Source organism: Pinus tabuliformis, chromosome 3_2, assembly GCF_031772625.1.
Source record: "Pinus tabuliformis cultivar Carrire ecotype Pingquan chromosome 3_2, CPIR1, whole genome shotgun sequence".
In the NCBI taxonomy this organism is placed as follows: domain Eukaryota; kingdom Viridiplantae; phylum Streptophyta; class Pinopsida; order Pinales; family Pinaceae; genus Pinus; species Pinus tabuliformis.
The window spans coordinates 1,164,338,346-1,164,626,703 of NC_142302.1; the positions used below are offsets into that span (position 1 = coordinate 1,164,338,346).

A 288,358-nucleotide genomic window follows, 5' to 3' on the forward strand; every position below is an offset into this window, starting at 1 on the left:
GCATACACAATAAGGTTGCATATATGCTATCAAGACCAATCATAAATGCATCTACTATACTTAAAGAATAACTTAGTGATGCATGAAAGTTACATTGAACAATATGCTCAAGATGTAGATTTTAAAGATGCATATGCAACTTTAAGTCATGGCAAACAAGTAGAAGAATTTGATTATTATGTTAAGGACCAACTCTTCTATCATTTGGGAAAGTTATGCATTCCACAAATCGAAAGAGTTAACATAATCCGAGAAGCACATACTTCTCTTATATCATGTCATTTTGGGGTCAGTAAAACAGTTGCACAGCTGCAGAGGTTCTGTTATTGGCCAAGAATGCATGAAACAGTGTCTAGATATATTAAAGGGTGTACTATGTGTGCTAAAAGCAAGCCCAGTAATAGAAAAATAGGCTTGTACACTCCACTTCCAGTTCCTTCTCGTCCTTGGGAAAGTGTTTCCATGGACTTTGTTGGGGGATTGCTAAAATCTAGAAAAGGTCATGATTACTTGTATGTTGTTGTGGATAGGTTCCGAAAAATGTGTATTTTCGTACCGTGTAGCAAGCAGGTTACAACTTAACAAACATCGAAGTTGTTCTTTCAGCATGTATGGGTTCATTTTGGGTTACCCACTTCCATTGCATCAGATCGATATTCCCGATTTGCTGGGAAATTTTGGTCAAGTCTATCGGAATTGATGAACACCAAATTGAAGAAGATCACAACATTTTATCCACAAACAGATGGCCAAACAGAGGTGGTCAACAGAACAGTGGTCCAGTTTCTCAGAGGCTATTGCAACAAGCATCCCAAGCTTTGGGAAGAACATTTGTGTTATGTGCAACATGCTTATAACCGTGCCAAACACTCTTCTACTCAGAGATATCCTTTTGAGACTTGTTGTGGTTTTACACCAAAGTCTCCCTTGGATTTTGTCTTTGGTAAAGACATAGTAGTTGATGGACATAGTGATGTGGACAAAGCAACCAAGTTCATTGAACAGATCCAAGAAATTCACCAGGCAGTGCAGGAACAGCTGGAAAGAAGTCAGGCCAAGTACAAGGCAAGGCATGACAATCATTGAATTGAGCATAGTTTCCAAGTTGGTGATCAAGTCTGGTTGTACATCAGCAAAGATAGGATGCAAGGTGAAGGTAAGAAGTTGAAGCCAATAAGGTATGGGCCTTTCAAGATACTTGAGAAAATTGGTGAAAATGCTTTTCACCTTGATTTGTCAACTTATATGCACATCTATTCAGTCATTAATGCAGAAAACTTGAGATTATATGAACCTTCATTGATTGAAGATCCCGAAGAGTAAATTCAGTTACCTTCTATTGATGATCTGTTGCATGAATATCTCAATGAGTTGCAGGAAGACACAGTTCTAGACAGGAAGGTGAGAACTACGCGCAGAGGGGATGTTGAGTACCTGAGAATTAGACTCAAAGGTTCAAAACCAAGCAGTGCATGACGAATAGAAATTAGACAAGTGAGGAAGTTGTATCCTCACTTGATCGATGCTTAAAAACCAACTTTTGGCAGTCCAAAAGCTTTTCAGCGAGAAGGCGTGATCCAAAATGGATCCTAAAAACCCTTTAAGTCTTCGAATACTCAAAAACTATCGCAAGGGATAAACCTTCAAGAATGGCGGAAAACACTATCGGATGGGAAAAACACTCGGAAATGGTGAAAACAGAGCCTATCGGAGTCTATCACAACAATACACAAGAGTCGTTGGATCTGGCAAATCAACGGTCCAGATCTAATCAGCATATCGCAATCGAAGGTGGCAAGTGGAGTCAGTGGGAGGCGGCCTTATGGAAATCGTGATAGCGATCAGCGATTAAATGAGTGTCGTTGATCAAGCGCGTAGATCAACAGTCCAAATCTAATCGCAATATTGCATCGCAGCTATGTAAGGGGTGATGCCAAAGGCCAGCGACCATGCGATGCATCGATAGCCGATAAGGCCGATCGGAGCAATCGGCAATTGCGGGTCAAGAAGGAAATGCGATCATGCGATACGCCGATAGCCGATAAGGGCGATCGGAAGCCAAAGGTGTTATGCAACATGCGATATAGCTGAACCCGACAAGGTTATGAATGCAATATGATAATATTTGAAGTCCGATATGGAGCAATTTATCGGGTTTTCCTGTGTATTTGGGGTTTTTTCGCTATAAACCCAAATACGAAGGAAACCACGACTAGCGACTTGCGATAGCGATCTAAAGGCGAACCCGATAGATTTTAGGGCAGATTCCATAATATTTCAAGTGCGATAAAAGGAATTTTCGCAAATTTTTCAGCGTTTACCGTGTATTTCTCTGTGTAAATAGAGAAACGATTTTTTTTGGATTTCAACGTGCTAGTGGTCCTTTCCGTTGCAAAACAGGTGGCTACCATACCTAAAGGCGTTTAACAATGATTGTTTAACGCTCAGAGAGGATTTGAGCGGACAGAGGCCGGAAGCCAGAGAGCCTGAAAGGGTAGACAAACTGACAAGCGCTGATGGGCTTAAAAGTCACTCAGTGTCAGAGACAAGAGGAGGCAGTGCTAAGATGGAGAGAAAATAGAGACAGAGAGCAAGAGGGAGAGTCTGTGTACTCAGAAAGACTTGAGGGATTCAAGTAAACCCTGTTGTTTTGTTCCTATTGTGTTGAGACTCAATTTGAGCTCACATTTGTAAAAAAAAAACTCTACTCTTGAAGACATAATAGAGAGGTCACCACTGAAAGCTGGACCAGGAGACGTAGCCCAAGATTTTTGGGTGAACTCCTTGATTATTTGTTGTGTTATGTGTGTGTGCCTGTTATGTTTCTCTAACTTCTCATTATCTATATTATTCGCAATCTTTTCGATCCATTGCACTAATTAATATAGGAAAATCTTGCACATGAGTCTGTAATACCTTAAAAATAATCTAAGATCATCAATTTCATATCACTGATGAAGAGCATTTGGACCATTTGAAAAGGACTTTTGATAAATGTAGAAGATTTGGAATTTCCTTAAATCCCAAGAAATCCATTTTTGCTCTATAAGAAGGAAAACTATTGGGACACATTGTTTCCACAGGAGTGGATATAGATCCAGCTAGAGTACAAGCTGTGCAGAAAATACCATTGCCTAGGAGTAAAAATGATATTCAAAAATTTCTAGGAAAGATTAACTTCCTAAGACGATTTGTGTCCAATTATGCAGAAATCCTTAAAGAAATCACTAATATGCTGAAGAAGGAGAATGAAGTGCGTTGGACCAAGGAAGCTAAAGAATCATTTTCCAGGATTAAAGAGGCATTGCAGGGAGCACCAGTCTTAATCAACCCTGATTATCAAAATCCTTTCCAAGTTTTTTCATTCGCATCACTAAGTTCAATAGTTGTTGTCTTACTACAGAAGAATGATGAAGAGAGGGAGCAACCAATTGCATTCTTCAGTAAGATTCTTAGGGATTCTGAGCTGAAATATAATATTCTTGAGAAACAGGTGTATGCCTTGGTGAAATCCCTGAATGCTTTTAGAACTTATGTGCTGCAGTCCCAAATCATTGCTTATGTGCCAAATGCTGCAGTGAAAGATGTATTACTACAGGGAGATGTAGAAGGTAGGAGAGGAAAGTGGATTGCCATGATCCAAGAGTATGATTTGGACATAAAACCCACAAAGTTGGTGAAAGGACAAGGATTGGAAAAAATGTTAACAAAATCAAACTTTCAGGCATTGGGAATTAACTTGTTTGGCACCTATGGATGAAAAAGCAGTTGAAGAAAGAGGAGGAGAGCAAGATCCAGGCATGAAAATCAGGTATAAATTTTTGTGTTCAAAATGGTATAAGCTTATAATTCATTATTTGTGCTTTCTTTCTTGTCCCCAATCCTTAGATAGAACAAAGTATAGGGCACTAAAGATCAAGGCACAACCATATGTGATTGTGGAAGGCAGATTATACTGGAAGGATCCTGCTGGAGTTTTATTGCTATGTTTAACAGAGGATGAATTTACAGAAACAATTAAAGAATATCATGAGGGGTGTTGTCGCACAGATTTTCACGACAACGCTCAGACCGGGGGTTGTCACCCTGATCCCGATCTCTCCGTTTAAGCTTGTCTCCCACGGCTAAGGGGGGTAGACCCTATGGTATAATGGATGACCAAATGGGGACCAATTGGGTTGGGAGACACGAAAGTACTTAATTGATTTTGTTAAGCTAATAGACCAATGCCTTACGAAATGATTAAACGATTATTTGTCGAATGCTGCAGAAATATGAACTCATCAACAATCATTTACCATCAAAACAAAGCTTAACTTTTTACCAAATGCGATATAATCAATAAATGCTTAAGCCAAATGGCTTAATGATACTTCAGCAGTTAAAAATTTCGAAAGATAAAGTGCTTTAAACAACCACGTAAAGTGCTAACCAGAGATCACATTCATGTAGTTAATCTTTAAATAAACATTTAAGCATGTTTAACCACATATATATTTTTCCCACATCAAAATTTTAGCCTCAGCAGAAAACATAAAATATACCAAATTCCTGAACCAAGACTGAAATTGGCAAAAAATTTCCCAAAATATTTTTTTATATTTTTCAAATAAAACAGAGATCTAAATAACTAAAACTTAAATCTAAAGAAAATTCTAAACTAATTTTTTTTTTTGGTTAAAGTTCAAAAAAAAGTTTAAATCTAAATGAAAACAAAACAAAACAAAACTAGAAAAATTAAGCTTTTATTTTTTTATTTTTTTTTTAGATCTAACTTTAAACAAAATCAATTCTAAACTAAATTAAATCAAAAATCTAAACCATAAGAAAGAAAAAAACTCTTTATGATTTTTAAAGTTTTATAATTTTTTGTGAATTTTTTATTGTTATATTTTTAAAACAAAACTTAAAATTAAAATCTAAACTAAAACTAAAGATAAAGCTTTAAATCTAAAAATTAAACAAAATATAAATCTAAATAAAGCTAAAATCCTAACTAAAGTCTAAACAAGGGGCTTTTTTTTATTTTTTATGAATTATTTTTTTTATGATTATAAAGTTGAATCCAAATAAACAAAGGCTAAAGCAAATTAATGTAAATGATAATAATTCTACACTATATAGAAATGAACGATCTACACTATATAGAAATTTAACGCACCCAAAAAAGAAAAATGAAAACGAAACTGGAAACGCTTCAAGCTAAAACCCAAAATCGGAACTGGAAACCACTGTATACAAAGAACCCTAGCCGCAAATGCTACGACTGAAGGAAAATCGAAGCCAAAAATTTAACGCTGACCCTGAAGAAAAAACTCACGCATATAAAAATTCGTCCTCTCCACGCACGTAACAATACCAAAACGCATTACCTGGCCCGTGTATTGAAAGATTTTTTTTTAACTGTTTTGTGTGCAGTGCAGGAATCGATAGCAGGTTTGCAGCGACAGTGAAGCGAATGAGGAGCTCGGGTTTGAAAGACGCAGAGCTAGGCAGCGGAATGATTGCAGATGTGTATGTTTTTGCAGATGATCGATGGTAGAAGGAAGAGACAGCGGTATTGCAGATTTGAACGTGACTGCTGCAGGAGAGGCGTAGAAGGAAATGCGGTGAGGTTGAGGTGGGTTTGCTGGATGGTGAGGGGACGTCAATAAAAAAAATGCGTGGAAGAGGGTACCGCGGGCTGGGGATTAGACGCAGGCAGAAAGAAGCTAAGACGAGGGGAGGCAGAAGAATAGGGAAAAGGCTGTGTAGGGAGCTGCAATATGGAGTTAGGACAATGGCAGACGGAGAGGTGAATGAGCGCATGAGCAGCGTAGCAGGTAAGAGTGTGGAAGGGTTTGCAGATCCGTTGATGGAAGAATGAGTGCGTTTGAGGAGCAAGCTTGTACAGGTTGGAGCTAAGATGAAGCCCCAGGAACAGCAGACAGATGGCTTGAACAGAACCTCGAATTTCTCCAGAGAATTTGAAAATCTTTTTGGAGAATATCCCTGCAAAAATGAAACCCCGGATGGCAGACTGCTTGAGATTACCTGATGAAACCCTGAAAAATTCTCAAAGCCTGTGCCTGCAACCTGCAATGGGAAAACGAAAACCCAGAAAATATATGCAAGGATTGAAAATAAAACCCTAGAAACCAGCTACAAATTTACAGCGTTTACAATTTTTCAACTCTTAAACAGCCACATTTATCAAAAATTCCAGATTTACTATGAAAAACTTCAGAAATCTCTCATGCAATTTAGAGAAACAAACTTAAATGATAAACCTGGGATCGAAATTGGTTGGGCTCTGCAAGAAAATGCTTGCGGGAGTTGGCTGGTCCAGCCGAGAACTTCCCCAAACACCCACTGATCTTCTTAATAACGGTTTCCTACACAGCTCACTTCAACCATCAATAAAGAGGGAAAAAATAGTACTAGATTCCAGATGCAATGGAGATACCTGCCATTATTTCAGAAATGCCACTACCATTCAAACCCTAGTAAGTGAACAAGATACCTGCGTTCAACAATACTCCAGATCACGCTATTACTAATGGCTGAAAAATGAAAATATGCTGAAAATAAAACAGCTCACTACATTTCAAGAGAGTAACACCAGCAAGATTTCAACCCCAAAGTCTTTCTTTATTAGCACCAGGAAAAAGTTTACAAGAGAGCTTTCTTCAGCACAAGACTCACAGATCGAATGATCTCAAATGACCCCTAGCACCCTATTTAAAGGAAAAATTCCCAACAGCTAGTTCGAGTGATCCATGTCAAAATGATCTCGACCGTCGATGAGGGTCAAGATAGCTCTTAATCTCATCCGTCGAATTTTTTAATGCATTAAAAAAATTGAAATTCTGCATTTATTTATTCAAAAAATATTATTTTATTATTTCTAAGTTTTTATTTTATTTTATTATTTTATTTATTTATTTTTATTTTTTTTATATATATATCTTTAATTTTTTATTGTTTTTTTTTATTTTTTCAAATTTTTAATTTATTTTTAAATGGATCCTCGAACTTAGCCTTTGGAAAAATCACCTAGGGCCTAAGACTTAGGACTTAGGACTTATGAGGGGATTAAAAGATTTTCTAACCCTCAAGACACTTTACATCATGACTTTTACAACTTTACATCTCAAGGGGGAAAACCCATTTGACATGGGCCCTCATAGACCATGCAGTTCTGCGACACAACTATAATCTAGCAGATTAACACACTAGGGTTCCAATAAGATTCTAATGACAAAATCCATTCCAGCTTTGGGGTTAGGCTGAAGGAAAACTCTGCCGATCATGGATCAGTGAGACAAAAAACCTTCCGGAACGTAGATTATCACTAGAAAATTAGGTCCACCTAGGCAATTTACATACATGACTCATATCTGCTAAGATTATTTACAATTCACACATGCAGACTGGGTTTACAACATAGTATGATCAAGTCGACGATGACTGTCAAATGGCACGGACATGTCAATCAAGCGCTATCCCTTTTGAGGAAAAAAAGGGGATGTACTGCTATGGGAAGTTGACACGTAGTGGTCAACAAGGGGTTTTGTGGAGGAATTACAGCTGGAAAGTAATTGCACATAAGATCCTTCAGGAAGGACTTTATTAGCCTACTTTATTCGGTGATACATATAAGTTTGTTAGAAGTTGTCAAAAGTGTCAGCTTTTTGTTGAGAAGAAGAGATTAGCTCCTTTACCTTTGATTCCAGTTTTCATAGAGGAGCCATTTAGGCAATGGGGATTGGACTTTGTTGGAGAAATCAATCCACCTTCAAGTAGACAACACAGGTGGATTCCACAACCATTGATTACTTCACCAAATGGGTAGAGGAAATTTCTACTAAGAGAGCAAATGACCAGATAGTAATGAAGTTCCTGGAAGAAAATACTTTCAGCAGATTTGGATGTCCCATTAAAATTATAACAAACAACGCTCAAGTCTTCAATTCAAGTAAGTTCATTGCTTTTTGTCACAGGTATAATGTTATTTTGTCCCATTCAACAGCTTACCATCCTCAGGGAAATGGATTAGCTAAATCTACTAACAAAACTTTGACAAAGATCCTTAAGAAAACCATTGCAGAAAATCAAAGAGATTGGGATTCTAAGTTAAAGTTTACTCTGTGGGCTGTTAGAGTAACTACAAGAAGATCTACAGGGAAATCACCTTTTGAATTAGTATATGGAACTCAGGGTCTGTTTCCAAGTCAACTTATAAATCCAGTGATTACGATGATTCAGGAGGCGAAAGAAGTGCCAAATGCTTTGGTAAGAAGAATGAACAAAGTGGTGGAGCTAAGAAAGAACAGGGACAATGTAACAGAGAACTTGATTATGTATCAATCCAAGATGAAAAATATTTTTGACAAAAAATCCAAGGAAATCGATTTTAAAGTTGCAGACTTAGTATTGAGATGGGATACCAGAAGAGAAGATAAGGGTAAACATGGGAAGTTTGATCCTCTCTAGTATGGTCCTTTTAGAATTTCTGAAGTGAAATGCAATAATACCCTCATCCTTGAGAATCTTGATGGTGAAACTCTATAGTTGCATGTTAATGGGCAATACTTAAAACACTACTTCCAGTTCTAAAGGAAAAGCATCATTTCATTGTGAATACCGAAGTGAAATCATTGTACAAATGCCATAGTTTTTCATTTTATGCAAAGAAATATATGACTCCATGCCCGAAGTGAAGGCACTAATCTGTGGTTCTTAGTGCTTCTGTGGCAAAAGCACTATCCCCAAATGTTGTAACATGCATTTTGTCGTTTGTTTCATTCATTGTTTCATTCAAAAAATCACTTGAAAAATATTTTGAAAAAAGATAAGGCAAATTTATCGGAATCAAAATATAAAAGAAATGAAGAAATATATCGGATTTACAAAGAAAACAAGTGTTAAAGCATTAACACTGGACCCGAAATAATATATGTTGCATTTAAAAGTTCGGCGGGTTCACAATGAGTATGGATGGTTCGCTCCGCAGACAAGCGCCAATTGCGATTTGCGATTGGGTTCCAAACCCAAATATATATATGCCATGTTTTATAATGACGACGGGTCCGAAACAACACAAAGCGCTTATATTTTATGTATGTGACCCCGCCAATCGCGATCTACGATAAAAGTCGAACCCAAATACATATATATTATATTTAATAACTTCGGCAGGTCCGAAAAGCCTTTATGCATGTATGTTGGTTCCTTTGCCGATTGCGATGAGCGATGGGGATTTCGGACCCGATAGTTTATATGTTAAACTTTATAATTCAGCGCGTCTGTGATATCGCGGGTTGTAAAGATTTTTATTGATATTCAAATATATTTTGTTTATGTTGTTTTATATGAATTTCTATTATAAAAGATTATAATAGAAAGGTCAGACTTGAAGCATTTATATATCATATTTTAAAGCCCCAGCGAGTCTGCGATCATCCCATAGCACTTTATATACATATATATGACATGCCAATTGCGGGCCGGATCCAATAGTGATATATATTATTTTATATAATTCTGGCAGGTCCGCAAGATGTGCGAAAAGGCAATTTTTCAAGTTATAAGGCAAGCTTTCGGGGGAGCAAAAGCGGTTGATGGTTTTTATTGGAACTCACCTGATTCCACTCAGCGTTCAACACGTAGTAGTCAGGTGGAGAGGAAACCGCCCATTTCGGGAAGGTATTCTGCAGGCTTATGTCTCGCTCGAAACCTTTACATGCTGTCTGATCTGAAAAGCACAGACCTACGGTGGGGATGAATCGGTGGGAAAATATACCTCAGAAATTGTGTGAAGCCCATATTGGAAGCGGAAAAAAGCATGTTTTATCATATATTTTCATTATAAAATGTTTACAATAGAAAAGAACAAATATAAAATATTTACACATAATTCCAACATTTTCATAGTTATGCAGCCTAAGGGTGCATAAGTTAAGTTTTACAGGGATTATTGGGCCGATCGCAATTTGCTATGGAAGTCAACAGAGCATTGTACAGGCGGATTTGATAGGTTTATAAAGCAGGATTTACTCTTTTGAGTTTCGGATTAATCAGAAGTTTGCGTTAATTTCATTGTGTAATGCGGAAGATCAAGGTTACAACCGAAGCTGAAGAGGAAGACAATCTAATATGTTTCTTGGCATTTTGGCCAATCAGAACGCCCATGTAAGCCCAGGATTATACAAACTAAACACATTTCATTATGGCTAAAACGAATTAAGCATTATTAGGGCATTTACAGAGCAATTCAGCAGCGGATCAACAGAGCAAGCCAACAGTTATCATCCCCTTCTGAATCCAGTTATGTTCTTGTTATTTCATGTTCTTTGAGGTGTCTTTTACCCTCTGTAAAATTTTGTAATAGTTTTTACTTCATATATTTAAGAAAGAAGTTAGATAATTTGGGCAGTTTCAGAAATCAACAACTATTCTATAAGGTATAAAAAGTGGAAAATTTACTAAGAAAAGGTTGGAATTTTGGAGAACCCGACCACTGTATTCCTGATCTCATCGTTGATTAATAAAAGAATCAGAAGTTTCCATGAGTTGGTGCATACAATTTTGTAAGCTTCTCTGTCATGTGTCATGCTATGTTTTCTTCTTTTCAAGTGTAGTAATGAAGTTGCAAAACTTTATTTGCTTATGTAGATAAAGTTAAAATTCCTTAAAAGAGTGCTCTTATACTTGAAGTCCTCATTTCCTTCCTAAATTATAGATAATAGTTTCTGTGAAAAACCAGCGTATTGTCTATGATTCAGTTCTCATTGTCATAATTCCTCTAAGTTACAGATAGTGGTTTCTGTGAAAGATCAACATATTATCTTTAACTTCTCCCTCAAACTTTCTTCATTCATCATTTATATCCAACAACAAATGGCATTCTGAGATGTTCTGGTCATACGTGTATTAAGAGTTAAAGACCAAGTTCTCCAGGTCCTTCATTTGAGAACACAACAAAGAATAAGTGATAGTAAATAAAATTTATTAATGTCTTAAGCACAATTTCCCCACAATGAAGAAATTGGTTTCTTAAGGAACAACAAGTGCGAAAGGACTCGGACTCTCCTAAGGGACGAGAAGGTGAGTCGGAAAAGGGTCATGCATCCATCCCTGGGTCGACTCCTCTAACTACCACAACAATGAGTAGGAAGGGATCTCCAACCCAGCGAGCTACTTCAAGCGCACCTTGTCCTCCCTCCCCATCGATGACCAGATCGAGGGCTACTACTGAGGTTGCTCGCTCCTCGAGTACTCCTCCTTTGCTTGACTCTATTTTTATTTCTTCTCCTGCATGTACTACACTGCATATGCACTATGCATCTGCATCAGTCCAGGATTACACCCACTCCACCATCCCCTGCCCCCTTATCACACACCAGTCGGTCCTCTCGACCAACCCCCCATCCTTCCCCCCTGATCCCCCTCCCTCCTCCTCTACACCTACTTACCTCTTTGATCCACCCCATCCCTACAACCTCAAGCCTCACCTCCCCCTCTCTGAGGACTGCTCTGCTCCCTCTGGTTTGGGCCTAACCCCCTCTCCCCACCCCCACAAATCTAACAGAGGTCGTAAATCCCATTTATCTAAAGCCATCCTTATTGTCGGGGCGGAAGTGGCCTCGGGCAGACAATCATCACTTGACCGGGTTCTTAGAGCTATGAACACCCATTCTAATCCGCCCCCATGAAGTGGCTTTCCTTTAATTGCAGGGGCCTGGCTAGCTCGCCCAAAAAGCTAGCCCTCAGATGACTCTTTGAATCTGTCTGTTGATATCATATTCCTACAAGAAACCTTGGGAGCAGCTGACATTACCTCCCGCACTCTCTGCTCTCTAAAGCCTGGATGGGTCTTTCAATCCCTTGATGTCATAGGGAGATCAGGAGGTCAAGCCATGGCATATAACCCCCGCACTATTAACCTTAAGTCCTCCTAGGGTGGTGCTGGTTTAAATGGCATGGACATTTTTTCATCTGAACTGGGGATGGATCCACGATTGATCAATGTATATGGCCCATTTCATAGAAGAGAGGCCATTTGGAACTGCCTCCTCAATCTATCACTCATTACCTCGGATAATCTCATAATAGGCGGTGACCTGAACTTCTCCATAGGATTTGGGGAATCTTGGGGGACAAATGCACAGGTGGACTCGCTCACAAAGACTATGGAATTGTTGCTTGAACATCACCATCTGATGGATATACCTATGATAAAACCCAACCCCACTTGGAGGAATCGAAGAGTGGGTGAGGCAGCTTTGGGTAGGAGACTAGATCGATTTCTGATTAAGGACTCTCTGATACAAAAACTCTCCCTATACAAACAATGGGTTGGTTCTGGAGGTATATCAGACCACTCCCCCATTTATATGGAGATTACTGGTCCCCCTCAAAAACCAAGGGCACCGTATAAATTCAACTCCACCTGGCTTGCGGACCCATCCTACATTCAGTTGGTTACTAATTTTTGGCTTACAAATCCACCATCCAGGGGGAGATCTCTGGCAGAAGGCTTCTGCTCCAACCTCTCTAAGCTCAAGAGACTCTCCATTAACTGGGCTAAGGAAAAATCTAAGAGGGATGACCATACCCTTGCTGAAATTGAACTGTCATTGGCCACTCTTCTAGATGACCAGGGTCGGGGATTCATATATGTTGATGCAAAGACTCATCTAATAAACCTGGAAAACCAGAGATCAAAAATTTTGAAGGAAAGGGAAGAAACCTGGCGGCTCCGGAGTCAAGCGGTCTGGTTAAAAGAAGGAGATGAGAACACCAATTTCTTCCAAAACTTTGCCAAGGGAAGGAAAGTCACCAATACTATCTGGAATATGCCCATGGAAGATGAGAGCTTGGTGACAACCTCTAATCAGCTCTCCCGCCTGGGGAAATCGCATTTCAGGAACCTCTTCAAGGCACCTCCTGGTGCCTCTCTCACTAAAATTGTTAGAATTGTGGGACACTTCCCCATATTTGTGGACATGGATATGGCTGAGGAGCTCACATCCCCCGTCACTCAGGCAGAACTAGAAGGTACTCTGAAATGGTTCAAAAAAGATAGAAGTCCAGGGCCGGATGGTTGGACAATCGAATTCTACCTTGCATTTTTTGAGCTCATTGGACAAGACCTGCTTAAGGTGGTGGAGGAATGCAGGACTTCTGGGCATATGTATGAGGCCATAAACTCCACCTTCATTGCCCTGATCCCTAAATCCGACTCCCCCGCATCCTTCAATGATTTTCGTCCCATCTCCCTTTGTAATTGTCTATATAAAATCATTGCCAAGATTCTTGCAAGCCGGCTCAGACCCATCTTATCCCGCCACATCTCCCCTGAGCAATTTTCTTTCCTACAGAACAACAAATCCATGAAGCAATTGGTACTGCCCAAGAAGCCCTCCACTCCATCAAAACAAAAAAGCTAAAAGGGGCAATCCTCAAAATTGACCTAGCTAAAGCTTTTGATCGGGTCAGTTGGCTCTATATCAAAATGATCCTCACCCATCTGGGCTTCCCCCTCCCTTCATTGACTGGATCATGTGTTGTATCACCTCGGCAACCTTCAGTGTCCTCATAAATGGTTCTGCATCTCATTTCTTCCATGCTGAGAGAGGTCTTCGGCAAGGATGCCCACTCTCCCCGCTTCTCTTTCTGATTGTAATGGAAGGCCTCAGCAGACTCATTGCATCGGCCAAGAGGGACGGGCGACTGCAAGGGCTAAAAATGAGTGACCACTGTTATCTCACCCATCTACTTTTTGTTGATGATGTCCTTATATTCCTAAATGGAAGCCTTAGGGACTCATCTACCTTCCATGATATCCTCACTCTTTTTGCCCTGGCTACTAGCATGGAAGCAAATCACTCCAAGTCTACCATCACCCTCTCCAATACATCTCCCCTGGAGGCCAGAATTGCTCATCAAAATTTCCCCTTCCAACAACATCATCTAGAGGATGGCCTCAAGTACCTAGGGTTTTGGATCAAACCCCATTGCTACAAAATTGTAAATTGGATTTGGCTTGTTATCAAAATTGAGAAGCGCCTAACAAATTGGAACCACATATTCCTATCTAGAGTTGGACGCCTAGTCCTCATAAAATCTGTCTTGGAGGCTACCCCCATTTATTAGACGTCTTTGGCCTGGATTGCTATAGGAATTCTTGCTTGCATTCAGAAGATCTGATGTAGATTCCTTTGGAATGGATATAAAGAGGGCAAACCTTTTGCTTGGGTAGGATGGAAGCACATTTCCCTCCCCAAGAAATGGGGAGGTTGGGGACTAAAAGACCTCTCAGTATTTGCACATGCTTTAGCAGCCAAGATGGGCTAGATTCTGCTCACCACACAAAACCTCTAGACTGAAGTCTCATACCACAAATATATCTGGCCTCATCATCTCATGGACTGGATACATTTACCCTTCTGGCCTTATACAGGGGTATCTATGGTTTGGAGAGAAATATTGCATACCTTGCCTTTCATGAGAGAGGGTCTAGCATGGAGAATAAATGATGGCAATTTGGCCCATATAAGCATGGATCCATGGACAGGAGGGGGAAACATGTATCAATTACCACCTGGTCTCATCCTATTTCTCAACCAAAGGCATATCAATGTGATTGCACAGATAGCAGATTTGGAGAACATCTCCATCTTCGAACAGGCGTGGTTATTTGCTCCAAACTTGGGCATCCCCGAACACTGGCAGCAGGATCTAGGAAGGGCATATTAATTCCCTGAAAGAAGCCCATGTGCACATCAAAGAAGGACCCGTTGAGCTTATCTGGATTTTGTTCGATCATGGTAAGTACTCCCCAAAAGCTGGTTATCCCAACCTTCTAATCGAGCGTAGACCACCTATACTTCAGGACTGGTGGGGCAAGATTTGGAAGCTCAAAGTGCCACCAAGAACCAAACTCTTCATGTGGAACATGCTCAGAAACAAGACACCAACTAGAGCAAACCTTATGCGCCGATCTCACCACGGACCACATTGGTGTGTCCCCTGTAAATAGGCTAAGGAGAAAAATGACCATTTACTCCTCCACTGCCCGATGTGTGCACCCCTATGGCAACACGTATTAAACCTCCTCTCCAAACATCGCTGCTGGCAAGGTCAATCGACACTTGAGGCATAGGACAACTAGACTGCTGCGAATAATGGTGCTAAATCTCTATGCCTCCCTCTTCTCATCTGTTGGTCCATCTAGCTGACAAGGAACATAATCATTTTCAAAGGATCAAAGGCCCAATGGCCACATCCAGCAGCAAAAATTGTCGTAGCCTACCATGAGATTCCTAATGAATCTCACCCTCCCACAAACTGCTCTTGCACCTTTGAGACGATCGATCACTCCAAACCGTGGGCATACTTTGATGGAGCTGCCCAAGCACAAGGGTGTGGGGGGGGAATCATTCTATACCTATCTAGGCAACACCACTACAAAATTCAACTGGGATTGGGAGAGGGAACCAATAATTATGCAGAATTGATCACACTCAGACATCTTTTGCATTTTGCACTGGCACATTCATGCATTAATCTACAGATCTTCGGAGACTCCAAAATCATCATAAATTGGTTCAATAACATCAATAATTGTCATGCTCATACACTTAGGAACATCTTGGATGAAATTATGGATTTCAAGGCACAATTTAACTCTATCACTTGTCAACACATTTACAGGGAACATAACGAGGTTGCTAACAAATTATCCAAGGAGGCCACGACACATCCTAGAGGCTTGTGGATGATTCAGGAACAACTTGGTGCAGAACAGTATCAGTATTATCATCAACCCTACATTGATAGGGCATATCCTAGGGCGGACAGGCCCTAATTTTTGCTTTATTTTTAGTTTATACACAGTGTTATTTTATGTATATATTTATGTTTCTACTCTGCTTACTAGACATAACAAGTACACCTTGTGAGGTGAATATGTACAACTTTTTTGGGAATGGCTTCAACCATAACTTATATCTTTTGACAGCCACTTGATTGGCTTCGACCAACAGTTATGCATATGCCATAGGCATCTACTATATGTAATTTTTCAAAATTAATGAAAAGTTGTGATTTTTCCTTGGTAAAAACAAAGATTAGGTTGTACATTATTGTACAATATTTGTTATAAATTGTGTATAATTGTGCATATGTGATTTACTGCTTTACATTTTTTGTTGTGCAAAGTAGTTCTTATTGAGATTCTTGGTTTGGTAGCATCAGAGATTTTAAGATTCTAACCTAGACCCAAGATCGTGGAAATTCAACAAGTCATCCTTCCAATACGATTCAACAAACTTCAGTAGTCTCTTCTTGTCCAACAGGTTCAACCCAGCAACAACCCAAAATTTCAGTCCCCAACAAATCCAAAATTTCAGCCCAACTATATTACTGCAACTTCTGCCCTTCCAGTAGCTCAGTAGCTTCACACGTGTTAGATAGAGAGAGAGACTTCAACTTCTTGTGCTTGATAGAGACCTCCTTTTCCTTTGCTAGCTCTTTCCACTTTCTTGAATTTTGCACATTTTACTACCCCAACAAATGCAGATCGAATTCGGCGAGTGTGTTGATTTGGGGTAGCATCGGATGTGCTCTAGCCACGAAATTTGGTGGAGAGGTTAAGGAACATGAGATCTCCAATACCCAGAAAGGGTTTGGGCTTATTCTAAACAGTTTGGGAGATATTAAAATAATTAATATTTTTAATGGAGTCCCTAAGTCTAAACTTAGAGAAATTAAAATATTAATGTGAATTAATATAAAACTGTGTTAGAATGGTCTAAAAGTCATGGATCAAGCCAGATCTAATCTTAGCTGTTGATTACGGACTTAATCTCGACCGTTGATCTGTCAATGAGAAAAGTATAAGAGGAGGCTTGAGGGTCACTTGGAAAACACACCAAGAGATCAAGATTTCGACTTTCTGGGGCTGGATTTGCTGAGAAAGTTGAGAGAGTGATCAGAGTTGCAGTTGAGGGGCAGCGAATACTGAAGCAGAGAGGCAAAGATAGCACTGGGAGGATCAACACAGTAGCCGGAGAGAGGGACGCAAAAATAGTCGAGGTTAGCCAGTCTTGACTCGAAACAGCCAGAACTGCTGAGAACTACCAGAACAGCGGGGAAAGTTGACGCAAAGGGCAGAAGCCGAAACTGCCGGGAAAGCTGACACAGAGGGCAGAAGTCGGAACTGTCAAGAACAACCGAAACTACCGGAACAGCTGCGAAAGCTGACGCAGAGGGTAGAAGCCGGGAAAGCTGACGCAGAGGGTAGAAGCCAAAACTATCGGGAACAACTGGAACTGACGGAAACTGTCGGGAACAACCGGAACTGACGGGAACAGCGAGAACAGCCAAGAACAGCCGGGAGTGCCGACTCTGGGGTTTCGTGGGGCAGATTAGAGCTATGGAGTTGTCGGAGTGTTTATATGGGGTTTCAGCCGGAATATCTGCTTCCGAGTAGAGAGGTACTACTGCCGAGATTTTTCTTTGTTGGGTGAGCCGGATTTGGCACCCTGATTGTATAATGAAACTGCCTAATAAATCAAACCCTCAAATAGTTGCACTGATTTCCCCGCATTGGGTTTTCTGGGGACATTAGTCCAAAAACAACGGTGTCACTTGTGTGCTTGTTTCTATTTCCTTCAATTGATGATCTGTAATGTGTTGAGCATGTACTTGTATTTATTCCCAGTGTTTACATGGTAAATAACTTGTTAATTAACAGAACAAGTAGGTAGGAATAAATCAGTAAAGTGCATGAAGGGTTTCTAACGTGTTAGACTTAGAAATTACAATAGAGTGAGTGCTCCAAATGAAGTCAAGTTGTTGCCTTTATATAGGAGATTATGCCCCTTAGTTAGGCCGACTTGGTGGAGGAGACCTAATTGACCTGTTTTACATTAAAATATTTTTCTTTCTTGACAAATGAAGCCCGAGAAAGGTCTTTTACATTATGACATGAATAAGGACACTTGACATAAACCCTAGAAGCCTTCAATGTAGGCCTTGACCTAAAAACAATTGACCCAAGCATGAAACCCATGCTTTAATACGCAGTGTTCCACGGGGACGCGTCCCCCAGGGTCGGGTGCGTGCACCCCTAACACCCCATGCACCCTGGACGAACGTCTAGGGAAACGTTTCCACGCAAGGGGGAATGTTTCCCCAGTGTGGGGGACACGACTCCCCAAAAGGGGGACACCTAGGCATCCCCCCCTCAAAATGGGCTATGCGTCCCCACTTAAATTTGCTTGTAAACAATGATTTATGACAGGGGAAACCTAGTATTTGATCATATTGCCCTACTAATGCTATGCAATTCATGGTAATGTTAAATTCTTAAAGTAAAATGATGAAAATGAAAGATAAAGAAGAATGACATATGAAAAATAAAGGAGAATGTTACTTTTACTTAAATTTTTAACATTACCATGAAATGACTCAGGATGTTTGAGAGTGGTTTCGGCCTCATTGGATTTCATATGCAGAAAATAGAATTTTAGATCTTACTCAAAATCCAACAGACTTGACAGTTTTTCAGGAATTCAGGATTCGATGGATTGCAATGTTTCCATTGCATTTTGTCATATACAAGGGCATGGAATTAGTATTTAATCAAGAGCACCAAGCCCTTTGTGTACTTTAGAGTGACTTTTAGACTCATCACTCCACTGTTTTTGAGTTTAGTTATATCAATTTACTATTCCAGTCTTTAGAATTCAGTATATATTATAGCTATTTTGCTTAGTACTAATTAGATTCTAGAATGATGAATTTTAATTTTAAATCAATTTAGAATCTAGAATGATGAATGATGAATTTAATTTTTAAATCAATGTAGATTCTAGAATGGTGAATAATGAATGATGAATATTTATCAGAGTATTTCATTATTGAATCTCGTGGTCTACGGATGAATGACGTATGTATTAGTAAGGACGATGAGTATGGATCAATGTATTCCATTACTTAATTAAATTATGTATGTATCATTGTATTTATGCTTTCATTATTGAATATGAATTTGAAATATATATATATATATATATATATATATATATTAAAAATAATTATATACCCCGACGTCCGCCCGTCCCCCCTAAATTTCCCTAAAATTTGAGGGTACTCCCACACGTCCCCCTTGTGCGTCTCCCCGCACCCGCGTCTCCCTGTCCCAGAGTCTTGGTGGAACATTGTTAATAAGTCAATTTCCTTAATAATAAAATTTATTTTTCTTTCTTTTGACAAAGACATTACATCAAGACTCAAATACAATTATGAAGACTGGCACTAGTTACATTCTTCAACATCAAGACACCATTGTCCGCTAACCAAATGTCACTATGATCTACAATAGTCACTGTAAGGGCAGAAGAAGAAGTAATCCATATCATTTGTACTATCATCCCTGGAGCTCTTCTTATGTGGATGCTTATCATCATTAAAGTCTATTGTTGAAGCATGTTGCTTGCCATTTCTCTTCCTATCATTCTTCCCTTTGAAACACTTGTTTTTATAGTGACCAAACTTGTGACAACCGAAACACTGAATCTTTGACATATCCTTCTTCTTATTTTGAACGGGGGCAAGTCTTCTACATGTATTCCTTTTATGAAATTTTCCAAAATTTATTCTTGCTTTACCATTCTTTGTATGAGTTGCAAATGCTTGGGACTCACCATCTTGAGGTCTTTGAATCTTCCCCTTTGATACTAGCCTAAACTCCTATTGGGTACAGGAAGTACAGGAAGCCCATCGTTGATCAAACTTTGGAATTTCTATTATGCTAGAAATGCTTGATACAAATGAATCCCATGAATCCAAAAACCCATTAAGGGTCACAGTCACAAGTTTTGATTCATCAATATTTTCTCCAATGGCCTTGAGTTGATCTCTCAACTAAGAGATCCTCATGAAGTAGGAAGCCACAGTATCTGATCTAGACATCTGAATATCACGAAGTTGATTCCTCAAGGTCATCTTCTGACCAATGTTGTTGACTATATACAACCCTACTAGGGCATCATATATTTTCTTTGAAGTCTTCAACCCAGCAACAAATGGAATCAAATGGTCTTTGATGGATTCAACAAGAATCCTCTTGGCCTTAGTTTCCATCTTCTTGTGCTTGGCCTTTCCCTCATCATCCTGAGGTGTAGTAGTCTTGCCTTCCACATATTTTGTTGACACCTAATCCTTGTGATTGGGTAAATATATGTAAATAAATAAATGAGAAATATGAACAGTCATCGAGAGACGAACTGAACAGTCTCTCCCTCATGTATATAATAGACCTACCTGATGGAATAAAACACACAAATCAATTTTTGCTTTGTGGAGTTACTGCCTGCCCTGACATATGCCATGACATCATTCTCTTCAAGAATGAGATACACCCTGGTCCTCCAAGTCCTAAAATTTGTTGGACATTCCAACCTATCTTCAGGCTTGATAGAGAGAGTCATCTGATCTAGGATCTAGACACAGATCAGATAGCAGAATAGGTGTCTTCAAGGGGTGATCTCAATGGCCTCTTTCCACCAAAGCTTTGATACCATGTTGATTTTCTAGTGCTAGTTAGACAAGCACAATTTTTTGTATTTGATATTTACTTCCAACGATATATGATATTACTTTAACACACTCCAAAACATCATTAAGTAATCACACTCAAAAAGTTCAACTAGTCAAGTATTGACGCTCTCAGTAATTTGACTCCTTAGAAACTTATGCCTCTTAGATTGCTTCTTCCATCTGAGCGAGAGAGAAAAATGAGAAAAATGTGAGTGATAAGTGAGTGAGTAAATGAGAAGTTCAAGTGTCTTTTTATAGTGATATTAAGGTGCCCAAAATGCACGTCTATTTGCAAATTAAACTTAAAATTAAATTAAATTTTCTTTCTTCTAAAGAGTTGGGTAATACCTCCCACAACCACCCAAAGATCAATATGAATTAGGTTATAATCAAACGACATAGTGTTTGACTTTGTTAAATTGTTCCACCATAATTTATGTGATTCCTTGCATAAATTTAGGTAGAAGTAAAAAGTAAATATGCAATTCATTCTTTATATTTTGGTAATTAAACATATTTACTAGGAATTACTGCCCACCACAATTTATGCAATTCTTTCCATAAATTTAGGTAGGAGTAAAAATAAATATGTTGTACATAAAGATTATAGCAACCTCAAAAATTTAACACATTGGAAGTATCATTGTATTTTCGTTTTAATTTAAAAATGTAAAACATAATGATGTACCTATATGGATTTCAAAAAGCGTAATTTGAACTTACATTGTGTATATTTGTGATTATCATCAATAATAGAATTATATGTGTGTGTGGGAAGGGTGGGTAGGTGTTGATGGAGAGTCCCCTGTAATCTGTGTGGGGAGTCTTTAATAGGGTTTCAATGTTGCATTGCAAAATTAAACTCAATAGAGTCAGGCTGCTGAAGGGAAATTTTCTTTGACGGCACTTTTTATTCAGAACTTCCTGAGACATTTCAACAAGAAATAATGTCAACAATCTCAAGAAAATTAGCAGATTTATCTACAGTCTACAAATAATTACAAAAAAATGAATGACACACATGTTTGTGCAATTCCCATAGAAGAGTGGATAAGATTAACCAATCTTGATTCTTTCTGTGGTGTTTCTATTGTGTTCCTGCTTATCTTTGGCGCAGACTCAAAAAAAATTGCAGAATATCCTGCAATCCAATAGATATCTGACAAAGGGCTTTCATGTTATCCTATTTCTGCATCAAAAGTAACTGTTGATTCAGATTCCTGTTCATCACCTTTGTTGCAGACCAGCAACACATGATCCTTGGCCTCATATTCTCTAGTTCCACGTATCTTTAACATCTGCTCTTCCTAGGGAATTTCACAAAGGGCCAACTTTCTATATTTGCATCTCAATTGGAGTGGGTCAGCTCTGATTTGTGCCCTTCGTGAATGCTATTTACATGTGCTTCATATTTCAAGATGATAGCTCCAATGTTATCCAGCAGGATTTACTTTTATTGATAGCACAGTTTCCTGCAATTTCAGAGATCAAATTGATAATTTTCTTCCTTGATATCCCATCTCTCCTCCTTGCTCCATTTCCTGATGTCTTCATCACATAAATGTGATGAAAAATGGAAGACATCCTTGCAGACAACAGGTTCTCACAGAGTCGGAAGCTTGTGTACTTCAAAAACTTTGCATATCCTGTTGTCAAGGTGACAAGTTACAACCATCAGATGAAATTTTGGCTGATATCCTAAACTACTTGCACAAGTTTATCAGCAGAATTCACTTAAAAGGAGGAAAGTAAAAGCTGCAGATCAACAACAGAATCATGTGCATTGCAAACTAGAATGATCAACTGAATCTTTGAAATCAAAGCATATGATTCACAATCTATACTTTCTGGTCCACTTTGGAAAAACAACATTTACAAAGAAATGGTTCCCATGACCAGCAGATCAATGGCCTTATCCAAGCCTATCAATATTCTTAGTGTAGAGAACATTTCTAACAGAAACCTCAATCAACAACACAGACACTTGCCATTCATAAACTAATACCCTAGAAAAAATGCTTTCATAGCTAAGAGAAATAATACGTTAAAAAATAATTTAATTTTAAATCCAAAACAAACGGAATTCACAAAGTTATATTGGCAGAAGCTAAGAAGAAAGTAGACAAAATAAGAAAATTTTATTCATGTCCAACAACGGACCACAAGCATAGGTCAATGGAACTAAAAAGTACATTGATCAAAGAAAACAACGATGTGAGAGTGTGACAGGCATCTTCTAAAGTTATATTGGTAAAATCTAAGAATAAGGCAGACAAAATAAGTTAATTTTATTCATGTTCAACAACCAACTACAAGCATAGGTCAATGGAACTGAAAAGTACATTGAGCAAAGAAAACAACAACGTCAGAGTGTGACAGGCATCTCCTAAGAAAGAACTACGTAAATATAAATATAGGAAGGTAAAAGCTAAAGTGATACATGCTGAGGTCAAAGCATCAGTGTTTTGAGACAAGAGAGGATGTCAATGCTGGTTGGAGCTGGCTGCCAACTGCAAGAAAGGAGACTGAGGAAGGCTATCCTCCTTCTCAATGGCATCAACTGCTCCAAAATTACCAAAACTCTGTCAAATCATATCCCCTGAGGAGTGACCAGCCTTAAGTGGGACAAGCTATATGATCCTAGGGAGCACAGCCACAAGGAACTCTCACTCTCCTAGGATAGAAGGCAGTGGGGAAGAAGCTACAGATGGAAACCTTGCTACTGAGACAGAGAAGACTGGAAGTGTCTAGAGTGGGGGGGCATTTGATCTTGGGGCATCTAATATCTAGTTTGTCTATTGCACTATGGGCAAGCAACCTACAACATGGAGCAGTAGTGCTGCACAAGACTCAAGTAGAGAGGTCAAGCCCTCAGGGAGGACAAGAAACCTGAGGTCTCATGGATGTGGAACCTGAAATCATATAGCCTCTTTTTGCCGCTTGTGATCCCAGTAAAATGGGATGACCAGGTCAAAGGAAGTAGAAGTGATCCTCCTAAGAGTCACTTACCTGGGTGCATCACCTAGGGACTAAGATCTGAAATTGGGCCCTTCTCTCATGTAAAGAGAAATGTACTTCTAGTTGAGGTACCAAAAGAAAGTGGAGTTCCCTGAGTCACAATATAAGAAATAATATACAACCTGGATCTCATAACAATTCAGGCAAGGGAAAATGAAATGCTCATCCATATCAGTCCCCTACATGTGGCAAAATTGGAAAACCCTATCCAATCATGAGATGTGATGGTCAATCTTTGCTTGACGTATGTGTGAAACCACACAAAATTTCCCAAGAGGGATCTCGAGAGAATGCATCTAGTGTTTGCATACCATGGTCAATGTTGCCGCAAAATCTAGCAGGCCTTGGAGAGGGAAACCGTACAAGGCATAAACTAGACCAAGAGACAACAATGGGGTAGTGGCCACTGTCACCACAGACAAAACCCCTTATCTTTATGGACTTTCACTAATGGGAGGAGTCCCGGTAGGAAAGAGATCACTTACCACAAGTATTCTAAGGTTAATATGCAAAATGACCTCACTAGGAGTCTTCAAGAAAGGCACAATTTAGGTTCAAGGCTCCACAAGGAGACAATCTACTTTCTATGATGAGACCTAGGAAAGAAGGCTCAAGCCCTGGGGTTTGTTATATTTGACGAGTGTTGGAGTTTCCATAGGTCAAGGCTAAGAGAAAAGGTTTTCAACAATGTGTACTAGCAATGCCAAAGCTCATGAAACCTTCAAGAAAGCCCTTAAGTTGAAGCAAGGCAAAACTAAGGTTTCCCTCTTAGGCAAACAACTAGAGTAAGGAAGTTTATGGATGAAATTGAAGTGGATGCCCACCAAAAGGATAGATTTTGTTGCAAGTACTATCCCCTTAATGTTTAGGCTCTCCAACCACCAAAACTCCACTTGCCTAGGGATTCGCACCAAGCCCTAGTTTCCAAACTTGGCCTTGAAAGGGCCAAATTAGGAGAGAGAAAACATGGATAAAAATAGAGAATGATAACCAACCAACTAGACCAGTGCCTTGTCCCTTAGGAATGTAGAGTCTAGGATGAGATAGATTAACCAAAAATGTTCCTAAGGAGGTTGAAATTTGATCCCCTAGCAACAAAACTTCAACCATTTACCTATACAATGGAAGGATGGGTTTTCATGGGAGAGCTTCAGGGACAATTTGTTACATGTTATCTATGAGTAATGCATGCAACATTCATCTAGATAGAAATTCAATAGATCTTCAACAAATTCAGGCATAGTTTAGCATAACCTAGAATCAATCATTACATACATTACACATTAAGAAATAAATATTCAACAATTAAGTGCACTTACAAGATAACATGCAAGATTTCCATCCATTAGACCAAAGAATATCCAAGGTCAGCTCCAAACATCAAAATGCATCATAGATCTCTAATACATCCACAACAAAACAAGTTTGAATTCCTCTAATGAGGCCGAAAATCCAAAAGGTGTGATGATGAGAAGTTCAAATGAAAAGTTCTAAATTTATATGAGGCATTTGAATGCCTAATTAGCTTACAAGCCCCTCCAAATCATAAAATAATAGGCAGATATAATCTAGGTCACAAGCTGACCTAGTAGCCCTTGTGAAATAAAATAAATCTCCATATGCGCAAGCCGAAATGTTGACATCATGCTAGCAGATGCCTCCTTAGGGCTTGTGTTCAAGACCTTGAGTGCCTTAACTTGTGTAGAGACCCTCTAAATTCACCTTCCAAGCGTTGGCCCCTAGATCTTTGTCAAAATCATCCTATAGACCCCAGTTTTGTGTTTGGGGCACAAAATGGGTCTCATGGGTCTCCCTATGATCAATATGCCTAATTCTACTCCAACATTAAGTGCATTGAAGATCGTGCTAGCCCTCCCATTCTTGTAAAGTCAAGGTGTAAAGAGTACAAGCACTAATTTCTGAACCTGATAATTACTTGTAAGGTTTATTCTTATTCTTTTAATCATTACTTCTTCTACATCAAGCAAGAAATCCAACCATACAAGTACAAGAAAGATAGAGATCACAGAGCACAAGAAAGAAGAGACAATTTACCTTGGGGAAAACCCACAAGGGGGATAAACCCAACAACCTTTCCGTATACAATCAGGTCAACAAGAGAAACATCAAAGTCACAAACACACTGACTAGCGTAGTAACTCAGTAGACCAACCACCAAATGCCAAGTCGACCCTCCAGCATTCCAAAACAAGATTCCCTCCAGCATTCCAATTTGTCCATAAAGAGGACAATAAGGGTTGTCAAAGGTCTCCATGAGGGTCGAAGATTAGCCACTACCTTAGCCACAGTGCTTGGGTATCATCACAGAAAGTGGGCCTTAGTCATCTCGCATACCATAAAAGAAACATGCCTCAGTCAGCTTGCATTCCACAAAAAATGTGACACAGATTAGCTCTCTTTTCACAGAAAGTATGGCCTCAGACTAGCTTGCATTCCACAAAAAATATGCCCTCAGACTTTCACACTACTCCATAGAAGTGTAGCCTCAATCCTTCGCACTACCCATAGAAAAATGTGTGCCCTGAATTGCCACTTGGGAAGAGGATGAATGGGCTATATATAGTCTTCTCAACATGTGAATGGGTGTCTTTGGGCAAGTCGACATGAACCCATGGAGGGTCGACTTGGCAATTTGGTGAGACAAATCAAATTTGACCAATATAAAACATGAAGAACATGCTTAATATATAATAATCTTATTAAATCAAATACATCAATGATTTTATTACGAAAACAGGCCATAGCTACATTCTTCAACACTCCCTCTTAGCTAGGGAGGTATTCATAATGACTCACAATGACTATCAAGATGTTCTCAAGTTGACAATTCTATAAGGAAAGATTAAGATAAGCATCATCATCAATATCATAATCACCAACATCAACCACATTGCCATAACCTAGTCAGTACCCTTGATGTATGGCAAATATGCATCGTCTGGTAAACAAGCTCACTCTAGAAAGAGATCAAAGCACGATGTTGGGACGCTTTGGTGTCTAGAACCATTCTCCCTAATCCCGGTCAAAGTGACACAGGGACAACATCCCTAATCAGATAACTATAGAATGACATAGGGAGAATGATTGTCCTCTGTTGGACCATTTTCCTATAAAAGTCAAAATGACACAAGGACTATATCCCTAGTCAGGTCACTATGCAATGACACAAGAAAATGTTTGTCCATCAGACCATTCTTCCTATTTCTGGTCCAAGTGATGTTGAGAAATCAAGTGTAGTAGGATTTACGATGATTTCTCTATTTTGGTAATTACTTGTGAGTATTTGTTGGCTTCTTATTACTTATATTATCCTCTTCATCAAGCAATTACCAAAATATAAAACATGAAGATTGCAAAGAAATAAAGGAACACAAGAAATTAGGCTCCAAGCAAGGGCAAAACCCCACAAAGGGGAAAACCCAAAATTCTTCTCTTATAGAATCAGATCAAAATGAGATATCCAAGACCCATGACCAAGACCAAGACCAAGACTACCACAAAGAACCCAAATCAACCTTCCTCCAAGTCACCTCTGTTGAAATTTCTAAGTCTATACATTAGAAATTTTATCTGTATTCTTCTGGTTTATTTCTCCTACTTGTTAATTACAAACAAGTTATTTAAACATATAAACATTGAAATAAACACAATACAATCTCAACCATCTACAGATCAATAGCTAGAAGAAAACAAACACACAAGTGACACTGTTATTTTTGGACAACTTGTCCCCAAAAAAACCCAACTTGGGAAAACCAGTGCAGCAATTCTGAGGGTTATTTATTATGTAGTATATCCTTAAGTACAACTGGGTGCCAAACTGGCTCACCCGATACAGAAAAATAACCAACAGTAATACCACTCTATTGGGAAGCAGGTATTCAAAAAACCTACCCCACAAAACCCTCTCCAGCAACACTGGAGCACTGCGTCAGCCCTCTTGGCCTCTGCGTCAGTGCTCTAGGACCCTCTGCGTCACTCCTGTTGCCTTCTGCATGGATGACACAAGCTCATTGGCCTCTGCACTATCTCTGTTAGGCTCTGTGTGGCTTGCTCTGGCTTCTGCGTATGCCTCTATGCCTCTGCACTAGTTTCTCGGCACTATCTCTGCCTCTCTGTCCAGTACTCACTTCCCCTCGCTACTGATCGCTAATTCGACTTTACTTAGCAAACCCCGCTCTAGTAAATCAAATGACTGATCACTTTGGTGTATTCTCCAACTGACCCTCAAGCCTCTTCTTATACTTTTCCTGTTGGACCTTCAATGACCGAGATTACATCTCTAATCAACGACAAAGATTAGATTTGGCTTGATCCATGTCTTTTGGAACCTTCTAACGAAGTTTTATATTAATACCCACTAATATTTTATTTTTCCTAAGTTTAGACTTAGGAACTCCATTAAAAATATTAATTATTTTAATATCTCCTAAACTGGGAAGAATCTGCCCAAACCATTTTTGAGTCTTGGAGATCTCATGTGCTTTAGCCTCTCCACCAACTTTCATGGCTAGAGCACATCCAATGCTACCCCAAATCAACACTCCCTCTTAGCGAGCATTGTGCTCTAGTAATACTCCACACTGAGCATCACTCTGATTATACGACACCCGTACCTGTGTTGATGCTAGACCTCCCCACCCAACATCCTCTGCACTGTTGCATCCTGTACTGCTGCCCATGGCCCTGCCACTGCCACTGCTGCATCCGTACGGCAGCTCCCTCTGCATCCGTGTTGTTGCTGGTCCTTTCTCCCAACACTGCATCTGCACTGCAACCCCCTCTCATCATGTTGCATCGTGCTACTGCCAACTGCTACTGCACTGCAACTCAGTTACTAAGAAGTAAGTAACTGATCCACCCAACCACTAACATCCCTATCAGGCTAGAAACACTCCTGACGCTGAAGCTCCCTCTGCCGCTATCACGTGCTCCCTCTACTGCCTCTGCGTTGCTACAACAACTCCCTGCCTCTTGCACCGCTGCAAACCTCTTTGTGCCATCCTGCACTGTTGCAACCCTCTCTGTGCCTCTCGCACTGTTGCAGCGTGCTAGCTCACACTGCCTGGGACTCCTGCACTATAGCACTCTCCGCCGCTTCATCTGCATCTATTTCTACAGACATCTGCCAGTCCTGCTACTCCTCACTTCTGGGCTCCCGTAGCAAGGATCTGATCCAAGAGTTTGGGTACCTCAAGGATCCTGCCACTCATCGCCTGTAATCTTCCTGACTATAGCTCGATGCCTCCCCACCGCTTCTCTAAAGTACATGAGCACTCACAGCACAATCGCCATCCTCCTCTACCTCCTTTTCTGCCTTCGCTGGCGCTGCCTTGGAGTCAAACGCCTCTCCCTTGTTCTTCTTCCTCGGACACTGGTTTACATAATGACCCAGTTCCCCACAGTTGAAGCACTTAACCTTGGAGAGGTCCTTTTTCTTCCTCTTCTCCTGCTTCCCCGCAGATGCCAAAGTTGCATCCTCTTCCTCTTCCTTCTTGATCCGAACACCTTTGCTGCTACTTCCCGCCTTGGACAACCGTCTGATCTCTTCTTGACGAAGAGCTGCCCACAATTCTTACCAATCTGGAAGAGTCGCCCTGCCCAGAATGCTCTGGACAAATGTCTCCCACTCCTCGGAGACTGCATTGAGGGCGATCCTCACCATCAACTCCTGATCTAGCGTGGCCCCTATGGAAGTCAATTGGTCCAGGATCTCCTTCAATCTGCTGAGGAAGTGATCTATCTGCTCCCCCTTCTGCATCTGGTATGACCGCAATTGATTCTCAAGTAACATCTTCCTCTGCACGGAAGTATGTTGGTACAACGTCTTCAAGGTGTCCCACAATTCCTTTGCTGTCTCCTTCTCGGCAATATGTTGCACCACATGATCCTTGACCCCATCAAGGATGATGCATTTCGCCTTGGCCATTACCTCCTCGTACTTTTCATTGTCAGTCGGGTCAACTGGGATAGCCATTATTCTCAAGGCGAAGGCCTTGATGCGATGTCTATCTAAAATGGACAAGATCCTGGCCTTCCAAACCACAAAGTTGGATGCCCTGTCTAGCATGTCCTGATCCCTCAGTCCATTCATGGCCATCTCTCTGCTCCTCCTTTCGGCTCCTCTGAGTCTCTACTTCCCTCTGGAAGTTCTCTCTTCGACTGCCTCTGAGTCGCTACTTCCCGTCTAGAAGTTCTCTACTAGACTCTCTCTGAGTCTCGATTTCCCTCCTGTAAATCCGCTTGCCAACCGTCGAGTCGCCCCTCTCCAATCTCCTATGCACCTGCAACACACTGATCTGGATTCCTTGGCTAGAAATCTACCTCGGTAGCGACTCCCTCTACCTTGGTTTTTCCCCATTAGGTACTATTCTACCCACAACACCCCACCAGCTTCACTCCTCGCAATCTACCAACAACTTCTTTATGCCCCAGCAACTGAAGGACTGAGCCTCTAGGCTCTGCGCAATCCTGGCACTGGCTGAAGTGCTCCGCTAGCCAACTGCGTCAACCCTCCTGGTCTCTGCGTGGCTCTGCGTGAGCCTTTTCTGCCCTCCTCAGCCTCTGCGTTGGCCTCTCTGGCCATGACTGATGATGCAGTCCCTCTGCGTCAACCCTTCTTTTATCGCTTTTTGCAAGGAACAACTTCTGTCACTCAGGACAGTTGTCTCTGCTGCAAATGCTCTGCTTCAGTTGGTGTCTTCAGCTCTCCTGTGATCTACAATCACGCTCTGATAACATGTTGAAATTTCTAAGTCTATCCGTTAGAAATTTTATCTGTATTCTTCTAGTTTATTTCTCCTACTTGTTAATTACAAACAAGCTATTTAAACATATAAACATCGAAATAAACAAAATACAGTCTCAACCATCTGTAGATCAACAGCTGAAAGAAATAGCAAACACACAAGTGACACCGTTATTTTTGGACAACTCGTCCCCAGAAAAACCCAACTTGGGAAAACCGGTGCAGCAATTCTGAGGGTTATTTATTATGCAGTATATCCTTGAGTACAACTAGGTGCCAAACTAGCTCACCCGACAGAGAAAAATAACCGACAATAATACCTCTCTATTCGGAAGCAGGTATTCAGAAAACCTGCCCCACGAAACCCTCTCCAGCAACACTGAAGCACTGCATCAGCCCTCCTAGCCTCTGTGTCAGCCCTCTGAGGCATTGCGCAACCTTTGGGACCCTTTGCGTCACTCCTGCTTTCTGCGTGGATGACGCAGGCCCTTTGGTCTTTGCGCTCTCTATTGGGCTCTGTGTGGCCTGCTCTAGCTTCTGCATCTACCTCTTTGCCTCTGCGCTGGTCTCTCGATGCTATCTCTACCTCTCTGTCCAGTACTCACTGCCCCTCGTTGCTGATCACTGATTTGACTTTACTTAGCAAATCCCGCTCTAGTAAATCGAATGATTGATCACTCTAGTGTATTCTCCAACTGACCCTCAAGCCTCTTCTTATACTTTTCCTGTTGGTCCTTCAACGGCCGAGATTACATCTCTAATCAACAGCTAAGATTAGATTTGGCTTGATCCATGTCTTTTGGAACCTTCTAACCCAGTTTTATATTAATACCCATTAATATTTTATTTTTCCTAAGTTTAGACTTAAGAACTCCATTAAAAATATTAATTATTTTAATATCTCCTAAACCGAGAAGAATCTGCCCAAACCATTTCTGGGTCTTGGAGATCTCATGTGCTTTAGCCTCTCCACCAATTTTCATGGCTAGAGCACATATGATGCTACCCCCAATCAACAACCTCCAACAAGTCAAAGTCAACATTGGTAAAATCTTTGAAATTTGGTAATCTCCTGAAATTTCAAGCTTGTATTACTTCAAAAAAGTTTGCATGTATGAAAAAAATTATGACAAAAACAACTCATCTTCTCTCTCCTTTGACTTTCGATGACTTTTCTTCTTCTTGCACAGAAATCAATGTGATTTTGGATGGATGAATGGCTCCTTAAGTGGTCGAGTTGACTTGTATATATACATGTCCAAGTGTTAATTTTTAGAGCTAGATTGTTCTTTGTTGTAGATAATTGCATTTTTAAACATTTTCAACAATATACACATTACATTCACCCCATAACATCATATTGCCATTTGCAATTTTCTAGAGAGAAAATAACATCAACAATGCAACGGAATAGTAAGGAACAATAGAAGGAAAGCATACACGATAGAGACACTGGGATTTCGGTCAGAGACCAAGGCAAAACCCCACAAGGGCGAAAAGCCAACCAAATTCTTCTTCTTAGATATTCATCAATTGTTCAGTTGAGCTACAATGTACAAATATCATGAGACCTAAGTCTTTCATCATCGATCACATTAGGCCACCTAGGGCCAATCCTGGTTCATACTAGATCCTCATAATATAACAGCAGATATACCTCTCAAGGAGGTATTCACAAGCCCTCCTATCCTTGTGACAAGAATAAGCATCACTGTCATACATATCACAATTATATCATGATCATAGACGTCACTGTCATACACATCATTGTTGTATACATCATGGTCACAAACCGTTGAGAAATCTAGGGCATTAGAATTAGACAATTTCTCTTCTAATGATAATTGCTTGTGAATGCTTTTTACTTCTTTAGATTAGGTTATTCTCTTTGCTTAGATTATTATAGTAATCTTTTTCATCAAACAACTACCAAAGCATAAACAATAAGGATACAAGAGACACAGAATGTAGGTGATCAGCCAGGGCCAAAACCTCTCCAACTTGAGAAGAAAACCCAAAACAAACTCTTCTTCTTATAGAGACTTCAATTGACGAATACCAAGACCAAGACCCTTGACACAACAACCTCTCCAAGCAAAGTCACAAGGTCCTTTGTTTTTGCTTCTTCTTGCTCAAGTCAACACAAGTCAAATTGCCTTCATGCACTACACTTCTCGGCTACCCTAAAGTTTCGGTTCCTTTCCACAGACTTGCAATTCGTACCTCTGCAATTTCGCACATGGGAGATGAGGGAGAGAGTTTGGAGATGCTTTCCTCCTTCACTATACTTGAAGACTTCTCTACGTGATCTCGGCTAGCAATGGAGCTAATTTGGAGACCTTCTTGGTGACTTCCTTAAGGATTGTTATGACACTACTGTAGAAAACCTAGTTTCCGCCACACATGCAAAGAGACTAGCCCAAAAACAGTGCCAAACAACTTTGATTAGGTTCCTTCTTCCTTCACTTGATGATGATCTCTTTCTCTAGTGATTCTCGCACTTCTTTTTCTGTTCTTGATGCTTGACTGAATTCTGATCTTAAGTGAGGCCAAGCTGCCCTATTTATAGTAGTTTGTCCATCAAAAATAAGTTGACTTCTCCTAGTGACAAGGCCAACATGCCTTTCTAGAATTATCTTTAGGCCAACTTCAAGGTGAGCTTGTGACATGGTCTTGGAGGGTTATTAACATAATCAAAATTACTTTTTACAATATGTAACATGTCTTCAATACATGACATTGACTTCCTAGAGTTTACAACTTGATGACCAACCCTAAAGGCTCACAATGGGAGCCTTAACTATAAAATAAAATTCCTTGATCATAAAACACATGATTCAAGCATTACAAAAATAATTTTACTTTTCTCATTACATTAAATACATAAATCATGATTATATATGTCATTATGAACACTGAACCTAGTTACATATTTCAACACTCCCTCTTAACTAGGAAGGTATTCATAATTTACACAAGGTACTTGGACATTCTCAATCTGAAGAATTCTCATAAGAAGAGTCGGATTGGTAACCCATCTGTATTGTGAAAATTCCTCAACTGGAATCCTTAATGCAACAACTGATGATATTTCTCCTATTTGTTAAATTCCTTTAAATAGAATACTTGCAGTTTCCTACGGCAAATATCAAAATACATACACTTAATTAAAATATATGTGGAAACAAGAAACTGAGCAAGAAAAAAAAAATGCAACACAATGACACCGTTATTTTTGGACAAATGTCCCCGGAAAAAACCCATGCGGGAAAACCAGTGCAGCAGATCTGAGGGTTTTATTATTATGTAGTAGTAAATCTAAGTACAATTCCTTGGATGCTAAACTAGCAATCCGATACAGAGAGAAACTGGACAAAACAAATAGTGAGATGCTCTCACCCTGTCACTGGAAGAATCTGAGTCTGATCACACTGGACTGGAGCCTCTGCGTCCCCTCTGCGCATAATTGCGTAAGCCTCACGCAGTCTCTGCATCAACCCTGCTGGGAATCACGCTACTCCTCCTTTAGACCTTATGCTAGCTAGAAATTTCGAATTTCTGCCTCTCGGTCTCACACCTCGGCTCCCAGCTTATGAAACTCGATTTCCTCGGCAGGAATTTGATCTCCCTCGAAGGTCTGCGCTGCCACTGCATGGGCCAGCATCTGCCTCTCTCTAAACGTCGTTCTACCCTCTCTGCCTCGTACTCTCCGACCCAATAAAACTTCCTTCTTCCGGATACTATCTTTGCCCCTCACTGCAAGAGATCACTCCGATCACTCCTCTAGCAACTACTGTGATGCACTCTTTGAGAAATTCGATATTCTTGATCTCTCTCAGTGTGTCTTCCAAATGACCCTCAAGCCTCCTTAAATAATCTTCTCGTTGACATTCAACGGCCCAGATTAGAAACTAATCAATGGCTAAGATCATTTCTACTTGATCCTCGTCTTCTTCTAGAAGTTACACCCACAATTAGATTAATACCCATTAATTATTTTAATTTCTTAAGTTTAGACTTAGGGACCGATTAAAAATAATTAATTATTTTAATAAAACTGTCTCCGGATGGAATTTCCCAAAACGCTTTCTGGGTTCTTTAGAATACATGTGCCCAAGCCTCCCTGCAAAATTTGAAACTTAGAGCTCATCTGATGCTACCAGAAATCAACAATCCCTCTTAGCGAGGAATGCACTCTTGCTATGCCTCCCACTGAAGCATCACCCTGACTTCATAACATCGTCCTCTGAGTTGCTGATGTCTGACATGTTGTCCACCAACTATTGCGTTGTTGATGCAACTGTACTGCTGCTGACATTGCCACTGTCGACACTGCATTCGTACTACAGCTCCCTCTGAATTTCTGCATTCGTGTTGTTGTTGGCACTGTCCCCGCAATGCAAACTGTTGATTTGGTGTAGCATCGGATGTGCTCTAGCCACAAAAATTGGTGGAGAGGCTAAAGCACATGAGATCTCCAATACCCAGAAATGGTTTGGGCAGATTCTAAACAATTTGGGAGATATTAAAATAATTAATATTTTTAATGGAGTTCCTACGTCTAAACTTAGGGAAAATAAAATATTAATGTGTATTAATATAAAACTGTGTTAGAAGGGCCCAAAAGTCATGGATCAAGCCAGAGTTAATCTTAGCCGTTGATTAAGGATTTAATCTCGATCGTTGATTTGTCAATGAGAAAAGTATATAAGAAGGCTTGAGAGTCACTTGGAGAATACACCAGAGTGATCAGTCATTCTATTCTCTAGAGCGGGGTTTGCTAAGAGAGATAGAATAAGTGATCAGCAGCAAGGGGCAGTGAATACAGAAGCAGAGAGGCATAGAGGGTACCGGGAGAATCAGCGCACAAGTCGGGAGAGAGGACGTAGAGCCAGCCAGATGCCACACAAAGCCATCTAGGACCCACGAAGAAGCAACCAGGAGCTGCGAAGTGCCTTAGAGAGCCAGTGTGGGTGACGCAGAGGGTATAGAGGCTAACAGTGCCTCCAAAGGTTGACGCAAGGGTTATTGGGCTGACGCAGTCCCTAGAGGCAGACGCTGGGGTTTTCGTGGGGCGGATTGGAGCTGGGAGCTCTCGGAGTGTTTATCTGGGGTTTCAACTAGAATATCTGCTTCCGAGTAGAGAGGTACTACTGTTGAGATTATTCTCTATTGGGTGAGCCGGTTTTGGCACCCAGATTGTATTCAGACACTGCATAATAATAAAACCCTTAGATAGCTGCACCAATTTTCCCGCATTGGGTTTTTCCAGGGACATTGGTCCAAAAACAACGATGTCACTTGTGTGCTTGTTTAGTTTCCTTCAGTTGATGATCTGTAATGTGTTGAGCATGTACTTGTATTTATTTTCAGTATTTACATGGCAAATAACTTGTTAATTAATCAGAACAAGTAGGCAGAAATAAATCAGAAAGTACATGAAGGGTTTCTAATGGGTTAGACTTAGAAATTCCAACATGGTATCAGAGGGTGGTTGCAGATAACAGGAGAACTGAGGACATCAACCAAGCAGAGCAGCAACAACAAAAAACAATTGTCCCGAGTGACAGAAACTGTTCCTAGCAGAGAAGCAGCAAGGAAGGGGTGATGCAGTGCCTACGTCATCAAGTTTGAGCCAGGAAGAGGATCAGCGCAGTGGCAGAGGGGAGCAGACTCGACCTACGCAGTGCCCGGTCATCTTTCTCAGTCAAGAAGGATTGATGCCCATGGCCAGGAGGTTTGAATTTTGCTGATGCCAGGATTGCGCAACACCTAGAAGCTCTAACCTTAAGTGTGTTGGGGCTTAGGAGGCTATGGGTAAGTTGCAGAGTGAAGTTGGTGGAGTACTGTAGTCAGAACAGTACCTAACAAGGCAAGACCAAGGAAGAGGGAGCTGCTATCGAGGATTTCTCGCCAAGAAATCCGGATCAATATTACTGTTGCACTAAGGATCGAAGTGGGGGCATCTCGACATTGGCAAAGGGGTTTCCAGGAGGGAAATCGAGGCTCAAAGGGAGTCACATCGATAACTTCCAGAAGGGAAGTAGAGGAGCAGTGAGATGGCAGTGAACGGGGTAAGAGAGCAGGACAGACTAGACGGAGCCTCAAATGTCGTAGTCTGGAAGGCCAGAATCTTATCTATTCTAGATAGGAACTGTCTCAAGCAATTCACCTTGAGGACAATAGCAGTCCCAGTTGACTCAACTGATAACGATAAGTACGAGGATGCAATGGCGAGGGCCAAGAGCATCATCCTTGACGGGGTCAAGGGCCACGTAGTACCATACATTGTCGAGAAGAATATGGCAAATGAGATGTGGGAGGCCCTAAAGAAGTTGTATCAGCATACTTCCATGCAGAGGAAGATGCTACTAGAAAATCAACAGTAGTCATACTAGATGCAGAAGGGAGAACAGATCGACCCCTTCCTCGATTGATTGAAGGAGATCTGGGATTAGCTAACTTCCATAGGAGCCACGTCAGATCAAGAATTGATGGTGAGAACAACCTTGAAAGCAGTCTCAGAAGACTGGGCGGTGTTTGTCCAGAGCATACTGGGCAAGGCGACCCTTCCAGATTGGGAGGAAATGTGGGCGGCTCTTCGCCAAGAAGAGATCAGAAAGCTACGCAAAGCGGGAAGCAACGATAAGGGGATCAGAATCAAGGAGAAAGAGGAGGATGTTGCCCTAGTATCTAAGGGAAAGTAGGAGAAACAGAAGAAGAAGGACCTCTCCAAGGTCAAATGCTTCAACTGTGGGGAACTAGGTCACTATGCGATCCAATGTTCGAGGAAGAAAAGCAAGGGAGAGGCTTCCAAGACCAAGGTTTCACCAGCAAGGGAGGAGAAGGAATTGGAGACAAATGATGACTGTGCCATGAGTGCTCACATGCCACTTGAGTAAAAGTGGGGAGACATCGAGTTGTTGTCAAACGAACCACAGGTGATGAGGTGCAGGATCCTCGAGGTACCCAACCTCTTGGATTATACCTTGCTATGGGAGCCCCAAAGAGGAGTAGCAAGACTAGCGGATGTTAGGAGAGGCAGATGCGGATGCAGCGACAGAGGGAGCTACAGTGCAGGATTCACAGGACAACGGGAGGCTAGCAGGCTACAACAGTGTGAGAGGCGCGGGAGTGTTGCACCAGTGCAGGATGGCACAGAAAGGTGTGCAACGGTGCGAGATGCACAAAGTTGTTGCAGTAGTGCACAGAGTTGTTGCAATAGCGCAGAGGTAGAGAGGGAGCACTTGTAAGAGAGAGAGGGAGCTGCAGCATCAAGAGTGTTTCTAGCCTGATGGAGATGTCAGAGTTGGGAGATTAGTTACTTACTTCTCAGTAACTGAGTTGCAATGCAGCAGTTAGCAATGGCAGTGCTATGGGCAACATGATGAGAGGGGTTGCAGTGCAGATGCAGCAGTGGCAGTGGCAGGGCCATGGGCAGCAATACATGATGCAACAGTGCAGAAGATGTTGGGCAACAGGCCTAGCATCAACACAAGGACCGATGCCGGACGATCAGGGTGATGCTCAGTGAGGAGTATTACTAAAGCACAGTCCTCGCTAAGAGGGAGTCTTGATTTGGGGTAGCATTGGATGTGCTCTAGCCACAAAAATTGGTGGAGAGGCTAAAGAACATGAGATCTCCAATACCCAGAAATTGTTTGGGTAGCTTCTAAACAGTTTGGGAGATATTAAAATAATTAATATTTTTAATGGAGTCCCTAAGTCTAAACTTAGGGGAAATAAAATATTAATGTGTATTAATATAAAACTGTGTTAGAAGGGTCCAAAAGTCATAGATCAAACCAGAGTTAATCTTAGCCATTGATTAGGGACTTAATCTTGGTCATTGATTTGTCAACGAAAAAAGCATACAAGGAGGCTTGAGGGTCACTTGTTGAATACACCAAAGTGATCAGTCATTCTATTCTCTAGAGCGGGGTTTGCTAAGAGAGATAGAATAAGTGATCAGCAGCGAGGGGCAGTGAATACAGAAGCAAATGTCGAATTGCCCCTCTCAGTTTCTTACTGTTGTTGCTCAGTCAATAAGAAAATGGACTTCTTAGCGAGAAGTCTACTGAGGAAAAAAATTCCCTCGTTTTGCTTCTCCTCTCTCTTCCGACGTCTTTCAGCGCAGCAATCTGTCTACTGAAAACTGTGTCCCACCAGCTCTTTCCCCACGTTGAGGCTCTGCGATGCTCCCTCTAGCACGACAAAATTTTGATCTGGAAGCCCTTCCTCTCTATCGACTCACTTAGAGAGAGACTTTCCCCGAAAATTAAGCCCTCCTAGCTTGGACTGTGCAATCCCTCTAGGGATTCAAACTACTGCCTCCTGCAACTATTCGACCTCCTTGTCTGCTCAGCGTTGGGTTCTGTAGCACTGCTCTTCTTGTCTCACCTGCAACTCTGATACCATTTGAAAAATCCTCAATCGGAATCCCTACTGCAGCAACTGATGATATTTCTCCTATTTGTTAAATTCCTTTTAAAAAATTACTCGCAGTTTCCTACGAAAATATCGAAGTACATACACTGCAGCCTTCACTTACTTAAAATATATGCGGAAACAAGAAACTGAGCAAGAAAAAAAATACAACACAATGACACCGTTATTTTTGGACAAATGTCCCCGGAAAAACCCAATGCGGGAAAACCGGTGCAGCAGATTTGAGGGTTTTATTATTATGCAGTAGTAAATCTTAGTACAATTCCTTAGATGCTCAACTAGCAATCTGATACAAAGAGAAACTGGACAAAACAAATAGTGAGATTCTCTCACCCTGTCACTAGAAGAATCTGAGTCGGATCACGCTAGATTGGAGCCTCTACGTCCCCTCTGCGTGGCCTCTGCGCAGTACTGTGTAAGCCTCATGCAGTTTCTACGTCAACCCTACTGGGAATCATGATCCTCCTCCTTTGGATCCTCTGCTGGCTAGAAATTCTGAATTTTTGCCTCTCAGTCTCACACCCTAACTCCCGACTTCTGAAACTCGATTTCCTCAGCAGGATATCGATCACCCTCTAAGGCCTGCGTGGGCCAGCGGTTGCCTCTCTCTACATGTCGTTCTGCCCCAGGAAAACTTCCTTCTTCCGGATACTATCTCTGCCCTTCACTGCAAGAGATCACTTTGATCACTCCTCTAGCAGTTGTTGTGCTGCCCTCTCTGAGAAATTCAATCTTCTTGATCTCTCTCGGTGTGTCTTCCAAATGACCCTCAAGCCTCCTTAAATAATATTCTCATTGACATTCAACAGCCCAGATTAGAAGCTAATGAATGGCTAAGATCATTTCTGCTTGATCCTCGTCTTCTTCTAGAAGTTACACCCACAGTTAGATTAATACCCATTAATTATTTTAATTTCCCAAGTTTAGACTTAGGGACCCATTAAAAATAATTAATTATTTTAATAAAACTGTCTCTGGGTGGAATTTCCCGAAATGCTTTCTGGGTTCTTTGGAATACATGTGCCCAAGCGTCCTTGCAAAATTTGAAACTTAGAGCACATCCGATGCTACCAGAAATCAACATGTATAGCATCATCATCCAGCATTGTCATATAGCAAGGGCTTGACTAATAGCTCTATCTTTCCACAAGATTAGAGCTCGATATTGGCGAGACCAATGATGTATAGACACCCTCATCATTGTCTCTCTCAAAACATATCCCACCCGAGTTCTCTCAGAGTCTGTTCCACCAGGACTATTCTTATCTTGGATTCCCAATCCTCAAAGAATATCGGTCCTCTACGACTACTCTTATCTTGGATGCCCTAACTCATCTTCAAAGAGTATCGGATGCCAGATGTTTACCCAATCCTCCATTCTATCTTCCCAAGTGAAGACAAGAATGATGTGTCTATCTCTCCCTCTCCACATAAGGAGGACATACCCATTCCATTGAAGGAATGTACCCATTCCTATAAACAGGAATGTACCCAAGCTCCTTCTTAACTAGGGGCTTGACCAAGCTCCCTCTTAACTAGGGGCTTGACCAAGCTCCCTCTTGACCAGGGACTTGCTTTCAGCAGCTCTTCAGGTTGAGATCATGGGACAACCAGTTGCAAGTAGAACTCCTTCCTTTGATGTCATGAATTTCTTCTTAGTCATAGAGTCTACATATTTTTGGGACTTCTTCATAGGGCACAAACCATTCATCACTTTCATCCATGAGACATGTCATCATTTCCTTCATTGGAAAGTGATCCATTAGTCCATATCTTCCTTTCCTTCATTCCTTGTTGCCTTCTTCATATCATGTTTCCTTAAAGACCTTTCATCTTACCACATGATTGTCAGTTGTAGAAGACTTCCACAATTCTTCCCTTAGCAGCCCTACATAAGCCCATCCAGATAGCATTGAAAAATAAGAAATGAACATTAAATCAAAATTACCTTTGTGATGGTCTTTCGCCATGACATCTTTATGTTTGCATCAACATCCTACATATATATTGACACATCTCCAAAAGATATATAATATCAAGGGTCTCTTTCTTTTTCATACTTCATCAGGGTCTTCATATCTTTCATGGAGTTATCATAGTCAAATCTTTCAGTTCTTGGATGTTGATCACCTCTTCCTTAGTTGCATATTTCAAGATCTCTTCCTTTCTGTCTTCACACATTTCTTTTCCAAGAACTTCCAATCATAGTTCCTCCAATTTTCGTCAACCACCTCATATTTCATATGAGGACATATTATGTTGATTTCATCTAGTCGATGTGTGACCCATGCCTTCCTGCATCCTTTCAAAGGAGGAGATCCTTTCTTTTGATAATATTCTCGACATAGAGCATTTATCCATGTTTTCTGCAACCATATGACATGACTCCATTATATCAAATGCAAGCACACATACCTTATTTTCCTTTAGGTCATCTATACTTCCTTCAGCAGCTTCCTTGATTGAAAGAATTTCAATTCCTTGATTTGCTTTCCTTCTTTTTACATCATTCCACCATCCCATGAATTCCCACAAGTTGGAATTCTTGATAAAACATTTGCTTCCTTTTGATTGGTGAACCTTCTGATGAAAATTCCAATAGAGGATCTTGAGTATCCTCATCTAGCAGATGTTTCCTTTTAACTGATGTATGAGCTTTGTACTAGATGACCTTTTCTTTTTCCATAAGTACCACTTATGTTTCTAATGAGGCTACCAAGAGCTATATCCTTCCATAGGTGATTGCCATAGACTTCTATTCCAGCTATCCTTCATGTTTTTTGATGATGATGTCACAAGCTCTTGTTTTCAATGCTTCTATGATGCATCCTATCATACTCCTTGGAGATTTATGATGGCCATATCTTACAACAGAAAACTTGAAAAGAACTAGGTGAGGAAGACTATCTCAATCATAATAGAGATCTCTTATTTCCTCTTTCTTGTACTTCTTCTTTTCAGCGTCCTCCACTTCTTCGGTGATATGGGCTTCTTCTCTTCCCCTTTTGTTATTGTCCTTCTTGAGCTTAGGACAATCTCTCTTGTAATGCCCATATTCTTGACATCCATAGCATTGAACCTTGGCCATATTTTTCTTCTTTTTCTGAGGACCAAACTTTCCAAATTTTCCCTTTCTCTTAGTCATAGTAGCATATGCTTGATTTTTCTCACTTGATCCTACATCAGTTCTACATCAGTTTTTGCCTTCAGCCTGGTTTCTTCAATCTTGCATAGTGACCATAGATCCTTGAATGGAGTAGCTTCTTTCTTCCCATAAATGCTTGAAGTAAAGTTACCCCATTCCTCTGGTAGTGCATTTAATACTATGGTGGTCATCTCTTTGTCAAACATTATTTCTCCCAGATCTTGAAGTTGATCCCTTATTTCAGATATCCTCATAAAGTATGAGGCTATTGCTTCTTCTTTTCATATCCTTAGCTTATAGAGTTATTTCCTCAATGAGATAACTTCTCTTGCAATGCTTACGGAAAACAACTCTACCAGTTTTTCATATATCGCTTTTGAAGTTTCGAGTTTAGATACATATGGGATGAGGGGATCCTTAATGGATTCTATGAGAATCCTTTGAGCCCTTACTTCCCCTTTCATAAACCTTGCAAGTGCTTGAGCATCTTCTTTTGGAGGTTTGGTGATTAAACCCTTGACATGTTCCATGACCTCATTCTCAATGAGATTCAGATATGTCCTCTTCTTCCATGCAAGAAAGTTTGAAGCCCCAACCAACTTGTTGTTTTCCTTGCAAAAAGACATTTTGACAAATTCAAATGTAGACATAAATATACTTACTTGTGAAGATGCCTCTTCCACTTGTTGCTTCTTTGAGTTTGATAATGAAATGGATGATAGAAATCTTCTTCTTGATGAAGATAGTTCTCTTCGAGAGTGATCCTTGGCTCCACATAGAGGGCGATCACTTTAGATCTTTTGATGATGTCCTTGTTGATGTTGATGCTTCTTGGATGATCTTCTTCAAGGATAAGGATTTTCTTTTGAGATAAAATCCTTACTTCAACGATAGGAAGATTGCCTTAGAACTTTTGATGATGATGACAACATCCTTGATCTTGCTTCTCTTGGATGAATAGTCTTCAAGTTACTTTAATTTGTAGATCTCTTCAACTTGAGTAGGATCTTTATGGTCTTTAAATAATGACTCGAGGATCCCAGGACTTCTTCTTGTTGGAAAAAGTAATTATGTTCAGTCTTCAATAATGTACTTGAGTCATTATGTAGTGTACTTGTCAAAAGAATAGAGAAAAGAATTTTTATTATTATTGTTGTGACTTATTAAAGCATGGGTTTCATGCTTGGGTCACCACGTTTTGGGTCAAAGTCCCCATTGAGTACTTCTAGGATTTACTCTGAGTCTATATAATTATTGTACATTTAAAGAGACCCTTCTTGGGCTTTTGAATCATGTAAAAAGGTTAAGTATTGAGTCAAATATGAATTATGGAACCTCCACACCATGTCAGCCTAAGGGTCTCAAGTTAGCCTAAGACCCTATTCAACCCCACAAGAAGCCTATAAAAGGAAAGACATCGAATTCATTTGGAGCATCACTTCTCATAAAGTTCGAATTCTCTCTACTGGGCAGAAGTGCGAAGTGGGTAGCTGGGAAAGTCTGTTGTCGGGAAGCCGAAGTGAATGCAAGTTTGGGTGAGTCTAAGGAGTCAAGGAAAATCGAAATTTTGGTGGTGGTCTCTCTCTGTTTCATGCTCTGGATTGGGAGATCAAAGTCTTCCAAGTTGGATTGTTGCTGAAAGCTGTTAGCTGCTGCAAGTTGCTGCATAGTCGAAGTTGTTGGGAAGAGGCCAATCTTTTGGAGGCTGACTTTGTGTGGAGGGAAGGTATGGTCTTGGTCTAGGGTGAAGAGTCTCAAAGAATACTATTGAAAGGAAGAATTACTTTGATTGGGTTTTCCCCTCAAGGGGGGTTTTGCCCTGGCATGTGCCTACATCTTGTGTCCATTGTTTTATGTGTTGCTGCTTTTGGTAATTGCTTGATGAACTAAAGAAAGAAGATATAAAGATTCGTAATAATAAGAAACATCACAAGTAATTATCAAGATCAAGAAAGTCTTTTGCCTTTCTGATTTTCCAACATGGTATCGAAGCTTTGGCGAAGAAAGAATAAAAAGGCAGATCCATTCATAGGCACTATCTCAGGGAAATAGTCTATTATATTCAAGGAAGATGTCTAACTCAATCAAGGGTGAGAATAAACTTGAAGGAGCATCCAACCTTAGATCCTGGAAGAAGAGGATTGACCTAATCCTCGAAAAGAACAAGGTGTTGGATTTGGTAAAAGGAAATGTAAAGAAGCCCACAGAAGAAGCTAGTGATGTCGATAAAGCGAAATTCGGGGATTTAGAATTGGTGGCTATGACTCTAATGGTAGAAGGGATAAAAGACAATCTTGTCCCATTCATAGCTAACATTGATCATGCTTAGGAGATGTACGAAGCCTTATCGAAATTGTTCACTATTAAGAACATTGGTCAAATAGCAAGTTTGAAGAATGAACTGAGGAATACGAAGATGACTAAAGAAGATATTGTGGCAACCTTCTTTGTGAAGATAGCTAAACTCAAGGATGATCTTTTGGCCATCAATGAGGTTGTTTCGGACAAAGAATTGGTAATCACTGCTATATTAGGATTGCCACCCTCTTGGGGTGCATTTGCTTCAGGTCTCAACAGTTGGAAGGTAGCTACCACCTTTGAAGAATTATGGACCGCATGTAAGTCAAGAAGAATTAAGGATCTCAATGGTTGCCAATTCTGAAGGAGTGTCAAACACATATGTTTCTCATCATAAAGGAAAGAGATCGAAGGCACTGAGGAAGAAAGTTGACATGTCCAAGATAGAGTGCTATCAATGTCATAAGAAGGGTCACTACAAAAGTGATTGTCCCGAGAATCCAAAGAATAAGTCTTAAGAAGAGAGGAATGGATCAAGCCAACCTTCTTGTAGGAGACTCAAAGAAAGTCAAGCTTGAAGAATCCAACATTAGGGACTTACACTATTAAGTCATTTGCTTTACATAACTTGTTTTATATGTTTAAAATTTATAGGTTTTTAACATATCTCTGGAAAAGGCATTTTTGTATTGCTTTAAGTTTGTAGGTTTCCCTCATGCTTTGGAAGAAGCTCCCAACAACTCTAAAAGACAAGTATGTCATGTCTTTTGAGTTTTGGGTTCATGTACTCATTTAATTTTGATTATGTTAAATAGTAATCACCTTTCTCCCTATGTTGTCTTCACTAGGAAAAATATCTGAAAGGAGGATCTCTCAAGACAAGATTAGTCAAGAAACAAAGGTATGCTTTGAATACATTGATTGAAAAGATTATTCATTTGATGATCTATTACTAACTTTGTTATGACTAGTTGTATTGAATCTTAGTGATTCTTGTTTGGGTGATTAATCTCTTGATAAATCTACCCACCCTCTCTCATATTTTGAACTGATTTTGTAGAACCTTAGATAGGTTCTGGAAACCCTAACCGAAGGGTATGCTATTGTGAATGTATGGAATCCTACAGCTGATTAGGGATATTGTGAAATGCTAGTTGAAAGTTTTTATTGATCATGTCATGTTTGGGATTTTGGTATGATTAGGAAATCCTAAATTGTTAGGGTTGAGTGATAAAGATCTAATATCCCGGAACCTTTGAAGTTTTGGTAATATAGGGTTTGTTGTGTTCTACATTGGAACCCTAGCACATTAGGGTTTGGTGGAATGTGTGTTCTACATTGGAACCCTAGCTTATTAGGGTTTGGTGGAATGTGTGAGAAAGACCCTTATATTGTCTTAGAATTGATTTACTTGGTATGTGTGTGTTGACTGATCAAACCCTAGTATAATCAAAATGATTGTGTGTCTAACTCTTATTTGATATTGTTGTGAAGTTGGGTTTGACTAACACATGATATGAAATATATTTGCATAATGATGACATCTAGGCATACATTATGTCCTTTTGGTTGAAATCCTAGGTTGGTCTAGGTCAAATGTATCTATGGACATATGATATGCTTATGTATGGTTATGAATTTATAGATATGTGTGTTGACCTAGTCCTTGGTGGTCATGAGTTTTAAGATTTAATGGAAGCCCTTATCTGAGATTCTAGGATGATAATATATGGAAATCTAGGGTGTTGTCGAAAAACCCTAGTGAAGTTAAAATTGTCTAGTATGTGTGATGTAACAATCTGAGATCTATGTATGTAATGATTGTTGAGATTGTGAAAATGGAATTCTAAGGTTTTTGGAATTAAACCTTAGTCAAAGTAAAATCTCTGGAATATGATGATTTGAGATTTGTATAAAGTTTGGTGAATCTGTGAATTCTAGGGTTTTGTAGTTGAACCTCAGTCAAAGTAGAAATCTCTTATGACTATGATAACTTGAGATGTGTGAGAGATTTGTTGAAATTTGAATTTTTGGTTGAGATTGATGATTGATCGGAGATCTAGGGTTTGCAACTAACCCTAGTGGTAGTTGGTCACATTGGTGACTGATTGATGGTTGATTGAAAATCTAGGGGTTGGAACTAACGCTACTGGAAGTTGATCAAGTTAATGACTAAGTTGTGATTGACTAACATGTGTATTTTGAAAGGTTGTTAGATACTTTATAGATCTATATTTGTCTGAATTGTTTCTAGGGTTTGCTATATGTTGTAGTAAGGTATGTCATACCTTTGGAAGACACATTGAAATCCTAGATGGAATGAATGTTGTTATGAAGTAGTCTAGGGTGTATAAAGTCCCTAGCAAGATGTTGAAGAGTATATGTCTCTTGTTTAAAAGTTTGGGTATCTAATATGTATAAAGATGAAATGCTTACGTGATTCTGATATGGCTAACATAATGCTTCTATAGATTTGGTTGTACTTGCTATTTAAGTCGTGCAGGTACACAATCTTCAACTTGGTGAAGATGCTCGATGTGACAAGCAAGTTGTGCTAGTACACAATCTTCAACTTAGTGAAGATGTGATAAGCATGATGGCAATGATGATAACTCTAATGAAATGGTTGGAAGCCATGAAAGATTCTCTGACGTCGAAAAGAAGAAGCTAATCTCTCGAAGGAAGCATGAATAGAAGAGATCTCCCTAAGATTAAGAGGGAGTCCAGATAAAGAGGCGCTTCTTGGATGAGAGGGAGGGCATAGCTTAGTATTAATTGAAGAATGAATTTTGGAGGATATGCTGTTGCATGAGAAGTAGGAAGGACAGCATATGATTGAGGAATCTTTTGTCAAAGATTTATTTGATAGTCCTGTTGTTGCACAGATCATCTGGGCAACGCAACAACGCTCAGACTAGGGGCTGTCACCCTACTCCCCGATCTCTCCATTTAAGCTGTCTCCCGAGGCTAAGGGGGCTAGACCCTATAGAATAAAGGAAGACCAATTGTGGACCAGTTGAGTTGGGAGGCATAGCGCCTAATTCATTTTAGGAATTAATGTACCAGTGCCTTATGGAGTTAATGATTAAATGATTATTTATTAAATATTGCAAAAATATGAACCATGTAAAACAATCATTTATCATCGAATATCCCAAGCGATATAAGCTATTCAATAAATGCACAACACCTTAATAATGATCCAGCAATTAAATTTCTAAAGATTGAATGCTTTATACAACCACGAAATTTAAATGCTAACCAGCTCACGAAAAGATTCACCACTTTTCAATAGCTAATCTTTAAATAAACTTTTAAGTGCATTTAACTATAGAAAAGTGGAACATAGATACCACGAAAGACACAAAAAATGAATTTTCAATTTTTCTTGTTAAACTTTTTCAAAAAAAAATTAATTTTTAAATATTTTTATATTTCTTAAATAAAACAACACTAAGTAAATGAAACCTAAAATTATTTACACTAAACTAAACTTAAATGAAAAAGAAAATAAACTAAAACTAAAAACTAACTTAAAAAAAATCAAATATTAAACTAATCTAAATCTAAAATTTAATTCTAAAATTAAATTTAAAAAATAAAAAAAAATAAAAAATAAAAAATCTTTATGCCTTTTTTAATTTTTAATTTTTAATTTTTATGACTTTTTGATATTATTTAAAATCAAATTTTAAGAATTAAATCTAAATAAATCCTAAAAACTAACCTTTTTCAACTTTTTTGTTTTTGTGAAATTTTTTATTTTTCATATAAAGTCCTAAGTTAAATATACATATAACCTAAATAAACAAAACGAAAATTAATATCTAAACCCTAACTATACAAAACGTAAATAAAATCTAAGTAGAAAAGAACAGAATAAAAAAAATCAAACTCTATTTTAAACTAAATGAAATCTAATCAAAAAATAAAATAGAAATCAAACCTAGAATCCAACGATTAAACCAAGGACAGAAAAAACTTTGTCCCCGGCAACGGCGCCAAAAAATGTTGTCGTTGCCTACTGAAATGAACAGATGAGAATGATGAGGAAATGATGAGAAATGAGAAGATGAATGTCGTTGAAACGCCGAGAATAAAATGTCCCCGGCAACGGCACCAAAAAATGTTGTCGCATAGATTGTCTGGGCAGCGCAACAATGCTCAGACCGGGGGTTGTCACCCTGATCCCCAATCTCTCCGATTAAGCCGTCTCCCGAGGCTAAGGGGGGTAGACCCTAGGGATAAAGGAAGACCAACTATGCACCCGTTGGGCTGGGAGACACAGCACCTGATTGATTTTAGGTATTAATGTACCAGTGCCTTATGGAGTTAATGATTAGATGATTATTTATTGAATATTGCAAAAATATGAGCCATGTAAAACAATCATTTATCATCGAATATCCCAAGCGATATAAGCTATTCAATAAATGCACAATGCCTTAATAATGATCCAGCAATTAGATTTCTAAAGATTGAATGCTTTATACAACCACGAAATTTAAATGCTAACCAGCGCACGAAAAGATTCACCACTTTTCAATAGCTAATCTTTAAATAAACATTTAAGTGCATTTAACTATAGAAAAGTGGAACATAGATACCACGAAAGACACAAAAAATGAATTTTCAAACTTTTTTGTTAAACTTTTTCAGAAAAATTTTAATTTTTAAATATTTTTATATTTTTTAAATAAAACAAAACTAAGTAAATGAAACCTAAAATTATTTACACTAAACTAAACTTAAATGAACAAAAGAAAATAAACTAAAACTAAAAACTAACTTTAAAAAAAATCAAATATTAAACTAATCTAAATCTAAAATTTAATTTTAAAACTAAATGAAAGAAAACTAAACAAAAATCTTTATGCCTTTTTTTAATTTTTAATTTTTATGATTTTTTGATATTATTTAAAATCAAATTTTAAAAATTAAATCTAAATAAATCCTAAAAACTAACCTTTTCCAACTTTTTTGTTTTTATGAAATTTTTTATTTTTCATATAAAGTCCTAAGTTAAATATACATATAACCTAAATAAACAAAATGAAAATTAATATCTAAACCCTAACTATACAAAACGTAAATAAAATCTAAGTAGAACAAAACAAAATTAAAAAAAATCGAACTCTATTTTAAACTAAATGAAATCTAATCAAAAAATAAAATAGAAATCAAACCTAGAATCCAACGATTAAACTTACCATACGCATATCGAATTTGTATCTGCATTTATTGTTTGCAGGTGCTTGACGGCGGCATGAGAAAGAATGCGCGGACGAGGGAAACGACTGCTGAGAAATGGGTTTGCAGGTCGACGTGAAGGGCAAGGGAGCTGCGGATAGGCAACGTGGAGCTTGGGTGTGCCAGCGTGAGGGAGGAGCTGAGCTGAGGAGTGACAGCGTGGAGCCACCAACGCAGAGAGCCACGGGTTTGCAGATGCGTGGAACGGCGAAGATTTGGAGAGGATACGCAAGAAGGAAACTAGTTTTAGCAGTGAATAGAAGCGAGGTTGCTGCAGGTGAAGAAATGCGTGGATCAGGGGGAGAACGAAGGTGAGAGAAGAAGGCTGTGGGTGGAGCAGCGATGGAAGTTGCGGATGAGTGCTTCGATGGCGGCGTTGGAAGGTTTGTTGTGCAGATCAATGGATGAGAATGAAGCTTGCAATAGCGTGAGGTGAAATGAAGGGCGATGTGATGCACCATGGAGAGAGAAGCTGAGGCAGTACTGGACTACGATGAAGAGCAGATGGGCAGCACGCTACATGAGTTCTTTTTGCAGGCTTTGCAGCTAGCATTGAAGGCTATGGGAGATGCGAAAAGATTTTGAAGGCACCAGCAGCAATGAGAGAGGCCTGAGGGTCCTGAAAAATTTTCAAAATTTTGATGCAGCATGAAACCCTACCAGGCAGCCAATCGATCCAAACAAATTTCACCAGAAAAATATTTTCCAGAAATCTTAAAAAATTTAAACTGCTCTGCTTCAGATTTCTCAACGAAAACCTTCGAATAACAATTCCCAAATCCAAAAAAACTTGGACTGCAGGAGTGATGCCTCTGAAAGAAATGGTTCTGAGGCCATATCTTACCCTCCATGGCCTAGATCTGGCTTTCAAAATCAAATTTCGACTTCAGATCTGCAACTTGCAACTTGTAAACAAATAGCCAGAACTTGAAAATGCCAAAAAATAAATGAAACCCTAAAAACCCTAAGAACAGCTAAATAATTACAGTATTTACAAACTGAAGGCTCTAAGTAGCCAGATTTATTGTTATGCCACAGAAATATTTTCAGAATTTTAAACTTAATGTGAGGTGCTTTAGAAAACCCTTCATGCATCTGCAACAAAAATTCTAATGATAAGCCCGGGATTAAAACTGGCTAGGCTCTTTCAGAAAACGCAATCCAGGAGTTGGCTGGTTCAGCCGAGAACTTCCCCTAACGCCTGGTAAACTCAAAATTAAGGATATCCTGCACAGCTTAAATCAACCATTAACATAGAGGGAGAAAACAACAGAGAAATTCAGATCAAATGGAGATACCTGCCATTATATTTCAGAAATTAAACTATCATTCAAACCCCAGAGATCAGACAAGATACCTGTGCCTAAATCAATCTTCATCAAGCTATTATCAATGGCTGAAAATAAAATTATGCAGAAAAATAAAACATCTTACAGCATTTCCAGAAGAGTAACACCAGCAAGATTTTCAACCCCAAAGTCTTTCTTTATTGCACAAAAAATGACTACAAGAGAGCTTTCTTTAGCACACGACTCTCAGATCGAATCTCAAATGACCCTTGATACCCTATTTAAAGGAAAATTTCCCAACGGCTAGTTCGAGTGATCCATGTCAAACTAATCTCGACCGTCGATTAAGATCAAAATCCCTTTTAATCTCATCCATCGAAATTTTAATTGCATTTTAATATATAAAAAAGATAAAACTTTGCATTTATTTTCTCAAAACGTTGACTTATTATTATTTTATTATTTTATTTTATTTTTCAAAAAAAATTTATTTATTTTTTAAATTTTATTTTATTTTATTTTTTATTTTTTAGTTATTTTTTACTTTTTTTATTTTTTTATTATTTATATTTTTTATTTTTGGATCCTCGAACTTAGCCTTTGGAAAAATCACCTAGGACCTAGGACTTAGGACTTATGAGGGGATAAAACATTTTCTAACCCTCAAGACACTTTACATCATGAATTTTACAATTTTACATCTCAAGGGGGAAAACCCATTTGACATAGACCCTCATAGACCACCCAATTCTGCGACAAATATAATCTAGCAGATCAAGCAATTTGAAATAACCTAACCGAATAATTAGGATTATTTCCAAATTACTTTTACATAGACTCGAAGCACACTAGGATTCCCCTAAGATTCTAATGACAAAATCCATTCCAGCTTTGGGGTTAGGCTGAAGGAAAACTCTACCGATCATGGATCGGTGAGACAAAAAACCTTCCGGAATGTAGATCATCACTAGAAGATTAGGTTTACCTAGGCAAATACATACATGACTCAGATCTGCTACGATTATTTACAATTTACACATGCAGACTAGGTTTACAACATAACAAGATTGGGCTGATGATGACAGTCGAATGGCACGAACACGTCGATCAAGCGCTATCCCTTTTGCGAAAAACGGGGTGTACTGCTATGGGTAGTTGACACGTAGTGGTCAACAAGTCCATCTATGGAAAGATGAGAAGCAACATTAAGTTGTCTGTAAGACCTCGGAGGTTTGTATTTGATTATGTACATGTGAAAGTATATTATTGATTGGGGTTGTGTTTGTACAAGTGAATCTCTCAAAGGAAAGCATGTTGGTTACCAATTAGTTTGATTGGAAGAGATTGGTTATTCTTGATCTGTTGGATCAAGGGATATTTAGGCTTTGTGAGTGAAGCATTGCCTGGGCAGACATTTGGCTGGCACTTAGTGCTGATGTCTGGGTCCCAATGTTGGAAAGGTGGTGTTGATCAAAGAGCTTTGTTTTGGATACACACCTGGATTTTTGGGTTGATGGTTAGCAAGTAAGCCTGATGGTACCTAGAGGGGCTAAAAACTTAAGTCCATCTTAGCCCCACCTTGATAGATTGCTTGGTCAGGAATCTAGTCCTTGGCATTGCAGTGCCTAAACTATTGAGTGATTGTTTGGATAGATTGCCCTGGTCAGGAATCTAGTCCATGGCATTGTGGTGCCTAACGTTCTTCATGGTTCATCTAATTTGAGATCTTTTGTATATGTACATTATGAATACCTCCCTAGTTAAGAGGGAGTGCTGGAAAAAGTAACTATGTTCGGTCTTCAATAATGTACTTGAGTCATTATGTAATGTACTTGTCAAAAGAATATAAAAACAAAACGAATTTTTATTATTATTGTTTTGACTTATTAAAGAATGGGTTTCATGCTTGGGTCACCATGTTTTGTGAATGCGAATTTGGGTGAGTCTATGAAGTCAAGGAAGTGGTCTCTCTCTGTTTCATGCTCTGGATTGGGAGATCTAAGTCTTCCAAGTTGGACTACTGTCGGAGTTGTTAGTTGCTACAAGTTGTTGCATGGTCGAAGTTGCTGGGAAGAGGCCAATCTTCTGGAGGCTGACTTGGTGTGGAGGGAAGGTTTGGTCTTGGTCTAGGGTGAAGAGTCTCAAAGAATACTATTGAAAGGAAGAATTACTTTGATTGGGTTTTCTCCTCAAGGGGGGTTTTGCCCTGGCATGTGCCTACATCTCGTGTCCATTGTTTTATGTGTTGTTGCTTTTGGTAATTGCTTGATGAACTAAAGAAAGAAGATATAAAGAATCGTAATAATAAGAAACATCACAATTAATTATCAAAATTAAGAAAATATTTACTGCCTTTCTGATTTTCCAACACTTCAGGTATAGACTTCTCCTTTGATCTAGGGTTTTGACACTTCTTTGTAGATCTTGACTTCAAGATGATCTTCTAGATTTGCTTTGATGCCTTCCTCGAGATTTGGTCCTTGAATGCTTGAGTGTCCCTTGATGAGATGCCCTTTCCTTGATTTTTGTCACCTTACCTCTGATACCATGTTGAGAAATCTAGGGCATTAGAATTAGATAACTTCTCTTCTAATGATAACTGCTTGTGAATGTTTTTTACTTCTTTAGATTAGATTCTTCTCTTTCCTTAGATTATTATAGTGATCTTTTTCATCAAATAGCTACCAAAGCATAAACAATAAGGAGACAATAGACACAGAATGTAGGTGATCAACCAGGGCCAAAACCTCTCCACCTTGAGAGGAAAACCCAAAACGAATTCTTCTTCTTATAGAGACTTCAATTGATAAATACCAAGACCAAGACCCTTGACACAACAACCTCTCCAAGACCAAGTCACAAGATCCTTCTTTTATGCTTCTTCTTTCTCAAGTCAACACAAGTCAAACTTCCTTCATGCACTGCACTTCTCGACTACCCTAAAGTTTCGGTTCCTTTCCACAGCCCTGCAATTTGTACCTTTGCAATTTTGCACGTGGGAGTTGAGGGAGAGGGCTTGGAGATGCTTTCCTCCTTCGCTATACTTGAAGACTTCTCTAGGTGATCTCGGTTAGCAAGGGAGCTAATTTGGAGACCTTCTTAGTGACTTCCTCAAGGACTGTTATGACACTACTGCAAAAACCTTAGTTTCTGCCACATGTGCGAAGAGAGTAGCCCAAAAACAATGCCAAACAACTTTGATTAGGTTCCATCTTCCTTCGCTTGATGATGATCTCTTTCTCTAGTGATTCTCGCACTTCTTTTTCTGCTCTTGATGCTTGAATGAATTCTGATCTTAAGTGAGGTTGAGCTGCCCTATTTATAGTAGTTTGTCCATAAAAAATAAGCTGACTTCATCTAGTGACAAGGCCAACATGTCTTTCTAGAATTATCTTGAGGCTGACTTCAAGGTGAGCCTGTGACATGGTCTTGGGGAGTTATTGACATAACCAAAATTACTTTTTACAATATGTAACATGCCTTCAATACATGACATTGACTTCTAGATTTTATGACTTGATGATCAACCCTAAAGGCTCACAATGGTAGCCTTAACAATAAAATAAAATTCCTTGATCATGAAACCCATTATTCGAGCATTACAAAAATAATTTTATTTTCTTTTTTACATCAATTACATAAAATCATAATTACACGTCATTATGAAGACCGAACCTAGTTACACTTTTCAACATAAACATAACTGTCATATAGTCATCATAAGTATCAATGCCATATTGTCATAAAGGAATTGCCATACAAGGACATGGCCATACATCTCAGTAATAGGAACACTAACATATATCATTGATATAAAGGATCTGCCATGCATCACTGAAACAACCATCTTAAAGATTTTGTCATACATCATTGAAGATACAATCATAAAGATTATGCCATACATCACTGACATAAAGGCACTGCAACACATTGTTGTCATAATGATTTTGTCTTATATTATAGTCACGAGGTTATGCCATATATCACTGAAGATAACCTCTCTGCATTTATGAATAAGGGCTTGATTACAAACCCTTCTGGCTACCCTTTAGCTCCTTCAAAGGAAGACTGCCCACACACATTTTGTCCACAGTAATAGGGCTCTCTCTAATAGTCAACTGTCAAACACAATTGAACACAAGCTGCAACAGACCTGTCCATCCTAGACATAAACAATCTTACAAATCATCAACTTAAGAATACAATTACATACCTTGAGGAAGTCACCTTCTATTCATACAACTTGTCCCTATGCATACTTTAACTCGGCCTCCAGACTAATTTGATCTTTGTGTTATTCTTTAAAACAACTTAGCCCATCTTATCCAAGTCTTGTCCATTCTTTACTAGAGGCTTGGCCTTACTGAACCACAGAGATATATTTGTCGCCTTAGCACAAGGAAGTGGGACCTATTCACATGCCCAAAACAATCTGCCATAGTCATAGCTGAAGGACCTCTGCTGCTCCATGGTTAGGGTTTCCTCAGTCCCATAAAACAAAGAAATAACCATTCAAACAGGCCTGAAATACCTTTGCTGGATCCCAAGTGTTGAGAAATCAAGGGGTTTGCAGATTAGGGTTTGATTCCTCTTACTTGATAATTACTTGTGAGATTTGTTGGCATTTAATTAATTTGTTATATCTTCTTCATCAAGCAATTACCAAAACCATAAAGTACATGAAGATCACAAGAACAAAAAGGAACACAAGATATAGGCTCCAAGCCAGGGCAAAACCCCTCAAAGGGGAAACCCAGAAAAATTCTTCTCTTCTTATAGAATCAATTCAAAGTGAGACATTCAAGACCCAAAGACCAAGATCAAGACCTCCTCAAGCACCAAGTCAACCCTCCAAAGAAACCTTCCTCAAACAAGTCAAAGTTCACAAGGTCAACTGCATCAAAACTTGCCCAAATCAAAATTTTGGCCCAACTTCACAAAATCTTCCTTCCTGCAGCTTCACAGAAATTTTGACCTTGTTCAGAGATCTTCAGCTCTGCAACTTTGTATAGATGCCCCGGAATTTCGCACATGTGAGCAAAAGATGTCAAAAACAGAAGAAGAAAAAAATTCTTCTTGCTTGCTTTTCTCCTTCCTTCTTGACCTTCACACTTCTTTTCTACTTCTCTTGCTTGGAGATCGAACTTGTGAGTGAATCTGTCCAAATGAGGTCAAAGTCTCTTCCTTTTATAGCCTTTCATGTGGTCAAATTAGGCCTCCTTTAAGCTGACTTCTCTTGGCAGGGCCAACTTGGTTTTGGGGCTCAAATAGACTCCTCTAGACTCAAAAATCATATTTTCTTTTGATTACAAATTGCCCAAAAAGGGACTTTGACTCATGACAAAATTTCTTAATGACTCTAGAAGCCTTAGACGCATGAAGAACATGCTTATCTAGAAAATTAATAATAATAATAATAGATTTTATTTCTCTTTTCTTTCTTTTTCATAAAATTTACATTGATACAAGTACGAATACAATTATGAAGACCGAACCTAGTTACATTTTCTAACACTAAGGAGTCTTGGCTCCATTGCTGGTTATTATTCATGCCTTTCAGCCCTTCTCCATGTACCTAATTAGGGCTTGATCCCACAGACACAAGTCTAAAGTAGAACACTCCAAAATAAAGATTAGAGGCAGCTCGCATACACAGAAATAGGTTGCATAGGTGACAAATAGAAGGCCGCAAAGAATAGGGTAGATAGGAGAAATAGACTATAGAAGATAGGTGAAATGGACCGCAGAAGAATGTCGCACAAGGCCAAAGAGATGCGTCAGATACGCTGCAAATAGATGCCATAGATAAGTTCGAGTTCAATGTGTCAAATGGAGTAGGATAGAAGCTTATTTATAGTTGACCCTCCATGTGAAGGGTCATATCCTTTGGGGTAGGCCGACTTAAACATTATGAGGCCGACATGAATTTAGAGAGAAATAATAATTCAAAATTGTTTCTAATAATATTTAAAATATGCTTTGATGATTACTTGCCCAAATAAATATGTACCTCGTTAAATAATAGAGAGAGAAGTACCAAACCAATTAATAATAATTTCCTTTATCCAATTTTGAATTCTCTCTTTAGGCAAGATGGTTTCTTCTGGGGGTAATTGAGTTTTCTTGTGGAAATTCATCCCATAGTTGCCCCAATTTTCAACACCAGGGAGGTCGAATAGATGCCTCTTAGGCCGACTTGTCCAAGGAGGGTCGACTTGGTCTTGTGGATGACATTTTGACTTTTTGACTCAAAATAAAAAATAAATTTCCTTTTCTTACAAGAAGTTCAAATGGGACTCGACTCAATTACATTTCTTTTGACTCAATAAATTCTCTTTACTCTATTGACCCTATAAGCATGAAGAACATGCTTTGACAAAGAATATAATAATACTAATGAATATAATCAATGATAAAAATAATATTTTATTAAATTATGAAGACCGACAATAGTTTTCAACACTCCCTTTTAACTAGGGAGGTATTCATAATGACACAACAGGATACTCTAATGAGGGATTCAAACCCAGATCAAATAGTGGCTTTGATTTTTTAGCTTATCTTGTTCGAATAGTTTGATTGTGTAATTACTTTTCTCTAAGGTTTTTTGGAATATGGGTGTGTGACTTGTTGAAATTGATGTTTGTATCTAGGGTTGTTAAAATTGGAAACTAGGGCCAAATTCCACCTTAGGACAGCTCATATGATGTAGGTGATTATTGCATTGGATTCCTCCTTTTGAGAGGTCCAATTTTGATATAAAGATCATCTCATTCTGACAAGCAAAAATGGAATTTTGAATTTATTCTCTCTCATGCACAAATTGTCAAGGTCGGCCTCAGTGAAATGTAGGCTCAAAAGCCCAAAAGATGTGTCTCCTCACCCTCAACGAAGTGTATAAATAGGAGTGACCTCTCTCCTCGTTTGGACATCACTCATCTCTCTCTCTCCTCTCTTGATTGGTTCGTATAGCTTGGAGGCAACTTCTCTCTTCTTCGCACATGTGGCAGGAGGCAGAATTTCTGGGATTGTTTGTTGGCTGAATTTCAGGAAAATAGACTAGCATTGACTAAGGCTCTTTTGACTAGCATTGACTTCGTTTTTTAGGCCAAATTTTCGATTTCTGGAGGCCGCATTTATTGGCACATGTTTCGAGGTGATTAGGACAGTTTGACTAGGGTTGACTTCAGCCTTTGATCGCATAAATTACAGCAGTGTTTCACTGGGTTTGACCAAACTATTTTGGGCTGACTTTGACTCTCCTAGAAGACCAAATTGGATTGTTGTTGACCGAGCTGCTTGGAGGACATTCTAGTGTTGCTTTGACTAGCGTTGACCTTCTGGTTAGGGTTGTTGTTCACTGTTGATTTTGACAAGACTGTTTTGGGCAAGTAAACATGATATGTGTACTCTCTCTCTCTGCTGAACTACTAAATAAAAATAAGAAAATTTGATCAAAGGGTTTTCCCCACATTGGGGTTTTTCCCTTGCATCCGCCAAATCTTGTGTCCTCGTCTTGGCTTGTCTTTTATACATGTTTTATGTTCTATCTGCATTTACTGTCAATATTTAAGTTAATGTGATTGCTACTGGAAATTGGATATTGTCATTGGGCTAATAAGGAACATTGAAGTAAATTGTGCTAAAGCATAGAATATACCATTGTTATCTAAAATTAACATGGTATCAACGGTTTGGTGAAGACAAAGCCCAAGAAAGAGTGAGGAAAAGCAACCACTAAGGGAAGTTGTTGGACAAGAACTTGGAACTAGTCCCAATGACGACTACGTCTTACTTCAAATCTGAGGACAAGGTTAAGGACAAATCCGACTATCATGCATGGAAGATGTCTCTAGATTTGACATTGGAAGAAAATGATGCCATGGACTATGTCAAAGGAAGAATAGTGGAACCTCCTTCAGCTGCATCCGCAATTGCACAAACAAAGTACAAGGAAGGATTCCTGGATTTGATGAATTATTGGCTAGATGCACTCAAGAAGAAATAAGGATGATGGAAAGAGTCAAGCCCTCCAATGGAATCAATCCTACCGCCTTCTCCACTAATGCTAAGAGGAAGAAAATGCTGGTCCAAAAAGACAAGGTCAAGGGTTCAAGTTGGGATTCAAAGAAGGAAGAAAAGGAAGATGCTTCAAATGTAATTGGTTTGGCCACTTCGCTAGAGAGTGTCCTCACAAGAAGGATACTCCAAGAGATGATGATAATCATAACAACAACTACAAGGGAAATCGAAATCAAAGGAACAATAGGTTCATCAACAAAGGAAAGAGGAATGCTCCCGCTGCTCAAAATGGAAATGGTTGTCCTCCCAAGAAGTCGAGAAACTCCAAGTATGAAGAAGTTAATGTAGGTGAAACGCAAAAGGAATTTTATCTTATTTCTTCCCTCACCACCACTTCTCCTCCAGATACATTAGATCATTGGTTGATTGATAGTGATGCCTCAAGGCACTTCACTAGATACAAAGAGGCTCTCTCAAACTTGATTGAAAAGAAGATGAATATGGAGATTATAGTTTGGGATAATGCCACTTATCCTCTGAAAGGAATTGGGACTGTTACTCTTCACTTAAATCAAGGTCAAACCCTCCACTTACAAGAAATATGTACGTACTTGATCTGAAAAAGAATCTAGTCTTTATTTCTGCAATGGAAGATAAAGGTTTCAAGGTGACATTCATCGATGGGAAAGTTCGTGTTTGGCAAAGAAATCGAAGAGATGCATTCACTCTTGGATTTAGGGTTGAAGGTCTCTATTAGGTTTGAGAAAGTTCATTGGAAACAATGACCTGTGATACTTCTCTTCAATCTGAATTATGGCATCGAATATTTGCTCACCTTCATTTCAAAGCCTTAACTGATGTAAGGAAGATGGTCACAGGTATGCCCAAACTCAACTTAGATCATGAAGGTGTTTGTCAGGGTTGTGAAGCTAGAAAACATACAAGGGAACCATTCCCCTCAAGTGAAACTCAAACCACCGATATTCAATTGGTTCATTCTGATCTATCAGGTATGCTGCCTGTAACATCTTTGGGTGGATATTTGTACTATGTTATTTTTGTGAATGACTTTTCTCGCAAAACATGGATCTATTTCTTAAAGAAGAAGGGCTAAGTGTTCAAATAGTTCTGCTCTTTCAAAGCATTGGTCGAGAATCAAACAGGGAAGAAGATAAAAATATTGAGGACCGATAATGGGACTGAATATGAGTCAAATGAATTCAATAACTATTGTAGAGAAGTTGGCATTAATAAGGAGACCACTACTGCATATACTCCTGAACAAAATGGCATTTCCGAAAGGAAGAATTGAACTATCATAGAAGCCACCCGTGCCATGTGTGAAAATTCGATTACTCGAATCACCACTACAGCAACTGATTAAGTTCCTTCTATTTGATAATCACTGAACAAACTATTCACTATTTCCTACAATAAACATTGAAACTAATACATTGCAATCTCCACCAATTAAATTATAAGCGGAAACAAGAAAGTGAGTAAGAAAGAAATACACAACACATTACACTATTGTTTCTGGACAAAAGTCCCCAAAAAAACCCAATGCGGGAAAATCGGTGCAGCAGCTGAGGGTTTGTATTATTGAACAGTAGTTTCTGAATACAATCTCTAGATGCCTTGTTGGCTATCTAGTATAAAGAATATCACTGATAGAAGAATAGTGAGAAGTACCTCACACTATCACAGGAAATCCCGACTGCTCCAGCCACACAATGGCTTGCCCCTTGCTGCCTCTGCGCAGTCACTACGTCAGCCCAGCATCTAGGGACAATGTCACTCTCTCTGCTGATTGATTTGCCTCCCAGGAACTTCGATTTCCACCGCCCGATCTCACATGCCGGCTTCCGACTTCAGAAATCGATTCCTCCAGCAAAAATACAAATCTCCACAAGGCTCTGCGTCAGCCTACACTGGCTAGCGTAGCATCAACACTGCCTCTCCCCAATCTCTCTCTGCCTCCTCTGCTGAGTATTCCCTGATCAGGAGAAATCTCCAATCGGAACTATTCCTGCCCCTCAATGGAAAAGATCACTTCAAATTCTCTTCCCGGCAACTGTTGTGCTTCAGAAATTCAATCTTCTGATCTCCACTCAATTTGTCTTCCAAATGCCCATCAAGCCTCCTCTTATAATCCTTTTGTTGAGAACTAACGGCCGAGATTAGATCCTAATCAATGGCTCAAATCATTTTGTCTTGATCCTCGTCTTCTTCTAGAAGTTTCACAAATAGTTAGATTAATAGCCTTTAATTATTTTAATTTCCTAAGTTTAGACTTAGGCGCCCATTAAAAATAATTAATTATTTTAATAAAACTGATTCTGGGTGGAATTTCCCAAAATGATTTCTGGGTATTGTGGAATACATGTGTCCAAGCCTCCCTGCAAATTTTGAAGCTTAGAACACATTTGATGCTACTAGAAATCAACACTCCCTCTTAGCGAGGAATGTGCTCTAGTAATGCAACCTGTTGAAGCATCACCTTTCTCTGTAACATCTCCCTTTGCGTTGTTGATGTCCGACATCACTGCCCACCAACTACTGCGCAAATATTACATCTGTATTGATGTTGACCTTGCAACTGCCAACACTGCATCTGTACTGCAACCCTTGTAAATGTTGCATTTGTGTCGTTGTTGGTCCTGCCACTGCCAACATTGCACCTGCACTACAACCTTCTCCATTTACTGCTGCTACTGCATCATGTTAAATTGGGATAGCATTAGATGTGCCCTAGCCATGAAAATTGGTGGAGAGGCTAAAGCACATGAGATCTCCAAGACCCAAAAATGGTTTGGGCAGATTCTAACCGGTTTGGGAGATATTAAAATAAATAATATTTTTAATGGAGGTCCCAAGTCTAAACTTAGGAAAAATAAAATATTAATGGGTATTAATATAAAACTGGGTTAGAAGGTTCCAAAAGTCATGGATTAAGACAAATCTAATCTTAGCCATTGATTAGAGATTTAATCTCGGCCGTTGATGGACCAACAGGAAAAGTATAAGAGGAGGCTTGAGGGTCAGTTGGAGAACACACCAGAGTGATCAGTCATTCATTTTGCTAGAGCGGGGTTGCTAAGCAAAGTTGAATCAGTGATCAACAACGAGGGGCAGTGAGTATGAGGCAGAGAGGCAGGGACAATACTGGGAGACCAGCACAGAAGCGGAGAGAGCGAGAGCAGCAATCAGTCTAGGCTACGTAGAGCCCAACAAAAGCAGCGCAGAGCCCAAAGAGACCGCATCATCCACGCAAAGGGTAGAGGGAGTGACGCAGAGGCTCCCAGAGGCTGCGCAGTGCCTCAGAAGGTTAACGCAGAGGGTCCTGGGGCTGACGCAGGGCTGCAGGACGCTAATGCAGTGACCAGAAGGGCTAGCGCTGAGCTTTAGTTGTGCCCGAGAGGGTTTCACGGGACAAGTTTTCTGAATACCTGTTTCCGGATATAAAGGTTTTGTTGTCGTATGTTTTTTCCTGTCAGGTGAGCCGGTTTAGGCACCCAGTTGTACTCAGATAAACTGCATAATAATATAACCCTCTGAATAGCTACACTGGTTTTCCCGCATTGGGGTTTTTCGGGGACATTGGTCCAAAATAACGGTGTCACTTATGTGCTTGTTTTCTTTCAGTTGATGATTTGTAGATGTTGATACTATATTTGTGTTTATTTTTAGTATTTACATGGTAAATAACTTGTTAAGTAATTAAACAAATAGGTGAAATAAACCAAATAGTACGGGAAGAATTTCTAATGGGTTAGACTTAGAAATTCCAACATGGTATCAGAAAGTGGTTGCAGATCACAAGAAAACTGAAGGCATCAGCCGAGCCGAGCGTTTGCAGCAAATTCAATTGTCCCGAGTGACGGAGTTGATCCTTGCAAAAGGCAACAGAGGAAGGAGTGACGCAGAGGGACTGTGTCATCAGTCTAGGCCAGAGAAAGGCCAACGCAGAGGTTGAGGGAGGCAGAATCAGGCTCACGTAGAGGCCAGAAGGGTTGACACAGTTGGTTGAGGGAGTTGATTTTCCGATGTCGGGATTGCACAAAGCCAAGTGGCTTAATCCTTCAGTTGTTGGGGCACAAGACGCTGTGGATAGTTTGCAGAGTGAAGCTGGTGGGGTACTATGGTCAAAGCAGTACCTAACAAGGCAAGACCAAGGTGGAGGGAGTTGCTGCCGAGGCGGATTTCTAGCAAAGGAATCTGGATCAGTGTTGCAATTGCACAAACAATCGGAGTGGGGCATTTTGACGTTGGCAAAAGGATTTCCAGAAGGTAAATCGAGACTCAGAGGGAGTCGAACCGAGAACTTCCAGACGGGAAGTTGGGAGACTCAGCAGGATTCGAACAAAGGACTTCCAGGAGTGAAGTAGAGAGACCCGGAGGAGTCGAAAGAAGAGCAATGAGATGGTCGTGAATGGGCTAAGAGATCAAGTTAGGCTGGACGGAGCGTCCAACTTTGTGGTCTAGAAGGCTAGGATCTTATCCATTCTAGACAAACATCGCCTCAAGGGATTCATCTCGAGAGTGATAACTATCCCAGTTGACCCGGTAGCTAATGAAAGGTATGAGGAGGCAATGGCTAAGGCTAAGTGCATCATCCTTGATGGGGTCAGGGATCATGTGGTACCACATTGCCGAGAAGGAAACGGCAAAGGAGATGTGGGATACCTTGAAGACATTGTACCAGCATACTTCCGTGCAGAGGAAGATGCTCCTGGAGAATAAGCTAAGGGCATACCAGATGCAGAAGGGAGAGCAAATAGATGTCTTCCTCAGTCAGTTGAAGGAGATCCATGACAAGCTAACCTCCATAGGTGCCACACCGGATGAGGAATTGATGGTGAGGACCGCACTGAACGCAGTTTCCAAGGATTGGGAGGTATTTGTTCAAAGCATGCTGGGGAGGACGAGTCTTCCAGATTGGGAAGAATTATGGGCGGCTCTTCGTCAAGAAGAGATCAGACGGCTGACCAAGGTGGGGAGTAGCGGCAAAGGGGTCAGAATCAAAAAGGAGGAAAAAGAGGATGCGGCTCTAGCATCTACGGGAAAGCAGGAGAAGAGGAAGAAGAAGGACCTCTCCAAGGTCAAGTGCTTCCATTGTGGGGAACTGGGTCATTTTGCGAACCAGTGTCCTAAGAAGAAGAGTAAGGGAGAGGCTTCGGACTCAAAGGCAGCGCCAAGGCGGAGAAAGAAGTCGAGGAGGATGACGATTGTGCCATGAGTGCTCGTGCCAGTTGAGAAGAAGTGGGGAGACATCGAGCTGTAGTCAGACGGACTACAGAAGATGAGGGGCAGGATCCTTGAGGTACTCAATCTCTTGGATTATACCTTGCTATGGGAGCCCCGAAGACGAGTAGCAGGACTGGTGGATGCAGGTAGAGATGGATGCGGATGAAGCGGCATAGAGTACTACAGTGCAGGAGTCCCTGGACAGCGCGAGGCTAGCAAGCTGCAACAGTGCAAGAGGCACGGAAGTGTTGCACCAATGGAGGATGGCATAGAGAGGTGTGCAACGGTGCGAGATGCAGGGAGTTGTTGCAGCAGCGCAGAGGTCAGTAGAGGGAGCACTTGTTAGCGACAAAGGGAGCGTTAGCATCGGGAGTGTTTCTAGCCTGACAGGGATGTCAGAAGTTGGGTGGATCAGTTACATACTTCTCAGTAACTGAGTTGCAGCGCAGTAGCAGTATGCAGTAGCACGATGCAGTATGATGAGAGGGGATGCAGTGCTAGGAGGATGCACCAGCAGCAGCACGGATGCAGACGGAGCTACCATACGGATGCAGCAATGGCAGTGGCAGGGCCATGGGCAGCAGTACAAGATGCAGCAGTGCAGAGGATGTTGGGCGGGGAGGCCTAGCATCAGCACAGGGAACGGTGTCAGATAATCAGGGTGATGTTCTGTGTGGAGTATTACTAGAGCACAGTCCTCGCTGAGAGGGAGTGTTGATTTAGGGTAGCATCAGATGTGATCTAGCCAAGAAAATTGGTGGAGAGGCTAAAGCACACGAGATCTCAAAGACCCAGAAACGGTTTGGACAGATTCTAACCGGTTTGGGAGATATTAAAATAATTAATATTTTTAATGGAGTTCCTAAGTCTAAACTTAGGAAAAATAAAATATTAATGGGTATTAATATAAACTGAGTTAGAAGGTTCCAAAAGTCATGGATCAAGCCAAATCTAATCTTAGTCGTTGATTAGAGATTTAATCTCGATCGTTGATGGACCAATAGGAAAAGTATAAGAGGAGGCTTGAGGGTTAGTTGGAGAACACACCAGAGTGATCAGTCATTCATTTTGCTAGAGCAGGGTTGCTAAGCAAAGTTGAATCAGTGATCAACAGTGAGGGGCAGTGCGTACAAGGCAGAGAGGCAGGGCCAATACTAGGAAACCAGCACAGAAGTGGAGAGAGCGAGAGCAGCAGTCAGTCCAGGCTACGCAAAGTCCAGCAGAGGCAGCGCAGAGCCCAGAGAGACTGCGTCATCCACGCAGAGGGCAGAGGGAGTGATGTAGAGGCTACCAGAGGCTGCGCAGTGCCTCAGAAGGTTGACACAGAGGGTCCTGGGGCTGACGAAGGTCAGTAGGAGGCTGACACGGTGGCCAGAAGGGCCAATGCTGAGCTTCAGTTGTGTCGGAGAGGGTAACAAGATATTGATCCAAGAGGTGGACTCTTCAAGGATTCTGCCCAACTGCAATTCTTTCAAACTACAATTCTATATCACCCCACTTCTGGGCAATCATGGCAAACTCCTCCTCGATCTGTGTGGATGCAGCCTTCGGATCATGCTTCTCATCCTCGTCCTTCTTCTTGAGAGGACACTGCGTAGCGTAGTGACCAAGTTCACCACACTAGAAGCACTTGATCTTCGAAACATCTTTCTTCTTCTTACGCTGCTCCTGTTGCCCCTTAGATGCGAGGGTTGCATTCCCGTCCTCCTCCTTTGGCTTCATCCCACTGCTGTTGCTGCTACTATCAAGCTTGCACTGACTAAGTCTCTCCTCATCTCTTCCTGCTGAAGATCGGCCCACATCCCTTCCCAATCTAGCAATCTCTCTCTGCCCAGGATGCTCTGGACAAACACTTGCCATTCTTCTGAGACTGAATTTAGAGCCAGCCTAAGCATCTCAGTAGGCTGAGGTATTGACCCCACAGCTACCAACTTGTCTCGGGTTTCCTGAAGCTTTGCAAGGAACGAATCAATGCCTTCCCCCTTCTGCATCTGCATGGATCTCATCTTCTGCTCCAAGTACATCTTCCACTGCTCGGAAGATCCCTGATATAGCGTGGACAAAGCATCCCACATCTCCTTGGCAATCCCTGTACCTGAGATGTGACAGATTACATGATCCTTTACTCCATCAAGGATCATTCGCTTGGCTTTCGCCATCTCTCCCTTTTACTTTTTGAGTGGATCTGGATCCGCGAGCTCAGCTACCACACTGTCGACATAGATCTTGAGAAAATGTTCATCCAGAAGGCATGACATCCTCGCCTTCCAGATCACATAATTGGATGCACCATCCAAGCAATCCTGGTCTCGCAATCTACAAGCTGCCATATCTGCCAACAAAAACGTCAAACTTCTTCCTCTCTCCTCTGCGCAACACTAGGCCGTCCTACGCACTCCTTGCTGGCGTTAGTAGATTTGCTCCTCTCTATTGTTGCTCGGCACTTGAGAAATCAGACTTCTTGGCTGGAAGTCCTTTGAGGAAGAATTCCCTCAACAATGTCTCCCTTCTTCCTTCTAACGATTTTCTGCCCCAACAACTGCTACAGAAAACTGCCTCTTCACTAAAGTTGTTGCACTGCTCCCTCTGACACTGGCAAACTTCGATCTGGAAGTCTTACCTCTCTGTCAACTCACTCAGAGAGAGACCTTCCTCGAAACTCTTTACCCTCCTGGACTGGACTGCGCAATCCCTCTAGGGATTCGATTTGCTGCCTACACAGCGCTTCGATCCTCCTCCTCTTCAGCGTTGGGTTCTTACGGATCTGCTCTCTTGCTTCACCTGCACCTTTGATACCATGTGAAAAATCAATTACCCAAATCACCATTATAGCAACTAATTAAGTTCCTTCTATTTGATAACTACTAAACAAATTATTTACTATTTCCAACGGTAAACACTGAAACTAATACACTGCAGTCTTCACTAATTAAATTATAAGCGGAAACAAGAAACTGAGCAACAAAGAAATACACAACACATTACATTGTTGTTTTTGGACAAAAGTCCCCGAAAAACCCAATGTGGGAAAACTGGTGCAGCAGCTGAGGGTTTGTATTATTAAGTAGTAGTTTATGAATACAATCTTTGGATGCCTTGCTGGCTATCCAGTACAGAGAATATCACTGACAGAAGAATAGTGAGAAGTACCTCACACTATCACAAGCGATCCCGACTGATCCAACCACAGAATGGCTTGCACCTTGCTGCCTCTGCACAGTCATTGCATCATCCTAGCATGACGACGTCTAGGGATAGCGTCACTCCCTCTACTGATCAATTTGCCTCCCAGGAACTTCAATTTCCACCTCCCAGTCTCACACCTCGTCTTTCGGCTTCAGAAATCAATTACTCCAGCAAAAATACGGATCTCCACAAGGCTTTGTGTCAACCTACGCTGGCTAGCATAGCCTCTGCGCTCCCTCTCTCGATTCTCTCTCTGCCTCCTCTGCTGAGTATTCCCGGCTCAGGAGAAATCTCCAACCAAAACTATCCCTACCCCTCACTACAAAATATCACTTCGAATTCTCTTCCCCACAACTGCTATGCTTCAGAAATTCGATCTTCTAATCTCCACTCGATGTGTCTTCCAAATGCCCATCAAGACTCCTCTTATAATCCTTTTGTTGAGAACCAATGGCCCAGATTAGATCCTAATCAATGGCTCAGATCATTTTGGCTTGATCTTCGTCTTCTTCTAGAAGTTTCACCCACATTTAGATTAATACCCTTTAATTATTTTAATTTCCTAAGTTAGACTTAGGCACCCATTAAAAATAATTAATTATTTTAATAAAACTGATTCCGGGTGGAATTTCCAAAACGATTTATGGGTATTGTGGAATACATGTATCCAACCTCCCTGCAAATTTTGAGGCTTAGAGCACATCCAATGCTACTAGAAATCAACACCATGCTTCATGACCAAGGATTATCAAAGTTCTTATGGGGAGAAGCTGCCAACACCATTGTATATGTTCAAAATAGATGCCCACATCAAGCATTGGACTTCAAGACACCCAAAGAAGTTTTCACCGGAAAGCAGGATGAACCTTTGTCTGATGACTTGATGCCCGATGTGGAAGGTCCAATAGATCCCATTGATCCACCTCCTAGTAAGCCCACTACTTCAAGAAAAAGACCTTTGTGGCTCAAAGATATTCTTGAAGATGCTTTGTGGCTCAAAGATATTCTTGAAGATGCTAAGAAACATATGGACCAAGGAGGACATTTCGTGAAAGCATGAAGTAGAACAAGTACCAAGGGTACTTAGCTACCATGAGTATAATTGTACAATCTAAGCCTTGTACATTCGAAGACGTCGTGAAACACCAAGTTTGGAAGGATGCGATGAATGAAGAGTATGAGTCAATCATGAAGAATGAAGTCTGGGATGTGGTTCCTAGACCCAAGGACAAGTCAGTGGTTACTTCAAAATGGCACTACAAGATCAAACATGGACCTGATGGGAGTGCTGAAAAATTCAAGGCCAGATTTGTTGCTCGAGGCTTCTCTCAAAAGGAAGGAGTAGAGTATGATGAGATATTTGCACCAGTTGCCCGATATACTGTGAAAATATGGATGCCCAAATTTCTACTGCAACAACAAATTAAGTTTCTCCTACTTGTAAATTTCTAAATCAAGTTACTTTTGTTTCCTACAGTAAATAGAGAAACTAATACACTGCAATCTACACCATTTAAATTATAAGTGGAAACAAGAAACTTAACAGGAAAGAAATACAAAACACATCTACAAAGTTATTTTTGGACAAATGTCCCTAGAAAAACCCAATACAAGAAAATTGGCGCAGCAGCTGAGGGTTTATTAATAATTATTAAATAGTAGTAATTTATGGGTACAATTCTTTGGATGCCCAATTGGCTATCCGATACAGAGCAAAACTGGACAAAACAAGTAGTGAGATGCTCTTACCCTGTCACTAGAAGAATCTGACCCTAATCTTGCTGGAAAGAGGCTCTATGTCCCTTCTGCATCAAGCTTTGCGCATAACTGCGTCAACCCTACGCAATCTCTACGTCACCTCTGCTGGAGACTGCGCTGCTCTTCCTTCTGATCCTCAGTTGCCCAGAAACTTCCATTTCTGGCCTCTGGGTCTCACACCCCGACTCCCAGCTTTTGAAACTCGATTTCCTCAACAGGAAATTCAATCAACCTCTAGGCTTTGCGCTGCCACTGCATCATCACTGTGTGGGCTAGCGTCAGCCTCTCTCTAGACGTCGTTTTGTCCTCTCTGCCTTGTACTCTCTGGCCCACAGACTCCTCACTAGATACTATCCCTGCCCCTCTCTGCAAAAGATCACTATTGAAAATTCTTCGACAGCTGCTCTGCTTTAGAAAATCGAACTTCTAATCTCCCATTTGTGTGTTCTCTGAGTGCCCCTCAAGCCTCTTCTTATATCTTTATGTTGGACAACCAATGGCCCAGATTAACTTCTAATCAATGGCTTAAATCATTTTGGCTTAATCCTCATCATCTTATAGAAGTTAAACCCACAGTAGATTAATACCCATTAATTATTTAAATTTCCTAAGTTTAACATAGGGTCCCATTAAAAATAATTAATTATTTTAATAAAACTGTCTCCAGGTGGAATTTCCCAAAACAATTTCTGGGTATTGGAGAATGCATGTGTCCTAACCTCCCTGCAAATTTTGAGGCTTAGAGCACATCTGATGCTACCAAAAATCAACACTCCCTCTTAGCGAGGGATGTGCTCCAGTAATGCAACCACCTGAAGCATCACCCTTCTCTGTAACATCTCCCTCTACGCTGCTGATGCCTGACATCTCTGCCCACCAACTACAGGGCAAATGTTGCATCTGTATTGTTGCTGATACTGCCACTGCCAACACTTCATCCGTACTGCAACTCCCTGTCAAATTTTGCATATGTATTGTTGTTGGCCCTGCCACTGCCAACACTGCATCTGCACTGCATCTTTCTCCAACTACTGTTGCTACTGCATCAGCAACGGAAAAGCATCCCAAATTACTGAACTGGTGTTCAGTATGATGCATCTATTGTTGGAGTTTTGGCTGCTGCCAGTCTCTACGCTGACCCTCTGAAGCCTCTACGTTGCTGCTGACTCTGCTTTGTGCCAACTGCACTACTGTCAACTCTAGCTCTGCGTTGCTCAGACTCTGGAGCTCCTCGCCACTGCAACTGTCACTCCGACACTCCTCTACATCAACTGACCCAGTCCATCTTGCTACTATTGATCTAGGCTCCTATAGCAAGGTATTGATTCGAGAGTTTCGAACTACAGCTCTAGATCTCCCCACCTCCCTCCTAGAGATGACTAGGTTGTCATGGCGAACTCCTCCTCGATCTTTGCGGCTGCAACCTTCGGATCAAGCTTCTCATCCTTATCCTTCTTTCCGAGAGGACTCTGTTTAGTGTAGTGACCGAATTCACCACACCGGAAGCACTTGATCTTCGAAACTTCTTTCTTCTTTTTTTGTTGCTCCTGCTGCCCCTTAGATGCAAGGGCAACATTTTCTTCCTCCTCCTTGGGCTTCGACCCACCGCTGCTGCTTCCTTCAAGTTTACACTTCACCAAGTCTCTCCTTAGCTGTTCCTACTTAAGCGCTGCCCACATTCCATCTTAGTCTAGCAAAGTCGCCCTGCCCAGGATGCTTTGGACAAAAACTTGTCACTCCTCGGAAACTGAATTCAGGACCAGTCTTGTTGAATAATCTAGGGCAATTAGGTGTAGAATGATTCTTTAGGACTAAATAACAATTTGTGAAGTCTTTTTACAATTTGTCTTTTGTTAGCTTAATCTTCTTCTTCTCTTATTAATGCAAGTGTGTGTGCTTCACCAAACTGCTATCAAAACATAAAACAAGAACACAAGATGTTGGATCTCTACCAGGGCCAAACCCTCTCTTCTCTTGAGAGGAAAACCCTTCGGTAAGTTTTCTCTTATTGAAGCTTCTTTCTTGATCAATGCCAAACCCTAGACCCTTGACTAGAAGATCCTCCAAGCACAAGTCAAGTCCTTCCTTTTTCTCTTCACTATGTTTTCCTGGCACTTTGTCCACCTCCTTTCGGCACTGCGTTCCCCGGCACTTCGTCCTTCTTCCGGCACTTAGTTCCTCCTTCCACTATTAGTGGATCTTCTAGAAGAGATATTTTATCTTTTGTACTTAGTGATATCCTTCACCTAAGGATACTCCTTTCTTCTCTTGATCATTCGAGTTCCTTCTTGATATATAGTAGTAGGCTTAGTGTGACAGCACTGCAGCCCTAATTCTCACGCGAGGTACCCTAGAGAATTGGGGTTCTTTTCCTTCGCTAGAGATATAGGCTTCTTTGCTTGACTTGAGGCGCCTTGTAGGCCTAGTTTCAAACCCAAACAACACTAGTCTATGGACTGTTTGTCCCTGTTGTCATACCCGCAGACTTGACCACCCTTTCTTCACACGTGTGACTGTTTCTAGCCCTAGAAACAGTCCTCTTCACTTCGGCTTTTCTCCTCCTTCCTTCGTTGCACTAGGAGACCTCTTCTTCGTCCTTCATTACCCTTTCTCTAGCCTCTTTTCTTCGCAGATTTCAAAGTTGCTTGGTTGACGTTGTAATGGAGTGGACAGCCTCTATATATAGAGGATTGTCCCTCCTTTTAGGCTGACTTGAAGACTGTTTGCAGGCCGACTTGTTATACTTACTTCGGATGGCTTCTTTGGTGGTGTCATATGCTTGGAGGAGACTCTTTAATGGTGCCTTTGCCTTGGAGGAGACTTGACTTTGCTTGGAGGAGTATTCTTTGACTTCTATACAAACATATACATGGTGCAACATGCCCTTAAGGTCTTCAACATTTTCTTTTGACTATTTGACTCACCTATAGCACTTTAACTTGTGCTAGACCTATTTCAATAAACAAGAAACTCATTGACATATATTATAAAAATAATATTTCATTTCTTCAATAAATACAAATATCAAAAGTACATTTATGAAGACCGAACCTAGTTACATTTCCTTCAACAAGTCTTACCATCTCGAAAGCTTGAGGTGTTGACCACACGTCTGCCAGCTCATCTCGGGTCTCCTAAAGCTTAGTAAGAAACGGATCAATGCGTCCCCCTTCTACATCTGCATAGATCTCATCTTCTACTCCAAGTACATCTTTCGTTGCTCAGAAGATCCCTGATATAGCATTGATAATGCATCCCACATCTCCTTGGCAGTGTCTCTGCTAGCAATGTGACAGACTACATGATCCTTCACTCCGTCGAGGATCATTCTCTTGGTCTTCGTCATTTCTCCCTTGTACTTCTTGAGCGGATTTGGATCTGCGGACTCAGCTACCACGTTGTCGACGTAGATCTTGAGAAAATGCTCATCCAAAAGGCACGACATCCTTGCCTTCTGGATTATGTAGTTGGATGCCCCATCCAACCTATCCTGATCTCTCAATCCACTGGCTGCCATCTCTGCCAATCGAAAAAAATCGAACGACCTCCTCTCTCCTATTGTTGAATTCCTTGGCTAGTAACTCTTTGAGGAAGAAATTCCCTCAAGTGCCTCTCCTTTCTTCTAACATCTTTCTGCCTAGCAACTACTTGGAGAAAACTACGTCACACCAAGAACCCCTCTTTGTTGAAGCTTTTGTTGTGTTGCTCCCTTTGTTGCTGACAAATTTCGATCTGGAAATCCTACCTCTCTGTCGACTCACTCAGACAAAGATTTACCAAGAAAATCTTGCCCTTCTGGCCTGAACTGCGCAATCCCTCTGGGGATTCGATTTGTTACCTATGCAGCACTTCGACTTCCCTTCTTCCTTCAGCGATGGGCTCTTCCGGTACTGTTCTCTTATTTCACCTGCACCTCTGATACCATATGAAAATTTGGAAGCCCAACTTTCTACTGCAGCAACTTATTATGTTTCTTCTATTTGTTAATTACTGAACAAAATTATTTACTGTTTCCTACAGTAAACACTGAAAGTAATACACTGCAGCCTTCACCATTTAAATTAAAAGCGGAAACAAGAAACTGAACAAGAAAGAAATACACAACACATCTACACAGTTATTTTTGGCCAAATGTCCCCAGAAAAACCCGATGCGGGGAAATCGGTGCAGCAACTGAGGGTTTTATTATTATGCAGTGGTAATTTCTCAATACAGTCTCTAGACGCCCTCCTGGCTATTCAATACAGAGAATATCACTCACAAAGAGATAGGTGAGATTACCTCACACTATCATAGGAGACCCTGGTTGATCCAGCCACTGAATGACCAGCCCCTAGTTGCCTCTGCGCAGTTACTGCGTCAGCACAGCATCACACTGTATAGGGTCCGCATTCCTCCCGGCTGATCGATTTTCCTCTGAGATTCTGATTTCTACTCTCCCGATCTCACACCCCGGCTTCTAGCTACAAAAATTGATCCCTCCAGCAAATTTCGGATCTCCTCTCAAGGCTTTGCACTGCCTCTGCGTGGCCCTACATCAATCTCTTCTAAGTTCTGGCTCTGCGCTGCCTCTACCGGATCTCTCTCAGCCTCCTTTGCTGAGTATTCCCGGATCAGGAGAAATATCCAACTGGAACTATTCCTGCCCCTCACTACAAAATCTCACTTCGAATTTCTCACTGGTAGCTACTCTACTTCAGAAATTCGATCTTCTGAACTCTATTCAATGTGTTCACCAAGTGTCCATCGATGTCCTTATAATCCTCCAGTTGAGAACCAACTGCCCAAATTAGATTCTAATCAATGGCCTAGATCATTTGGACTCGATCTCCATCTTCTTCTAGAAGTTTCACCCACAATTAGATTAATACCCTTTAATTATTTTAATTTCCTACGTTTAGACTTAGGAACCCATTAAAAATAATTAATTATTTTAATAAAACTGTCTCTGGGTGGAATTTCCCAAAACGATTTCTGGGTATTGGAGAATGGATGTGTCCAAGCCTCCCTGCAAATGTTGAGGCTTAGAGCACATCTGATGCTACCAGAAATCTACAAGATCGAGTTCTAGTTAATCTTAACCATCGATTATGTTTTAATCTTGGTCGTTGAAGCCTCAACGAGAGATTATAAGAAGAAATTCAACGGGGATTGGAGAACACACTTGAGACACCAAGGAATTCGATTTTGTTGGGAAATCGAACTCTAGAGTAGCACCAGTGATTTGTCGGAAGTGATTCAGTGAAGTCGAAGCAGCGAGAGAGGGGCAGGGATAGTAAGACCAAAAGGAAGTTTCTCCAATCCGATGAGTGCATAGCAGAGAAGCAGTGATTGCCACAGAAAGGCAGCGAAGAGCAGAGAGGCAGTGCTGAGCTTCATAGAAAGATTCGTATTTTGCTGAGGAGAATTCGAAATTCAATGCCTGAAGCCGGAGTGGGAGCTCGAAAGCCAGGAAGATTGATTTTCCAGATAGTAACTAATCAGTTAGCGAGAGAGACGTTGATCCGAGTTGTGGGACGCAGATCTGTGTAAGCTGATGCAAAGGCAGCGCAGAGGCAGCAAGGGGCAGCTCATCTTGAGCCAAGGTCAGTGTCAGATCATCGGTGGGAGTGAGATTTTTCTCACTAGATCTCCTGTCAGTTATTTCTTTGTATGGAAAGCTAGATTTAAGCTTCCATAGATTTGTACTCAAATTTACTAGTACATAATAATAAAACCCTCAGTTGTTGCACCAGTGTTCCCAAGTTGGGTTTTTCAGGGACATTAGTCCAAAAATAACAATGTATTATTGTGTATGTGCATCTATTCTTCCAGTGTTTTTATTTCTTCCACAGTATTTATTTTGTGAAGGTTGCATTGTATGTATTTCGATATTTGCCGCAGAAAACTGCAAGTAATTTGTTTAATTTAACAAATAGGAGAAATATCATCAGTTGTTGCAATAAGATTCAGGGTAACTGAATTTTCACATGGTAATAGAGCACAGATCGTAGGCCAAAGAGCTCAGCGCAAAAGGAAGGAGGCAGTTCGAATTTCTGCGTAGGCAATAAATTGAAACCCTCAAGGGCAGCATATTTCCTTGGCCAGAAGGGTCAGTTTTTCGTGGGAATTTTACTTCTCTGAGTGAGTCGATAGAGAATATTTTTTTCCAGATTGAATATTACTAGAGGTAGAGGAAGTAGCAGTAGTTTCCTTGCAGAGCAGATCTTCAGCTGTGACGCCGTTATTTTGCAGCAGGTTGCTAATGCAAAATAGCGTCAAGAGGAAGGATGAGCACACACTGAGGGAATTCTATTCTCAAGGGACTTCTAGCCCAGAAGTTGAAATTTTCCTAGTAGAGCAGCAATAGTTGTGAGCAAATTTGCCCACTCCAGCAGGGAGTGCTAGAGCCAGTCAGCAGTTGTGCAGAGGAGAAGAGGAGGAATTCAAATTTTTGTTGAGATGGCTACAGATGGGCAAGATCCATGGAAGAACAGCATATTAGATCCAGTTGCTGCAGATTTCTCACATGGATCAGTATCCTTGCTATGGGAGCCCAATAAAATTAGTAGCAGGAGGATCACAGTGTCAGCAGACGCAGCTAGTCATTCAAATGACAGTTGCATAGCTAGTTGCAGTCAGTTCCCGGAACACAGTTGCAGAACTAGTTGCAGTGACACAGGCAGTGTGAATTGCCCAGTTGCAGTATGCAAGTGCAATTCCAGCCAGGAGATTCCCAATGCAGAGCTTCGCAGTCCAATTTCCAGAGCAAAAGGACTTTGTAAGTTGCCAGGAGGGAGTAGAGAGATTTCCCATAGGGAGATCGAGACTCAGAGGGAGTCTAGTTTCAGAGGGAGTAGTCCTATGGAATTTAGTACTTTAGGATCTGGGAAGATCAAACTTATTATTGCAATAGTTGCAGCAGCACTGCAGAAGCGTCAACAGAGCAATAACAATAGCAATGTGAGTAGATCGCATTTCGCGAGGAGGACAACCATGCCTCTAGGACAGAGGTGGGGTGATTGGTTTTGTAGCCCCAGAGAGCTACAAGATGGGCACGATTCTTGAGGAGGTCCACCTCATGAATTAATACCTTGCTACAGGGACCCATAGTATGCAGTAGCAGGATGGACCAATGGCAGTTGGTGTAGTCAAGTGCCAGAGTGACAGGTGCAGTAGCTAGTAGCGGTCAGATACTGGGCATCACAGTGTAGAGTTAGCAGTTGTGCAGTTGGCACATAGCAGATGTAATATCCTTTTTCAGGGATATCCCTCAAACACAAGCAAACTCCAACCAGAGATGGACTGGGAGGGCGTTTACCAGATATGTCGCCTCTGAAAAGAGGACGAGATCTGGAGGCTACCTGGCCCTTTCCAGACTCTGTCTAAGAGTATAGGAGAAAAACACACAAGTGGTATAGTAGCCGAGAAGCTCAAAGAGATAAAAATAACAGTAGTGCAACATACAATAATGTATACATGGAATATAAGCAGATACTCAAGAAATGCAGAGAGAAATGCTAAGCCATTTTATTATACTGAGTAATGGAAAGAGTACAAGAGGTGATCAGAAAGATAGCACCTCGACTTGCACAAGGCAAGTGAAGAAATACACTCAGAATGGTAAGGAAATGGCCTCTCTCTGAACTGCGTCCAAGCTGCCGGAGAACTGTTGTGTTGCTGCTACTGCTGGAATCAAGTGAGGATTTGGGGCTATTCCCCTCCTCAGAAAATGTTGAAACTCTGGAATCAACCTATGCCCAATAGACCCAGAAAGCTTTTCTAAAATAGCTGACCCCCAAAAATCACCCCTTTGAGGATCTACGCTATCCTTCAAGGCTCTGCGCTGCCACTGAAGAGAATCCTCCAAAACTCTGCCCGAGACTCTGCCAAAATCCTCCAATATGCAAGGGTTGATCCCTTGCTCAATCTCCAAGCTCAAATCCTCCACATAAACCCAATCCGAAGCTCCTACCCAAAGAGACTACGTCCTCCTCTCTCGAGACTATGTAGTCATCAAAATGCTCAGTTCTTCCTCAACTCCAAAGATCGATCCTCATGCAAAAGACTGATGAAACTACCTTGCTCGAGCAGGCATTCAAAGTCCCCGGGGCTAAGGGTGAGATCTCCGAACGGAGACACTCGATGCACTAAACAATGCTGTAGCGTGCTCTAAGTCGAAGTGACTAGCTCAAATGCAACATAATCGAATGCCAAAATGAGGAGGCTCCTCTCTCCTTTATAGCGTTGGCCTCTCTCAAAACCCTAAGGCCCACCTCCTCCAACACAGCCTCTCTCTTGCCACGTGCTCCTCTCCATCTGCGCAATCCCTCCAAGTGTTTACGTGGGCCCCCTTCTCTACGTGGTCCTTTGGCCCCCTTGGCTCCCCTTTTAAGTTACAACATTGTGCTACTAGGGAGTGACTTTATTCAAAAAGTGAGTTATGTCCCCCTTTCCTCACCTTTTTATTTCTAAATAACTACAGAAGGCAAAATTGAGCAAAATCGAATATTCCAATTAGCCATGGCTAATTAGGAATATTACAGCAGAGTTAGCAGCAGCGCAGAGGCTTCAGTGACAGCACAGAGTCTAGCAGCAGTTAGGACTCAGGTGACAGATAAATCATACTAATCATAGTTGATTCAATATTTTGGATGCTTTTTAGTTGCAATTGTTGCAGCCGCAGCAGCAGCAAATGGAGAGGGAGTTGCATTGCAAATGCAGTGTTGGCAACAGTTCAGCAGGGCCAGCAGTAGCACAGATGCAGCATTTATCAGAGTTGCGCAGTAGTTGGCGGGCAGCAATAGCCAGACATTAGCAGCATAACAGGAGGCTGTGTAGAGACGAGGTGTTGCTTCAGTGGGTTGCAGTTCTATAACACATTCCTCGCTAAGAGGGAGAGTTGATTTTTGTAGCATCAGATGTGTTCTAGCCACGAAACTTTGTGGAGAGGCTAGAATACATGTATTCTCCAAAACCTAGAAATCGTTTCTGGAAATTCCACCTAGAGATGACTTAATTAAAATAATTAATCTTATTTTAATGGTACCTAAGTCTTGTTGAAATTCTGTGACTTTGGATCTAAGTTAGAGTCTTAAATCACTGACACTACCAAACCAAGATTCTCAACCATAAACTACTTTGCATAATGGAAAATTCCAAAGCAGTAAATCATAAATGCACAATATACACAGTTTTTAAACAAAATTGTACAACAATGTACAATCACTAAGCTTCATTATATTAATCCAAATTGATAAATACAATTGTCTATGGTTACAAGATACAATGACAAACTTGCTTCACTGCTTCTATGTCGTATCTTGTCCTGTCAGTCTGTCACACCCATTTTACTCAACTTTCGGAGGGCTGCCCTCTAACGTTGTTGCACGTCTAATGCTCGGTGTACTTGGGTTGATCCAATCTGCTCCTCTGGGTTGGCCAATACCCAAGCTTCAATCTGCCAGTCTAGCAGCAAATTTTGTCCATCAAAGTGTTGCACTTTAGCACCATCCTTAGCCCAACCTTCAGTTGCTCTTTGTCCTTCAAGACAGCTTATCAAGGGCTACTTTGGGTGGTCAACTCGCTACCCTCCAACAGCTCTATGACACCCAATCCTCCATTGTTGAATTTGCTCCTAGGAAGACACCTTCCCTCCTTGGAATATCCTCCACATGGCACGAACAGACTGCTATACTCACGATCCAAACTGGTCAACTCCTTTGACCGACAATCCTCCACAAAACACTGTTGTCACTACTATCTGCACTGCTGCTCCTGCAATTCTGGTTAGGGCACACAATACAGCCCTTAATCCTCCATGTAGTCAGCAAATAAGCCCTTCTAGGGTTGTGGTCTACCTTGGAGAAGGCCCTACCATGCCACGCTGCCTTGTTAAGGGACTGTCCTCCCTAACACAGCCCTTAAACTCCTCCAGCTGCTTGCTATGGCCTGCGGCCTAGCAAAGCAGCTTGTTGTAGCTGCGGCTCCCCTCCAAAACTAACCCAAACAGTCACCTAACAGCCTTGTCTTGTCCCTCTACTCCTCGACCTATCTGCCCAACAATTACGGCCCTAGAATATCCTTCTTTGACATGTCTTTAGCCCTAAGACAGTCCCAAACAAATCCACAATCAGCCCAGCAATTCAGCCTTCAAACAAACCTCTCCCACGCTGCTCCTCAGCCTCCACTTCAAACTTGTCCCCACGCTGTCCTTGACCCTTTCTTGCTGCGGCTAGGGCATCCGAATTTCAAAGCTAATTCTTGGAAGAATGTCTCACGAATAGATGCCAAAATAGTCTCCCATTCGACCTCCTTTTATACTAAAAGGAGCCTCCATGCAATCATATTGAACCGACATGTCTTTTGAATTTCTCACGTCGGCCTATTTGATAAACTCATGTCGGCCTACATGAAGAAATTCATAATTCATACGTCAACTTCAAAAATTAATATCCCTCAAACGACAACTCGGATTCGAATGATTTTTGATGCGTTGGAATCGTCTTTCCGAGCACTATCATCCTCATCCATCACATGTCATGTAACCATCATGGTTCTACCCCAAAAACACAATTGGCGCCAAAACCCCTTTCTTGGGTTCCAAGCCCACAAGCTGCCCTTGTGAAGCTTTGTCCTCCAACCCTTGAACCCCTAGGGCTTGGAGTACCTCCCAAGCTACAAAATTGAACACTCCCTCTTAGCGAGGGAGGTACCTCCATGCCTCGGAAGTACTTCATCTTCATCATCACTACTCGCAACACTTGCCCAGCTCCTATTACTCACAATAGCAGCAATCCCAGAAGCATGAACTATGCCTCCCTCAGAAGTGTCGTTGTCGCTCAAAGCCTCCTGCTTCTTTTTCTTTTCCTGCAACGCTTTCCATTCCTTCCATGGTTCCTTCATGCTAGATGTGGAAGCACCCTTGCTCCCCACTGACCATGCGCTCTTCTTGGGTTGCAGTTTCTCCCTCTGAGTCTGCAAACTCCCTCTCAAACTTGACTCCCTCTGAGCCTCTAGATCCTGGACTTTCTCGGAAAAGTGTACCTTCTTCTCGGGAACCTACACCTGCTCCTTTGAAGCCTGCAACTGCACCTGCACCTGCACCTGCTCCTACTCCTCTGGAACCTGCCCCTGCTTCTTTATATGATCCTCAGGTTTGCCCGTCAACCTGTAGAGACCATTCTCCCTTACTCCAAGCACAATCCCATCAAACTTAGAGCCTCTAGTCTTGAGTCTTGCCTTCCCATCTTAGAATAAGACCTCAAAACCCTTCCTCTCCATCATCAAGCTGGAGAGCACATTATACTTGAGTCCTGGGACAAACAGTACATCTTGAACCTGCAACATATGTCCTGTCTCCAACTTGAATGGCACCACACCAGATCTCCAACTGAATCTTGTCACCCAACACCATGTGCAACCAGTGTTCCACAGGGACGCATCCCCCAGGGTCGGGTGCGCGCACCCCTCGCACCCCACGCACCCGAGACGGGGGGACATCTGGGGAAATGTTTCCCCATGTCCCCCTTTTGGGGAGACGTGGGGAGACGCAAGGGGGGACATTTCCCCAGTGTGAGGGACACGACTCCCCAAAAGGGGGACGCCTGGGCATCCCCCCTCAAAATGGGCTACGCGTCCCCCTCAAACTTGCTTGTAAACAATGATTTATGACAGGGGAAACCTAGTATTTGATCATATTGCCCTACTAATGCTATGCAATTCATGGTAATGTTAAGAATATGGTAATGTTAAATTCTTAAAGTAAAAGTGGCATTCTCCTTTATCTTTCATTTTCATCCTTTTACTTAAATTTTTAACATTACCATGGAATGACTCAGGATGTTTGAGAGTGGTTCCAACCTCTTTGGATTTCATATGCAGAAAGTAGAATTTTAGATCTCACTCAAAATCCAGCAGACTTAACAATTTTTCAGGAATTCAGGATTCAATGGATTGCAATGTTTCCATTGCATTTTGTCATGTACAAGGGTATGGAATTAGTATTTAATCAAGAGCACCAAGCCCTTTGTGTACTTTAGAGTGACTTTTAGACTCATCACTCCACTGTTTTTGAGTTTAGTTATATCAAAATACTATTCCAGTCTTTAGATTTCAGTATCTATTATAGTCTATTTTGCTTAGTACTAATTAGATTATAGAATGATGAATGATGAATTTTAATTTTAAATTAATTTAGAACCAAGAATGATGAATGATGAATTAAATTTTTAAATCAATGTAGATTCTAGAATGGTGAATAATGAATGATGAATATGTATCAGAGTATTTCATTATTGAATCTCGTGGTCTACGGATCAATCATTTATGTATTAGTAAGGATGATGAGTATGGATCAATGTATTTCATTACTTAATTCAATTATGTATGTATCATTGTATTTATGCTTTCATTATTGAATATGAATTTGAATATATATATATATATATTAAAAAACTATATACCCTAACGTCCCCCCTAAATTTCCCTAAAATTTGAGTGTACTCCCACACACCCCCCTTGTGCGTCTCCCCGCACCCGCGTCTCCCCGTCCTAGAGTCTTGGTGGAACATTGTGTGCAACTTCGAGTCCCATTCAACTAGAGTCTCAAAAACATCATGTGACCCTGTCATATGCTTCGTCGCACCGCTGTCCACATACCATCCATCCTCTTTGATAGTTCTTTCTAAGTAATGAGAAATTAGTGAAAGGGCATCCTCTTCTTCTTCCATCTTTGCTTGATGGGCAATAAGGGAGGCCTGCTTTCCTTTTTTCTTCTCATCATCTCCTTTCTTCTTCGGACATTTTGACGCATAATGACCCATCTCGCCATAGTGAAAACACTTGATTTTACTCAAGTCCTTCCACTTACCCTTCATTTTTGTTGAAAGTGCCACATCCTCATCTACCTCCTTGGAAGGATGAAGATCCTCGTCTCGCAAATCTTCCTGAATGAAGTCGTCCCATAGTCTATTCTTGTCTGGGAGCTTCTCCCTGGCAACGATTCCTTTGATCGGTGAACCCTTTCAAGGCAATCCTTACCATCTCTGCATCTGAAACTTTGACCTTGACGGCAGCAAGCTCATCTCGAACCTAAGATATCCTTGTTAGATACGAAGTCATTCCTTCACCCTTTATCATCTTGGTGGATTTCAACTTATCCTCCAATACCAACACCCAGTTCTCGTTCTTATTCTAGAACAAATTCTGAAGAGCCATCCACATCTCGTGTGCATTGTTCTTCCCAAACACATGAGGTATCAAGGGATCCTTCACACCATCAAGGATGATCAACCTCGCTTTCGTATCCAAGTCTTCCCATATTTCCAGCTCCTTAGGGTCAGATGGCTTCTTGATCTCTTTCTCGGCAAAATCCTAGATCCTGTTGACCTGCAAGACCAACTTTATCCTCTCTTTCCAAGTAGTAAAGTTGGAAAACCCTTCCAACCTGTCTTCATACCGGAGACCAACCTGCAACTTCGACATTGTAGTGACTCCTTCACTCACAATGTGACCAACTCCCTCGCACTTTGTACTTCATTGTGCAAACTTTGATTTACTAGCTTTCAAAGTAGCCTAGATACGCTCTGATACCATGTTGAAATTTCGTGACCTTGGATCTAGGTTAGAGTCTTAAATCACTCATGCTACCAAACCAAGAGTCTCAACCATAAACTACTTTTCGTAGTGGAAAATTCTAAAGCTATAAATCATACATGCACAATATACACAGTTTTTAATCAAAATTGTACAATAATGTACAATCACCAATCTTCGTTATATTAATCCAAACTGATAAATACAATAGTCTATGGTTACAAGATACAATGACAAACTTGCTTCACTGCTTCTATGTCGTATCTTGTCCTGTCGGTCTGTTGCACCCGTTCTGCTCAACTTCCGAAGGGTTACACCTCTAACACTGTTGCACGTCCTTCTGCTCGGTGTACTTGGGCTGATCCAATCTGCTCCTCTGCGCTGGCCAATACCCAAGCTTCAATCTGTCAGGCTAGCAGCAACTTTTGTCCATCAAAGTGTTGCACTTTGGCACCGTCCTTCACCCAACCTTAAGTTGCTCTTTGTCCTTCAAGACAGCATGTCAAGGGCTACTTTGGGTGGTCAAATCGCTGCCCTCCAATAGCTCTATGACACCCAATCCTCCACTGCTGAATTTGCTCCTAGCAAGACACCATCCCTCCTTGGAATATCCTCCACATGGCACCAACAGGTTACAATACTCACGATCTAAACTAGTCAACTCCTTTGATCAACAATCCTCCACAAAACACTGTTGTCACTACCATCTGCACTGTTGCTCTTGCAATTCTGGTTAGGGCACACAATACAGCCCTCAATCCTCCACACAGTCAGCAGATAAGCCCTTCTAGGGTTGCGGTCTACCTTGGAGAAGGCCCTACCATGCCATGCTACCTTGTTAAGGGATTGTCCTCCCTAACGCAGCCCATAAACTCCTCCAGCTGCTTGCTATGGCCTACGACCTAGCAAAGTAGTTTGTTGTAGTTGCGGCTCCCCTCTAAAACTAACCCAAATAGTCACCTAACAGCCTTGTCTTGTCCCTCTGCTCCTCGGCCTATCTGCCCAACAATTACGGCCCTAGAATAGCCTTCTTCGGACCTGTCTTTAGCCCTAAGACAGTCCCAAACAAATCCGCAATCAGCCCAGCACTTCGGCCTTCAAACAAACCTCTCCCACGCTGCTCCTTGGCCTCCACTTCAGACTTGTCCCCACGTTGTCCTTGACCCTTTCTTGCTGCGGCTAGGGCATCCGAATTTCAGAGCTAATTCTTGGAGGAAAATCTCACAAATAGATGCCAAAATAGCCTCCCATTCAACCTCCTTTTATACTAAAAGGAGCCTCCACGCAATCATATTGAATCGACATTGAGAAATTCATAATTCATACATCAACTTCAAAAATTAATATCTCTCAAACGACAACTCGAATTCAGACGATTTTCGATGCATTGCAGTTGTCTTTCCGAGCACTATCATCCTCATCCATCACATGTCATGTAACCATCATGGTTCTGCCCCAAAAACACAATTGGTGCCAAAACTCCTTTCTTGGGTTCCAAGCCCACAAGCTGCCCTTATGGCGCTTTGTCCTCCAACCCCTAAACCCCTGGGGTTTGGAGTACCTCCCAAGCTACAAAATTCAACAAGTCTAAACTTAGGAAAACTGATTAATTAAAGGGTATTAATTAATTCATGGTGAGAATCTTCTAGAAGAAGACATGGATCGAGTTCTAGTTAATCTTAACCAACGATTATGTTTTAATCTTGGTCGTTGAAGCCTCAACGAGAGATTATAAGAAGAAATTAGATGGGGGTTGGAGAACACACTTTAGACACCAAGGAATTCGATTTTTTTGGGAAATCGAACTCCAGAGTAGCAGCAGTCAGTTGTTGGAGGTGATTCAGTGAAGTTGAAGCAGTGAGAGGTGCAGGGAAAGTAAGACCGAAAGGAAGTTTCTCCAGTCTGGTGAGTGCATAGCAAAGAGGCAGTGAGTGCCACAGAGAGGCAGTGCAGAGCAGAGAGGTAGCCCAGAGCTTCAGAGGGAGAGTTGTATTTTGCTAAGGAGAAGTCAAAATTTAGTGCCAGAAGCCAGAGTGGGAGCCCAGAGGCCAGGCGGCTGGATTTTCTAGATAGCAATTGATCAGTTAGCGAGAAAGACAATGGTCTGAGCTGTAGGACGCAAATCTGCGAAGGTTGATGCAGAGGAAGTGCAAAGGCAGCAAGGGGTAGCTCATCTTGAGCCAAGTTTAGTGTCGGATCACTGGTGGGAGTGAGATTTTTCTCACTAGATCTCCTCTCAGTTATTTCTTTGTATGGAAAGCTATACTTGAGATTCCATAGATCTGTACTCAAATTTACTACTGCATAATAATAAAACCCTCGGTTGCTGCACCGGTTTTCCCAAGTTGGGTTTTTCCGAGGACATTAGTCCAAAAATAACAGTGTATTATTGTGTGTGTGCATCCATTCTTCCAGTGTTTTTATTTCTTTTGCAGTATTTATTTTGTGAAGGCTGCAGTCTATGTATTTCGATATTTGCCGTAGAAAACTACAAGTAGTTTGTTTAATTTAACAAATACGAGAAATATCATCAGTTGTTGCAGTAGGATTCAGGGTAACCAGATTTTCACACTAACCCTCCCGAGGGCTACATTGACACATGTAGGGTGTGTGTTGAGAGCCATGGACCTCCACAACAATATACAACACTCCATGGATCCCTAGAGATATTCAGAGATTGCTCGAGATTCACCTATTGGACAAGGAAGATGCACCTAGTTCAGCATGCCCAGTCAGCGCCACAGTTGTACCATACACTTGGCAGATGACCCAAGACTTGTGTGCTGACGTGGCATCACTTACACCATTATCTAAGCCCTTACAGATGGTCTACAAGCATCTTCGACCTACTGGAGGCTCATGAGGTTACTTGTATTCCCTCACACCCATTGGGAGCACCATAAGTTTATTATTTGGAGAACAAGGGGTCAACCCCTTGTCAACTACTTTTGGGAGCCCTATTCATCATTGTGGCACTTATGGACTTCATCAGGCTTCTTAGAAGGCCCAACGACATGTATTATTGATCATTCGAGCTCTTGAGAGATTTATTCTTTCGTTTATGAGCTAGTTTGGTGGTCTTGTCACCAAAAGTTAGTTGTTTTGCACATTATTTTATTTTAGGGGCTAATGTAGGCCCAGGTAGCTAAATCGAACTCATTAGAAGTGTATAAATAGAAGTGATGAGGATTCATTTTAGCATCATCACTTGGATATGGAACTAGTATCTCTTTAGAGATTTTCAATATCCTTCTTGGAGGATCAATATTTGGAGCACGGAATGAATTTTGATGTTTTGATAATTTTCATATGTCTTGGAGCTTCTTGATGGCAAGTTTTTGGATGGTTGGATTATTCTTATACATGTAAGTACATTTTAATTCTATTCTTTCTTTCTAATTTTGTCACGTACATTGCTGCTAGGATTTCGCTGTACTAGGGCTTATTTGTTGCATCTCTTATGCGAAGTTGTGGAAATTTTGTTTATGGATAGTCAATGACTCATGTATGGGCAATTTATAATGAATGAATATTCCTAGGGATGTTTCATTACTGAAATTATCTTGACAAGCCATTTATCTTGCAAAATGAAGTATAAAGTCTTTGAAGTTGCTTTTGTTGTTTCCCTAGTGCCAAGTGAAGTTGTCATTGAAGCCTCCTTGACCTAGAAAATTCAAAAGTCCATAGTCATAATTCTACCTGACTCCAATCTCCCCAAAGGATTAGGCACTAGTCCACCCAAAGGTGATCACCTTAAACCTATTTTCCTTCTCCCCTTTCCTCTTCTTTAGGTCTAGTCCTCTAAGCCACCTAGGGCATCAATTATCCCATGATCTAGCCATCCAAATAATTCGATTTTTGGTCCACAACTATGCTAGTGTGTCCTCAAGAAGCCCTCCAAATTTCATGAGATTCGAATGGTGGAATCTTGAGATATCACAAGCCCTAGCTCGAAGACCAATTCTTGCCCTTGGTTTCCCTTAGGCTAGAAACCTCACTGGGATCCTTGCATTGCATTTCAATGAAAATTCATTCCTTGATCCCTTTCCCCTCCCTAATTAGGTCAAGCATATCAATGGTTGCTAAATCCTATCCCCTTGACCAAACCTCTGGTCTACTTGCTACCATGTGGTCCCATGCACTATCAAGGTTAATTCTTCACAAATCACCTGGAACCCAAGTTTCCACAAGAATTCTAGGGCTTAGGGTTCTCCTTTATAAAACACATACTCAAAACCTAACCCTAGAAATTTTCTCCAAGCCCTTCCTAGAGAGCCTTCCATCTTGTCTTCCAAGACAAGCAAGCCACATATTTGAACCTCTCTTGTGAATAAGCTTCCAGGATCACCCCTCGCCCTATCATTGGTCCATCTATTTCGCGATCCTTATCATAACGAGTTTCCTCCCATCGGTGAAAATCCGTAAAGAGTACGAAGCCTTAGTCAAGGTGACAGTGGGCTATCGCTCCATTATTGCCCTTAGCCTAGTAGTAGCCCTTCAAGGATACCCTTTTAGGAACCCTGCTAGTTTGAGCGGTAATAGGGCCGAAATTCTGGAGTAGCTAGGCCGGAATTCTGTCTTTGATGCAGTATTGATGTCGTATTGTTGTAGTTGATCTTTGGAATCTAGGACAATTTGAGGGTTGACTTGCTAGAGTGAGAAAGGTCTTTTGGTCAGGTCTAAGGTCTTGGTCTATCTCAATTTGATTTACTAGTGGAAGAGTTTGACTAGGTTTTCTCCTATAGAGAGGCTTTAGCCCTAGCTGAGTGCCTACATCTGGTATCGTTGATCTTCATGTTTTTTATTTGATGATTGCTTGATGAAAAGAACATAAAATAAGAACATAAAGAAAGTTAATAAGACTACAAGAATATCACAAGTAATTAGAAACATAAGAGAATCCTTTTTCCTTTCTGATTTTCTAACATACAGGCCTAATCAGGTCACTATACAATGACACGGGAAAAATTTCAGTCCATGGTGCTATCCAATCTTTCAAACCATTCTCCCTAATTCTAATCAATGTACTTGACACAAGGATAACCTCCCTAATTCCGGTTAAAGTACATGACACAGGCAGAAACCATATCCATGATGCAATCATCAATCCCTCTCAATCAAAGAGGCATTCTCCACAAGCCCAAGCTTGTCCCAGAAGTACAAACTTTCCTGACGAAAGAGGTTTTGGCAGAATATCTGTTAGACATTGGATAAACCAATGCTCCCCGTGTGTTTCACGACATGGACTAACCACCTCTCGTGGATTCTTATCTCTGGCGATGCGATCGTTGATTAACACCCGTGGGTTTTGGTCTAACGGCAATCGTGATTTCCAACAAGTGGTATCAAAGCGTAGGTCACGAGTTCAATACACACCATGCTTGTGTTGAGGGGGAGATTGTTGAAGATTGGATAAACCAATGTTCCCCGTGTGTTTCGCGACATGGACTAACCGCCTCCCATGGATCCTTATTTCTGTCGATGTGATCGTTAACTAACACCTGCGGGTTTTGGTCTAACGGCAATTGTCATTCCCAACAATATCGACTATTGGCTCATTGGTGGAGATATGCTGCACCTTTCATTACCATGTTCGTCATCGTACAATCTAGCAAGTAGTCTCTGAAGCCATATTGCTTCTCAACTTGAGAATCCAGCTACAATATGTTCTACCTCTGCCATACAACTTCATGTTCATTCAAGAAATTATAGTGGGGCCCCAAACAGAAGCAATATCCTAACTTCACATGATCCATCATCATAGATGCTTTTAGGTCATCCTAATTGGGTGCTCCTCCTCACCCTAACAGTTCATCATCCTGGAATCTAAGGTCAACTTTCTCTGAGGTCGTAACAGGGCTTTTTCACTACTCCCTCTTGTTGAAATATGTATCTAGCTTTGGTCTTCATAATGACATATGTAATATTGATTTTATGTATTCAATGAAAAGAGAAAAATAAATTTATTATTATTGTGCTTAAGGCATGGGTTTTATGCTCAAGGGAAATTTATTTTAGGTCAAGCTCCCATTAAGAGCTTATAGGATTTGTTATTCATTCTATAAAGTCAAAAGAGTCATTGTCATGTATGAATAACCCTTCTTGGGAATGTTACATATTGTAAGAAAATTATTTGAGTCAAATTAGAGTCAAAAGACCCTCCAAGACAATGTCAACCATGCAAGCATCAAGTCGGCCTCATGGAGCAACAAGTCGACATAAGGACATGTCAAGTCAGTCTAATAGGAGGCTCAAGGAAGCCTATATTTGGAGACACTTCACTGTCATACACAAGTTCGATGATAAGGACAAGAAGAAGTGCAAAGAAGAGGAAGAAAAAGAAAGGAGGAAAAGTCAAGCTATTTTAGATTTGTCTTTGTTCTACTTCTCTCCACATGTGCAAAGGAATTAGGGCACATATTGTTGCAGTGAAGCCAAGTCGCAGAAGTGAAGTTAGGTCATCAAGAAGAGTTGTTTTGGAAGACGAGATCTCTAGGAGAGTGAATCTACCCAAGCAAAGAAGAGAAGTTGCAATTTCTAGGTAAGTCAAAGTTGCAGTGGAAGTTGCAGTTTCTAGGAAAGTCAAAGTTGCAGTGGAAGTTGCAGTTTCTGGGCAAGTCAAAGTTGCAATTGCAGTTGCAGGGTAGGTCGAAGTTGCTGGAAGGAGAAGCTATTCAAAGAGGAAGCATTGACTTGGTCTTGGAGGGGTTCTTGGTCAAAGATCTAGGCCTTGGAATTCGTCAATTAAAGATTCTATAAGAATAAGAATTCTAGTAGGTTTTCCTCTCAAGTTGGAGAGGTTTTGGCCCTGGTTGATTGCCTACATCTTGTGTCCTTTTTCTCATTATTCTTTATGGTTTGGTAGTTGTTTGGTGAAGAAAACACTAATAAGAAACAAGTAAAGAAGAATATAATTAGGAAAAGTAAAAATACACCACAAACAGTTATCATAATAAGAGAAATCACCTACACTTGTTGCCCCTAGATTTCTCAACATGGTATCAGAGCTAATGTAACAAGTCAAGGAAGGGCAACTCCATAAGGGACACTCAAGCCATCAAAGAATCAAGAAGATCCTCTCATCTCCAAGGCATTTTGAAGACAAGGGCTACATCATCATCTTGAAGGAAGTGTCAAAACCCTAGATCGATCAAAGAAGAAGTCCACAGTTAAAGCATTCTTGGGATCCTCACTCAAATCATCATCACAAGGAAGGAGACCTCAAAAGACCCTAACTCTACTTGAATTGAAGAAATCATCAAATCAAAGCATCTTGAAGTATACTCATCCAAGGGAAGCAAGAAGAAAAGAGTTGTTGGCATCATCAAAAGTCTCAAGGTGATCTCCCTCTCTTTGGAGTCAAAGATCACTTTTGAAGAAAACCATCCTCGTCAAGGAGAAGCTTTCTATCATCTATATCATCATCAAATACAAGAAGACAGCAGGTTGAAGGAGCATCTTCACAAGTAGGTATATTTATGTCTACATCTAAATCTATCAAAATGTCTTTTTGCAAGGAAATCACCAAACTGGTTGGAAGAAAAGGAATCTAAACCTCATCGAAAATGAGGTCATGGTACATGTTAAGGGCTTAATCACCAAACCTCCAAAGATGCTCAAGCACTTGCAAGGTATATGAAAGCAGAAGTAAGGGATCAAAGGATTCTCATAGAATTCATCAAGGATCCCCTCATTCCATATGTATCAAAATTAGAAACATCACAAGAAATATAGAACAAACTTGTAGAATTGTTCTTCGTAAGCACTACAGGAGAAGTAATCTCGTTAAGGCAAGAACTCTACAGGATGAAGATATCGAAAGAAGAAGGAATAGCCTCATACTTTATGAGGATATCTGAAATAAGAGATCAACTGCAAGAATTGGGAGAAATAATGAGGAGAAATGGGGAAAATAATGAGGATATCTTAAATCAGAGATCAAGTAAAGGCCTCAACATCAGCCCTAAGGAGGCCAACACAAGCATGATGTCTGCATTTCGACTAGCATTTGTGGAGATAAAATTAATTTTGTAAAAGCTACTAGGTCAGCCTGTGACCTAGGCCTTTACTTGCACATTATCTTATTAGTGGAGGGGCTCATAGGCTAAAATAGGTCTTGTTAAACCACATATATATTAGAGAGATCTCATTTGAGTCTCTCATCATCATCACACTTGTAATTAGGCCTCATATAGGAAACTCGCACTTGCTCTTTTGTGGATGAATTGGAACCATTGGATGCATTTTGCTATTTGGAGTTAAGTCTTGGATATTCTTTGGAGCTATTCTTTGCCTTAATGGAAGGAATTCTTGCATGTTGTCTTGTAAGTGCCTAATTTATCGAACATTTATTTTTCTATGTTTAATGCATGGAATTATTGATTCTAGGTCATGCAAAATTGTGCCCTAATTTGTTGAAAATTAATTAATGTTGCTTTCTATATGAATATTGCATGCAGTACTGATGTATAACATGTATTGAATAGTCCTAGTGATGAACTCATTGAAGGTCTCCCATAAAAACCAATTTTTCCATTGAGTGAGTAAATGCTTGAAATTTGCTTGCTAGGGCATCAAATTCTGGCCTCCTTAGGAACAAGTTTGGCTATCTTAAAACATCCTTGACCCCATTCTCTCGAACGACAAGGCACTGGTCAAGTTTTTTGGTCATCATCTCTTACTTTAATCCATTTTTATTCCCTCTAAAATTTGGTCTTTTTAAGGCTAGGGTAGAGAACTAGGACTTAGGGCGAAGTTTTAGGAAGGAGGTATTTTGGTGGTTGGAGAGCTTAAACATCAAGTAGATAGGGTTTGCCACAAAACCTATCAATTTGATGGGCATCCACTTTGATTTCATCCATAAATTCTCTTGCCCTAAGTGTTTCCCTTAAGAGGGAAACCCTAGTTTTTCTTCCCTCAACTTAAGGACTTCCTTGAAGGTTTCTTGCAGTGATGATAATATTGCTGAGATATCAGCAATTTTCGAATATATCACGATATTTCCTCTCCCGAAAATATTGCGATATTTTTGAGAAATCGCTAATATCTCAGCAAAATATCGCGCGACGATAGGAAATATCGTCGGGGCTAGAAAAGGGAAATTTCTCATTTTTTTCCTCATTTCGGTTTCTGAGTGTTGGAGAAGGAAGGGGAAGAGCATTGTGGTGATTATCAAGGAGGGATAGAGGATCAAACAGGATTTTCACCACCAACTAAGAAATTTTGTGGATCAAAGATTAAAGAACAATGACACAAACTTCATTTCTTCCATTACCAAGTATGTTCTTAAAAACCCCTATGTTAATGATTTTTCCATAGATTTAGGGTTATGCTTGCTTGTCTCTTTGCCTACCAACATTTTGCTTCTTCTTTTTTCCATTTGCTATGATTTTCATGCCCATGAGCGAATGCAAGGGTTTTTTCCATATTTGGACAGCAAACTCCAATTTCTTTTTTTAACTTTCTTATGCACCCCCTTATTGCCATTTTTCATTGAATTCACATTGCAAATAATGTAGCAAAAAAAAAAAATTATAAAATGAGGTGGTTATTACTTTTTTTTGTGTATGGGTGTTTAAACTTTAATCATTAATGCCAATTTTTTGTTTTTTTGTGGTGCTCTAGGTTTAAATTAGCTCACTACAAATATGCCAAAAGCCTTGGACCCGTTTTGGAAGTATGGGGAGCCGGATTGTGGGACAAATTAGTCATATCTATCATGCAAATTGTGTGGGACCAGGATGACAGGAGGGGTTGCGCGATTGAAATACCATTTGGTTAGACTCCTTGGACATGATGTTGGGCTTTGTACAGTTTCTAGTGCGGAGCTTATACAAAAAGCTCTTGATGTAATTGATGATAAAGACAGAAAGAAGGAAGAGGCAGAAAGAAACAAGGTTGAACGTGCAGGTAGATCTTTCGGGATGTCTTCTTCTGATTTTGAGGTTGAGGGAAGTGGGAGGGGCACCACAGCGTCACCTGCGACTGCTAGTGCTAATGTTAGTGGGAGTGGGAGGTCATCATTTTTTGTTCCACGAAGAGGACATGGAGCACAACCTTCCATAAAATCAATTGTTAAAAAAAGCGAGAAGCAAGAAGCCAATAGAGTTATGGGGAGGTGTCTTTTCTGGAGCAACTTGCCTCTCAGCATCACCAAAACCAATCCATTTTGACAGCCAATGTGTGATGCTATTGTTGTTGTTGGCCCAGGGTACAAAAATGCTACATATGAGGAGTTGCAAAGGCAAATCCTTCAATCAGAAAAGCAAGACATCAACTCTAGATTGGCGGAGTTGAAACAGACATGGGAAGTGTTTGGATGCACATTGATGTTTGATGGTTGGATAGGTAGGAAGGGCAGGACCCTTCTAAACTTCTTGGTACATTGTCCTAAAGGTACCATGTTTATTAAATCAGTGGATGCATCAGCACATATAAAAGATGCAGCAATGATATGTGAGTTGTTAGATTGGTTCATCCGGGAGATTGGTGTGCAAAATGTGATGCAAGTCATAACAGATAATGCAGCTAATTATGTGTATGTCAGCAGGATGCTTATGGAGAGGCACCGCACATTGTTTTGGACTCCATGTGCAGCACATTGTATCGATTTGCTGGTTGAGGATATGGGAAACTCTCCTTCATCAAGGAGGTGATTGATATGGCTAGGAGCATCCCCAAGTTTATTTAAAACCGTGCTTTTATTCTTAGCCTCATGAGGAGATACACTAGAAACAAGGAGTTGCGGCATCCTGCAATCACACATTTGGCCACCAACTTTATTACTCTTCAGTCTTTGCTTCGATGCCAGTTTGAGTTGTGTTGAAAAATGTGCAACAAGAAATGTTAAATTTAGAATGTGCTAAAAATAGACCTGCTAAAAATAGCATGTCTAAAAATAGCAATTTGGCCAGTGAGGTCATTGGCCACCTTGGGTGAGAGGTGAAACTGCTAAAAATAGAAAGTTCTAAAAATAGCATTTCTGAGTCCCTTCCAATTTATAACAGTCCCTAGTCTATCTATAGGAAGTAAAATTAATTTGGGTCTTAATAGCAGTTAGAAATATTAATTAATTAATTCAATTGAGTTAATTAGTTAAGGAAATTCGAATTTGAAGTCTTTGTGAGCATACACATGAGTTGTCCCACTGATTGAGGAATTTATCCTTAATTTCCTCCACTGATTGAGGGAATAAGTATGAGTTCTATAATGAGAGAATCAGTTGACTTAGTTCTAACTAGTCAAGTCCAGTTAGATTATTTTAACAAGTTGTTAAAATAATAAAATATAGTTTGTTAATGTTTGCATGCATGTAACAACTATTATTTTAGATAACTGAGGATTCACTCATGGATAACTGTTGCATGTCAGTTCTGTCAGAGACCCAGTTGAGATCAGATGTGGGACAGTGTACTATCAGATGCTTGGATATTTCTAGTAAGTATTCCTTGCATGGAGAAGGATCTATTATAAGAGATTGGAGGACTTGTGGCCTATATATTGAGCCCTAGGTAGTCCATGATTTTTATCTTCTGATTGAAGATCATCAGGATCTTCTTATTACAGAGAGAGCAAGATAGCTATTGAGCTGATTCTTTTTGTATGTTGAAGAGGATTTCCACTTGATTGATAATACATGGTTGGGGTTTTATGCTGGTGCTTTCCCCTGGATATATCTTGTGTTATGTGTGATTGATTCCTTCTTATCAGTTATATGTGTTCTTATTGATGTTGCTCATGGTTGATTAAGCTTCCGCTAAATTGTTTGTAGAAGTAGATCAAGTGTTTTGCTTTAGTACATTGCATTACCAGGTTGATCTACAGGTGGGAAATTTCTACATGGTATCGAAGCTAGCTGATTTGTAGAAAAAGTTCTACATGGTATCACAGCTATCTGATTTGTAGAAAAATTCTACAAAATTCTACATGGTATCAGAGCACAGGTGATCAAGCAAGAATAGTATACTGAGAGGAGATTTCAAATTTTGAGTTTTGGGCCGAGAGTTTGTAGAGCAGATCTGAAAATTTTTGTACAAAATTTTCAGAAATAAATAGCAGATTTGGATTCCTTGCGGAAAAATACCCAAAATCAAAAAAAAAAATCGGCTGAATCGGAGTTCAGATGAGGGAGATATCGCTGATTTAAAATCAGCTCCTTTTCTAGAAAATTTTGTGACGGCGGGAAAGTGGAAATAGATTGGTGTGCTAGCCAAGAACCTGTATGCACTTAAGGTACAAGATGCATGCAAAGCCTTGAGGAGTAAGGCAAAAGTTAGATACTTGGTGGTTGAGAGGGAGAGTAAATTACCTCTCAACATGCAGAGCCAGAAGAAGTCTCAGACGATTATGGAGGAGCCACGCTTGGTGCAGCAGCGTGAAAAGGTTGTGGAGCAGCCACAACAGGGGAAGCTGACTGGAGATCGAATAGAGACATCTACTCATGTAGAGACCTCCAGTAGAGGGAAACTTCGAGCCAGATGGGCTGAGGGATCACATACAGCCATACCTCCAGGTAGGAGGTGGGACGATATAGAGTGATCGTCCCAAGGAGGAGGGGCAGGATCCTTGAGGTACCCAACCTCTTGGATGAGACCTTGCTACAGGAGCCTCAATGTGGAGTAGCACGAACTCACTGATTGGGTAGAGACAGATGCGGATGGAGCAGCAGAGAGAGCGACAATGCAAGGAATCCCAGGACAGCACATCGCTAGCAGGCTGCAGCAATGCGAGAGGCACAAGTGTTTTGCACGGTGCTAGGTGGCACAAAGAGGTGTGCAATGGTGCGAGATGCATGGAGATGTTGCAGTAGCACAGATGTCAGAGAGGGAGCACTTGTCAGCAGCAAGTAGAGCTTCAGCATCAGAGTATGTTCCTAGCCCAACAGAGTGGTCAGTTGGGAGTGTTTTTGTTCCAAGTGTTGTTGGAGCAAGTGGACCGCGTAAATGTGTTGCATGCAGAACATTCCAGAGTTACAGGATCGGGTTCGAGAGAAAGCCTTTTTTGTTGAGAGGGAGTGTTGAAAAATGTGCAACAAGAAATGTTAAATTTAGAATGTGCTAAAAATAGACCTGCTAAAAATAGCATGTCTAAAAATAGCAATTTTTCCAGTGATTCATTGGCCACCTTGGGTGAGAGGTGAAACTACTAAAAGTAGAAAGTTCTAAAAATAGAATTTTTGGGTCCCTTCCTATTTATAATAGTCCCTAGTCTATCTATAGGAAGTAAAATTAATTTTGGTCTTAACAGCAGTTGGAAATATTAATTAATTAATTCAGTTGAGTTAATTAGTTAAGGAAATTCGAATTTGAAGTCTTTGTGAGCATGCACATGAGTTGTCCCACTGATTGAGGAATTTATCCTTAATTTCCTCCACTAATTGAGGGAATAAGTATGATTTCTATAATGAGAGAATCAGTTGACTTAGTTCTAAATATTCAAGTCCAGTTAGATTATTTTAACAAGTTGTTAAAATAATAAAATATAGTTTGTCAATGCTTGCATGCATGTGACAACTATTATTTTAGATAACTGAGGATTCACTCATGGATAACTGTTGCATGTCAGTTCTGTCAGAGACCCAGTTGAGATCAAATGTGGGATAGTATACTATCAGATGCTTGGATATTTCTAGTAAGTATTCCTTGCATGGAGAAGGATCTATTATAGGAGATTGGAGGACTTGTGGCCTATATATTGAGCCCTAGGTAGTCCATGATTTTTATCTTCTAATTGAAGATCATCAAGATCTTCTGATTACAGAGAGAGCAGGATAGCTATTGAGCTGATTCTTTTTGTATGTTGAAGAGGATTTCCACTTGATTGATAATACATGGTTGGGGTTTTATGTTGGTGCTTTCCCCTGGATATATCTTGTGTTATGTGTGATTCCTTCTTATCAGTTATATGTGTTCTTATTGATGTTGCTCATGGTTGATTAAGCTTCCGCTAAATTGTTTGTAGAAGTAGATCAAGTGTTTTGCTTTAGTACATTGAATTACCAGGTTGATCTACAGGTGGGAAATTTCTACATGGTATTGGAGCTAGCTGATTTGTAGAAAAAGTTCTACATGATATCAAAGCTATCTGATTTGCAGAAAAATTCTACAAAATTCTACAAGTTGAAGCAAATGTTTGTTTCTGATGAGTTGCATGATTGTAGATACAGCAGGAGACGGGACGGGAGAGCCATTGCAAAAATGGTCTACACTGACACATTTTGGCAGGGAGTAGAAGAAGTGTGTTCAATTAGTGAACCTATAGTAAAGGTTCTGAGATTGGTAGATGGGGACAAGCCTACAATGGATTATTTGTACGAGGCCATGGATAGGGCCAAGGAGGCCATTTGTTCTTATTTTGTGGACAAGGCTTCTACTGGGCTTGATAGACATGATGTTATGGGATGTGATTGATAGTCGGTGGACAGGGATGCTTCATCGACCCATTCATGCAGCAGCACTCTTCCTCAACCCCACATTTTCATACAAATGCGTCTTTAATTTTGATGGCGAGGTGATGGAAGGGCTCCATTCCTGTATTCAGAGATGGTACCTGATCCTGAGCTTCATAGAAAAATCAATCACGAGATACAGTTTTATCGGGAGTGTGTTCGCCTATTTGGCTTTGATGATGCTATTAGAGAAAGGACCCTCTCCATGCCACATAAGTGACAAGTCATCACTCATTAGAATTTTCAATTTAGTATTTACTTATTTATAATTCTAGATTTTTAAAATTCAATTACGTATCTTTTATTTGAAAGTTTAATTATGTTTTAAGTTTTTGACCTTTTTATCTCTTTATTTTTTTGTAGATATTTGGTGACGAAGCTATGGTGCAAGGGCACCAAATTTGCAAAAATTGGCCATAAGAATCCTAAGTCAAACATGTAGCTCTTCAGGGTGTGAGCGCAATTGGAGTGTATTTGAGAAAATACACTCAAAAAAGCGCAACAGGTATAACTTTGAGCTTCACCCTTCAGTTGAGCAATTACATTTACTGTAATTTTTAATTTTTATTTAAAGAACCTCAAGTTTCAAGACTCAAGACTCAAGACTCAATAGCTTTTTTGACACTCTTACAGGTTGGAGTTCTCACGCCTCAATGGTTTAGTGTATGTGCATTACAATATCTGACTTTGAGTGAAGCAAATAGAAACACCAATGGATCCAGATGCCATTTCCTTAGACAATATTGATGTATTGTCTCAGTGGAGAGTGGAGTCTGAGGTGCCCATCTTGGAGGAGTCACCTTCATGGTTAGAGCCAGAGGATCCATTAGAACAGGGGCAGCAAGAGGAGGAGGAGGAGGGGGAGGAGAAGCACGAGGAGGAGGAGCAAGAGGAGGAGGAGGAGGAGACTGTGGAAGCATCAGCACCAGCACCATCTGCTATAGATATAGGAGAGCACATCGCCATACCTAGCACTCACTATTTGACATTAGGTGTAGGGGCAGGGGCAGGGCCTTCTACTGCTAGGGGCAAGCTTGGCAAACAGCCCATCATGTTTTCCCGGGAGAGGGCACTAATTTCAAATAGATAGTTGCTAGTTTTATTTGTCTTTCTACATATAACTCATGATGATGAGATAATTTTATATATGTGATGTTATTTTGTACTGGTTCTCCATATTTGAGTCCTTGATTGGACAATTATCAGGGATCATCAGGGTTTGGTATCGCCTTTGATGTATAATTTTTATTTTATATCATATATATCAGTGCTTTCTTCATATTTATGTGCCAATGTGTTTATTTCATGTTGTTATTGCTTTATATGTTTAAAAATCTGAAAGAACAAAAAAAAAAATTTAATATATTATGCATTTTTTATGCTTGCTGATATTTGTCGATATTTTGCCAATATTTTCGCCGATATTGTCGATAAGATGTTTTCTAGACCCTCGCCAATATTTTGCCAATACCGATATTTTCAACACTGGTTTCTTGAGCCTTGGCATAGATAATATACATTGTAAGAAACATTTTCTCCTAGCCTTGACTTTGGGTCAGTGTTGCACGAAGCGCCCCCCCCGGTTCCAAGCCCCGAAGCGCGTCCCGTACGGAAGCGCCTAGGAAGCTTGGCCAGAAGCGGCGCTTCCGAATTCGGAAGCGCCGCTTCGGCTTTTTTAGCCGCTTCCTGGAAATTTGGAAGCGCTGTACGGAAGCGCCGCTTCCGAAGCGCGCTTCGTACGGCGCTTCGGGCGTCGAAGCATGGCGCTTCGGAGGAGGAAGCGTACGCTTCCCAGACGCTTCCGTATGCTTCCAGAAAAGCTTCCGGAAAAGCGTTTAGAAAATCGTTTTTTTTTCAATTTTTTTTTAAATTTTAGGTGAGTTTGCTTGTTGGAGGTGGGTCCACCTTGGGTTAGGGTGACGAATGAAGGAAAAAAAAATATAAATATAGCAGATGCTCCCTCATGGTAATGTTAAATTCTTAAAGTAAAGTTGACATTCTCCTTTATTTTTCATTTTCATCCTTTTACTTAAATTTTTAACATTACCATGAAATGACTTAGGATGTTTGAGAGTGGTTCCAGCCTCATTGGACTTCATATGGAGAAAATAGAATTTCATATCCTATTCAAAATTCAGCAGACTTAACAGTTTTCAGGTATTCAGGATCAATGGGATTGTGGCATTTCATTAGATTATATCAAGTATGAAGGTATGCGATTAGCATTTAATCAAGAGCACCAAGCCCTATATGTACCCTGGTGTTGGTGGTGTTAATTGTTGAACTCCTTTGTCACGCGGCACGCCCTTAGCAAAAAATTACCTTTCAATCAAGTCAAAATCATCGATCAAACATGTTAAGCTTTTTCTACCATATTTTAAGTCTTGAATTAGGTAGTTTGATCAAAATTGGGCAATGTTGACTAATATCCCTAGACAATCGAGGTAGAGGCAAAGGCTAGACAAGAGGAGAAGAATCTAGATTCTAGATCATTAATGTACAATGGATGTTATATCTATCTTGATTTATGCAAAAATATGCATGTTTTCATGTCTTCTACAATTAATTTGGTATTTGGGATGTTTGTTTTGAGTATAAATGCAAAAAAATATAAAAATATATATATATATATAGCAGACACTTCCGCAGACGCTTCGCTTCCTAGATTTTTGGAAAATGACGCTTCAGCGTCCCCGCTTCCAAAAAACGCTTCCGCTTCGTGCAACATTGCTTTGGGTTACTCCAACACTCATCAAGTTTATCAAACCCTAGGTCTTGTGCCCTTATTTCTAGGTCTTTTTATAAAAAGTGAATTGCTTCCTTATGAAGCCTTGAGTATAAATTAAGTCTTTCTTAAAGAGTTCCTAGCGAGACCATTTCACACCCTAACCCTTGAATACATATTCTAAGTGATCTCCCTCCTACCAGGACTCCTCCCATCAGTGAAAATCCATCAAGAGCAGGGGTTTTTGGTTGTGGTGACAGTGGGCCACTACCCCATTGTTGTTTCTTGGTCTAGTTAATACCTTGTAGCGTTTCCCTCTCCAAGGCTTGCTAAATTTTGCGGCAAGCGATCCAAAGAGGATCAAAATTGTGGATTGGTGACTAACACCAACCTGCTTCTCAAAGCCTCGAAGTGATATCCTCTTCCTCTTAAATGCACTGGATGGAAATGCAAACTTCATCTAGGAAAAGAAGCCTCCAAACTCCTACAAGCTAAAACAAAGGATCTTCGATGAACCTATATTTGCATACAAGTCCTTAAATTACATTTGAAGTGGATACAAATGCATCATCTTATGTCATGGAGACTATACTCACCCAATAACGAAACCCAACAACGCTCCACTTAAAAACAATTTTCAATGTAGTGGTCAATTACCTCACTTATGACAAGTAGACAGATGCAATTGTGCAAGCAGTAAAGCACTAGTGACACCACTTCTTAAGCAAGGAGAGGATGGTGCAATGACTAGAAGCCATTACAACCTTTGTAGATGCCACTGAATTTGCAGGAAAAATTCAACTTAAAGGAGATGACCTATCTGCAACAATTCAACATAATCATCAAATATAATAATGGAACACAAGAACCCCTCAAGGAGGTTGCCAAGGAGTGGGCATCCCCTCCTGTGGCCTTGATATGATGCCAACTCACACAAAAGGGGCTTGTGGCTCCCTCTATACTTGGCGCATTGCATGCGCTCTCAACACTTCATCGATCATGGCACAAAGTCAACACAAGGTTAAATGTCATTTGAAATTTTGGATATTGCAGTTTGCATAGGGAGGTACAAGAGGACTCAACCAGAGAATTATATTTGGCTAAGATGGAGGAAAAAATTGACAGTATTGACCGCAAGCTTACCATTCTAACTAGGAGATTAGCCAACATCTCCTCCTCAAATGAGGGCAGTGACCAGCCATCACGGATGCCAGGAGATTCTTCCCAATAGTTTTCATGACTCAATGGTTTTTGCTTGCAGTACTAGTTGTCTTTTGTCTTCTCATGTTGATGTATGTCAAGGTTTGGCACAGCCAACCTGTTATTATAAGTTTCTATTTACAATATGCTCAAGTTAGGCAACGTCTTAGCAACCTCAACAGTCTAAACTTATGTTACTGGTCAGGTTTCCCTTCAGGCAGACCAATAGCAAAAAAAATTTGGTCTATGTAATCCTCATTTGATGTAATGTAAAGTACCTAACATAAAAAAAAAAAACAATGGAACACAAAAAAATTGTCTACTTCATTTCTTGATTGCCAATCACAAAGCAAAATACCATAATAGAGGCAAAGAAAATTGAGTTTGTAGATATCAATACGGTGCATAAGACTAACAAATAGTTTGTCAACATTGTAGACTCCCTCAGCCGTTGCTTACAGGTGGAATGAGTTCAAGAGTCATCTTCTCAAAAATGGATTGTTGTACAGGCTCAGTAGACTTGCTGTCCCAAAACCTCTATATGACACCAGGCTTCAAAAAACAGCAATCCATTAAAGAAGGTTACCATATTGCAGGGCAAAAGCATATGAGAAGCAAAATATTGTACCAAGGCAGAAAATAAGGACTGTGTACTCAAACCAGCAAATCATTTATCGAAGACCACCTCCTAATGGAGCCTGCTCATCTGATGGAGAAGGTGATGCAGGGTCACAACTCATCATCCTCGAGGAGAGGTATGATGTGCCCTGAACCAAATAGTTAATACACTGACTGTGACAACCATAGGTACTAATGTCAACAATCAACATAGACATGGACATTAACTTTGACATGATGATCAAAAAGAAGATAAACAATCATGTCAAAATATGTTGTTGGAATTTCTAATTCTAACCCGTTAGAAATTCTTCCTGTACTATCTGGTTTATTTCACCTACTTGTTTAATTACTTAACAAGTTATTTAACCATATAAATATTGAAAATAAACACAAGTACAGTCTCAACATCTATGGACCATCAACTGAAAGAAAACAAGCACATAAGTGACACCGTTATTTTTGGACAACAGTACCCGGAAAAACCCAATGTGGGAAAATCGATGCAGCAAGGGAGGTTTTTATTATTCAGCAATTCTTCAGTACAACAAGGTGCCAAACTGGCTTACCCACAGAGAGAAAAAAATTCTCCAGCACTTCTCCCAATCCCAGCGTCAGCCTGGCTGACCTCTGTGTGGCTCTCAGACCCTCTGTGTCAACCCCTACTTGACTACATCAGCCCTGGGCCTCTCTACGTCACCCACACAAGCCCAATTAATGACTGTGCAGTCTCCTGCTACCTCTGCGTCTACCTGAAATGCCCTACGTCTACCTCTGCATCTGCCTCTACTGCCTCAGCACTGATCTCTAGTGGTTGATCTCGTCTCTCTATTTCGTACTTGCTACCTCCTGACTACTCACCAGACCACTACTTCAAATTTCTCAGCTAACCTCGCTCCAGAAATTGAACTAACTAGTCTCCCTCAGTGTGTTCTCCAAGTGACCCTCAAGCCTCCTCTTATACTTTTCTCGTTGACAAATCAACGACCGAAATTAAGTCCCTAATCAATGGCTAAGATTAGAGCTGGCTTGATCCATGACTTTTGGACCATTCTAACACTGTTTTATATTAATTCACATTAATATTTTATTTTCCCTAAGTTTAGACTTAGGGACTTCATTAAACATATTAATTATCTTAATATCTCCCAAACTGTTTAGAATTTGCCCAAACCCTTTCTGGGTATTGGAGATCTCATGTGCCTTAGCCTCTCCACCAATTTCCGTGGCTAGAGCACATCCGATGCTACCTCAAATCAACACTCCCTCTTAGCGACGACTGTGCTCTGGCAATACTCTTCAATGAGCATCAACCTGATCATTCAACATCGGTCCCTGTGTTGATGATAGGCCTGCTACCCATCATCCTCTGCATTGCTGCATCCTGTACTGCTACCCATGGCTTTGCCACTGCCACTGCTGCATCTAACAACTCCCTCTGCATCTATGTTATTGTTGGTCCTTTCTCCCAACACTGCATCTGCATTGCAACTCCCTCTGTATCCGTGTTGCTATCACTCCCATTTCTACTTCTGAAACAGGTTCTTCACCATCCCCATCTTTTCCCTAAAGTAGTCAAACTTTGTCCTTCCAAGGGCCTTGGTGAGGATGTCCACCACCCGTTCTCCTGTAGGAGTGTAGCTCAACTGTACAGCTCCTCGTTGGACACAGTCTCTGACAAAGTGACGCCGAATATCAATATGCTTCGACCTATCATGAAACACTGGATTCTCAGAGAGCTTGATGCAACTATGATTGTCGCACATGATCCTGGTCGATACCATATTCTTTCTGAATAGGTTCACCAACAGTTTTCTAAGCTATATGGCCTCGCACGAAGTTGTGCTTACTGCCATATAATTTGCCTCAGATGAGCTCAGAGCCACGGACTTTCGTTTCTTACTGCACCAGGAGGTCCTTCCTGATCCAATGTTGAAACAGTACACAGAGGTACTTTTCTGATCCACTAAACTTCCTGCCCAATCTGCATCAGTAAATCCACTCAAACTAATATCCTTACCTTTAGTGTACAAGAGCCCATAATCCATTGTTCCCTCTAAATACCTGAGAACGTGTTTGGTTGCTGCCCAGTGTGCCCTCTTTGGTTCCACCGTGAACTGACTGAGGGTGTTTACAGCATAGTAAATGTCTGGCCTGGTATTGACCAGATACATCAGGGACCCTATGAGCTGCCTGTATAGGGTGGAATCGACATCCTTGTCTTCTGATGCATCAATCTTCTTCCAATTGATGATCATTGGTGTAGCCATAGGTCTATAGTCCTTCGTTTGGTCACTTTAAAATTTGAAAGTCTTTTGTTGCATTAAGTCCTGCTTAGCAAATTGAGAAAAGGATTTTCTAAGTTTGTGGATGTAAAGTTTCCTTGTGCTAAAGATTTTTATGGTATTCACAGTTAAATGTGCCTAGATTCTTATATCTAAAGATTAATAGTGGTTAGCATTTGAAATTTCATGGTTGAGTAATAAATTCACTTCTTTAGAAATTTAATTAATGGAGCTTTACTAAGTCATTGAAATTGATCATTATTGCTTGATTGTTTTAATGCTCATTGTATGCTAGACATTTCAGTAAGTATTCTCAAGCAATTGTTAAAAGGTTTGTTCATATTTCTATTTCCTAAGCAGCAGCAGCAAACCAATTACTCAGTTTTCACTTCATCTAGCGAAGGCACTGGTCTTAAGCATTTAAAGATCTAATCAAATTTTAAATATCGATCAAGTGCTTGATCCCCTCGTTGTGTCTCCCAAGCCAGTTGATTCCTAATTGGTCTTCCTTTATCCCATAGGGTCTAACCCTCTTAGCCTGCTTCAGGGAGATTGCTTAAACGGAGAGATAGGGGATCAGGGTGACAACCCCCGGTCTGAGCATTGTCGCAGTGCTTAGACACTCTACACGACAACACCCCACTTGCCCAAGGAAGATTTCTCCCTTTTGCTGTCAAGCTTCCAACCCTAGGAAGTAGTGCATTCGTCCCAAATCCTTCATATCGAATTATGTGGCTAGATTCTTCTTGCAACCCCCAATGAGTCTGGATGATCCTGTCAAAAAGAGATCATCCACATACAATACTAAAATTAGTGGCTCGTTCTCTACAACCAGATAGTAGAGATTCGGATCCGCGTCACTCTTGACAAATCCCATCTTCTGCAAGTAGCCATCTATTCGACCATACCATGCTCTCGGTGCCTGTTTCAGCCCATACAAGGCTTTCTTCAATCTACATACATGAGACTTCTTCTCATGAGTTTCAAAGCCCTTTGGTTGTTCAATGTATACCTCCTCTTCTATTACCCTGTTCAGAAATTTCGTTTTGACATCCATCTGATGGATCTCCCATTCCATCTAGGCTACAAGAGATATCACGGACCTAACAGATGTATACCTAGCTATCGGGGCGAAGGTCTCCTCATAGTCAATCCCTTCCTTTTGAGCATACCCCTTAGCCACAAACCTGGCCTTGTATTTCTCAACACTGTCGTCTGCAACATATTTGATCTTGTAGATCCATCTTGAACCTACCACTGATCTGTCTTGAGGCCTTGGCACCACCTCCTAGACATCGTTTACCATTATGGAGTTGTATTCCTCTACCATCGCATCTAGCCAAACTTGATGTTGAGTTGCCTCTTTGAAACTGGCAGGCTCTCCATCCTGAGCTACTAATGCCTGATATCCATTTGGTTGTTTTCACTCCCTCTTATTGCTTCTTGGCGCACCAATGAAGTCCTCTGCATCTCGCAGAATCTGATGAAGTTCCCTGCTAGTTCTTCCTCTGCCAACAGGTGCGTCTGTTCGCTCCTCCTTCTCATCCTAAGAATCTTCCTGTTCTGAGGAAGAATTCGTTACTTCTGTTGGTCGAAGAGGCTTAACCAACGGCTCCTCTTTCCACTGCTCCTCGAAAGGCATCTCGCGAGATCTTCTGAAAGCCCTGTCCTCCATGAACTTTACATCTCGCCATACTACTACCTTCCTGCTCCTTGGAAAATAGATTTTGTATGCCTTAGCGTTCTCACTATATCCCACCAGATATCCCTTTTTCGCAATCTGATCCATCTTCTGCCTCTTTTCTTCGGGTATGCGGCAATATGCTAAGCTCCCAAATATCCTGAAATGACTGACTTCAGGTGTCTTCCCTGTGAAGACTTTCTCTGGAGTAATCTAGCCCAATGCCCGATGAGGAGTCCTATTCTGAACATAGACTATTGTGTTGCATGCTTCTTCCCAAAGGAATTTTGGCATATCCTGATCATACATCATGGCCCTAGCTACTTCTACAATAGCCCTGTTCTTTCTTTCTGCTACCCCATTCTGCTCTGGATTGTAGGGAGCTATCCACTCTCTTCTGATACCCTCCTTAGCGCAAAAATCAATGAAGTTCTTATCAACATATTGTCCACCATTATCTAAGCGCAAAACTTTTATTTTCTTCCCAGTCAGATTCTCCACCAGAGCCTTGAACTCCTTGAATCGACAGAAAACCTCATCCTTGGTTTTTAGAAAATAAATCCAAGTTTTCCTTGAGTGGTCATCAATGAAGGTTAGGAAATACTTGGCACCACTAAGAGCTTTGACGTACATAGGTCCGGAGATATCTGAATGTATCAATCCTAGTACACTCTTGGCCCTGTGTTTTCTCCTAGGAAATGTTGCCTTGGCATACTTTCCAAGAGCACATCCCCTGCATACATCATCTCGTTCCGTACTCAGATCCGGAACTCCTGTTATAGTGCTCCTGAGTATTCTCAGAGCTCCATGGTGCAAGTGACCCATTCTTCTGTGCCATAGTTCGTTAAGTCCTTATCTCCATAACTGCCTATTAGTGCCATTGGTGATTTTAGTTGTAATCTATACAACCGATTACTTTTGATCCCGATCTGCACTTTCTTTTTCCAGCTCGGGTGTTTGACGTATACCTTCTCCTTAATGAAGTAGACGTCATGGCCCTTGCCTTGTAGTTGTGACACGGAAAGTAAGTTCATCCCAAATCCTGGTACATGCAGCACATTTGTAGCACAGAATCGTTCTCCCGATTTTGTCTGAAATACTATAGTACCCTTCCCTACTAGAGTATACTTTGCCTTGTTCCCGATGGTGATCTGAAAGTTCATCTTCTCTTCTCGATATTCTGAAAAACACTCCCTGGTTCCCGTCATATGCCATGAGGCTCCACTACCTATATACCATACTTCTGATAATGCAGCACTAGTCATACACGCCACTTCTTCTTCCAGCCTAGAAGCTAACATAGAGAAACCGAAATCTCTTTCTCTTGCGCAATCCTCTGAAAATTTGTGTGGGTCCCCTGAGGTGGATGCCTCTGCATCGTGTTCTCGACCCATAACTGATTTTGCCAGTCTGTCTCTGATTACTCCCTGTAATACCATGTTGTAATTTCTAATTCTAACCAGTTAGAAATTCTTCCTGTACTATCTAGTTTATTTCACCTACTTGTTTAATTACTTAACAAGTTATTTAACCATATAAATACTGAAAATAAACACAAGTACAGTCTCAACATCTACGGATTATCAACTGGAAGAAAACAAGCACACAAGTGACACCGTTATTTTTGGACAACAGTCCCCGGAAAAACCCAATGTGGGAAAATCGATGCAGCATGGGAGGTTTTTATTATTCAACAATTCTTCAGTACAACAGGGTGCCAAACTGGCTTACCCACAAAGAGAAAAGATACTCTAGCACTTCTCCCAATCCCAGCATCAACCCAGCTAACCTCTGCGTAGCTCTCAGACCCCATGCTTGACTGCGTCAGCCCTGGGCCTTTCTGTGTCACCCATGTAGGCCCAATTAATGACTGCGCAGTCTCTTGCTGCCTCTACGTCTGCTTGAAAAGATTTTCCTCTACCTCTACTACCTCAGCGCTGATCTCTAGTGGCTGATCCTGTCTCTTTGTTCCATACTTGTTGCCTCCTGATTGCTCACCAGACCATTGGTTCAATTTATCAGCTAACCCCACTCCAGAAATTGAACTGACTGGTCTCCCTCAGTGCGTTCTCCAAGTGACCCTCAAGCCTCCTCTTATACTTTTCTCGTTGACAAATCAATGGCCGAAATTAAGTTCTAATCAACGACTAAGATTAAATCTGGCTTGATCCATGACTTTTGGACCATTCTAACACAGTTTTATATTAATTCACATTAATATTTTATTTTCCATAAGTTTAGACTTAGGGACTTCATTAAAAATATTAATTATTTTAATATCTCCCAAACTGTTTAGAATCTGCCCAAACCCTTTATGGGTATTGGAGATCTCATGTGTCTTAATCTCTCCACCAATTTTCCTGGCTAGAGCACATCCAATGCTACCTCAAATCAACATATGTCAGTTAAAACCTGCCAGTTACAGAAGCTGCAGTTATCAATAACAAGCTCACATTATCCTATACAAAAATATAACTAAACTATGAGTTAAGGGTTCAGTGGAGATAAGTTACATAGGGGCATAAAAGCAAAATAAGAGATAGAGGAGAATATATAGATCCTGCTCTATAAATCAGATTGTTCTTCTAAGAAGCCACCATCTAAGGCTATGGTAATTAAAGCTCTATAATCAGTACTTGATAATATATAATGTGTTAATAGAAATTTGAAGTTTTTTTTTCGTTTTTATTCATATACTATCTGCCAAACTCTGTTGATCGATACCAGTCTTCACAGAGTAATTGGTGCAATTGCAGCCCTGGTTCTCTCTCTTCCTTTCCTTCATGGAGATATATAAATTGTTCCATTTCATTTCTATTATATAATTTGTACATCTATTATCTATCATCACTAAGGTTTATGCCCTACTGACATATTTAGGCATATGTTCAATTTATTGTAGTTTACTTTCTTATATTAGTAAAGGAGCGACATTCAGTGCTCCTCTTTCCTTTATTATTAGGCAATGTATATCTATTCCCATTAACATATTTTGGTCATTGGTTGAGTACACATTAATATAATTTCTTTATATTGCAACACATGTATGCACACCTTGAATGAAGTATTGATTTGCCTCTAACAGGTCGAACAACAATGGCAAGAATTGGTAAATAAGGCTATAGGATCTGTAACAGAATTTTAAATTTCCCAGGCCAATAAACCACTTCAAAGTTCACCGCTATGCCTTATGGGTAGAGAACACTTTCCCCAACAACTTTGTTATGAACATGAGAAATTGTTGCCTAAAATTTAAATCGCAAATAAGCCAATTTATTAAGGTAGAGAAACTCACATAACTCCATCTTCGGTTCATGAGATGAAAGCTGACTAGTTCTTTGCATTGATCAGGTTACCAATTATCTCGTTAAAGCTTCAATCTCTGCTATTATCCAGACACATAATCTAGTTGTAGCTTGGATAATTCAAATTCAGAAGCCATACAACTTTGCTTACTTCAGTACAAGCACCCAAGATTCCTCAATCTTTTCCAGCATTTGCACAGGTACATTTCTTATACTGTCCTGGATAGCTTGATATCTTGCAGTACAAAGCAACCAATAATCAGCAAGTCCAAAAGAAAATGATACGAGAATATCCTGCATCAGCATAAATCATCAATACAGGTATGCTAATTAACTGTACCACCCTCAAGTTCTGCAAACAACCTGTAGCATGATTACTTCAACGTATTCTGCAAACAAATCATATATATATGACCTCTCAACTGCATCCCAAGCTCTATCTATGCTCAATTGACCAAAATGATATCAAATTGCAATCCACAAACAGGAACACTATTTCTACAACTTCTGACAAGTCTTTAGAAAAACCATGAAGTTGCTTTAAATGAGAATTGTCTATCGTTAACAACTCTAAACAATGAGATATAAGCTGGTAACCAAAATGCACCCACAAACCCTCAATATAATGCTGAATAGTTACTATCAATATAGCTAGGATCAATAATGAATCTCAAAATTTCAATCCAAAATTTTGTGTAAAAATTGAGATATAAGATAGCTTTTAGTATGATGATATCATGATCTAAGTGTTGCTTTCTTGTATCATCAAGTCCTAGATGGGGTAGCTAAATCATGCAGATTGTCACAAAAATTCGTTATCTTCGCCTGAGAGTAGAGCCAGTTACCCTCAGCTCAAGATCAGGGAACCAGCAGTCACCCGACTGAAAGATTAACTGGCATTAATTGAGGTAAAACAATTGTATTATTTAGTGTAAATAATCTCAGGCTAGGTGTGCAGATAAGTGAAGAAATAGATAGGAGATTAGTTTCAACAAGATATGAAATGGTCCTATTTTGTAAAACTAAAGACTATTAATTTTATACCACTTGTTGACCACTCCATGTCAACCACCCCATAGCTGTACATTTTTTTGTGCATGGATTTCCATCATGTCCGAGCACTCAAATGATCCACAGATTCATCGTTATCAGCTATATCTGCATTGGAGTTTTGTAAACCAATTCCACATTTTGTAATGTAAATGATTCTAGTAAGACAAATGTATGTAACAACCTAGGTAAATTTATTTTTCTGATGATGATTTCTATCCTAGGAGGTTTTTAGTGTCACCAATTCATGTGTGTTTCTAAACACGAATGGTCAGCAGAGTTTTTCTCTCCAGCCTCGCCCCAAAACTAGGGTGGATTTTGTCGTCAGGATTTTAAATGAATTCTAGTGTTAATTATCGAGTTTCTGTAAAAGTGATTTGGAAATAATTCTAACTATTTGGTTAGATTATTTTATTACAAGTTAATTAGTCTACTAAATCAAATTTTGTGTCGCAGAAATTGGTAATTATTGAGGTTCTATAGCGAGGGTTAGAAATGTAATATTTCATGTAAATAATATTTTAGCTTTAATGCTAAAGTATTAGAGGGTTGGAAAAATTAATAATCCCCTCATGAATCAATTAATTAAATTTTCTAGATAAAATAAATTAAAATGCTAAAGCCAGAAATTTAATTAATTTAGGTCCTAACAAAACTTAAATTCTCCAACATTTAAAATTCATAGGTTTTAAAGTTTTTAATTTTTGGAGGTCCCCGGCCAAGGGAATATTGAAAATTTCAAGATATTTTGGACCCTTGGGCCATAGTAGTTAAGTCAAAGTCAACTTTTTGAGGCAATTAACTCAAAATAATCATTTTTAAGTTAATTAAAAGTGAAATTCAAATTTCCTCAAAAAGTAACTTTATTTTAACGATAATGATTAAAAGATCATTTGATCTTCATCAATGGTTGAGATTGCTTTGACGGAGATCAAGCCAACTAGCCGTTAGAGAATTTTTCTATAAATGAGAGGCCTCTCTCCATTATTTGGATCTGATTTCTGAACCGTGTACTTGCTCTAAGAAAGCTCTTGTAACATTTTTTCTGATTAATAAAATGCAAAGACTTTGGGGTTTCATACCATGGTGTTCTTCTTTCAGATTTATGTGGTAATATTGTTCTTAATACTTTGTCACTTTTAGTTCTATTTGTTGGATAAGAGCCTTTGAGAATTGATTTGTATACAGGTTGTTGAAGAAAGTGTAACTAGGTTTGGTCTTTATAAATGTACTATTGATATTTGTATTTATTCAAGAAAATAAATATTATTTTTGTTAGATTTATCAATGAGTTTCTTGCTCATTGAAATAGGTATAGCACATGTCAAAGTGCTATAGGTGAGTAAAAGAGTCAAAAGAAAATGTTGAAGACTCTTAAGGGCATATTACACCATGTATATATTTGTATAAGAGTCAACAAATATCCCTCCAAGCAAAGACAAGTCCTCTCCATGCAACGACATCTTCAAAGGAGCAAAAACGAAGAAGAAAAATGAAGTCAGCCTACTATCCTCAAGTTGGCCTCAAGTCGGCCTAAAGGAGGGACAGTCCTCTATATATAGAGGTTGTCCACTCCTCCAACGACAAGCCAACACACCTCTGAAATCAGCAAAGAAAGATAGTCAAGAAAAGGTGAAGAAAAGTCGAGTTTAAGGAGCCTCTAGTGCAGCGAAGAAGGAGAAGTCTAAACCAAAGTTGAAGGGACTGTTTTTAGGGTGAAAAATAGTCACACATGCGAGAAATAGAGGACAGTCTGCGGTTACATCAGCAACAAGATCACAGTCATATATATCTTATCGTTTGGGCTAGAAAGTTAGGCCTATAAGGCCTCCTACTCAAGCGAAGGAGAGGCTCTCCCAAGCAAAGGTCAAAGGAGCCTAATATTCAAGGAAACCACCCACACGTGCAAGAAACTAGGGCTGTTGTGTTGTCACATCAAGCCTACAACTACACATCAAGAAGAAACTCGGTTGGTCAAGAGAAGGAAGGTGTATCCATAGGTGAAGGATCTCACTAAGTATAAAAGATAAGTATCTCTTCTAGAGCTCACATAAACAAGGTCTATCTCCAGTCGAAGAAGGAAGAAGGAGGACGAAGTGTCAGGGAACGAAGTGTCGGAAGGAGGACGAAGTGCTAGGAAACAAAGTGCAGGAAGAAGGAAGGACCGGTCCGGTTTTAAAAACATTGATTGTTGGTATAAGTATTTGCTTTCGCATTAAGATAATTTTCCTGAGCCTTAAGTTAGAAAAACACTCAAGACATATTCCAAAATTAACTTTAGGCCCTTTTTTCCGCAATCACATCATTTCACTTTGCATTTGCATATTAAGCTAGTACTTGCACATTAAAACTTTACTTCCAAGCATAAGCTTGGTTGATAGAAATATTAAGGGATCAAACTTAGAACAGGGATTTTATCAAAAATTAACCAAGTCTCTGCATTTCACATGGCTTTAAGTTTTGCATTTGCATATAAGATGGTCAAATAATTCAGCAGCAGTTTCCCATCCTTTACTTGAACCTTATTTCCTTCACAAGATAGTTGACTCCACAAGGCACTGGTATCATTTTCACCAAATTAAATTGAATCATCCAAAATCTTGTGCAATCTAAACAAGTATTGGTTGCTTAGCTGTATCTCCCGAACTAGTTGGTTCCTAACTAGTTTTCATTCATTCCATTTCCATAGGGTCTAACCCCCTTAGTCTGTTATTGGGAGACAACTCAAGTGGAGAGATTGGGGATCAGAGTGACAGCCCCCAATCGGAACCATTGTCGCAGTGCCTAGACAATATGTGCGACAACACCACTCTCCTATGATGAAATAATTGCATACTGATAATCTCAAAATCCTTCTGTGGGCATGGCTAAGCTCTTAGTCCAATGAACATTGTTCTCAATCATCATAATCATGTCTATGGTGTCTCCCTTCCCTTGTTATTTCTGCTATTTCTATTACTCTAAATATTCATTGATCATGGAATCATGTATGTGAAAGTTGCCCTATTTTTATATTTTATTTCGTATTGCAGGAAAAATTGCCATTAAATTGGGAGGTTGTGAAATCTGACATATATACTAAGAGAATTATAAGATTTGTTGTGCAATGTTATTGAATGAGAAGGGTTGTAGGCTGACATATGTAAAATACCTACAACATTAAAATCCAAATGGATATAAAGAGGTCAAAGGTTATTTCCTTTTCCCATTTGCTTGTTTTTTCAAAGTGCACACGCACAAGAAGACTAGAAAAATATTTCAGAATAAATTTGGTTGAATTTGTCATGTAGCCTATAGGAATACAGACTTGTGGTACAAAATTTGTTTTAAAAATAGACAGTTGAGAATGAGACTTATCCTAAGACCAAATTCAGCTCATCTTAGAATAGGCAAATTGTATCTCTAATTTGTCTATCCTATCTTATCCTAATTCCTAATCAACTTCTACGTTTAGTAGAGTTAGGCACCCAACTACAAAGGGCATTTACATCTTTTAAACTCACCTTTAATGACCATTATATTTCCTTTTAAATCAAGCATCTCCTTAAACGATTGAAACTTCTTTGTGCTTAAACTTCCATGAAAATACTTGCAAGTTGATCTTCAGTACTGCAGGACATCAATTTATTTGTTTAACACCTACTCCCTGATGAAGTGGGGAAGGATCTCAATGTGCCTATTAGTTGCATGAAACATTGGATGTTTTGAGTTAAATCACACTGATCATAAAGAGGCATCTCTTGTGTCCATTTAAATTTAAAAACCCTCTGTGGTGCTAGGATATTTAGATACTTAGAAGTTACGTAAGATCCACATGGTCTAATGTGTCTATAAATAAAAGTGTGTTTCTCTAGTACGCATTTATAATTATGAAATCTAACAAGTACAATATGTTCTAGACATAGAGTAATATGATGGCTTGTATTCTCTTAGATACTAATCATTATTGATCCATTGCTCAAGACCCGAGTAATCAATGATCTCCAATTAAAGATCATAGAGGGTCATTTGTTAATGATCGATTCTGAGAAGTTCTCTTACATACAATTCTTTTTTATGCATCAATATCTTATCTCAAGTGGCCACATTCACTGGGGCCATTTGTTGATTTTTGGTAGCATCGGATATGCTCTAAGTCTCAAAATTTGTAGGGAGGATTAGACACATGCATTCTCCAATACCCAGAGATCGATTTTGGGAAATTCCACCCAGAAACAATGTTATTAAAATAATTAATTATTTTTAATGGGACCCTAAGTCTAAACTTAGGAAATTAAAATAATTAACGAGTATTAATCTAAATTGTGGGTGTAACTTCTAGAAGAATATGAGGATCAAGCCAAAATGATCTAAGCCATTGAATAGAAGTTAATCTGGGTCGTTGGTTGTCCAACAAAAATATATAAGAAGAGATTTAAGGGGCACTTGGAGAACACACAGAGGGGAGATCAGAAGTTCAATTTTCTGAACCAAAGCAGCTGCCGAAGAGATTTTCGATAGTGATCTTTTGCAGTGAGGGGTCGGGATAGTATACGAAGGGAAATCTTTCCCGATCAGAGAATACTCAACAGAGAAGGCAGAGAAAGATCCAGCAAAGGCAGCGCAGAGCCAGAGACGCTGACGCAGAGCCACGCAGGGCCACGCAGAGGCAGCGTAGCCAGGCGGGAATCCGAAAATTTGCTGAAGGAATCAATTGCAGAAGCCAAAAGCCGAGGTGTGAGACTAGGAGGTGCAAATCGAAGTTCCTGGGCAACAAATCGATCAGCTGAAGGGGTGTCGTTGTCCCCAAAGAATGTGACGTTGGGCTAACACAGTGACTGCGCAGAGGCAGCTAGGGGCAATTCATTCAGTGGCTGGATCAACCAAGATTTCAATGATGGTATGAGGTAACCTCAATTATCTCTCTATCAGTGATATTCTCTGTAACTGGATTGTTGGGAAGGCATTCAGAGATTATATTCAGAAATTACTACTTGATAATAAAACCCTCAACTGTTGCACCGGTTTTCCCGGGGACATTTGTCCAAAAATAATGGTGTCACTTGTGTTGTGTATTTCTTTCTTGCTCAGTTTCTTGTTTCCACATTTAATTTAATTTTTAAAGGTTGCAATGAATTAGTTTCGGTATTTGTTGTAGGATGCAGTAAAAAATTTGTTCAGTAATTAAAAAATAGAAGGAACTTAATCAATTGTTGTAGTAGAAATTTGGGCTTCCAAATTTTCACATGGTATCAGAGCTGCAGATGAAACAAGAGAGCAATGTCGGAAGAGCCCAGCGTTGAAGAAGGAAGGGAGTTTGAAATTCTTGCAGAGGCATTACACAGTTCAGGCTGGAAGAGGAAGATTTTCATCGTGAATCTCTCTCTGAGTGAGTCGACAGAGAGGTGGGATTTCCAGATCAAAATCTGTCAGTAGCAGAGGGACCAGCGTAGCAAAAGCTTCAGTGAAGAGGGGTTCCTGGTGTGACGCAGTTTTCTACAAGCAGTTGCTGGGCAAAAAGACGTCAGAAGGAAGAAGAGACACTTGAGGGAATTTCTTCCTCAGAGAATTCCTAGCCAGGGAATTCGAATTCTCATTTGTTGAGCAACAGCAAGAGAGAGGAGGTCATTCGACTTTTTCGAGTGGCAAAGATGGCAGCCAGTGGATTGAGAGATCAGGATTGGTTAGATGGTGCATCCAACTATGTGATCTAGAAGGCAAGGATGTTGTGCCTTTTAGATGAGCATTTTCTCAAGATCTACGTCAACAACGTGGTAGCTAAGCCCGCGGATCCAAATCCGCTCAAGAAGTACAAGGGAGAAATGGAAAGACCAAGAGAATGATCCTCGACAGACTGAAGGATCATATAGTCTGTCACATCACTGGAAGAGACACTGCCAAGGAGATGTAGGATGCTTTGCCAACGATGTATCAGGGATCTTCCAAGCAGCAAAAGATGTAATTAGAGCAGAAGATGAGATCTATGCAGATGCAAAAGGGGGAACACGTTGATCCGTTCCTCACTAAGCTTCAAGAGAGTCGAGAAGAGTTGGCAGCAGTGGGTTCAACACCTCAAGGTTCCAAGATGGTAAGACTAGCCCTGAATTCAGTTTCTTAGGAGTGGCAAGTTTCTGTCCAGAGTATTCTGGGCAGGGCGACTTTGCAAGACTGGGATGAAATGTGGACAACTCTTAAGCAAGAGGAGCTGAGGAGAGACTTGGTCAAGTGTAAACTTGACGGAAGCAGCAACAGTGTTGGAATTTCTAAGTCTATCCGTCAGAAATTCTTCCTGTACTATCTGATTTATTTCTTCCTACTTGTTCATTTACTTAACAAGTTATTTACCATGTAAACACTAAAAATAAATACGAGTACAGTATCAACACATACAAATCATCAACTGAAAGAAACAAGAACACACGTGACAGTTATTTTTGGACTATTGTCCCCAGAAAAAACCCAATGTGGGAAAAACGGTGCAGCTATCAGAGGGTTTTATTATTAAGCAGTTTTAGAATACAGTCTGGGTGCTAGAAATGGCTCACCCAATAGAGAATACCCTCGGCAATAGTACCTCTCAGTCGGAGACAAATATCAACCCCAATCTGCCCACGAAATCTCCCAGCGTCAGCCTCCAGGGTCTGCGGCAGCCTCCCTGGCCTAGCATCAGCCTATTTGGCCCAGCGTCAGCCTCTCGGGGCTCTGCGTCAACCTCTGGGGCCTATGCGTCTCCCACACTGGCCCTCCTCAGGCTCTGCGCAGTTCCTGGCTGCCTCTATGTGGCCTCTAGCTAGCTCGGCATGGCCTATAGCTGGCTCTGCGTCAACCCTCTCTCGGCTTCTATGTTGATGCTCTCGATACTCTCTCTGCCTCTCTGCTACTGTATTCACTACCCCTCAGCTGCAACTCTGATCACTCCTTTGATTTCCTCAGCAAGCCCTGCCCCAGAAAATTGAATTCTTGATCAACTCGGTGTGTTATCCAACTGACCCTCAAGCCTCTTCTTATACTTTTCTCGTTGACAATTCAACAGTCGAGATTAAGTCCCTAATCAACGGCTAAGATTAGATCTGGCTTGATCCATGACTTTTGGACCATTCTAACTCAGTTTTATATTAATTCACATTAATATTTTATTTTCCCTAAGTTTAGACTTAGGGACTCCATTAAAAATATTAATTATTTTAATATCTCTCAAACTGGTTAGATTTTGCCAAAACCATTTCTAGGTCTTGGAGATCTCATGTGCTTCAGCTTCTCCACCAATTTTCAAGGCTAGAACACATCCGATGCTACCCCAAATCAACACTCCCTCTTAGCGAGGATTGTGCTCTAGTAATACTCCTCACTAAGTATCACCTTGATCATCCGGCATCGCTCCCTGTGCTGATGCTAGGCCACTATTGCATATGTACGACAGCTCCCTCTGCATCCGTATTGTTGCCCATGGCCCTGCCACTGCCACTGCTACATCTGCACTGCATCCCCTCTCATCATGTTGCATTATGCTACTCATAGCACTGCCACAGCGAACTGTTGCACTGCAACTCAGTTACTGAGAAGTAAGTAACTGATCTCCCAACTCTGACATCTCTGTCAGGCTAGAAACACTCCTGATGTTGAAGCTCCCTCTGTCGCTGACAAGTGCTCCCTCTTTGACCTCTACATTGTTGCAACAACTCTATGCCTCTCGCATTGCTGCCTCATGTTGTCCTGTGTCTCCTGCACTATAGCCCTCTCTGTCGCTCCATCCACATCCGTCTCTACCGACATCCGCCAGTCCTGCTGCTCCTCTTCAGGGCTCCCATAGAAAGGTATAATCCAAGAGGTTGGGTACCTCGAGGATCCTGCCCCTCATTGCCTGTAGTCCATATGACTACAGCTCAATGTCTCCCCACCTCTTCTCCCGAGGTGTATGAGCACTCATGGCACAGTCGTCATCAGTATCCACTTCCTTCTCCGCCTTAGTTGACGCGGCCTTGATCTCAAAAGCATCTCCCTAACTCTTCTTCCTAGGACACTGGTTCGCATAGTGACCTAGTTCCCCACAGTGGAAGCACTTGGCCTTAGAGAGGTCCTTCTTCTTCCGTTTCTCCTACCTTCCCGCAGATGCGAGAGCCACATCTTCTTCCTCCTCCTTCTTGTTTCTGACCCCTTTCCGCTACTCCCCACCTTGGACACCCATTTGATCTCTTCTTGACGAAGAGCCGCCCACAATTCCTCCCAATCTGGAAGGCTCGTCCTGCCCAGTATGCTCTGGACAAATACTTCCCAATCCTCCGAGACTGCGTTCAATGCGGTCCTCACCATCAATTACCGATCCGGTGTCACCTCTATGGAAGTTAGCTAATCACAGATCTCCTTCAATCCATGGAGGAAGGCATCTATTTGCTCTCCTTTCTACATTTGATATGATCGCAACTAGTTTTCAAGTAACATCCCCCTTGTACAGAAGTATGTTGGTACAATTTCTTTAGAGCCTCCCACATCTCATTTGTCGTCTCCTTCTCAGCAATGTGTGGCACCACATGATCCTTGACATCATCAAGGATGATGCAGTTTGCTCTAGCCATTGCCTCCTTGTACTTGTCATTTTCAGCTAGATCAACCGGGATTGCTATCATTTTCAAGGCGAAGTGTTTGATGTGATACCTGTCTAGAATGGACAAGATCCTGGCATTCCAGACTACGAAGTTTGAAGCTTTGTCCAGTCTATCCTGATCTCTTAGCCCATTCACTACCATTTCGTTGCTCCTCTTTCGACTCTTTCAAGTCTCTCTACTTCTCGTCTAGAAGTTCTCGGTTTGACCCCCTCTAAGCCTCGACTTCCCTTCTGGAAATCCTTCTGCCAATCCTCGGCAGCAACTCTCTCCTCCTTGGTCTTGCCCTGTTAGGTACTGATATGACCACAGTACCCCACCAGCTTCGCTTCACAACTTACCCACAGCCTCTTATGCCTCAGCAATGTGAAGGTTAGAGTCTTTAGGCTCTACGCAATCCCGGCACTAGCAAAATCCACACCTCCTGGTCACGGGCATTGATCCTTCCTGACTGAGAAAGATGACCGGGCACTGCATAGGTCAGGTCTACTCCTCTCTACCACTGCGCTAATCCTCCTCCTGGCTCGAATTGATGACGCAGGCACTGCGTCACCCCTTCCTTGCTGCTTTCCACTATGAACAGCTTCTGTCATTCAGTACAGTTGTTTCTGTTGCTGCTGTTCTGCTCGGCTAATGCCCTCAGTTATCCTGTGATCTGCAACCACGCTCTAATACCATGTTGGAATTTCTAAGTATATCCGTCAGAAATTCTTCCTGTACTATTTGATTTATTTCTTCCTACTTGTTCATTTACTTAACAAGTTATTTACCATGTAAACACTGAAAATAAATACAAGTACAGTATCAACACATACAGATCATCAACTGAAAGAAACAAGAACACAAGTGAGTTATTTTTGGACTAATGCCCCCGGAAAAACCCAATGTGGGAAAACCGTTGCAGCTATTGTTGATTTGGCATAGCATCAAATGTGCTCTAGCTATGAAAATTGGTGGAGAGGCTAAAGCACATGAGATCTCCAAGACCCAGAAATGGTTTGGGCAGATTCTAACTCGTTTAGAAGATATTAAAATAATTAATACTTTTAATGGAGTTCCTAAGTCTAAACTTAGGAAAAATAAAATATTAATGGGTATTAATATAACACTGGGTTAGAACATTCCAAAAGTCATGGATCAAGCCAAATCTAATCTTAGTCGTTGATTAGAGATGTAATCTCGGTCGTTGAAGGACCAAGAGGAAAAGTATAAGAGGAGGCTTGAGGGTCAATTGGAAGATACACCAGAGTGATCAGTCATTCGATTTACTAGAGCGGGGTTTGCTAAGTAAAGTCGAATCAGTGATCAGCAGCGAGGGGCAGTGAGTACTAGACAGAGAGGCAAAGATAGTGTCGAGAGACCAGCGTAGAAGCAGAGAGGTAGACGCAGAAGCCAGAGCAGGCCACGCAGAGCCCAGCAGAGACAGTGCAGAGGCCAGAGGGCCTGCGTCATCCACACAGAAGGCAGCAGGAGTGACGCAGAGGGTCCCAGAGGCTGCGCAGTGCCTCAAAGAGCTGACGTAGAGGGTTTTGAGGCTGACGCAGAGGCCAGAAGGGCCAGCACAATGCTTCAGAGTTGTTGGAGAGGGTTTCGTGGGACAGGTTTTCTGAATACCTGTTTCCGAATAGAGAGGTATTATTGCCGGTTATTTTTCTCTGTCGAGTGAGCCAGTTTGGCACCCAGTTGTACTCAAGGATATACTGCATAATAATATAACCCTCAAAATTGTTGCACCAGTTTTCTCGCATTAGGTTTTTCCGGGGACGAGTTGTCCAAAAATAACAGTGTCACTTGTGCGTTTGCTATTTCTTTCAATTGTTGATCTGTAGATGGTTGAGACTGTATTGTGTTTATTTCGAATTTTATATGTTTAAATAACTTGTTTGTAATTAACATGTAGGAGAAATAAACCAGAAGAATACAGATAAAATTTCTAAGGGATAGACTTAGAAATTTCAACATCGTATCAAAGTGTGGTTGCAGATCACAAGAGATGTGAAGGCATCAGCTAAGCAGAGCATTAGCGGCAGAATCAGTTGTCCCAAGTGACATAAGCTGATCCTTGCAGAAAGCGACAAAAGAAGGGTTGACGCAGAGGGACTGCGTCATCAGTCTAGGCCAGAAAGAGGCCAACGCAGAGGCTGAGGAGGGCAGAAAAAGGCTCACGCAGAGCCACGCAGAGACCAGGAGGGTTGACACAATTACCGAGGGAGCATTTCAGCCAATGTTGGGATTGTGTAGAGCCTAGAGGCTCAGTCCTTCGGTTGTTGGGGCTTAGGAAGTTGTGGGCAGTTTGTGAGGAGTGAAGTTGGTGGGGTGTTGTGGGCAGAACAATACCTAACAGGGCAAAACCAAGGTAGAGGGAGTCGCTACCAAGGCAGATTTCTAGCCAAGGAATCTGGATCAGTGTTGCAGGTGCATAGAAGATCGGAGAGGTGCGACTCAACAGTTGGTAGGCGGATTTCCAGGAGGGAAATAGAGACTCAAAGGGATTCTAGCAGAGAACTTCCAGACGGGAAGTAGCGACTCAAAGGGAGTCGAAGAGAGAACTTCCAGAGGGACGTAGAGACTTGGAAGAGTCGAAAGGAAGAGCAGAGAGATGGCCATGAATGGACTGAGGGATCAAGACAGGCTGGACGAGGCATCCAACTTTGTGGTCTGGAAGGCCAGGATCCTGTCTATTCTGTATGCCATGAGTTCTCATGTACCTCTAGAGAAGAGGTGGGAAGACATCGAGCTGTAGTCAGGAGGACTATAGGCAATGAGGGGCAGGATCCTTGAGGTACCCAACTTCTTGGATTATACCTTGCTACAGCAGCCCTGAAGAGAGAGTAGCAGGACTGGCGAATGTCGGTAGAGACGAATGTGGATGAAGCGATAGAGAGTGCTACAGTGCAAGAGTCCTTGGCAGCGCGAGGCTAGCAAGCTGCGATAGTGCGAGAGGCACGGAGAGTGTTGCAACAATGCAGGATGGCACAAAGAGGTTTGCAACCGTGCGAGATGCAGGGAATTGTTATAGCAGCGCAGAGATCAATAGAGGGAGCACTTGTTAGCGGCAAAGAGAGCTTTAGCATCAAGAGTGTTTCTAGCCTGACAGGGATGTCAGTAGTTGGGCGGACCAATTACTTACTTCTCAGTAACTGAGTTGCAGTGTAGTAGAAGTTAGCAGTAGCACGATGCAACATGATGAGAGGGGGTTGCAGTGCAAATGCAGTGTTGGGAGAAAGGACCAGCAATAGCAGGAATGCAGAGGGAGTTGTCGTACGGATGCAGCAGTGACAGTGGCAGAGCTATGGGTAGTAGTACAGGATGCAACATTTCACAGGATGTTGGGCAGGGAGACCAAGCATCAACATAAGTACCGGTGCCATATAACCAGAGTGATGCTTAGTATGGAGTATTACTAGAGCACAGTCCTCGCCAAGAGGGAGTGTTGATTTGGGATAGCATATAATGTGCTCTAGCCATGAAAATTGGTGGAGAGGCTAAAGCACATGAGATCTCCAAGACCCAGAAATGGTTTGAGCAGATTGTACCCGGTTTGGGAGATATTAAAATAATTAATATTTTTAATGGAGTTCCTAAGTCTAAACTTAGTAAAAATAAAATATTAATGGGTATTAATATAAAACTGGGTTAGAAGGTTCCAAAAGTCATGGATCAAGCCAAATCTAATCTTAGTCGTTGATTAGAGATGTAATCTCGATTGTTGAAGGACCATCAAGAAAAGTATAAGAGGAGGCTTGAGGGTCAGTTGGAGAATACACCTGAGTGATAAGTCATTCGATTTACTAGAGCGAGGTTTGCGAAGTAAAGTCGAATCAGTGATCGGCAACGAGGTAAAGTCGAATCAGTGATTCCACAGAGATTTATAAAAGGGGCCTTAACCATTCAGCTTTGAAAACATAATTCCACGTGACAACTCCAGTAAGAAATGAAAAATCAAACGTCTAGGGGACCCATTCAAATTTGCCACCAGAGCAGGTTTTAATAGGGTGGTGGTTGTGGCCACAACATAACGTTGACTTCAATTGGCATGAAATTTTTGCAGCTAAAACCATAACCAGCGATCCCTCAACCCTGCACTATTTAACCCTAGTCGTATACTAACTTAGCCATAGATGGCACCAATTGCATTAATGTGCTCTCTGCATCATACAAACTCAAACATACAGGCTTGTCATAGATGTGCATCAGCGACTGCAGCAAGGACTTTGCACAATGCAAAAACAAATCTGCTTCTCATCAATGGCTAACCCAAGTCTACCAAAAAACTTTGAGATAAGATCAAGTCAGCAAGACTATTTTTCACTATGAAACCCCTGCAACACTGTCCTTCAACAATGACTGCTCATCAATGCAAACCCTAATGGCAGTGTACACTAGCATCACCCTTGCTCATCAATTCATTCTACTCTCATACATTCAATACCAAGCCCTAGCTTTGCCCAATATGTCAATACTTTCAAGCAACAAACAACATCACACCCTAATAGCACTAATCACATCCCTACTTAAACAGTGCATCTCACTATAAGACTCAAAAAGCAACTCTCTACAACAATCTACTCATCCAACTCGACTGTCAAACATCTCAGACCATACAACATTCCTGCACCCAATCAAAATGTACACGATCCATTCATGAGAATCTTAGTTTAACAACATAATGCATGACAATTACATCAGCGACTTACAAGTCTTCTAACCAACAATATCAAATGTAGAGTTGCTTCAACCATACTTTGTTTTACATACACAATCTCTCTTAAGCAATATTTGCAACCCTATGCACTAGCAGAAAACAAACATTGGCATACTAATTCTCTATAATAATTAGCTCAATTCAGCTACAATATAGAAGCACCCTGGTGCAACCCTTAGTTTTATATTTTTTTTATATGGTAGGCTAGGCTCGAAAATATCCCTTTTATGTCCCAAAGACAACCTAGAACCACCGCAGTCGAGCTTTTAAAAAAACTACTAGCTCAAGTCGTTGTTAATAGCCACAGAGACCAACAACACACACACACACACACACACACGTGTGTGTGCATGTGTTGTTGGTCTCAGTGGCTATGAACAACGGCTTGAGGCAATGGTATTATTAAAAGGTAATCCCCTCCTCTTTTGATTATAATTAAAGCTCGACATGTGTGTGTGGTGTTGGTTTTAGTGGCTATTAACAATGACTTAAGCCAATGGTTTTATTAAAAGGTAAACCCCTCCCCTTTTGATTATTATTGAAGCTCAGCAACGATGGTTCCAGATTGGCATTGGGACATAAAAGGGGTAATTTTGGGCATAGCTCGCCATATAAAAAAAAATATGAAACTTGGGCCTTAACCAAGGCTCTTAGCACCTGGCACTTAAAGCTTTCCCTTTCATAATATGTCGCAACCAACTCACGTGACTTGGGACTCTTTTAACTTGTCGGCTTCTACATGTCACCCCAGTCCTTTATGTAGAATCCTTCCAACAAAGCCTTCCAAGAGACAAAATCTGGGATGTGAAATTTCTCGTTAGCTACTACGTCAAACTCCCGCCAATCGACATCCCGCTCCTTTTATAAAAGCTCACACACAACTTTCTTTAAGGAGGAGTCAACACTCCCTTGTGGACCCTTGTCGGTCGCGCGTCTAAAATGCTAGCTCCACTTCACCCCAGCGATCTCCACATTGACCGGCTTCCACCTCAACCTGTGCCTCATGACCTCGGTGCTTCCCTTATGTGCTCCTTTGATATCCCGGGAAGACCCTTCGAGACACATCGCCCCGGCACTATCTTGTTGAAAAGTGTAACTAGGTTCAGTATTCATAATGTCTAATGTAATCACGATTTTATGTACTTGATGAAAAGAGAAAAAGAAATTTTATTATTATTATTTTGTAGCATGGGGTTCATGCTTAAGATTATCTTATTTGTAGGTTAGGCACCCATTGAATGCTTCTAGGTTTTATCATCGAGTCAAAGAAGTCAATTGGGTCATTGTAATATGTATAAGACCCATTTGGGCATCATGTATCAAGTTAAAGAAATTTTTGTATAAGTCAAAAGTGTCATAAAGACCCTCCAAGACCTTGTCAACAAGCAGCAACAAGTCGGCCTTCAAGGGAGAAAAATTCGGCCTATTTAGGGCCTCCAAAGAAGAATATATATAAAGGAACTTCGACTTCATTTGAGGAGTGACACATACAAGTTCGTTGAAGCAAGAAACAAGCTCGATCACAAGGGAAAAGTATTCTAGCCAGCAAAGAAGAGGAGAATATAAAAGCAAGAAAAACCGAATTTTAAGGATTGTTTTTGGGTTGAATTGCTCACACGTGCGAAGAAACTAGAGCATCACTTGCTACAGGAAATCACAGTCATAAAAGGAGTTGAAACAAGGTGCCAAGAAGGTCAGATTGCAAGCTGAGTTGCCAAGCAAAGGGAATCAAGCCAAGCGAAGGGAAAGAAGGTCACAATTTTGCCTTAACACACCCACACGTGTGAAACTGCAGGAGTGATAGGCAGGCCGAAAGATGCAGACCTATAATAGTAGTTGAATTCTGAATTGAAGCTGAAATTTGGAAGCATTGAAGTAAGTTTTGACTAGCGTTGACTTTGTTGAAGAAGAGTTGATCAAAGAATAGGTTCTTGAAATTTCTAAGTCTATCATTAGAAATTTAATCTGTATTCTTTTTGTTTATTTCTTCTACTTGTTAATGAACAAGTTATTTAAAACATATAAATAACGAAATAAACACAATACAGTCTCAGCCATCTATAGATCAACAGCGGAAAGAAAACAAACACACAAGGGGCACCGTTATTTTTGGACAACTCGTCCCCGAAAAAACCCAATGCGGGAAAACCGGTGCAGCAATTCTGAGGATTTATTATTATGCAGTATATCCTTGAGTACAACTAGGTGCCAAACTGGCTCACCTAACAGAGAAAAACAACCGACAAAAATACCTCTCTATTCGGAAGCAGGTATTCAGAAAACCTGCCCCACGAAACCCTCTCCAGCAACACTAAAACACTGCGTCAACCCTCCTGACCTCTACGTCGGCCCTCTAAGGCACTGCGCAACCTATGGGACCCTCTGCATCACTCTTGATGCCTTTTCTGTGGATGACGCAGGCCCTCTGGCCTCTGTGTTGTCTCTATTGGGCTCTGCGTGGCCTGCTCTGGCTTCTGCGTCTGCCTCTGTGCTGGTCTCTCGGCACTATCTCTGCCTCTCCGTCTAATACTCACTACCCCTAGTTGCTGATCACTGATTCGACTTTACTTAGCAACCCCGCTCTAGTAAATCGAATGACTGATCACTCTTGTGTATTCTCCAACTGACCCTCAAGCCTCCTCTTATACTTTTCTTGTTGGTCCTTCAACGGTCGAGATTACATCTCTAATCAACGACTAAGATTAGATTTGGCTTGATCCATGACTTTTGGAACCTTCTAACTCAGTTTTATATTAATACACATTAATATTTTATTTTTTTCTAAGTTTAGACTTAGGAACTCCATTAAATATATTAATTATTTTAATATCTCCCAAACCGGGTACAATCTGCCCAAACCATTTCTAGGTCTTGGAGATCTCATGTGCTTTAGCCTCTCCACCAATTTTCATGGCTAGAGCACATCCGATGCTACCCCAAACCAACACTCCCTCTTAGCGAGGATTGTGCTCTAGTGGTACTCCACACTGAGCATCACTCTGATTATACGGCACCGATACCTGTGTTGATGGTAGGCCTCCCCGCCCAACCTCTGCATTGTTGCATCCAGTATTGCTGCCCATGGCTCTACCACTGCCATTGATGCATCCGTACAACAGCTCCCTCTGCATCCGTGTTGCTGGTCCTTTCTCTTAACACTGCATCTACACTGCAACCCCCTCTCATCATGTTGCATCGTGCTACTGCCAACTGCTACTGCACTGCAACGTAGTTACTGAGAAGTAAGTAACTAATCCACCCAACTACTGACATCCCTGTCAGGCTAGAAACACTCCCGATGTTGAAGATCCCTCCACTGCCTTTGCACTACTGCAACAACTCCCTGTCTCTCACACCGCTGCAAACCTCTCTATGCCATCCTACACTGTTGCAACACTCTTCGTGCCTCTCGCACTATTGCAGCCTGCTAGCCTCGCGCTGCCCAGGGACTCTGCACTGTAGCACTCTCTACCGCTTCATTCGCATCCATCTCTACCGACATCCACTAATCCTCCTACTCTCTCTTCGGGGCTCCCGTAGCAAAGGTATAATCCAAGAAGTTGGGTACCTCAAGGATCCTACCCCTCATCGCCTGTAGTCCTCCTGACTACAACTCGATGTCTCCCCACCTCTTCCCTAGAGGTACATGAGCACTCATGGAGCAATCGTCATCTGCAGCCATCTTTGCTCCTCTTCTGGACTCCCTCTGTGTCTCGACTTCCCTCCTGGAAGTTCTCTCAGCGACTCCTTCTGAGTCTCTACTTCCCTCCTGGAAAGTCTCTGCTAGACTCCCTCTGAGTCTCGATTTCCCTCCTGGAAACCCGCCTGCCAAATGTCGAGTCGCAGTTCTCCGATCTCCTATGCACCTGCAACATTGATCTGGTTTCTTGGCTAGAAATCCACCTAGGTAGTGACTCCCTCTACCTTGGTTTTGCCCCATTAGGTATTGTTTTGTCTCGGCAGCAACATCACCCCACTAGCTTCACTCCCCGCAATTTGCCCACAGCTTCCAACGCCCGAGCAACTGAAGAACTAAGCCTCTAGGCTTTGCACAATCCCAGCAACGGTTGAATCTGCACCTCTTGGCCACAGCGTCAATCCTTCCTGGCTAAGAAAGATGATTGAGCACTACGTAGGTCAAATCTGGCCCACTCTGCCTCTGCGTTGACCCTCCTCCTGGCTCGAACTAATGACACAAGCCCTCTACGTCAACCCTTCTCTGTCGCTTTTTGCTAGGAACAGTTTTGTCACTCGGGACAGTTGTTTCTCCTGCAAATTCTCTGATTCAGTTGGCGCCTTCAGCTCTCCTGTGATCTATAACGCTCCAATACCATGTTGAAATTCCTAAGTATTACCCATTAGAAATTTTATATGTATTCTTCTAGTTTATTTCTCCTACTTGTTAATTACAAACAAGTTATTTAAACATATAAACATCGAAATAAACACAATACAGTCTCAACCATCTACAGATCAACAGCTAAAAGAAATAGCAAACACACAAGTGACACCGTTATTTTTGGACAACTCGTCCCGGAAAAACCCAATGCGGGAAAACCGGTGCAGCAATTCTGAGGGTTATATTATTATGCAGTATATCCTTGAGTACAACTGGGTGCCAAACTGGCTCACCCGACAGAGAAAAATAACCGACAGTAATACCTCTCTATTCGGAAGCAGGTATTCAGAAAACCTGCCCCACGAAACCCTCTCCAACAACACTGAAGCACTGCATCAGCCCTCCTGGCCTCTACGTCAACCTCAAAACCCTTTGTGTCAGCCCTCTGAGGCACTGCGCAGCCTTTGGGACCCTCTGCGTCACTCTTGTTGCCCTCTGCATGGATGACGCAGGCCCTCTGGCCTCTGCGCTATCTCTGTTGGGCTCTGTGTGGCCTGCTCTGGCTTCTGTGTCTGCCTCTCTGCCTCTTTCTCGGCACTATCTTTGCCTCTCTATCCAGTACTCACTGCCCCTCGCTGCTGATCACTAATTTGACTTTACTTAGCAAACCCCGCTCTAGTAAATCAAATGACTGATCACTCTTGTGTATTCTCCAACTAACCCTCAAGCCTCCTCTTATACTTTTCTTGTTGGTCCTTCAACGGTCGAGATTACATTTCTAATCAACGGCTAAGATTAGATTTGGCTTGATCCATGACTTTTGGAACCTTCTAACCCAGTTTTATATTAATACCCATTAATATTTTATTTTTCCTAAGTTTAGACTTAAGAACTCCATTAAAAATATTAATTATTTTAATATCTCCCAAACCAGGTACAATCTGCCCAAACCATTTTTGGGTCTTGGAGATCTCATGTGCTTTAGCCTCTCCACCAATTTTCATGGCTAGAGCACATCTGATGCTACCCCAAATCAACATAGGTTTGACTTGGTCTTGGAGGGGTCTTGGTCTTGCGTCATAGGTCTTGGAATTCATCATCTAAACATTCTATAAGAAGAGAAGAATTCTTGTGGGTTTTCCTCTCAAGAGGAGAGGTTTTGGCCCTAGCTTACAACCTATATTTTGTGTCCTCTTCATTGTTTGGTAGTTGTTTGATGATTAAAAAACACTATAATAATCAAGTAAATAAAAGCTGACTACAAGTTCATCAAGTTAAGTAAAAGAACATCACAAGCAGTTATCAAAGTAAGAGAAATCATCTCATCTAGCTACCCCTAGGTTCCTTAACATGATATTAGAGCTAAGGTGACAACATCAAGACAAAGACGCAGCTTGAAGATCATCCAATGGAAGAAGTACACATAGGGATATCATCAAGGATAGTCAAGGCATTCAAGAAGGACTAAGAAGCAATCAAGGACACCAAATCATCAAACGTTGATTTGGGGTAGCATCAGATGTGCTTTAGCCACGAAATTTGGTGGAGATGTTGGGGCACATGAGATCTCCAATACCCAGAAAGGGTTTGGGCAGATTCTAAATAGATCAGGAGATATTAAAAGAATTAATCTTTTGAATGGAGTCCCTAAGTCTAAACTTAAGGAAAACAAAATATTAATGTGTATTAATATGAATCTGTGTTAGAATGGTCCAAAAGACAAGGATCAAGCCAGATCTAATCTTAGTCGTTGATTAGGGACTTAATCTCGGTCGTTCATATGTCAACAGGAAAAGTATAAGAGGAGGCTTGAGGGTCACTTGGAGAGTACACCAGAGTGTTCAGTGATTCTATTCTTTAGAGCGGGGTTTGCTAATAGAGATAGAATCAGTGATCGAGAGAGCAACTGAGGGGCATTGAGTACAGAGAGACAAAGAGGTAGAGATAGTGTCGGGATAGCAGCAAAGCAGCCAGAGAGAGAAACGCAAGAGCAGCTCAAAGAGCTGACGCAGGGCCTCCTGGGGCTGAAGCGGGCCAAGATAGGCTGACGCAGGGCCAACGCTGGGCTAGGAGAGGTTGACGCAGTCCAGATTGGGCAGACGCTGGGGTTTCTGGGGCATATTGGTGCTGAGTAGCTGTCGGAAGGATTATCCGGGGTTTCAACCAGTAGATTTGTCAGGAACCAAGAGGTATTATTGCTAAGGAAATTCTCTGTTGGGTAGGCCAATTTCGGCACCTAGATTGTACTCTGATATTGCTTAATAAGAAAACCCTCAGATAGCTGCACCAGTTTTCCCACATTGGGTTTTTCCGGGGACATTAGTCCAAAAATAATGGTGCCATGTGGTGTGTTTGTTCTTGTTTCTTTTAGTTGTTGATCTGTAATATGTTGAGTATGCACTAGTGTTTATTTTCAGTATTTACATTGTAAATAACTTGTTAAGGAAAATAACAAGTAGGTAGGAATAAATCAGATAAAATGCATGGAGGGTTTCTAACTAAGTAAACTTAGAAACTTCAACATCAAGGAATACAAACAGCATAAAGGAGAAGTACCCATCACATCACAAGGACAAGGCTCACATCATCACGAGAAGAAGAAGACCTCAAAGACCCTACCTCCATTCAAAGAAGGATTCTACACTTGAAGTCTCCACTCTACATTTCTACATTCAAAAGAAGCGAGAAGAAGCATTGCCATCATCATCAAAGAAATTAAGGTGATCTCCCTCTCTTTGAAGAAAGGATCACACCTCAAGCAAATTAACTAGAAAAGAAGTATTGTCATCTTTGAAGAAGGAAAACATCATCAAGGAAACAATCATCTTCAAGAAGGCATCTTCAATTGTCATCATCATCAAGAAGGAATCAAGTTGAAGATATCATCATCAAAAAGGCATCTTCACTTGACAAGTAACTATTTTATAATTTTATGTCTCAATCTACAATCCAAATGACTTCATTCTACAAGGAGAACAATAAATTGGTTGGGACCTCGAACTACCTTGCATGGAAGAAGAGAATTGATTTAATTCTCATGGAGAATGAAGTTATTGAATATGTAAACGGCTCCATCACCAAACCATCTCAAGAGCAAGCTCAAGCTCTATCAAAATACATGAAAGGAGAGATAAGGGCACAAAGGATCCTCATAGAGTCAATCAAGGATCCTCTCATCCCTTATGTTGCAAAGTTGAAGACAACGAAGGAGATCTATGACAAATTGGTGGAGCTATTTTTTGTGAGAACTGCAGGGGAAACCATATCTTTGAGAACCAAACTATACAAGATGAAAATCTCAAGGGAAGATGGGATAGTTTTGTATTTCATTAAAGTATCTGAAATTAGAGACCAACTATAAGAACTTGGAGAAGTAAGGCCTGATCGAGAGATGACCACCATAGTGCTCAGTGCACTACCTGATGAATGGGGCAACTTTGTATCAAGTATCTAAAGGAAGCGGGAAACCACTCCATTCAACAATTTGAGGTCATTATGCAAAATTGAAAAATCTAGACTAAAGGCGAAAAATGATGTTGGCACAAATGAACAAACTCAAGCATATGCAGCATCGACAAGGAAGAAAGGGAAATTTGGGAAGGTTGAGCCTCGAAAGAACTTTCACAAGAGAATTGATATGTCAAAGATCTAATCCTATGACTGTAATGAATATGGGCATTTCAAAAGAAGTTGTCCTAAACCTAAGAAGGACAACAAGAAGAGAAGGAAAGAAATGAAGTCCAGTCACCAAAGAAGTGGAAGAACCAGGAAGGAAGTCAAAGAAGGAAGAATTTATAGACCTCCACTACTAAAAGGTCTCTCACACATTTTCATGTACATTGAAGTTAGCAAGTAAAAGTAGAAAGCATCACAAGTATGATAGGATGCTTTATAGCTAAGATAGAGATGACATCATCAAAGAGGCATGAAAGGATAGCTAAAGTAGAAGTTAATATGGTTGCAGCAGTCATCACAATAGAAAGGAAGTAGCTCATGGCATCTTCATTAGAAGCATATAAGGGCAACCGAAATAGCAGAACATATGGTTGGAATAAGTCATCTAGCAATATAGAAGATAAAGAGATCATCATACATCATCATCATTAGAAGGGAGCATTTGCAGAATGAGGATCATAAAGATCCTCCATTTGAATCTTCATTAGAAGGTTCAACACTACTTAGAAGAAGCAAGTGTCTTGCATAAAGTCTACATTCCACCTAGTGTGGGATCCACTGGTTAGAAAGATGAAGGTATGATTACAAAGAAGTGCAGCATGTCAAGTTGGTTGAAGTACTTTCATCTTCAAGCAAGGAAAGGAAGTTGCTGGAAAGAAGTGTAGATGACCACATGAAGGAAGAGGTATGTTATATTTGGTAATAGATAGGTAAAATCATGCCATCATATGGTTGCAAATAAAATGGTTAAAAATGCTCTATCTCATGAGCATGAAGAAGACAACTCTTCCATTATAATGATCCATGACGACATGAAGACAATGTGCCTTGAACTCTTCTACACATTGACAAGATGAAATCAACATAATATGACCTAATGTAGAATATGAGGCGGTTGGCAACTATGGTTCCTATGATAAAATAACTATGAAAGATCTCGAGGAAGCAATATGCGAAGAAAGGTGAGAAAAGAGTTCGTAAGAAGAAGCATCTAATGTTTCAAGTGATCAACATCTAATAACTAGAAGGATTAGATATGACATCTCCATGGAGAAGATACGAAGACACTGATATGTACGTTAGAGAAAGGAAAACCTTGGTAATGTATGTCTTGGAGATGGATACATACATATGCGAAAGAATGTTGATGTTGCAGGAAGCAGATGTCATGACAAAAGGCCATCACAAATGGTAACTTTGATTTGATGTTCATTTTGATTTTGAAAACATTTGGTTGGGTTGAAATAGGGCTACCAGAAGAGGGTTGTAGAAGTCACCTACAACTAGTATTCATGAGATTGGATGAAAGACCCTAAAAGAAACGTGACTTGGAAGAGGTGGTTGTATGAAGAATAGCCAAATGCGGACTAGAAGTTCACCACGATGTTTTGTTGAAGGGAAGTGATGATGAATATGGTCAATGCCCTACAAGAAGAAGGCTCCATGATGAAGGAGTTGAAGTTCATGACGTGGTGCCAAAAGGAGGAGCCCTACATGCAACTGATAGTACCATGATCTCCACCGAAGAGAGTTGCTATTGGTAACAAGTCCCTTGTTAAGAGGGAGCTTGGGCAAGTCCCTTGTTAAAAACGGAGCTTGGGCATATTCCTTTTATAGGAATGAGTAGATCCTCCTGGTTAAGAGGGAGAGATAGACACATCATTCTTGTCTTCATGTTATGAAGAAAGAATGGAGGATTGGGTAAGCATCTGAGATTGATTCCAATACTCTTTGAGGATGAGGTAGGGCATCCAATAGGTAAGAGTAGTCGAAGAGGAAATTCCATGAGGATGTGTTAATCCAAGATGGGAATGGTCCTAGAAGGACATACCTTGTGAACATCTGGATGGGGTATGTGCCTTGAGAGACAATGATGAAGGTGTCTATTAGTCATTGTCTCCCTAGCATTGTGCTCTATTCTAGTGGAGAGATAGAACTGTTAGTCAAGGCCTTGCTATATGACAATGTTGGTTGATATGATGAGAAGCAATCATGAGTTGATGTACTTGATGAAAAGAGAAAAGAAATTTTATTATTATTATTTTGTACCATGGGTTTCATGCTCAAGATTATTTTATTTGTAGGCCAAGCACCCATTGAGTGTTTTCTAGGTTTTATCATTGAGTCAAAGAAGTTAATTGAGTCATTGTAATATGTATAAGACCCATCTGCGCATCATGTATCAAGTCAAATAATTTTTTTGTAAAGTCAAAAGTGCCATAAAGACCCTCCAAGACCTTGTCAACAAGCAGCGACAAGTCGGCCTATTTAGGGCCTCCAAAGAAGACTATATGTAAGGGAACTTCAACCTCATTTGAGAAGAGACACACAAGTTCGTTGAAGCAAGAAACAAGTTCGATCACAAGGGAAAAGCAAGCCTTCTAGCCAGCAAAGTAGAGGAGAATATAAAAGGGAGAAAAACTAAATTTTAAGGATTGTTTTTGGAGTGAATTTCTCACACGTGCAAAGAGACTAGGCCATCACATGCTACAGGAAATCACAGTCATAAAAGGACTTGAAATAAGATACCAAGAAGGTCAAATTGCAAGCCGAGTTGCCAAGCAAAGGGAATCAAGCCAAGCGAAGGGAAAGGTCACAATTTTGCCTTAACACACCCACACGTGCGAAACTGCAGGAGTTACAAGCAGGCCGAAAGTTGTAGACCTACAATAGTAGCCTAATTCTGAAGTGAACCCAAAATTTGGAAGCATTAAGTTTGTTTTGAGTCTTGACTAGCGTTGACTTTGTTGAAGAAGAGTTGATCAAAGAAGAGGTTTGACTTGGTCTTGAAGGGGTCTCGGTCATGTGTCATAGGTCTTGGAATTCGTCATCTGAACATTCTATAAGAAGAGAAGAATTCTTGTGGGTTTTCCTCTCAAGAGGAGAGGTTTTGGCCCTGGCTTACAGCCTACATTTTGTGTCCTCTTGTCTCATTGTTCTTCATTGTTTGGTAGTTGTTTGATGATTAAAAAACACTATAATAATCAAGTAAAGAAGAGCTAACTACAAGTACATCAAGTTAAGTAAAAGAACATCACAAGCAGTTATCAAAGTAAGAGAAATCATCTCATCTAGCTGCCCCTACATTTCTCAACATGTCGCTCGACGAGATTATTCCAACAGAACTTTAAGTTCTGTTCACCGGCACCTGCCAACTGACATACACTTGTCGAGCCTTAGAAAAAAAAACTAAGTATGGCTCCTCTGCACTCCACCTGCATACGACTCAGCTCTGTTAAAGTTCTTAACACAGAATTATATGAAGACTGATATATACTCGTGAATGGCCCCATCTCTGATTACAGGGATTAATACAAGCATGGAACGTGATCCAAATCCCCTGCAACATCTAAAATAATACAAGTATATGCGTTCAAGAAATGGAAACACATATTGCAGAAGTACTAGTTCACAAGGTTTATTTGGAAATCCACTCCACCATACTCTTTGTTCTTTTATTAATTCAAGCAAATGATAAATAATACATCATAGATCACTCCAGATCCATGAGAATAGGATTGAATTGACCATTCTTAGCATAATAGAACAAATTATAACAGTACACTATTTTTAATGGATTAAATGGCAATCAAAACCAATTCCTATCCTAACAATCCACTCATTGAGGAACCAACTACTCTAGTAAAAAAAATTGACCTCTTGGTCAATCAGATTTTATGGATGCCCCTGCATCACACCCAATTCTATTCATTGCAACAAATTCATTCCAATTCATTATGCTAGTCACACCACTGAGTTATATACTTGATTCACTTTTACAATACTTATATATCAGCATTAATATATAAGTTGTCAACACACAAACCACATATAGCAAGCAAGGCAAGCACTAATCGATGTACCTCATTTGAACATAGATGTATTCAGTATCTGGACGCACAGTTTCATCCTCCAATTGCTTCAACTCAGTGCAAACGCTATTTCATCAGTTGCTCTGGTTATGCGATGCTATTTATTATTCAATGTGCATAGATATTTTGTCTCTCCATCACTCTATTACTCAACGCATAATCTGGATTGTTTAATTGTGTACTGGAGTATGCATTCAGTCATCACACACACAGAAAATCGGACTTAAGCTCTAATTAGTGCTTAGGCTTATGAAAAACTCCCACAGGAACTGCTTCGGAAATCATCCACAGTTTTGTTCAGAATAGGGCACAGATCTGTGTTAAATTTTCAAGCAAATTTGATCGATAATGGCTTAGAATTTTGTCCATGCAGATGATCTAAAGTAGGCCTTAGTGTGGGTCAAGCCTTAGTGTGGGCCAAAAGGTCTTCACAAAAAATGGAGTGTATATCAGAGAAACCAAACCTTGAACCTCCAATGAACAGAGTCTCACATTGCCACCCAAGTCCACAGGTATTCTGCCTCTAATCAACTTGCTAAGCACAAACAAAAACCTCAAAAAATATCTATAACAACTTCATAAATACTTTAGTTGTCCCTCAGGATGGATTGCCCATGAGAGCCAAAAGACTTCAGAAATTTGCCTTGAATTATTTGCTCAGAAAACTGCATGTTGGTCTCTGTTTAAGACCGAATTGGGGGCCTCAAGGTATGCGCATCTTCTCCAGGAGTGTCCTCAGAAAAATGTCTGAATATGCCCATAAACCACTTCATATAATGAACTCAAATCTGCTTAGAAGGAAGGTCGAATTGTTGGAAAATGCAAAGTGGCAATTATTAATTCCAATTTTCCTTAACCTTAATACTTGTTTGTGAACTTTATTATTCTTCTTGTGTTTCTTTATTAGATCTTCTTCATCAAACAAATATCAAGAGCAAAATAATAAAGACAGTGGACATAGAAGTTAGGCTCCAAGCCAAGGGCAAAACCCCTCCAAGGGGAAAACCCAGAAACTCTTCTCTTCTTATAGAATCTGCTTCAAATGAGACAACAAAGACCCAAACCCTAGACCAAGTCCTCCTCCAAGTACCAAGTCAGTCCTTCTAGGAGAATCAGCTTCTAGCTGCAACTTCGACCACAACTATAGTTCTGCAATTTCGGCTTTGTCAATGCTACAAAAACCCTAATCCAACTTCTTGAAGAGTCCTTCCTTGAGCAAGACAGACCCTCCCAAGGTCAACAAGGTCAATATAGAGTATTCTCTCTTCTAGCACCTTGATACTGCAACTCGCTCTCCTACAATTCGGACTTGCAGTTTCAACCTCCTTTTGTAGCTATAGAAACCCTAGAACTTCGCATGTATGAGAGAGATAGAGCCCAAAAACAAGTTTTGCTTTGAGTTCTTGGATTCCTCTTGCCTTCTAGACCTTCGCTCCTTCCTTGCTTCTTCTTGCCTTAGATCGAACCTTTTATTGGAAGGTTGAACTTGTTGATGAGTGAGTGCCAAATGAGGTTGAACTGCTCCTTTATGTAGCCTTCTCAAGGGGTCGAATTCCCTCCTTTAGGCCGACTTGAAGCTTTTAGGGTCGACTTGTACTTTGGAGGTTTCCAGGACTTTCTAGACTCAAAATAAATTCTTTTACAAGATATATTTTGCCAAAAAGTGTCTTATTAACATGATGTTGACTCTCTTGACTCGTGGCAATAAATCCTATGACCTAACAAACCAAAGAAGCATGAAGAACATTCTTTTACTTAGAAGACCATCAATAAACAGCATGAAACCCATGCTTTACAATAATAACATTTTCTTTTCTTTGTTATATAAGATACATATTGAAATGAGTACAACAACAATTATGAAGACCAAAACTAGTTACATTTCCAACACGAATGTCCTCAGAATATGATCAAATCTTCACCGAAATTTTTGTTGGAGACAACCTCAGAGATGTCCTCAAAATTCACTCATCTTGCCTCAAATCAGTTTAGGATGAAGGTCGATTGGTCTCAGGAAATGATCAGACCCTCAACAAAGAACCACAACAAAAGATGTAAAATTTAGCCCAGAAATTTTCCTTCAGACTTGGCCTCTCTTCAAGCTTGGCATGACTCCTCTAAGCCACAGACAAATCTCAGAGATATGTGTGAGAGTTCATTGGTTAGAGGGGCAAACAACCTCCCTTTTATAGAGGCAAAAAGACTTCTAGGGGGCAAGCCGACTTGACAATAGGAGAGAGCCGACTTGATCACTTGGAGGGAAAAATCAAATTTGAATTTTAAACAATAAAATCTTTGGGAGCCAAAAACCCCAACAACATCAGGGCCAAATTTAATTCAATTTGATAAGTTATCCTTGATAAAATCTTTTTTTGATTTTGACTAGGATAGGCCCATTTTAATTTAATTTCCTTGAAGAAACAAAATTTGCTTGTAGCATCTTCTTTGGGGCTTCTTGACCAAAAAATGGGGCACAAACTTTGAACAGCCATATCTCCTCAACCATGAGGAGTTATGTGGCGTGTGTTGAAATTTGGTACCGGAGGACAGGTGGTTCCCTTAGGCTTTGATCTTTGGCCTAGGGAAAAGTGTCCAAAAGAATTTAATTTTTCTCCTAAAGTGACTTTATAATTTTATAAAGTTAAATCTAATTTAAAAGTGACTTTAAGTGATAAAGTTACTAAGTCTAATTTTAAAGTGACTTTTATAAAGTCAATGAAAAATTAGAAAGGAAAAGTGACTTTGGAAATAAATGACTAAGTGGGTCTTTATTAAAGTGGGGTGAATTAAAAAATAAAAAGTGAGATTTAAATGAGCATTTAATCTCAGCCTTAGATCTCAATCTATTTCAGCCATTGGATTTAGGGATCACCCAAAAGTCACTTGGATCACCCAAAAGTCACTTGGGGTTAGATTAAAGGAGGAAAAGGTCATTAATTCTTTCATGAGCAGATTGAGAGGAGAGCAAGAGAGCAAGGGAGATTTCTGGACAGTGAGCTGCGGAGTTTCAGCAGCGGAGTTTCAGCAGAGCGGAGTTTCAGCAGCAGAGTTTCAGCAGGGCGGAGTTTCAGCAAGTCTGTACAGCGGAGTTTCAGCAGGGCGGAGTTTCAGCAAGGCTGAGTTTCAGCAAGGCTGAGATAAGTTGTAAAAGTTTGCTTGTTGATTTTTGCTGAATATTTCTTTTACTGTAAAAAGGCATTTTCCAGAAATAAAGAAGAGCTCTCAAACTGGTTTTCCCCAAGAGTTGTAGGGGGTTTTTCCAGGGTCACATTGACCAAAAATCTCAGTGTTTAAATGTGTTTTAATGGCTGTTTATTACTGCTGATTTTTATTTCTGCAATTTCCAGCATTCTGTAAAATTTTCAGAATTTGTGTTTTCAGCAAATTTATTTTTTCCAGCTTGTTAAATTATGGTTATGGGAAAGGGCATTTAACTATATGGGAGAATAAGGAGAAACTAAAAACAGGGGTGGAAAATGAGAAATTTCTACAGCGTGCCACCTACCGTTGGAATCAGCATGACGAGGAGAATCAAATGAATATGGTCTTGCAATCAAAATTATTGTCCTTTACATCTTTTTTCCTCAACAAGTGTGGGGCATCTAGGGCTTCCCTTCCACGCTTTCAAGGCTTCTTGTCAATTGGAGCTTCCAATCAATGCAAACTAGATGAATATTAAGAGCATTCAAGGAACAACGTTGGCATCAATGACAACACCATTCAACACTTTGCATATTAAACCCCACTTTTAGGGTTGATGTCATCTTTTATTTGTTATTTTAGACAAACTCTATTAAAAACACTAGATCCTTCATATTTAATTGAAAGTCTTAGTCATTTGTTGATTTATCATTTTAAGGCTTTTTCTTTTGGTTGCTATATGACATCGCATGCCCTATCATTTAAAATCTACAAAACCTTAACTTATAACAGCTCTATAATTCATCTAAGTGGTCCAAGGATATAGTGTATGAACTTTGATAAAGATTACATTAGCCCTCTAGGCTCTCCCGTTATTGTCTCCTGATTATCAGACCTCATCGATCACCATGAGCCATTCTTAATGAATATTCTTTTTGGCTACGTCACCTAGTTCTGTTCGTGTTTGAGTTCGGTAAGCTTGAAATTCAACAAAAGTTTGGCAATAAAAATTTTGGGAATAAAATTCGGTATTAGATTTGACATACAACAAAATTTAGAAATTAAAAAACATTTATAATTAAACTCAAACCCAACCTTGAAATTGGAATTGCATAGTGTAGTATCCTGAATCTACCACGAATCTCAAAACCTAGCCACGAAGCACATCACAGTTTGAATCAAACATCAAAGATTTGAAACCCAACTCTGCCTTCAATATCTAGTTCAGTATTCAACAGTCAACCACAACGCACTTCTCGATAATCGACCATAGTGCAAATACAACTCAAATCATAGTTTCAAACCCCAACTCGACCTTTTGCTATCCAATTAGACGGTCAACTAGTTGGTAGTAACCGCCACAAGCATAGGTGCAGTGTGTTTAAAATTGTAAGCTCACCTTGGGAGCTTGTAAGAATTGGTTGAAGGCATAATTTTGGGGGCATGGAGGTGACCCACAAGATGTCAATGGGACTTGATGACATAGATTCAAGCTTGGTGGCGATGATGTTTTCATCGTCATGTATGGATTTGAGTTCGCTTTGAAGTTCAACAAACTCAAACGAATAAGTTTGGTTTTGAATGAAATTCGGCAAATTTCAAACTTATAGGTCAAAATTTGTCGAACCTAATGACTTAGCTTTTGGGTGATCCTCTTATCAAACCCTCCCTTCTAGTTGAATTTGGTCAATAACTCAAACTTATTAAAGGAAGGCTAGGCTAAGGGAAATGAGACATCTTTGAGCACAAGATAGCGAGATAGTGAGGATCTCAGTGATTGGGCAGAGAAAGACATTCATCCAAGTGTGCAGATTCCAGAGGAAGATAACAAGGAGCAGCAAGGGAGAAGGATCCAATAGCCAGCAAGATCGAAAGACAGGTTTTAAGGATTTTTATCAACTAGAAAAATTCTAGGTTGTGCTATCTGTAAGTCTAGGGAATTCAATTTCCTAGGAAGGGAAGCCCTTGTATGTTGTAAAAACTAATGTTAATGGACAGCTGATTTTAAGGGTGTAATTTTATGAGTGCATGTATATGAGATTGGTGTTATTTTGCTTCCGTTTTTTATATTTTATTTACCGATTAAAAATTCCAATAGTGCTTTTATTCAATAAATCTGCACTTAATAATTTTACAGCAAATGATTGTTGGGTAATAAATTGCCAATAGACGGGGTTAGTAAGATTTAACACATGCCTAATACTTCCAACCATGACCATCCTAAAACAATGTCATTGAAGTTTAGATCTAATCTCAACCGTCGATCACTTTGGAAATTATGGGTGAATTCGGTCAATAACTCAAACTTCTAAAAGAAAGGCTAGGCTAAGGGAAATGACACATCTTTGAGCACAAGAGATAGTGAGGATCTCAATGATTGGGTAGAGAAAGACATTAATCCAAGTGTGCAGATTCCAGAGGAAGATAACAAGGAGCAACAAAGGAAAAGGATCCAACAGTCAGCAAGATCGAAAGACAGGTTTTGAGGATTTTTATCAACTAGAAAAATTCTAGGTTGTGTTCTCTGTAATTCTCCTCAAATGGGATTTCAATTTCCTACGAAGGGAATGTTGATAAATCTATAGGGCAATGATTAGAGTGATTTCTCTTTACTTGATAACTGTTTGTGATGTCTTTTTTACTCATCTTACTTATTAGCTTCTTTTATTATTATTATAATGTTTTTGTATCATCAAACAGCTACCAAAACAAGAAGAACAAGAACACAGAATATAGGTTGCAAGCCAGGGTCCAAACCTCTCCACTTGAGAGGAAAACCTGCAGATCTCTTCTCTTCCTTATAGATTCTTCAATTGACAAATTCCAAGACCTTTAGACCAAGACCAATACCCTCCATGACTAAGTCCCACCTTTTCGGATGATGTGCTTTCCTTGTTTAAGTTAAACCCAGTCAAATCTCTTCCAGTAGCACAATTTCGACCTCCAACTGCAAAATTTCGGCCTCCATTGCAGACCTGAAATCCCCCCCCCCTCCCGCAGTTGCTACTACCACACGTGTGAGCCTCGTTTAGCCTTCCAAGGCTTCCTCAGACCTTCGCCTGGCTTTCTCTGACTTCTAGAGCTTGAGGATGACCTTTGGTGACCTTCACTTGACCTTCTTGTCTTCTTTTCTCTAAGATTGAACTTGTAGATGAAAACCCTAGATTTGTTGCAAAAGCCCTAGTCCTCCTTCGCACGTGTGAGAGAGAAATAGCCCAAACAAATGTCTTCTTCGTCCTCTTCCTTCTTCGTTGCCTTATTGTTCTTCCTTCTTCGCTAGAATGACTGATGGATGCATGTGTCTCAAGGAGATCGAATTTCCTCCTATATTAATATATAGGCTCTTCAAGGCAGACGTGGCTCTTCCTTTTAGGCCGACTTAATCTTGAAGGGTATTTTGACAATTTTAATGACAAAAAATAATTTTCTTTACAAGTTACAATGTGCCCGGAGGGGTCTTCAACTTATGACAATGACTCTTTTGACTTCTTGATGTAGGACAAACCCTAGAAGCACTCAATGGGTGCTTGACCTATAAAATAAATGACCTTGAGCATGAAACCCATGCTCCAAAAGTAATAATAATAATTTTCTTTCATTTTACAATTTACAAGAGTCAAAAGTACATTTCATATTTGTGAAGGCCGAACCTAGTTACACATTTTTCAACGCTCCCTCTTAACTAGGGAGGTATTCATAAATGGTACATGGACATTCTCAATCTGAAGAGATCTTATAAGAAGAATCGGATTGGTAACCCATCTGTTTAGCATCATATCAACTAGCATTGTCACATAGGAAGGCCTTGACTAACAGCTCTATCTCTCCACAAGATCAAAACACAATGCTGGCGAAACCAATGATTTATAGACACCACCATCATTGTCTCTCAAGGTACATACTCCACTCAGGTGTTCACAGGGTATGGCCTTCTTTGGACTATTCTCATCATGGATATCTAGTCCTCAAAGAATATCAGTCCACGACTACTCTTATCTTAGATGCCCTACCTCATCCTCAAAGAGTATCGAATGCCAAATGCTTACCCAATCCTCCATTCTGTCTTCCTAAGTGAAGACAAGAATGATGTGCCTCTCTCTCCTTCCTCTCAACTAGGGAGGATACATCAGCCAAACCAAGCTTGTCTCTCAAATACACAAGCTTCTTGTTAGGAAGAGATTTCGTCAATATGTTAGCTACCTGCTCATCGATGGAGATATACTGTAGTTGCAACACACCTCTTGTACTAGCTTTGCAATGTACTGATACTTGTTGTTGATATGCTTTGTCTTTCCATGAAACATTGGGTCTTCAAACAATTGAATATAACTGGTATTATCACAATGTATCATTGTAGGGTCCATTGGTCCTTCAAGATAGGTCGAATAGTAGCTTCTCTAACCAAACTGCTTCTCTGCTTACTTCATAGACTATAATATACTCAACCTCAGCACTACTCAAAGTAATTTTATCTTGCTTTCTGCTCATCCATGAGATCATGGAGGATCCCAAACTGAAACATCCTCCTGTAGTGCTCCTTCCATCTTGTTCATTGCCTCCCCAGTCGGAATTTGTATATCCCATCGAGTGGACATCATTCCTCATATCATATTTTAGGCAGTAGTGGATGGTTCCTCGCAGATGTCTCAGTGTATGTTTCGCTGCTATCCAATGATCATGCTTCGCCTCCACTTGGAATTGACTGAGAACATTTACTGCAAAACATATGTTTGGTAGAGTATTCACCAAGTATATCAGCGAACCAATCAGTTGCCTATACCTTGAAGGATCCACAGGGCTTGATGCGGAACTCCTTAGTCTTTTCAGGTTTGTGATCATTGGGGTTGTCATTGGTTTGCAATCCATCATGTCAACCTCTTCAACATCTTGATCACATACTTTCCTTGACCTAGATAGATCTCATCAAGTCCTTGCTAGACTTCCAGTCCCAAATAGTAGTGCATTAGCCCTAGATCCTTCATGTCAAATTCTGTTGTTAGTTGCTTCTTGCATTCTTCAATTCAACCTTCTACACCTGTCAAGAGAAGATCATCTACATACAAAAGAATGATTATCGGTTCTCCCTTCACAACCTTAATATAAAGGTTCGAATCAGCAGAACTATTTGTGAAGCCTAATCTCTGTAGGTATGCATCCATCCTAGCATACCATGCCCTTGGTGCTTGCTTGAGGCCATATAATGCCTTCTTCAATTTGCAAACATATGCCTTTCTATCTTTAACTTCAAATCCCAAGGGTTGTTCTATATAGACTTCCTCATCAATTGTGCCATTCAGGAATGCGGTCTTGACATCCATTTGCTGGATGTTCCATAACATCGATGCTGCCAAAAAGACCAACGAGCGTATAGTTGTATGTTGATTTTTGTAGCATCGGATGTGCTCTAGTCTCGAGATTTTGCAGAGAGGCTAAGACACATGCATTCTCCAAGACCCAGAAATCGTTTGGGAAAATTCCACCTAGAGATGGTTTAATTAAAATAATTAATCATTTTTAATGTATTCTTAAGTCTAAACTTAGGAAATGTGATTAATTAAAGGGTATTAATTAAATATAGTGTGAATCTTCTAGATAAAGACGAGGATCAACTCCCAGTTAATCTTAGCCCTTGATTATGTTTTAATCTTGGTCGTTGGTGCTCCAACGAGAGATTATAAGAAGGAGCTTGATGGGCACTTGGAGAACACATCAAGATAGTGAGATCTAGAGATCGAATTTCTCAAGAGTAGCAGCGCTGAGTTGCTGGAGAGAGATCAAGTGATCTTCTTGCAGTGAGGGGCAGGGATAGTAGACCAGAGGGGATTTTTCCAGTTCTAGAGAGTGCAAGGCAGAGAAGGCAACGAGAGGTTCAGAGAGGCAGTGTAGTGCTTCAGAGGGAGTCTGTAATTTTGCTGGGAGCAGTTGAGATCTAGTGCCGGAAGCCGGGGTGTGAGACCGGAGGGCCAAAGAGTCAAGTTTCGACCAGCAAATCAATCAGCTAAAAGGTTGACACAGCTCCTAGACGCTGTGACGCAAAGGCAGTGTGAGCCCATGCAGAGATTGCGCAGACGCAGCGTGGGGCTAGCCATCCAAGGCCTGGATCAGAGTCAGATCGACAGTGACAATGTGAGAATATTTCACACTACCTCTTTGCCAATTCATTCTCTATATCAGATTGCCAGTTTGGGCATCTAAAGATTTGTACTCATAAACTAATACATAATAATAAAACCCTCAGTTGTTGCACCGGTTTTCCCAAGTTGGGTTTTTCCGGAGACATTGATCCAAAAATAACGGTGTACTATTGTGTGTGTGCATCTATTCTTCCAGTGTTTTTATTTCTTCTGCAGTATTTATTTTGTGAAGGCTGTAGTGTATATGTTTTGATATTTGTCGTAGAGAACTGCAAATAATTTGTTCAATTAATTTAACAAATAGAAGAAATATTATCAGTTGTTGCAGTAGGATTCAAGGTTTTCGAATTTTCACATGGTATAAGAGCACAGATAGCAAGTCGGAGAGCTCAGCGCAGAAGGAAGGAGGCAGTTCAAAACTATGCCTAGGCAGCAGTTCGAAACCCCCAAGGGCAGTGTATTTCCATGGCCAAAAGGGCCAGCATTTCGTGGAAAATTTTTCTCCAAGTGAGTCAACAGAGAATAAAATTTTCTAGATCGAAGAGTACCAGAGGTAGAGGGAGTAGCAGTAGTTTCCTTGCAGCGCAAATCTTCCGCTGGGACGCAAATTTTGCAACAGTTTGCTAGTGCAAATAGCGTCACGAGGAAGGAAGAGCACACACTGAGGAAATTATTTCCTCAGGGGACTTCTAGCTAAGAAGTTCAAATTTTCCTAGCAGAGCAACAATAGTTATGTGCGGGATTTCTCGCTCCAGAAGGGAGTGCAAATAGCTAGGCAGCAGCTGCGCAGAGGAGAAGAGGAGGAATTTGACATTTTCAGAGAGATGGCATCAGCTAGGTTGAGAGATCAAGATCAATTGGATAGAGCCTCCAACTATGTGATCTGGAAGGCTAGAATTTCCTGTCTTCTAGATGAGCATGATCTCAAGACTTATATTGATAGTGTGGTAGTTGAACCCGCAGATGCAGATCCACCCAAGAAATACAAGGAGATGGCGAAAGCTAAGAGGTTGATTCTCAATAGGGTTCGAGATCACGTGGTATCTCACATAGTTGGCAAAGATACTGCCCGGCAGATGTGGGAAGCACTAGCTACATTGTACGAAGGATCTTCCGAGCAGTGGAAGATGTATCTTGAGGAGAAGCTGAGATGCACGAGGATGCAAAAAGGGGAGCGTATAGACCCCTTCCTTACTAGGTTTCAAGATTTTCGGGATCAGCTAGCTTCAGTAGGGACAACGCCGCAACCTACAGAGTTTGTATGATTATCTCTGAATAGTGTTTTCGAAGATTGGCAAGTTTTCGTCCAAAGTATCCGAGGCAAAGAAAAACTTCCAGATTGGGAACATGTGTGGGATGATCTACAACAGGAGGAGATGAGGCAAGATCTGGTGAAGAGCACCATCAGTGGTGTCAGCAGCAACAATGGGACAAAGCAAGTAAAGGAGGAGGAAGATGTGGCCCTCACATCTAAGGGGCAGCAGGAGCAGCACAGGAGGAAGAAGGACATTTCAAAGATCAAGTGCTTCAGGTGGGGTAAGCTTGGCACTACAACACTCAATGTCCTCTCAGAAAGAAGGACAAGGAGGAGAAGCAGGATCAGCAGGCTGCATCCACTAAGATCGACAGTTTATCCTCCAGACTGGAGGAAGAGTTTGCCATGATCACCGAGTTACCTCCAGGGGTGAGCTGGGGTGATTTGGAATTGTAGCCCCAAAGAACTACAGGATGGGAAAGATTCTTGAGGAGGTCCACCTCATGAATCAATACCTTGCTACGAGAGCCCATACTATGTAGTAGTAGGATGGAGCAATGGCAGTTGGTGCATTCAGGTGCCAGAGTGATAGATGCAGTAGTTAGTAGCAATCAGAGACTGAGCAGCGCACAGCAGAGTTGGAAGCAGTGCAGTTGGCATAGAGTAGAGTCAGCAGCAACGCAGATTCTAGCAACAGTAAGGACTAGGGTGACAAATGCATCATATTGACCACAGTTAGTTCATTGTTTTGGATGTTTGTCTGTTGTAGTTGTTGCAGTTGTTTCAGTTGCAGCAGCAGCAGATGGAGAGGGTTGCAATGTTGGCAGCAGTTCAGCAGGGCCAACAGCAGCACGGATGCAGCAGTCAAAGTTACACGGTAGTTGGTGGGCAGTGGGGCCAGACATCAACAGCACAGCAGGAGATGGTGCAGGGACAGAGTGATGCTTCAATGGGTTGCAACACTAGAGCACATTCCTCGCTAATAGGGAGTGTTGATTTCTGTAGCATCAGATGTGCTCTAGTCTCAAGATTTTGCAGAGAGGCTAAGACACATGCATTCTCCAAGACCCAAAAATCGTTTGGGAAAATTCCGCCTAGAGATATTTAATTAAAATAATTAATCATTTTCAATGTATTCTTAAGTGTAAACTTAGGAAATGTCATTAATTAAAGGGTATTAATTAAATTTAGTGTGAATCTTCTAGATAAAGACGAGGATCAACTCCCAGTTAATCTTAGCCCTTGATTATGTTTTAATCTTGGTTGTTGGTGCTCCAACGAGAGATTATAAGAAGGAGCTTGATGGGCACTTGGAGAACACACCGAGATAGTGAGATCTAGAGATCGAATTTCTCAAGAGTAGCAGCGCTAAGTTGCCAGAGAGAGATCGAGTGATCTTCTTGCAGTGAGGGGCAGGGATAGTAGACCGGAGGGGATTTTTCCAGTTCCGAAGAGTGCAAGGCAGAGAAGGCAATGAGAGGTTCAGAGAGGCAGCGCAATGCTTCAGAGGGAGTCTGTAATTTTGCTGGGAGCAGTCGAAATCTAGTGCCGGAAGCCAGGGTGTGAGACTGGAGGGCCAGAGAGTCAAGTTCCAACCAGTAAATCAATCAGCTAGAAGGGTGACGTAGCTCCTAGACGCTGTGACGCAAAGGCAGCGTGAGCCCACGCAGAGGCAACGTGGGGCTAGCCATCCAGAGCCTGGATCAGAGTCGGATCGCCAGTGACAGTGTGAGAATATTTCTCACTACCTCTTTGCCAGTTTATTCTCTGTATCAAATTGCCAATTTGGGCATCTAAAGATTTGTACTCATAAACTACTACATAATAATAAAACCCTCAGCTACTACACCAGTTTTCCCAGGTTGGGTTTTTCCGGAGACATTGATCTAAAAATAACGATGTATTATTGTGAGTGTGCATCTATTCTTCCTATGTTTTTATTTCTTCCGCAGTATTTATTTTGTGAAGGTTGTAGTGTATATGTTTCGATATTTGTCGTAGAAAACTGCAAATAATTTGTTCGGTTAATTTAACAAATAGAAGAAATATTATCAATTGTTGCAGTAAGATTCAGGGTTTCCGAATTTTCACATTGCATACCTTGCTATCGAAGCAAATGTCTCTTCATAGTCAATGCCTTCTTGTTGAGAGAAGCCCCTAGCTTGTTAATACTTCCATCTGCTGCATGTTTGATCTAATAGATCCATTTGGAAGTTATCACAAATTTGTTTTCGTGCCTAGGTACGATCTCCCAAACTCCATTCTTCATTATAGATTGATATTCTTCATTCATGGCATCCTTCCATTCTTGACGATTGACAGACTCTTCAAATGTGGATGGCTCTACTTCTATTAGTTTTGTCATGTAGGCTACATACCCAGAATATCGTTTGGGATTCTTGCTTTCCCTTAATGTGCCTTGAGCTACTCCATGACCCTCTGCATCAAGTAGTGTAGACTTCAACCAATTAGGTCTCTTTCTTGATTCAGGGATGACCACAAGTTGAATAGGTTCACTGGGACCTTCATCTTCATGATTAGATTCTTCTTCTTCCCTAGTGACTTCTTCTTCAGTGTAGACTTCAACCAATTAGGTCTCTTTCTTGATTCAGGGATGACCATAGGTTGAATAGCTTCACTGGGACCTTCATCTTCACGATTAGTTTCTTCTTCTTCCTGGTGACATCTTCAAATACTGGAAGTCCTTCATCATCAGAGTCCATAGGAAGTTCCTCTAATTTCTTGAATGCAATACTTTCATCAAATATAACATCTCGACTGACTTCTATACGGTGTCCTTCCTTTATGTAGATCCTATAGGCCTTAGAAGAGTTACTGTAGCCAACAAATGTTCCTCTCATGCCTGAAGGGTCCAGCTTCTTTCTTTTGTCCTTCGGTATATGAATATATACAAGACAACCAAAGATTCGAAGGGGATCCATAGTTGATTTCTTCCCAGTGAATACTTCTTCAGGAGTTCTATTATCTAGCGACGTATGGGGACTTCGAGTTTGAATGTATACAATTGTCTTTGTGGCTTCTCCCCACAGAACTTTTGGTAGATCTTGATCATGCAACATTGCTTTTACACTTTCTTCAGTGGATCAGTTCTTTTGTTCTACAACTCCATTTCGTTCAAGATTATATGGGACTATCAACTCCCTCTTAATCCCAGAATCCTTACAGAAAGCTATGAGTTCCTTGGATGTATACTCTCGTCCATTATCAGATCTTAGTATCTTGATTCTTCTTTCTATAAGGTTCCCTACTTCAGCTTTGAATTCTTGAAATTTGGTAAATACTTCATCCTTATATTTCATTAAGTAAACCCAAGTTTTCCTTGAATGATCATCTATAAATGTGACATAACATAGATGACCTCCAAGTGATTTAGAAGTCATAGGGCCACAAACATTGGAATGAATAAGAACCAAGTTTCTTTTGACCATGAAGCACTGCTTCCAAATGGTCTCTTGGTGTTCTTACCCAATGCACATCCTGTGAAAAATTCTGAATCTACACATCAGAAACCCCTACTACAATAACTAGTTTAACATCTCCTACTTGTTCTATGCATTAACAAGTTATTTAATTACATAAATATCGATGTAAAACACTATTGCAACCTACTCATACATACAGATCATGCACTGAAATACACTAAGACAATCACATAAGGGACACCGTTATTTTTGGGCAATCGTCGCTGGAAAACCCAATTCGGGAAAATCGGCGCAGTAGACAGAGGGTTTGTATTATTAAGCAAATTCTTGAATACAACTAGGGTACAAGATATGGCTCACCCAACAGACAAAAATCCTGGCAGAAGTACCTCTCTCCGGAGACAAATATTCCGGAAAATTCAGCAAATGGATGATCAAACCCCACAGATCACCTGGTTGTTCCCAGTGTTGGGTTAATGGCTGCTCCAAGCTTTGCACTGGAACTCCATCACCCCCTCTAGGAGCTATGTCACCCCTACAGTGAGCCTCCCTTGCTCAGAAAGTCGATTTGTTGAACTACTCCCTCTCTGCCCCACAAAATCTCCGCAACGCTGCCTCTAAGGGCCTACGTCAAACCCTGCAGCTTCTAAGTCACCTACGTTAGCCCCTACGACCTCTGTGTCACCCTCAATAGGACTACGTTGTCTCTCCAAGTGTTGCTCTGCCTCTCTGCTATGTATTCTTCGGCCTCAGACTGAAGTTCCCTTGCCAAACTGCCCCTCACTGCAACTCAGATCACTAGCTCAATTTTCTCAGCAAACCTCACCCCAGAAAAATCAAACTCTTTGATCAATTCGGTGTATCTCCAATTGACCCTCAAGCCTCCTCTTATACTTTTCCTGTTGATGAATCAACGACCGTGATCTAATCTCTAATCAACGGCTAAGATTAACACAGCTTGATCCTCATCACTTAGAACCTTCTCACCCATATTTTTATTAATACACATTAATATTTTTAGTTTCCTAAGTTTAGACTTAGGAACTCATTAAAAATATTCATTATTTTAATAACTCCTCATCCAAGTGGAATTTCTCCAAACAATTCCTAGGTTCTAGAGATCTCATGTGTTCTAGCCCCTCCACAAAATTTCAGAGCTAGAGCACATCCAATGCTACCCAAAATCAACACTCCCTCTTAGTGAGGAATGTGCTCTAGTAACACTTCTCAACATAAGTACTACGCTGATCCACTGCATCGATCCTTTGTGCTGTTGATGCTTGGCCTGCTGCCCTTCATCCACTGCACCACTGCTTCCTGTACTGTTGCCCATGACTCTGCCACTGCCACTACTACATCCGTAATGCTCCCTCTCAAAATGTTGCATCATGTTGCCCATAGCACTGCCACTGCTAACTATTGCACTGCAACTCAGATACTGAGAAGTAACTGAAACTTCACCTAGGCACTGACATGCTGGTCAGTCTAGATGCCTCGTGATGCTGAAGCTACCTCTGCTACTAATTTGAGTTGACCCTCTGCTGCTACTGTGCTACTGCAAACTACTATGTGCCTCTCCCACTGCTACAACATCCACTGCTTTGCCTCAGACTTTGGCACTCTAGCAATGCCATTGTCACTCCATCACACCTCGCTCCAACCGACACCCATAATTTTGCTACTGTCGTTAAGGACTCCCGTAGCCATATGTGATCCAAGAGTTTGGGCACCTCAAGGATCTTGCTCCACATGTAGTCCTCTCGACTACAACTCCATATCGCCCCACCTCTTCTCCAGAGGTGCATGACCACTCATGGCACAATCATCATCCTCGACATCCTTGTCTGCCTTTGCTGGAGCAGCCTTTGAGTCAGAAGCCTACCCCTTGCGTTTCTTCCCGGGGCACTGAGTGGCATAATGTTCCAGCTCCCCTCAGTTGAAGCATCTGACCTTGGTGATGTCCTTCTTCTTCCTCTTCTGCTGCCCTTGTTGTCTTGCTGATATGAGAGTTGCATCGTCCTCCTCCTCCTTGACTCGGGCTCCCTTGCCACTACTTCCTGCCTTGGTCAAGCTCCTGAGCTCTTCTTGTCGAAGAGCTACCCACATTTCCTCCCAACTGGGGAGAGTCGCTTTGCCCAAGATACTTTGGACAAATGTCTCCCAGTCCTCGGTGACTGCATTCAGGGCAGTCCTGACCATGAACTTTGGATCTAGTGTAGACCCCAGGGGAGTCAACTGGTTGTGAATCCCTTGCAACCTGAGAAGGAAGGGATCTATCTCCTCTCCTTTCTGCATTTGGTACTATCTCAGCTGATTTTCTAATAGCATCTTCCATTGCATGGAGAGGCCCTAGTACAAGGTAGTCAAGGTCTCCCAAATCTCCCTTGATGTTTCCTTCTCAGCAACGTGTGGTACTACACGATCTTTGACCCCATCTAGGATCATGCACTTTGCCTTTGCCTGGGCGTCCTCGTACTTCTTTGCTGCATCAGCATCAATCAGAACAGCAACCACTTTCAAGGCATAGTCCTTGATGCAATGTTTATCTAGGATTGCTAGGATCCTGGCCTTCCAGATGACAAAATTAGAAGCTTTGTCCAATCTGTCTTGGTCCCTCAACCCATTCATTGCCATCTCTGCTCAAAAATAGAATTTGTTCTCTTCTCCCTCTCATGCAGTCAATCTAGCAAGACTTGGATCTGGATTCCTTAGGCACAAGAAACCCTCTAAGGAACAGCTCCTCTCTAGACTCCCTTTCAGTCTTGATTTCCCTCTCAGAAATCCTCCGGCCAACTGTCGAATCGCTCCTCTCCAATCCTCCTTTGCTGCTGCAACCCAGATCTAGATTTCTTGGCTAGAAATCTGTCAAGGCAGTGATTCCCTCTACCTTGGTTCAGTCTCCTTAGACACTATTCTGCACCAACAGAAACAGCGTCCCACCAGCTCCTCAAACCGAAAATTTGCTCAGCTTCCTTAGCCCCGGCAACTTGAAGAATTTGAGCCCTTCAATCTCTACGCAACCACTACGTGGGTTGGGCCAACTCCTCCTGGCCAACTGTGTCAATCCTTTCTGGCTTAGAAAGACGACGTGGTTCTACGTGAGCCTAATCTACCCCCCTCTGCCTTTGCGTTGGCCTTGACAGTTGACGCAGCTACTGTGTGGGCTCCTCCCAACTACTATGTCACCTCCACCTGGCTTAGAGTGCTGACACAGGCACTACATGAGCCTCTGTGTCACATTCTTTGCACTGCGTCACTCCTTCTGCGTCTTTGGCTCTAGAACAACATTGTCACTCAGGATAGCTGCTTTTCTGCTGCAAATTCTCCGGATTTCTTGGCTGGTGTCTTCATTCACCTATGATCTACAATCGCTCTAATACCATGTGAAAATTTCTAAATCTACACATCAGAAACCCTACTACAATTATTGGTTTAACGTCTCCTACTTGTTTTTTGCATTAACAAGATATTTAATTACATAAATATCGATGTAAAACACTATTGCAGCCTACACATACGTACAGATTTATGAACTGAAATACACTGAGACAATCACACAAGGGGCACTATTATTTTTGGACAATCGTCCCCAAAAAAAACCTATTCGGGAAAATCGGTGCAGCATATAGAGGGTTTGTATTATCAAGCAGATTCTTGAATACAACTAGAGTCCCAGATATGGCTCACCCAACAGAGAAAAATCCTGGCAGAAGTACCTCTATCTAGAGAAAAATATTCGGCAAATTTAGCAACTAGATGATCAAACCCCACAGATGACCTGGTTATTCCCAGTGCTGGGCAGCAATGGCTACTCCAAGCTCTGCGCTGGAACTGCATCACCTCCTCTAGAAGCTACGTCACCCCTACAGTGAGCCTCCCTTGCTCAGAAAGTTGATTTGCTGAACTACTCCCTCTCTACCCCACAGAATCTCCCCAACGCTGCCTCTAAGGGCCTATGTCAACCCCTGCAGCTTTTGTGTCGCCTGCGTCTGCCCCTATGGCCTCTGCGTCACCCTCTCTGGGACTGCGTTGTCTCTCCAGGTGCTGCTTTGCCTCTCTGCTATGTATTCTTCGGCCTCAAACCGAAGTTCCCTAGCCAAACTGCCCTCGCTGCAACTCAGATCACTAGCTCGATTTTCTCAGCAAACCTCGCCCCAGAAAAATCGAACTTTTTTATCAATTCGATGTATCTCCAATTGACCCTCAAGCCTCCTCTTATACTTTTCCTGTTGATGAATCAACGGCCGTGATCTAATCTCTAATCAACAGCTAAGATTAAAACAGCTTGATCCTCGTCACTTAGAACCTTCTCACCCATATTTTTATTAATACACATTAATATTTTTATTTTCCTAAGTTTAGACTTAGGAACTCATTAAAAATATTAATTATTTTAATAACTCCTCATCCGGGTGGAATTTCTCCAAACGATTTCTGGGTTCTGGAGATCTCATGTGTTCTAGCCCCTCCACAAAATTTTGAAGCTACAGCACATCCGATGCTACCCAAAATCAACACATCCCTCGCATACTCCTTTGTGATCTTCTTTCAGTTCAGGGATTCCATCTACTATAGAACTTAGAGTTGGAAGGATTTTGAAACGGAGATGACCAAATCTTCTATGCCAGAGTTCACATGGGCTGATTTCAATGTGAACCAAAGCTTGAGCAAGAGGAGATATCAACCTGTAAAGCCTTCCTTCATGAATACCAATTACTCTAGCAATTTCTATGCTTGAGTTCTTACTCCATACTACAACTCCATTCTCTAGTTCTATTGAGGTTGATCCATTTCCTCACACAGGATAGCTCTTATGATCTCCAAGTTCTACAGACTAAGAAGACTTTCCTTTTGATAGTGTCTTCAATTGCTTGTGATGACCTGTCATATGCCTTGATGCTCCATTGTTGGTTACCCAAATGCTTTCATCTTGAGATGTGTCTATGAGTGCTGAGAAGAGTCGTTCGTCTTTTGTCTCGATCACTTCCTTCTTTAGAGTAAATAGGAGATTCCACACTTCTTTGATGCCTTCCTTGAGATGGCTTGCTACCTTTGAACAATTCTTGAGAAACTTCTTCAATGTAGTAGAGATCTTCATAATACCCTTAACCAACTTTAGCTCTGGTATCGTGTTGAGAAATCTATAGGGAAAATGATTAGAGTGATTTCTCTTTACTTGATCATTGCTTGTGATGTCTTTTTACTTATCTTACTTATTAGCTTCTCTTATTATTATTATGCTTCTGTATCATCAAACAGTGACCAAAACAAGAAGAACAAGAACACAGAATATAGGCTGCCAGCCAAGTCCAAAACCTCTCCACTTGAGAGGAAAACCCACAAATCTCTTCTCTTCCTTATAGATTCTTCAATTGACGAATTCCAAGACCTTTAGACCAAGACCAAGTCCCACCTTTCCGAATGACGTGCTTTCCTTGTCTAAGTCAAACCTAGTCAAATCTCTTCCTATAGCACAATTTCAACCTCTACCTACAGAATTTCGGCCTCCAGTGCAGACCTGAAATTTTCGGCCCTCGCAACAGTTGTTGTTGTCATACGTGTGAGCCTTGTTTAGCCTTCCAAGGCTTCCTCAGACCTGTGCTTGGATTTCTCTGACTTCTAGAGCTTGAGGATGACCTTTGGTGACCTTTGCTTCACCTTCTTGTCTTCTTTTCTCTAAGATTGAACTTGTAGATGAAAAATCCTAGATCTGTTGCAAAAACCCTAGTCCTCATTTGCACGTGTGAAAGAGAAATAGCCCAAATAAAAGTCTTCTTCATCCTCTTCCTTCTGCGTTGCCTTCTTCTTCTTCCTTCTTCACTAGAATGAGTGATGAATGAATGTGCCTCAAGGAGGTCGAGTTTCCTCCTATATATAGGCTCTTCAAGGTGGATGTGGCTCTTCCTTTTAGGCCGACTTGGTCTTGTAGGGTATCTTGACACGTTTTATGACAAAAATAATTTTATTTACAAGTTACAATGTGCCCGAAGGGGTCTTCAACTTATGACAATGACTCTTTTGACTTCTTGACCTAGGACAAACCCTAGAAGCACTCAATGGGTGCTTGACCTATAAAATAAAAGACCTTGAGCATGAAACCCATGCTCCAAAAATAATAATAATAATTTTCTTTCATTTTACAATTTACAAGAATCAAAAGTACATTTCATATTTATGAAGACCGAACCTAGTTACACATTTTTCAACAGGGAAGCCCTTGTATGTTGTAAAAACTAATTTTAATGGACAGTTGATTTTAAGGGTAGAATTTTTGGGGTGCATGTATATGAGATTGGTGTTATTTTGCTTCCGTTGTTTTATAATTTATTTACTGATTAAAAATTCCAATAATACTTTTATTCAATAAATCTGCAATTAATAAATCTACAGCAAATGATTTGTTGGGTAATAAATTGCCAATAGCCGGGGTTCGTAAAATTTAGCACATGCCTGATACTTCCAACCATGACCATCCTAAAATAAGTTCAATGTTTTTGCACATAGAATACACTTGGAAGTTGAATCTAGGCACATAATCAGCAATGGAAAATTCCATAATTTTTTATGTCATATTTCTTTTCATTAAAAGGTGGCAATTTGATTATTTGGGATTCAAAATTTTGTATTTGATTCAGCTACTCAACATTGATGTAATTATCACTTTCTTCCAGGATAATAGCTATGAGAACAGATTTGCCTTCATTGTTACCTTTTACCTCTAATTAAGAGGAAACACTTAGCATGAAACTCGTAGGACTAAATATTTATCCTTTTTCTATTCCATAACATATTTTTTTCTACCCTATCCACTTGATAAACTTACTAGTAAGGATGATCACAAAAAAAATTACTTTTATTTCAGTCTTCCATGATTTCTCATAATGATGTAATGAATATTACAATTTCCCAATATAATATTCAGTATGTGTACTGTGGCATCTCAAAAGACTTCCATGGGTCTTCTTTTTTCTATATTGTATATTAATTTAAATGCATCCTTTTGAAGAAATTTATTTCTTCATTTGACTTTCACACAAGCATGTTTTCTCCTTTTTCTCTCCTGGTTTAGACTAACCACATGGAAACAATGAAGGGAACCATTACCGTCACAGTATTTCTTCACAGTAGTCAATTAATGAGCTGTGACAATTTGGGAAGGATGGGGATTATTGATTTTATTAATACATGTACTTCTATTATTTTCCTAATTTTGCCTACAGCTGCAATTATTTTTGTTTTTCTTTCTAAATTTAGTAATCTCCTTTTTTAAACTTTTCTATTAAAGAGTTGGGCCTGTTACCGCATAATCTAGCAGCCTAGTTTGAAGCCTCACTGAGCAACCTAGGTCATAGGGCAACAGAGATCAAGCACCTTAGTGGCCTCTCTCCTACTGTTTTGAGGTCACATGTTATCCCCACAAGGGAGGCTTCCTTGGCAAGGCTTAGAGGATAGATGACCTAGGGTTACTAAGGTAAATGATTCTCTAAGGATTTTGCTAACAATATCACCAAGAAAGATCTTCAATAAAGGAAGGCTCAAATGTGATAGGAGCTTAACGGTTATGGAAGAAGGTACTAGATAAGAGCTTAACGGTTATGGAAGAAGGTACTAGCAAAGCCTTTGAGGCCAAGATACGATTTACAAATGTTCAAATACATATCAAGCAACCCCAAAAAACTAAGAAAAGGTTTGTTATAAATTAGGGTTTCAATGATGGAAAGATTTACAGCATGCAAACCATATAACAGCCAACAAATAGACTACAAAGGGTAATATCAACAAAGGCTTGAAGGCTATTAAAGAGGTAAAGAAGGGATAGGCCAACAAGAAGTTTTAATAGCTGAAAATGCACAAAACCGCAGCATAAACCTATGATGTCAGCCCTACATTTGAAGGTAAAACATACAATAAATAATGGATTTTGCTTTTAAAACATTAATAAATGTAATCCCTACCTAAAGGACAAGAGAATATAGGTATAAAGGGCTATCAAATGCAAATCCTAACCAAACCCTTGTTGGAAAATGTAACTAGATTCGGTCTTCATTAAATGTAATTGAGTCATCTTGTAATGTACTTGTCAAAAGAATAAAGAAAATAATTTTTATTATTATTATTATGATTTATTAAAGCATGGGTTTCATGCTTGGGTCATCATGTTTTAGGTCAAAGTCCCCAATGAGGACTTCTAGGATTTATTCTGAGTCAATAGAGTCACTGTACTTTTAAAGAGACCCGTCTTGGGCTTTTGAATCATGTAAAAAGGTTAAGTATTGAGTCAAATATGAATTTTGTTGTCTCCACACCAAGTCGGCCTCAAAGGAGGCTATTCAACCTCACCAAAGGGCTATAAATGAAGCCATTCAAATTCCATTTGAAGCACACTCTCTCACAAGCAAGTTTGATATCTCTTGAAGCTGGAAGAAGTGCGAAATAGAAGAAGAAGGAGAAGGAAGTGCAAGTTTGGTCTAGGAGAAGGAGAAAGGAAAAATTGAATCTTTGGTGCAACTATCTCTCTCTCTCTCATGCCCTAGTTTGGAAGATCGAAGCTCTCTTGTTGATCTCGTAGCCAACTGTCGTATGATGTCATAGCCAGTTGTCGTGTTGATGTTGTAGCTAGTGGCCGTACGATGTTGCCACCTCAAGAAGTTGTATTAGACCAAGATCGAAGGTTCTGAGTGAAGATTGAAGTCTCTAAGGCAAGGTCGAAGTTGTTGGGTCGAAGAAAGTGTTGCCACTGCTGCTGCTGCTGCTAGGTCAAGAAGGATCATCTGCAAGTAAGGAAGAAGGTGACTTGGTGTGGAGGAAAGTTTGTGTCAAGGTCAAGAGTCTTGGAATATCTCCGGAAAACTATTGAAGGAAGAATTACTGACTGGGTTTTCCCCTAGAGAGGGGTTTTTCCCTGGCTGTGAGCCTACATCTGGTGTCCATTATTTTATGTGTTATTGCTTTGGTAATTGCTTGATGAACTAAAAGAAAGAAGATATAAAGAAACATAATAACAAATCAAGAACATCACAAGTAATTATCAAGAATAAGAAAATAATTTTGCCTTTCTGATTTTCTAACATAGTTTCAAAGTTTTGGTGAAGAAAGAAGAAAATGGCAGTCTAAAGCACTTGAACAAGGAATCATTAAAAAGGATTATTTCAGGGAAGGAGTCTACTATATTCAAGGAACATGTCTAACACAATCAAGTGAGAGAAAAAACTTGAAGGAGCCTCAAACTACAGGTCTTGGAGGAAAAGGATTGACCTCATCCTTGAAAAGAACAAGGTACTAAACTTGGTCAAAGGAAAAGTAAAGAAGCCTATAGATGACTCCAGTGATGATGAAAAAGTAAAGTTTAGAGAATTAGAATTGGTGGCCATGACTCTAACGGTAGAAGGAATAAAGGACAACCTTGCCCCATTTATAACCAACATCAATCATGCTCAGGAAATGTATGAAACCTCGTCAAAGTTATTCACTATTAAGAACAATGGTCAAGTGGCAAGCTTGAAGAATGAACTAAGGACCACAAAGATGACTAAAGAAGATACAGTGGCCTTGTGAAGATAGCAAGAATCAGAGATGATCTTTTGGCCATTGATGAAATTGTTCCAGACCAAGAACTCGTGATCACTGCCCTATTAGGATTGCCACCTACTTGGGGCGCATTTGTTGCAGGACTTAACAATTGGAAGAAATTCCCACTTTTGAAGAACTATGGACTGCCTGCAGTCAACAAGAATTGAGGATCTCTCTGGTTGCCAATCTTGAAGGAGTATCTAATGCCTACACTGCTCAACACAAATGAAAGAAGTCAAAAGGACCAAAGACATGTCCAAGTTAGAATGTTATCAATGTCATAAGAAGGGTCACTACAGGAGTGATTGTCCCGACAATCCAAAGAATAAGAAGACAGATAGAGATCATGCTAATATTGTTGAAGAAGGAGGTCCAAAGAAAGCCAAACCTGAAGAATTTGATATAAGGGACTTACATTATTAAGTCCTTTGCTTCTAGTCTTAGATATTCTATTTTGTATTTTTGATGTTTAGAATTTATAGGTTTTAACATGTTTTTGGAAAAGACTTTTCTTTTGTTTATGGGTATCCCTCAAGCTTTGGAGGGAGCCCCCAACAACTCCCAAAGATAAGTATCCCATTTCCTTCAGTTTTTGGTTTCATATACTCATTTAAGTTTTGATTATATTAAATACTAATCACCATTCTCCCTCTATTGTCTTGATTAGGAAAACATTTGCTATATTCTCAAGGAATATGGAAGAGGACCTCCCAAGACAAGGTTTGTCAAGGAACAAAGGAATGCTTTAAAACATTGATTTCTTCATAATAAATGTTTATTCATTTGACAGTGCATTACTAACATTGTTATGTCTAGCTACATTGAATCATATTGATTCTTATTTTGGGAGATTTGTCACTTGATAAATCTACTCCACTCCTATTCTTAACTGTTTTTATAGAACCCTAGACAGGTTCTCTGGAAATCCCTAACCTAAGGGTATGCTAATATGAACGTTTGAAACCCTAAACTACTTAGGGATATTGAGAAATGTTATTTGAAGTTTTATTGATGATGTCATGTTTAGGATTTTGGTATGATCAGGAAAACCTAACTTGTTAGGGTTGAATGATAAAGTCTAAAATCCCAAACCTTTGGAATATTGGTAATTTTGGGTTTGCTATGTTCCTATATTGAAACCCTAACTCATTAGGGTTTGGTGGAATGTCTAAGCAAGCCCCTTATAATGTCTTAGAAATGATTTTATTGGTATGTGTGTGTTTGTCTAATCAAACCCTAGTCTAATCAAGTTTGTTGTATATCTAACTCTTATTGATATTTATAGAGTTGGGTTTGACTAACACATGATATGAAATTCCTATGCATGATGATGAAGTCCTAGATGTATGAGTTGACCTGTTTGTCGGTGATCATGTATAATAGGGTTTGGAAACAAGCTCTAGTCAAAGTTTGATGTTCTAGGATGATGTTGTTTGGTAGATATAGGGTTTTGCAGCTAAACCTTAGTAGTAGTTAAATTCTCTAGTATGTGTGATATAACAATATGAGATGTATTTATATAATGATTGTTGAGGTTGTGAAAATGAAATTCTGGGGTTTTTTATTTAAACCTTAGCAGAAGTAAAAAATCTCTGATGTATGATGATAATGTGATAATTTGAGATTTGGGTAAGATTCTCAAAATCTGAGTTTTAGTTGTGATTGATATTTGATTGAAAAATCTAGGGTTTGCAACTAACTCTAGTGGAAGTTGGTCATGTTAATGACTAAGCTGTGATTGGTTTTGACTGATTCTCTTGTATGAAATCTAGGATTTGTATCACTAGTGGAAAAGTCTAACATATGAATTCTGAAAGTTGTTAGATGCCTTGTAGATCTGTATTTGTTTGAATTGTTTCTAGGGTTTGCTATATGTTGTAGTAGGCCATTTCATACCTTTGAAAGAAACATTGAAACCCTAGATGTAATGAAAATTGCTATGAAGTAATCTAGGGCTTATGTCAAAGTCCCTAGCAAGATGTTGAAGAGTATGTGTCTGTTGTTTATAAGTAAGTTTGGGTATCTGATATATAAGGTTGAAATGCTTCCGTTATTATAAGATTCTGATATGGCTAACTTCATGCTTCTATAGATTTGGTTGTACTTGCTATCTGAGTTGTGCAAGTACACAACCTTCAATATGGTGAAGATGTTCGTTGATGTGATAAGCATGATGTGGATGATCGTAACTCTAATGAAATGGTTGGAAGACACAAAATATTCTCTGATATTGAAGTAAAGAAATTGATCTCCCTGGATTAAGAGGGAGCATGGATAGAAGAGATCTCCCTGAGATTAAGAGGGAGCATGGATAGAAGAGATCTCCCTGAGATTGAGGGCATAGCTTGATTTTGAATGAATTTCGGAGGACATGTTGCTGCATGAGAAGTAGGGAAGGAAAGTGTATGATTGAGCAATCTTCTGTCAAAGATTCGGTTGATAGTCCTACTATGAAAAGTTGAGAAGCAACATCAAGATGTCTGGAAGAGCCCAGAGGATTGTATTTGATTATGTACATGTGAAAGTATATTATTGATTGGGGTTGTGTTTGTACAGGTGAATCTCTCTAAGGATTTGATAGCATGCTGGTTACCAATTAGTTTTATTGGGAGAGATTGGTCATCCTTGATCTATTGGATCAAGGAGTGTTGAGGTTTTGTGAGTGAAGCATTTCCTGGGAGGACATTTGGCTGACACTTTGTGTTGATGTCTAGGTCCCGAAGTTGGAAGGGTGGCGTTGGTCATTGAGCTCTAACACGCACCTAGATCCTTGGGTAATCTATTCCCACTTGGATAGATTACCCTGGTCAGGAATCTAGTATGTGGCATTCTGGTGCCTAAACTGTTGAGAGACCAATGGATAGATTTCCCTAGTAAGGAATCTAGTCCATGGCATTGCGGTGCCTAAAGTTCTTCATGGTTCATATAGTTGAGATCTTTTGTGTACTTGTATATGATGAATACCTACCTAGTTAAGAGGGAGTGTTGGAAAATGTAACTAGGTTCAGTCTTCATTAAATGTATTTGAGTCTTATAATGTACTTGTCAAAAGAATAAAGAAAAGACTTTGTATTATTATTATTATGACTTATTAAAGCATGGGTTTCATGCTTGGGTCATCATGTTTTAGGTCAAAGTCCCCATTTAGGACTTCTAGGATTTATTCTGAGTCAATAGAGTCATTGTACTTTTAAAGAGACCCTTCCTGGGCTTTTGAATCATGTAAAAAGGTTAAGTATTGAGTCAAATATGAATTTTGTTGTCTCCACACCAAGGCAGCCTCAAAGGAGGCTATTCGACCTCACCAAAGGGCTATAAATGAAGCCATTCAAATTCCATTTGAAGCACACACTCTCACAAGCAAGTTCAATATCTCTTGAAGCTGGAAGAAGTGCAAAATAGAAGAAGAAGGAGAAGGAAGTGCGAGTTTGGTCTAGGAGAAGGAGAAAGGGAAAATCGAATCTTTGGTGCAACTATCTCTCACTCGTGCCCTAGTTTGGAGTATCGAAGTTCTCTTGTTGATGTCATAGCCAACTATTGTGTTGATGTCATAGCCAGTTGTTGTGTTGATGTTGTAGCCAGTTGTCGTATGATGTTGCCACCTCAAGAAGTTGTATTGGGCCAAGATCAAAGGTTCTAAGTGAAGATCAAAGTCTTTGAGTAAAGAACGAAGTCTCTAAGGCAAGGTAGAAGTTGTTGGGTCGAAGAAAGTGTTGCCACTGTTGTTGTTGTTGCTAGGTCAAGAAGCATCATCTGCAAGTAAGGAAGAAGGTTGACTTGGTGTGGAGGAAAGTTTGTTCAAGGTCAAGAGTCTTGGAATATCTCTGAAAAACTATTGAAGGAAGAATTATTGACTGGGTTTCCCCTAGAGAGGGGTTTCTCCCTGGTTGTGAACCTACGCCATTGTTTTATGTGTTATTGCTTTGGTAATTGCTTGATGAACTAAAAGAAAGAAGACATAAAGAAACGTAATAACAAATCAAGAACATCACAAGTAATTATCAAGATTAAGAAAATCTTTATGCCTTTCTGATTTTCTAACAACCCTAACCCTAGCTACAATGAAATGGAGAAAAGAGAGAAATTTAAAGTGATTAACACAACAAGACTAGTGTCTTTATTCAATTGGGCGATGGAGTCAATTAAGTTGAGGTCAAGATAGGAGAACCTTGGATGAAGAAGGGTGGAAGGAAATTCACTTTCCTTGAAAACCCTAGCGACTTCTTTCATAGGAGTTTAAGGTCAAAGGATGCATGAAAATAAGTTCCTTTGATGGATTCTTGAATGACACATTTTGCATAAATATACAGAAACAAGAGTTTATAAAAAATATTTCACTTTTAATATGGCACAAAAAAACCCTAATTTCATAAATTACATGCAAAATGGAAGAAAATAGCATTAAACTTACACCACTGAAGCAAGAATCACTTCATCAATCCACAAGATAGCCTCTCCATGCAATAAATATCCTCCCTAAGACAATTTGCACTAGAATTACCCATTGCGTCCAATAGAGCAACAAAAAACATTTGTGTGCACTCTCTGAAGAGAAGAGAAATGAGTGTGTGTGATGATGATACAATGGAAAGTGACTTCCCTTTATTTATATGAGGGTAACCAAGTCACTTTTTTTAATTTACAATGAAAAGCCCTAAAATGTTTGCTTAAAGTGCTCAACAAGGCTAATAGGCCACAAGAAGACCCAAAGATAGCTTCACAAATAGATAAATCACAATAAAATGTCATAAATCCTCCACACATGTGGGAGGAAAGGCTCTCCAACATGACATCATCCCCCATAAATGGTCATCTCCATCAAGCAAATTGACAAAGTGGGTCCAAGAGAGGTCCTCACTCCAAAGTCCATCATCAAATGAATGGGTGTATGTCTGGGTTCTAGAACAAGGCAACACCCATCAAAGTAGGCATAAGGTTAGCCTGAGGGCATCCTAGGTCCTCTAGACACATTATCAATGATGCTAATGTCCTGGCTCCTTGGATCAACATTTCAACAGCTAAAGGTGAAGAAAGGGACCACACATCCATGTGGAGGCTTGTCAAGGTCCAATGCTCATCTCTAGAAGGGCAACGCTAGTGCTACAAAGTCATAAGTTCGCTCATGTTGGGCTAGACATCCTCCCCATTGTGCTAAAAAGGTGTCAAGCCATCCCTCAAGGGACATTTAATCTATATATATATGGAACCACCTGAAACACACCCTTAACATCAAGTGAGATCAACATCAACATGGATAGAATTAGAAACCATTAAAGTATCACAGTGGACCATATTCAATGCCAGGGGCACAAAAATACCTCACACAAACCTTGCTTTCAAATGTCTTTCTTGCTAATTATTTGTAGGCAAGTTACCACACTTGTGTTAGGGATGATTATGCAATTACACCTATTAGGTGTTTCTAGCCCCAAAGGGGAGAGACATTTCCTACGTAGGCCCTATTACCTAGCAAAATGGGTAACCCCATAGGAGATAAATTTTCTCCTACATTTGATAGTCAGGCAACTAGCAACCACTAACACTCACTTCTTGATGATGATATGCCATATGCCTCCACCATTTGCGTTAGCCTTGCACCCCTCACCATCTCGCATTCCTCTTAATGAAGGTGGGTTGCTACTCAACAAGTACTTTGATCATTTTGCAATTGGGTGCTTATACTTGTTGTTTTGGGCATTTAGTATGGATAAAGGGGTGATATGGAAGATTGATCGATCTTGACTGTAAATTTGCTCTCTCGTCTTACTAGGGGGTTAATCCTTAGCCTTAGTCAAATGGGAACTCCCTTGAGGCCTTAGCGTTATAACAGGGGCATTACTTGGGAAACCTGGATTAAAATAGAATGTTCACTCTCCCTTAAACCATACTTAACACTTTCCATGTCACATTATAAACCCCTTAGATACCATCTCCATTCTTCTAGTCCAACCTGCCATTGCTTCATAAGGATTTGGCACCCTCTTAACCACTTCCTTGAGTAGGATCAAGAAAACATTGACCTAGTGGTTGATGCAGCTAAAGGAATGGAAAAGCATAATCTGACCACAATGAAAGAAAAGAAAATCAAAACGCAAAAGATGGTCGGTACATAAGTTAGCGTGTGGGAAAAACCTTAGCATGAGTTCTACCCTCCTCATTATCCATCACCCGGTCCCTGAGCACTTGATGCTCCATTTCAAAAAAAGGAACCCTTGCATGTCCCAACCTTGATGAGCGATAAACTTTCTCATCTTAAGGGGTAAAATTGAATGCTATATCATAAAAAGCAAGCTCTAACCATTGAGTTATGCACCCGAAATAAAATCATTATTATGAAGAAGTAAAAGGCGCACTAGAGGGGTGGAAAAAGCAAGTTGTGCAGGGAAACTCATGCCCCCATGATTGCTCCCTCCATTACATCTATACACTCAAGAAGTGGACTCCCATTAGCTAGTCCCCTTGGCCATGAAGCCTTTCCCCTCCATTGCCACTTATTTGAACCAACACCTATTGATTGAAGGGTTAACTTTGGAAATGCCACCTTCCCTTGGAACCTGGAAGCACCTAATAGGTTTGAATATTAGCCACCCTACCAAGGTAGGGAACACCTTTACGAGACTTGGTCTAGTTAGATATTGGAAGGTAATCCCAATTTGAAATATTAATATGCCCTTAACATACATGTTTGGTCCACTTAGAAGCTTATATGATCTGCGTCTCTAATGAACAGTTGCCTTCGCTAAAGTTTAAGTTGGTCTTGCAAGGTGGTCCACAGCAGTGCACACCTTGAGGGCAGCCACTCCACAATTACCCAGGCCCTATAGAGAGGTTGATGACTTAGCAGATGCAGCGTTGCCACTTACATTAGAGCATTGGGCAATATGATGACTTGAGCAGCTACTACACATCCCAGAGTAACCCTAGGACCTATTACGTTGATTTTATTTTGCCTAGCACAAAGGATTCTTGATGATTGCACCATTGGAGGCAGCATACCCCCAAGTTGGCCTTGACACTACTTGATGGGTAGGTTGTGATTTAGAGCCTAGATGAGGATAGTCTTCCATGAGATGACTAAGGAGGGCTTGTTGCACCTGATGAAGCCCTGACGCTGGAGAAAGAAGGTACTATGTTCACCATTAGAGACCCATGGAGATGATGTGGGGGGGCACCCCTGCTTGATTTGGGACCTATGGATCTGCTTTGAGGTTGGATTTGAGGACTACTCAAATGATGGATGATTATGATGCTTGGAGATATCTTTAGCCTTTTCTTCACCATCACATAACATTTGGAGCCCAAAAAATGTGTGATGCCATCATTTTATAGGCTTACAAATCACACGTGTGGATTTATTTTGTCATAATTTCATGTTCAGCTAGTGGGTTGGCTTGTAACCCAAGGTTTACTTGCGTTTACTCATTATTGAACTTGTTTTAGAGGCTTCTTAGCTAGAATTAGGTGAGTTATACCTCATATAAATAAAAGTTCACCTCACACTTCATTTCATCATCCCTTGCGTACTATTTCAACCTCTTAGAAGATTTCGGCTTAGCTCTTGTACCTCGCTACGCTTGTGGAGATGTGATCTTTGCGAATATTTTGCTATTGGAGACTAGTCTGTGGAGACATCATTTTGGGATAAAGGAATGTTCATTGATATTTTGTGAGTTATTTTATTGTTGAATATCTTTTTATGGTTGTTATATGAAATGTATTTTTCTAGGGTTTCTATATTCCTTGTCTAAATGCATATATTTATATGAAATTTTGGTAAAATGTTGCATGCTTTAATTAAGAATCTTGAACATCCCTTGACAACCTCATAGAGAGTTTTTCTCTTGCTTTTATCCCCGTATTGAATGATAGCTAGGTTTTTAAAAGTGCAAACTTAGGGTTCCCCCGTACTCCTTCCAAGGCTTTGATATTTCCATAGTAATTTCCCCTTATTAGACTCCATCACCCATGTAGTTAGTAGGCACTGGCTTCCACATAGGTGGTCAAAACTAATAAAACTTCATTCTTTTCTCTCTCTTAACCAATTTCGGCCCTTCAAGGCAAGCCGCTGAGACTAGGGCATACGTCTGAATTCAACTAGGCTTGAAGCATTGGCTTGTTGTTTTAACGTTGTTCTTGCCAATTTAAACTTATAACACCTAAATCTTACATTTTGCATGGTTGGAATAAACTCCCTAGGGCTGACATCATAGACTTTAGGCAATTTTACTCTAGGGAACCCTAATTAGCATCAAAGCTTCAACTGAGGGCTTATTGAAGGCTTGTGGCTCCACTTTTGTTGATCATATTTTTCTTACAAGCCTTTTCTTGGACTTATATGCCTAAGTGTGCCATTTGTGTAGCATATCATCAAAACCCTAGGATATAAGCCTTCCTTGTAGGTTCCTTAGAGGGTACACCATTCCTTATCACATGGGATTGAGCCTTATTCTTAGTTTGAGTGCCCTACCTAAGCCTCTTAAAGTTGTCACCTTTGAGTTATTACCTTCGAATTTTTGTTAGGTGACTTATATCAGGAAGCCTCCTTTGTGGTGAAATCCCACTAAAGAGCAGAGGGTGGAGTGTTGAGGTGACAATGGCCTCCACCCCATTGTTGTATCTTAGTCTAGCCCTTGTCTTGTGAGATCTCTCACAAGACCTGCTAGATTTTGCGGCAACATGCCCATCAATCCATAAGTGCATATGATAAATGTGGTCATGGAATGGGAAAGACTTCAAGGAAGATGGCCATAGTCATGGTACCAATTGAAGGAGGTCCAACACCTTAATGTATAATGATAATAAAAAGAAGCAATCATGGAGGTATGAGTTACCATTTTCTCAGTGCGGTTTTTCCACCCCTCTGGTGCACATTTTACTTTAATAATTTGTTTCCTTGCTTGCATAGTTTAGGTAACCAACTTGCTTTATGCATTTCCAATACTTGTTGAAGATGTAGCAGTTTTTCGCTCATCCAGATTGGGACATTCATAAGTTCCTTTATTTAGATAAAGCATGAAATGTTTACGAATTAGGTGATGGCTAATGGTGGGGTTAGAGCTCATGCTAGGCTTTTTCCCACATGCTTGTTAGATGTCCTAGCCATCTTTTGCATTCTTCATTTTCTTTCAATTTGTGGCTTTATATGCTTTTATCTTTCTTTCAGTTGCATCTACCTCTTAGGGAAAATTTTATAGGCCCTGGCTCAAAGATGTGGATATAGGGTGTGTTACCCACCACATTGTGGGTGATATCCATAGGAGAAAAAAATCTCCTAGATGGTCTTCAGTCGGTAGCCGGCAACCCCTTAGAGCCACCAAATAGCTCGATGTGCCATTTTCTTCACCGCCTCGATCAGCCATGTGGTCCCTCACCCATCTGTTATGATCATATGTATGCAGGTGGGCCTTCCAAACCTAATGGTATGGCTTATCATTGTGTGATCGAGTATTTTTGTTTACTTGTCATGGAAAATTTCGAGCATGGATTAATGGGGGGATTCAGCGGAAAGAGTGGACTAGATCTGTACTCTAGCCTCCTCTGCTCTTTTGGTGGTTAACCTTGTATTCTAGTCTTGTGGGATCTCCTTTATTGGCCACTAGGCTTTAGGGATGGCACTACATGGGACACCCTGATTTTGGTCGTGTGGTCCCACTTTCCGATACCATATACATTGCTCCCCTCTGCTTATTACAACCCCATTCATCATTTTTTCCCATCCGAGTCCACATTTGTCCACTGGGTCCACAAGGAGTTAGCCTCCCCCTTCCCTTGTCCCCACCTTGGGTTGGGCCTGGAATGATGCCTTGGAGGTTGATGCAGCTAAAAATAAAAGAAAAAGCATATTTGGCCACTCTCAATAGGAAATTGTATCATAAAATGCAAAAGATAGTTGGGACATACAAATTTAGCACATGGGCAAAATCCAAACATGAGCTCTACCCCTTATCCATGGTTGTCACCCTGGTTCCTATGGGCCCTAGACGAGTCCCCACCATCATTAAGGAACCCATGATTGTCCCAACCCCTAGTGGGCAATGAACTGCCCCAACTTAAGGGGTATCTATTGTTGTATCTTACACATCATGCTCTCATCCCCTAGAGCCCCGAGCAGTTATAAGTAAAAATCAATAAAAAGGCAAAAGGCATATGAAGAAGGGTGGAAAAACAAAAAGGTCGGGGTAACTCATGTACCACAATTGCTCCCTCCTAAACTCATATACTCAAGTATGGGCTTCTCCATACTAGCTACCCTTGTACCATGGCATGTGACCCAGAGCTTCCCTTCATCCCCTTTCCATTCCATCACTATATCACATGCCACCTACCATTGAATGGATGTACCATGGGTATGTCACTCCCTTTAGAGGCTGAAACCACCTAATAGGGTCCTTGGTTAAACCCCTTTTGAGCTTGGAGACACATGTACATGCCAAAGCCCACTATGGAAGGGCATGCTATTATGAAGTGTCCACTTGTGTTTCATGATTTGTAAGTTCTTTTCCTTGATTACTTTAATGATTTGTTCTGCTGGAAGGAGAGGAGACACATTGGATCTTATGCAGGATTACAAGTGGGTCTCCATTTGGGGTTTGGTCTCCCTATAGGGGGTCCAAGTTCTCCTGAGGGTCGCAGTGGCACTTGTAGGGTGAGCATAGAGAACCATGGGCCTCCACCATAGTAGAGAGCACTTCATGGATCCCCAACACCATTCAGTCATTGCTCGTGTTCCACCTTTTTGATGAGGATGATGCACCTGGATCACCATGCCTAGTCAGCTTCACACTTGTACCACACACTTGGCAGAGGTTCCAAGGTCCAGATGAGGATGTGTCTCAACACAAGAGACAAAGGGAGGTCTTATGTTATCATCCTAGCCCTTACAAATGGTTTATAGGGATTATCGATTCACTTAGAGACCCATTAGTATGTCATTGTGCGCCCACACCCACTTGGGGACACCACATGTGACTTGCTTGGATATCAAGGGGCCAACCCCTTATTCACTATGTTTGGAGCCTATTCTCTCACCTTAGCACACTTTGGACTCCACTAGGCCTTCTCAATGGCCCAATGACTCATTATGTTTACTATTTTGCCCTCTTGAGAGGCTTATCTTTCTATTTTGGAGCTATCTTGGTGGGGTTGTCACCAAGTCATACCATTATTGTACATTAGTTTATTATTTGGGGAATTATTAGGCTAATTAGGCTATTTGAACCCCCTTATGTATTGTATAAATAGATCAGAGGGTCATTCATTCCTCTCATCATCACTTGGATTGGATTAGTAGCTCTTGTGAGAATTTTGCATTCCCTTTTGGAGGACGAGTTTGGTTTCATGGATGAATTTTGATGTTTGGATACTATTCTCTTGGTCTTGGAGCTTCAAATTTGTCTTGAATTGATGATTGGATATACTCGTTGTACAGGTAAGTATTGTTTTCATGTTTACATTTATTTTGCCACATGAATAATGTATGGGATTTTCGTTCTCTAGATCTGAAATTTGCCCTAATTTATGCGAAATTGTGGAAATTTTGGACTTTTGAAGTGTTGCATATGTTACATGTGTCATGTATGATGAATAAATGTTCCTAGAGGTTTAATTTCATTGAATATAACTTGATAAGTCATCAATTCTTGCATATCGAAGTATAAACTCCCTTGGTAGCCGAGTTAAAAGTTCATGCCCTAATTTGCCATGCGAAGTTGCTTAAGGACTGTAACAACCTCGAGTTAAAAGTTCATGTAATAAAAGTTAATAAAGGTAAAATAAGACCATAGGCAAGGGACACTTATTCCAAGCTAAATGTTGGGCAAAATATCCTAGTGGGCATCACTTGATGTGTTTATGGCTAAAGGGAAATTGGCAAAGGCAATGGCTAAGGCTTTGGAAAGGCAAAAAAATATTTTTGGCACATTATTTATGAAAATAATGGAAATTAGGAGAAAAGGAAGTTGAAAGGTCACAGGTTGCATGTGAGGAGAAAATAATGGAAAATTGAAGAAATTTGAGGCCCCATCAATAAAAAGACCTTAGAGCATCAATTGGTGCCTTTTGTCAGTTCAGTTTTGGAATTAGCTTCAGAGAGGAGAAGAGCACCAAGAGGAGAAAGAAAGTAAGCAAGCAAGGAAAGGAAAAGCAAAAGAAGGACAAGGAAAGCAAAGGCGTGGATCAAGCAGCTTTAGTGGGAATACTTGCAGGTAATAGATTGCATGTGTGATTTCCTAGCTAGTTTTGACATGCATGGTATGTGCATGTTGGTAGATGGTTCTTTTGCTATCATTGGCATGGATTTTGCTGAGATTCGACAGTGGATTTGCCTTGCCATTTCCGGATAGCCATGGTGTGATGGGATTGTTCTCAGTTTTGAGCTTTGGATTGTCGGATGGTTTTGGAATCTGGGGTGAGGTGGTTTCAGGAAAATTCCCAAAGGCCTAGGAATCCTTTGATTGGTAATGGTGGAATACACAGTAAAGCTTGAGGATGGAAATAGGAAAATTCCTCAAGGATAGTGAAGAAATTCTGAGGCATTCAAGCTCGGTTTGGTTTTGTGATCTCGGCACCGGTTTAGGTGTGATCACGGTATGGAGAGGGTGGAGGCGGTTTAACCTATGGATTCCTTTGGTTGTCTTTGGATTGGTTCATCCCATGAGATCCCACATTCATGCTTGGAATATGGCATGGGGGTGATTGGCTGAAAGAAAGATATGGTTTAGCCAATCTATGCGCAGGTGGAACGTGGGAGTCTCGAACCTGGTTGGTAATTGCCTATGTTTGATGAAAGTTAAGTTTCTCTTGCTTTTGGTAAGGAAATGTACTTGTTATTATGTGGCTTTAATGGTTGTTCTCTTATGGTTTTTACCTAGTTATATGCTAGTTATATGCATGGTTTTATGACAAGTTTCAGTCATGGCTCTTTTCATGTTTCCCTCATCACTGAATAAATAATGAATGCAAGACCTAATTGATGTTACGACAATTAATGTGAGAAGGTAGAGACCCTTCTTGTTAAACCTCAAACAAGTTTTCATTCCCTTATGTTCAGACTTGCATTCATGACCTGTAGGTGGCATATCTACCAAGTGTTTGACAAAATGTCAGTCCCGGTTGGGGATGGTCAGGTCAAGTCCTAGTTCCAATTTTGGTTTATAAGCATTGTCTTCATGTCTTTTATGAGTTCTGGAAGTTTCATGGATTTTTGGGCAGAGGCTTAGCCCCAGCCCTAGAAAGTAGCCTTAATTCTCACAGTCGCTGGCACAACACTGGCAGAAAAAGGCCACAGTTGCACTGATGCAGGCCTATGGGAGCGACTAGGAACCCATAGTCGCATGGAGGCCTTGGCAAGGGAGTGACTGGGGCTTTAGGTTAGGGAAAAGTTGAGTTGTCTCAGGTGTTGGACACTTGGAGGGATTGGGTTACTCCTAGAGGTCCTCTGGCACCTGAGGGAAGTCAGTAAAGTCTTGTTGTGTCGACTCCATTTCCTTAAGGTCATCTAGGAGGTCGAGTCATATCATAGAAACCCCTCATCTCATGTTTACACCGGGTAAGCCAGTGAAAGTGTGTAGATGTGAGAGGAGGCAACGTTACAAGGACTCCTTGATTGGGTAAAGGTCTCTCCAAATTTCAAAATTAACTTGACTCCATCTCTCCCAGGGAAAGGCACTGAACTAGCCTCTTGGTGACCACCTAAACGAATATTTTTCTCACCTTTTTCTCCTCTTTCTAGGCCTAACCCTAGCAAGTCACCCAAGGCATCAAGACAAATTATTTGCAGGCATAAAAAACACTTGACTTTTGGTGCACTAATGCGTTGTGGTTTTCTCAAGAGGTCCTCCAAATTTGAGGCAAATCCGACAGTGGAATCTCGAGATATAGCAAGCCCTAGCTATAAGACCATCTCTTTCGCTGGGTTGATTTGGGTTAGTGTCCTCACTTGGGTCATTACATTTGTTTGTCAAAAGAAAAATTGTCCTTTGATCCTATTCTCCTCCCTAGACAGATCAAGCTCATCTATTGTTGATCAACTCCATACCTTTAACCTAGTTTGGGTCCACTTGGGTTCTTTGTGGTCTTGCAACTTTGTAACTTTGTAACTCAAATTGTACAAGTATTGCATAGAAGCCATTTCTCTTTAAGGGTTCTTAGGTCTAGGAAGCCTCTAGTCAAGAGATATCCTCCAAACCTAGGCTTAAGTATCCTCTTAGCCCTTCCTAGAGAGCCCATCACCTTGCTCCTTAAGCAAGTAAACCATTTACTTGAGTCTCTCTTGTGAATAGGCTCTAGGAATAACTCCCCACCCATTCATTGATCTATTCATCCTTGTGATTCATCTTATATCAGGTCTCCTCCCATCGATGAAAGTCTGTAAAGAGCAAGGAACTATAGCTGAGGTAACAATGGGTTATTGCTCCATTGTTGCCACTTGACCTAGTAGTAGCTCCATCGCATAGTTTTAAAACCAAGTCGGTTTGAATCAGATTCGGCCTGGTAGATCAATCCATACCCCTTCTCAAGCCAGCGCAATAGAAAAAATGGTCAGGTGGTCGGTCCGTTACCGAACCAGTCGAGCCAATCACCGACTCGGCCACTTCGGTAACAGACCGGTCGGCTCGGCCGAGCCCATCTTAAACCCGTCAGCCTGGACCATGGGTAAAAGGGCAGCAAAGCGGACTTCAAAGTGAGTTTTTCCTTGGTTTCATTTTTCTAAGTGCCTCTACCCCTCCCCCAAGCCTATAAAAGTGACCCAACCCGCTCACATTTCCTCACAGCTATCTTATTGCATTTGTGTGAGCATTTGTGAAGAGTTGGAGTTGGTTTTTGAGCAGCATTGAGGATGTTCTTGGGCAATCATTGAAGCAACATTGAGGAGGCTAGAGGTTTATTTTTTCACTTCTCAAATCTACCCTTGTTTTTTTTTTTTTGCAAAGCTGGAAATTGAAAAAAGTAATTCCTCTGGAAGAAATGAGCATTGAAGAATTTTTTTTTTCATTTTCAGACTTTTGTCCTTTCATTTCCTATTCCAAATATCAGAAAATGGCTCCTAGAATGAAAGATGTTGCTTGGGCATATGCTAAGATGATTGATAATCAAATGTATTGCAAATTTTGTCATAAAATAATTAAGGGAGGTGGAGGGGGCATTCATAGGTTGAAACAACACTTGGCTAGTATTAGAGGCCAAATTGTCCCATGTGCAGCACCAGCAGAACAGATTGGGGAAATTAGGAAGGATTTGCTAGAAAAAATTTAGAAGTTTGAGGAAGAAAAAGCTAGGCAAAAAGAAATAGAGGTTGAAATAGGGAGGAAGACAAGTATAAAACACATGATGGCTACCAACCCCAATTTTGATTATGAGCGCTCTTCATCTATCCCTTGCACTGATGCATCCAACACCTTTCGCTATGTTCCTCCGTCTTTGGAGTCTATTCAAGAAAAGGGTAAGGGTAAAATCAAAAAGAAGGGTGATATCAAAAGTTATTTCACAATCACACCCTCCTCTCCCTCTGATAGTGCACATGGTCCTCAAGCTAATAGAGGTCAAATCCAGCCTACTTTAGATGATCATTGGAAGAAAGAATTGAGAGAAAATGCATGTGATTACATAGCTAGATGGTGGTATGATGTTGATATCCCCTTCAATGTTGCTCGTTCACCATATTATGAACCTATGTTTGATACCATATTTGTCGTTGGAAAGGGCTTCAAAGGCCCTACTATGCATGAATTAAGGAGATCTCTTTTGCAAAAAGAGGTTATGTCCATTGAAGAATATTTGAAATATTTCCAAAGCTCATGGGTGTGTTGCACTCAAATTGTCAAAGTTCCAAGGAAGCGTAAGTGCCAACTTTTTCAACAAGGATCCGATCACATATTAGTAGCCTGTGTGTCATAGTCATCTCATTCTGCAAGTTATATATTGTAAATGATTTTAGTAAAACCATGAGTCTATGTAACAACCTAGGTAAGCCTATAATTTGATGACGAATTCCATCCCGAGAGGTTTTTTAACCTCACTGATTACTTGTGTTTTCGACACAGCTAATTAGAAGAGTTTTTTCACTCCAGCTTAAACCCCAAAAGCTAGGCTGAAATTTATTGTTGAATTATTAGGTGAGTCCTAATGTTTTAGTCGAGTCTGATGTAAAAGTGGTTTGGAAATAATTTAAGCTAATTGGCTTAATTATTTTATTACAAATCACTTGGTTTACTAGATCATATTGAGTCGCAGATGGGTTATGTGTCTTGAGAGTTTAAGACAAATGTGTATTCCCTCTTTGAGTCTTTAAATAAAATAAAATAAATCATATGTTTTAGAGGGTTGGAAAAATAATTAATCCCCTCGTGTAAATTAATTGATTTTCTGGCATCCATGGGGTCTTGGATAGATGGTGATTGAGTACTTTGTTAAGGCATTCCTTGATGTGAAGTCACCGGTTCAATTCCCCTCTCGAACGAGGTGATATATTGGACATGATGAAGATGTAGTCCTACCAAGCTTACAAAAAAAAAATCTGGCAAAATAAAATTAAATCCTAAGCCAGAAAATTAATTAATTAGAATCAAAATTAAATTGTCTAGGAACATAATTTCTCCAAATGTAAAAATTCGTGGGTCTTGAAAGAATCAATTTTTAAAGGTCTTTCACCAAGGGAATATCGTCATTTTCAAAAAAATTTGGACCCTTAGACCTTGGTGGTTAAGTCAAAATCAATTTTTTTAGGAAATTAACTCTAAATAATTAATTCTGAGCTAATTAAAGTGGAAATAAATGGTAGATTCGAAAATTACTCAAAAATAAGAAATCAAGGGCCAAGATTAAAAGATCTTGAAGTGTTTATCAACGGCCAAGATTATTTTGACAAGGATCAAAGAAACTAGCCGTTCTTTTTCCATTTGGAAGATTTATCAATAAATTAGAGAGTCATTTGAGTCTCTAGTTATCTTGATCTCTGGCTAGAATTGTTGTTGAAGCATTGTGTAAACTAATGTCCCGCTAGGAACTATTTTTTATATCACAATAAAAGACTTTGGGGTGCAATTCAAAGTGTTCTTACTTATTGATTTGTGGTATGTGCCGACTACGGGCATCTCTATGTTGTGTTGAATATTGGTAAGATATTTCTTTTCGTTAGACGGAAATAAAATCATATTATTGATAGTTTTGGGCTAATCTTAGGTGGTTTGATTCTCCATGTGATCTAACAGATTATTTTTTGAGATAAATACATAGTGTTTGCAGGTACTTCAGTCCTTGGCCTCCAAGTTCACAAACTTGGGCAAGAATCATTGTTGCTTGGATCTCTAGTTTTTATATGGTGGATTTAATCTTCGTTTGGGCTATAGTGAATCATTAATTTTTCTGAAGTATTTTAGCCATTCTTTCAAGTAAAAAATATTATAAAAATTATTTTCTCAAAATCCATTTGAAAACCCATATATATTTTGTAAATAAAATTGTAAATTTAAATTGTAATTTATTTTTTCTAACTTGAGTTGGGGCTTTAGATCTATTTTGTATATATTTGGGGTTTGGGTGTTTCTATTTTCATTTTTGCAGGTTAGATCAAGGAGTTAAGTTGACGAAGAGCTAGATCTAGGCCCTTAAGGGTAAGATCTAGTCTCTTGGAAATTTTTGCAAGTTTCCCACGGAAAAATTTTCAAAAAATAAAGAGCTGAAGCATTAAAAAAAAAAAATTGGAGCAAGGGTTTTCAGTTTTTGGCTTTCCCGGGACCAGATCTACCTCTTCCAAGCCCAGCATCTCTCTCTCTTAGCCTACGCCAGCCCTCCTTAGCCCCAGCATCAACCTTTATGCCCTCTACGTCTTAGTTTTCTGCCCTCCTAGGCTAGTCGTTAGCTCTAGACCATATTTTCCCAAACGTTAGCCTCTCTAGGCAAAGCATTGGCCCTTCTTGGCCATTTCCTGCCTCCCTGCGACCCAACCTATCATCTTAGCCCATTTATCCCCCAAATTTGCTTCCCTTGTCCTTGTTCTCCAAATTTTGGCCTCGCCCCAAAATTGAACTGAAACCCTAATCTAAAGATTTAAGGCTAAATACTTGGCAGTTTTGCAAGATTAAGGCCTCAAAATTTATATCTAGCAAGTGGAAAAGTAATCTCAAAGTTTCAATGATTTTCAACGGTGGGATCTTCAAGGTCTTGGGCCTAGGGTTTGACCTCCAAATCCTTATTTCGCTTCAGTTTCATTATAGCATTAAAATCATTAATTTCTAGGCTCTAAAATCATATATTCTAATTGGCCAAAATTGATTAAAATTGCAAAATCTAAGTTTTCACAGGTTTTGGTCACTTGGGCATCTCTGATTTAACCTAGATCTACATTTTAGCTTGCTAAAATTTACTGCATAACTGTGAAATTCAAGTCTGAAATATTTTTGAAGCATGTACTTAATTAGGACTAAAGTTTTGAATTTTCAGTTCCCTGGCAAAAACTTACTATTTTTAGACGTTTGGGGCAGCATATTCAGTGTTTTTAGCTTGTTGATCTGTAACTAACTTACTGTTCTAATTAGTTTATCAGTTCTGAATTTTCGGAATCATATTCTCTAAAAACTCAAAATTATTTTTTTCCAATTTTTAGAAGTATTGGGCCGCTATTTTTGGCTGGGTAATTTGTTGATCTATGGTTAATTCATTGTTGTAATAATCATATAAGATCTGAAAATTGCAAAGGCAAACTCACCTAGAGCCCTAAATTTGATATTCTCGAGTTCTAGTGCATTTTGCTATTTTTGGGTCTATTGGATATCTAGTTTGGGCAATCTTTATCTTGTTGATCTGTCTTTACTTACTACAGTGATCTTAAAATCAGATCTAAAATATTGTTGAATACTCCATCGTAAAGTGTAATTTACATTGTTGGATAAGTTGGAACTTATGTCCTTCAATGTGGAGTAATTTTCATTATTTTGAGTAGTTTATGCATTGTTGTTATACATTGGTAAATCTGAATTTTCTGAAGTAGTAGTGCTGATATAAACTGCCATAAATCTGTGATCAGCATCTTGATTGACCACTGTTAGCATTTGGTATCTTGGTATATTGTTGAAATTTGCACTTGTATATATAAGCATTTTATCTTGTTTACGATTCACTACTGATAAGTACTCTCAAAAGTTTTCTAATCAAAGTACTTAAACAACTTAAGAAATTCTTAACTCAACATAAATCTCACTCATAATCTCTTGCATAAGCATCATAGGTTTGAACTTGCATTAATAATTTACCTCCTAACATAAGTTAGGTTGATAGAAATATAGGTCAACCCTTCTTATCTAGCTTGAAGGGCCTCGACAACTCTTTGGTGGTTAACATAATGACCTTGCAGTCGTCAGAGCCATAGTATCTGCAGCGTCAGAGGCATCGGGTGATAGAAGCCTAACAGAAGGTACCGTTAATCAGGGCCTAGCCTGCTTCCTGTTAGCCTCCTTCCCACAACCTACCTTGGAGCCCAACTTCAAAATAGTTAATGGAAGGTTACACTTAGACTAGGCATTCAACTAAAATTTACCAAGATCATTGCATCTCACATAGGTTCTAGGATTTGCACATCATATAGGTTAGTCAATCATTCAAGCAACGGGTGTCCATCCGGTCATTTGGTTTCAATTCATAAGAAACAAGAATTTGTGACTCCATTAAGGCACTGGTCTCAAAATAGAAAATCTAATTTAATCATAATCTTGCTTAAATTCAACCAAGTGGCTAGGCCACTCATATGTGTCTCACTGTCTCCCAAGTAAAGTTAATTTTTCAACTTACTTTCTTTCACCTCATCCTATAGGGACTACCCCCCATAGCCTATTGTTGGGAGACAGCTAGAACAAAGTGGGCGGGAATCAGAGTGACAACCCCTGTCATGAGCGTTGTCACAGTGCTTGTACAATCCGGGCGACAACAAGGTGAAAACAATATGTACCATCATGTCAAATGGATGGACTGATCAAAGGAACCGTACCATTATAAATTTTCTTATCTTTTGCCCACAGGGAACCATGTTTCTAAAATCAGATGATGCATCTGATAAGGTGAAAGATGCACACTTGTTGTTTCAGCGTTTGAACGAGGTTGTTGAAGAGGTGGGGGTGGCTAATGTTGTTCAAATCATCACAGATAATGCCTCTAACTATGTCCTTGTTGGTAAAATGTTAAGAAAAACACGTTACACAACCATCTTTTGGACCCCATGTGTTGCACATTGCATAGACCTCATGCTTGAGGATATTGGTAAAATAGATTGGATCAAGAACACTATAGAGCATGCCAAAAGTATAACAAAGTATATCTACAATCACTCATGGATTTTGAACTTGATGAGGAAAAACACAGGGTACAAGGATCGTGTTAGGCTTGTCATCACTAGATTTGCAGCTTATTTTTTGACATTGTAATATATGCTTTCCCAACATAAAAACTTGCAAAGGATGTTTTCTAGTGATGAATGGAATGGATGTCAATGGGCTCGCAAACAAGATGGCAAAGATGTAAGAAAGAAAGTTAATGAAGACATATTTTGGAAAAAGGCAGCAGAGATTGTGAAAGTTGTTGAGCCACTAGTTAAGGTGTTGTGGTTGGTGGATGGGGAAAGATTGGCTATGGGTTTCATTTATGAGGCTATGGATCAAGCAAAGGAGCAAATAAAGGCAACATACAAGGATAGAGTGGCTAAGTATGGGCCCATTTGGGAAATCATTGATCAAAGATGGAACAATCAACTCCATCGCCCTATACATGCAATTGGGTTTTTTCTTAACCCAAGGTATCATTATAAAGCTCTAGTGGGAGAAGCTTTGACTGGGGAGGTGAGAGATGGATTGATTGAGTGCCTTGAGCACATGGTGCCTGATGAGAATGAGCAGCTGGAGATACACCGACAGATCACTTCTTTCAATAGAGCCACAGGTACCTTTGGCAAGAACCTAGCAAAAATTGCAAGGGAAACAGATGAGCCAGGTAAACAATTTCAATTTTCAAATTCTTATTTTGTTAAATTGTTTATAATTTGAAAGTTGGATATAATTTGTTGAACTAACTCATTACACAACTACGTTTTTTGCAGTGCAATGGTGGGTGGCATTTGGTAGCCAGTGTCCTCAATTGTGGAAGTTTGCAATCCGTATATTGAATCAAACTTGCAGTGCTTTTAGGTATGAGCGCAATTGGTCTATCTTTGACAGGATTCACACGAAGAAGAGAAATTGTTTAGAACAAAAATGGTTAAATGATCTAGTCTATGTCCAATACAACCTCTCGCTAAGACGCAACCAATTTTTGAACAAAAGACCTGATACAAATCCCATTGCGTTGGAAGGCATTGATCCATCCTCAGATTGGGTAGTGGAGACTCAACCAGCAGAGTTTGACCCTAATGAGGATGTTGGTGTTGGTTTTGAGTTAGAGATGGATGCATTACAGACTGTTCAGTTAAATGCAGATCCACTAGTAGCAGCCCCAACTCTTCCAGCTGCAGGCAACTTCCTCTACTCATCCACGACGCATGCGCATAGCTCTTATATCTCAGTGTGCAACTACTGCTAGTGCTACTACTTCTACAGTTGTAGTTGGAGATCTTGATGAAGAAGAGGAGCCATGGGTTTCCCCCTCTGAGTCCGATTCAGACTCTAAGCCAGAAGATCTTACCTTGTCTAGCAGTGGTGACTGGTGATGTTTTGTTGTAGAGGCCATTTAGAGCCTCCTTGGTATGTGTTTTTGTTTTGATCTCTATATATTACATGTATTGGATAATGCACTGGGTGCCATTTTGATATAATAGATATATTCATGAGCATACTTTGATCATTTGTTGTCTTCCCTCTATATTCTAATGCTTTGAGTTTGGAAACATGAATGAAAATCTTTAAAAATATGTTTTTTCATTATATATATATATATATATATATAATGTATTTTTTACAACGATCGAGTCATTAAAATCAACTAGGCTGAGTCAATACCGAGTCGAGGTCGACCCTCGGTTGGTTCTGAATCCGAATCCAAATCCAAGTTTTAAAACTATTCTCCATAGCATCCCCTCCTAATACCCTTGCTAGTTTGAGTGGTAACTGGGTCTCAATCCCAATGACCAACTCACAAATAGATAGATCAACGACTTAAAAATTATCCTCTTCAAGGGGGAAACCTCTTTTACATTACATAAATGAACAATTATTGGATGATTCAAATGAGAAAACCTCATTTCTATATATAGGAGTCTAAGGGGTCACAATATAATCAGAGCCTACATAACAATAATAATGTAAGGGCACAACAATAACAATAGTGGGCTTCTATGGGACACAATAATAACAATATGGAGACCACATGGACACAACAATAACAATAACAATAAGGGGCTATACTAGTATTATAGGGACCTAACTTGCCCTCTCCTTCAAAAAAGTGTTGTCCTCAACGCTTGAGTAGTTCTGGATGTTTCTGTATAAAATTCTCATCCTCCCATGTGGAATTTTCAACGGGTAAGTTCTTCCACTTAATGAGATACTCTAAAATTGATCGATTTCGTAGTTGTCGAGTTCTTGTTTCTGTGACTGCTTCATATTCTAATATGACTTTTCCTTACTCCTCAAGTTCTAACAATATTGTTTGAACTGGGAGCTTGTCACCTATAAGCTTCTTTAAGCATGAAACATGGAAAACTGGGTGCACTCGGGAAGATGCAGGAAGCTCCAATTTGTATGCCATAGTACCAATCTTTTGCAACACCTTGTAAGGACCATAGTACTTTGGTGATAATTTATTATCCTTCTTAGCTTTCTTGAGGGACATTTGTTTGTATGGTTGTAGTCGTAAAAATACCTAGTCGCCTACATCAAAACTTTTTTTGCTGCGATGTTGATCTGCCTGTTGTTTCATTCGATTTTGCGGCAAAGTGATGTTATCCTTTAAGAGTTGGAGAACTTGTTGTTGATGCTCAATGTGATCTTCCACTGCTTGAACCTTAGAATTTTCTCTTAAAGATGATGTGACAGACGGTGGATGATATCCATAAAGTGCCATAAATGGGATCATTTTTGCTGCAGTATGGAAGGAAGTGTTATACCACCATTCAGCTAGAGGTAACCACTTAACCCATTGTGTTTGCTTATCAAATACAAAGCAATGAAAATATCCTTCCAAACATTTGTTTACTATCTCAGTTTTCCCAGTGTGTTTGCTTATCAAATACAAAGCAACAAAAATATCCTTCCAAACATTTGTTTACTATCTCAGTTTTCCCATCAGGTTGAGGATGATAAGATGAGCTATGAGCTAATTGAGTAGCCAAGCAAGAAAATAATTCCATCCAAAAATTTCCAGTGAAAATGGGATCTCTGTCGCTTACAATAATCTTCGGGTTTCCATGTAGCCTTTGAATTGTTTCCATAAATGCAGTAGCAATTGTACTGGCTTTAAATGGATGAGATAATGCACAAAAGTGTGCATACTTGCTAAGTCTATCAACTACCACCATGATGACACTCTTTCCTTCGGACTTGGGTAAACTTGTATTAAAATCCATTGAAACCTCCTCCCAATGTTGACTTGGAATGGATAAAGGATGTAACAGACACAGGGTCTTAATTGTCTCAACTTTATTTTGTTGGCAAACCAAACATTCTGCCACAAACTTTTGAATATCAGATTTAAGGCCATCCCAAAAAAATTCCTTCTTGAACCTGTGGTAAGTTTTTTAAAATCCTGAGTGTCCTCCTAAGGGAGAGATGTGCAATTCCAAAAGAATCTTTTGTTTGAGTTGGAAATTCTTACAAAGATATAAGCGATCATTGTACCATAATGAATCATTTTTCAAGCTAAATGTATCAGATGTACTAGGATCTTGCTACAACTTTTGAATGAGTGTCAACACTTCTTCGACATTCTTTCATTCATCCCTTACTTCGGTTATCCAATTCGGTTGGATAATAGAAATGGCACAAAGCAATGCTTCCACATCCTCATCATTTTTTGACAGTGCATCCGCGACAACATTTTGCTTCCCTTTTTTGTAGATGATTTCAAAGTCATAACCCAACATTTTTGTGACCCATTTTTGCTGCTCTTCTAAAGATAATCTTTGTTCCAAAAAGTATTTAAGAATATCATGATTTGTTTTTACCTTGAAGTGTCTTCCCATTAGGTAAGTTCATCATTGGTTTAGTGCATGCAGTATTGCCATCATTTCCTTCTCATAAATAGGTTTGTGTAAATACTTCCCTTTGATGGGACGACTTTCAAAAGCAATGGGTCTTCCTTGCTGCATTAAAACAGCACCAATTCCATTTCCGGAGGCATCACATTCCACAATAAAGGCTTTTGTGAAGTATGGTGTAACTAAGACCGGTGCTTGGCACATTGCCTCTTTAAGATATTCAAAGGTCTTATTTGCTTCTGGAGTCCAACAAAATGCATCTTTCTTCAGTAATGTTGTTAGAGGTGCTACTATACTCCCATAATTCTTAACAAACTTGCGATAATACCTTGTCAACTCGAGAAATCCTCGCAGATGTTTTATGGTTGTGGGGATTTTCCATTCCTTAATGGATTTAATTTTGTTAGGGTCTGCCTTAACACCCTCATGAGATACAATATGACCCAGATATCCACCTCCTGTACTCCAAAGAAACATTTGGAGGTTTTTGCATATAATTGTTTCTCCTCCAATAGTTTAAGACCCTATCAACATGTTGAACATGATCCTTCCAAGACTCGTTGTAGATTAGTATATCATCAAAAAATACTAACACAAATTTTCTAAGGAAGGGTTTGAAAATGGAATTCGTCAAACCTTGAAATGTAGAAGGTGCATTAGTAAAGCCAAAAGGTATGACCAAAAATTCATAATGACCCTCATGAGTTCTAAATTTTGTTTTCGGAATGTATTCAGTCTTCATTCTAATTTGATGATATCATCAAAGAACATCCAACTTGGTGAAGTAAATTGCTCCATGTAATTCATCCAATAAGTCATCAATGACAAGAATGGAAAATTTATCTTTAATAGTGAGCTTGTTAAGCTCCCTATAATCCAGACACATGCGCCATGATCCATCCTTCTTGTGCACCAATACTACTGGAGCCGAAAAAAAACTTTGACTAGGTTGAATTCTACTGGCCTCTAGCCTTTATGCAACTATATGTTCAATTTCACTTTTTTGGGCATAGGGATATCTGTAAGGCCTGATGTTTGGAGGAACATTTCCTTGAATCAAATGAATAACATGATCATGATCACGAATAGGTGGGAGACCTTTGGGAGTCTCAAATACCTTGGAATGATTGTCCAAGACATTTTGGAGATCTGGAGAAATAGATGATTTCGATGTTTGAACCTCTAGTGAGAATAATTGTGCAATTACGCCCCATTGTTCTTTCTTTAGAAGCTTTGTCATGCTATTAGATCTAATTATCTTTCCTAGTTTCCCTGCAATACCCCTTAATTCAACTTCTTTTCCTTCCCAAAAAAAAATCAAGAAAAGTTCTTGAAAATTAAAAGCTATCGTACCCAAAGATTGTAACCATTGGACTCCTAGTACAACATCAACACCACCCATTAGAATGGAGAGCATTGGACTATTCAATACATATTCCCCCATGGTTAACTTGATATTATGGCACTTTCCAAAGCAATATATAGTTCCTCCATTTGCAACCATCACTTGACACTGAGGTGTTGGGTATAGGAAGCAATTCAATTTCTTGGCTATCTTACAATGAATAAAATTATGGGTACTACCTGAATCAGTGACCACTATTACCTTTTTCTTCTTGATATGTCCTTCTATCTTAAGAGTTTGAGGAGTGGTAATTCCTGCCAATGCATTACAAGATATGGTTAGATTCATTTCTTCTTTCTCTAGGGTTGGTTCCAGGTGTATATCCTCTTCTTTTGAAGTTTCTTGTTCATTTTCTTCCTCCTCTTCACAATTATCAACACACTTATGATCTTTATTGTATTTGCTATCACAATTGTAGCAAAGCCCTTTTGCTCTTTTTTCTTCCCATTGTTGTTGTGTCAACCTTGTAAGTTGTGGAAGGCTAGGGGCAGCAATACTTCCATCTTTATAGTTGTGAGTGGTAGGCCTCCTTGTTGCCATAATTTTGCTTTCAATTTTTCTTGCCAACCTGAATGCCTTCTCCAATGAATCAAGTTCCCAAAGGTGAACCTCATATTGGATGTTATTCTTTAAAGTACCTATGAAGACATCAACCATATGCTCCTCTGGAATATCATTTACCCTTATATTCAATTTTTGGAATTCCTCAATGTGCTCCGCCATTAAACCCTTTTGTTTGAGATTTATTAATTGGCTAAAGAAGGTGTTGCTTTGTATCCTCATAATGTGTTATCATTTCCTCCATAAAAATTGACCAAGTGACAAGTGGTTTACGAGAACAAAGCCATCGGTACCATACAAACTGATACGGTTCTAAATATAAAGTTGCAATGCGTACCTTTTGTGTGTGTTGCACATTATGAAGATCAAAATATTGCTCCATTTGTAGTATCCATGTTAACGGATCATTTCCATCAAACTTCCTCATATCGATCTTTGGAATATAGTGGGTCTTCAATCCAACGTTAGAGTCTATGAAATCATGATTAACAATTTTTGTGTTCTCATCATGAGTTTCATCTAATACATTTTCGCCATTATGAAGCATTTCTTGTAGCAACTTTGTCAGACCTTCCTTCAAACCTTCCATGTATGTTTTTAAATCATTCTTCAAATCTTCCATGTTGCCTTTAATTTTTGCTTCTATGTCATCCTTTAAACCTTCCATGTTTGATTTTAAACTATTCTTCAAACCATCCATCTTCGCTTCCATTTCATTTTTTGTTACTCTTCGCGAGAGCAAAATTTGTTGCACTTCTTCTCGTAATTTTGATATATCATGTTGCATTTTTTCCTCTTCTTCATGCGTCATAGTAAAGCTTGTTGATTGCCTACTAGGTGTTTCCATTTTCTTGCTTCGAGGCATTTTTGAAATCAAATAATGATATATATGCTTCACTATGCCTTTTGAATCACTTCAAACTAATTTATTAAACAAAATTTATGCAAAATTTTAAAAAATACACACCTTCTTCTTGCTTTTTAGGAGCTAGATATTGTAGTTGTTATGCCTTTGTAATTGTGAATCTCCAAGATCTGAAATTTTGTCCTGTAGTAGCCCTCTGAGTCTTATTTCTAACCCAACAAGTAGACCAATATTGGAGTCTTCAAGAAAGAGTTATGCCCAATCTCCCACGATGACCTGATTATAGAGTATTTCAGTGGAGCGAACTTGTACAAAATGCCACGTGTCACTGTTTTGACTTTCGGCCTTGAAAATGATATCCAACAAACTATAGTTTGTCCTCTTCCCGTCAGTTTTTACGAAATTCAAATCCGATGCTCAGAGAGAAAGTTATGATGATTTTCCCTAGGTCACCTATTTGAAATGGAATTCTGGACCCTGCAAAAACCCTAATTTCCTTAGATCATATCTCCCAAAATGTAGCGATACAAGATCTAAAATTCATACATGAAATTCATCAAAATTTCGACTCCATGTGGTTTCAATTTCAGCTTTTGAAGCGTCGTAGAAAAAAAAGTTATTGCGAAAATGCCACAATAACTTGTTTGAAGCAACGAAACCCTAGAATCCAAAGCTCTGATACCAAATGTTATGCAACCAGCTCACAAATAGATAGATCAACAACTTAAAAATTATCCTCTTCGAGGGGGAAACCTCCTTTACATTACATAAATGAACAATTCTTGGATGATTCAAATGACAAAACCTCCTTTCTATATATAGGCATCTAAGGGGTCACAATATAATCAGAGCCTACATAACAATAATAATGTAAGGGCACAACAATAACAATAGTGGGCTTCTATGGGGCACAATAATAACAATATGGGGACTACATGGGCACAACAATAACAATAAGGGGGCTACACTAACAATAATAATAAGGGGTTACACTAGTATTATAGGGACCTAACAAATACCGAGTCGGAGTCGACCCTCGGCTGGTTCTGAATCTGAGTCCGAGTTTTAAAACTATGCTCCATAGGATCCCCTCCTAGGACCCTTGCTAGCTTGAGTGGTAACAGGGTCTCAATCCCAATGACCAATAACAATCAAACCAAAGAATGGAAGTGAATATAAGGGAAGGATGGAAAGAGGTAAGTACGGATTACCTTGGGCACATACTTTCAATCTATGCCTCATGTTAGTGCCCCTCCTAAACAGTGGAAGAAAAAGGGCCTCAAGGGAGGTCACACTAGACTAGGGGAAAAGGTTAATCTCCCAAGTAAAATATGGGAAAAAGGTTATAATCAAGAGCAGTCAATCATTTAGCTTGACATGTGATCCAAACTACTATGCCCTCAATATTAAATGAAAGCACATGATTATAGCAATGATTAGTGTACCTTCTAATAGATGAACCAACTTCCTTCAAGAAGTATGCTAGATGGGAGAGAGCATTAACAGGAGCATAGGTGGAGAGCTATAAATTAAAGCTATATGTGGATCATCATAGGGTTGTTGGCTAGCTGGTTAACAAAAGGGGAGAAATTTTTTCTCCTAGGGTTTAGCCACTTTTGGTGGGTAACAAGGTTACTAGACCAAAATTGCATTGTCACAAGAAAAAATATTTGGCCACAAGCAAGTGAAAAGACTACCCAATACTACTTGAAGCAAACTTAATGGTTCACTTCATGAAATCATCATCCATGAAGTGACAAACCCATAAAATCCATATTAACATAATTAATAAGTTAATAACCATTAAAATGAATCGGATTATATGGGATTGATACCTTGTGATACAATTGCATGTATATAAATACACATTTGGGTGATAAGTCATATCCTTTGGGCAGAGGGATGACTTATCATTATCACAACATAGATATACATTATGTCATATGACTATACTTACATGATAAATGTTTATTTCATTAGCAGATTAGTGATAATATACCTTAGGTATATTACATTAAACATAACCAACCTATATCCATATTAACCCTAAATCTATCAAGCACCAAGAGGTATCAAATCCCTGAAGGTGCAAACCTCTAATTTTGCACCCTCAAAATGGTTTGCGCTTCAAGGGATTTGATCCATTTCATTGTTTGATAGAACCGTGGTTAAGATGGATATAGGATGATCAATTTAGCCAACCTACTATTATATTATTATTAATTTAATATTAAAGTGTAAGTAATATCATATTTTTCCACTTCTCTCTCCCTTGAAGAATTTTCAGATCAGAGGAGAGGCAGGCCTACAACTTCAGCAATTTGCAGATCCATGCATGAGTTGTATTTCCAGCAGAAGGAAAGAAAATTTAGAAAATGTCAGAGGAAAATTTGGTGTTCACTCATTATAATTCGTGTTTTTATGTCAAGCCTAAAATGGAATATTTCTTTTGAACAACTCTATTAACAGGACTGATTGGAGACAAATGGTACAGATTTTGATAGTTTTGATGCTCAAAAAGAGCAATTCCGAGTGCTTGAAAGCACATAACAAAATCCATATTTTGCATTTCTGTTTGAAATAGCAAATAAAACTTTTTTTTCAAAAAAATTATCAGTTTTTCCATAAAACATGTCAACATATGATGACATCAATGTTATGTTACATTACACATCTCCCAGTTACCAAACCATAGAATGTACCTCTAGATGTAATAATATCTAATCACATACATTGATCCACACTAATAATGGATGTACCAAAAATATCACATAGTCCTAAAGTTATGAAAGTTATAATCCTAAAACCATTTCTTTTATGTTTTTATTTTGGAAAATGATAGGCCATAGAGGATTATCTACGGTCCTCTAAATGGTCAGTGAATGCCTCAACATCCCGTAAGGGACACAATAAGGATGTTCTTTTTTGGATAAGGACCCCCCAATAACATCCACAAGCCATTCCCTATAAAAGGTGACGCCAAGTTCATTCCTCCCTTTCTCCACAAAAGCATATGCCCATGACATGTCCTCCTTGTCCCCTTGTTACCCCTTATTTTGGGATAGGGGTATTCCCAATCAATTTCTTCACTACCCCTTGTATTTTTATGAGCTTCAGATAGTTGGGGCACTTACTTGGTTTCATTTATCAGGCTGAGCTAAAGGGTTTGATGGCATACTAGTTGATCATGTGACGTAGTATTTGATGATGGGCAGTCCCTTCATTGAAGCACCCTAGGGTTTGAGCATGGGATTAGGTGTTTGGGCATCGTCACAGTTCCCAAGCCTTCTTCATAAATCTCAAAACAATTCATGATTCCCAAGGCAATCCAAAAACAGTTGGGGTTATTTCTTTATGCATTGGATTTCTCATGCCATGCCACATCCTGGATTTTGGGTCTCACACCTTGTTTGCACATTCTGAGGCATGTGTCACCTAATTTGAGGGAACATTCACCTTGGAGACTGCACAGGAGTTTTATTTTGGCGCGTGTGGGCTTACTAAGCTTCCCCATAACTTAAGGAAGTAATTGGAATGTTTTTAAGGAAGATTGTTACACCTTGTAAACATCACACACAATCTTGGGAGCTGATTTGAAGGGGCCACAGCCTCTTAAAGAAATTTACTCATGATTTATGGCAACATTTCACCTTGAAGGCCACATATCCACATCTAGAGAAGCCCCAAGGGTCTTCCATTGAGGAGATTGTGGAGCATCTACACACTTTGGGGGCTTTTGGAGGCTAAACTTTCCACTTGACGCACCCTCTTCTATCTATTGTGAAGATGTCCCTCCTACTTGGGTTTATTTCACTTCGGTCATTGTACACATGGCTTGACCACTTTATTTTTATTGTCTTTTAGACCAGACAGTAGGACAAAATTGTATTTCACTTCTCCATGGGCTAGATTTAAGGATCTCACATGAGCTAGTATTATTTTATTGTAAAAGAAGTTAAGCATCACTCTATAGAAAAAGATGTCCTTCCTCATTTGCACTCATGGTTGGATTTTTGGAGCTTCTACTCCTTGCAACATAATTGATATATCTTTCTTGGAGCAAATGGTCGTGTGAAGGTTTCTTTCTTTGTGGATGATTGTTGTCAATTCTTAAAGCTTCTCTATCTGAGATCTTATTTGGTGTGTAAGGATTAATGGTAAAATGCTCAAGTATTCTACAACCTAACTAGATCAATACATCTAAAGGGTAAAATCTACCACTTGGAAGGAAAGCTTTCTAGGATAATTTGTTCCTTCTCCCTTTGTTGGTTTGATGATTATTTGGTGCCTTGCTATGTTTTTCCTTTGGATCTCTAGCAAAATTATTAAGTTTATCATGCCATGGTTGATCTCGTTGGTGAAGGTTATTCTTGTGAGGATCCCTTCTTGAACCTTAATCTTGATTCGGTGAAGGGTTACTTCTAATCTCTAAGCCCTGATCCTTGAATGAAATAGATCAATTCTTAAGAGGGTTTCTTCTTGAACTCATAAACCATTTGATTCATCTTGCCTCCATTTCCCTGCTGGATTTGGCATTAATCTCTACTTCCTTCCATCGCCTATTTTATACCCTAAAAACTCCAAAACTCTATTTTACTAAGGCTACTCTCAACTTCACCTTGTGCCTCATTGCTTGCTCTTAGTAATCCTACTAGGGATACCCCCTTGAGCAAAAGGAGAATCAACCTAAAGTAAAGAGGATAGGTTACTAAGGTGACATTAATGACCATCATATAAACTGCCCCTTGAGTTCTACCTTGTGGATTAGCATTTTTATCATTAAGTACTCTTTGGATTGTAACAGCCTTATCCCAAATCCATAGGGAATGAAGGGGATGTGGCCTGACATAACACTAGAATCTTGATGTGCATTACTTTCTTCAGTTGTCATCTAATATGATTAACTTACACTACAGCTGAAAAACAGGCCAAACCATCATTCCTTCATATGCATAAATTTTAAGAAAGAAAAGTCAAGAAAGTGAATATGCACCATCCGACATGGATAATTTAGACCAAATTCTGAAGTTTAAGAAAAAGACTACAAGCAATTAAAAGCTATCATTTGCAAAAAGGGAAGATAAAATACCTGATATAAATGATAGTATGAGCCCCTCAATTGGACCCAGAACAAAACCATCTAATACAATGTTATCGGACCACATTCATGCCTCTATTAATCAAGGCTTTAAATAAGCTGCATGTCCATCTGCTTGGATTAAATCCCCTTTCAATCATTTCTTCCATTATCTTCTGAGCCTCTATTGTGTTACCCACCTTGCAGAAACCATGTGCTAGAATATCGTAAGACCACTCATTCGGAATACAACCTTCCTTGGACATTCTTCTGAATAGATCACAAGCCAATTGCATTTTGCCTTCCTTGCACAAACCTCTGAGCAATATATTGTAAGCAACAATGCTACCACCAAATGATTGTTTTATCACTTCTTCCAGGAGTCCCAAAGTGAACTCTAGTCGCCATGCATTAGAAATCCCATCAATGAACAAACTGAAGACACTAATACCACCAGGTGGTATTTGCTTACACATGTCTTCAAAGAGAACCAAGGCCTGGTTGAGGTCCTGTACTTTAAAACAATGTTGTAATAGTACAGTGTAAATGAAGACAGAGGCATGACGCCCTTTCATCTTCATGTCACCAAAAATATTTAGAGCCATATTAAATTTGTCTCTTGTACATAAAATATGAATAACTTCCTCATAGCACAAAAGACTGGGGACAAATCCTTTCCCAGTCATCTCTTCAAAGAACATTAGTGCTAGCTCTGCATTGCCTGCCACGCAAAGGCCCCTTACAAAGACATTGTATAATCTAGTGCTTGGAGGATGACTTGCCAATATTGCTTCAAAGAATTTCAATGCATCAACCACCCTTTTACATCTCAGATAGCCATTTAACAAGCTAAGATGGGAAATTGAATTTGGTACCCGTTTATTTTCAATCATCTTTTCATATACCCTTGTAGCTATTTCTGGTCGACCTGCATAGCAAAGGCCTTGGATAAAAGCATTATACAAATTGGTATCAAGGGATAGACTCATTACATGCATATCCAGCAGTGGAAGAACCTGATCTGCATGACCTGTTTCACAGAGAACATTAATCACAGTTTTGTAAATATTGCAACTCGGTGAGCAGCCATATTTCTGCATTTCTAGCAATAACTTCGAGGCCATCTCTCCCCTTTTTGCATGGCATAAATCATATATTAGAGTACGGTAAACTCTTTCATCAACAGACATGTCGTTTCTTTTTATCTTACTTGGCAACAAATATGCATCATCCACCCTACCGGCCTTGCAGAGAGCAGAAATGAATTTTCTGCAAATTGCAACACCAGGGGCACGGTGCCTGTCAATGCTTGCATAAATCAGTTGGCACATTTTATCCAATCTCTGAGCCTTCCACAAAGCATTTGCAAGAATGAAGTAGGTTAGTTTACCAGGGAAAAAACCTCTTGTTAACCCATCTTCCAGGACTCTGTACGCCTCATCCACTTTTTCAGCTATGCAAAGGGCATTGATAAGTTCATTGTAGGTCGTATAATGCGGATAAAACCCCATTTCTGATTTCTCATTAAATAAGTCGAATGCAACTTCAACCAGCCCTCCCTTGCAGAAAAAGCGAACTGTTGCATTCATTGTACTCTGGTCTGGAAAAATATGCTTCTCTCTCATCTCAATCAGCAAATCAAAAAGCTCCTCAAGTCTGTTTTTCCTCAGAAGGCCACTTGCCAATGCATTGTAGCATTGAGGTCCAGGAACATATCCTTCTGATGTTCTATTCTGGAAGAACTCCAGAGCATCATCCACTTTTTTGTCTTCAACCAGAGCACGGATCCATGCATCATACACTTTACACATCGGAATCTTCCTCTCTTTCCTAAATTCCTCAATTAGTGTGCAGGCTTCTTTCATTTTTTTTTCCTTGCAAAGTGTACTGATAACTATTTCAAGTGCAGTTTCATTCACTGAACCAGCATTCTTTTTAAGTTCATTAAATTGTTGTATGGCCTCGTCTAACTTACCCTGTTTGCAGAGATTTTTTATCATTATACCAGAAGTGTTAGAATCCTCAAAACCCGCCCGCAAAATTTGCTTGTAAATGGTATCAACCACATCAAAGCAATCTTCCTCCACCAATCTATTCAACAACATGTTATAAGCAAACCCATCTAAATCTATTCCTTGGAATCTCATCCGCGCAAACAGCTGCAGTGCCATATCAGCCTTTCCTGCAAGCGCATAGCCCATTATCAAAGTATCATAAAACCGAAGACCCAATATGCTTTTTTCCTTCTGAAATGACTCTAGCCAGTCCAACAAGACTCCTGTCAATTTTGCTCGAGAGAGCATCTTCAGTATGGTGTAATAAGTAACTCTGGTATGTTGATAACCTCTTTGTCTCCCAGCCCAATCAAAAAAATTCAACCCCTGCAATACATCATTCTGAAGCTTGAGTACCCTCACAACACATTCTTCAGTGAGATTTATATCAAGCTGTGTAAGTGCCTCATCTGTTTTTACACCCTGATGGTCTTGAGACAGTACTTCACAAATCTTGTTTACATCTCTCCTCAACTGTTCATTTCTCCATGCTCGAGGTTGAAGTCTTCTGTCTGAAAACCACACTTTGAATGATAAAGCAATGTCTCTCAGACTGACATTATATGCTTCTTCCTCGTTGCCATCGGCTGCTGCTGCGGCAGCTGTAGTCGAGCTTTGACAAACAAGATCCCACCATGGATACACGAGCCTTCCATCCCCTTCCATCAAACGAATAGGCTTTCCAATGGAGATGAGCTGCAATAACCTGCGAGTTGGTAATGGAATCCTCTTGTTCTGTAGGAACTTTTGAGTGCATCTCCTCCACATCATTTTAGCCTTTTGCTCGTTATCCAGCCAAGCCTCTCTGCTACGACACTGATTATTCTTTCTTTCGTTTCCCCTCCCACATGGTTATTATATTAAGTAGTCTGCAATTTGTAGAGTTTCAGTCGATTGATTAATAACGATAGGTTTTCGTCCCGCAGCAATCCTGTGGTCATATGCCAATATATGTTTTTTCATGAAATATGAATTCATCCCAGGTGGGTACTTATTTAAAACTGGGTACTCACCTCAATGGAGAGATTGGACGTGGAGATGCTGAAATCTGTGTTATATCTATTGATGTCATAGCCCCCTCAATGGTTTCATGGACGCGAGCACGCAGGCCTCCTCGTTCTCCTATTGGGCATCTCACAGAATGCCCTCTGCGACAAAATCACAAGATCGAATGCCTTCCGCATGGAAGACAAAATCACAAGATCGAAAGCCCTCCGCTTGGATGGATCGATGTCATAATCGAAGATAAGTGTAGAAAATAGTTATGCAGATTTAGAATGGTGATCGTGCCGGGTATAGAATGGTGATCGTGCCGGGTATATTTTTCACAGTTATTCAGAGAGCAGCGATAATTCTCTAAAAGAATTCTAATTGTTTTGGTGTTACAGAGTAGATTGGAGAAGATTTCTAATTGTTTTAGTGTTACATAGCAGTTAGTCTTTTAGGTTAAATAGAGAAAATATTTTCTAATAGCTCAATTAAAGTAAGAAGTAATGAAGTAAACTATAATTAAAAGTTTAATTAAAAGTAATAAAGACATAATTTTATAATGGAATAAAGTTATTATTTATTATGTGTAAAATTGGAGCATTTTACTTAGAGAATTTGTTATTTGTAAAATTGGAGCATTTTATTTAGAGGATTTATTGTGTGTAAAATTGGAGAATTTTATTTGTTATGTGTAAAATTGGAGCATTTTACCTAAAGGATTTGTTATAGTTATTATATTATTGAATTTATTAATTATGAGTGAGTCCTATTATACTATTGAATTTATTAACTATGAGTTAGCATGATAGATTCATTATTGTAGTGTGAAATTGGTCCATTTTGCCAAATAATTTGTAGATAAAGGAGTATTTGTGTGGCCACATGATTAACTCTAGCATATTTTTATGCATTAAATGTTTTTATTGAATGGTTGCTTTTGTTGTTGGTCACTTGTTTTTGTTAAAGAATTGTTTAATAAGATTTGGGTATAAAAGACTACGAGCATTGTCTCATCCATCAAAAGTTTTTTCGACCTCAATTGAATCTAATTATATATTGAACAATATGATAAGGAATGTGATTATATCATAGAGGTTTTTGTAGGTATTATTGTTTATCGACATCAATTTTTGGTGTAAATTTGAAACCAATGTCAAGTTATATGATGTTATTGACCGTAACAATAACTATTATGTGAACTTGAGGCTAAACACACAATTGAATAATTTGAGAAATCGATAGACAACTCCCCAAGATTGTTTGAGATATATTCAACAAAAAGAAAAAGATCTTGCAATGGCTACATTAATATGGCCCAATATGAGTTGTCTTATTTCATTATACGAACACGTTTTAATAATATCAAATTGCATGACTATGATTGGAAATTTAAAAACCTTCTATTTATCAAAATAAGAGCTATTACAGAATTATTTTAACAATTTTAATAAATGCTTTAAAAAAATAGATGGAGATATTATTATAAACCTTCCAATTATTCCTCTAAGAGTTATTACAAAATTATTTATATAGTTTTAATAAATATCAAAATAGATAATAATAATATAAAAAATATGGTTCTAACAAAATGATTCAGAAGTATTTTTGATCAGATCCGATTTTTTTTAGCTGTTGCGCGCTCGCTCGGCCCTGCATCGCGAGATCCGCACCCTGCGGATCTGAAACCTGCGGCCTCGCCGCTCCTGCATCCTTCGGTAACTGCGAGAGGGTCCCCGAGGGCCCTATCTACTGACTGCGATCGGCCAGAGGTTGTCTGCCGAAAGCTCTAGCTTCTAGCTGCGGTCGGCTAGGTTTTGAGCTAGATCTCCATGGAGGAGTCGGATCCCCCCCTGGGACCTTCCTCCCCTTCTCCATCCTCTGCTGCTGAGGCCTTCAGATCCTTGTTGGCCTCTCTGCCCAAGAAGAAAGTTGTGGAAGCCGCCAAGTTCGTGAAAAGGCTTGAAGACATCCCAGAGATCGCTCTTCCTCCTGAAGGTCCGATTCAAGTAGCTCTATCTCTGGCGGATCGCGCTCTGGTGGGTCAGTTTACAGGTCTCTGGCCCTCACCGAAATCAACAGAGAACTGGGTCTCCAGAAACTGGGCTCCGCTGATCAAGAACAAGGTAACATCTTACTTCCTCGGAAGAGGATACTTCCTATTTGAATTCTCAGAAAAAGAGGACAAGGATCTTATTTTCAGAAATGGCCCCTACTTCATGGGGCCCCAAGGGTTGTACCTGAACAAATGGATGCCAGACTTCGACCCGGCAGTGGATGTACCTTCAGCGGTCCCGGTATGGGTAAGGCTCCCCAATCTCCCGGTCCACTGCTGGAACTGGGACTCCCTGAAACACATCGGAAACACCCTTGGGAAATTCATAGACAGGGCCAACAACAGGGACCAGTATGACTGCGCCAGAATTTGTGTGGAGGTGGACCTGGAGGTCGGACTACCAGAAGCCATCAAAATAAGGGTGGGTCCTTGGACGCATGTTCAGAAACTGGACTATGAACAGCTGTCGTTCAAATGCCAGAAGTGTCAAGTCTACGGACATTTCGCTAGAGATTGTCCGTCCAAAGGGGTTGAAGAAAAAGGGAAGGAGGAAGGATGGAATCAGGTAAAGAGATCCAAAACTTTCTTCAGGTAAAGAGATCCAAAACTTCCTTCAGGAAGACCGTAAATACTAATACCAGAGCCCCCCAAACGGGCCCTGCTCAGCAGCCACCCATGGAGAGTCAAGGGAACAAATTTGAGATCCTTGGATCTAAAACCATAATTACCCAGGAGACAGAAACCCCGAAAGAAGTCTCTCCGCCTAAATCTAAAAGCGAACCAGAGAGATCCAAAGGAAAGATGTCAGAGGAGGAGGAGGAAACCCAAGAGTCTGAGGAATCGGAGGAAGAAGGGGAAATAGGGGATTCGCAGTCTACCCCCAGAAGATCTACAAGAGGTCGAATGTCAACAAAGGAAAAAAGGGACCAAGAAACATACAAAGACAAGCTCCAGGCAGCTAGCCTACGCTAGAGAAACTCCTAGCAAAAACCCCAAAGACGAAGAGGATCCAAACCCAGAGCTCCAAAGGAGCTCACCACAGCAAAAGTAAATAATGAAGATAGTCTCCTGGAATTGCAGGGGAATGGGCTCCAAAGCCAAGGAAGAAGCAATGAACAGTCTAATAAGGCTGGAAGCCCCAGACATCCTTCTCATCCAGGAGACCAAAATGGAGGATTTAGCCTTCCTCCAAGCAAGTAGAAAGTTTTGGAAAAAAGACGGAGCACATGCAACCTCTGCCCGGGGAGCATCAGGAGGACTTGGGTCGCTCTGGAATCCAAATAAGTTCTCCCTTATCTCTGAGTCCCTGAATACTCATTGGATTTTGTTAAAATTGCAGCATTTAGAATCTAAAGAAATTATTAGTCTGGTCAATGTATATGCTCCTAATAATGCAGGTGAAAAGAAATTATGCTGGGATTCCATCAAAAACCTGGCAGATCTGGAAGTTTTGGAGAACATTATCATCGCCGGAGATTTCAATCTCACCCTCCTTTCATCAGAAAAAAGAGGAGGCAGTATTGTCAGAGATCCGGCAAGAGAATCAGTAGAGGATCTCATGCAGGATTGGGATCTGATAGATATTAAGCCAACTACCGGCAAGTACACGTGGTCAAACAAGAGGGTTGGCCCAGGACACATAGCTGCAAGACTGGACCGTTTCTTGGTGCAAAGTTCCTTCCTGCTCCTTGGATTAGAAGCTAGATCGCACATCCTTCACAGCAGTATATCAGATCACAAGCCTATCAGCTTGGAATTGCTGACCACTAAAGATCTGGGGCCTATTCCATTCAGGTTCAGCTCTCTCTGGATCAAAGAGGCAGACTTTATGGATAAGGTCAGAGACTGCTGGAAAGACCCAGTCAAGGGTTCTGCCTTCTTTGTGTGGGAGGAAAAACTTAGAAGAGTGAAAGCCATGCTAAAAAATTGGGCCAAGACCCTGCCCAACCCAACTGCGGAAAGGAAAAAATCTCAATTAGAACTTGAAAGCCAACATCTTCATCTTGAAACAGCTGAAATTACAAAAGAAGATTTGGAAAAGGAGGCCAAGCTTCAGCAAAACTTCCATAAGGCATGCCTGGCTGAAGAGGAGTACTGGAGGCTCAAATCTAGAAGTCTTTGGCTCAAATCTGGAGACAGGAATTCCTCTTTTTTCCACAAACAAGCTCAAGCTAGGAAAGGACAAAACTCCATCATTGAAATAAAAGAATAAAACAGCGTTCTAAAGGACTTTGCAAACATAAAAAAGGCGGCTTCAGAACATTTTGAGAAGCTGTACAAGGAAGATATAGGAGCTGAAAAAAATGACAGCCTACTAAACGTTGTCCCTAAGCTCATCACCCCCAAAATGAACCAGGTTCTAGAAAGTAAAATCACGCACAAGGAAACCAAGGAGGCCCTCTTCGCCATGGACCCGGATAAAGCCTCGGGACCGGACGGTTTCACACCGAGATTTTTACAAACCTATTGGCAGATAATTGAGAAGGAATTCCTCAAAATGATTCAGAAATCCCAGGACTGTCAGAAGATTGGAGGCTGCACAAATTCGGCATTTCTCGCCCTCATCCCTAAGGAAAAAGGGGCAAACTCCTTCAGCAGATTTCGCCCAATTTCACTATGTAACATTGGGTACAAAGTGATCACCAAAGTGATAGCAAACAGGTTGAAAAGATTCCTCCCTAAAATCATACCAGACAATCAAGGGGGATTCATCAAAGGCAAGCAGCTGGTGGACAACTTCGTGCTGGTGTAAGAGGCAATTCATTCTAGCCAACACCAAAAGGAAAAAGGTATGGTTATCAAACTAGATCTAGCTAATGCCTTCGATCGTGTTAGACATAGGTGTTTGTTTGATGTAATGTGTAAAATGGAATTCGGGCAAGACCTCATAAAGTGGATAAAAGCTTGCATATCGGAACCTTGGATTGCCCCTCTGGTGAATGGAAGGGCCGTTGATTTTTTCAAAGCTTCTAGAGGGCTGAGGCAGGGGTGCCCTCTCTCACCCCTCCTCTTCGTCATTCAGGCTTCTGTTCTTAGTTTCTATTTGAATAAAAAGCAGCAAGAACATGCTATTACCGGGTTGTGCATTGCAAGAGGGGTGAAACGCATCAACCATGCCCTTTTTGCTGATGATACTCTTCTGCTAGGAGCTGCCACACCGCAATCAACTATTAACTTCAAAGCAGTTTTGGACGACTTCTGTAAGATCTCAAGCAGTGTGTTAAATAAGGGGAAATGTCAAATATTTTGCTGGAACATCCCTGCTTCCACTGCAAATTCCATAGCTAGATGTCTGGGATTTGCAGCCTCCACTATTTGGTCCTCATTCAAATATCTTGGGTTGCCAATCTTCAATAAGAGGGCGTCAAGCAAAGACTGGTCTCCTCTTCTAGACAAATTCAAAGCAAAGATGCAAGCCTGGGGATCCTCTTGGCTCAACATCGCCGGCAAAGCAGTGCTCATCAAGGCAGTTCTCAGCAGTCTTCCGATCTTCAAATTCTCTGTCCTCCTGGCACCTGTGGGAATTATCAATAAGATGGAGGATTTAATCAGGCATTTTTTCTGGAAAGGTGGCAAGCAAAATGATAAGAGATTCTCCCTAATCAATTGGGAAACAGTCACAAAACCAACTCTTGAAGGGGGACTGAATCTTAAAGATCTCAAGGCTCAAAATCTAGCTATGGGAGCCAAATTAATTTGGAAAATTATTGCCCCTAATCCAAACTGGGCACAGATTGCATTATGGAGGAAATATTTCAGAGGAACGAGGCTCAGGTGTTTGGATCAGCCAAAAAACACATTCAGAACTCACTTCAGCAGCTTCATTAACAGAATTGCTCCGATGATAAAAAACCACTCGCATTGGATCCCTGGAAATGGCAAGCGTATTCAGTTATGGAGTGACAGAATACTGGATCGCCCTCCTCTGGAAGAATCGGGAGATTTTACAGCGTTAAGGACCTGGCTTGCTGCGGCAAATGTCCACACTCTGTGGGACATCTCGATGTGGACAGAGGATTCCTGGGCGGGTTGGAAACAACTATCTGTGCCCAGCGTCTTGCAAACTGAATGGACAACGCTCAGATCTCATTTACACGGACTGGCCCCTATCCACGCATGCAGGAAGGACGCGAGAGGCTGGGGGAAAAAACGAGCAGGTTACACAGTCAAGCAGGGATACTCTAAGTATCTAGAGCGCCCCCACGTGCCTCCCAATCCTGCCCCTTGGGCAGGCATATGGAATTTCCCCACTATTCCCAAAATAGACCACTTTTGCTGGATTCTCTGCCATCAAAAAATCCTCACTGAGGACAGACTCCAAAAAAGAGGATTCAATGGACCGTCCAGATGCACTCTTTGCAAGGCAAACTCTGAAACCGCCCTCCATATTATGATTGAATGCAATTACACAATCTCTATCTGGCAGGAGCTGCTGGAACCTTGGAATTTCGATCTCAATTTTCCCACTTCTGTTCAAGATCTGTTCGCGGGCTGGATGGCCAGATATCCAGGCATTCAACCAAAAAACAAAACGATCAGATCAGCTTGGAGTGCATTGCCAAAATTCACTAGTTGGCAGGTTTGGTTAGAAAGGAACAGGAGGATATTCCGGAACAAAGCTCAGGATCATAGAATAATAGCCAACTCAGTGAAATGCCAATTAAACGAGTGGCTGGAAGGCATAGGTGATGATTCAAATCTTAGTCAGCAAGACAGAGAACTGGGTTATGCCCTTAAGCTTAACTTCCAGAAGCCAAGAAGCTCACCCCCAGCTCTCGAAGATTGGCAAATCAGGAAAAATGAGACAGACTTTCAGGATTGGTTGTCCAAGCAATTAATTCCCTCCCTATTCTTTGATGGAGCAGCTAATGGGAACCCAGGGAAGGCCGGGGCTGGAGGACACATTATTATGCTAGACAACACTTCTCCACATAATTTCGCCTGGGGTCTAGGCGTTGGCCCTCTTTCAAGGTGTAATCTTCCTCAAAGAGCTGGGAATTCGGGAAGCAAATATCTTTGGAGACTCCCAAGTAATCATAAGAGTAGTGGCGACTAACTCCAACCCAACAGATCTGCAGCTAGCAAGGTTATTTACAAGAATCAAAAGCATATCAAAGTCTCTACACTTGACTTATTTTCATGTACTGAGAACAAATAATAAAGCAGCAGACATCCAAGCAAACAATGCAGTCCACTTAGAGGCTGGAACTATTCTAAAAAATAAGGAAACTCTGTGGGCGCCTATCCCGTAAAAAGCCATGTTTTACTGCTATCTTTTAAATCAGTTCGTTTGTATCTTTCAGCTTGGACAATTAGCAACAAAAGTGCACTTTAATAATTGTAAAAAGAGGAAGCGGATAAGAGCAAAAGCCAATTCCCTTTTGGTAGAAAGGCACGCTGAAAATTGCTCCTCCCTTTGTAACCGATTGTGTGGCCATTAGCCAAGCAGATAATGAAATCCTATAACCGTTCTTGTAAAAAAAAATATATATATATATATATATATATATTCAAAGTATTCCTAAAAAATATCATTATTGATATGGTTCATATTTAATAATAATAATAATAAATGCCCTGCCACACCTGTACATCCATGGCTACTTGATCATTTTAACACCCCTGCTTTTAATAGTATTTTCCCCTTTGCCCCTTTATAGTGGAATCTGAATGGAATGTGAAGCCATCGTACCTAAACACATTGTACATTCAAATCATATGGCAAATTCTGGATCCACCGTACAGTGCAACAAGGTCGATGAGCATGGGAGAGAAATCGATAGATGAATACTCAATATTTATTCATTATTAAGAAGGAGTTGTCTATAATGCGACTTTTTGGAGATTCTGGTGACGGAATCCGGCGGAAGAAATTGAGGTTAAATCTTGATTTGTTGCAGTTAAAATGGTTTTTTAACTGCATATTTGGATTCAGCACCCTGGAAAACCCCTGGAACGCTTTGATTGTGCAGAAACTAGCTATCAAACTTGCGATTCCAATAAATTGCTACCGGATTTTGACCGAAAAAACCCACCAGAAAGGTTTCCAAAAAGTCGCATTATAGACAACTGCTATTAAGAATGGTGTGACTTTTTGTTCTCAAGGTTGATAGAAACTAATTGAATCAGTTATCACTGTGCTAAATAAATTTAATTTTAAAATAATTGATAAATTATTAAGATTATAAATTAGAATTACATTCAAATAAAAGTAGAAGTACTTGAATTTGAAAAATAATAAAAAAAATCATCGTAGGATTTGTTACATTACCCATCTAAAAGATGTTTCATACAAGAATTGTCGTCTGAAATTCATTATTGGATATTTTGAGGCTCCGAGCTAGATATGTTGGTGTGAAGTGTCAAGCTTTCAAACAGAGGATTTGGCGTGAGCTGAAGACTTTTCCTTGGACAGGGATCTCACTTAGATATTCCACGAAGGATATGGCATGGTGTTATGTACAATGCATTTACAAAATGAAATCAAGTCGAATGAGATTATAGCCCATCAAATGCTAAAAAATAAAATAAACTATTTAAAAAATAAATAATTCTTTATTTAATAAAATAAACTATTTAAAAAATAAATAATTCTTTACTTTTAATGTTAACATTAAATAATATGGTTTAATTTTCAAAACGAAAACTAATTCATAGTCAAAAGTTTACCTAATGCGTTATCACCTGCCTAAGGCAGGGATAATAATGTAAATTTGGTTTCCCTATTAATGAAATAAAAGAAAAAATTTACACTATTAGGACATATAAATTTAAATTAAAATTTTAAATAAGCGTGATATTTTTATATTAATCTTTTTATTAATCAAATTAATTTTAAAAAAAATTATGAGAAAGACGATGATTAATGTTCATTAAAACTAGACACATCGGTTTTTTGAAAAAAACGCTACCTTACCTTGTCATTGACTTCCTCCTGCTCATGTCGTGTGTGCAGTTCCAATTGCCATGGTTAGCATTGTATGAGGGAGCTACGCTCCCTCCTATAACAAATTTAGTACAAGGGACCTTCACCTTCATCAATTAAAGAATCCTCGCTTTGATGAGGTTATAAAAAATCCAGGCTCAGATTAGCAGCAAGGATCTTGAAGGTAGACTTCAACCAACTAGAGACCTATAGGAAGCTAGTTTCCAAAAGCAACCACATATCCAAAGTTTAATGTGCATTCCAATCTAATTGGGAGTACATTAAATACATGAGAGATCATGCTTTAACCGACAAATTCTTGGGCGTTTGGCCCTTTGAAAAATCCCTCACCTATTGTGATCTAATTTAAAATATTAAATTGTTGTGCTAAGATACTCCTCATATTAGAAACAAAATGCTTTCATTGTGCTTACGGATTCAGGAATTTTTGCAAGTGAAATGATGAGTTTTTTAGTTAATTTTATGAGAAATTTAACATAAATAAGAGACTGAATGTTAGGCCCCTATAATACTAGTGATGCCCCCATTACTTAGTTGTATCCCTTATTAATATTGTTGTGCCCCTATTGTCCCCATATTGTTATTATTGTGCCCCATAGAATCCCTCTATTGCTATTTTTGTGCCTTTATATTATTATTGTTATGTCGGCTTGGTTATATTGTGATCCCTTAGACTCCTATATATATAAAGGAGGTTTTGTCATTTGAATCATCCAAGAATTGTTCATTTGTGTAATGTAAAGGAGGTTGCCCCCTAAAAGAGGCTGAATTCTAAGGCGTTCAATTATCTTTTCTATCTTTTTGATTTGGTTTCATAACATTTGGTATCAGAGCTTTGAATTCTAGGGTTTCGCTGCTCCAAACAGGTCATCGTGGCATTTGCGCTATAACTTTTTTTCTGCAACGTTTCAGACGCTAAAAAAACCCATCTGGGCCGAAATCGTTGTGAACCTCAAGTCCAAATTTTAGAACTTTTCGCGCTATATTTGCGGAGATATGATCCGAGGAAGTTGTCCTTTTTGTAGACTCCCGAATTTCATTCCAAACAGGTGACTTAGGGAAAATCGTCATAACTTTTGTTTTGTGCAATAGATTGAAATTTCATAAGAAGTTACAAAAAGAGGACAGACTGTAGTTTCCTGTGTATATTTTTCAAATACTAAGGTCAAAACAGTGACACGTGGCACTTCATACAAGTTCGCTCTTCTGGAAAGGTCTATAATCAGGTCATCTTGGGAGATTGTGCATAACTCTGCCTTGGAGAATCTAAATTCGATCAGACTGGTGGCACTGGAAATAGGACACAAAGGGCTACTGCAGGTTGCAATTTCGGAACCGGATGATCCGAAATTACAGAGATACATTAGATTCAATATCGAGCTCCTACAAAGTGAAAAAAGGTGTGTAGTTTTTTTTTTTAATTTTGCATAAGCTTGGTTTGAAAAAATAGTTTGAAGGAATTCAAAGGGCATAATAAAGCATTATTATCGGTAATTGATGCCCCGAGGAAAGAAAATGCAAACACCTAGTAAGCAACCTGAAAGCTCTAGCATGACTCATGAAGAAGAGGAAGAAATGCAACATGATATCAAAATTACGAAACCAAGTGCAACAAATGTCACTCGCACAAAAAGTAACAGAATCTAAGATGGATGGCTTAAAGAAAGATGTGGAAGCTAAGATGGATGGTTTAAAGAATGGCATGAAAGCTAAGATGAATGGCATGGACGCTACGAGGGATGGCATGGATGATAAGATGGAAGAATTGAAGATAAATTTGAATAATTTGCTACAAGAAATGGTCACTAATGGTGAAAGGGTAGTAAAGGAAACTCATGATGAGAAAAAAAGAAATGTTAATCATGATTTCATAGACTCTAATGTTGGATCGAAGACCCACCATATTCCAAAAATCGATATGAGGAAGTTTGATGGCAAGGATCCCGCAACATGGATACTACAGATGGAGCAATTTTTCGATCTCCATAATGTGCAAAACACACAAAAGGTACGTATTGCAACCTTATATTTGGAACCAAATCAGTTTGTATGGTATCAATGGCTTTGCTCTCGTAAACAAATTGTCACTTGGGCAATTTTTACGGAATAAATGACAGCACATTATGAGGATACAAAAAGCAACACATTTTTTAGCCAATCGATAAGTCTCAAACAAAAGGGTTCAATGATGGAGCACATTGAGGAGTTACAAAAATTGAACACAAGGGTAAAAGATATTCCAGAGGAGCATAGGATTGATGTGTTCATAGGGACTTTAAAGGATAATATCCAACATGATGTTCGCCTTTGGGAACCTAATTCATTGGAGAAGGCATTCAGGTTAGCAAGAAAAATGGAAAGCAAAATTATGGCAACCAGGAAGCCTACCACTCACAACTATAAAGATGGAAGTGTTGTTGCCCCTGGCCTTCCACAACCTATAAGGTTGACACCACAACAATTGGAAGAAAAAAGAGCAAAAGGGCTTTGTTACAGTTGTGATAGCAAATACACTAAAGGTCATAAGTGTGCTGAGAAGAAATTATTCTACATAGATTGTGAAGAGGAAGAAGAAAAGGAACAAGAAAGGTCAAAAGAAAATGATATACTCCAGGAACAAAGCCTAGATAAAGAAGAAATGAATCCGACCATATCTTGTAATGCATTGGCTGGAATTACCACTCCTCAAACCATCAAGATAGAAGGGCATATCAAGAAGAAAAAGGTAATAGTGTTGATTGATTCAGGAAGTACCCACAATTTTATTCATTGTAAGATAGCAAAAGAATTGAATTGTTTCCTATATCCAGCACCAGAGTGTCAAGTAGTGGTTGCAAGTGGAGGAACGATAAATTGCTCTAGAAAGTGCCATAATATCAAGCTATCCATGGGAGAATATGTATTGAATAGCCCAATGCTTTCCATTCCAATGGGAGGTGCTGATGTTGTACTAGGGTCCAATGGCTACAATCCTTGGGTACAATAGCTTTTAACTTTCAAGAACTTTTCATGAAAATTTATGTGGAAGGAAAGGAAGTTGAATTAAGGGGTATTGCAAGGAAAACGGGAAAGATAATCAGCTCTAACAGTATGACAAAACTTCTAAAAAAGGAACAACGAGGTGTAATTACACAATTATGTTTGCTAGATGTTTCCACATCGAAATCATCTATTTCTCCAGATCTCTAAAAAGTCTTGGACAATCATTCCAAGGTATTTGAGACTCCCAAAGGTCTCCCACCTATTCGTGATCATGATCATGCTATTCATTTGATTCTAGAAAGTGTTCCTCCAAACATCAGGCCGTACAGATATCCCTATGCCCAAGAGTGATTGAATGTATGGTTGCAGAAATGCTAGAGGCTGGTATAATTTAACCTAGTCAAAGTTATTTCTCTGCTTCAGTAGTATTGGTGCACAAGAAGGATGGATCATGGTGCATGTGTCTAGACTATAGGGAGCTCAACAAGCTCACTATTAAAGATAAGTTTTCCATTCCTGTCATTGATGAATTATTGGATGAATTGCATGGATCAATTTACTTCACAAAGTTGGATCTTCGTTCAGGATATCATGAAATTAGAATGAAGACTGAAGACATTCTGAAAACAACATTTAGAACTCATGAGGGTCACTATGAATTTTTGGTCATGCCTTTTGGCCTTACCAATGCACCTTCTACATTTCAAGGTTTGATGAATTCCATTTTCAAACCCTTAGAAAATTTGTGTTAGTATTTTTTGATGATATACTAATCTACAACAAGTCTTGGAAGGATCATGTTGAACATGTTAACAGGGTGCTACAAATATTGGAGGAGAAACAATTATATGCAAAAAGATCCAAATGTTCCTTTGGAGTACAAGAGGTGGAATATCTGGGTCATATTGTATCTCATGAAGGGGTTAAGGTAGACCCTAACAAAATTAAAGCCATTAAGGAATGGAAAATCCCCACATCCATAAAGCATTTGCGAGGATTTCTCAGGTTGACAGGGTATTCTCGCAAGTTTGTTAAGAATTATGGGAAAATAGCAGCACCTCTAACAACATTATTGAAGAAAGATGCATTTTCATGGACTCCAGAAGCAACAAAGGCCTTCAAACATCTTAAAGAGACCATGTGCCAAGCACCGTTCTTAGCTACACCAGACTTCACAAAAGCCTTTGTTGTGGAATTTGATGCTTCAGGAAACAGAATTGGTGCTATTTTAATGCAAGATGAAAGACCCATTGCTTTTGAAAGTCGTCCAATCAAGGGAAAGTATTTACACAAAGCTATTTATGAGAAGGAAATGTTGGCAATACTACATGCACTTAAGAAATGGCGACCCTACCTAATGGGAAGACACTTCAAGGTAAAAACGGATCATGATAGCCTTAAATACTTTTTAGAACAAAGATTATCCTCTGAAGAACAACAAAAATGGGTCACAAAGATGTTGGGCTATGACTTTGAAATCATCTACAAAAAAGGGAAGCAAAATGTTGTGGTAGATGCACTCTCAAGAAAGGATGAGGATGTGGAAGCATTGTTGTGCGCCATTTCTATTATCCAACCAGATTGGATAAATGAAGCAAGGGAGGAATGGGAGAATGACGGAGAAGTGTGGAAACTTATTCGAAAGTTACAACAAGATTCCAGTACATCTGATACATTTAGCTGGAAAAATGATTCGTTACGACACAAAGATCGCTTATACCTCTGTAAGAATTCCCAACTCAAACAAAAGATTCTTCTGGAATTGCACGCTTCTCCCTTAAGAGGGCACTCAGGATTTTTAAAAACTTACCACAGGGTTAAGAAGGAATTTTTTTGGGATGGCCTTAAATCGGATATTCAAAAGTTTGTGGCGAAATTTTTGGTTTGCCAACAAAATAAAGCTGAAACAATTAAGACACTGGGTCTATTACAACCTTTATCCATTCCAAGCCAATGTTGGGAGGAGGTTTCAATGGATTTTATCATAGGTTTACCCAAGTCTGAGGGAAAGAGTGTCATCATGGTGGTAGTTGACAGACTTACCAAGTATGCACACTTTTGTGCATTATCACATCCATTTAAAGCCAGTACAGTTTCTACTGCATTTATGGAAACAATTCAAAAGCTACATGGAAACCCAAAGATTATTGTAAGTGACAGAGATCCCATTTTTACTGGAAATTTTTGGACAGAATTATTTTCTTGTCTTGGTAATCAGTTAGCTCATAGCTCATATTATCATCCTCAATCTGATGGGCAAACTGAGATAGTAAAAAAATGTTTGGAAGGATATCTTCATTGCTTTGTATCTGATAAACAGACACAATGGGTCAAATGGTTGCCTCTGGCTGAATGGTGGTATAACACTTCCTTCCATACTGCAACAAAAATGACTCCATTTATGGAACTTTATGGATATCAACCACCATCCATCACATCATATTTAAGAGAAAATTCTAAGGTTCAAGCAGTGGAACATCACATCGAGCATCAACAACAAGTTCTCCAACTCTTAAAGGATAACCTCATGTTGGCACAGAATAGAATGAAAAAACAGGTAGATCAACATCGTAGCGAAAGAAGTTTTGATGTAGATGACTGGGTATTCCTACGGCTACAACCATATAAACAAATATCCCTCAAGCAAGCTAAGAAGGATAATAAATTATCACCAAAGTATTATGGTCCATACAAGGTGTTGCAAAAGATTGGTACTATGGCATACAAATTGGATCTCCTTGAAGCTTCTCGAGTGCACCCAGTTTTCCATGTTTCATGTTTAAAGAAGGTTATAGGCGACAAGCTCCCAGTTCAAACAATATTGCCAGAACTTGACGAGGAAGGAAAAATTATATTAGAATCGAAAGCAGTCATAGAAACAAGAACTCGATAGCTACGAAATCGATCCATTTCAGAGTATCTCATCAAGTGGAAGAACTTATCTGCTGAAGATTCCACATGGGAGGATGAGAATTTTATATAAAAGCATCCAGAACTACTCAAGCGTTGAGGACAACACTTTTTTGAAGGAGAGGGGCATGTTAGGTCCCTATAATACTAGTGATGCCCCCATTACTATTGTAGTTGTATCCCTCATTAATATTGTTGTGCCCCTATTGTCCCCATATTGTTATTATTGTGCCCCATAGAATCCCTCTATTGCTATTTTTGTGCCTTTATATTATTATTGTTAGCTTAGCTTGGTTATATTACGATCCCTTACACTCCCATATATAGAAAGGAGGTTTTTTCATTTGAATCATATAAGAATTGTTCATTTGTGTAATGTAAAGGAGGTTTCCCCCTCGAAGAGGCTAAATTCTAAGGTGTTCAATTATCTTTTCTATCTTTCTGAGCTAGTTTCATAACACTGAACAATATCATAAACATGTATAGAACATCATCAAAAACACATTACAACAGGAACATGATAAAGGAGTTCACCCCTCCTGGACTATGTCTCCTTGGTCCAATTTCCAATGGCTCGGGCCTCTCTATTATGCTCAAAAGTGTAAAAAAATGCGTTTACAATGTTCAAATGCGTTTGAAACCTGCTCCAATGAGTCCATAATCTCCAAAAATGACCATCTACCTCTTTTTGCATCCAATTTGGTGGAAAATTGAAGAAGTCATGACCTCTCCTAGTTTTCCCAATATTCGCTCCACAAATTGCACCATTTCTGGCATGATCCTACAATTTCGCTCCAAAAAGCGCTAATTGGGCGAAAATTTCGCCGCGCAACGGCCATAAGCTATCATTACCAACAACTCCATCTCAAATCACAATTGTCAGGAACCAATGGATCTTATGGTTTATGAACGTGGCGTGGGCGATATAAGATTGCGATAAACAGCGGACCTGACGGAACTATCAATAGAAACCCATAATCTTATCACATCCAGGATCCATTGCAAATTGCAATCGGCAGAGTGAGGTGGTAACATATATACGAGACTCTGCATTGTGTGATCTGCGATTGTGATTATCGCATCACAACCCGGTACGCTAGGGGGCAATTTTTGTAGTACTTCCCTTCTACGATGTGCGATTGTGATTATCCCATCGCACCTTGGCTTGTTCTGGGGCTGATTCTTTAATGTCGACCCACCTATGATATGCGATTTGCAAAATGCGGTGCAAATGGAGGCCTGCCACTTGGTGCTTCCTCATTCGCTGAAGAGTCCTACCACGTCATCTTCTCCTACCAATTGTCCAAGTTAAACCTAAACTTTGACTTGCCCTAACTTCTTCGTAAGAGCTCAAATTCGAGTGTCATTCGCACTGTTGGAATCCGGATGACGAGCACTTTGATCTAAAGCTAAGTTTATCGAGATTCTACCACTTTGAGTTTTGAGCCTAATTTTGAGCACTTGATCACTCCTACCCACTAGAAGCCTTTTGGACCCCAAAAGATCACTTTCAATTGTCCAACAAGTGAGGGTATAGTTCCCTCACCTTTCCAACCTCTATCCATTTCGCTTTTAAAGGATTTGTACCCTTGAGCCCCACTTAAAGATAATCGATACTTCCCCTTTTTGATGTCCTTGTTCTTTTATCAAATATAGTGTTTTGCTTAAGCTCATCAAGGAATTTTGGAGAAAAGTCTTCAATAGATGGAATCTGAATATTCTCTCCTTGATCTTCAATTAAAGGAGGATCATACAACCTTGAATTCTCAACATTAACAACAACATAAATTTGCATATATGAAGGCAAATCCAACCTGAAGGCATCGTTACCAATCTTTTCCAAAATTCTGAATGGACCATATCTAATTGGTTTTAGACTTTTACCTTCTCCTTGGAGCCTTTCTTTGTTAATGTGAAGCCAAACTTCATCACCAACTTGGAACGTGTGATCTTGATGATGTTTGTTGTGCCTTGCTTTGTACTTGCCTTGGCTTTTCTCAAGTTGTTCTTGAAACTTCTGGTGTACTAATTGGATTTGTTCAATGAAATTTTTTTCTTTGTCTATGTCGCTATGACCTTCAATAGCAACATCTTTGCCAAAAATAAAATCCAAAGGAGATTTAGGCAAGTATCCCAAGCATGCATCAAATGGAGAAGTTTTAGTTGAAGAGTGCTTGGCTCGGTTGTACGCATGCTAGATATAGTGCAAATGTTCATCCCACAACTTAGGATGCTTGCTGCAATACCCATGAAGAAGATGTATCATTGTTCTGTTCACCACTTTTGTTTGACCATCTGTTTGTGGATGAAAAGTTGTACTCTTTTTCAATTTGGTGTCCATGAATCCCCACAAGCTTGACCAAAAATTCCCAACAAAGCGAGAATCTTGATCACTAACAATGGATGTGGGCAATCCAAAATGTACCCAACACATTCTAAAAGAATAATTGAGTAGTACATCCAGCTATAACTTGCTTTTTAAATGGCATCAAAATACACATTTCGCTGAACCTATCCACAACTACATACAAATAATCATCACCTCTTTTTGACAATGGAAGACCTTCTACAAAATCCATAGAAACACTCTCCCATGGTCGTGAAGGAACCAGAAGTGGTGTGTACAATCCTAACTTCCTATTGCTAGGCTTACTGATTGCACATAATGAACATCCTTTAATAAAACGAGACACACTTTCAAGCATACGAGGCCAATAACAATACCTCTGTAGATGTGGCATCGTCTTACTTACACTGAAAGCCAACAATAAGAGAAGTATGTGCCTCTCTTATGATGTTAACTCTTTCTCTCTGTGGAATACAAAGCTTGCCAAGATGGTACACCAAGTTATCATGCAAATGATAATCCAATTCCTCTACTTGGTTAGCTTGACTCAAGCTTACATAAACATTTTGAAAGTAATTATCTAATGCATATTGCTCAATATAGCTTTCATGTAAAACATAATTATGCTTGAGTAAAGTAGTTGCACTAACAATAGGCCTAGAAAGCACATCAACAACGTTATTGTAGATATCTTTCTTATACCTGATTACCAAGTGGAATTGTTGAATAAAACCCATCCATCGAAAGTGCCTTGATTGTTGCAACTTTGATTGTGATTACAAGTATTTCGATGGTTAATGATTAGTGCGAATGATTGTTTCCTTACCCATCAAGTAGTGTTTCCATTTTTTCACACTTTGCACCAATGCATACAATTCCTTGTCATATGTATGGTAGTTAATCACTGCACCATGTTGGATGAGGACTACACCCTTGGCGTAGTCGCTAGCATCAGTCTGAATCTCAAATGATTGTCTCAAGTATGAAAGTGCAAGTACTGGAGTTGTATTGATTTTTTCCTTCAATGCATCAAAGGCCTTTTGTTGTTTGCATCCCCACTGAAAAACCTTTTTCACACTTGTCAACGCATGCAAAGGAGTGGCTATAAGAGAAAAATTAGCAATGAATTTCCTCCAATATTGGGATGCTCCCAAAAAACTTCTTACCTTAATAATTGTCTTGGGCCTTGGCCAATTCATAATGGCATCAACCTTGGAGGGATCTATTTTCAATTCACCTCCTCCAACAATATGACCTAGGTAAGCTAAAGAAGTTTCTCCAAACTCGCACTTTGACATCTTAAGATACAACTGTTTTTTTTTCAAGACATCAAGTACTTTTCTTACATGCATGACATGTTCATCACGAGATTTACTAAAAATTAAGACGTCATCGAAGTAGACTATGACAAATTCATCAAGAAATTGCCTCAACACATCATTCATCACACGCATGAATGTAGTGGGAGCATTACATAAACCAAATGACATAACTAGCCATTCAAACTGTCAGGCTAGGAGGTAACTCCTCAAATGAGATTATATTATTCATTTAGGTTGTTCATTATTATATACATGAGGGAGTGACTGTTGAGTTTCATCTCCCGATGACTCTCAATTTTCTCTATTATTTATTCACACCATTTACAGTTGTTCACCCAATCCCTATGATTAGGTGTCAACATTCCCCCCCTTAATATGAAGGGATGTTGGTGAGTCCAAGCATCATTCTAAATCTTTCAAGCTTTTCTCTTCCCAAGCGCTTTGGTGAAGATGTCTGCAATCTTCTCATTATTGGAACAATGGCGAAGATGGATTGTTTTGGCCTCAACATGATGTTGAATTAGATGATATTTTGTATTGACGTGCTTCGTTCGATCATGGAACTTTGGGTTCTTGGCCAACTTTATTGCCGAGGTATTGTCAATCATGAGTGGAGTCGAATGTACTTGTTTTATCTGCAAATCTTCTAGACTTTTCCTGAGCCACACAATTTCTTTTGTTGCCTCAACTGCTGCCACATATTCTACCTCTATTGTGGAATCTACTAGAACTGATTGTTTGCGTGATCTCTAAGAGACAGCTCCTGATCCAAGACTTATAGCATAACCAGAAGTAGATACCCCAGTTTCTTTGTCTCCATTGAAGTCTGAATCAGAGTATCCAATCAAGCTGAAGTCGCCCACCTATGTATACTTGAGTCCAAATTCTTGATTTCCCTTCAAGTACTTTAGAACTCTTTTTGCAGTAGACCAATGTCCCTCACAAGGCTTTTGCATAAACTTGGAGAGGATTCCAACAACAAACGAAATGTTTAGTCTGGTAGTAGTGAGGTAGTTGAGACTTCCTACAAGTTGTCTATACTTTGTTGCATCCTCAAATTCTTTTCCTTCAATGGATGTGAGCTTTAAGTTCTGTTCCATTGGAGTAGTCAGAGGATTGCATTCAACCATGCCAAACCTGTTCAACAGATCTCCAATGTACTTCTTTTGAGAAAGGAATATGGACTTCGGATGTTGAGTTACTTCAATACCAAGATAGTAATGAACATAGCCCAAATCAATCATTTCAAAACCTTTCCTCAATTCCTTCTTTATGGATGCAATGTAGCTCCCATTGTTCCATGTCATCAAAAGATCATCTACATATACCATAAGATACACAACTATTTTTCCAACTTTCTTGACAAACAAAGTTGCATCATCAAGATCATAATGTTTGAAATTGAGTTTCAGAAGATGCTCAGTTAGTTTTTCATACCAAGCTTGCGGTGCTTGTTTGAAGCCATACAAGGATTTCACAAGTTTGCATACTTTATGTTCATGTCCTTTCACAACAAATCCTTTAGGTTGGGACATAAAAGCATTCTCTTTTAGATCTCCATTCAAGAAAGCAGTTTTTACATCCATTTGATGTTGGGTTGTGTTATATCTTTCCACGACTAGCCCACGTAGTTAACTGAGGGGTTAGAAGGGGGAAAGATCCCTCCCCCCCTTCGTTGCGCCGATTGCGTAGCGGGGGGGGGGGGGGGGTCACAGGGGGTTTGAGGGGTGCAGGTAACCCCACTCATTGTTTTTGGACCCTATATTAGGTTGGGCGGACCTACCTATGGTTTTGTGCATGATTTTTTGCACATGGTTTTGGACGTGATGGTTTTCGGTCCACGGTTTTGGACGCGATGGCTTTCGGTCCATGGTTTTGGACGTGATGGTTTTCGGTCCATGGTTTTGGACGCGATGGTTTTCGGTCCATGGTATTGGACGCTTCAGCATGTATACATATGTATTGTCACATTGAAAGGAAAATAATGAAAAATCAAGCTGGTAGTCCCGGTTTTGGTATCCAGGGGAAAATCTCTGTGTATACGTGTTTTATGTGTTATGCTCTCACATTGTTTATTTTCTGTGTTTTAGAATTTGTATGCAGGTAATTTCTGTATGGGGTTAAAACCTACATTTGGTATCAGGGTTTTTTTGGCTTCAAGGGGACGCCTTTGTTGCTGAGGGGCCTCGCTTGGGCCTGTGGTAGACCTTGTTCAATGGGAGATCTGCGGGATCGATTCTGGTGGTGAAAGAAGATGGCGAGCAGTGGAAAGATAGAGATCAAGAAATTTAATGGTCAGAGTTTTGAGTTATGGAAACTCAAGATGGAGGATCTGTTAATGGATAAAGATCAGTGGATTGCGATAGATCCGGTACTAAACAAACGAGAGTGTCCGATGAAGAATGGAAGAAGTTGGATCAGAAGGCTAAGAGCACAATACGATTGTGTGTCTCAGATTCAGTATTGCTGAATGTATCAGGGGAAGCTACGGCGAAGGCTTTGTGGGACAAGTTAGGGACTTTGTACCAATCTAAGTCTCTGGTGAATAAACTATTCCTGCAGAAAAAGCTGTATAAATTGAGGATGAAATATGGAGACTCGGTGACAAAGCATCTGAACACATTTAATACTATGGTAATTCAGTTATTATCTGTTGATATTAAAATTTTAGATGAAGATAAGTGCATTAGTTTGTTGTGTTCTCTATCAGATTCGTGGGATAGTCTGGTTATTGCAATAGGTAGCAATGCAATTGCCTTGCAGTTTGATGAAATAGTCTCATCCTTGCTGACGGAGGAGATGAGATGGAAAAATATGGAGAGTCAGAATGGTGATGCCTTGTCTGTACGAAGACGGTCCTAGAACAGAAAAAAAAATAAGTCATCGAGTGGGAGATCTAAATCTAGAGGGAGATCTAAATCTCCAAGAAAACGTGTAAAGGTGGTGTGTTGGAAATGCGGAAAGGAAGGGCACTAAAAAATGGATTGTAAATCTAAAGCTCCTGACAAAGGAAAGGGATCTAATGATGTGCCTTTTGTAGAGGCGAAAACCACCACAGATGAAGGTGGGGATGTGTACTTGGCTTCTTCAAGTACACATGTAGATCACGAGGCATGGTTGATTGACTTAGGTGCATCATTTCACTTCACTCCCCATAGAGAGTGGTTTTATGAGTATGAGAAATATGATGGTGGTGATGTTTTCTTGGGGGATGATAAGAAGGCTAGAATCGTTGGTCGCGGAAAATTAAAGTTGAAGTTGCAAGGTGGAAGGGTTAGAACAGTTCCGGGTGTTCTGCATATTCCTGCATTGGTGAGAAATCTGATTTCCATAAGCAACTTGGATGATGTAGGTGTAGAGAGTGGTTTTATGAGTATGAGAAATATGATGGTGGTGATGTTTTCTTGGGGGATGATAAGAAGGCTAGAATCGTTGGTCGCGGAAAATTAAAGTTGAAGTTGCAAGGTGGAAGGGTTAGAACAGTTCCGGGTGTTCTGCATATTCCTGCATTGGTGAGAAATCTGATTTCCATAAGCAACTTGGATGATGTAGGTGTAAAAAACAGTGTTCGAGAAGGATACCTGCAAGATGGTTTGGGAAGCATTGTTATTGATGTGGGGAGTTCGGATTGGAACTCTATACAAGCTGCAAGGTAGCACTGTTGTTGATAGGTGCAATAGTTTTGTGGTTCCTGAAAGTGGAGCATAAAATCTAGTGGTATCTGGAGAGAAGACCATGCTGTGGCATCAAATGCTTGGACATATTGGAGAGAAGGGCCTTCGAATACTTAACGGTAAAGGTATGGTAGAAGGTATGAGTAATAGCTCTCTAGATTTTGATTTCTGTGAAAATTGTGTATAAGAGAAGCAGGATCAGGCGAGTTTTCTGATGAGCCCTGAATTGGGTAACTTATTGGGCTCATTTTGCCTAATTGTCCTTGTTCAATCCTCCATTTTTCATAGATTATGCATGTTTTTCTAGTATGTTTATGTTATTTGAACGAATAAGGGTGGTCACTCTACCAAGGAGGCTAATACGTGGTCATTTCAGGTTTTTTGGACAAATTTTGGAGCAAAACCAAGCAATTATGGCCCATGTGACAGTCAAGCTTGAGGTGAGAATTTGTAGGGAGGTTGTCTTTGGCATTAAATGGCCCTTCCTCGAAATTTCCACCCTAAACTCCGAGCTCAACAGGCCACCAAAACGAGTTCTAAAGGCAACCGAGTAGCTTTGGGAAGAGTGACTGTTTACTAGCAGTTGGAACAGTCGAGTCCCTTGAATTTAGGAGGGCTGCTAGGCCCCTCGTAGTGTACAAATAGGAAGGCCTCAGCCTTCGTAGTTTACTTTTGGAACTGTTGGTATTTGCACTATAGTGCTGTCCTTTTCAGCTCGTTCTTCTTAGCTACTGCTGTATAACTCTCTTGTGATGATTATTTTTGAGTAATGAGAAGCAGCTTTTCTTGGCATCATATTTGAGTTCTTTATAGGAGCCTGCAGCTCTTGGGGTTGGGCCCAACCCGAGTGCTAAGGCCTCCTTCATGTATTGTTATTTGTTCTTTATGTGTTTGCAAACTCATTTCTGTTAAGTAGATTAAATCTTGCTGATTAGCTAGGTCACTGTTGATGATTAGAAAGACTTTTGATGTTCAGATTGAGTTGATAGGTTGTTAACAGGGAAAATCTTCAAAAAAGGGCCATCAAACACCTTTGATTTCACCTCTCCCTCAGTGGGATCAGGAGCTGGGATCAAGGTGACCTTGCTGCCCACAAAAACACTGACTTTGCTTTGCCATGCAATCACTAGTGTTTGATTTTCATTTGTAGAAGTTGGTTACAAGTTTAGATTTTTGCTTGCTTAGTTGCATAAGTTAGTATACATGGTTTCATTGCAGGTCAAACTTCTGTTCATTCTCTTTACTGACAACTAGCATAGATTAGGTCAACATAACTAGGTCTTTGAATTTACAAGTCTTCATTGGTTCAGTTGGAAAAACGACTTGCAGAGCACCTGTACCACTCCTCTATCTGCCCATACTCCATCAAACCCATCTGATCCATCCCTCAACTCAGCTTCTTGCCTTACGTTTGCCATTTGCTCACATAACCCTAGTTTTTGTGCATCATTGCTTCAGTCCTCCTTCAACAAATCCAGCCATCTACATCTGTCCTCAACTCCATCCACCAAGTCCTGGACCACTCCAACCCTTATCCTGCCTCCATACCCACTCCTTCATCTTTCTTCCTCCATCCATCCTCCAAAATCCCATTTCTGAACATCCTGTAGAAAAATTACATACATCCTGTAGAAAATCACAGACATCCTGTAGAACCCCTGCAGACTTCCTGTAGAAGCTCACGAATGAGGTTTCTTGATAGCCAAACTCTGTGAAACTCTCTGGAAGGGTGTTAGGGACCCCTTAAGCCCTCTCTGAACCTTCCCGACCTCCTCCAAGCATTTTCTCTCGCCAATCCACCTCTGCACAGTCAAAACAGTCAAATCGCATGCATGATAATTCTGGCAACTTATTCAAAAATACAAAATTTTTGTTTTTTTTTGTTTTTGTTTTTTTGATTTTTGTTTTTGTTTTTTTTTTTTTTTGTTTTTTTTTTTGTTTTGTTTTGTTTTTGTTTGTTGTTGTTGTTGTTGTTTTTTTTTTTTTTTTTCTCAGATGTTACTATAGAAGTAGCTTAGATACATGCATTTACCTTCCTAGAAGTCGATGGCATTTCTTTCAATAGCTTGTATCCTCTTTCTTGCATCAGTAGGGATAACTGGTAAAATTAGGGTTTGCTAGGGTTTACGTTTCCTTTTAGCTTTCCAGTTTCTTTCTGCAAGTAGATCAGCCTTCTTTGAGTTAGCTTTCGTCCATCAGTTAAAAAGCTTCTTCTCAGAGCTCATAGAAGTTGGCTTAAGCTCCTAGCGGACTTGTGCCAGCTGACCAAGTGACAGTTGTGGCAAGAGCTAGGACTTGTGCATATAGCACCGTCGCTTCCAAGTTTGTTACAAACTACCGGGTTGATAAAAGTAAAGAAGGGAGTCCCAGGAGTTGCAGTATTATTGCTGCAATACTGGAGCTCACCACTCTTTTTGGCGTCGTTGCCAGGGAAGCGTCAGAGTATTGGTGATTGCTGATTTTCGTCTATTTTCCTACTCTAACCTTCTGCTAAGTAGTTTATTTCAGTTCCATTTTGCAATTTCATTTCCGCAAAAGTAAATTAGACATTTCCTGCTTTCATAGATTAGCCTTTCAATTCCGCAATTTCATTTCTGCAAGCGTAGAATAGAATTTCAATTCTGCAAGCGTAATCTAGCATTTCATTCTCGCAATTTGATTTCAGCAAAATAGATTAGTCCTTTCCTGCTTTCATTTCAATTCCACATTTTCATTTATGCAAGATAGATTTTAGTTAGTTGCAATTCCATCTGTTTCAGTTTTGCAGGTACAAGCAGAGAAAAAAGCAAAAGCAACCAAAAATCCTTTCATGCCTCGTAGGAACAGAGATAATACCGGAAAATTCCTACCCAACACCCCCACCACTTCACTGAGTCACCCTTCTCTCTTCTTTGGTGGCAGTGACCCAGAAGAACCTATAGGTGAACCTCCTGAGATATACGAAGATCCTATAACAGAAGAAGAACAAGAAAACATTCCTTTTGAGACCATGGCTGAAAATAGAAACGGTAGAGACGATGACGAGAGAATAGAAGGTACCTTCCCCATCCAAGAGACCAACGGGGACATGAAAATGAAGAACATAAGTCCCTCAGCCTTACCTCATTTCAATGGATTGACCACTGAAGACCCTGATACCTTCCCGTTTGAGTTTGTTGTCCTTTGTCGAACTTATGACTATACATAAGACGAGCAAAAGTTGAAACTCTTTGCCTCTACCCTCAAGGATGCAACATTACGCTGGTTCATGGGGTTACCTGGAAACAGTATCACTACTTGGGCTCAGATGCAGCAAGCCTTTAACAACAAATACCAGGATTACTATAGGTCAAAGGAAACCAAGGGAGAAATCTTTCGGATGACCATGGGAAATGATGAGTATTTAGAAGACTACGAAGAAAGATTCCAACTCAGCTATAAACGGGCCAGGTGCACACTTGACCCTGAATCTCTAAAGTTGGTTCTGCTCCGAGGAGTCCCTGAAGACCTTCTAGATACCCTTCACATGCTAGCTGGAGGAGACATCTACAAACTACCTTATGAGGACATAAAGACTGTGTTTAGAAACCACTTTAGGGCAGCCCAGAAGAGAGGCAGGGGGAATCCACTTTCAACTAGTACTACCTTCTCCAAGCATGAGTTTGCTAATTAGATGGAAGACCTCAAAAGTGAGATGAGATATACCATCGCCATGCAACTTGATACTTTCCGAATCCAACAAAAGAAAGAGGAAGCTGAGAGGGCTTTAGCCATTTTCTGTCCTAGATGTACGAGGAAGCACCCTAAGAACGAGTGTCCATTGCACTCAGTAAAGGTATGTTTCGTTTGTGAGGAAAACCACCCCACAAACCAATGCCCAACCTTACCCGGATTCAAAGCCATGTACCAAGGGACTGAGGCACCCACTGAACCTCTCTACTTCCTCAACCAAAGGAGGCCGCATGGACCTAGACCTTACCAGCAGGGGATGCAAGGGACATCCCAAGCTTATTATAGCCCCAACCAATCTGCTCACATGCCTTCTTGGGGTCCCCCTGCTCATCCTTCCTGGTCTGCACCTCCTCCATGGTCTTATCCACCTTAATACCATACTCAACCCACTGCTCATTCATTTCACTCACATGTCCAGCCACAGCCTCAGTGGAATGCACCTCAACCGGGGTGGAGGCCCCAATACAACTCTCCTCCTGCCATTCTGCCTCCACCACCGGCTCAGCCACAACGATTACCTCCAAGACAACCCTAGATGCCTGCTCAACCGAACCCGAACCCCAACAACCGACAGGCCCAGCAGGTATACACTGGGGAGACAACATGTCCTACCTATGCTGTGGAGATCCAGGAGATCAACCTACGATCCGGGAAGACCCTTCCAGATTGCCAAACTCCTCCCCCAGAGGACGAGGAAGACAAACAGGAATGTGAACCCAAAGCCATTCCACCCTTTCCTGAGCGACCAACAGTAACCATGCAACCAAACCCAGAGGAGACTGAACTTCTGGGAGAATTGAAACAGTTGTGTGTGAAAATACCACTTCTCCAGGGCATCAAAGATGTATCGATATACAACAAATTGATTAAGGAGAAGTGTTTCAGGCACCCAGGCAGGCGAAAGAGAGATGCCTCGACCATGAATGTCATCGGACAACTGTCCGATCTAATGTTGGGGCAAGTAATCTGTCCAAATTATTTGGACCCTGGGAGTCCCGTAGTTGATGTCCACATCAATGGCACCATAATCCCCCATACCTTGATTGATCTAGGGGCTGTCATTAATGTGATGACCAGGGACACCATGCTTAAACTCAACCTTCAAAGTTCCTTAGGGAAGACCTTGACAGTCCTGCAGTTGGCAGATCACTCCACCGTGACTCTCGAAGGGATTGTGGAAGATGTCTTGGTCTCTGTTGACTCTTGGGAGTACCCTGTGGACTTCTTGGTCCTTCAGCCAAAGGCAAAGCTCACTGGATACCCCCTCATTTTGGGAAGGCCTTGGTTAGCCACTGCGGATTCTTACATCAGTTGCCAAGCTGGAAGCATGACCATCAAGAATGGGCCTATGTCCAAGCAGTTAGTCCTATATCCTCTTGCCCAACCTCTGCTAGAACATGACTTACCACTCTGGTTGGAAGAAGGAGATGAGGATGAGGTCTACTCTGCACCATTGTGCACAGTAGAAACCATTAGGGGAGGCCCTCAAACCGAGGATGATTTGATTGAGACTTTGATTCAAAATCCACCTCCCAGTGCACCGTCCTTAGAGGAATTGACGGAAGATACCCAAGCCAACACCTTAGTGGACCTCTGTATGACTCATCTGACCTCTCCTAGAGTTAAGAATGTGGAGTTTGGTCCCGAAAGAACTTTAAAGATCAGCTCCTCCCTATCTCCCTCCCAGGAGAAGGAGCTGTGTAGCTTATTGAACAATCGTTTAGATGCTTTCGCTTGGAGCTATAAGGAGATGAAAGGAGTCCATCCTCCGATCTGTACCCATCACATCTACTCAAAGAAGATTATAAACCAGTCAGGCAGCCTCAGAGGAGAATGAATCCAGCCCTTAAAGACATTGTCAAAGAAGAATTGCAAAAATTATTGGATGCAGGATTCATCTACCCTATCTCTGATAGTGAGTGGGTCTCGCCTCTAGTGCTTGTGCCCAAGAAGAACGGGAAGTGGAGAATCTATGTAGATTACCGAGAACTTAACAAAGCCACCAAGAAAGACCATTTCCCTTTGCCTTTCATAGATCAAGTGTTGGATGGATTGGCAGGGAAGAAGTTCTTCTCTTTCCTAGATGGCTTCAGTGGGTATAACCAGATCCAAATAAGCCCGGAAGACCAAGATAAAACCACCTTCACCTGTCCTTGGGGTACCTTTGCCTATTGAGTCCTTCCCTTTGGGCTATGCAACGCTCCTGCCACTTTCCAGAGAGTAGTATTGAGCATCTTTTCTGAGTTGGTCCATGATTCGGTAGAAATCTATATGGATGACTTTACTCCTTATGGGTCCAACCTCCAAGAAGCATTGACTAATCTGGGAAAAGTTCTAACCAAGTGCATTGAGATGAACCTGTCCCTCAGTCCTGAAAAATGTGAATTCCTGATGATTGAAGGGACCGTGCTAGGTCATACCATTTCTCAGCAAGGATTACAGGTGGACCCTAATAAGATTTCTATCATCCAAAAGGTCCCTCCTCCTCAAAAGGTAAGAGATGTTCGGAGTTTCCTAGGCTTAGCAGGATATTATCGAAGATTCATTAAAGACTTCAGTAAGCTAGCCTCGCCATTATTTGGCCTCTTAGGGAAAGACGTTGAGTTTAAATGGACTGACAACTATCGAGGGGCACTGGATGAGTTGAAAGATAAGCTGGTGTTCGGCCCGATCTTGAGAGGTCCAAACTGGGCCCTACCTTTCTACATCCATACTGATGCCTCGAACAAAGCCATAGGGGCAGCCTTAGGACAAGTCGAGGAGAAACTCCCATATGCCATATACTTTGTCAACAAAAACCTGTCCAAGGCAGAAATGAACTATACTGTAACCGAGAAAGAGTTCCTGGCTGTAGTCCATTCCCTAACAAGTTCATACACTACATCACTGGTTATCAAACATTTGTACACATTGATCATGCTGCGATTAGATATTTAATGAATAAGCCTGACGTCAATGCTCGTATCATTAGATGGTTACTTTTGTTGCAGCAATTTGATTTGACGATTGTCGACAAGCCAGGTAAGGAAAATGTTGTTGCTGACTTCTTGTCTAGATTGGACTTGCCTACAGGTGAATAAGGAACAGTGGATGACCAGATGCCAGATGAACATCTATTTGCTATCTTAGTACTCTCTCCATGGTTTGCTAATATAGCAAATTACTTGGTCTCAGCACAGTTCTCTCCGCATCTATCCTCAAAAGAGAAGAGCAGAATTGTAAGGAAGAGCACCCCGTTCACTTGGATCGGGGGAAACCTATTTAAACTTGGCCCAGATCAGATCTTGAGACGTTTTGTTAGGGAGGAGGAAGTCTTTGACATCCTCCTAACCTGTCATGACGGACCTTGTGGAGGCCACTTTGCAGCAAAAAGAACTGCCTTCAAAATTCTACAGGCAGGCTACTATTGGCCTACTCTTCATCAAGATGTCAGAAGATACATCAGCCAATGTGACCGATGCCAGAGGATGGGGAAACCGACTCCAAGGGATGAAATGCCTCTCCAACCTCAAGTGACCTTCGAGCCATTTGAGAAGTGGGGCATGGATTTTGTGGGTCCTATCAACCCTCCTTCAAAGCAACGGTCTTACATCATTGTGTGCACCATCTGACCAAGTGGGTAGAAACAAAGGCAATCAAAGCAACAACAGAAGAAAAGGTGGCTGAGTTTCTGAGGGAAAATATATTCTACAAGTTTGGCTACCCAAGAGAGTTAGTCACAGATTAAGGAAGCCCGTTCACCTCCAGCCTAATTGAATACTTGCTCGTGCATCACAAGATCAAGCACAAGATTTCCACCCCCTATCATCCTCAAGCAAATGGGCAGGTGGAAGTCACTAATAGAGAATTGGAAGGGATTTTGACTAAGGTTGTGAGCAGCAGCAGAAAGGATTGGGCAGATCGCCTGGTTGAGGCCACCTGGGCCTACAACACCACTTGGAAGACTACAACAGGTTTCACACCTTATGAGCTGGTCTACAGGAAGAAAGCTTTGTTGTCCATAGAGTTCAAGTACAATACATTGAGGGTGGCAGCTCAGCTGGACTTAGATCTAAGCCATGCTCAACATGAAATATTATTGCAGCTGAATGGATTAGATGAACACAGAATGTAGGCCCTCCTCCACTCAGAAGTAGTTCAACTTCAGAGGAAGATATGGCATGACCGACACCTTAATGAAAAGCAATTCCAGCCGGGAGATTGGGCGCTGCTGTATGACTCAAGATACAAGGATTTCAAAGGAAAGCTAAGGACAAGATGGTTAGGACCATATACAGTAGAGAAATGCAATGACAATGGTTCAGTCCTTATCAGGACCATTGATGAAGAAGCCATCCCCATGCTTGTCAATGGGCATCGACTAAAAATCTACAAGAAACCCATTTTGAGGCAGGAGTTCGTTGAAACTGTGGAAAAATCAGTGCTGGTAGTAGAGCAGGGTTCTACCTCTATTCCGGCCACACCTTGATCATCAAAAAAAAAAAAAAAAAAAACGGAATAAAAATATCCCTGGGTGAAAAGCCCAGGGCAGACAGTGAGGGTGAAAACCTCATGGAGGCGCCCCAACTGTCTCTCAGAAAATAAAGAAATGGAATAAAAAAGATCCTTGGGCGAAAACCTCTCTAAGGAACCCAGGGCAGATAGTGGGGGTGAAAACCTCATGGAGGCACCCCTGCTGTCTCTAAAAAGAAAAAAGGAAAAAGAAGAAAAAGAAACAGGTCTATTCTTTGGAATCATTGCAGGTTGCAGGGAATACAGTGCAGATAAAGAAGGTCACGCAAAACGAGGACAGGGGTCCGTACCAAGCTACCAGACATCCTCACAGACACCCCCTCCATGGCCACTCACTTTTTCCAGGATTTGAACACATTCGGGTCGAGATTCAACCTCCTACAGGAAGTTCTGAGCTTTCTACAGGAAGTTTTGGGGCTTTCTATAGGAAGTTTCACATTTCTACAGGAAACATCTTGTAGAGCCTTCGGGAAAGCCAAAATTGATTCTGGAAAGGGATTTAAAGCATGAAGTCTGTTGATGAGACCTGCAGCCACCCCTCTTCCATCCATCACCGGTTTCATCTCTTTCCACCGCCATTACAACAATCTGGTCCTGTATTCCTGCACAATCATGCAAAGAGTCTTGTTTTCCTCAGATTGCAATTTTTTTTCAAGGGACAAATCAAGCACATAAAGGCTCGCACACTCTACCTGTTAAAGCTCCATCAGGACCCTTCATCCGTGAATACAACCCTGCTCGTTTCAGCATGCATCCCAGGAGGAGAAGCAGCTACAGGATGTCCTACAGGAATCCTGTAGCAGCTGATCCGTCTGGAGCACACACTATGGAGTCAATAGCAGTTGAAATCAACACAGGAGGCATGTAACCAGCTCTGCTTGAACGTGAACACCTCCTCGACAGCTGAGAAAAGACAGAGTCGTGCATGCAACGTTCACCACCAGAGGATCGGGTCCCGAAGCCTTGCATACAACATCAGCCAATGAACGAAGGAATTCTAGCGCCTGTGCACGAAGCAACAGTGAGCAAAGCCATCGTTCCACGTCCAGAAACCTACAGAACACGTCCACGGCCACACAGGTAAGTGTCTAACCTTATTTCGTCAAATTGCATAGACTATACTATGAAAACTGCATGTCTGTGAATGGTGCGGATTGAACGAATTCGGTGGCCAGTCCACAGTCAGTCGAATGGCCTCCTGGGATCCAAACGGGCTTGGTTACGCTCGAATCCGCCAAAGGGACGTGGAGTCGACACGTGGGAAGTGTCTAGTCGGGGAAAATCGGTGATTTCGCAGTGAAATCGGCGGATTGGCAGGGATGACTGCGGGTAATGGCGGAGATAGAAAATGGTGGTCAGAGACACGCCGAAGAATGATGGCCGTGACGTTGGCTAATGGATCGGCCTGGACACCTCACCCCCGCGCCATGAATTGTGCCGTAATTCAAAATCGTTCAGCCAGAGCACTCACATTAACCACTGTCATTTACACTTGCAACCGGTTTTCAGCAACGTACGCGTCCTCCTCCTCTGCAGTTCGTTAGCCCGAGCTTCTCGGCCCGGTTCAAAATCCTCCCGCGTCCCAGGCTTGCTCAGAAGCGCCGTGACGTCCTCCAGAAGCTGGCAAAGCTCTCTACAGGAAGGAGCTCTACAGGAAGCACAACATAACCTCCCGGAGCAGAGAAACCCGGATCTTCTGCGTCAGAATTGGAAGTTTCGAAGAGAGGTAGGCTCGAAAACGCCATTCCCATGCATGATATTTCGAAAGGTGGTGAATTAAACTGTTTGGAGTAGGAGAATTAAAACAAGTCTGCCTGTGGGTCAAGAATGGTGGTTTGCCTGTGTGATACACGGAATTTCTTTCAAATAGTGCTGCGTCACATTCTCCTCCACGGTTCCTGTTAACAAATTCCTCCTGTAGAAACGATAAACCACTGTAAGGGCTAACCTGTGCATGAAGAATGTGACTTGTATGTGATTGGTGTGAAAATTAAGCTCTGCACTCTGTCTGTGAGAGCCTAATTCCCTTTTGACAGTGGAGTTTTGGGCATCAACAGCATTATAACCAGGGAATTGGTGCAAAGTGCGATACAAACATCTGAGAAACCCTGTCCTGAGAATCAAAGGAAGAAACCATACACAGAATTCCCCTTCTGATCAGAAAACAAGTCAAAATAGAGCATTCTCACCATGCCAGGAGGGCTTATCAGAAATGAACCCTCGGATTCTAGGAAATTGCGAGAAACTCCCGAGGTGGTAGACCTGTTTACCTGTGCCAATTGGATGACCTTCTGTGACAGAATTCAAGGTCATGATGATGAGGTAACAGAAGAGTTCTTAATGTCTCTGCAGCCTAAATCCAAGATACTGGCCACTGTAAATTTCAGAGGATTGACCTTAAAACTTACCCCACAACTCATTAGTCAAGTCACTGATCTGCCATTGGGGATACCCTGGAGCAAAGAGGAGAGGGCATTGGGCCAAAAGGCCAAAAAGGAATTCTTCCTACCAGAAGAAAAGTTTTCAGAGGATAAAAATGGGGTCTGGAGAGCCAGCCTACATCCATTTTGGAGCGAGGTCAGCCTTCAGATCATGAAATACATTACCTATGAGGGGCGGTTCAGTATTGTATATGGTTATCACTTCCGGTTGTTAACTGAGCTCAGGCATAAGATGGATTTACCCACAGAACAAAAGTTAAGCATCCCATATTTCCTCCTACAGTCATTAATGGAGTGTGGCACAAAAATGAAAGAAGGGACACCGGACTAGCTGGCTCATCATGGGCTTATCAAGCTTCTAAGAAGATGCCCTCCATACCTATACTGTTCCTCTCTCCTGGGATATTTTCTGCAATATGTCCAAGAATGACGATATCCGGATGCTGGCCGAGGAACTCACTTCATCCAGTAGTGAGGAAAGGGAGCACATTGAGGTAGAAGAGAAAGCCAAGGGTAAGGAACCCCAGGACAGACCACCACTAAAAGAGAAAAAAGTGAAACAAGAGAAAGGCCAAGCTGCTGAGCCGAAAACTGTGGGTGGAATAAAGGCACAAATGCCAAGGGAGAAACGATTGCAAATCAGGGCAAAAAGGACTGAAAAAGTCCAAGCAAGTGAGGGCACATCCAAGGCAACCACAACAAAATTAAAAGAGAAGGCACCCCCAGCCAAGCAGGCCAAAACAACGAAAACCGTTTCTACAGGAAGCCCGAAAACCGTTTCTACAGGAAGACAGAAAACAGTCAGCACAGGACTTTCTACAGGAAGTCTGGAGACAAGGCAACAGAAGGAAAAATCGCTGGAGATTTTAGCTAGGGAGGCAGCAGCTATGTTGGCCACCCTAAGCACATCTCCCAAGCAGAAGGGGAAGCGAAAGAGGGAGCCTTCCCTGTATTTTAAGGCAAGAAGGAGCGTGAGGATTAAGACTGGCAGACCCCAACCACCGTCAAAAGAACCAATCACAATTGTAGACACCCCTACCACACAAAAGGAGAGGTCCCCCTCCAAGGCATCCATCACTTATGAACGGGGAAGCCCGAAGACATCCACCTGGAGGGAGAGAATGAAAATGTTGGACACAAAGGCCTCTCAACAGGATGCTGAGACTATTCTATAGGAAACACTGGTAGGCTGAAGGAGACCGAAGCAATGGAAGGTGAGGTAGCTAAATTACCACAAGAGGAAGAAAAGTTGGAGAACATTGTGGAACCTAGCCTCTAGCCCAGCTTGGGCTCCTACTATAACTTCTTAGAGGCCGGAAAGATCATTCCTCAAAATCACAGTGCCACTTTTCCTTGCACTAGAAGAAGAGAGAGTGAGGACCCACACTTGGATGAAAATCGCTAAGTCCAAGGGTGTGGCAGATATAGGTCCTCTGGAGGAACAACTCAAAGAGGCAAGAAGGGAATTGGTTGTGGTACGACATGTGGAGAGCAGTCAGCGGGTCAAGCTACAGGAAGAAAATGAGCTGCTTAGACAACAGCTACAGTTACAGGGATAGAGGAAGGAAGACAGGCCTCATATCTTGGGAGAACAACAGCAATAGGAGGAGCCCACAACAGCCAAAGGTACCCCTGATGAACAGCAGAGAAAGGAAGGGATGCAGACTGAAATTGAGGCACTGAATCGATAGCTACAGGAAAAAGAATTGCAAGCAGGCTTGGAGATACAGTCTCTGAAACAACAGGTACAAGAAAAGGAGGCCCAACTGGCTTGCATGGCCAGCTAGGCAATGGAAGCTCTGCAGTGTAGGCAGCCTGCCAAATCCTATGCCCTATACCTCAAGGATCAGTGGTTACAGTTTCAGATCAATACCTTGGCCCAAAGGGGCATCACCCCATTCCAAAATTATCATCAGTTTGCAGCTCTATGTGGCAGTAGTTCATCTGAGGATAGGGCCAAATTATCAGAGTTCTACTTGCACAACTTCGCCCTTCCGAACATGAACGCATGGGATCCCAACACGGTGATAGGAGATGTCCAGCTTATGGCCATGGCCTCTTGGATGAGCCATGAGGAGAAGAGAGCAGCAGAGGTTCGCAATATCATAGGCAGAGAGCTCAGTGAGCCACTCATGATCAAAGCAGAGCTGGATGACCCCTCAGCAGTGATAAGTGCCCACCAGCACTTGGCCAATAGTCCTCAGGATCTACCGGAATACATTGAGCAACAGGCTCAAGCCATTGCCCACTTTGAGGACATGGAGAGACTGTTGGGAGAAAACTGCATGCATGCCTGCACAAGGCGGTGGAACACACTGCCTCATAGCCTGAAGATAAAAGAATACCACTCTCCCACCAGGATGAGGGAAGCCTTGGCAAGGGTACCTCTCTACAAACAGTTGATGCAGAATTTGTAGGCCAATTGGATTGGCCTGAAATTCAGTCCTCCTTTACTTTTGGGATTGCTAGAAGGAGTGAAGGAAGAGGAGGAAGGTAGACAATGGGAGGAAGTGGAAAGGAAGGCAGGATTCCACGACCGGGAAGAGGATATCACCGTAGAGGCCTGGGACGTGAGGGAGGCGATCAAAGCCATAAAGGATGATGAGTTGGACTAGTTGCTCAGAGGATGAGCAACCCATTTAGCAGGGGGGTGATGATGAGCCCCGAATTGGGTAACTTATTGGGCTCATTTTGCCTAATTGTCCTTGTTCAATCCTCCATTTTTCATAGATTATGCATGTTTTTCTAGTATGTTTATGTTATTTGAACAAATAAGGGTGGTCACTCTACCAAGGAGGCTAATACGTGGTCATTTCAGGTTTTTTGGACAAATTTTGGAGCAAAACCAAGCAATTATGGCCCAGGTGACAGCCAAGCTTGAGGTGAGGATTCGTAGGGAGGTTGTCTTTGGCATTAAATGGCCCTTCCTCGAAATCTCCACCCTAAACTCCGAGCTCAACAGGCCACCAAAACGAGTTCTAAAGGCAACCGAGCAGCTTTGGGAAGAGTGACTGTTTACTAGTAGTTGGAACAGCCGAGTCCCTTGAATTTAGGAGGGCTGCTAGGCCCCTCGTAGTGTACAAATAGGAAGGCCTCAGCCTTCGTAGTTTACTTTTGGAACTGTTGGTATTTGCACTATAGTGTTCTTCTTAGCTACTGCTGTATAACTTTCTTGTGATGATTATTTTTGAGTAATGAGAAGCAGCTTTACTTGGCATCAGATCTGAGTTCTTTATAGGAGCCTGCAGCTCTTGGGGTTGGGCCCAACCCGAGTGCTAAGGCCTCCTTCATGTATTGTTATTTGTTCTTTATGTGTTTGCAAACTCATTTATGTTAAGTAGATTAAATCTCGCTGATTAGCTAGGTCACTGTTGATGATTAGAAAGACTTTTGATGTTCAGATTGAGTTGATAGGTTGTTAACAAGGAAAAGCTTCAAAAAAGGGCCATCAAACACCTTTGATTTCACCTCTCCCTCAGTGGGATCAGGAGCTGGGATCAAGGTGACCTTGCTGCCCACAAAAACACTGACTTTGCTTTGCCATGCAATCACTAGTGTTTGATTTTCATTTGTAGAAGTTGGTTACAAGTTCAGATTTTTGCTTGCTTAGTTGCATAAGTTAGTATACATGGTTTCATTGTAGGTCAAACTTCTGTTCATTCTCTTTACTGACAGCTAGCACAGATTAGGTCAACGTAACTAGGTCTTTGAATTTACAAGTCTTCGTTGGTTCAGTTGGAAAAATGACTTGCAGAGCACCTGTACCACTCCTCTATCTGCCCATACTCCATCAAACCCATCTGCTCCATCCCTCAACTCAGCTTCTTGCCTTACGTTTGCCATTTTCTCACATAACCCTAGTTTTTGTGCATCATTGCTTTAGTCCTCCTTGAACAAATCCAGCCATCTACATCTGTCCTCAACTCCATCCACCAAGTCCTGGACCACCTCCAACCCTTATCCTACCTCCATACCCACTCCTTCATCTTTCTTCCTCCATCCATCTTCCAAAATCCCATTTCTGAACATCCTGTAGAAAATTTACAGACATCCTGTAGAAAATCACAGACATCCTATAGAACCCCTGCAGACTTCCTGTAGCAGCTCACGAATGAGGTTTCTTGATAGCCAAACTCTGTGAAACTCTTTGGAAGGGTGTTAGGGACCCCTTAGGCCCTATCTGAACCTTCCTGACCTCCTCCAAGCATTTCCTCTCTCCAATCCACCTCTGCACAGTCAAAACAGTCAAATCGCATGCATGATAATTTTGGCAACTTATTCAAAAATACAAAAGTTTTTTGTTTTTGTTTTTGTTTTTTTTGTTTTTTTGTTTTTGTTTTTGTTTTTGTTTTTTGTTTTTTGTTTTTTTTTTGTTTTTTTGTTTTTGTTTTTGTTTTTGTTTTTTTTTTTTTTCAGATGCTACTGTAGAAGTAGCTTAGATACATGCATTTACCTTCCTAGAAGTCGATGGCATTTATTTCAGTAGCTTTGTTGTTGGGAAAAGTATCCAATACGGAATGCCCCTATCCCACTCTAAGAGGTGATAGTGCCTTAGCAACAAACAAGGAAAACTATCTGAGTATTCTTCTTTATGAGATGCAAATAGAGGAAGAAAGATGTAACTAACTGGTGTCTTCCGCTAGTTTGTCAATCCACTCTCTCTCTCTCTTTCGTTCGCTTCCCACTGCCTGCTCTTTCACTAGTCCAGCTTCACACGGTTCTTGCAAGATCACAAGAGCAGAAGACTACACGAAAGATATAGATTCACATTCATAACTAGTTTAGTATCAGATATAAACTAAATATGCAAATACAACAACACATCATTGAAATACAAGCATATAGGAGAAACTCAAGTAGCTTTATTGATATGATAAACAAGGTTCAAGAGGAGATACAACCAAATGAGGCCCGATCCAGCATCTACCTCCCAGCAAAAGAATCCCTTCCTCTCCTCCAACAAAGCATAAATCACCCAATGTACTAATCTCAATCTCAAACCAACAACAATTCTCTGCAAATACAAAATTCCAGCCTCCTGAACCTCTGGGTGAGAGATCCATATATAGATGTGAGCAGAGAGGATGAGTCAGCTCATGTTTTGACTTGTGGCTTCTCACTGTCAGTTCTTGCTTCCACTTGGAGGTTGTGAACCTCTTACTCATCACTTGGTCGAATTCACTGAGGCAAGTGTCATTGAGGAAGATTCTGGAAGCTTCCAGGGTCTTTACACCTCGTTGAATGAACTTGCCATTTGTCAATTCCCGCTCAGCGCACCCTGGTAGTGCTTCTACCTGCGTTGCAGTGCAGGTAGCCAGTGCAGACTTTGCATTTCAGCGCAGACAGCTAGTGGAGCTCCTGAATTGATCCTGATTTGACCATTTCTGAGTGGTTTTTGGTGGAGAACTTCTGGGAGAAGCTGTCATTGGTTGACCTTGTTCCTTTAGGGGTAGGAACAACTTGTTTAGGGACTTTGGATCCCTTGGATTATTGACATTTCATGCTCAATGCTGTAAGGCACAAAAATGTCTATAACAGTTGCCCCCTAAAGTATGAGGCCGTTTATCGGGTGAAATGCTTTATTAGGAGGATCCGAAGTTCTTCTGATGCTGGGAGGAGACCTGTAATAAGATACAATACAATACATTATTTTTCATGTTGCTTTCATAATCTAGCTGAGGCGGGCATTCCCATGCTCAGCTTTATAAATTCATTTTTCCGTACATAGAACAGACAATCGTCTGATGGTAGACTGATGATTTTGATGAAATCATCATCCTTTTTGGTAGGATGATTATCTGCTGCAATGATGTACATGTCAATGTCTTTATCTTTCCTGAATATATATCGTAGCCCGGATGGATGAAACTAGATCCGGGGTCTTCAATCTCGTTTGATCTTCACTCTAAGTACAAGTCGATCTATGTGAGAAATGTTCTGAAGTCGAACATGGAAAGACATCGCTTGATTACCAGTCAATGATGTAAACTGTTAACAAGCGCGAGAGGAATCACCGATAATGATAATGACCCTCAAGGTACTGCAGTACAATTCACGTGGTGTGAATAAAGGACTTGGCGTTGAACACCACGCAAAATCTTTCGGTCGAAGGTCATTGATGTATACCTGTCGCCGGAAGTGAGAAACTTGCCATTGAGGCATGCAAGCTTCAAAGTACTGAAGGGGGTTGTTCCTAGATCAACTTCTTGGATAATGAGCTGATGTCGACAAGAAGCGATCCATCAAAGGAGGGCCTTAATGTATCCCACATCAGTGACACGGAACGGAGCAAATGATTTTGATGGAGGTGAAAACGATCTGATGATATATGGTTCAGGGTGGCGGTCATGAAAGGATGAAGGATAATGTATGGTAGTGGATGGGACACGGTTGACTTCTCTGGATGACTTCTCTTGAACATATCGGCGACACTTGTGTGATGGATTGGTAGCATTTACCCCAATGATGGATGGTATGGCGAGACCATGGCGATGTGACCGGTGAATGAAACAACCCAACCCGACTCAGGCACGGAGTGGAAGTGTCATGTTCAAGAGCGACTTGCTACCAATAAAAGTTCCTTGAGTTTCTTCCCAATTTTTCCCCAGTCATTTCTGACCAGTACCTCTTTATTTTTGTCAAGCTTGAGGAGGATAACATATGCTTGTTCTATAATTTGCCCTTCGGGCAAACCCATCGCTATGTTTTAACGAGCCTAGCGATAGTGAAACTCGTTCTCGTCTAAAGACAAGTTTGTCGCTATTAATTCTTTTTAACGAGTCTAACGACAAAGATAACTCGGTCCCTTTTCATTTTTAGAGAGTCTAAAAAGGTACGTAAAGATAACTCCAAAGTTCATTTTTCGTCATCTAATCCCTTAAGTCCGAAAACGTATAAAACAATACAGAAGGGATGGATTTTCGATAGTTTTAGCGAGCTGAACAAAACAAGCGCTCGATCTTTTTGTGCAATAATCCCTCAGGTCCAAAAAGATTAAAATCTAGAGGAGGGATAGCACTTCCGGTCGCTTTAACGAGCTGGAAGGCCAAAACTCGGCAATCTTTTCATATTTTACGAGTCAGATGAAAAGAGCTTAAAGAAGACTCGTCTTTTGAGGAACGAGTGATAAAACGAGTAGCAGTTGATTCCAGGTAACGGTTGGAATTTTCCAATCACGGCAGTGTCACAAGGATGGCTTAGTGAAATCACTCTTCGCAGCTGTTCCTCAAAATGGGTAAACAATCAAATGGAGGTGAATGATCAGCCAATGGAAAAGTGGAGGTGATGGTGCAAACACGACCAAGGCTTTAGTGGCTGATAATTTACATTCGCAGTGGTTATTTACCGGGTAGTTCATTTTTTAACGAGCTTAAACACGGGTCGAAACACTTGCTCGATCTTATGTTTATTTTTTAACGAGCATGAACTATGTGTTAAAACTGCTCGATTTTATGTTTATTTTTTAACGAGCATGAACTATACGATAAAACTGCTCGATAACATGGTCTACTTTTGATTTTTTACCATAACTAGCTTTGCCCTTTTCAAAGATAGTATTGTATCCTCAATTGCTGCATCAAACTAGTTAGAAATGAATAACATTTGTTTGAAAATGAGATTAAAACCCTAATATTTCGCTTTGAACTACGTAAAAAGCAATTAAAAAGTGTTTTTACCTCTCATTTTACCATTTCATTTGAACTTGGTTTGTTGGAGCTTTGGAGGTGCCTCTTCCCCCTTGATTTTCATCAGCTGATTCCGGGAGATTCTGCGGACGATTTTCGGCGCCGTCTGGACCAGGTAGGAGCTAAACTCGAGCTCTTTCATTTCATGGTTTCCTTTCTGCATTCTGTGCTTGTTTTCCTGTTTTCCTGAGCCCCTGGGGTTTGATTGGGTCGCTCTGCCATCAGCGCACCTGGTTCACTCGAAACCTGCGCTGAATGTCAAGCTGTATGAAGGCAGTTTGACCTTCAACGCAGGTGGAACACTGGCTAGTTGCGCTGGGCGCAGAAAAAGAGTTTTGTGGCACAGTTTTTGATGAAAATTTTGCCAGTTTCTCATCAAATCCAGGATCTAACTCCTCTCATGTTTGTTTTTCAGAGATTATTGGAGCAAAATGACCCTTACATGGCGAGAGCGAGAACATGAAGAAGAGGACATGATTGCCCTACATGATCCTGTCACGGTGAACGCGCTGCGGAACTGTGGCCTGCTGAAGTTCTTCCGTATCTCTAGTATGAGACAGCAGATCTCCCTACTGCAGTATATGCTCGACGCTTGGGATCCTATCAACCAAGTATTCTAGATTAGGGGCAAATCTATCCCCTTGACCACAGTAGACATTTACTTCTTGACTGGGTTGTCAAGGCGAGGTGCCCCCATTTGTTTGTCAGGATCGGCCCGAGGGAGTGACTCCGTGAGAGATTATGTCTGCCAGTATTGCAGGGAAGGATCTCAGCCGAGTAAAGACGGCAAGATCTTTATCCGTGAGGTTGCTGACAGGTCTCTCAGGTCCATTCTGTATACTATTGGTAGGATGGCCGGTAGTGCATCTCTTCATGTCGCCAACAGATCTTATGTGTAGCATGCCTTGGAGTGCCTCCAACCGAAAATATTCAACTGGTGTGATGCAGTACTTCTTCAGATGAAAAGTCAGTTGACCAAGGTAAAGGACGGGAAGCTGAAGAACTTTGGATTTGGTTCTATTTTGACCGCCTTTGCTTTGGAGAAGATACCACTGATGCAGCCACAATACATTGCACTCGACTTGCCTTCTCCCACTGAACCACGCATGCAGAGATGGGTTGATCACATGTCTAGGCATGCCGGTCAATCTCAGATTTCTTTCTCTGATACCTTCTTCAGGTGGTTCGAGCGTCAGGAGATGGTCTATTCCGAGTATCCATATGTTGGTATGGACTTCCGGGGTGATCCGGATTTGGTACTGCCGGACGGCGAGCAGTGGGGCGCTATTGGTAAGATCTTCGACCATATTACTGTTTACTGTTTTTATTTATAATGTCCTTGTGCTTTATTCTATCAAGGCTTTTAATCAAACTCATGTGTGCGTGCAGATGTTGGTCCTGTTCGTCTAGCAGTTCGCCCGAGAGCGCCAGCCGTTGCCCCAGCAGGAGAGACTGCCGGGAGGGTTATCCTTCGTGACCGTGATGTGGCCGAGACCCTCACAGCTGTGCAGGAGCAGGTTGAGAGCCTTACTCTCGGCATTCCGGATGTGAGGATCGATGAGTTACCTCTACAGTTGTAGCGACATACTACTGGTGTGCCTAGACGATGGACTCGTCTCTTACGCATGATCACACAGGCCGTGACGTGCTATCATGAGCATCACTAGACTAGGGTGCCCCCTAGCATTTTTGAGTTTTTGGGTCATGCGACCGATTTTGTCTTGGTTACAGAACATTATATGTAAACCATAAACAGCTTATATATATATTTTGATTTTCAGGGTTTTATTCTGGTTGAGTTATATGATCCATATGTACAACATTGATGATGTGTTCCTTTTTATAAATGTCGCAAATGTCTATCTAACACATAGTTTGCTAATGAGTCGGTTAATGTGTTTAAGTTTCTGGAAATATGTTGGTATTGAATTAAATCAAATTGTCTTTCCAAAATCTTAACCCTTAGGAACATGCGATAAATAGCTGGGTTGCAGACAGAATATATACCATTGAGCTGTAGTATTACGAGTTGTGAGTCTAGCCTGACGATTAGTCGGCGTATACCATGGGTGATGGCATCAGAGAGCAGTTCTATCAACGCGCTATATTCAGCGATGTTATTCGTTGATTGACTAATACATACTCCTCTGAAACTTACTAACTCGCCGCTTGGATAAAAAATGGCCCAGGCTGCGGAGTACAGGTTCCGTGAACTACGGCTCGCTCCGTCGGCATATCCCACACATGTCTCCAAAAGGTTCGACATCTGCAACAAATGTAAAAAGGTGGATTACTCGACCAAAACAACCACTTTAGCGAAAACAAAATACAACAAAAGCATATTGGTTACTATTTAAGCATAGTAACGCTTGAGGTACAACCCATTACGAGGTTGCGCCAGTGGAATTCCGTCATAATCCATCAACTCATAGGCTCCTTTTGCTAACACCCGTTTAACAATATAGGGGCCCATCCATAAAGAATTGAATTTACTTGCTCCCAATTTATTGGATTCTTGGTCGTAAAGCAAGACCAAGTCACCTTCTGAGAAGACACGGGGTTTGACATTTTTGTCGAACTGCGCCTTGACTCGTTTCTTATGGGCTTCGTTAGCCAAAGCGGCGTCACGACGGGTTTCATCCAATTGGATTAATTCCAAGAAACGAGCCTCTTCTTCTGAAGTTCCGGGGAGGAGATCGATTGCGAGTTTAAGAGACGAAATTTCGCACTGGACTGGTAAGACTACTTCCAGGCCATACACCAGTTGGAAAGGTGTGAACCCGGTCGCATTCCTTACTGATGTTCGGTAAGACCACAAGGCCGAGTACAGGATTGGATGCCACCTTCTTTTGTGAACTCTGATCATCCTTTGCAACATACGCTTCAGGACCTTGTTGATCGCTTCAACTTGTCCGTTGGCTTGCGGATAATACGGGGTAGAGCTGTCGTGAGATAGCCCTAGCTTGGCAGCTAATTCAACCATCATGTGATTGCGAAAATGCGATCCATGATCTGTAACTATAGCCTGTGGTACGCCGAATCTGGCGACTACATGATTGAAAAAGAAAAGGGCAGCTGTTTCACCAGTGTTATCTAATGTAGGCATCGCCTCGGCCCATTTGGTAAAATAGTCAACGGCGACTATGATATACCCATGCCCCCCGGTCGAGGTGGGGTTACATGTCATGAAATCGATGCCCCATTTGGCAAAAGGCCCAACAGCAACTATTGGCTGTAAAGGTGCGGGTGGTCTTCTAGTTTTGCTATCATAAATTTGACAAGCATGGCAACTTCTGACTGCAGTTATGCAATCTTTGAACATTGTTGGCCAGAAGTATCCTGCTCGTAATATTTTTTGTGCTGTTGCATATCCAGATTGATGCCCCCCACACGCGCCTGAATGACACTCATTCAGGGCTTTTTCGGCCTCTTCATGGGTGAGGCACCTCCTTAGAACTGTATCAATACCACGACGGTAAAGCGTATCACCGACGATCATGTAGTCTTTTTCTTGGTATCGTATACGTTTTTGTTCAGAGTGTGAGGTGTCAGGCCTGAAATTTTGGGTTTGGAGATAAATTAGTATATCTCCATACCACTCATTGCTTGTAGATATCAGAAACAAATTCTCATCCACGATTGATTCTTCGGATGTTTCATCATTGGACAACGATGGGAGATCGCATAATAATTCTGCGAAAACTAGAGCTTTCTTTGATTTGGATTTTACAAATTCCAGATCAAACTCTTGGAGGATCGCTATCCCTTTTGAATATTTGTCCCCCAGCAACTGTCGCGACAATATATAAGTCATGGGGTTGCAATCTGACAGAATGGTAGTTTTCCGAAAGAGGACATAATGTCGAAACCTTTGAATCGCTTGAACAGCTGCAAGCGCTAGTTTTTCAACATAAGAATATTTGCTTTCTGTATCATTTAAGTTTCTACTTAAATAATATATAGGGTGTTCTATTCCGTCGACTTCTTGTACTAAAACCATTGCGATGGTTGTATCTGCTGCAGCTAGATACAGGTTAAAATCTCTTTGATAATCGGGGGCGTACATTAATGATGCTTTTATTAAGGAATCCTTTAAAGCATCAAAGGAAGTTTGCACAACCTGATCCCAAACGAAGGGTACCTCCTTTTTCAAAAGACGCATATAACCTTTAGCAAGTTCTGCGTAATTTGGAATGAACCTCCTCAGAAAGTTTGCTTTCCCTTGGAGTTTCTGAATCTGAAGCAAATTCGAAGGTGGAGGCAAATTGATGATTGCCTGAACCTTGCAAGGGTCGAGACGAATCCCATCCTTGGAGACTACAAAGCCAAGTAAATGACCAGAACTGACGCAAAATACACATTTGTGCGGATTGAGTCGTATCTTGTAGTGTCGGCAACGTAGAAATATCGCTCTTAAATGCTGCGGATGATCAGTCCGCTTTCGCGAATGAGCTGGAAGGTCGTCGAGGTATGGTTGAACGATGTTCTTGATGTCATGGAAGGCATAATTCATTGCCCTCTGAAACGTCGCCCCTGCGTTCTTTAAACCAAAAGGTAATTTTCGATAAGCGAATGTGCCCCACAGACAAATGAATGCAGTCTTTGACTGGTCCTGTGGGCGGATATTTATTTGATTATACCCGGAAAATCCATCCATGAATGAAAAGATTTCACATCCGGCGCATTCATCAATTATCTGGTCGATGAAGGGTGTAGGGTAGTTGTCTTTTGGACAAGCTTGGTTTACATCCCTATAATCGACACACACTCTAATTGTCCCTTGTTTCTTCATAACAGGGACAATGTTCGATACCCAATTGGTTAGAGGAACCGGGTAGATGAAACCAGCATGGAGAAGTTTTTCAACTTCTGCCTTAATGGCAACGGCTTTCTTGGGGTGCACCTGCCTGAGCCGTTGTCTTACCGGTTTGACATCTGGATACATCTTGATTTCGTGTTCAACGATACTCGAGTCAATGCCTGGCATTTCATCATATGACCAAGCAAAGACATCTCTGAACTCGCGAAAAAGAGCGTTATATATTTCCAGTTCTGAAGGTGAACAACCTTTGCCGACATAAATATTCTCTACAACATTTGTTTTAGTCGAGATATTTATGGCTATAGTCTCTTCAATATTGGATAAGTTTCGCTCGGAATCCACCGTATTTACAGTATTTGATAGGAATTCAAATACTGAAGGGTGATAAAGGTCATCTTGATTATCTTCTTCATAATCCGGAAGAAGGGAACGATGGTGGCAATCATTCCATGGTGCCCCCTCAATCAACATTGATTGTAGAATTCCTTCGTCGGTTCCATGCACTCTCGACCAAGGATCTGAAGGGGTACCATATTCTCTAGACCTATCTACCCAAACAGTTGATGAGTGTTGATTTGGGTTCGCCTCCCATGCCCGGAACATTGATTGCTACAATATTTCTATTGGGCTTGGGGGCAAAACCATTGCATGATCCATGATGATATCGTCTTCTGAGATCTTCGTGGAAGATATCATATTGCAGGTACCTATCGACGCTACTTCTGCCAAACCAATTGGAGGTGGAAGAGCGAAAGTTCCCATTAATATAGGATCTTTCAGGAGGCCTACTCCAATATTCTGAAGTGAATGGGGGCTTCCATGGATCATGGGAATGCTTCCTGTAACTTGTGAACCATTGGGTAGGAAGTTTTGTTGGTCGACGATCGTAATCCCCCCTTGGAAGGGGAATGCGATCTTTCTAAAATAGGTCGACACAACAGCTGCCATGGCATAGATCCATGGTCTTCCTAGTAGGATGTTGTAATCAAGATTCCCATCGATGACTTCAACATCTATTTCTACTGTTTTTCCCCCTAGTTCAACCTTCAAGTTATTTAGGATACCATATGGGGTATATGTCCTTCCGTCGAATGCTTTTAATGTCGTCAAAGATCGCGACAAAGTTGGAGATCCTAAAGTTTTCCAGCAACTCATCGACATGATACATGTAGATGCCCCCTCATCAATAATTGTTCGGTGAACAGTTTTGTTGAGGGCTTTCACTTGAATAAGGAAAGCTAGTTGAGCTGGCAACTGAGGATCGTATCCTTTGTGGTCGAAGGATACAAGATTGGAATCCTTAGGATCAACCCCACCAATGGCTGATAACAAAGCCTACCTTTGGGATGGACAATTTTGTAATACTTCAAGAGTCGACATAGCGGATGGCGATTGTGCCAAATCTTCCACTATGTTATAATGCTGCGCTGCTCTGGCGCGAGGATTAAATGTCAACTTGTGTACTACTCCCTTTGGCGGTTTTATTGTTAATTCAGGAATGATGGGTGGTACAACTTCTGTCGAAGTTGTTGTCGAACTACTAGGTTGATCTTTACCTTTGTCGTTCGACAGCTGCAGATTCCCGTAATCTTTGTTCCTTGTCGAAATCAAAGCATCATTTTGTTGCTTGGAAATCGACAACATTAGCACTTGCGACGGGGAAGCATTTCCACTATCAACCAGATTTGTACTTGGATTTGGAAACGGGTCAGTTAACACAGCTGAGGTTTGTGAACTCTTAAAGAATTTCTTAAGCTCAGCTTTGTATGGACATTCTCTTTTCCAGTGATTCTCATCACATATCTGACACCCAAAAGGGGGTTTCCTATCTCCAGGAGGGTTTGAAGAAGTTTTCTCAGGAGATGACTCACCCTGTTTCTTCTTCTTCCCTTTGTTTTGCTTCTTCTTGCTTCCTGGTTGTTTGGTTTCTTTGCCTTTATCTGCTGATATGGCATTTACTTCCGAAGCAAGAATTTCGTCTTCTACATTTTGATCTGAAGTCTTACGGGCTTTCTTGGACGAAGCCCTTGTCGATTTTGCGTTTGTAGTGCCAATCACACCATCGCCGGCATGAGAGTCATTATTTGATTTAGGAGGAGGAGGAATTGAGAATTCCGGTCTAGGGGCGTCAGGTATTTTGTCGTAGAGCGTGCCAGACTGAGTATAGACCAAGTCTAGATATTGCGCACGAGCGATAACTTGCTCTTCTGTTACGACTCCCCCCTTCACCACATCTTCCGTTATGGCAGGAAGTAACGACTTGATAAACCATTCAGCTAATAGCTGATCGGGAACATATGTCTTTACCATCCTACGACGACATCGCCACTCATGTATATGATTAGATATGTGAGTGGCCATTGTCTGTTTGAAGTTGGTTAAGATTTTGGTTCCCATTTCATACCTTATCGGTAATTGAAAATGGGTTAAGAAAGTCGTGGCTAAGGTGCTGAAATTGTCGAACGAATCTCTAGGTAATTCAATATACCATTTTGTCGCTGGACCCGTTAACGTCCTCTGAAAAAGGCGAAGCCTTATCGAATCATCGTTTAGGGTGTTTGATGAACACCACAGATGAAATGTCATCACGTGATTCGATGGGTCTTCACCTGGATTTCCATTAAATTTAGGAATGCCCGATGGAAGTTTGTGAGGAATCGCTGGCCACCAAGGGGCGTAAGCAATTGGATCGTTTGTTAGCCGGTGTAAATCGGGTAACTCTAAAGTTGCCACGAATGGTAACTGTTGATTCAGGTTAGGTGAAGCATACCCAGGGTACGATGGAATTGCCTGAGCAGTTGGGCTTTGCATACCAGCATAATGTAATTGATGTTGGTATGACTGATACGGTTGGTGGATTTGACCACCGTAAAGTGGTTGATTTTGACCGTTTTGAATATACGGTTGTCCACTATTCGCAAAGATCTGCTGCTCAGAACCTTGGTACACTTGTTGGAATTGTGGTTGTTGGTATTGCACCAGCCACGGTTGTGAAGCCATGTTCTGTTGTGCTATACTAACCGTCGGACCAAGATGTGGGGTAATTGTACCCGTTTGGACCTGTGTCGCCCCACCAGTTGGCGATTGTGGTTGAGTCACAGGGTCAAAGGGCTGTTGCATTAAAACCTGAGAAATCTGAGGTTAACATACAACAGGCATCGTTTGAACTTGTGACACTGTTACAATAGCTGGTGTTGTCGGGATGTTCGACATAGGTACACATTGTTGCATAGAATACACAACTCTTGGTTGTTGGGGTAGCATAGGTACCCAACCACTTGTCGTAACTCCAGTATAACCTGAATACTGTTGAGAACTCCCGTATGGATATCCTCCTGGAGGGGGTAATGAAAGGGCATACTGCCCCCCATACGGTGGTAATCCGGAGCTCAAGGGGATTGATTGCCCTTGGGGACTGGATGGCCCAAATTGACCTCCAAATGGATCAATTTATCGAGTCTCAACATAAGAGTTGTCGGATATTATTCCGGAGGAACAAACAGGAACGGACCACACTGTAGAAATAGTCCCTGGATGGACTCCTTCTAGCGGTTGTGAGCTAGTCGGGACAGATGGTACGCTGGCAAACATTGTCGGAGTGACGGTAGGGAGTTCTGCTGTCGTTGTGTCATTCGACACAGTCCTAGATGTTGACGGTTGTTCAGACATTTTGAGTCTATCCAATAGATTGCCTAGCGATTCTACAGGAACTTCCACTTGTGGCAGACTAACTTCTGATGTCGAAGGAAATAGAGTGACCCCGACTCCAAAATGTGTTGGAGTACTCGCTTGCGGATTTTCTACAATTTCCTCTATCGCAATCAAACCAGGTGGAAGGGGAAGACCGTCAGGTCCGTAAAATATTTCTGGTGCCGAAGAAGGGGTTGAATCGACAGCGACAGATGTTTGAGGAGCAAGACTCTCTGAACCGGTTGTGGATGGAACTGGTTCAGTAACGCAAGTAATTGCTCTCAGATTAGGATCAGTCTCATTGTCCCTCTGTGGCTGTTGAACTTCTTCTATAGAGGCAGGGTTTCCAGAACTTTTTGGAGTAACCGGAATCTCGGATGTTGTTGGAACACTTGTTCTAACTTTGATAGGAGATTTCGAACCGGTTAAACGAGTTCGCTTTGTCCGTACTGTTTTCGATTCCGGAGACAAAGACGGTTGACTCGTAAGCCTCCGTGAACGACGGGGTTTCAATTGACTTTCTTCCACGATTGCAGATTACTCGATCAACCAAAATACAAAATGGGAAAATGTGTTTCTGAATTAAATGAATTTTTAGACGCTTTAGACACAACTTGCTTTTTCACTTTTAAAGAGTCGAGAAAAAGCTAAAGATGACTCTAGTCTCCTTCGATGTTTTAACAAGCCCGAAGTGACAAATGCTCGAATGGACTTTTTCCGTTATAGAGTCTGAAAAAGGCCAAAAGGAACTGCTCTGGAGTTCTAGGTAGAGGGTGTGCCAAACTTTTCGCAAAACCGCAGAATACTTTTTAGGGTACGGGCGGTCGATCTTCCTGAATGTTGTGTTCAGTGCATTGCAATTAGTAGGGCGGCCGACACGGCTTCCTATGGATAAAGGTGATATTCTTATAGGGGTCTCCCAATATATACGCGACGGTACGTGGGAGCACAATCCGTACTGGTACTAATCGTCTCTTAGGAGGAATCACCCAACCATCAGTGAGGCGACCAGTGACCAGGTTTTACGACGCCGGAACACGTCTCTAGCCTAGACCTCTATGTTGTGCGTTATGTTACAAAGCGTTGTTAAGTTCATTCAATTTATTTTAGGTTGATCTTTTTTAGAAGTTTGCCTTTTTGGATCACCACGAGATGTATGATACAATTCCTAAATGCAGTCTAAAGATGATAAGAAAGCTTTATATCTTTTCAACAATGAAAATCCTAGCTACAAGGGGAAAAGAAAGACACCATCTTTTCTCAAAGAGCATAGAGCACACAGTAATGCACTTTTCCCTAAATCAACATACAAACTGTCAAATGCAAATGCACATATGCATGTATTTGTTTTCGCTTTCTTAATATTGATGCCTAAAAAGAAAGCTGTTATATAAATTTGAATTCGATTTCAAGTGAAAACACAAACAAGTTCCTTTTTCAAAATCAAAAAGATGATTACGACACTTTATGATTTACTTGTTTCGACACTTTGAAATGCATAAATTCAAACCAAAAGACAAAAGTAAAAGCTAAATCAACTGTGAACAGCAAACAAACTCACTCCTAAGATCAAAACGACACTTACGACAGGTCTAGATCTAGGGGCGACAGTATGACCAGTTTACTTTTGTAATGGGAAACTGCAAATGATGTAACAAATACACAAAGAACAAATACAATTTCTTTATATAACTGAGGCGGAATTGAGGCAAAGAAAAGGGGTTTCAGATAGGTACACTGACTGATAACAGGCTGCAAAAACAGAGATTAAACTGAGCAAAAGGAAGCAGGGAACCACAACTGCACTAGGCAAAGACTGATCAACGCACTCCTAACACAGAGGTTTTGACATTCAGCGCAAGTAGCCTTCACGGGACCTGCGTTGAAATGCAGAACCTCTTCACAGAGTCTGCACTGAAGCAGAAACGAGAGTTGTTTCTGGGTTCTGGGTTTCGGTTTGCAGTTTTTTCTACAGTTTTTGGCCGGATAAAAGCTATCAATTAGGTACAAGTAGGAGGATGATTTATAGGAGGACTAAGATCTATCACAAAGGGCTGTTAGAGCACTTGTGGATCAGCTTCTCAGATCATAAACAGGCCCAGTGAGAGGGCTAGAGTAGCTAATCTCTACTTTGCATTTGTAAATAGCAAATGCAGTTCGATTCGGCGCTCTTGAGTCTATGAAATGAATAGCAATAGAAACACAAGTAAACTAACAAGATACTTTCCCTAGCGGAGTCGCCAATTTGTTGTTGGGAAAAGTATCCAATACGGAATGCCCCTATCCCACTCTAAGAGGTGATAGTGCCGTAGCAACAAACAAGGAAAGCTATCTGAGTATTCTTCTTTATGAGATGCAAATAGAGGAAGAAAGATGTAACTAACCGGTGTCTTCCGCTAGTTTGTCAATCCACTCTCTCTCTCTCTTTCGTTCGCTTCCCGCTGCCTGCTCTTTCACTGGTCCAGCTTCACACGGTTCCTGCAAGATCACAAGAGCAGAAGACTACACGAAAGATATAGATTCACATTCATAACTAGTTTAGGATCAGATATAAACTAAATATGCAAATACAACAACACATCATTGAAATACAAGCATATAGGAGAAACTCAAGTAGCTTTATTGATATGATAAACAAGGTTCAAGAGGAGATACAACCAAATGAGGCCCGATCCAGCATCTACCTCCCAGCAAAAGAATCCCTTCCTCTCCTCCAACAAAGCATAAATCACCCAATGTACTAATCTCAATCTCAAACCAACAACAATTCTCTGCAAATACAAAATTCCAGCCTCCTGAACCTCTGGGTGAGAGATCCATATATAGATGTGAGCAGAGAGGATGAGTCAGCTCATGTTTTGACTTGTGGCTTCTCACTGTCAGTTCTTCCTTCCACTTGGAGGTTGTGAACCTCTTACTCATCACTTGGTCGAATTCACTGAGGCAAGTGTCATTGAGGAAGATTTTGGAAGCTTCCAGGGTCTTTACACCTCGTTGAATGAACTTGCCATTTGTCAATTCCCGCTCAGCGCACCCTGGTAGTGCTTCTACCTGCGTTGCAGTGTAGGTAGCCAGTGCAGACTTTGCATTTCAGCGCAGACAACTAGTGGAGCTCTTGAATTGATCCTGATTTGACCATTTCTGAGTGGTTTTTGGTGGAGAACTTCTGGGAGAAGCTGTCATTGGTTGACCTTGTTCCTTTAGAGGTAGGAACAACTTGTTAGGGACTTTGGATCCCTTGGATTATTGACATTTCATGCTCAATGCTGTAAGGCACAAAAATGTCTATAACAAGCTTGTATCCTCTTTCTTGCATCAGTAGGGATAACTGGTAAAATTAGGGTTTTCTAGGGTTTACGTTTCCTTTCAGCTTTCCAGTTTCTTTCTGTAAGTAGATCAGCCTTCTTTAAGTTAGCTTTCGTCCATCTGTTAAAAAGATTCTTCTCAAAGCTCATAGAAGTTGGCTTAAGCTCCTAGCGGACTTGTGCCAGCTGACCAAGTGACAGCTGCTGCAAGAGCTAGTACTTGTGCATATAGCACCGTCGCCTCCAAGTTTGTTACGAACTACCGGGTTGATAAAAGTAAAGAAGGGAGTCCCAGGAGTTGTAGTGTTATTGCTGCAATACTGGAGCTCACCATTTTCCCTCTGGTGGTAAGAGGGCGAAACAGATATTAGAGCTTGTGCACAGTGATGTGTTTGGACCTGTGAAGGTTCCATCACTGGGTAAGTCTGTGTACTATGTATCATTTATATATGACTTCTCAAGGAATACATGGATATATTTCCTTAAGAATAAATCTAAAGTCTTTGACAGGTTTAAAGAATTTAAGGCTCTAGTGGAAAACGAGACAGAGAAGAAGATAAAGGTGCCGAGGACATATAACAATGGAGAGTTTTGCAGTAAGGAATTTGAAGAATTCTGTAAGAAGTGTCGTATATCACGACAGAAGACTGCTCCATATACACCTCAGCAAAATGGAGTTGTAGAAAGAATGAACAAGATGTTGATGGAAAGGGCAAGAAGCATGCTCAGTGGTGCCGGGTTAGGACAAGAATTATGGGCGGAGGCAGTGGAGACTGCATGTTACCTGGTAAACAGATCACCTGCATCAACATTGGAAGATAAGACTCCACAAGAGGTATGGACTGGTAAGAAACCTTCTCTTTCACATCTGAGGGTATTTGGATGTGATGCATATGTACATGTTCCAAAGGAGAAAAGAACCAAGTTGGATAGTAAATCTGAAAAGTGCATCTTTATTGGGTACAAGGATGGTTTAAAGGGTTATAAGATTTGTAACCCAGTAACAAGGAAGGTTGTGTATGTTAAACACACATGGACAGTGCAAAAGATATGAAAGATAAATCATTTAGTACATTTTTATTAACAGGAGATGTACATTTATAATACAATGTTGTGACTCTTGGGTTTCAGATCCCAAGGTCTCTTGGACTGCTTAGTCTTTTCGGCTTCCACACTAACCCTTTAGGATTAGGTGTCCAACATTCCCCCCCTTAATCCGAAGGGTTATGTATGAGTCTAAGAAGAGAGCTGTAATACAAAATGTGCAAAAAATGCATGGCAGCACTAGGCTGAATGTGCTCTATGAAATGTTGGTAAAAAAAGGGCGGTGGTTTAAGGATGACCACCAACACTGGAACACTTAGTGCAGTTCCCTGAACTCTTCCAAAACTGGCAAGAAGCTGGAGTCTTCTGCTAGAGGAAGTGCTCCTATTGTTTTGAAGAGGGAAACCTTCAACCATGAAAGGAAGGCCTCACCTCGCATAAAAGGTAAAACTTCAACCTGAAAAGGGAAGTCTCAACCTGTGATGGTTTAAGGATAACCAACAACTCTGGAATGCTTAATGCAATTCCTGGAACCCTTCCAAAACTGGCAAGAAGCTGGAGTCTTCTGCTAGAGGAAGTGTTCTTAATCTGTGATGGTTTAAGGATGACCAACAACTTTGCAATTCCTGGAATTCTTCCAAAACTGGCAAGAAGTTGGAGTCTTCTGCTAGAGGAAGTGTCCCAGATTGCCAACTGAAGGCATGTTCAGGCATCTTTGTCTCTAGCTACAACTCTGAAACTGGTGTGGCAGGTTGTGGCTCAGGCTCGCTTGATGTGACTTTGAAGCTTGTAGATGACCATCATTTCCCCCCCTGTCAGATACAAGGTGAGAAGATGGAGAAAACTCAACTGCAAGACTGTTTAATACTCTGGAACAAGTTCTGACATGTGTTTGGAATATCTTCTTGGCTGTTGATGCCCATTGCCAAGAAGCGATCCATCCAAGATGAATATTTGTTCTTGCAGGACGTTTATTTCTGAAGCATCTGTGTGAAGAATGGCTGGTTTTATGACAGTGCTTACATGGATGAAGATCAAAACAATGATCTTTCAAATGGCCAACTCGGTCACAGTGTTGGCATTTTACAATCTGTTGTTGTTGTTGCTGCGGTGGAAGAGGAGTAGAATCTGGAACAGCTGAAACTGAACTGTCATAAGGAGCAAGTGAACTGTCATGAATGAATCCAGCACTCTGAAACTGAATGGGCTTGGCATAGTCTGGATTATGAAAGGACAAGTCCTTGTCATATCCAAGACCAGTTATGTGCTTGTTGTGGACAAGCTGTTCCCAAGGTCTGATGATGGGCTTGGGAAGTGCAGACTGAGTTTCTGCATCTGCATGTACAACTGCTGTTGTATTAGGCACAAAATTTGCAACATTAGTGTCTTGCTGTTTATGGGAGTCTGTTTCAATTTTCTGAACAGAAACAGGTTCAGAATGATGACTCCACTGCTGTAATTCTTCTTTTTGTAGCTTTGTTTCTAGCTGCAAAAACTCAATATTTTCCTGTGCATTTTGTAGACATGTCTGAATGTCAGCAATAATGTCTTTATTGATTATGATTGCGCTGTTAGTAGTGGATATGATTAGAGTTCTCAGTAACTCTAATATTCTTTCAGGCTTAGCCATTTCTTAAAAATCCTCCAAATCCCACAGAAAAATGTAAGCTGCTAAATATCTTCAAGTTTACATAAGAAAGCCCTGTAGCTTAAAAGAAAAAAACAACCAGAGATATCTTGAAACTATGAAAATTATACAAATATCACCGAGCCCAAATCCTTTAATATTTTGAAAAAATCCTTCGACTGCTGCAAAAACTATCAGCTGCTAAATACCTTCAATCCACGATCAATGTGCATCATCACTGTTAAATACCTTCTAGATGCAAGCGGCAGGCATAAAAAATTTGTTATGGCCAACCAGATTCAACTAAGTGGCATAGAAAAAATCATTAGTGATTTTGCACTCTGCACGACTCCATGGTTGCATATAGAAGCAATGCCTTCGTACAAAATTATCAATAAAATATCACACTGTTAACTCTCATAACAAAGATCTTCTTGATCCCTTCCTCTTAATGGCACTGGCGGTGGACTTTACTGATCTTTACCATTAAAATACACGACCCTGCTTTTTAATGGCGGTAGACAACATGGATGCATTAGGACTGGAATAGCCCTTACAATTCAGAGAGTTTCGCTTCGCTTGGCAACTCTGTTGCACTTGTCTTCGAGCCAACACTTCAACTTCTCTTCCGGTTACCAGATTTTCAGGTTTTCGCGTTACAGCAGGTGCAGTGGATTATCTGTAGCATTGATTATGGATTCAACAGGTTGGAGGATCGATTCCTTCAAGAAGTATAAGAATTATAGTCGTTGATCATTATAGTCCTCCGGGAAAGCCATTGGATCAGGGCATGAATGTTGTAAACCGTTGATAGCTTTTGTACCTATCATGACTCGATGCAGTGGAAACATTCATCAACGAACTCCAAACAGCCGAAGCAAAATCCTTCAAATATTTTGAAATTCTTCCTCGTTCTTTTCCCTGTAAAGGTTGATATTGTCGCAAATGGAGCTCCTGAATGTTCAAAGAATAGAAGACCCTACAGCAAAGTCATTGGCATTCAAACAGAGGCCTAAGAACGGTCGCATTCTGCATATTGGCCACAATACGTTGCCCAGTCTGAAGGAAAACCTCAAGAAAATAGCAGAGCTAACCCATCTAGGCAATACTTAAGCTCAATATAAAGATCATTGTTTTTATACAGGCAACGAAACTTCTTAAACACTCTGACTGATATATAAACACTCTGACTGCTTTGAAAACTGCTTACCATACGCAGCAATGTTCATTCTTAAACATACCAGACATTCACACATACGGCGCCACTCGATGTTACAATCTTCCCACAACAATCAAGTCCAGAAAACGCATTCAATAACTTATTCAACCATCGCAAAAGAAAGTTTATTGAAACAGCGCATTGAAGACATACGATTTCATATACGATGTCAGTTGAAAGCTGTAAGAAAGCCCGAATCCGCCTTTTCCATTTAGTTTAGCTGGAGACTGAAGTTTCATGGCACTTGTAACAAACAAAAGTTCTTGCAGGTCCGTTATTACAGACGTGAGCATATTTCTTTTGAGCACTTGTCACGTTATACAAATTTAGTTCATGCAAGAAACCAGATCTACGACTTGAAAGTAACAAAATGGAACTAGACGTAGACCAAAACCTCAGACTATTTTCACCTTGGATAAAGCTCGGATTGGATCAGTGATAAACCGGTGAAAAATTATTCTTTTTTTTTATCAGTGATAGCTACAGTGGCTCAGATTTCAATCCTTCAAGCTCGGAAAGGAGCAGACTTCTGGACAGTAAGAACAGTCTCCTTTGCAGGCTCGGATTTGGGACAGAGAACGGTGTTTACTAAACCTCAGACCTGTGAGGATTGGCATAATGAACTTCAGAGCCATAAACAAGGTAGCGCAAGGGCCATCAAACTTTTCCCGGCGTTGCAGAAAAGCCGACGCTTGAACGAATGATTCTGGTATGCCCTCAAAAAAACGCTTCTATGCATTCAATGGCAGGTATTCCTTGCTGGCGGTATGTCAGGTATTCCTGCGCGGAGAGGGGCAGCGATACATTCAAAGATTCATGCTCAGAGGGACAGTATCAGGAGTAGCGTTACCAGCAAAAACGTACACAGCGACAGAGATGTCAGTGTCAGGCCCAGAGCAGCGCAGGACAGAGCAGCGATATTCAATTACTAGCATATCCCAGGCAGAGGCAGAGCAACGCAGGACAGAGACGTTATATATGGCAGAGGCAGCATATCAGGAGCGCTGGAAAAGAATATGGCAGAGGGCCAGGACTGACATGCACATAACAGGCCACAGAAAAACAAGTGGCTCTGATACCATGTTAAACACACATGGACAGCGCAAAAGATATGAAAGATAAATCATTCAGTACATTTTTTTATTAACAGGAGATGTACATTTATAATACAATGTTGTGACTCTTGGGTTTCAGATCCCAAGGTCTCTTGGACTGCTTAGTCTTTTCGGCTTCCACACTAACCCTTTAGGATTAGGTGTCCAACAGTGTACAACCGAGATGTGGTGTTCAGAGAGGTGAAAGATGTTATTAATGATGATCCCATAATGATGTGATGATGATCCCATAATTGTGAAGGAAGCAGTAGATTCAGAGGATGGAAAACTCTAGAAAGAGGCCATGGTTGATTAAATGACATCTTTGCACAAAAATGAGGCTTGTCATCTGGTGGAGTTGTCGGCTGGAAGGAAACCCATTGGCAGCAAATGGGTGTTCAAGAAGAAGACAAATGCAGAAGGAAAGGTGGAGAAATACAAAGCTCGGTTGGTAGCAAAAGGTTTTTCCTAGGTGTCGGGAATTGATTTTGGTGATATTTTTTCTCCTGTTGCCAAGGTAACTTCTATTAGATTAATTTTATCTGTTGCTTCTGCTTTTGATTTTGAGATAGAATAGATGGATGTGAAGACAACATTTCTTCATGGGGTATCTGGAAGAGGAGATCTACATGAATCAACCTGAAGGTTTTGCAGTGAAGGGTAAGAAAGGACTAGTATGCAAGTTAAAGAAGTCTCTGTATGGGTTAAAACAGTCACCAAGGATGTGGTATCAGAATTTTGATACATTTATACGGGGACTTGGCTTCACCAGAAGCAAAGCAGATCACTATGTGTATTTGAAATTAGTTGGTGACCATGTTATTGGAAATGACAAAGAAATTATCCAGGATTTGAAGACCCATTTGTCCTACAAATTCAACATGAAAGATCTTGGTGCTGCAAACTATATTTTTGGCATGGAAATTAAAAGAGATTGGACAAAGAGGAAGCTCTAGTTAAACCAGAGGAAGTATGTCGAGACAATATTGCAGAGGTTTAAAATGCAGGATAGTAAACCACTGAAGGTTCCTATTCTTATAGGTGTAAATTTATTTGTTGAAAAGTGTCCCAAGACACAAGAAGAGGAAGAGGACATGTCACGTGTTCCATATGAAAGTGCAGTTGGTAGCCCAATGTATGCAATGGTCTGTACTAGACTAGACATTTCACATGCAGTGGGAGTATTGAGTAGGTTTATGTCAAAACCAGGTAAGGAGCACTGGACAGCAGTGAAGCGGGTTTTTAGGTATTTGCGTGGCACTAGTGATTATGGTTTGTGCTACCAAGGAAGACCAAGATTGGACAGAGTGTTGGATATTCATGGATTTGTTGATGCAGTCTGGGCTAGAGATCTGGATCAAAGAAGATCTACAAGTGGGTATATGTTTAACCTATTTGGAGTTGGATGAGTAAGAAACAATCTGTAGTGGCACTATCAACTACAGAGGCAGAATACATGGCAGCCACTCATGCAAGCAAGGAAGCAGTTTGGTTGCAGAGATTGTGTTCAGGTATCGGGTTAGTACAGGAGCTATAAGGATAGACTGTGACAGCCAAAGTGCAATTTTCTTAGCAAAGAACCCTGCATATCATTCAAAGACAAAGCACATTGATGTTCAGTATCACTTTGTGAGGGATATGATAGAAGACAAAAAGGTGTTGCTGGTAAAGGTGGACATCTTGAAGAATACTGCAAATGCATTAACAAAATCTGTGAGCTCTGAGAAGTTCTCTTGGTGTAGAGAAACAATGGGCATTGCAGGGTTGGATAAATGACTAAGCTATCTTGTGGTACCCTGTGGAAAGAAAACAACAAGTGGGAGAATTTTGGGTTGTGTTATATTCTTTCCATGACTATCCCACGTCATTAACTGGGGGGTTAGAAGGGGGTAGAGCCCCTCCTTCGTTGCACTGATTGCCTAGCGGGGGGGTCACAAGGGGTTTGAGGGGTGCAGGTAACCCAAAAATTTTGTTTTTGGACCCTATGTTAGGTTGGGCGGACCTACCTATGGTTTTGTGCATGACTTTTCGCACATGGTTTTGTATGCGATGGTTTTCGGTCCATGGTTTTGGACGCGATGGTTTTCGGTCCATGGTATTGGATGCTTCGGCATGTATAAATATGTATTGTAACATTGAAAGGAAAATAATGAAAAATCAAGTTGGTAGTCCCAGTTTTGGGATCCAGTGGAAAATCTCTATGTATATGTGTTTTATGTGTTATATACTCGCATTGTTTATTTTCTGTGTTTTAGAATTCGTATGCAAGTAATTTCTATACGGGGTTAAAACCTACATTTGATGGACTTTCCAACCATTCTGAGCTGCTAGGGCAAAGAGTGTCCAGATGGTAGCCCATTTTGTTGTGGGGGAAAAAGTCTCCTCATAATCGACCCCTTCCTTCTGTGCAAAACCTTTTGCCACAAGCCTAGCTTTGTGCTTGTCAAGTGAGCCATGAACTTTATACTTGTTCTTGTAGACCAACTTGTAGTCAATTGGTTTGGTTCCCGGTGGAGGATCAACCAACTTCCAAGTGCCATTCTTTATCAAGGCATCATACTCCTTTTGCATTCATTCTTTCCATTCATCATGAGAAGCATCTTCTTTGAAGGAAGTTGGTCCAAAATTTGTAGAAAAATTCAATTCACAATCATAAGAAACATCCATATCAACAAGTGAATCAAAGTCATCTATATCACCTCCATTTTGCTGAGTTGAATTTCTAGTTCCTGTGTTTCCAACCTCATCAGGATGACCACTTTCAAGTGTCTTTGTTAGCCACTTTGGGGGACCTTTCTGAGATGGTCCAGGCTGCTCAGTTGATTGAGTTGGGACTGAATCAAGATTGAGTCTCCCAATTCTGTCAATCACATCACTCAAAGTATCATCCGTTGTTGGAGTTTCATGCGGGGGAGAGAGTGCTTCAGAAGAAGATTCCGTAGGTTGATCTAGTATAGTAATCCCCCCTTCAAGATGTGGAATCTCATTATGAAATTCTTGAAATGATTTTGCATTTGCGAATCTATTCAAGCGATCAAGTTGCCGCTCAACAACATTGTCAGTTTTGGATGATTCAAGAAAGATTACATCTCTAGATAAAACAAATTTTTTATTGACTTCATCATAGAGACGGTATGCTTTGGAGGTGTTTGAATACCCTAGGAAGATACACTTACGACTTCTTGCACCAAGTTTGTTTCTATGTACCTTTGGTATCAAGGCATAACATGTGGAACCAAAGACCTTGAGATGTTTTACCGAAGGAATGTGTCCATACCACATTTCATAAGGAGTCTTGTTTCTAATAGAATTAGATGGACATCTATTCTTTACATATACAACACATAGAATTGCATCAGCCTAAAACATCAATTTTACATTTTTGAAAAACATCATGGAGCACACTATATTTAAGATTGTCCTATTCATTCTTTCAGCTACTCCGTTCTGTTGGGGATTATAAGGCACGGTTGTTTGATGTTCTTTTCCATTGTCAGTGCAAATAGATCCAATATGAGATTGTGCATCATTTTCAATCCATGTATGAAAGTTCTTGAATGTTTGAAAAGCATCAGATTTGTTCTTCAATAAATTAACCCAACACATTCTGGTGTAGTCATCAATAAATGTCATCATATATTTATTTCCATTTGCAGAAGGAACAGGCATTGGACCACATAAATCTGAATGAATGAGTTCAAGTTTTCTATGTGCTCTGGAATGTGAATCATGAAAAGATTGTTTGTTATGCTTTACTAGAATGCAAGCATCACATTGTTTAAGTTTCCAAGAATTGTACGCAAACCAGTAACACCATTTTTCTTCAACAAGCGGACGCTGTCATAGTTCAAGTGTCCAAATCTAGCATGCCATAATAAACTTGATGGAAATGTACCTTCATCATAATGAGAATTGTATGAGTTGTGAACGGGGAGAGGTAACCTGCAGCTTGAGAAGCCTTTCTTCTTTTATCCCTATCATGACAAGTGAGTGGTCTGATGCTTTTCTTACCTCAACCTTGCCATCAAACATGTGAATGGAGTTTCCTTGCTGGAAGATGTGGACCAAGGACAATAAGTTTCTCCTCAACTGTAGGAGATATAAAACATGATGCAAAAGAAAGTCTGGAAGACCAGGCAATTTAAACCTGATTATGACAAGACCTGATGGCTTGAGTTTTGATTTGTCTGCAAAGTATACTGCTCCATCAACATTGTTAGTAAATTCTTCAAAAAAATCTCTTCTAAAAATCATGTGGCAAGTTGCTCCTGAATGAAGCAACCAATAATTTTTCCAAGAAGCAAGTGAAGCATTAAATAAGTCTTCATTTACTCCAATATTACAATGTGCCACAACATAGTGAGCGGATTCAGGGAATTTACCTTTATGTTTGTCATTAGTTTTACCTTTGGGTTGGTTTCTTTCCTGCTCAATTTTGTCCCAAGGAAATTTGCATGTGGATGCATCATGTGATCCATCTCTTTTGCAATATATGCAATGTAAATTTGACTTTTCTCCTTGAGAGTGTCTACCCCCCTACCTCTAAAATTTCTTCTTCCCCTTCCTCTTTGACCAACTATTCCTCTAGAAGAATCTTGAGCAAGATTCTTCTCTCTATGTGCAAGACACACAACCTCTTCAGAAGACTGAGGAGCTATCTTCTTCCCAAAATATTTCTCTCTTTCAGCAATTTTTTTCACAAGGGAGTCAAAGGTAATATGTTTGAGGTTGCCATTTTCTTGCAATGACTCAAGATAATTTGAGTAAGTGGGATAAAGTGCCTTGATAAAAAGTATCACACGAATGTCCAGTTCAACATTACTGACCTTGATATCATGCATAATAGATTTTACTTATGATGCAAGAGCAAGAGGATCATCATTTTGTAATTCAAGGCTGAACAATTTAATCACGAGTTGAACAACTTCAAGTGCAGAGTGTGAGTCATAGAGTTCCTTCATTTTTTGTAAGGCTTCGAAAGCATTTGAAAATGGTGAAATATCATGACTCACCTCTTCATTTACTGATGCTGCAATCAATGCATAAGCCTTGCTATTCTTATTTTCCTAAATGGAAAATTCCTTGTCAAAGGTAGGCTGTTCTAGTTCTTTGTCTCTGTCTCCAACGCACACTCCTTTCCATAACTCATTAAAAATGAGAGTGTGTTTAATTTTCCTTAACCATTCTAGATAGTTCTCTTTCCTGGAGAGAACTACTCCAATAATAGATATTAGTGAATGCATTCCCAAATATATTAGTGATAGCATATATTCCTCCACTCACAAATATATTATATCATGGTTTCAACATATAAACCATATAATATATATCCGAAAAAAATACCATCCAAAATTCTCATTCTATTATCACCATTCAAAAATCTCAACGAATTTTAATACTACCACCATTTTCAAAGGAGTTGAATGTGCTTCACACCATATACATTCACCATACCTCGAACTTTTGTTTGCGGAACTATAGCAGTGACTTTTCAACCAGTTTGAAAAATACCCCAACAGTCTTCGACGGTGTGACAAGGGGAGCTATGAGAGTGGAGCTAAGGAACAGGGATTTATATGCAGACTTTCAAAATATTCATATTGAAATATTAGTGTATACAACGTTTTGATATCAAGCCAGGGTATGCAGCATTTTGATATCAGACCAGAAGCACAATCATTCAATGCATATAAATAATTCGTACCAGCAGTACGCAGCATTTTCCAGCAGTCTCCAAATATTGATATAATGGAGGGTTGTTTTTTATTCTACCAAACTCAGAGCGTACTCAGTCTAGCACCACGCTCCGGGGAATAATAGACTTAAATGCAGTTGCAGTCAAAGTGTTGGGCATAACACCACCCTTCCAACACACAGTCGCAACACTTCCTGGCATCACATGACCATTCCACCCAGCAATTGGCTCCAGTCTTCACAGTATGAAAAGCAATGCCTTAATGCAACAAATCGACCCTTCAACACTCCCACTGCATTTAGACTAGTGAATTCAATAATGCATAGAATCTTGCAGGGATAAGATAGAGAAATCACCAGCACAGGTGTACAGGATGCAAAGAAGGTGACAGTCCTGCAAAAATAGGCAGAACATGAGGGAGTTACAAAGGGAGGAAAGCTAAAATTAGAACTGGATTTGATGCCATGTCAGGCCAAGAGGTAACTCCTAAAATGAGATTATATTATTCATTTAGGTTGTTCATTATTATATACATGAGGGAGTGACTGTTGAGTTTCATCTCCCAATGACTCTCCATTTTCTCTATTATTTATTTACACTATTTACATTTGTTCACCCAATCCCTATGATAAGGTGTCAACACAAACAAGCCTTGTTTTGTTTTGAATGTTGTCTTCCAAATGTCTCCTTCAGGTATTCTAATTTGATGGTAGCCACTTCTTAAGTCCAACTTAGTAAAATACTTTGCATCTTTCAATTGATCAAGTAAATCATCTATTCTAGGCAATGGGTAATGGTTCTTTACCGTAATTTTGTTCAATGGATGAAAGTCCACACCCATGCACCATGTTCCATCCTTCTTTGGGAACAAGATAGTAGGTGAACCACATGGCGAGGAAGATGGTCTGATGATTCCTTTATTCAACAACTCATGAATTTTCTTCTTAATTTCTGCGCTTTCCATCACTGACATCCTGTACATGCTAATGTTAGGAAGAGGACAATCTTATTGCAACTGTATCTCATGTTGGATTCCTCTCTTGGGAGGTAATCACTTTGGTTCCTGAAACATCTCATCATATTGGTTAACTACGTAAACCAATTCAGATTTCAAATTTGAATCAAAACCTTTAAAAGCTTCATTATTAACACCGTTCTTGGGTTTGATCATTAGAAGCACAAAATTCTTGCTCAAATTCACTAGTCTTTTCATCTGCCCTCCATTAACAAGCGAAATATTTATTTTCTTGCTATGAGCTGTCACACTATATTCTACTCCATCTTTGAATAAATGATATTTGTTTTCATGTCTATGGAAGATATATTTTCTATCATAAAGGTACGGGCTGCCCAAAACTATGCCACAGATATCTAATGACACAACATCAAGCTCCACTTCATTTATGAAATTTGTAGTAATGGTGAATTTTAGTTTACACTTTCTAGTAACCTGCAATCGTGCATTTTCACGCACCCATCCACGTGGATATGGTTTATGACGTGGAATGGTTTCCAAGTTTAAACTTTTGACAATGTTTTCAGAGATAAGATTCCCTTGAGAGCCACTATCGAAAAGCATATCAATCTTGTTATGTTTTGAGATCAGCCTTATGTGAAAAATTTATGTTCTCCTCTTTTCGTTTGGAGTTTCATTTTGTGAGTTTGAAGAACTAGTGCTAGCAATGGATTCTTTTCCTTTTAAGCACATGGCTATGATTTTAGTTTCATCACCTGAATCGAATCCCAAATCCTGTTGAGTGGTTGCAGTTGTCTTTTGTTTTCCCTTGTTGTTTCTCTTTGGTCTCATTTCGGGATGAAGATTCCAACAATGAGCTTCATCATGACCCTCCCTGGAACAATGTTTGCATGTAACTTTCTCTCCTCCTTTTTTGATAGAAGCGTTTTTCTTTGCCTTCCCTTTGAAGGCCTTTTCATTTCCTTTACTTGTAAATGGCTTTTTACTACCTTCTTCTAGGGTGTTTTTCCCTCTTGCCTCAAGATGAGCAGCTTGCACACACACATCATTTAGATTATTTGGAATAAACATTAAGATAGTATGCCTAAGGTAACTGTGTAAACCCCCTATGTACTTCAACAATGTGTCCTGTGATTGCAAATCTACACCTAACATCAAAGACCTTTTTCTTAATTTATGGGTGTAATCTTGCACATTTTGACCTTTAAGTTGTCTAAAGTTCTGTTAATTCACGATGGCTTTCTGCATATAAGTTAGAGAGTAGAATTGTCTTTTGATTGTAGTAATGGAATCATTCCAAGAAATTGAGATCTTACCGTGTTTATTAATCTCCTCTCGGGTCTTTGATTCCCACCATACCAGTGCTACACCCTCCATTCTCAAGGAAGCTAAATGAATCTAGAAGCTCTTGAATCCTGCAATAGACCTCCAACTCACGAATCTAATTATCAAGCTTCTCTTCATTCACTTCACCATTATACATGGGCAGCTCAAATTTAACATCAATTTAAAAAAAAGGTGATTTACCAGTTCCTTTTGAAGTATGATGATGAGTATGAGTAAGGGTTGTGTTAGTGGAAGAGGGTGAAGATGCTTGTGAGGAAGAAGATGAAGAAGATGGTGGAGAGGGTGGAGGTTTGTCTCCATTTCCATTACCTCCTCCTGAAGGGCCTTCTCCTTTGGGAGGTTTGGAGCTTTCCCCTTGCAACCTGGTATTCCTCTCTTCTTAGAGGACCTTTACCATCTTTGTCATATCAAAGAAAGACTTTCTGGAGGTCTTCTCATCTTTTGTCATGTTTGTAGGTTCTCCTTCATGAGACATGATCTCTACAGTCTCAACTGCAACTCGAGGTTGAACTAGTGTTGGATATTGTGGAAACCTTGCTCTCCTTCCCCTTGACCCAACTTTAGGGCTTCCAACCAACTGCCCTTCTCCTCTTTTGAGTTTTAACCTTGTAAGCATGACATAAACTTGCAAACAATTAAATCCTTCTTTCAAAAAGAAAACCTAGAGCTCTGATACCAAAAATGATCTGATTTATAATATTAGAATTTTGTGTTAAGATCCTCCTCAAATTAGAAACAAAAATGCTTTCATTGTGCTTAAGGATTCATGAATTTTTGTGAGTGAAATGATGAGTTTTTATGTTAATTTTATGAACAATTTAACATAAATAAGAGACTAAATAGTAGCATAAACATGTACAAAACATCATCAAAAACACATTACAACAGGAACATGATAAAGGATTTCACCCTTCCTTGGCTACGTCTCCCTGGTCCAGCTTCCAATGGCTTGGGCTCTCTATTATGCTCAAAAGTGTAAAAAGATGTGTTTACAATGCTCAAATGCTTCTGAAACCTACTCCAATGAGTCAAGAATCTCCAAAAAGGGCCATCTAGCCTCTTTTTGCATCAAATTTGGTGGAAAACGGAATAAGTTATGACCTCTCCTAGTTTTCCCAATATTCGCTCCACAAATTGCACCATTTCCAGAATGATCGTATAATTTCGCTCCAAAAAGCTAACTAGGCGAAAATTTCACCGCGCAGTGGCCATAAGCTATCGGCACCGACAAATCCATCACAAATCGCAATCGGTGGGAACCAGCAGGTCTTATGGTTTGTGAACATGGCGTGGGCGATATTTGACTGCGATAAACGACGAACCCAACAAAACTATCAAATGAAACCCATAATATTATCACATCCAAGATGCATTGCAAATCACAATCCACGGAGTCAAGGGGTAACATATATATGGGACTCTGCGCTGTGCGATCTGCGATTTCCATTATAACATTGCAACCTGGTACGTTTGGGGCCAATTTTTGTAGTACTTCCCTACTGCAATGTGCGATTGCGATTATTGCATCGCACCCTGTCTTGTTTTGAGGCCGATTCTTTAACGCCGACCCACCTACGATATACGATTTTCGAAATGTGGGGCCAATGGTGGCCTACCACTTGGTGCTTCCCCATTCGCTGAAGATTCCTGCCATGTCATCTTCTCCTGCCATCTGTCCGTCAAACCTGAACTTTGACTTGCTCTAAATTCTTCATATGAGCTCGGATTCGAGTTTCTTTCACACCGTTGGAATCAAGATAACGAGCACTTCGATCTGAAGCTAAGTTTATCAAGAGTCTGCCACTTTGAGTTTTGAGCATAATTTTGAGCACTTGGTCATATTGGATTTGGCACAAGTGGAAGCCAAAGGGACAAATCAAATTGGAGGTAGGGGCAAAAGGCTTTTTCACCATTATCTTTGCCAGTGTTGAAGTTCACATGAGAGTTTTAAAAAAAGGTCCATACTTCTTCAATTCTATAGGAGTTATATATTAGATTTTGGATGAAGAGATTTGTTCCAAACAAAGAGGATTTTTTGGCAACCCCGACTTGAATTTGCATGCACTCCTTGCCAATAGAATTTTGGGATGAAGAAATATTAGTAGGCATCGGAAATGCTTTGGATCGCTCAAAGTCTCAGAAGCCACTAAACAAGCAAGGTACATATGCTCACATATATGTATATATGAACATCTCATATCCCCTTCCCAAGTCAATTGATATCTACTATAAAGAATAACTCTAGAAGAAAACTTTGGACTACGAACACATTTCATTTTGTTTCCATAAATGTCACAAATACGGGCATCTCTATAGGAATTTCCCCATGTTGGTGTGGCAACCCCAAGTTAAAGTTTCGTGTAATAAAGGATAATAAAGACAGAATAAGACCGAGGTCGTGGGACGCGTATTCCAAGTTGAACATTGGGCAAACACTTTAGTGGGCATCTCTTGTGGTTTAATAATGGTTAATGAAATTCGCAAAGTAAAGGAGGCAATAATCAGCATTTAATTATGAAAAATAACGGAAAATTAGAGTGAAATGAAGGAAAAGGAGGCATCAATAATAACAAGGCATTAGAGAAACAGTTCACAAATTTTGATTAATTTGAGCTTTTTTTAGTTCAGTTTGGCTCTCTCCTTTCATTATCTCTCTCATACACTCTTGCACACATAGTATTATTGGACCATTTGGGCATTCACTTGGATTTGGAGAAAGGAAAGCAAAGGAAGGAAAAGGAAAGCAGAGAAAATCAAGGAGAAGGTTGGATCAACAGATTCAACAGGAGGACTTTGCAAGTAATAGGTTGCATGTGTGATTTTCTAGTTGATGTGTAAATACATGGTACATGCATTTGTTTATGTGGTTTATGTGTTTTCATTGGCATGGGTTTTGCTTGGTTTGATAGTGGTTTCAGCCTTGCCTTGCCATTTCTCGGATAGCCATGGTGTGATGGGATTCATTCTCGGTTGAGCTTCGGATTTTTGGAAGCTTTTGGAACCGAGTGAGGTGGTCTCAGGAAAATTCCCAAGGGTTGGGAGTGGAGATGATTTTCTCTGTGAAACCCTCGAGAGATGGGTGGAGACATCCAGACAGATTCGTTAAGGTATGGTGAAGAAATTCTGAGGCATCCAATCTTGGTTTGGTTTTGTGATCTTGGGGGTGGTTTAGGTGAGATCACGGTAGCTTGAGGTTTGAGGTGGTTTATCCACTAGATTACCTAGTTATTGTGTCTTGGTTTATCCCATGAGATCCTACATTCATACTTGGAATATGGCATGGGGGTGCTTTGTTGAAAAAAAGATTTGGTTTATCCCAATCTATGGTCGGGTGGTACATGGAATTCCCTAACTTGGTTGGCTTTTGCACAAGTTAATAATATTTATTTTCCAATTGTGATTTATGAGCATTTGCGCTTGTTATTTTGTGGATTTTATGGTTGATTTGTCATGGTTAATATTTTGGTTATATGATGGTTAGAAGCATGGGTCTACAATGCACTCTAGCTATGGCTCTTGTTCATGATTTGATAAGTAATTGAATGGTTGATGAACGCATGGGCTAACAAGTGCTATTGCAACTACTTGAGAGGGCATTAGAACTTCTTGGTGATTCTCATAAGAAGTTTAGAGATTTATGATCAGATATGCATTAATGATCTGTAGATTACATGTTTACCATATGTTTCACGAAATGTTTATCATGTTTTGGGAAGTCTAGGTCAAGTTCTCACTTTAAGTTTGAATGTTTTGCATTGTTATCACCTTAATCATGATTTTGGAGAGTTACAGGCAGTTCTAGGTAGTGGTCTGGAGGCTAGCCTAAAAAAGTGGCTCAGATCTCGGAATCGAATGCATAGAACTGGGGGATTTAGGTCATAACCACATGGAATCAGGCTTTTGCGTGTAGTTGGGGCCTCATAATTCACTCTTGCCTTGTTGTGCATGCGATTGGGGGTTAGGCTTGTGAAAAGGCACTTCCAACTAAGGATCTAGTCATCAGAGGTTATGGGCCGACTTCTGGGTGATCTAGTGCTCCTAAGGGGTATCAATAAGTTTTTGAATTGTATGCCCCACTTCCATAATTGGAATTTGGAGGTCAGGTCATGTCATAGTAGCACTTAGCCTCACATTTACGCTGGGAACTTGTAAAAGTGGGTAAATGTTGGGAGGGGTGGTTACAGATTGGTATCATAGCGGGTTTTGTTCTCTTTGGGTGATATTTGATACCACATATTGGTATCATAACTTCCAGGTTCAAACATTTGGATTGGATGGGTTAGATGTGATTGCTATGTATGCATGTTAGTCGTATGCATGTGTTGCAGTGGCTATGGTTGTTATGTATATAATTGGTGTTACAGTTTGAGTTATCATGCATGATGTTAATAGGTTGATCTGTTGGCATCACTATATATATATATATATATTGGATGGGTCAGATGTGATTGTTAAGTATGCATGTGTTGCAGTGGTTATGGTTGTTATGTGTGTATATATATATATATATATATATATATATATATATATATATATATATATATATAGATATATATATATATATATCCTATAATAGCTGCCTTGCAACTTCTGAATTTTGCCTTCAAACTTCTTAGTGTATCTGCTATATTAGGAGAGTACTCATCTCATTGCTGCTCAGTTGATCTATAAGGAGAGTCATTATATATATATATATCTATATATATATATATATATCTATCTATCTATATATATATATATATATATATATATCTATATCTATATCTATATCTATATATACATATATATAGGCATATATTATAGGATAATTGAGTCAGAGGAAAGGATTGCCAAAGCTCAGGAAAAGTAAGTCGAGGTTAATGCAGTGATCCTTCAGAGATTATCGGGTTTACAAAGATAGGGATAACCAAAAATCAGTCATGGACAAGAGGACATGACTAATGGGGCATATGGTAGCAGGTCTCTATTAGTATACAGGTTGGATAAGGATTACATAGTTAGAGGTGGTAGATGATTGGATACACCTAACAGGAGAGGTGGTGCTTATGGCTTCTATTCCAATTTTGGTTCAAAGAGACATCATTATCATCACCGCCATCATCCTTATAGGACGAGTGATAAGAATTACTTTTGAAATGAGTTCAAGAAAGCCAAGCCTCCTACATTTTACGGAGAGAAGAAGAAACCAGAAGATGTAGAAGCATAACTGCTTGGGATGAAGAAGTTTTTTCGAATTGCATGATTACACAGAGAATATGAAAGTCATGATAGTTATTTTCAGTCTCAAAGGGAAAGTAAATATCTGGTGGGAAGACATGAAGCGTGTTAGAGACATCAAGGTAGAAGTATTGAGTTGGCATGAGTTTAAAAGACTCTTTAGAAAGAAGTACTTGTCCAAGAGATATTATGATGGAAAGGCTCAGGAGCTCTAAGAGTACCTATCCAAATTTCTGGAGTTGTTGAGGTATGTGCCTTACCTCAAGGATGAGAAGATGAAGGTTCAAAGATTCAAGGATCAAATTGATTATGATGAGCCTCAGTTAGTGGAGGAAATCATTGGGAAGTTGAAGCATTGTTATGAGCAATCGAAGCATAAGTCTAAGCCCAAGCGAGATTGGAAAGGTAATGATAAGAATAAAGGAAAATGGCCTCATAAGTGGGGAAGGCCTTAGGATGCAGGCGAGAAAGAAAATGTTGCTCTTTACTAGAAGTTCAGTACAGCTGAGAAGGGACATGTATCTCATCCTGAAGAGCAGCAAAATAAAGGTAGTGGCAGAGAACCATTGCAGTGTTGGATTTGTGGCAAAGATCATCGTAAGAAGGATGTTCATAGTACCCTAGTGGAAAACCTCAGATCTACAGTTCCCAAGAGGCATATATAGTTGGGGATGTTGGTCATAACATTCCTCAGATCTATGCATCACCTCATAACATGTAGACAAACCATCATGCATCCATTATTGAATTGGAAGGTAAGCTTTGTGATCGAGTTGTTTCCATTTTGGTTAATCTTGTATCTAATTATAGTTATGTTAGTCCTGGCTTGGTGGATAAGTGTGGGTTGAATAAAGAAGTGCATGCAGAGTCTTGGTTGGTGTTGTTGGCTATAGGGACCAAGAAAAGAGTTCATCATTGGGTGAGAGCTTGTGCATTTGAGCTGAATGGAATGCCTACATCAACATGTCTAATTGTGCTTCCTTTGGGTTCATATAGTATGAATGTTATGCTCTTGACCTGCGAGAAGATACCAAATATGTGAAGAAATATACCCAAAACACAGAACAATAAGAAATAATAGCATGTATTTTATTATTCAGAAAGGAAAGCAATGTTCACTTGCCTCTTCGAGGGGGCAACCTCCAATAGAGTTGGGCTCAATTACAAAATAAGACACAACACTCCTCAAGAGGAGTCTCTATCCTTTATATAGGATTCATACATGCAATACCATGGGTCTGTATCATGGTTCTTATTAATACCATCTATCTAATACCATGGCCCATTTGCAACTAACTGTGGTCCCTTCTTTAAATGCGGGTCAACCACTTACAATTATTAATATGGGCTTTATTGACTCTTTAACTAACTATAACTATGACTTGACCCTATTACATAAATAACGGGGTTAGGGTTGGACCCTAACATGCCCTCCCCCATAAAAATAGCCTTGTCCTCAAGGCTAAAGTTGTGGAAACTACTGAAGAACAGTGGCTGGTTCCCAGGTCGCATCTTCTGGAGAGGTGTCTTTCCACTTGACGATGACTTCGTGCGGCCGCGCATGTGCTGTTCTCGCGTGTCAAGAACCTATTTAGGTTGGAGCCAGATTGAACCTTCTTCATCCAATTCCAGTAGATTGGTTTGAATTCTGCAATTGTTCCCAACCACTTTCTTGAGGCATGAGACATGGAAGACGGGATGGATTTTTGCAGTGGGTGGCAAGGCTAGCTTGTAGGCTACTTCTCCAATGCGCTGAAGTATTTGATACGGTCCGTAGAATTTTGGAGATAATTTCTGACAACCCTTGTCTTTGAGTGATGTTTGCTTATATGGTTGCAGCCTCAAGAATACTTGATCCCCTTCTTGAAATTTGCGCTCTAAACGATGTTGGTTTACCTGTTGCTTCATGCGATTTTGAGCTTGATGGAGATTCTCTTTGAGGTGGGCCAGCATGGTTGCACAGTTCTGTAGGAGTTGATCCACTGCTTGTACCTTCGAGCATCCCTGGATATAAGAAGTAGGTGAAGGAGGGAGTTGACCATAAACTGCTTCATATGGAGTCATTTTGGTGGTGGCATGATAGTTAGTATTATACCACCATTCGGCTAGAGGTAACCACTATACCCATAGATTTTTCTTTTCTGAAGTGAAACACCTGAGGTAGGTCTCTAGACATTTGTTGGCTGCTTCAGTTTGACCATCAGTTTGGGGATGGTAGGAAGTACTGAGTTGTAGTTGGGTACCTTGTAGCCTGAAGAGTTCCTGCCAAAAGTTACTGGTGAAGATCGGGTCACAATCAGATATAATGGAAGTGGGCATCCCATGCAATTTGAAGATCTCGTCCATGAAAGATTGAGCCACCAAAGCTGGTGTAAAAGGATGGGGTAGGGCGCAAAAATGAGCATACTTAGAAAGTCTATCCACAACCACCATGATGACTGACTTGTTGCCTGACTTCGGAAGACCCATAATGAAATCCATAGAAACCTTCGTCCAGATTGAGGCAGGGATGGGCAATGGTTGTAATGTGCTTGTGGATTTGACTGTTTCTCCTTTGTGGCGCTGACACACATCACACTCAGCTACAAAAGTAAGAATGTCCTTTTACATGCCTGTCCAAAAGAATGAATGTTGAGTGCGAGCATAAGTCTTCTGAAAGCATGAATGGCCTGCAGTGGGAGATGAGTGCAACTCTGCCAAAATGCGACTTTTGAGGGTAGATTTTGGTGATATCACTATGTCCTTGTAGCGAAGAATCTCATCCTGCCAAGAGTAGCCCGCTGTGGAATTTGTATCCGCCTGCAATTTATTAATGAGTTGGGAGAGCAAAGGATGTGAAAAGCATTCCTTGCGAGCCTATTCAATCCACTCTAGAATGGGAAGAGAGATTGCTAGCAGGGTGCTTTCCTCTTCAAATTGGCGTGATAAAGCATCTGCTACGACATTTTCATGCCCTTCCTTGTAAATTATCTCATAATCATATCCCAACATTTTGGCTAGCCATTTATTTTTTTGTGGCGAGGATAGGCATTGCTCCAAAAAATATTTAAGGCTTTGATGGTCTGTGCGGATTTGGAAACACCGCCCCAATAAGTATGGTCGCTAGGTATCAACTACATGTAAGATGGCCATCATCTCCTTCTCATAGGTAGATTGTCCCAGATTTGTCCCACTTAGTTGTTGGATAGTGAAGGCCAAGGGTCGACCTTCCTGCATTAAGACAACCCCAATACTTATACCTGAAGCATCACATTCAATCACAAAAGATTTGGTGAAGAAGGGTAGTGCCAATACGGGAGTGGAACACATGGCATGTTTGAGAGCTATAAATGCATGTTGCGCTTCATCATTCCAGAGGAATGAATTTTTCTTGAGAAGGTGAGTGAGGGGTCTAGCAATGCGACCATAATTGTGGAAAAATTTGTGATAGTAGCCGGTAAGACCCAAAAATCCTCTCAAGCTCTTCAAGGTCTTTGGTTGAGGACAATCCTGCATTGCTTGGATCTTTTTGGGATCCACCCTGACACCTTCATGCCCCACAATGTGGCCCAAATACTCAACTGCTTCCATGCCAAAAGAGCACTTGGACAATTTGACAAATAATTTATGCTTCTGGAGCAGTTGCAAGAGCAGATCTACATGCTGAAGATGTTTATCCTAGGTGAGGCTGTAGATGAAGATGTCATAAAAGAAAACAAGGACAATTTTTCTAAGATATGGTTTGAGCAGGTGATTCATGAGGCTATGAAAAATGGATGGGTCATTACAGAGACCAAATGCCATGACTAGGAATTCATAATGGCCTTCATGAGTTCATAAAGCAGTCTTTGAAATGTCTACTTCTTTCATGTGAATTTGGTGATAGCCTGAGCGAAGGTCGAGCTTAGTAAAGAATTGAGCCCCATTTAGTTCATCCAGCAAATCATCAAAACTGGGATGGGAAATTTATCTTTGACCGTTAGCTTGTTGAGGGCCCTGAAGTCTGGACACATACGCCATTCCCCATATTTCTTGAGCACCATGATCATAGGCGATGAATAAGGACTAATGCTAGGACGAATGACACCGGCTTCTAGGAGTTCCTTGATGATTTTTTATAATTTCATTCTTTTGGGCGAAAGGATATCTATATGGGCGCACATCTGGTGGTTGTGCCCCTGGGACCAAAGTAATGCTATGATCATGTTCCCCTCTCGAGGATGGAAGTTCATGAGGCTTGTCAAAGGCCCGCAGATGGTTATTGAAGACCTGTTGCATCTCAGGATGAATATGAAGAGAAGTGGTTTCAAAGGCCTGGATGGCATTAAATTGGGCTATAACTCCATGGTGGCCCTTTTTTTAACAATTTTTCCATCTTATGCGAGCTGATGATAGAAGGAGCACCTACCTGGAGTTTGCGGAGGGTATGTGTGTGGTTATTCTGCTTAAAGCTCATATATAACTCCTGGAAATCCATTGTGATTGGGCCGAGTGTGCGGAGCCATTCAACACCCAAGACAATGTCACACCCACCCATGTTGATGGCAAACATGTGGGTCTTTAGGTGATAATCCCCCATTTGAAGTTTGACATTTTCACAGCGGCCTTCACATTTCATTGTCCCCCATCAGCAATCTGGACCTAGAAATTAGAGACTGCTTTGACAAAACAATGCACTACTTCAACGACTCTTTGATGGATAAAGTTATGCGTACTGCCACTATCAATCAAGACTACTACAGGGTGATGCTTAATAAAACCTCTGATTTTGAGAGTTTGGGGAGAAGAAATTCCTGCCAAAGCATGAAGCGAGATAACTGGTTCTTTAGGTGTAGTTGGGAGCTCATTGTCCAGTTGGTTGTCCTCATCTTCCTCCTCTGGTCCCTCAAATGGTGGGGCTTCCTCAGATGAATTGTGATCAGTAGCATCAATTTGAAAGAATTTGGGTTCCTTTCATTTATGCCCCGGGGAGTATTTCTCATCACAGTAGTAACACAATCCTTGATTTCTTCTTTCTACCATTTCCACTGGTGACACCTTTTGAACCTTAAGTGTTTGGGTAGTGCTCGAAGCTTGGGTGGGGCGTCCCTTGGCTATGAAATTTGGACAAGTCGACTGGGCCGCTAATGCACGTTCTACTTCACGAGCTATCTTGCAAGATGCCAGCCATGAGATTGGGTGTCGCATTCAGACGTGGGCTTGTATGGCGTCTTTGAGACCACTGAAAAAACATTCCAACTAGAATTCATCTGCTAGACCTCCTGTGCGGAAGGCTAATGCTTCAAAGGCTTTAATATATTCTTGCACACTGCCTGTCTGTCGGAGCTTAGTAAGATGACCCAAAAAGTTAGATTCATGGTCAAAGCGATTAGAAAGGGCTTTTGAGAATATTTGCCAAGTCATTGGCCTTGCATAGCAGCGTTGATGCCATTTCCACCATTTCCACCTTTCTTGGTTTAAGTACAGGCTTCCCACACTTAGCTTAATCGCATCATCTCTGATGTGATTCAATGTGAAATATTGCTCCATTTGTGCTAGCCATATGGCCAGATGAGAGCCATCAAATTTATACATGTCCAGCTTGGGTGGTCGAGGCTAGGATTGTTGGTGGTTTCCATAGAAGTGAAGAGAATGGCTGGACTCACCCTTAAGGTTTTCACTAAAATCATATGCCTCCGATTGTTCCCCCGACTTGCCCTTTGTGATTGCGTCATTTAGGGTCTGGATTTCCTTCGTTAATGCCTCCAACTTTTGTTCAAGGGCGTCTATCTTCTCGTTGGCCATAGCTTGAGCTCTGGTTTGTACCATGCACAGATCCGGTGCACTTGTCGTTATTGTGAAAAAAAATTGGGACCACCCGAAATTTTGACGCTGAGAAGTGAATGGTACCACCTTGCTCAGCCCGTTGACCTGATTCTTATGGGCTAGTGTCTCCTATAAGCATCCCAGAAGGGTCTCATTTTTTATTTATTTTTATTATATATATATATATTACTCCGAAAGGAGTTTTACTCCTTGCTTAGGAATACTACAATAGCTGATTCCCAGAAAGTTAGTTTTGCCCAATATCCTGCGAGAATCACTCCCAGGTATAGGAGCCACACAGATATTCAGATCTGTCGGCGAAACCCTCAACTGCAGAGTATGAGTAGGAATGTGGCAGTGATTGAACCCCTACTGCTAGATCTGAATGGTGGATCTGATTGTTGTGACTGCTACAGAACCGAAACTGCTGAATCTGAATGGTGGATCTGATAGATCTGATTGGTGGATCTGATAGATCTGAATGGCAGATCTGATAGATCTAATTGGCGGATCTGATAGATCTGAATGGCAGAACTGATTGTTGCAGCTGCGACAGAACCCAACCTGCTAGATCTGATTTGGCAAAGATGATGCTTGATCTACAAAGAGACAAGGGAACTATGGTCTCAAGGAGTGTCAGGTACTACAGTTCGCAATATACATAAGGGTCTGACAGTAGTACTCGGCCCAATATTTCAGGGCACTAACCAAGGAGGATCAATCGTACCCTTAGCCATACAACCCGACTACCCTATCGTACACGCAAGTAATATCCCTGAGTGCTGTTCTCAGTGTACTATAGTAGCAAGACGACCGACAACTTATCTATGGCGAGGTTTCAAGAGAGCCTAGGGGGCTTCCGATATACCCAAAGAGTACTTGGAAGACAGTCCGTGCGTGGTTCTGTCTAATGCGCTACTAATTGAAGGGGTACCCATAGAGGTTACAAGGGAGTCCAACAAGCGTGGCCACCTCTTGTATTTCCTGCGTGCATGCCTCCCTAAATTTGTAGGTTTATGCGCTCAACGACAGATCCCATTGTTTAAAGACGCCGGAACACGTCTCTAGCAAAAAAAAATTCTACTAAAAATGGAGATCCCACCGGCCCTGGAAAGTACTTTGATACCACTTGTTATGCTCTTGACCTGCGAGAAGATACCATAATACCAAATATGCGAAGAAATATACCCAGAACACAGAACAATAAGAAATAACAACATGTATTTTATTATTCAGAAAGGAAAGCAATGTTCACTTGCCTCTTCGAGGGGGCAACCTCCAATAGAGCTGGGCTCAATTATAAAATAAGACACAACGCTCCTCAAGGGGAGTCTCTATCCTTTATATAGGATTCATACATGCAATACCATGGTTCTTATTAATACCATCCATCTAATACCATCGCCCATTTGCAACTAACTGTGGTCCCTTCTTTAAATGTGGGTCAACCACTTACAATAATTAATATACATTGACACATCTATAGGGAAATATGAAAGAGGTTTTTGTTCAAAATGGTGTTTGAACACTTCCACATAAGCTAAGATACACCCAGGTCATACGGATTTATGTTTAGGCAATAATTAATGCCTCAACCCCAAATTCACAGCAGTTTCCAAACTGCCAACTTCTACCTCGTTTTCCATGCATGTGAAGGTGAATGAAGAAATTATAGAACATGGGTTTTGGTCCTAGTATAGAAAATTGACAAAGCCTCAAACCGATTTCTAAAATTCATAATGGTCTAAAAGTTACATAACGATCTTTGAGGCAGTTTTCTAAAAATAAATTGTTTTCCAGAATTTTAGCATCTCAGATTTCAAACAGTCATTTTTAGGCATGATTTCCAAGGCAATGGATCTAAACCAGAAAATTCTGAGAGAGGTTATTGTTGAAAATATAACAAGCTAGATTTCCTCCAAACAATTTTCCGAAATTCGTAATGGTTAAGGAGATACACAGAATTCTTTGGAGGCATTTTGTTAAAAAAACCGATTTTTCCAGAAGTGTAGAAAACGGCTAGACTTGGGAAATTCATGCCAGATCTTCATTCCTTCAATCAGAAAATGGTTGTACTAATATTCTATTGATGAATATCAATTGGGATTCAATTCCCACGTTATTTTCTAAAGAAACTATCATGTAAAAACCAATATAAAAGAGAGGAACTACGTAGGTGGGGGAGGATGGCAGTTTGTAGTTTGTAAATTGTATTTCATTTGCAGAATAGGGAATTAGATATTTTTGTGCAGGGAAGGAGGAGCTGCGCACCAGTGGGATGATCCCTAGAGGGGACCATTGGAGCCAGCACTGCATTATTTAATGAATCTGTAACAAGACTTCTGAAATGAATTTCCTTGGCATTAAATTCTGAATTCTGGTTTCTACTCTGAAATGAGTTTATTTGGAAATCACTTCTGAGTAATTTTGTTTCTCTATAATGTTCTAAGATTGTGATTTAAATTGTTGCAAGGGCAACGAGCTGGATGGTTGGGCCCACCAGCCAGTCTGTTGCCCCAAACCTCTTAACTTTCATTTGCTGCATTTTAGTTTGCTTGGTGTGAGTGTGATCTTAGATAATTTTGCAATTTCATTTCATAGCTCTTCTTTCAGTCATTTCATTTTCAATTTCATTCCAAAAGCTTTATTTTACTGTTGTGGTTATTTAAGTTTAATATCAATTCTTTTGGATGTATTTTCATAAAGGCTGAACTAAAGTAAACGGTGAATGTTTTAACTGCGTCTCTTATTTATTCTTACAAAGATCTACCTTGATCTCATTGTTGTGTAACAAAGTTTATTTCTAGAACACAATGGTGAAATGATTGCTGAGCAAGAATTTTGGTTAACTTAAATGAACATATACTCATAATTTCCTTTGAATATTCTATGAGACAGATTGCTGCACTTTTGCTGAAAAACATTTATTCATGCACTGTTGCAGGAAAACATTTATTCCTGCACTGTTGCAGGAAAACATTTATTCCTGCACTATTGCAGGAAAACATTTATTCCCGCACTTTGGCAAACAAATGCTCAGATCAGCATAAGAAAAGATTGTGAATCTTGTTGACAAAATGCTCACATAATTCTTCATTATAATTAAATGTTGCATAGTGTTTAATAAGATCAGGGTAAACAACATGAATTATATATTGGTTCTTATTGCATATTTCTCTTACAACTAAAGTACTAAATTTTCTTTAAGAGAAGCAGTGCATTATTATTTTGATTCTTCTTAAAGCATTCAATTATTTCCTTAGATTAGTTGGAATGAAGTTGTTGTGTGATTTCTAGTTTAAATTCATGTTTGCAACATAGCAATAATGTTTTAAGAGGTTTTGCATTCTTTATTTCTTGAATCACTTTCTTTTGAATGGGGCCTACATTCCCTTGTCCCCTGGACAATTGAGGAAGACTTATTGCAGGAGTCAACTCAACCCAGAAGAGGAGCCAGAAGTAGATTCCCGGAGTGTGTTTACTTTGCTTTAAAGAGTCTTGTTTATTTTTCCTGAATGATGCTCCTTTTGAATTTCTTGCAAGAGTTTGGTTTTTATTTAACAGATCCTTGAGGTCATATTCTGGCATATATTGTGCTATGCCTCTAAGTTTACTTACCCGGATTGACAAATTAAATGTTGGTGTAAATATTGCATTTATACCACCCGACAGTCACCTGAATGGTACATTGGATACATGGCTCTAATGACTAAGCTTGTAGAGACTGAGACATCCTCTTTCAAGGAAGAAATGGAGCAACCTGTATGGGTTGATGCAATGTTGGAGGAATACAAATCCATTGTAAAGAACATTGTTTGGGAAGTGGTCCCAAGACCAACAGATAAATTAGTTGTGGCTTCGAGATGGATCTTCAAGGTAAATCACACAACATATGGAAGCATAGAGAAGTATAAGTCCAAATTTGTGACCAATGGATTCTCTCAAGTTGAGGAAAATGACTATGAGGAGACCCTTTCTCCTGTAGCAAAGTATTCATCTATTATATCAATTCTTACTCTGGCTGCACAAATGGGGTGGAAGATCCACTAGATGGATGCAATTTTTTTTTTATCAATGGGGTTATTGAGGAGGAGGTGTACATCAAGAATTCAGAAGGTTTTGATACATTTGATCGAGAGTCTCATGTGTGCAGACTCAAGCGAGCATTGTACGGTCTCAAAAAACCACCCCGTGCTTGGTACACCAAGATCGAAAACTATCTCATTGGTTTCGGCTTCACCAAAAGTGAAGTGGATGAAAACCTCTATCACATCTTGGTAGAAGGTAAATTGCTTATTATTATCTTATATGTTGATGATTTGATTTTAACTGGTGAAGAGAAACTGACCAGACCTTGCAAGGGAATTTGAAATGAAGGACATGGGTCTCATGTACTACTTCCTCGAATTGGAAGTATGGCAAGGCGATGCGGAACTATTTGTGTCTCAAGGAAAGTATGAAAATGAGATACTACAAATATGCCACATGGATTTTTGTAAACCCATGGAGACACCTCTAGTGACCAACTGGAGGAAGGAGTATGCCACTTTAGGTGAAGAAGTGGATGCTACCATTTATTAGTAGTTAGTGGGTTCTGTTAGCTCTGAGGTCTAGTGCTGCTAGTTTGAAGACTACAGGAGGAAGATGGTTCACTTTGCTTTCTTGGAAAGGGCCCCACATGGAACATCACCCCACTCTCCCCACTCTTCCATTTACATTCTGTCCTGCTCATACCTTAACCCGACCCTCACTTCATAGCAAAACCCTCTCCTACCTTAACCGTAACTAAATTAACCCAAAAACCCCCGAAAAACCTTACCTTTCCGTCCATACGCGCCCTCCGCACATTTCTCGAGGACATCCTATACCTCCATGTCCCTCCACTATCGATCCCTCCCGCTGATCTGACAGCCCACATCTCACCTGATCGACAGAACATGCTCGATCGTTCTCCACCGTTAGATCACTCCCTTCTAGATCTAACTGTTGTCGCTCATATTGTGCGGGCAACTAGCAAGAGGAGTACCCGCCTGATAAAGGCGATTTTTCTCTCTCCTCCTCCGCTACATGGTGTGCAATGAGTGGCATCGAGCAGACTCCACCCTTTAATGCTTACCACTTAATGAGCACCTGATAAAAACCATAACTGCCCAAACCAAACCACCCCCCAAGCGTTATTGCGCGGGCACCTCCTCCGCCCCATAGTCGTCCGATCCGCCCAACCGAGATCTAACTGCTCAAAATTAACTCACTCTCGTTATGCTTGCAAACCTCATGCAATCGATCTCCTCCATCCATTCCTTCCAATCCAGTGGCCCTCGTTCATGACTGCTCCCGCTTGTCCTTTTCCACCCTGCCATTACTTTTTCCATCCGATGTAATTCATCCAACAGCTACCCACCTATATTCTTCCATCCTGCCATTACCCTGTTCTTCCTAATTAACACATCCAGCCACCCATGCACCTCATACTCTACCCCCTATCAGTTACCTGAGGAGGAAGGTGGTTGACTTTGTCAGTATCGTGACAGTTAGGCGCTGAACTGAATTAACTGAAAGTATGGCTGAAAGAGGAAGGATGTGGTGCGATGCAGGGAAATAGAATTAAATAGTCATGGGACCTCATTGGCGCAATCAAGCTAGCCACCTAATATAGCAGAGTTGTACCAGGATTAATTATCATTTTCGTGATGGAAGGGGAATTGTGTCCTTGCACACAATCAGGCAATTAAAGACAATAGTAATAGATTAAGACACCTCAAGCCCTAAAAAGCTTAAGAGAATTGTAAAGAGCTATAAATAGCTGTAAGTGAGATGTAGTCAGGGTTCAACTTCTGGAGATTGTTAGGACTCTGCTACTCAAGCTTCTCATCTTCATTCATCAGTAATACAAGCTTCTTTTGTTGTTATATGTTCAATATCCCAATTTCCCTTCTGCTCTAAGCTTGCACTTGAACAAGCTATTCAGGTCTCTTTTTTGTCTAATGCCAGATAACTGTCATCTTATCTCTACATTAATGTATTAGATTTGCAAGCTTCATTTACTTTCTGTAGTTGTCCATCATATGTTTATGTATGTATCTACTGGTATGGTTAGTATTCTCCATTCATTCACTTAATCTATAAACTATTGAGCATTAGTGGTCTAAAGCCTTGTAGACTGAGGGTGTTCATGCATGTCTTGAGTTAAACATAGTCGAAACGATTATCCGGCTTAATCCAAATCATCATCCATTCTGATAGTTCCGAGAACAATATCGAAGATTATATGTTACTAGGCATCTCCAAGCCACAACCTTAGGAGAGCTTCTTGGAGCGATAACATAATTGGTGCCGTTACTGGGGAGAGGAGATTGAAGCTCAACTTCCCCGGGAGATGACACAGATCTAGCTTTGATGATAGACAAAGTCTGGACACTATTTTGGTTGTAATAATCCATCTGGCGACTCTACTAGAGGCCAAATCCCTTGGCGACTCCACATCATAGTTCTAGCTCAGTTTGTGAGGCATACCCGGAGAAATCCTCAGGAGTCACCAGCTGACCCAGTACCTGACCCTAAAAAGATCATAAAAGAAAGAAAGGCAGTGCAGAAAGGAGCATCAGGTTCAGGTAAGCCTAAAAAATATTCTATACCTCTTCAAGAAAATCCTGTAATAGAAAAAACTTGCGTTGAGATTACAGTATCTAGTACTAGCAGTGAAGGAAAAATCTCAGAGACACATAAAGCTCCCGATTTTTTAGGTCCTCCTTTTGTTGAAAACCCAAAGGAAAGCTCACCTTCTTTTCATCATACTCTAGTCTTATCAATCACTCCTCAGCCTTTTGTCATTTAGACTCCCAGTGCTCCTATAGCCATCCCAGCTATGGTAGGCCCACAAGCACCTACCAAAATGGAAAGAATTATAACTGCTAGGTATGGACCTCTAATACTGCCTACCCCTTTGAATGCCATGCCTACTGGAGAATATCATAAATACATGCCTAAGTTTAATGGGATAGAAGGGTTTACAGCTGAAGAACATCTTGAATCATTCTGTAGCTATGCTGATAACCTAGACATTAGTGAGGATGACGTATGGATGAGAGTATTGTCCAAATCCTAGATGGAGAGGCTAGAAAATGGTTTAGAGAATTGACCCCAAGGTCTATAACAAATATTGAAGCATTAGATGATGTATTCCTAAAGCATTGGGGGGATAAGAAACATCTTCTATACTACCATACTGAGTTTGTGAACCTGAAAAGGGAAATGGGGAGTCACTGTCTGATTTTAATAAAAGGTTTAACTGCATGTATAGCAATATACCAGCTAAAGTGAAACCCACCCCCACCTCTACTAGGCTCACCTATGCCAATGCTTTTGATTTTGACTTATGTTTACACTTGAGAGAGAGAAGATGTGCTACTTTGGCTGAGATGTAGGATGCATCCTTGGAGGTAGAATCCAACATCATGGCTGCAGAAAAAATCAAGGGACATGCTGATCGAAGGAGGCAGAGGGGCGAATCTTCATCATCTTCAGATCCCAAGTTAGATAAGATCTCCAAGATAATAGAGTCCTTAGCCTCTAAGGTCTCTAAACTAAAGATGGAACAACATTCTAGGAAAGCAAAAGCTCCCAATACCTTCACTTTTAGAAATCTGAACCCATACAAAAGTACTAATGAGCAGTTGCAAGTTCCTCAAAGAGACAAAGACGCAAACGAAGACCAAAGGATGAAGACCCCCTTGCAAAATGTAGTTATGGATGAAGATCAGTACGAAGAAGATGATGAGATCCATTGTCTAGAAGACAAGGACAGTGCCTCTTTTTTGACCCTAGCTGCATATGAAGAGTCACTATCAGAGGACCAAAACAACAAAGAGTGGGATGGTGGGGCTGTTCTACAAATTGATGATCAACACAGATATAATCTAAGGTCTAAGGTGAATACTACCCAACAAGCCCCTGTTCAGAGGGCTACCATCCCTACCATGCAACAAGATAAAAATAAAAAATGACCAGTAGCTGATCCCATCATTCGTAAAGCTCTAGCTCAAGAGGTAAGAGGTCCTGACAAGTTCCCATCTCCCTTCAATTTTGAATCAGAAATCCAAAAGCTGAAAATATCTATACCTCTGATGGAACTAGTGAAGAATGAGTCTTTTAAGAAGCCCATCCTTGAGGCCCTTAAGCTTAAAGCCACACAAGCATCCCATGACTGCGTGAATTTGAAAGATGACAAACCAGCTTTTGTCCTCAGCCCAATGATTAAACAGGCCGATGAAAATTCCCCATCATTCTATGTCTCCTTTACCATTCATGACAAAACCCTTCACAATTTCCTGTTGGACACAGGTGCTAGCCATAATCTAATGCCCAAGGCTGTCATAGAGAAGTTGGGCCTGGACATCACTAGGTCGTATCATGACCTTTTTTATTTTGACTCTAGAAAGGTGAAATGTTTGGGGTTAATCAAAGATCTAGCCATCACCTTGTCTCAGCTCCCCATGAAGAGCATGATGATGGACATTGTGGTAGTAGATGTTCCCCCTTGTCTCAGCTCGGCATGTTACTTTCCAAAAGATGGATTAAAAGATTAGGTGGGACATTGCAGAACAACTTGTCCTATGCCACCGTCCCAGTCTTTGGAGGTGAAAGTAGGAGATTATACAGAGAGCCTTTGTTGGCTTATATCATCAGCGATGAAAGGAATCCTACTAATCATCCAATCTATGCTGTTGATACTAATTTTGGGTCTTGTATTATTCAGTAGAAAAACCACAACTGGCCCCCATGCAGCTTAGAAAGCCGGTTTGCCATAGCAAGGAGAAGGAAGGCCCATAGATCTGGGAAATGTTCTTTGATGGAGCTTTCTCTAAAGAAGCTATAGGAGCAGGTGTAGTTCTTTTATCTCCCACACAAGAATACATACATTTGTCATTCAAGCTAACTTTTCAGGTCACCAACAACATAATAGAATACGAAGCCTTGATGTTAGGCCTAAACACTGCTAAAGAAATGGGCATCAAAGATCTGAAGGTATTTGGAGATGCAGATCTCATTATTCAACAGGTGAAAAAGACATTCCAAGAAAAGCACCACAGGTTGAAGGCGTATAAAGATGAGGTATGGAAGATCAAGGATTTTTTCAATAGCTTTAGTATTTCATACATCCCTAGAGCTAAGAATCAAGTTGTTGATTCCCTTGGCATGTCTGCTAGCACTTTTATCCCTCCTTTGCCTCCTAAGTTGACTTATGAAGTCCAAGTGAAATATAGATCGTCTTTGCCTAACAATGTCAAGTACTGGAAAGTCTTTGAAGATGATCATGAAGTCAATAGGTTTCTACAAGTCATTGATGAATTCTATGAAATGCAAATTGACCAAGAAAATGAAGCCATTGAGGAATGCAACCAACCCAAGCTAAGAGACAAAATTGGCTAGAATAGCATTGTGCAGCTGCCTAGTAATCATATACCCAAAGGGTTGGTGCCCTTAGAGAGGTTGTTTGACCACAACGATGTACCTTATAAACCTACCAAAAAGGAAAGTGAGTCTGCAGTTCATGAGCATAATATAGGGAGTCTAGCCCATCCAAAATACATCAATTTGTCCACTCACTTGTCCTCTGCCCAAAGCTTTGAGTATTTCACCTTGATGAAACAATTTGCCGATGTCTTTGCCTGGGAATACAACGACCTTAAGACCTATAACACCAGCATTATTCAACATAAGATTCCACTGGAGAAGAACACCATTCCCTTCAAGCAGAAATTGAGGCCGATCAACCCTCTCCTGTTACCTTTGATTGAAAAAGAGATCAAAAAGTTGCTAAATGCCAAAATCATAGTTCCCCTAAGGTACTCGAAGTGGATAGCTAACCTTGTGATAGTGAAGAAGAAGAATGGAGAAATCAGGATTTGTGTTGATTTCAAGAATTTGAACAAGTGCTCCAAGAAAGAAAACTACCCCCTACCTAAGATGGAACATTTGCTGCAAAAAGTCTCAGGGGCTAGAGTTATGCCTTTCTTGGATGGATTTTCAGGCTACAATCAAATTGCTGTACGCCCAAAAGACCAAGAAAAGACTGCTTTCACTACTCCTTGGGACACTTTCATGTACTCTAAAATGCCTTTTGGACTAATGAACATTGGGGCCACTTTTCAGAGGGCCATGGACATAGCCTTTATGGGTGAGAAGGACAAGTTTGTCCTTATTTACCTTGATGACATAACAGCTTTCTCTAGTAGTCACAAGGATCATTTACAACATTTGAGGAAGGTGTTACTTAAGTGTAGAAGGTTTGGAATCTCAGTAAATCCAAAGAAGTCACAGTTTGCTCTGGAAGAAGGCATGCTTTTAGGGCATATTGTTTTGGTTGCAGGTGTCAAAATTGATCCAAAAAGAGTCCAAGCAATACAGACATTTTCCATCCCAAGGTCAAAAAGGGACATTCAATCCTTCCTAGGAAGAATTAATTTTGTGAGGAGATTTATTCCAAATTTTGCAGAGTTAGTGAAGCACATCACTTCCATGCTAAAAAGGGGGTAAGAGATAAAATGGACAGAGGCTGCTAGAAGGTCTTTCGAAGCCTTCAAAAGAGCTATCATGGAAGCTACCACTTTAATCAGCCCAAATTACACCAAGGAGTTTTATATCTACTCTTTTGCCTCTTCTGATACACTTGCAACAATCTTGTTGCAGAAAAATGGCGAAGAAGTAGAGAACCCAGTGGCCTTCTTCAACAAAACATTGAGAGATGCTGAATTAAGGTATGACCTTATTGAAAAACAGGCATGTGCTCTTATAAAATCCTTAAAGGCATTCCGAATTTACATTCTGCACTCCAAGGTAATTTCCTATGTGCCTTTAGTTTCAATAAAGGATGTCCTAACTCAGCCAAATGTCGATGGAAGAAGAGCCAAATGGATTGCAAAACTCAGAATTTGATATAGATGTGAAGCCCACCAAGCTTGTCAAAGGCCAAGGCCTGGCTAAGCTTATGGCCGAGGAAAATTGTATTCTGCTAGATATAAATTGCATAAGCTTAAATTCAGATGGAGAAGAAGGAGAGGAAGCAACAAGAAAGCACAAATAGAATCAGTCTTTGGTTGAAAATTTGGCCACCTGTGAGTGGTATTCCAGTATAGTTCATTTCTTATTAAAGCTAGAAGTCCCTCCTAGGCTTAGCTCGGGTCAGGCCAGGACCATTAAGCTCAGATCAACTAAGTTTTGTGTTAATGAGAATCTTCTTTATTGGAAGGACCCCTCTAGGATCCTCTTGAGATGTCTAGACAAAGAACAATCTGTGGAAGTTATGCACCAGTTTCATTCTAGCATTTGTGGAGGGCATCATTATTGGAAAACCACAGCCCATAAGATCCTGAGGGCTGGGTATTTTTGGCCTACTCTATTCTCTGATGTGTCTGCATTTGTGAAATCTTGTGACAAATGTCAGAGGTTTACAAGAAGACAACAACTGAAATCGCTACCCTTGAAGCCCATACACACTAATGGTCCCTTCCAACAGTGGGGTTTATATTTCATAGGGGAGATTAATCCACATTCCAATGGCTAGCACAGGTGGATCTTAGTTTCCACTAACTATTTTACCAAATGGATCGAAGCTATACCAACTAAGAAGGTTGATCACCAGGTTGTCATAAAGTTCCTAACTGAGAATATTTTCACTAGGTTTGGTTGCCCAACCAAGCTAGTCACTGATAATGCAACAACTTTCATAGCAAAGGAATAGGTGGACATGTGTGAATCGATGGGAATTCAATTAGTGCATTCTACCTCATACTATCCTGAAGGTAATGGCTTGGAAGAATCATCCAATAAGAGCCTGGTAAGAATAATAAAAAAACTACTGGAAGACAAAAAAGGAGCTAGGATTCCAAGATGAAGTTTTCACTGTGGGCTGATAGAGTTACCACCAAGAAATCCATAGGGAACTCTCCATTCAAGTTGGTGTACGGCACTGAGGTTGTTTTTCCCATCCAGTTGACCCTTCATGTGGCAAAGTTCTTGCAAGAGGAGATGGATGAAGGAGATGACATGGCAAGGAGGATGAGTGACTGGGTTGAAGTCTAGCAGATCAGGGAACAACTAATTGAAAAGTCAGCAATGCATCAAAAGAAGATCAAGAAAGTATTTGATAAAAAGTCAAATTTGGACAGTTTTCAGGTTGGTGACTGGGTCCTCAAGTGGGATGTGTTCAAAGAAAAGAGGGGTAATCATGGCAAATTCGACGCCTTGTGGACAGGAACTTTTGTCTTCACTCAAGCCCACACAAATAACACCTTTGTAATTCATAATTTGGAGGGGGAGAGTGTTTTCGATGGCCTAATCAATGGGCGTTTTCTCAAGCGTTATTTCATTTAAGGTTGTACTGGCCTTAGCACTGTAAATATGTTTTTGTTTTAGTTTTTACTTTCATGCAAAATAGATTCTATGCCCAATGGAACGCTAGGAGGAGGACCTGATTTTAGTTTTACTTTCCTGATTTTAGTTTTACTGGAAAGGCAGTGGTCTACAGTTCTTGAAACCTCATAGGGAGGCTTTCATGCCTAGAAGGAGCTAGTGTTAGCTCTGAGATCTAGTGCTGCTAGTTTAAAGACTACAGGAGGAAGACGGTTTGCTTTGCTGTCCTGGAAAGGGCCCCACACAGGCCATCACCCCACTCTCCACACTCTTCCATTTACATTTTGTCCCACTCATACCTTAACCTGACCCTCACTTCATAGCAAAACGCTCTCCCGCCTTAAACGTAACTAAATTAACCCAAAAACCCCTGAAAAACCTTACCTTTCCATCCATACATGCCCTCCGCACATTTCTCGAGGACATCCTATACCTCCGTGTCCCTCCACCGTCGATCACTTTCACCGATCTAATGACCCACGTCTCACCCAATCGACAGAACATGCTCGATCGTTCTCCGCCATTAGATCACTACCGCTAGATCTAACGGCTGTCGCTCATATCACACATGCAACTAGCAAGAGAAGTACCCACCCGATAAAGGTAGTTTTTCTCTCTCCTCCTCCACTACGTGGCGTGCAATGAGTGGCATCGGGTCGACTCCACCCTTTACCACTTACCGCCCGATGAGTGCCCAATAAAAACCATAACCACCCAAACCAAACCACCCCCTGGGCGCTATCACCCGGGCACCTCCTCTGCCCAATAGCCATCCGATCCGCCCAATCGAGATTTAACGGCTTGGACTTAACCCGCTCCCATTATGCTTGCAAACCTCATGTAATCGATCTCCTCCATCCATTCCTTCCGATCTAGCGGCCCTCATTCGTGACTGCTCCCATTTGTCCTTCGCCACCCTGCCATTACTCTGTCCGTCTGATGTAATTCATCCAATAGCTACCCGCCTATCTTCCGCCATCCTAGCATTACCCTGTTCTTCCTAATTAACATGTCCAGCCACCCATGCACCTCATACTCCACTCCCTGTCAGTTACCTGAGGAGGAAGGTGGTTGACTTTGTCAGTATCGTGACAGTCAGGCGCTAAACTGAATTAACTGAAAGTATGGCTGAAAGAGGAAGGATGCGGCGTGATGCAGCCAAACAGAATTAAACAGTCATGGGGCTTCACTGGTGCAATCAAGCCAACCGCCTAACAGAGCAGCGTTGTACCAGGATTAATTACCATTTTCGTGATGGAAGGGGAATTGTGTCCTTGCACGCAATCAGGTAGTTAAAGACAGTAGGAATAGATTAAGGCACCTCAAGCCCTAAAAAGCTTGAGAGCATTGTAAAGAGCTATAAATAGCTGTAAGTGAGATGTAGTCAGGGTTCAACTTCTAGAGACTGTTAGGACTCTATTACTCAAGCTTCTTATCTTCATTCATCAGTAATACAAGCTTCTTTTGCTATTATATGTTCAATATCCCAATTTCCCTTCTGCTCTAAGCTTGCACTTGAAAAAGTTGTTCAGGTCTCTTTTGTGTCTAATGCCAGAAAACTGTCATCTTATCTCTGCGTTGATGTATTAGATTTGCAAGCTTCATTTACTTTCTGTAGTTGGCCATCATATGTTTATATATGTATCTGCTGGTATGGTTAGTATTCTCCATTCATTCACTTAATCTATAAACTATTGAGCATTAGTGGCCTAAAGCCTTGTAGACTGAGGGTGTTCATGCACGTCTTGAGTTAAACATAGTCGAAATGGTTATTTGGCTTGATCCAAATCATCATCCATTCCGATAGTTCCGAGAACAATATTGAAGATTATATGTTACCAGTTATCTCTGAGCCACAACCATAGGAGAGTTTCCTGGAGCGATAACAGGTTCATTGATGTATCTTATGAACACAAGATCATATATCTGTTATGCAATCAACCAGCTGATCCAAGCTATGGTTAGGCCAACCAAATTGTATTAAAAGGAAGCTAAGCAGGTTTTACACTACCTCAAAGGCACAACACAATTTGGACAATGGTATAGATGGACAAAGGGAGTGAAGTTGTGTGGATTCACAGATGCAAATTGGGTAGGGATTCCATCTGACATAAAGAGTACATCGAGTGGAATTTTCAGTATTGGGTCCGTAGTTGTTTCCTAGTATAAAAAGAAGCAAATATATGTGGTGCTCAACTTGTTAGAAGTAGAATACATTGCTGCAAGTCAAGAAACATGTGAAGTGATCTGGATGAGAAAGACACTTGTGGGATTGTTTGGTCAACTAATGGATCCAACTATGATCTATTGTGATAATCAAAGTTTCATTAAGATCTCTAAGAATATTGTATTTCATGATCGATCCAAGCATATAGATATTTGGTATCACCATTTACGGGGTTGTGTGCAGAGGCAGATAATGTTGCTACAATACATTCCGACAAAGGAACAAGATGCAAACATTTTGACAAAGGATTTGTCAAGAGGGAAGTTCGAGTTCCACAGGTATAGGATAAGGGTGGTTGATAATCCATTTCTTATTGAGAGGGAGTGTTGAAAAATGAAACAACAAATTCTTAGTTTGATTTTTCCTTGGTCAAATTGATAAAATTCAAATTTCCACATTAGCAGACAACTTGGATGTAGTTAACTTGTGTGACATGGCTCTTGTCACTTAGTTAGCTCAGTAAATTTGAGTTAGAGGAGTTGGAATTTAGTTAAGCATGTGGGATTTCTAATTTGTAGCAATCAAAGTCAGTTATTTCAAGTTGTTTTCAGTTAAACTAGTTCTAACTGTTGGAGGAGTTAGTGGAAGATCAGTTGTGCAGTGGGACTTCAGTCTAATTCACTGATCATCCAGTTAAGTGATCAGTCAACCCAAAATACCTAGTGCATGTAGATAATTCTAATTCACCAGCTGTGGTGGAGATTCCAAGGTAGTGTAACATCAATTGTAGGCTAGTCTTGAGTGTACAGTTGTTGCATGCAATTAGATGATCAACCTTAGGAATTGCATAAGAATTTTGGAGGAAATTCCTAAATAATAGGTGCCTAATTTCCTCATGAATTGCGCAAGGAAATAGGGGCTCAAGCAGAGGTAGAAATTGACTAAGTCTGGGCCAGAGCTTCTCAGTGAGTATAGAGATAGGTTATTCACTTATAGGTTGAGCTCAGATTGAGCCAACAATTGTAATACATCTCTAGTGTTTAGATTAATGCAAGCAGGGAAAGGGGTTTTTAGCAAATTTCTTTCCCCTAGAAAATTATTGTGTGCATGTGTGTTATTTATCATTTCATGTTTGTGATTAATGTTATAAATTGTGAATTGAATTCCGTAGAGCAGTAGAGTAGGATTGTGTCTTGTGATTTAGATTAAAACATCATAAGAAGTTGCAATTCTACACCATAATTTCTACAAGGTTCTTACTTGGGAGGTTTTTTGTGAAGGCCTTTGTCCCTTGAGCAAAAATTATAGACATACTACCTACCATCTATTTAGAGGTTTCCATTTCAAGAAGGATATTTGGCCCTCACAAGGGTGATTTTAAATGGAAATGGTATTTAGGAAGGGAAGTCAATGGAGGAGGTATTTAAGAAATGGATGGAAAATTAAATAATGGTCAAGCATCAAGCTATCCTATTAACAATTTATTGGATAGCATGGATAGCAAGAAACGATGCATTTTTTGTGAAACAATCCTATCCATCTTGCAGGTTTCTTATAAATCAACATGCTTACAAAAGGATTACTTATAAATCAAACATGCTTACAAAATGATTACTTATAAATCAAACATGCTTGCAAAATGATTAAGACAATAATGAAATCTAAGGTGCCTAGGGAGACCAACCTACTGGAAATTGATTAAAGAAAACATTGGGCTTTTTCAATGGAGAATCAAGGTTGAACCTAAGGTTGAGTGGGATAGGGGGCCTACTTTTCCTATTTGAAAATCATAGGTCATCTTTCACCTATGCGCTAGGAAGGGGTAGCAACAACATGACAAAAAGTAAGGTAGTTTTAATATTATTAGGTTTAATAGTGGATAGGGGCATCATATAATTACAAATCTATGGAGACTTCATGTTGGTTATTGGTTGGTTGAATGGTGATATGTTGAGCTATAATGTCAATCTATCCAAACTAAATACTTGGATCATAAAATAGGTAAGTGAGTTATTTTTTAAATGCAATCACATCTTTTGAGTGATAAATGAACTAACAAATGAGTTGTCCAAGAATGCATCCTCCCGATCTGATTGAAATTAAAAAGATCAATTTGTCTCTTCTTTTCTCTTTGGACTATGGTCTTCTTGATTCATTAAGGAAGATTATATGGTTATTTTGATTCATATGTTGTTTGACATTTTTTGCATTCATGGTGTTTTTTTAACTATATTGTGTATATCATTTTGATGATGATTTTAAAAATATCTAGATTTGAACCTATGACTTGATGATGGTTTCTTTATTTAAGCTTGATGTTGGGCCACATCCCAATGTCAAGTTACCTATATCACATGGTCTTATGACGTTATGTCACATGTCATGTATAAGTATATCACATCTATGCATTTTAACATATAAAATAAGAATAAAGGATACATAGATTCAATGGGATTTAGATTCAAGGATGGATTATATATCTATATATATATCTATATCTCTCTCTCTCTATATATATATATATAGAATCTAAATCCCATAGATTCTATATATATACTATATATATATATATATATATATATATATATATATATATATATATAATATATATATATATATATATATATATATATATATATATATATATATATATATATATATAAATTTATAAGGTATAAGATAAGTTACAGGTTGGTTAGTTTGTATGATGTTTAATTTCTATTTTAAGTATTTTATGGCAAGAATTTGAAGGTAGAAGTCATTTGTGAGATAAAAAGAACACTAAGGTTGGTAGTTGTGATTCAACTTAACTATATAGAAAAATGGTCTTTTATGGATACTTTTTCTGGTTAATTTTGCACAAAAAGTGAAAATATTTTTAATAATTTTAAGTATGAGTTGTTTAATATGAAAAATTTGAGTGGGTCAAGGGTTTTTTAAGGTGTTGAATCTATTTATGCATTCAAAAGTGAATTTTAAATAACAAAAAATCACAATCTTGCTCCAAAATTGTATTGCAAAAGAAACCATATCGTCTATTAGTTAGTCTACCTATAAGAGTAAGTTATTTATGAAGTATGGATTATTTGTGTGGGATTTAATTTTCTTTAATCCAAATTGTATGGAGAAGGATTGGGAGTGAGAATTAGTTGTGAAATTAAACTACTTAAGTGAACATGTCAGTGATTTAGGAAGTTTCTTCTTCCATACAACATACCAATAATGTGATTTGGAGAGTTTATTTTTCCATCCAACATGCAATCAATTTAGATAATTGATTTTTCTATCAATATAGAAAATTCATTCTACATGAAATATCCCAAATATAATAAAAACTATAGCAACCATATAAATATAGGCACCCATTCATGATAATCATCAAAACACTTATTATGATATACATCTCACATTGCTAAAATTATGGGTGTTGTCTAACTATTATACATTTTGGAGTTTTTGGTTGGAATTTGGCGAAACAATTTTTGGTCAAATTATGATCTTTTGTATTTAAAATGTGTTTTTGACTACATATATGGATTCAACATATTGAAAACTAGAAGTTCACCAACTCAAACTTGTGATTCCAACAAATTTCGACCAAATTTTAGGCAAATTTGACTGGAAAATATATCCCAA

General features: G+C 40.4%; 1 protein-coding gene across 4 annotated transcripts; it reads right to left on the bottom strand.

The window, feature by feature from the left end:
* Window positions 1-21,551: 21,551 nt before the first annotated feature.
* On the bottom strand, window positions 21,552-194,156 carry LOC149184854 (uncharacterized). Of its 4 annotated transcripts, none has more exons than XM_089417737.1 (4): window positions 193,765-194,156; window positions 190,710-193,620; window positions 108,848-109,092; window positions 21,552-22,238 (listed from the first exon to the last, which is right to left on the bottom strand). In XM_089417737.1, exon 2 carries the CDS (start codon window positions 193,520-193,522, stop codon window positions 190,772-190,774), a length of 2,751 nt encoding a protein of 916 aa, XP_089273863.1. In that variant the 5' UTR covers window positions 193,523-193,620; window positions 193,765-194,156; the 3' UTR covers window positions 21,552-22,238; window positions 108,848-109,092; window positions 190,710-190,771. The 4 variants fall into 4 exon arrangements, with proteins under 4 accessions (XP_089273863.1, XP_089273862.1, XP_089273864.1 ...); XM_089417736.1 differs by having other exon boundaries at window positions 190,710-193,682; XM_089417738.1 differs by having other exon boundaries at window positions 108,848-109,151; window positions 190,710-194,156.
* Between the last annotated feature and the right edge of the window lie 94,202 nt (window positions 194,157-288,358).

What these genes read in the sequence shown, in the direction of transcription:
- LOC149184854 (XM_089417737.1), bottom strand. Translation starts at nt 193,522, where the DNA reads ATGATGTGGAGGAGATGCACTCAAAAGTTCCTACAGAACAAGAGGATT.